Source organism: Cuculus canorus, chromosome 4 (genome assembly GCF_017976375.1).
Source record: "Cuculus canorus isolate bCucCan1 chromosome 4, bCucCan1.pri, whole genome shotgun sequence".
NCBI classification, from domain to species: Eukaryota; Metazoa; Chordata; class Aves; order Cuculiformes; family Cuculidae; genus Cuculus; species Cuculus canorus.
Window position 1 is genome coordinate 47,045,254 of NC_071404.1, and position 288,358 is coordinate 47,333,611.

The following is a 288,358-nucleotide window of genomic DNA, read 5'->3' on the forward strand; positions in this document are numbered from 1 at the left end:
TTCTCTAGGGAGCTTGTTTAGCTCTCTACACTACAGTCTTCTGGAAATTTTTGTGTCGCCTGCCTAGAGCAAAAGCATGTTCTGAAGGAAGAACCAGCCTGCAGCCATCTGTTTGGTTCCTCAGGTTATGTTTGTGGGTTCTGCCTCTGAAAAGCAAGTTTGGGATTCTTTTCTGTGAAGCCGAGCTGTCAGATGCAGATACTTCCAGTGTTTAGTGCTCCCTACATTCTGAATGTTCTTAGTTCTCAATGCTATTGGTTGCCTTTGGACTTCATGCGATACAGGTTTGCCTGATGAGAAAAGTAATTTTCTAAAGGAAGCCAGAGAGTATAGCACTGTGTTTTCAACCTGCCACCCAGGAGCCATTCTTCATTACATAATTTATAAGTTTCCTGTTAAATTGTTGCTAATTTATTGAAAAATTACGCAAAGAGCATTGACGAAGTGTAAAATGTTAAACCTTGTTGTCTTTCCATTCTTCCTAGAGGCCTGGACTTATTTAGCTGAAGCTAAATAAGAAAGGGTATCAGAATGACTGACTAACCAAAACTACTATTTAGGATTACACCATTTAGAGACAGCAACATTATTCCTTTTTCACAGGGCTTGCCAAATCTCTATATTTTTCAGATTCCATTGTGCAGCTTTGTGTAACAGCTACGTCTTGATTTTTTTAGCACACAGCAAAGTACCCTAAAATTTGTTCTTTCTCTCTTTCTGTATGTATGCATATAAAATTAAAATATCACTATTGAAATATAAGTAGTTAAATTAAAGTATTTTTATTCTGGGCCCGCACAAATACATAATCATATATGATTATATTTTATTATAATTATGTATTGATTATATTTTATTCAGTCACAGAAGAGTTTGATTTGTTTAGACACGAGAGAAGTAAGAATGTACTACTGAGTACAAAACAACAACTCAGGAAACGAGTTACTAACTGGAGAGTATGTAAGCTAGTTGAAATTAAGTTCCAGGCTTATATGCATTTGCCAGTATTTTTGATTGCAAAATGTAATCTCAGAAAAGCCTCAAAGCCTGGAATTTGATGAGATATTGTTGACACTCCCTGGCAGTACTAATAGCCTAATTCAGATAAAGATCAACCTGTCACAGAAAACAGCACTCTTAGTGAAAACAGGTTTCAACAGTGGTTTCCTATGAACTGTTGTCTAATGGTAATATAGTTTAAATATTACAACTGTGACTCAGTTATTTTCCATACTAGGGATACCTTATTAGGATTTGCTCCCTCCAAATCTGTTTTGCTTACCATGACAGTTAGACTACCATGGCTAAAGATACATTATAGAAGAAAGGTGCTAACGCATTCAAGTTCGAGTACACAGACAAATACTATAAATAGACTGATGTTTTGTAAACTAGTACTTGACAGAGGCACAGAATTGATTCCCATGGGAATTTTCTGTGATCCCTCTGTGGCTCTTATGGGAACAAGTAGCTGCTCTTAGATATCTAAGCACTCTTTATCACTATTAAATTCAAGTCCAACAGCAGCAAGAGACTGACAAAGCTTGCTAGCCATGAGCTTTCAGGCAAGTTACCCAACGCAGTTTTGCCAACACATTCATCCGTACTGCTCTTGCTATGTCTGCCCTGACATTTCCAGGGTACAGTTAATTTTAAGCAAGTTTCTAATGCTGGTTTATTCCTGCTGTAATCATGGTCTTGGTGGACCTGACAAACTTTGTGATTTGGTGTGGATTTGGAGAACATTCAGAAATTGGTTCACTCTAGTGGATTGTCTGGTGTGTTAGTAGTAGGGATGAAGTTAAATACCTGCCTGTAGGGTTTCTAAGATCGCAGATCTGAGCCTGCAGTGTTGCACAGCTCAGGTCAAACTAAGGCTTGGTTCCAAATATTCATAAATCCCAGTGTTTTAGTTTAAAGCTGTGTCTTTTAAAAGTACAATTTTGCATGCAGTGTTCAACACTATTGCAAAGAAAAAAAAACAGCAACACTCTTGTAGCACAAGCAAACTAAAATATCATTATGCAGCATGCGTCAGCCAGATCTGTTTTAACTCCAGTTTTATTTGCATTAAACTATAGCCAGATGTGCAAAAGTAACTAGCCCCCTCATTAAAACTGGTACATTTACATAGACAATCTTTAGCCAACCTTCCCCCTGATTGCACTGTTTCTCTTATAAAATAAGTTATTGCTGCCAAAACTATTACAGTATAGATAACAGAATGAGCAGAATTGGAGGAAGAGAGGAGGGCAAAAAATCCCCAAGAGGTCTCATACTGTATCATCTCTGTAAGTATAAAAAATGAGGCTGTTTTCCTGAGTCAGGCTAAGAACTCAAAAATCCCTATTACTGCTATGAAATTTATAAGTAGATCTCCATTGCAAAGGATGGTGTTGTCACCAAGACCTGTGGTTTGAGACCCAAATTCCCTGATGATGAGATCATCTGTACTTCCAGTTTCCTGAGCTGATGCTGCTACAGCATCATCCTTTACCTTTAGTTGCAGCCCGATCCTGGCTCTGCTGTAGTTATGTGTGGTTAAACTTTCATTGATGTTGATTGCAGTAAATTTACTTTGTCTCCCAAGCAGGGAGTAGGCTCGTGAAATCAGCCCCAGATATTTGGCTGCATCTCTGAAAATCAGCCTTATCTATCTTGGAAATTTCTTCTCTCTTTACCAAACCTTCCCTCTGCAACTGCGAAGCGTTAGGCTGTTATACCTCTTGAAAACGAGATCTTGGCTACCTCTTTTTTTTCTTTACCTGTTCCTTTTAGTGAAACAGATCATTTACATTATAAATCTACTGGAGCTCAGTATGTCTGTGAGGCCCTTGTTCCTACAGGAAAGAAGATGAAAGAAGATTTTCATACTTGTTGTCACTTCTGTTGTATCTTTTATATTTTGTTTGATTGTAATAGGTTCTATCTACAATCATGATTTTATTGTCGAAGTTTTGTGCAACCTGCTTCCACACAGCTTTACAGTATTCAGTAAAACCACAGGAGAAATGTGAACTATATGCTACTGTCACTCTAAAAATATTCTTGAACAGAAAATCAAGAAAACAGAAATGAAGCAAACGTAGCTGCTGGGAGGCAGGAGGTTTCAGCTCCATCCTGTCGGGTATTTAAAATGACATTCCCAAGGTCAGGTAGGACAGTGGTTTCATTTATTGGGAATCAAAGGTACAATTAACCATGACTTTGCCAGGAAGGCTTCCTCTAACAGAAGGAGCTCTTTCCTTCTTTACTTGAAGTCTGTCATATCCTTAACACAATGCAGACAGGTAGGTGCCATTTAGGAAGTGGCAGCAGGCCATCTGGATTAGTAGATGTAGCATGAAGGTTTTGACAACAGCAGTACAGCTAGTAGAGTGAAGCTTGAGATAGACAAACCAATCTATATTTCACTAACAACAAAAAGTGTGTCTCTACTCCCTCCTGACTGGGTTATCTTGCCCATTTTGCTGCCTTTTGTCTGCTCCCGAGATTTTGTTCTCACCTAGCAGAATACGCTATAATTAAGAAAGCTGCTGATCTGGCATCCCCTGCTCCATTGCCTGTCTCCTCCTACACCTGCAGTGCAACAGCACAGCTTCCCTGCAGCTCTGGCCTGTGTGTAGCATGGGAGGATCCATAACTTGGATAAGCACTACAGAGAAAGCCAGGACTTCGTGCCTAGTGTGTCTCCCTCCTCACAGTACTCCTGCCAAAGGGTCTGTTTCTCAGACAGCATCCCTGCCTCAGAATCTGCTCCTACCCTACGACCTCCATATGAGTTCCCCACTTGTGACCCCACTACGTGGGCTGCCTGCCTTTCCCATCCCAAACCCTAGCACATGGAGCCTTGGATAAGGGCAGGTTAGAGAAGCAGAAGCATTCACCAGAGACAGCACTTGGCTTCCAGTCTCGTTTCTGCAGGTGGTCTGATGCATAGCACTGCAAGCCATTAGGATGTGTCTATCTGCAAACACTTGGGGCAAATACTCATAAAAGAAATCAGGATGTGAAGTTAAATTGCATTAGCAAAAATTGACTAAACTTTGTACAGAAGGCCTCCTTCAGCGTTAACTTCATTTGGGTCCACATTTACTCCCAAAAAGCAATTGTTTACGTCTCCCTCTATCTGCAAACAGCACTCCAAGCTTACAAAAGTTATCATAGACATCTGATAAAACCAGAAATATGGGCAAATGAATCAGATTTAACAAATGGTGGTTTAGTATTTGAATTTGCTCCTTTCATTTGGTTATTCCACCTTGTTATTTATACAATTCTAAAGATGACATAATACAATACAAAGTCAATTTTCCTCTATCATAACAATTTCCCTGCCGATTTGTTTCTAATGCATGTGCCCTCTCCTGGCTAACTCGCAGTTTCAAATCATCATCTAATTTTTCTATGCCTTTTAGCATGTAATCTTTTCAGTTACCAAAGTCACATGGAAGTTTTAATATATTTCAGTGCAGTTTTTCTCATGTGTCCACTATAACAGTAGTGAAAAATTATATATTGCAGTTTTCCATTAAGCTTAGCGCCAACTTCTTGGACAGATGGTAGTCCATCAAGATTAGAAGAGCTACAGGAAGAAAATATATCCAGACAGTCAGCAGATAGCCCTTCAGCCTCTAGACAGAGTGCCCAAAACCAGTCTTTTTCCAGCTCTGTCACTATGTCATGCACAGTAATAATCTCTGGCAAGTTTTTTTGTGTTCTTACTGGATTGTATGTTGAAAACAGTACAGTTCCACTTAAAACTCTTCTATACTTTATTTTTAAAAGTAAGTTCTAGTGAAACTGTACATGTGGTGGCATTAGAGTCTGACATACAACAGTGTTAATCTCCCTGCTTAGTTCTGCCAATGCATTGATCTGCAGTACAATTGCTATTTTTATCCCTACTGTTTGAAGTACAGTCAGTCATGAATGCATTTCCATTAAAGACTAGGCATTGAACCATTTAAATCTGTGACTAATAAAAAGTCGGAACACTTCCATTAAATCCACACAGAATCTCAGCACTATCATTGGTGCTGGCAGAGCAGCAATTCTCTGTTCCTCGAGCAATGCATCTGCCATTGTTGGTGACCTACACTAATTAGAGCCAACTCTTCCCTTTGCTCCTAAGTAATACATTCTCAATATTAGCGTCCCAGATATGTTTGATCTACATGTAAATCTGTTATTCAACTGGTAGAGGGAGATGACCAAAATAAAATGGAAAGCCAGAAGAATAAGCTATGGGTCCGGGAAACAGGAACCAGTAACCCCTTGACACGTATAAGGTCTGAGGGGAGAGACCTCCATTCCCTTAGCTCAAGGGACAGAGATTCACACTGTGGATGTGAAAGTTATAGCACTGCTCCTTGATTTGTAGAGGACAAAAAATGCACGTGCATTTTTGTAAACTTAGGAAAAAAAAAAAGCATTAAAAACATGAAAGTATTAGAATGGTAGTACTCAAGCAGGCTTAATTCCTGTCTGCTCTGGGAATATAAAATTTAAATTAATTACTTGATTATATATTTATCTATGCATTTACTAGAGGGCTGCTTTGTCATTCTGTGGGAAAGGTGAGTGATGCTCCATAAGAAAACAGGACTCACTGGTGAAGGAGGCTACTGTCTGCAAAAGTACTCCCTGCAAATTTGTGGCACAAATTGTCAGCTGGGCAAAGACTGAGGTGTGGAGCTTCAGCTAGTGGGGAAGGGACCTGGCCTGGCTGTAGCTGTGGAGAGCAATAGGGTTCCTCCACTGTGTTGTCCTGGTGGGGACAAGGGAGAATTTTGGAGGCTCAGGTAAGCTCAAACATCTCTTTCTAACAGACGGGAAGAGAAGAATCAGGTAAACAAAGCTATGGAAAAAGGTAAAGAAACATCCGGTAGAAGATGACGAAGAATAAGAGGCAATACTAAAAATGAATGGCAGATGGCAAAAAGCTAGCGGGCAATTAGGCAGCTTTTAGCATGGTTAGCCAGCCTCTGGCCCGGAGCTGGCCTGGGGTCTGGCAGAGCAGCTCCGACTGCCTGCACTCTGCCTGGGAGGTGCACTAGAGTGGCAGAGAGTGGCGCTCAGAAGGTTGGAAACACCAGGCATAGGTTATATGACTAATCTTAATTTTGCTCTTGTGTATGTGTTTTATGACAGTGACACTACCACATATTGCTTTCTTTTCCCCACAAGGCCTAAGCTTTTCTTGGATGGAGGTTGGATGCTGCCAGCAGCCATCCCACGCGCTTAATGAGCAGCAATTAAGTATTTTATTTTTTCCTTGTGTTCAATGAACAGTATCATCTCAAGGAACCTGGCAGAGCTCCCATGTGGTGCCCACAACTATGTAATCAATGTCAGAGGCTGCTATTTCTTTACTCTTAAGGGCAGCAGGGTCTGGACAGCCATGCTTTCTACAACTACCTGAAAGGAGGCTGTGGAGAGGAGGGAGCTGGCCTCTTCTCCCAAGTGACAGGGGACAGGACAAGAGGGAATGGCCTCAAGCTGCCCCAGGGGAGGTTCAGGCCAGACATCAGGAAAACATTTTTCACGGAAAGGGTCATTGGGCACTAGAACAGGCTGCTCAGGGAGGTGGTTGAGTCCCCTTCCCTGGAGGTGTTTAAGGGACAAGGGATGGGTGGATGAGGTGCTGAGGGATATGGTTTAAGGAGTGTTAGGAATGGTTGGACTTGATAATCCAGTGGGTCCCTTCCAACCTAGTGATTATATGATTCTATGATTATCTTCTGGGCACCCAGATCTTGGTGGCATTGCGGAGAAGCTCAAGTGCAGAAAGCAAAGAAGCATGGCCAGCAGATTGAGGGAGGTGGTTCTACTCTGCTCTGTTGAGACCACACCTGGAATACTGCATCCTGCTCTGCAGCCCTCAGCACAGGAAAGACATGGGCCTGCTGGAGCAGGTCCAGAAGACGGCCACAAAAATGGTGAGAGGGGTGGAATACCTTTCCTACGAAGAGAGGTTGAGAGCTGGGGTTGTTCAGCTTGGAGAAGAAAAGACTCCAATTATTGCAGTCTTTCAATACTTAAAGTGGGCTTATAAGAAAGGTGGGGAAAAATATTTTAGCAGGGCTTGTGGCAAAAGGATGAGGGGTAATGTTTCTAAACTGAAAGAGAAGTTTAGAGTAGATACTAGGAAGAATTTTTTTTTCGCTGAGTGGTGAAACACTGGAACAGGTCACCCAGGGAGGTGGTAGATTTCCCATCCCTAGGAGGGGACACCTCCGATCTAGGAGGAATAGGAGACATCTAGTTGGAGGTGTCCCAGCCCATGGCAAGGGGGTTGGAACTGGATGATCTTTAAGGTCCCTTCCAACCAAAACCACGCTAGGATTCCATTGATCTATTCTCTGAAACACTCAAGGTCAGGTTGGATAGGGCTCTGAGCAACCTGATGGGAGTTGAAGATGCCCCTGCTCACTGCAGGGGGTTTGGGCTGGATGACCTTCATCGTCTCTTCCAAATCCAAACCATTCCGTGATTCTATGATTCTATGAGTCTAGGATTCTGTGATTATATGATTCTATGATCCTGTTATTGTGTGATCCTTTGATTCTGTGATTATACAATCCTAGAATTCCATGATTCTAGGATTCTGTAATTCTAGGATTCTGTGATTCTGTTACTATACGATCCTATGATTCTGTGATTCTATGATTGTGGGATCTTGTTATTCTGTGATTCCAGGATCCTTTGATTCTGTGATTCTAGGATTCTATTATCCTGTGATTCTATGATTCTGTGATCGAATGATTCTGTGATTATATGATCCCATAATTCTATGATTATGCGATTCTGTGATTATACAATCCTATGATAATGTGATTCTATGATTGTAGGATTCTGCGATCCTAGGATTCTGTGATTATGTGACTATACGATCCTACGATTGATTCTATGATTCTAGGATTCTGTGATTCTATGAACCTATGAGTCTATGTTTATGTGATTATACGATTCTGTGGTTCTATGATTCTACAATTCTACAGTTCTATGATTGTGTCATTCCGTCAGTCTGTGATTCCATGGTTACGTGACTCTGCGATGCTGTGACCCCACGGGCCCCGCTGGCAGAGGCCCCCCCCCCCGACTGGATTCGCTGGCGCCGGGCGGGGCGGCCCCGTGCCGCGCCCCGTCCCGCGCGGGGCCCCGCCCCCTGTCCCAGGCTGAACCGTACAGCCGCAGCGGGGGACGGCCTTCTCTGACGTCATCTCGGCGCGCCGCAACGGGGGCGGGGCCTGTTGCCCGGTTACGGCTGTCATCCGCGCGCGCCGCCGCCGCGCTCTCTCTCTCTGTCCCTCCCTCCCTCCCTCTCTCGCTCTCTCTCTCTCCTTCCCCGCCCCCTCCCGGCGCCGCAGGAAAAGCCGCGGATCCCGGGACGCCGCATCCCCCGCGCCCGGCCCTGCCCCCGCCGCCCGCACATGCCGGAGACCGGGGCGTCCGAGGCGCCGCCCCGCGCCTCCCGGTGGGGCCCGTAGCGCCGGGGCCCCGCGGTGCGTGCGGCCCGAGCCCTGCGGGCGGGGGCAGCGCGCGGCGGCTCCATGTGAGCGGGGGCGGCGGCGCCCCTGAGCCGCCGGGACAGCCGCTCCCCCTGCCCGCAGCCCGGCCGGCCCCGGCGGCGGCCCCGGGGCTCACGCACCGCCCGCCGGGGCAGCGGCGACTCCGCCTCGTCGCTGGCATCGCCCGCCTGGCGGGAAGGCGCGAGCGCAGGGAGAGACCGGCGGAGCCCGTCCTAGAAAGTGAGTGCGAGCGGGGGAGAGGGCGGGGAGCCCCGGGACCGGGGGTTGGGGAGGGCTGGGGAGGGATCATGGTGGGGTAGGGAGCTTGGGTGCCCCGGTGGCCTGTAGGGCTGGGGGCCCGACACCGAGGTGGGGGGGGGGGGGGAAGCTGAGTTGCTTGATGCTGGGGGTACGGGGAGAGCTTATTGCCCCAGTTTTGGTTGCCCCGGGGCAGGGGGCCGGGGAGAGTGGGGTGCCCCGGGGCAGGGGGTAGGGGGAGGGAACCGGGTGCTCTGGTGGGCGGGAAGGCTGGGTTCTCCGGGACAGGGGACCGGGTGCCCTGGGACCGGAGGGAGAGCTGGATGCCCCGGGACCGGTGGGCGGGAGAGAGCTGTGCCCCGGTGCTGGGGTAGGGGTGAGCTGTTTGCCCCAGTGCTGGGTGCCCCGGTAGTCAGGAGGGCTGGATTCGCCGGGGTAGGGGGCTGGGTGTCCCGGGACCGGGGTGGGGAGGGCTGGGTGCCCCGGCGCTTCCCACTCGGCTCCTGTTGCTGGCTGCGCCCGCTCCACGCTGGGGAGCACGGGGTGGGAGGGGATTTGGGGGGAAGGGAGCTGCGTGGCCCCGGGAAGGGCTGGGGTCTCCCCCGCGACTTCTGCCGTCCCCTTTGTAGCCCGGAGCGCCGGCCCCTGCGAACAAAGGCGGCTCGGGGGCCGGGGACCCCCGCCCGCGGGAGCCGAGCGGAACCGTCGGGGCGGAAAGTTGTGCGAGGCTGGAAGCGTGGAGCGGCGAGGCTGGCGAGCACCCCAACCCCCCACCCCCCCGAGTTTTTTTTCCTTTAAAGGGTTGAGTGGCTCCTAATAGACCCCGTGGCTGCCTCCTGCCTGCTCATTTACATAACACTTGGGTGGAAAATGCCGCTGTTATTGTCACGGGAAAACGTTATCGAGGAGTTGCTTTATCGCCTTTCTAAAGGCAGTTTCAAAGCCAGAAGTAGTGTTGGCTCTTCCTGTTTATCGGAGAAGTTGCTTCTTCGCGAAGCACCGGCAACTCCTCCTGCTCTCACCCCAGAGCTCTCCCTGAGGCTGGGGAACGAAGGGTCGCCTCTGGGAACGTCTGTGTGCGTGGTGTTTATTTGACTTTGCTTTTTAACGTTTCTGCAGCGCGCAGGATTTCCTTCTGAGCAAAAACGACGGCAAAGCTTAGGTTGTTACAATAGACTGTCTTGACTTGCTCTTAACTGAAGAAGACGCCACAGTATGTAGTCAGGGAAGCTCCGTCCCTGTTAAATTGTACTATTCAGGAGCTAAAATTTATACAACACTTAGTTTCACGCAGAGAGGATGTACTAAAAAGTGGAGAGAGGAGGTTGAATGCTCTTTAATTTGATGAGATGGTGTTCAGCCACAGATCCAGAAATCGTTAACTGTGCAGAAGCTGTTTGCATGAGTCCGGCCTTATCGGTGCTTCCTCTCTACATCTGTCTGGTTGGAGTCTGGAAAGACTTTGAAGGAAGAAGTTGCAGGTTTTGTCTCGTTCTTCGTTCAAAGAAGAATGAAAATCCTGTGAACATCTCGTGAGTCAGTTACTAGTGTCTTGCTCTTCTGCATTTTCTTTACCAGATGGAATTGAAAGTAGAGAAGGAGAAAATGTAGTAGAAATATGTAGTGGCTGAAGATCTAAAGTACATACATGTGAACAAAAAGCCATACACCAGAATTCCAGCAAAATGTGCTTGCTCTGTGCTTTAGTTTTTGTGCTACACACTTGAGAACATGTACAGTCTGTTTCATAGCTGTGTGCTAGTTTCTTCCACTGAGAAAGAGACAGACTGTGAAAACTTGGGGGGAACTTAGACATCAGTAGGAAGTTCAAAGGTAGACAGGGTACCTCACGTTTTGCGGTTCACTTTTAAGACTGAGTATGCTGCCAGGTAGGAAGGCTGTTTGGGTTTTGGTTTTTTGTTTGTTTTGTTTTTTTTTTTTTTTTAGCCAAGAATCTCTCTGTATCTTAAGCTTCCTGTCATCACTGCTGTTACAAAGAGAGGTAAAAGAAGTTGAACTCTCCATTCAGTTCACTCTCTGCTTTTCTTGGCCCCGGAACTAAGAGGTCAGGACAGGAAGTTGCATTCTCTTCAGACCATTGCGTTAAGGAGACGGTCAGTGCTATGCTGTATTTAATATCTACAGGAGCTAAAAGGCACTATGGCCTTTTTTCGATTCGATGATTACACTTGCTTTTATGTCACTTCCTGGTTCCAAACTTATATCTGTCCTTTCCCACTCCAGCATCATCCGGTTTTTAATGGCAGCCTCCTTGTGTCTCTTGATGGCACTTATGCAACATTGTTGGTGTTCCAGGTTCATAAATATCTCCAGAGGATACATCGCTTTGTGTTATTTAAATTATTTTTTTCAAGGTTTAATATTTTCCTACTCCTATTGCAGCTTAGATCTAATCAATGTAGTTCCTTTGTTCAAGCTGAATAATTTGCTCTTATGTTAATTTTTGGAAACATAAATGTTTATTGTAAAGTATGTAAATTTCATTCACATTAACTATTAGAGAAACTTTTATAAGTATCTTTTCAGTTTAGGGAAAGAAATATTTTTTATCTTTAGACTCTTAGACTGGCAAATTTACTTCCCCTCATTATGTGGTACTTTGAAAAAGTCACTCCAGTGGAATTTTTATCTCTGAATCAGTAAAAGAAAGGCATGATGTGTGATGATTTAGGCCTGGCAATGTTATTAAACAGGGAGGAATGCTATTCTTCTGTCTCTTTAAAGTAAGCTAAGTTAAGTATCTTTTGGTCAGCATGTTCTAAACTCAGGCTGTACTTAATGAACATGTTTAATCTTCAGGAATTTTTTCTGAAGAACGCATGCTTGTTAACTGACTACATGTACATTCCATTTGAAGTAATGGAACATGAAGTAGCACTAAGGACCGTATCTGCAGAGCTGCTTCAGCCTTCTCTTGTGTGGGCTGTGTATGTCAGGTAATTCGTGAAAGAGATGATGAGGATTACATGTAATTGCTCTTGAAAATGCTCTTCCATTACAGAAAGTGTTGTGATTTGGTGCATTTGTAGAAATTGATAGATGATTCTGTACTGAAATGCTCCAGATAGTCACAGGATAGACAAAATTTGTCGTTATCACTTCTACGGACATCAGGGTAGCCTCTTGTGGCAGTAAAGGCTACAAAGGCTTAAAATATTTGTTTGATGAAGACCTGGAACCACGTAAGTGTGAAAGTTAACTTACTGTTAACAAACTTCTTAATCTTGCTTTGTGGTCATAAGGCCACTGGATATTACTCAGGCAGTCCTGGCTTAAATCAAGGCAGTTTAACCCAGTGTCCTGTGTCTCAGTAGTCACCCGTGGATGTCTGAAAGACTGTAGGGAGCATTACGTGCTCACAAGTCCTTCTGTGCTCATAACACCCTTCTGGTTGCTATCAGCCTGTGCTTCAGGGCTGTGTGATTTCTGTGTGTTAGGCAACCCTTAGTGACTTCCTCTTGGGTGTTTGGTGGCTTCAGGGAAGAGTGGGCAATTCACTGCTTAGTGACTTATTTGAAATATGCAAGTCATCAGCTGTGTTGGCAACCTCCTGAGTCCTGTGATAGGAAGAATACTTGAACCTTGTCCACTCCTGGCCTCTCACAGATACATATTCAATAGTAAATGGAACACGATTCTCCAGCTTTCACTTTATATATGAGTGAAAAAATGAAGTAATAATTTTTTAGCTCCTTTCTGTGATCAGACAGAATCAGTAAATAAAACATAATGGCTTGATTATGCGCTTACTTTAAGTACACATTTGCTTCTCTCGTTTGAGAACTTTGCATGCGCAAGACATTTTTTGGCTGCAGTGAATGCTGGAGGAATTGCAGCTCACTTGTAAGGAGACATTTTTTGGGCAGAGAGAGGGAATGGGAGCAAGTATTCTGTTGCAGTCTTGTGAATCCTGTGCTCATCCTGTATCAATGTATACATTGCAGCCAAGCATTTTCTGATAGATACCTGATGTGTTTTTTTTGTCAGTAATCTATTATATCTGTAAGCACTTGCACTTGTAGCTGGTATTCCTGAAGTTTATGCGTAAATAAGCCTAGTAATAGTGGGTTTCCTGTTGTGTGAGGGTTCTTTTCCCCTTATATTTACTTCAAAATAGCAAATTTCTTTTCAGACCTTGATCAGAATAATTTAGTTTTTGAAACATAATGCGTGTATGTTATAATAAAATGCATTCACTTGTGTTTGTGCACACTGACAAAACCAGTCTTCATCTCTTCAAGACTGTTCATCTTTGTGAAATTGACAGATCTTCATTATTCAGTAGCTCTTCAATATTTTGTGTTCTCAGTATTCTCTGAAACAACTGCAGTTATTCTTACAAGGGTGAAACAATGTATTTTTTTCCCCAATGCCCTTTTTTTTAAACTTGGCAGCAAACATGTTTTCCCATTTTTTGAGGTAATGGAAGATGTTACTATTGTCTGGAGAATGCAGCACCTGCAGCTTGGATGGTAAGAGGAGGTGTGTGAAACACTCTTGATTGTCCGCAACTAGCTTGCTTAGCTCGGATGAGCTTTGCCTATGTCCAGAGCTGAGAAGATTGGCTTTGTGCGGAGTGCTGAGTGTGTGCTGTTTTGCTGGTACGATTCTCATGTGGTGATTTCAAGAGATGCATGTTCACAAGTAGCTACAAGAGCAAGATTTACTCTCAAACAGCTTATTTTTTTCCCCCTCCTAAATCCCTCCAGCCTGATAAGCGTTGGCTGTTGTGGTATGAACTAGTAGAATTTGTCTTTTTTTTGACCAACCACAAATAAAGATCTAAAATGGGAAGCACAGCTTCTTTTAATTGTATTTGCTGTTTTCAGTTTGGGCTGTAACTTAGAGTGGTACCAATACAATACGTTTTCCAATGCTATTTACCTCGCAGTGTTGGTTTTTTTTTTTTTAAAGAGTTTCCCTTTAATAGTCTTGCAAAAGGTTGAGAGTGCTGTTAGGATTTTGTAACCCAAATACATTATTATGCCGGTGATTAACATTTTGATGTGCCCTAGATGTCACATGGACATGGGTCATTGGGGTTGAGGGGGGGGGGGATGTAATGGGTGTCTTGAAATTGCTCTGTGTTTTTTTGCCTGGTTACACAAGACTGCTTTCTAGTAGCTGCAGTCTCAGGATTGCCTGTGGTAGGTAGTGGATGGACAAGGTGGCCTAAGTGAATTTAGTTTTTCTTGTGACCTGAAATTGAATGGCTCCTTACAACAGAGGAACAGCTCTGAGGTAGTTTAGTTTAAGTAATGCTTCCTGTTTAAAGACTAAGTTGTCCAAAATGTGAATGTTTTCAAGTGCTTTCTTTCTTGAAGGCTTTTCAATGATATGGATGGTGTGAGCTGCCTGTTGCTTCTCTGAAGAAGCAGCACTGAGAGGTCTATGAGCTCTTCAGTGTGGGCAGGCTGAGGTGAGGTGTACTCACAGGGCAGGGCATACTGCTGAAGCAACACTTCCTAAGTACAAGATTTGCCTCCTTACCAAGGCAGGAGAGCTGCCCACAGGTGGAGCCAAGAAGTGTGTATGCATGCTGTAGTGAGACCAGGTCTTATGGACCTGGAGCTATGGGGAAGAGTACACCAGGGGAGGAGGAGTTGCAATAGTTTCCTATAAACTCTTCATAAACCTTCATCAATGAGTCTTGATACTGCAGTATCCTGGGTTGTAGCCATGGATTCATTCTTTCCCATCCCTGGTTCACCACGCATGGATGTCTTTTTGAAAATTAGAAACCTAAACTGATTCTGGAATAATCATAGTGCTTGTTTCTCTTTTCCCTTATCCAGTTTCTTAGCCTTTTGGTCTGATGTCTGAGCTTGTCACTCTCCCTCTTCAGCACTTCTTTCTTAAGTCACTTGTGTAGCTAGGAAGGTGGGAGGAGACCTTGATGTCATACAGGTTGCCAGAACCTTCCTCCGTGTGTTCCCTTGCTGGGATTGTCAAAGAGTGATGGTGAAGAGCTGACTGTACATGGGGTGTCTTTTTGATGGAGAGAAGTACTCCTAAACTTGGTCTTGCAGAGTCAGGGTTGCTCAGCTGAGGCTTTGTGTTGAAGGTTGTGGCAATTGCTTTGAATTTCTGAAGGACAGGAACTGCAAACCCAGGGCGTGTGTTGTTGACAGTATCTGCTTAACTCTGCCCTCTTTGACTGGCTTAAGGTCCTTACTACACGCACTGGCTGTGTGTTCTCACAGATGCTGACGCTTTTGGAGCACACGTATTTCAGGAGGAAGTCTGTCATGTTTTCTTTAGGGTGAAACTTCATGTTTAGATCTGCAGTAGCATGGAGGATCTGCCTACCCTCATAGGTAGTTTGCTGTATTACAAACTGAATGTGAGAGGATATTGCTGTCTTTGCAATGTGATATGCTTTATAGAATAGAATGTGTGTCCTTGTATATCTGCAGGGGTGAAAACAGTCACAATGCCTTCAGAAGCCAGCAGGGTACTTCAGGACAAGGTACTTGTCTTACTATGTGACAAACAAGCCCAAAACACCACAAGCCAAAGCCAATGGGGAAGAAAAGGTTTCAAGCTTTTTCCGAACTTCCCCTTTTTAGAAGGGTGAGCTGCTCAATGTGTTCCCTGGCAAGCACAAGCCTTTCGGCATTGTAGCGTAGTTCATGCTTCACAAGCTGCTTGCTGGCTATTGCAGTAGCCGTAAAATCTGGCATTTCCTTGCTAGACTGGGTACATGCTTTTGTTGATTTCTCCATTGCTTATAAGGCTGTTTTTTAAAGAAAAAAAATCTTCAGCATTCAAGGCTATAACCACTTAATAATGATAAACAAAACTGTGACTTTGGGTTCAGGCCTCTCTGAAGAAACCTTACTTGTATTTTGTGGCCAGGTATAGTCCTGTGGAGCTTGGCATGGTTTTGAATCTTTGTTGAAGATGAGATGTTTACACCTTTGCTCTACTAAACGTGTCTTTGCTGTGCAGTGTTACTTGTGGCCCTGAGCTTGGGTCAGGTGGTCAGTAAACCTGCAGTTTGCCAGGAGTCCTAGCTTCTATTGCTTTTATATCTTGTAATTTTGTTTTAATTCACGCAATGATACTCAAAGCAAGAGATCTTCTAGCACAATAGAAAAGGGCCCTGAAACTGTGATCCTAATAACATTTGTTTCTAAGTTCTGCTCTGGCAGTTTCATCTGTTGTTGCCAGAGCTGATGAATATGTCTTTGGATCCGTGGCATTTCTGTGAGTGGGTGGATCACCGCAATGACAGGTAACTCTTTTTCCTTTACTGCAGTTACAGTAGTGACAGTTTTTATGGATCTTCAGGGCATCTTCAGCATCTTTTAAATGAAGCTAAGGCGAAGTTGCTATGTCTTTTTTTTCTCTCTCTTTTTTTTTTTTTTTTTTAGTGCAAGGAAACTTGACATTGTTAGTTTCCACACCTACCTAGATAGTAGGCCCTATCGGATATTTCAGCAAAATGGAATTTGAAGTAATCAGTTTGCTTGGGACAGTGTGTTTGGGACTTGCTTTTCTTCAAATTTGCTTCTTGTTGCAAGAGTCCTGGGGGTGGGAGACAATGATTTGACCTGCTATGCTCCCCTCCCAACCCCTGCCCCCCCCCGTGCCAACCTGCCCTCCTGGTACATATTTAAATTCTCTGTGTGGCCAAGGAAGGGGCAGATATGCAGCGATTGCATGCCTCTTTGATGACAGGTTAGTTGCATTATTTGTGGTATCAGGGGGTTCTGACTATGCTGTCTCTGACTGGGTTAAGAGCCAGACTCGCCACTGCTTGACTCCTGGCTTGCACTTTGTCTTGCCCTGGATTTGCTCTGAACTACCAGCTGTGCAGGACATGGTCCTGAACGGCCTGTTGATGTTCATGCGACATGGCAAAACATAGCTTTGGTAGCCCCTCAGTAACACAGTAGTACTTCTGACTACGTTTTGACATGATGGAAAGTGATAACATGCATGGAATAGGTCCTACTAAGAATATCTCATGGGCTGTTAATCTTAGGTGGGCTCTAATAAGACAGGTGTCTGAACTTTCAATTTTACAAAGCTGTAATACAGAACTGTGTTTGTGTTCGTGACCCTGATTATCTCCATAATGGCATTTTCTTACGTTGTCTAGACGTTTAACTTAATTTTGGAAGTTTTACGTACCTGAGAGTGCACTAAAGCTAGGGTGGTTCTTAGACATTCCTGGTAGTATTTGATATGTTTCCAGGGCATACTGTTTTTTCGTTTCAGGTTTTGTGTTGTATTCCCAGCTTTACAGCTTATTACCATGGTAAATTTTGCAAATTGTTTTTGTTGTTATTTGTCCTTTGCATACTGTTATGCTTCACTGTTTTGAAATCAAGTAATTCCTGATATGCAACAGAAAAGAAGCTGATGCTGAAATAACTTAGGGTCAAACCTCATTACTGATGTTTGACTGTGCCTGGTGGGAACACTAGATAACACTCAGTATGACTCAGGAGCACAGAGAAGGACTTTTTTGTTTGAAGGGTAGAGGTAGGTGTTGTCCCGTGTCGTGGGGTAGACGTGTGGCTGTCTAGCTAGGGGAGCTGCATGCTGCGATTGCTGACTGCCTATCTAGCAGGTATGCACAGTCATCCCGCTCAGCTTTCATGTTGTTTACATGGGCTGTGGGAACCTTTCGAAAGAGTGCTGGGAATGACTGGAAAAACAAAAGCTTGTTTGGTGGCACAGAAGAAATGTTACTGTTTTGGTACTTCTCATTCCTATTGTTTATTTACACTGCAGTGTGGTGGGAACGAAATTGATTGCGTAGGTTAGGCATGACCTGGCAAAGATTGAAAAAGAGAATCTTAAAATTCAAACAATTTACCCTTCCTTCATAAATCTTCTTGAACTTTGCAAAGATTGAGGGTTCCCAAGGTGTATATTCATTTGTCATTTGCAGGGTTGTCATTTCTTATTGCCTATGAACTGCTTGGTTGGTGTGGAAAGGAATGGTTCCAGACAGCTTCTTCCACTCTCAGCCTCTTCCTGTGCTAGCTATTGCATTAATCTGACTTTCTGGTAATTAATTTTGTGCTGTTGATTTTTTTACCATTTTAGTTTCCTGAATATAAGTGAGAAGGGAACTAAAAATCAAACTTAGTTGGCTCAGTGTGACATGGGATGTGCATTAGAGCTGGCACAGGGGATGCACAGCTGGTGGTGAATCCTTTGGGCACGGGCTGGCCATTAGATCAGCTTAAATGTGCCCTGAAACCTCACGGTTGTGGTCTGATGATCTGCTAACGCTGGTGTGTAGTATGTGCTGCAGCCAAAAGGGCTGATCTTGCTCTTCCCTCCCCCCTTTTTGGCTTTGTGGTTGCGCTATTCACTTCTTAAATCCAGCTGGTTGTGAACCATGTGAGTGCTAGTGCTGCCTGACTTAGCCCTTTGGGTAAGGGAAGCATTGCATTGTCCCTTTTAACAGCAAGACAAATTGAATTAGTATAAAAATGCTTATAATCTATATACTAAACTGTAAAAGTATTGTCATATGTATTGTAGTGTAAACTGTATGCAGGACAAAAACCACCTTCAGCTACTACTGCTGATCCAACCTATGAAATCAAGTGTGCACTTGATCGTCAGAGGTTTTTCCCTGGAGTTCTTTTCATATAACAGTCATTGCTGTGCCGATCTGGACAAGCTAATCCTTTTGTTCAGTAGAGCTACATTTAACATAGCGATCAAAGCTACGATGTGCAGAAATATTAGTATTCAAATCTGTAAACCACAAGGGAAACAAATTGTTCTATGACCAGCAGAACTAACTAAACCTAGTTTCCTGTAGATGTGTATCCTGTGTCTGCTGCTGGTGTATCCCACCACTGGAGTAACAGAGTCCTCGTTACTGTCCTGTTGACCTCTGTGACTTCCCTTATGTTCAGTATGTTCACATCCTGCAGCCTGGCTACTCTGCTACTCCCATATAACCCACCAAACCTTCTTTAGTTTGTTAGCTGGGCTAAAGGCAGCATGTGCTGTGACTGTTGCAGGGCTATGTGTATGCTTGCTGGCTGCAGCCAAAGGCAGGGAGGGGAATCATATTCAAGAATTCTATTGATTGTGGAGTTGGGAGTTTAACTTTTGTTCTGTTATATCTCTCTGTTAGTAGCCATCTCCAGAAAAAAATTAGGATTTCATTACAGGATGCCTCTTTTTGTCTTCCCTTTGTTTTAGGAGTCACTTTTTGCAAAACTGTTGTGCTGCTGAAAAGGTTCATTTATAAAACTTTTAGTAGTTCACTGTTCTTCAAGATCAGTCTTAGTTGATGTTACAGCTTATTATGCTGTTTAGTAAAACATGTAGTCGATTAAACTACAACATAATGTACTTTTATAATTTAAAATTCTGAGTTCAACTGCAGTCTTATAACCATTTCTTAGTGTGTTTTTTTTTTTCCCTATACCTTTTCCTGTGAATTATTCTGCATCAGTTAGTTAACATACCTGATCTTCCTGATGCTTTTTGGCATCTCCTTAAGATGACTGTCATCAACTTTTACCTTCTTTTAAATTGTTTTAGTTTAATTAGCATTTCAGACCATTTTTTACATTGTGTGCCTGTATTCTATTTGTAGTGCACCATTATAATATTCTCCAAAACATTTTATATACCTCCTAACATTTTTTTACTGAATATTGTTCTGAATATAGTACTAAATAAAGATAGTCATTGGACTATCTAGAGTCAACTTGTCTCTTTCTGAATTTGTTGTTAAAATCCAGAAAGTCACTAAATAGAATATTGACCTTGACGTGCTGTCAGTTGTTCATTTTGTATGTCATTTTATTTAGCTTGGTTAGACTGCCTGAAGTTCTTACAGTTCCTTCTCTTGTCTTAGCCTTAATCTTGATGTGAGTCAGTTTTGCCACTTGTTGCTGTCTGGACCATCGGGGAATATGTGAAGTAGTTTGTGCAGAACCATGACTTTTTCTGCTTTTAACCCTTCCCTGCACTTCTTGGTTTCTCCGCCCCCCCAGGCTTTGTTGCTAGGATTTAAATGCAAGTAAAATTTTCCCCTAACACCAAGATTAATTTTACTTAATGCCCTCTTGAGACTTCAAGGGAGGCTTTTTGAAAGTCGCGTTTTTCAGCTGTTTCTCCTCGGTTGCTGCTGCTGTTGTAAAATTATACTAGCCCGAAAAAGCATGTTTCTTTTCAGAAACCACGCTGTGTATAATCTCTGATATCAACCTGCTTATGCTTTACAATAGTATTCTCTAAATAATTGTTTCAGACAGCTTGCTTATGCATGAAGGATTTGTTTGTAACATGCTAAATTATCTTTACTGGTCCTTTTAAATGTAGGCAAGTCCTGAGTTTTGTCACTTTCTTATATGAGATATTTTAAGTAGGATATTAATGTAGTTTTTAAATATTTGAAAATTATTTCTTTTCTGATCACTCCTCTGACATAACTCAGTTCGTATTTCTGCTAATAAAATGACAAAATGCAAAGTACCAGATTTTCTCTAAATGAGGTGTTTATGGTTTAGGTTTGTTAGCTCAATGCCACTTCTTAGTCTGTTAATGTATAGGATGTATAGAAACCCAGAATTTCCCTAATTCTTCACATCTCAAAAACATCTGTAAGTGGTTGCATGAGGGACATAGACAAGATAAGTGTTAGATATTTTTCTTTCTGTGCTTGCTCTCCAGCTACTTTCAGTTTATGGAATCTCTGAGCCAGGGATTGTTTATGTTTATTCAGAAACTCTTGAATGATTTCTTTTCTGCCAGTTTGTCCAGTTTCTCCTTGGACCGATGTAAATTTTTCATCTCCTTTGTATCCTTGCATAACAAATTCAGCAGATCTATTAGCAGTTGTCTGAAGCGTCACTCATGTTTTGAAGGTGGCTCATACTAGCTTCATTAGCTGCTGTCTAGAGCTTGTGTTGGAAGGGGCAATGAACAGTCAGTTACTATCCTTTGCTTTTCTTGTTACTTTCCTCTGGCATAGTCCCTTAAATTGGGCTCTTTGGTCCAAAAGAGACCAATTTCTAGATGCTGTTCTTATATACTTCAGAAATCATTGCTGAAACAGTGCAGATCTGTAAGAAAACATATTTCTTCACTAACTGCTTGTTTTTTTTTTTTTTTATTGCGAAGGAGAGGTGCTATTTGGGCACTGGCGCTTACCACTGTTTCAAGATTTAAATCAACCCTAGGAATAGCAACAGCAACTGAAGTTTAGGATATAGGGGGGATGTTTACTGAAAAATTGCTTGACCTTGTGGAAATGATGGGTACTAAAGTATGAGGAATTCTCATCTGTGTCTCCAGGAAATGGCAATTCCTGTATAGCTGTTCCTGTGGCCGTCTTTTAACACGGTTAGAACATCAACTCAGCAACTCTTTAGTTTCAGTGTCTTGATGATATGGATTGTAAAAAAAAAAAAAAAAAAAAAAACCAAAAAAAAAACCAAAAACAAAACAAAAAACCCAAACCAGAATACCCTGCAACACTATCTTTCTGGATCTTTCTGAAATTATAAACAGCAAGTTTTCTATCTTATTATTACAACTGTTACAACCAAGCAAACCAAACAAAAATTCAGCTCCTGTAATTGAATTGTGTTTTGCTCTGCTGTGTTGATAGTGCATTGTCGATTTCCATTTCTTAATTATCATCCTATGTACAAGTGCTTTTGAAAGAAAAGAAAGTGTAGGTCTTACTGGTTTTCTGTAAACCTCTAAAGCCTTTATTGAATGTGGTAATTTGTAGAAGATGAATATATAAAATATTCTGCACGCTACACATCTTGAGATCTCCTTGAGGTGTTAATGGCTTGTAACTTTAAGTGTTTCCTTAAAAGCTGATTTTAAAATAATGATCACAGAGTTTTTTAATTTCTGGGGTTTTTTTTGGTCAAATTGATTGCTATCACAAAGACAAATCTGAAGACACTTGTGATGCATTTTAACTGTGTTTAATTTTCTGTTGTCCCTAATGATGTGGTATAATATCAGTTCTTGTGAAGACTGATAAATGAAATCCAGGTCTGGTCCTGCAGTCATTGGGGTATACGCTTAAATTTGCTGCTGAGAATACCTGTAGAAAGCTAAGTGTCTGCATGAATGTTTGCTTCATCAGTATCTACAAATGTGAATTTGTCAGACTTTTTAGTGATGTACTTGCCTCAAAACAGAACTGATTATCAATTTTTCATTGATGACAATCTAAAAAGTACCTGGAATTTTTCATTATTCTAAGCTTGCATTTATTTATTTGGAAAAGCAAGAGGTTAATCTCAGAAGAGGAGGATTTCTCAGGTATGCCAAGTAGTTCAGGAGCATAAATGCCATTGACTTCATACTGTGAGAGAAGCAGAATTGAACTGAAGCAGAGGATTAATTTTGGAAGTTAATCAAACTGAAAAGTGCAGTTAATCAAAAGTGTCAGGCAGCATGTTGTCTTATGGAGGTCTTACTCTTAGATGTTCATTTAACCTGAAGAAGATTAATACAACTCTAAAATTGTTGAAAGACTTGGTCGGATATGGGCAGGGAGAATTAGCAAAATGTGAATTTAGAACTTAATTAAGAAAACATTATGTTTAGATTTATTTCTAATCAATGTTTAGAAGTCATGTATTCACTCTCAGGAGGATATAGAGAAGTGCTTGTGTAACTCTGTAGAATTGGTGTCTTTGCAGTAGTTATTGTACTGATGTTTCCTTTGCCAGTACGTCACTGTTGCAGTAGGTGAAAGACTCCAAAGTCCAAGAAAAGCTTTAAGTGAAAACCTTAGGAGATGATCGAAACTTTACAATTAAGTAAAATTACCTGACCATTTCTGCTGTGAAGTATAGTTTGCTTCTTGCCTACTCATTGATTAACGATTTGTTTGCCACTAGCTAGGAAGATTGCAAAACTTGTTGTATGACTCTTGTTTCAGCTATCAGTTGTCTTTCTGTGCCTTATCAGGCTGCTTGACAACTGTTTAATTGAAAATTTTCACATGCTATTCAAGTGTTATTGTTAGAATAATCACTTGATTCCAGAAGGAGGATATAATCTCACAGCTTGATAGTGAGAGTGCACAGTGTAGGGGGATGGATGCTATCACTGTCCAAGATAGCAGACTTGTTTATTTTATAAATACAGATTATTTTTTCTGAATAGCGAAGGATAGAACTTTGGCGAATTGTGAATATCTCTGAGTGGGGACAAATATTTTACCATCATTGTGTTACAAGACCTTTTGCTGAGAATTCAAAGGCTACATCCAGTGTAACAAATGGGAATCTTGTCCCTGAGAAATTGCTGTAATAAGGATGAAACTTGCTTATTTATTGTTGCTTGGGTGGTTGTATGTATAAAAAAACCCAATAGTTAGCACTGTGCTTGACAAAAAGAAGCAGATGAGAAATGGTAGCAGAAGAATGAGTTCAGATTGCTTCTATACTGACTTGCCACAGCCAAGGGATGTTGCATTGTTTAACATGAGTAGTGGAGTGCGTATACATACTTTTCCATGCTCGGGTCTTGTTAAGATTTATTGTCTGTGTTCATGAGTTATGCAGCTACAATACTTGTATGTTACTGCTGGTAAACATGTCTTTCAGATTCTAAATCTAGTGGTTTAGAGGAACTAATATCTTTCTGGATTTTTTGCAAAGCTAAAAGTTAATAGATCAAGTTTAGAAATTGAGAATAAGGGAGGAGACTTAAAATTAATTCTCTAAAGGATTGCTGTTACTGTATAGCTAAAGTTATTAGGGCAAAATAGTGACCTTGCTTGGAGGATGTTTGTGACCATAGTCATGTTACAGCTGCTTATCAAGAAAAGTTACAAATACCCTACACAACCAGGCTGAGCACTGGGGAATTGAGTTCAAATTTTGTCTGCTTCAGTTTAATTGAAAGCAGTGGTCACAGGTATGTAGAGATTTTTTGAAATTTGCTCATTATACGTCTTCTAATTTCTTTTGTCAAATCCAAATGAATCTTTGCATCCATACTGATTGCACCCAATCAATTGAGCGATTTTGTTGTACAGAATTATGGTGCTGTGTTTACTATAGGTTGTCAGTGTTGCATAGAAAACTTTGCGTGAGTCTTTAATATTATGAACTTGAGATTTTGGCAGGAGAGATACCTTCAGCAAGAACCTTAAACTTTTCTGTTGATGAATAGGCATGAAAGTTTGCATTGCACTTACTGTCTCTTAAGACGTCAGTGCTAAAGTTTTTTTATTATGAGTTTAAGGAAGTGGACAATTGAACAGATTTTAGAACTTCTGAGTTGGTGATTTTTAAGAAAGCATAGTTAAATGCATGCTATGAGGCTTCTGATGTTTCATAGACTAACAAAAGGTTGCTTTATTAGTAGCTTTAATGAACAAATCGCTTTATTGGCTTAGACATACTGGTTGCTTTGTCGGTCCAAACAGCTATGGGTTCTTGTTTCAATTCACCATTGTGCTAGAGTAGAGAAGTGATAGCCATTGACCTTCTGTTAAAGCACAAGAAAAAGTTTTTTTGTGAAGAAGGAAAGTGTGCAAGGAAAAGAGCAATGCGGTTCTCTGACTTGATTTCAGCAACATAAAAATCAAGAGGCTGTGTGCCTCTCCTGTTGCTTTTCTTGCTAGATAGCTTAGTACAGTGAATCATTTCAAACGAGAAAAGGTGAGACTGACTTTTTGAAGACTGATTTGCATGGAACCTGCGTGTAAAGTAAGATTATTTGTATTGTATCTGTAAGGAAGCATAGCAAGTAGATACTCATTTACTTCTGAATGAAAAGTGTGTTAGTTTTCAAAAAAATGTCTTTTCTTATTGATGGTGTGGTTTGTTTTATTAAGTGATTAACATACATGACTTAACCATAGCCTTTGATTGAATTAAATGTCTGTATTTTATGTCTTGTATTACTTCCTAAGAAATTGTTTAAATGAGCAAATAGTGTTTTTTTTCTGGCTGTAGGCATAAGACAAAAAAGAATTGTGTTAGATGCTTTGGACTCTTGTTAATGATGATAATTAGTTTTCAAAGTTGATGTCTGTGTAATGAAAGGATGCTAGATGAGGTGGGATGACATTGCAGTGCCCCAGCACGTTCCTGGAGTTACCAGATTGATTTAATAACTTGGCATTTTGCTTATAAAAGATTAACATCTTCCTGAAACTAGAATAACAGTGTTGAAGTTGAAGCTGGATATTCAGATAGATTTGCCAAATGCATTGACAATACATAACATGTGAAGTTATAATCATGATTAAAAGGATTAGGAACTTTATTTTTAATGAAAGCACTGTATGAGAACAATTTACTGTTCTCTGAAGATATTGTTTAGGGTGCACTGCTGCTCAGATGTTTTGTCTCTGGTTGGTTTCTGGTTTGCAGGTTTGCCATTTGGAGGGAACAGTTGCTGGAGTTTATTTCACACTTCAGTTGTACTTCAAGTTTTGTTGTAGGGATCGTGTTGTATGCTTGGTAATTAGGATGTTTTGTTACTATTTGTATTACAGTGAAATGTGTGAATTATTGTTTTTCTTGTGGAAAACTTTTGTGCCCTAATTTGTTCCTAATTTCTCAGGAAAGCAAGTTTTCCCCGAGACAATTTCTTGGGGAAAACTATGTCAAACAGTGAAACTGTCCTTGTCTAAATTTATTTGGATTTCATTTTGAGACAGTTGTTCCCTATAAAATTGTTTATGAAATTGGGAATGAGATTGGGTGAGCTTTTGTACGAATAAATTGAAGAAAACTGTATGCATTGTTCAGAGGACCTGACTTGCTGTCATGACTGGTTACCAGCTACAGCTTAGAAGTGCTATATAAAGGAAGTACCTTTTTACTTTCTTTAGTTTTCTTCTGAATCTTATGGCATCAAAATGTCATTAGAGTAAAATTTGCATGTCTTTGCATGGAGGAAACTTAGAACAGGAAAGCACTTTTTTTCCCCATTTCCCCTTCCCACAAGGAGATGGGTTGGAGTTCATTGTTGCATTGTACACAGTGCCTTCTTTCCTACCTCTTCTGGTTACTGTCTTCCCTGCTTTTCTTCTTTCTGTGGTCATTAGGCATGTGCCAGGAAGTTTGTTTTGCTCTCTAGTATGTTCTTTTCTTGCTGCTATCTCTCTATGTCCTTCTGGCTGCAGGTTTTTTCCTCTTCCCCTTTGCTTGTCCAGTTCTGCCCTTCCAACCTTGTTTTGCATTTTAGTGCTGTTTCAGTAGTTTTTAAGTCTTCAAAATACTAGAATTTCCTTTGTGAGCCTAAAAAATTACTAGTCAGCCCTGATTTTTGAAGGAGCCATCTCTTCTAGAGGCCACGTTAGCCCCTTCTGTCAGATATTCACAAAAGTTCCTCAGCGATTCTGTACTTGCCACTGAGTCTGTAGCTCAGCTCCCTGAGGTGCAAAGTAAAAATTAACTTATACCTTCAGAATTATTTACTGTAAAAGTAGTCAACATGGAAATTTGGTACAGAGGTAGCAGTTGTTTAGCACAATTCTCATTTAAAAATCTAGGTGTCTGAAGTATTGTTAAGAGTAATGTAATGGAAGATGTTACAAGGCTTTGAATAATGCTTTTTAACTCTTCATCCCACTACGTGGAAACTTGTGTTTTAATAGCCCGCTGCTGGAGAGCTGGTTTTGAGATTGTGTTGACATTACGACGACTGCGCACCATCTGTAACTTGAGTATGTGGTGGCAACTGATGCCAGCAAAACATGGCAAAGAAAACTAGTAATTCTGCTGTAGTTATCATTAGAAAGATAGTTTAAGTAAAGATAAAGAAAAAAAAAAATTGCAGAATTCTAGCTATCCAGAGCTATGGTGCAGTTAGCTTTTTCATTATACATTTCCTCATCAATATAAGCTTCCTAAACATCCATCTCAATAACAAATGGCAGCCCATAAACTGCACGTATTGAATAAAGAAGACACAACTAACATCTGTTTGTTTTAAAACCAGCAACCATCTGTAACATATGGTAAAATGTGTACTGTTTAGCTGTTAGATATCACTGCATCTGCAGTGAAGAGAGTGTGTTTGATATTCATCTTTCAAAATTTATACCTCAGAAAACCATTCCTCTAGAGAAACAGTAAAATCTTTGAATATCATGCAAGACCTTGCTGCAATACAGCAAGAGAATTCCCTGTAGTGGTCTAACATTGTGGCTTGGAATCTATACAGAAAATGATTAAACATTACCAGCTATAGTGGAAAATGTATGCGGAAGAAATTTTTCTTTTGCCTCTTTTCCCTAGCTTGCTAATAATCTCCTATCTTCAAGTTCATGATCAGAGCTAAACTTTTTTGTAGATTAATTTGGATCAAATAGTACCAGGCCCTACAGAGCAACAAATAAAGAGCTTGCCAATGAATCTTCACCATCCTACAGTAAATATTTGCTCTCCTCCCTACTAAAATCAACAAAATCTGTGGGTCTTACATATTCACACACCAGAATGTAATGTACTCAATGTAGTTCACCAAATGTTCTTATGGGAGTAAAGCAAACAACTGCAAACCACCCAAATGAACTCAAGTCTACGAATGAGAGAAGACCTAACGGCTCTATTCTTTCAGGCAAGAGGGTATCAAGAGGAGCTAAGTAGTTGGGAGTTTGACCATGGTGAGCCTAAAGGAACCTTCAAAAGACAAATCTGAGTCATTAAGTATAAGATTATGCAGCCTATCATGGCCTCGAGAGGGGTTTCTGGAATGACATAAGCTTTCCCAGTCCTTTAAATCTTTGATATATCTCAAGTGAATAGTAATTGTCTGCTTTGCCCTCCTTGAATGATAAAAACGTTCTAACTTTTCCCATCTTCCTTGAAAAAACATCTCTCCAGTCCACAGGGTTTCAGCCACCTCATATTAATTAACATAGTCCAGATGCAATCAGAGCTCATTCTCGGCTAAAGTTGTTCTGAAGGTTTTTCTCCTGTCATTTTGAAATCTGGATGTCTTCTGTACTTGATCTCTTCAGCTACATCAGTTTGACTAATAGAAGAGATCTTTTGCTTTGTAGTATCAGTGCTTCTAACACTGTTCTCCAGATCAAATCAGTTTTCTTAGAAAACTCAATTTCACTTAATTTGAGTAGAATGTTAACCCATGTTCAATTTCCCTAGCTTAGGGTTTAGTTAGGCGAGACTCTGCCTTATTCTCTCTCCATAGGACTTCTGTCTTCATCACTGCCTTGCTAATGGGAAGTTATTTTTAACTTGCATAGCTGCCTTTTCATTAGTCATTTGGGGGTGGAGATGTATACAGAGCAGTGGCATGATAGTTGGAATAACCGGGGTATCTATTCCTAGCTTCTGCCACTGATTTTCTCCAAGATTCTCATATTTAAGAGCATAATAGTCCTTTTTGTGCCTCATCTTCTGTAAAATGAAAGTACTTAGCTACATCTGTAAAATGTTTTGAGATCTTTGGGTAAACACTATTCTGAGTATCTATATGTGTTTCAGGGGGTCACAATGTGTGGTGATAGTATAACAATACAGTTTTATTTCTCTGTGGAAAAGAAGCAGCACCAGTAGTTCACCTTTCTGCATTCAAATGGCAGTCTGTAGCCTTTAATATTCTTAAGTTAATGTGTATGACTTTTCATTGTTTAATGGGAGCAGTGACTTAAAATGAATTGCTTTTAGTTTTACTGGACATGAGATGTTTTAATGAAAACTAGGTTTTGTATTACTTCAGTACTTGTGGAACTCTTTTAGCAGGTGCCAAATTTCTGTCCTGTTGGTGGTGTTCAAAACACGTTTAATGAAACATTAATACTGTTTTCCTATAATGCATGCAATATCCAAGGCAGACCCACAAACTCCAAATGAGAAGTTACTCTGCTTAATGGTCCACATCTTATGTTTTTTCACTCTCATGGAAACAGCTTACTGCTATAGTTGCTGCATTAATCCATAATCCAATAAAGGGGATTTATTTGAGGGTTTGAAGGCAGAGAGAAGAAAAAGAATGTGTCTGTAGTGCACTGTGGGCAGTAGTTCTGCTAAAAATAAGACAGAGCTCTTGAATGGCTTGTTTGCCTTTCTCAGTGTGAAAGATATACACACTAAAGTTTCACAGTAAAATTTTAAGGTGCAATTGTATCCTTTCTCTTCCTCCTCCTCCTCAAGGAAAAACACCACACCAATAAACCAATCAGCTCCCCAGGCTCAAGTTGTTCTTTCTGTTATTTCAGCTGTCACAAGTGCAGGGATAACCAGGCCACTACTTAAATCCATACAGTTGGCCTGCATTAAATATATAATATTAAATGAATTCTGACCCTTCTGCTTCGGCAAGAACTGCGTCAGTTCAGTGTACTGCTGTGGGATACCCAGCACACCTCTAGTAGCACACATGCACAAATACATGACCTTAAGACTCTTCTGAAGTTCAGGATTGTATACATCTCACATTGAAGCTCCCATGTAACTTGGATGTAGTAAAATGCTTGAATTAAAGACATTACTGATTGCAAAGAATGCGTATGGGTGGCTTATACCTGTAGCTGAAGGAATGCCAGCACATTATGCATGTGGGTTTTTAAAGCTTTAAAGACAATTGAAAGAAGGAATGCATCAATATTTATTGACACTGAGTATTTATTGGAAGTTCAGTAACAGTCTGGTTCCTCCAAGGGTACTCTGACAAGCATTGCTACAGGTTTTCATGTAATACGTTATGGCTAGAACTGCACATTTTTTTGTACAGCCTAAGAAAGTTAAGAGATTGATGTATGTATCTTTGAGTTCGATGCTTAGTAGGACCTGAATGTGCGATCTTCAAGCAACATGAATTGTTTTTTGCTAGAGTTTGAAAGGTACAGTTACGTGACTCAATATTTGGAAAGTGAGCCCTGTGGGTTTTTCGAGTCAGATGTTGGGTACAATAGTTTTCTTCTCCCTGCTTATGATGTGAAGGCTTGGCCTATAATTTTTAATGTAGTTTGTAAAGAACTCTGAAACATTATCAAAATTCTCTGCCTCTGAGAAAAGATGTTGGTGCTTACCTTTCTTCTTTTGAATATGAGTTGACTTCTATGAGCTGTTAAATGCCCTATCTGAATCTTGTAAATCACTGTCTGTGAGATGGGCTATATATGTGTTATTTGAAAAAGTTGTTTGTTACCCATGTCTGAGATGAATTTCACAAAACAGCCATGCTGATTGTTAGTGCTTGAAAAGTTTCTCATGCTAGGATCATGAACTAGTGCTTTATTTTGATTTCCAGTGTACAGTTTAGATATGAATAATTATGCTGTGCTTGTAGGGGTAGATATAAAACCCTGTAAATCATTTGGAGCTCAGATATGCACTTATTTTCCTGTAGGTCAAATTAAATGCAAAGAAGTTTTGAACAGGGCTAGTGCTATAATTCATATGCGTTTGCTTAAATTTTGGTTTTGGCACTTGCCATTGTGATAAAATCAAAGCTTTGAACCGTTTACAAAATGCTTGAGCACGTGGGCTGCAATGAGAAACCTGCAGACATCACCAGAGTGTAATCCACCAAGCACTGCTTGCCTGGGATTGGAAGCAGACAAAAACTGCTGTGAGCATCTGGGAAATCCTAAAGCAGGGTGAGGAGAGGCAAAAGGATAGCTCTAGCAAGCTTGTCTCAGTTTGAGTCTATGTCCTAGGTAGTAGTGAGGGTGAAGGGGAGCTTGATGCATCCCTTGGGGTCAGATACAGCAGTAGCTAGCTGGCAGATCCAGTGTTCTGGCCTGCAGCTTCTCATTCCTCTCTCAGCTGGCAGTGGACTAGTTGTTTCTAAAAATAGTACATGTTACAGATGCTCCTGTTACCACTGCATGAAGGAATGGGATCCTTCTTTGTGTGGGTAGAATTACAGTCCTTGAATGCAGACAGAAGCAGAGCTGCAGAAATCCATGCCCTGGTGGACACTGGTGTCTGGAGCATCTGCATCTACTGCTGGTGCTCATTAGCTGGCTTATATATTTTTTTTCTAAGTGTAGGTTTGGCACATCTGAGTACTGTCATGCTAATTTAAACAACCACCAACAGGAGGGTCTAGCAGGCAGTATGCCATTAGGATAGGATTGACTTTTTCCCTTTGTTTTGCATTCAGAAATTTTTATAAAGGACATCCAGATTTGTGGAAGGAAATACTCCCCAGATTAGATTGTTAAAATAGATTTCTTTTAGCAAAGACAGTAGTCTTTTTTTTTTTTTTTTAACAAGATTGTTTCACTTTTACCCATACATTTTTGTGCTGTGCTACTTGAGTGATTACTGGGACAGAGTTCTGTATCTCATTTAAGTTTTAATTCTTTTCTGTTTGTTCATTCTGAGTGCTGCTATTTTATGAAGTCAGACAGTGTTTTGTTAGCAAACAAATGGAAGTATAAAGCAAACAGCCCCTTCTTCTCTAGTAACTGTTTCCATTATTCTTTCTTATTTGTTAGATAGAATTTTATGTCATGGGCCAAGCTTGAGTTGATAGCCAGGCTGGAAATGATAATAATGTTTCAGTTGTGGGAAATGGTTAAGATTACTGATAAACTTATTTTGAAAGGTAACTGGTGTCGTCTTGTGTCTTTGGTCTTAGTTTAGACTTACTGTCATTGCTAACTCTTACAGTAATACTTTCTCTTTTTTTGTCTTCTTTTTTTTTTTTTTTGAGACTTGAATTTAGTGTTACACTGATGATATGCTATCTCAGATGATTGCAGATTGTCAGCATGGATTGTAAAGAATTGAGTTTTATCCAGTTAAAATAGGAGGATACATATAGTGAATGCAATTCTTATTTTCCTGTTTAAATACTAATATCATTAGTATAATATCATTGTTAAGGTGGCCACAGAACTGAAAGATCTTGCAGGATCTTGCAATATTGCATATGAATCTGGTTGCAGATGCAGATTTAGCTGCTAATTTAAATATCTCAATTCACTAGAGTATTGCACAAACTGAGTGTCTCTATGCAAGTTACTGAGAAGTTGAGTCAAGCTCTTCTTGAGAGCAGTTTCAAAATTGCTGGAAGTATTTTCTGCCTATTGAGTACCTTGTGGTAATTAACTCTTAAAATTACATACCTACCTACATGTATATATTATAAGTGTATGAATGGACCAACTGCTTCAAAGGGGTCCATTGGATTCTGGGTATACAATTGAATGACAAATATAGAATCATAGAATAGTTTGGATTGGAAGGGGGGGGTCCTTAAAGGTCATGTAGTCCAACCCCATGCCTTGGACAGGAACATCTTCAACTAGATCAGGTTGCTCAGATACCTGTCCAACCTGAATTTGAATGTTTCCAGGGATGGGGGTGTCTACAACCTCTCCAGGCAACCTGTTCCAGTGTTTCGCTATACTCATTGTAAAAAATATCTTCCTTATATCTAGTCTGATATTTAGAACCATTACTCCTTGTCCTGTTGGAACAGGCCCTGCTTAAAAGTTTGTCCCTGTCATTCTTATAAGACTTCTTTAATTATTGAGAGGCTGCAATGAAGTCTCCCTAGAGCCTTCTCTTCTCCAGGCCAAACAACCCCAACTCTCTCAGCCTTTCTTCATATGAGTGGTGTTCCATCCCTCTCACCATTTTTGTGGCCCTCCTCTGGACCCACTCCAACAGGTCCATGTCTTTCCTGTGTTGAGGGCTCCAGAGCTAGACGCAGTTCTGTGGTTGAGGTCTCACCAGAGCAGAGTATGGAGGGAGAATCACCTCTCTCCACTTGCTGGCCGTGCTTCTTTTGATGCACCCCAGGATATGATTGGTGTTCTAGGCTGTGAATGCACATTACTGGTTCATATAATTTTTAACCCACCAGTACCCACAAGTTCTTCTTGGCGGGGCTGCCCTCACTCCCTTAATCTCCCATCCTGTATTGATACCAGGGGTTGCCCTAACCCAGGTGCAGGACCTTGCAGTTGGCTTTGTTGAACTTCATGAGGTTTGCACAAGCCCACTTCTTGAGCTTGTCCAGGTCCCTTTGGATGGCAGCCTGTGCCTGTCAACCGCACTGCTCAGCCTGGTATCATCTGCAAACTTGCTAAGGGTGTACTTAATCCTGCTGTCTATGTTATTGATGAAAGTATTAAACAGTATTGGTCCCCGTACAGACCCCTGCAGGACACCACTTGTCACTGATCTCCATCAGGACATTGAACTGTTGAGCATTACCTTCTGAATGCAACCATCCAGCCAGTTCCTGATCAGCTGAACAGTCCACCCGTCACATCCATATATCTCCAGTTTAGACAGAACGATGTTGTGGGTGGACTGTCAAAGGCCTTATCTGATGCTGTAGACTGCAGTACTTACTCTATTTGTGGCTCTTACAATTAGCTCCACATTAGCATATTAATGTAGGAAAATGTTAGATGCCTTTGATACAGACTTTTATCCAAGACCATGATGAAGAATTTCTTGATGTTTATCCACTTCAATGATGTTCTGCTTGCTAGAAAGTGAAATTTATTCTGTCTGCTGGTACCAAGTAAGTAAATAGAATTGCTGTTTTTTCCATACCTGGTGCTAAAATTAGGTTGACTGTTCAAAGAATCTGAAAGACCCCAGGGACTGTTAAGAGTTGCTTTGACATACTGTTCTTTAATCTTACGCAAACTAAACCGAACAGAAAATAAAATTGCAAACCCTCCTTAATATCAGAGACTGATTGCTAGGCTCTTCGGCTGTTGCAGTGGATAACTTGGCATCCTATCTCTCTTGACACTGCAAATTCCCTTTACTGTAAATTCAGCTGCCTTTCTGCAGGTATCTGCATCTGTGTTGCTCTGTGAGTTGTTTGGGTTTTTTTAATTTGTTTAATCATGGTCTGAAAATAAGTATGGAAAGTAGTGTGTTAGAACAGTAACAGACAATAAGCTTATCTAACTTTACGTACATAACTTAATGGCACGTAAGCCAGTAACAGACTGGTGTACAAGGTCTTTAATAAGTTTTTTTGCCTGCCCAGTAGTTTTTCTTTAGTCTGAGAGAAGGTAATGTAACATTCGTTACCCCTTCTAGAAGAGATGAGCCTCGGTTTCTGAAAGCACCATTGGAAAAAATGCCTTGCCTGTTCCATTTCCTCTATCTTGCAATTGCAAGACAGGATTGTTGTGTGAGTAGCTTGATTCACTGGGTTGGAAATGTTTGAGATTGTGGATTACTCGTGGGAACTACTGCATCCTGAAAGGTTTGTTATTCCAATGCTTATTAAAAAAAAGAAATAAAAATCGTCTACAGCCAAGGTATCATTGGTGGTAGTTTCAGACAGATCCTAGGAGAATGAGCCCTTGATGAAACCAAAGGATCAATGTTAAATGCTCTGCGTTAATGGCATATTAATGTTTTGTATTTCTTTGTGTGAGGCTGCATGCAATTGTTTCTCTGTTCTTCTTCAGTTAACTGATTAACCAGTGACCTCAGGGAAGCTGTTAAAACTTTCTTATAGAAAACTGAGAAAATGCAGAGATTAATATGTAGTCTGTTTTGTGGCTTAGTGTTTCCACCAAAGTCACCCTAATCAAATCAATATCTGTAAGCATGCACTGGCATTCATAGTTCTGTTAAATTGTCTCCATCTTTCAAACAGGACAAGCTTAATGCAATGCCATACCTCTTTATGGTTGTCTCTTTGGACAGTTGGTGTTCAAAATGCACAAATAACTATGAATTTTGTTCAGTGGCCATAGCTTAAATCTTGATGTCTTTGTAAACTCAACTTGAAATTATCTCACTCTAGGTTTGTGTGTATGCTATGGCACGCATTTGTTTTCTTCATGTCACCACTAAACTGTTGAAATAATTCCTCCCTGTCTAGCCATTCCAGATTTTTGTTCAGCTCTGTTTTATAGAAAAAAATGTATAACCGTAAAGAAGTTGAGATTGCATTGGAAATGCCCATAGGTTTTGATTTGAACATTTTAAGGCTGCAAAGATAATCAAAGATCTAATTGGGAGTTAGAATCTCTACTGTTGTATATGAAACTGTGGAAGATGATCTTGATGTTCCCATTCTGTTCCCTGTTATCAGCTCTGATAATAAGCATCCACTTTGATCCAAAATTTCAGTCAGCCCACAGAAGTTATTCAACAGTCTTGTTTCCTCCTTCAAAATAAAAAGGAAGAGTCAACACCAACAACGCAAAAGATTTAGCTCTGAATCTCCAGCTGAATCCTGGGTAATCTTGACAGAACATGAAACAGTTTGTTCCCTTCCTGTTACCTTGGATATGTAACCATACCATTGAGAAAATAATTTTGGCATACCATTAAGATTTTTGCAATGTGTATGGACGGAGGGTCAGGAGATCTCAAAAGTATTCAGCTGTGAGATCTTATGCCTGCAGCAGTGTGAGAATACTCTTTGTTTTGTCACAAAAGTGTTGCACTTCAAAATGCTTGACAGAGTTCCAAAGAAGCTTTTTAGCTTCTTTGACTCCTGATATAAAATTTTGCAATAAAAAGAACGCCTGTGGTTGTAACTTATTGTTTAGAGTTAAGTACTGTGTTGTGTTTGCATGATGTGATCTTTCTGAAGTAGTGTCAACTATGACATTAGTAGTTAGTACAGTAGAAGGGTTCCGCGTTGTCTGTGTTCCACCTTAACGCTTTGGAGTAGTTACCTGTAATATCTGTTGCTTTTGGATCTGTATAGTAAAGCACACTTCAAATATTGCATAATGATCTTCTTCAGGCTCTTCCTTGTTCTATTGTATGCTTTTAGTGAAGCAAGTTGTTAAGAAGCACTATACTGAGCTGATGAAGGGGGGGGGGGGGGCGGAACCCTTTATCTTTTGTAGGTATTTAGAAAACCTGTGTCCTGGAAGTGTTCACTCTGCTTTTGCCTCTTCAGCTTTGAATAGCGGTATTGCTGTTTACAGTGAATTGTGATTATTTAAATTAGATCTTTGAAATACAGCAGAATTATTTTATTTTCTGTTTCGGGAACCCACCATGGCTTTGAACTCTGAAGCATTTCCTACTTTTTCTCCACTAGAGAGCACTACTAGCTGCACTGAAAAGGCCTCTCATGTATTTACCGAAATGCTGATGGTGATGTGACAGTTGGTCCGGTGTAAAATGTCATTAGAAATTGTGTTAACCTCCTGTTACCCTGTCACATGTGCTCATTAAGAAAAACTAGGCCCAGGAGGGACTTTGAGAGATCATTGAGACCCTTCTTCCTCAAGACAAAAATCTACTGTATCTAGGCCAGTGTCTGCCAGGAATGATTTGATCTCTCTCTAAATCTTTATTGAAGACAAGTCTGTATTTTCCCTAGCACTTTCCTCTGCCATCTATACATCTTTGTGATGTATAGACTTGCCCTACTGCTTTGCTTCCTTCTTCTCAATGTCACCTTTCCTTCAGCTCAGTTCCATTTTTTTGCTCTCGATATTTGCCATAGGTCCGAGAAATAGTATTTACTTTCCTCCATACACATATGCTTTTTGATTTTAAAGGTGCTCTTTTCATTTCCTCACTCTTGTCATCTAAGCCAGGAGTTAACAAATCTGTGGCACAGTAGCATCCTCAGCGGTGGTGGGTGCTGGTGTCTCAAATAATTTCCTGTGGCAGTTTTTGGCTCTGCTGAGCTGTCTAATGCTCTGAGGTGGCTCTGTGTCAGCTGTGGTGCATTGCCAGGGCTCAGGATTTTATGCTTTGTAACTCGTGCCTTGCTGAGGAGAGGCTGTGACCAGGAGAGCAGTGCAGCGCAGACTGGTGGCTGTGGCCTGAAGACGTCACCCGGAAGCTTGCTGGATTTGCTGTGCCGTGCTAGACTCCACGACTATAAAAGATGAAGAATGCACTATTTTGGACTGAACAACTCCAGCCAGTTCTGGTCTTGTGTTGTAAGTTGCCATTATGGGGTTTTGTTCATTGCTGTTTCCTCTACTTGTAGATAAGATGAAGACTGAAGTGTGGTTTTTTTTTTTTTTTTTTTTTTTTCTGTTGGTGAAGGTGTGGTCAACGGAAAAAACATCCTTAGTTTTGTTTTGGTATTTTTCTTTTTTATTATTTGCAGTACTACGTCATTCTTTGAAAGTGGTATTATGGAGAAACAGTCTGATTTTCACACTTGTAGATTCATGGAAACCAGTACCTTTTTCATAATTGGGTTACTCATTTCTCTACACTTGGTCCAGGCAGTATAGCTTCAGACAAAACTTTGGACTGACCTAGAGAAAAACACAAATGACACACTATTCTAATGTCCAAAAGCCTGACTTATGTTTTATAAAACATAGAATTAGTTCTCCGTTCTTGTTCAGTCACTGTTTTGTGTGCTGAAGCAGGCAGCTTCTGTCTGGTGGGCAGGACCTGGTGTGCTCTTGTCAGGTTTGCAGTCTTCTAGGGAGGAGGGCAAGGGTTTGAAATCAAGTATGAATGACTACAGCTCCTCCCGGTGGCAGATCTTTCTCTGCTTCTGTTTGCTGGTAAGGCAGTGCCAGGTGAAGTGGTATCCTGAGAAACACCAGCCATTATTTTACTGAGGTGGGAAGGGGTCGTTTTATGTTTGAGTGGTAGGATCAGCACTCGGGAAGTGAGTCGAATCTGTAGCAGCCCACTAATCAGAGAGAATGCTACGAACATTGATAAGGTCTGTTCCCCCATTCAACATCACTTCACGTTGCCGCAGTGCAAGTTTGAAAAAATAGCGTGTCTTCACAAAGAAACAAACTGCTGCTCTTTTGTATGTGCAATCACCCTGATTCTTCCAGCAGAAAATCTGAGATTCGTATTCTATCCACACAGTTAAACCTTTCATCCCAGCTCTCATCATCTGGCATCATGATTGCTGCAGCATCCTTTTATCAGGTCTTTAGAAATGCAGTCTTGCGTTTTCTGTATCGGCTCAGACTGATGCTGCATGATGAATTTTATTCTTGTACAACAACCCATTTCAGAAGCATTTGGACAGTGCTTCCAGGAGGCTGTGGAAGGGATACTATGGCTCTTGGCACCAACCATTTTTGGCCCTATGCCAATTCATGTAATTTTAAAATCTTTTCTGTGCCATTGTTTGTGTGTGTGTATATATATAATGCCTTTGTGTGTATGTATACACACAGCGTGAATGTACAACATTTCAGATTAGGTCACACAGGATTTTTTAAAATCATTTACTCATTAGACTGTGTTTGTAATTGCACAGACAGTTGCATTTATTGAATTCCATTCCAGTTTGCCTTAGAGTATTCCCTTTTTAAAATGTCCTTAACTAGTAATTATCTATATGCATTGAAAAACTTGCCATGCAAAGTGCAAACCCTCCACCACGTCCTTGGAGTTGCCAAGACCTGACTGAACAAAACCCTAAGCAACTTGGTCTGAATTCAGTATTGACTGTCACTTGAACAGAAGGTTGGATTAGAGACCTATTGACATCCCTTAATTCTAAACTAGTCTGATATTTTGTTCTTGTACATAGAATGAAAATCTGGCTCTGTAGTTAATAATAGGGGCCAAAGCTTCAGTGCTGGAAGACTAATCCAATGGGCTCAGTTTCCATGGACTTCTATCAGTGTATTGCAGTGCCAAACAAACATATCCAATAAGCTGTGTTTTCCTGTCTTTTTGCTTTGGATGGATTGCTACGATGTGCTTCAATGCACGTGCACAGCTGCAGGAGAAGCTTCCTGGCTCTCGGTGTGTATGTACTCCATACTCTGTGGAGGATGCCAGACTCTGAAGTGGCTTGAGCGTTATTAGTGTTGTGTGTTTTCACATCTTGATAACCTCTGTTCTTATCTGTCAGTTTGTGCTGGCCATGTCTCTGTATGGTTGCCGTCTTTTATCGCCTTTACATCAAAAACTGTTTATACCTTTTTTTTTCTTTTTAAAACTTCTACAGCTTTGCCCTGTTTTGGTAGTCAGAAATAAATCATTCAAATATTGAGACCAGTATAGTTCATTTGATAAGATTTAAGAAAGTCTTGTGGTCTTCTGTTGTAGAAGAAAGTGCTGACATTTTCAAGAAATTTGAGGCTGGAATTTTGTTAATTAGATGTTATTGACGATTGACTTTGAAACAAAAGCTTTGATTTTGGTTATAAGGTGACAGAACAGAATAACACTACAGGGAGAGAACAGACTAAAAAAAAAGGAGGGGTGGGTGATTCTACAACCCTTTCCTCTTTTTACAGACAAAAAATGGAACATCAGTCTGAACGCTCTGTGTATGTGTTAATGTATTGTTTTACCACGTGGTACAGTTGAACGCACACCGCTCTACCCTACGCCACCCCACCCCTGGCTTCTGGTCCTTCTTTCAGTTTCATGGAGTGATAAGATTAGGAGGAACTTTAAAGGTCATCTAGTCCAGACACCTACTCTAAGCAGGACCAGCATAAATGAAGTTTCACAGGGTATCTATTCAGGAGAAGTTTTTAATATCTTGAAGAACAGGTATTTCACAGCTTCTCTAGAGAGCCTGCTTTTATATTTGACTGCCTGTGATGTGAAACTTTCTTTCAGAATATGTAGTCAGAATTTCTGTTGTTGCAACTTCTGCCCTTAGCCTTTGTCCCAGCACTATGTGCCTCCAAGAAGTCTGTCAGAGACATTCTCTGCAGTATAGACTGTCACTTATGCGGAGTTCAAGTCTCTTAGTTACTTTTCTGTGACAGTAAAAAACCCATGATGTATGAAATGATCTGAAAACATTTCTACAGTATTCCTTTTAAGACATGAAAATTAATACTTTGGATAGTCTGTAGGACATAAATTTGAGCAGTGGTACAGTGTAAGCTGTTCTCTGGCATGAATTAGTGTAAGAATATCATAGTATCATAGTATCATAGTATAGTTTGGGTTGGAAGGAACTTTAAAGATCATCTAGTTCCAACACCTCTGCCACGGGCAGGGACATGCCACTAGATCAGGCTGTCCAAGGCCCCATCCAACCTGGCCTTGGACACCTCCAGGGATGGGGCATCCACAGCCTCCCTGGGCAACCTGTACCAATGCTTCACCACTCTCATGGTGAAGAAATTCTTCCTAATGTTCAGTCTAAATCTGCCCCTCTCCAGTTTATACTCATTTCCCCTGGTCCTATCCCCACAAGCCTTTATGAATAGCCCCTCTCCAGCTTTCCTGTAGGCCCCCTTCAAGTACTGGAAGGTTGCTATAAGATTTCCTCTGAGCCTTCTCCAGGCTGAACAACCCCAACCCTCTCAGCCTGTCCCCATAGGGAAGGTGCTCCAGCCTTCTGATCATCTTTGTAGCCCTCCTGGACCTGTTCCAACAACTCTCTATTCTTCTTACATTGAGGATTCCAGAACTGGACACAATACTCCAGATGAGGTCTCACAAGAGAGGAATAGAGGGGCAGAATCGCCTCCCTTGCCCTGCTGGCCACGCTTGTTTTGATGCAGCCCAGGACATGATTTGCCTTCTGGGTTGCGAGTGCACACTGCTGGCTCATGTTGAGCTTCTCATCGACCAGCACTCCCTAGTCTTTCTCTGCAGGGCTGCTCTCAAGCGTGTCATCCCGCATCGTGTACTGAAAACAGGGATCGCCCTGACCCAGGTGCAGGACCTTACACTTGGCCTTCTTGTACCTCATGAGTTTCTCACAGTCTCACTTCTCCAGCCTGTCCAGGTCCCTCTGGATGACATCCCGTCCTTCCGGTGTGGCAACTACATCGCTCAGCTTGGTGTCATCTGCAAACTTGCTGAGGGTGCACTCAATCTTGCTGTCAATATCATTGATAAAGATATTAAACAGCACCAGTCCCAGTACAGACTCCTGAGGGACACCACTTGTCATGGATCTTTGTCTGGACTTTGAGCCATTGACCACTACTCTCTGAATACGAGCATCCAGCCACTTTCTTATCTACCTTACCATCCACCCATCAAATCCATTTCTCTCCAATTTAGAGAAAAGGATGTTGCATGGGACTGTGTCAAAGGCTTTACAGAAGTCTAGATAGATCACATCCATCGGTTTACCTGTGTCTACTGCTGCTGTTACCCCATCGTAGAAGGCCAACAAGTTGGTCAGACAGGACTTGCCCCTGGTGAAGCCGTGCTGGCTGCCATTAATCACCTCCCTGCCCTCCCATATATTTGTCTTCACAGGAGTTGTGGGTTGCAAAGGTAGGCTTATTTGTGATTTTTGATGTATAGAGAGAATTTGTCTTCAGTAAAGCCAAAGTACGGTGAAATATTCTTTGTTCATTATTCTGTCTGCTGTTAAAACTAGTTTTCTGTAATTTTAGAATCTATGCAATATTTTTACTTGGTCTGTGCTACCTAACAAAGCAGGCTGAACTCTAAAACCTTTGGATTTTGGTCCCACGGGAGATCCCAGTTGTGGAAGGAAGCACAGACACCTCCCATTCTTTCCTTGAACTGCCAACCAGCAGATAGTAGATTTGCAAAACTCTCAGCAGCCTTCCTGGAAGACATCTGAATCATTATCCCTTAGTAGTTAATGAATGAGCTTTTTAAAGGGAGCTTGTCTTGGTGGGTTTGGCCAAGGGTCACACTAACTTTAAGAATATGGTCCCCTTCTTGCAGCCTGTGTGCTTTCATCTGTCCGTCAACTCTGGTTCTTGTTTGGACTGTTTGTGTGCTTGTGCTATTTGGTTCATGAATTGTGTGCATTGTAAACTTTCTTAGCTATAATACTTTGCAGTAAAATGAAGATAACTCAAAATAATGCATTAATTATTTCTGAAAAGTTTATTTAATAAAAAATTGTTTTGATGATTTAGCATGTTTAATCCACAACTAAAACCTTCAAACGTGAAATTGCCCATTGTCTCTGGTTTCACTTGAAAAGTAGCTGTCTTAAGTACTTAACACCACCTTCCCCCAGTATTCTCGCTGGAAAAGTAATGTGTTTTTGAAATAGGATCTCTTGGGACAGTAATTAAAAATAATGCTTTTATTTTTTTGTTGAGGATTACTTTAAGCAACTCTTAATTAATTGGTGTTTTGGGTTTGATATCCCTCCCTGAAAAAAATCCATTTAAAAAATCTTTTTATCTTCTTGTGTAATGTTTCCTATTGCTCAAATCTTAAGCTTGATGCATTTTGAATAATTAAATGAAACTACTTGCACTAGACTTATTATCCACACAAAGATCTTGGGTGTTTTCTAGTAAATTAATTAGATACCAATTACAAATAGAATTTAGAATGCTGTTCCTCAGCTTTAACAGTTCAAACAACACAAATTAGTAACTTTATGTGCTTCTTTCCCCTTTTACTTCGGAAAACCGCAAGTGCATTTCCAGGGGGGCTCTTCATGCATATTACTCCACTTTGTTCCAGAGCTGAACATCATGGGAAATATTCTTCAGCTGTCAAAGTCTCCTCTTTGTAAGAGAACATTGCTGCTAGTGATTTAATATAATAGCCAACCCTTCATTCTTTAACGTCTGTGAAGAGAGTGCTGCTGTTCCTTGTGTTTCCTTGAATGGTGTTTAGGCGGATGACTTGCTTCCAGCAACATAAAATCTGAAAAGCAGCAGTCATCGCATTGCCTCACGCTAAACAACCTAGCTGTCTTGATGGTAGTCGCTGCTGCCTGCTTGCAGGGATGGATGGCAAAAGAAGACCTTTTGCAGAACAGTTCATGGATTAAGTTTGTCTTGAGACTGCCTGCTGAGATGGTTTTAATTGAGAACATCTCTGCGTGTGGACTGAGCTGCTTGTGAAGCAGTTCCTCTACTGTTGGAAGTTAGTCGGGCATTTTTAACCTAACAAGTACCAATTTAGTTTGGGTCAGAAACTCACTTTTGTAGTTCAGTTTCAGTTGCACAAAATACATGAATATTTAATAACATACTTGCATTTGTCTCTTTAACTGAAGTTTTGAAGTGTATGCTGGTTTGTCAGCTACTGAAGGATGGTGAAATATTTAGTTGAATATAAGCTCTAGTAAAAAATGTCTTTTGGAAAAAAATTAAGGGAAATGATTCCTTAAATTTGCGTGAACTTTTAAACTTGTTTGAAATGCTAGACTAAAATAATCTTGCAATTTAAAATTGTGAGGGGAGGATCTGAAGTAGAGTTACAGGCATTGTTTGTACCTAGAGCTGATTATACAATATTTCCTGTTCCTCACTGACACAATATTTCGGCTAATGGGTTCAATATGTGACTGGTTGACATGTTCCGTGAAGACTTATTTACATTACATACATTGCATTAGAGTACTGAGTAGAAAAACTGGTGGATTGGAATAGAAACTATTTGCAGAAAGCTAAGAAAACATGAGTTTGAGTTCCTAAAGATGACATGAAGAGTTCCTAAAGAACTTCAGCTTATCTGACATGTTCCAAAGACTGCTGCTCAGCTAGGGGAAGCAATATTCAGAGACTGTGCCAAGATCAGCCTGTAAAATGATTGGAGGTATCTGCTCTGAAAGTCTATGCTGCATTCAGCGGTGGTAAGCTGTGCGGCAGCTCTGAAGAGTAGTATGATGAAAGCCAGGCTGACCACGGAAAGCAGGAATACTCAAAGCTAGGTTATTAAGAGTCTGGGAACTGGACTAGCAGAGAGCCAGGGCTATGGATGCAAGTGATGTATCCAGGTGTTAGAATCTAGTACTGGGAGGGACAATGGCCCTCCTTCATGGAGAAAAGTGACTGATGGAGTGAATATAACAAATGCAGATATGACTTATTTGTGTGTTTTAATAAAGTCATTCATAGCTGGTGAAATCAGGAAGCATAACACTTATGCAAAACTCAAACACTGAAGATAGATCAATTAAAAAGGTCAAAGAAAGAATGTGGAAGAACTTTTCCTTTTGTCTTGTTGATTTAAATCTTAGTCACTGAGAAATTAAATATTTGTGCCCAGATTGTATGGTTTTTTATGCTCAATTAGCAGCTTAGTGCCTAAGAGTTTTAAAATTAGTTAAAAATTTTTGAATTGTGGAATGAGAGACGGGATATACCGAGCATTCTGAGGAGTGGGTACGAAAAATCATAACATCATATGGGGTAAGAAGGGTTATATCCCTTCCTGTACCAGCGAAGAAAAAGGGAGGGGGTGGAATTTTCTAGTGTGTGAATTCTTAGGTCTAAATGGCAAATGGTAACTTAGACTGATTAGCTAGCTAAAGCATTTAATTTAATTGAAGTTGATTTAGTTACGTTATGGCAAAAAAAAAAAAGGCACAAGCAAACTGAGACTTCACCTTGACTGTGTGTCCTTAAGCACTCTATTTACAGTGCTACAACAAATGAAATAAAATGAGGTTTGTGTTTGAATGGTGACTACACAAAATGAATGACAATAGACTCTCTTTGTCCTTAGAAGTCTTGGTGTCATTGTTTCCCTCTCACCCACTCCCAACTAAATAAAAGAAAAAAAAACCTCAACCCCCAAACACATGAAAAATAAATCAGCTGTTCTAACAAGATCTTGTGCTGTACTGTAGGTTTTACATTGTTCAGTATGATCCTTAGGAAACTGATCTGGGAATGAGATGCTTGTGAGGCGTCATACTAAGTACACTGCATCACCTGTGTGCTGCTCATGGGTATAAAGATCCCATTAGGTGAAGAACCTTTATGAAAAATGTTCTGTATTGCAGGTAAATGCTTTAGAATTATGTTGGTAAAAGCTCCATGTGTACTATGCATTAGTTAATTACAGTAATAGTAAGATAATGTTATGATGTAGTATTGTTTTCTGACTTCAGGGGTTTTTTTAATGGTGCCTGCATGTGTCCTGTTAATTAGCTCAAAGGTGATTGTAGAGAATTTGCAGAGCATGTTATCTTTTCTGTGTGTCACAGGTCAAGGAAAAAGCTTATCCCAAGTATACGCAAACCTGGTTCTGAAGCCTGGAGCAAAGAATGTCATGATCTTAACAAGAATAATAAACTGCTTGTTCTTTAGGATCTCAGTTGTTCAGGTATCATTTGCTAGTTTTTCTGCTGGTCAACCTAGAGTGTGACATGGTTGTCATTTAAGGTTCTTGCATGTACTTACATACTAATCAGTTCAACTGGGCATTGCTTTAGGGAGAAAATACTGCCTGAAATTTGAAAACCAGTAAGTCTTATATATTCTAAAGGTGGCTTGTAAATTGGATATTCTTAGACCAAAGACATTTGAACTGTAGCAAAACTGAGTATTTTCTCATAATTATTAAAAGAACTGCTAAAAGGCTTATCAGATGTGAATTTTGTAAGATCCTTGTATATGTATTTCTGCTTCCAGTTAATCATTTTAACATAACTAAACCTTACATGACTTTGTATGGCTTGATTCATCTGTGTCAGCTGCGTGCTGCTGAACATTTGCAGAGATGCGTCTATGTAAAACTTGGCTCCCACTATGTGTAGAGGTGACCTCACTACTTAATTGGTCTTCCATATCTTGATACTAATTAAAGCTTGTTAACATCCAAGAAAATAATGGGCCTTAAAACACAAGAACTAGTTGTCATTTAAAAGTAAAATCTTGTTTGGTAATACAAATGGAAGTTTATGATGTTACAGCTAATTATCTTGTATAGCTCGGACGCTAGTTCTGACTCTGTTCTTCTGTTCTTCCCCTGTCATGCTGTGGGTCTGCTTGCTGCTCAAATGCAAAGGCGCAACCATGGACAATTTAAGGGCTGGAGTGCTTTGAGCAGCACATTAGAGCTCATCCATCTCTTTCTGAGCAGGGTTCAGAATTTTTATTGTTGTGGTTCTGCTCTGTTTTGACCGCTTCTTTCTCTCTGACAAGCTGTCTCCATCATGTCAAAACCCTTAACATTTATTTCTCTTATACTTTGATTACAGGAAAAGGAAAAAAATCTACTTATTTTTCTCGTTAGCTGGTTTTTGTGTCCTGTCTCCACAAAAAATTGTATCGCTCTTTCTATCCCTTCATTACTAATATAATAAGAAAATAACTTAGTCTTTAACTTCTTTACTGTACTTCAGTGCCCTAAGCATAGTATTAGTCCCGTTTTATAGCCAAAGATGTGAGGAACAAAGCAACAAATAATTTCATCAGTGCCCCATATGACATCCATAGAATTTGGTTTGTTCCTGTGATAACCCCTCTGGCTCAAAAGGCAATATCCCCAGCTGCCCCTGGCCCCCTTCATCTCCGCTGTTCTCTACCTTCCGCTTCATCGTCCACCTCTGTATGATCTTGATGAAGTCATGTGTAGCATAGCATAGTGATCTAGATTGGGCATCTTATGAAGTGTGGCCTTTTTTCATGGATTATTTTTCATTCAAATCAATTTTCCTATTCTTCCCTGTCCAGATGAATGAACAATTATAGTTTTTACTCCTTTTGTATGGGACAGAGAGGGGTTTGAAACAAGGGATCGAAGACTCTGACCTGGCATAAGCAACACTGCTGCTAACAGAGGAACTGGGGTTAGGATGTAGTTTTTGAGTACTTGGAAGTAGGCAGTGCTACTGGAATAAATTCTTATGATTAGTTTCTGACTTTTGACAACTTCGAGAAGTTTTGGAGCATTTGTGCAGTGAACTAGATTTCAGAACTATTGCAGGTTCAAACTAATTATCTAGATAACACCTGTGCAGTCTGCACAGATTCTTGTGCCAAGCCAAGGCCAGGGTGACATGGGGATGGAAACAGCGAAGAGGAGAATGAAGTACTCCTTTGAATCTAGCATAATAGGTTCAGCTGCCAGTGTTTGTTGGACTGCAGCAGCCTCAGGTGAACTTCCTGCAGCGAGCACTGATGCTGGTCTGCTCTAGCTCAGCAAAATTCAAGATGTGACTGAAGTGGGAGTTAATACGCCGCTGCTAGTGTGTGTTTAGCTAGTGTCTATAATGATGGAGAGTGCTCTAGTTTTGCATTCTGGCACACACTTAAAACCTGTACTGAAGTATCTGTACTGCTATTTTTGCTCATGTTGTCTGGATTAAGCTCACATATGATAATACCTCAATATTTCTGCAGAGAAAATAGATGGTATGGCATAAAGAGGTAGGAAGAAGCTAATTGTCATTTTCTGTCCTGTAGATAGTATGATAAATACAAACATTTGGTAGTTTAGAAAAGACTTCACTATTTCTTCAGCTCTTTTTGCATCAGTCTCTGATTTTTTTAATGGATGAAAGTATTATAAGATGCATGAAGAAATTCAGTATATAGCAGTCATAAGTATGGAATGTCATAGAATCATAGAATCCCTAGTTTGGGAAAGACCTTTGAGATCAAGTCCAACCGTACCCATCCACTACTAAATCATATCACTAAGCAAATGTGTTTGGAGGTTTTTCCTTACTACTGAACCCAGATCAAGAACTGACATGCTATTATATTTTTGCGAACAAATTTTGTACTGAAGCTCACTAACAACTGCTCTCATACCTCCTGAGTCAATGGACAAGAAGATGGGCACCAGGGAGGTGAAGCCCCTCCCACTCCAGGGGAGGATCAAGTTCATGACCATCTGAGGAACCTGAATATATACAGATCTATGGGACCTGATGAGACGCATCCCAGAGTCCTGAGGGAATTGGCTGATGTAGTTGCCAGGTCACCCTCCATGGTATTTGAAAAGTCATGGCAGTCAGGAGAAGTCCCTGGTGACCGGAATAAGGGTAGCATTGTGCTCGTTTTTAAAAAGGGTAGAAGAGATGACCCTGGGAACTACTGACCTGTCAGCTTCGCATCTGTGCCTGGGAAGATTGTGGAACAGATCCTCCTAGAAGCTATGCTAAAGTGCATCACAGGGAGTCCTATCTGACTAACCTAGGGGCTTTCTGTGATGGGGTAGCAACAGTGGACATGGGAAAAGCAATTGATGTGATCTTTCTGGACTTCTGTAAAACCTTTGACATGGACCCCACAACATCCTTCTCTCTAAATTGGAGAGATATGGATTTGATGGGTGGACTGTTCAGTGGATAAGGAATTGGTTGAGTGGTCGTATTCAGAGAGTAGTGTTCAACAGCTCGGTGTCCAGTTGGAGATCTGTGCTGGGACCAGTGTTGTTTAATATTTTCATCAGTGATATAGGCAGTGAGATGGAGGGTGCCATCAGCGAGTTTGCAGATGATACCAAGCTGAGTGATGCAGTTGTCACCCTGAAAGGATGGGATGTCATGCAGAGGGACCATGACAGACCGGAGAAGTGAGCCTGTGTGAACCTCATGAGTTTCAGCAAGGCCAAGTGCAAGGTCCTACAGCTGGGTTGGGTTTCAATACAAGATAGGGGATGTTGTGATTGAGGGCAGCCCTGCGGAGAAGGACTTGGGGTGCTGGTTGATGAGAAGCTTGACATGAGCCATCAATGTATGCTCGCGGCCCAGAAGGCCAACAGTATCCTGGGCTGCATCAAAAGAAGAGTGGCCAGCAGGTCAAGGGAGATGATTCTGCCCATGCTGTGTCCAGGTCTGGAATCCTCAATGTAAGAAGGATATGTAGCTGTTGGAACAGGTCCAGATGAGGACCATAAAGATGGTCAGAGGGCTGAAACACCTAAATGAGAACAGGCTGAGAGAGTTGGGGTTGTTCAGCCTGGAGAAGACAAGGCTCTGGGGAGATCTTATAGTGATCTTCCAGTACCTGAAGGGGCTACAAGAAAGCCAGGGAGAGACTATTAATAAAGGCATGGAGTGATAGGACTAGGGAGAATGCCTTTAGTTTGGGAGAAGATATAGACTAGATGTAGGGAGTCATTTGTTCGCAATGAGAGTGGTGAGGCACTGGAACAGATTGCCCAGGGAAGTTGTGGATGCCCCATCCCTGGAGGTGTTCAAGGCCTGGCTGGATGTAGCCTTGGTCAGCCTGATCTAGTGGGAAGAGCTCCTGCCCATAGCAGGGGGATTGGAATTAGATGATCTTTAAGGTCCCTTCCAAATCAAACCATTCTATGATTCTACGTGTATGTGGATTTTTTTTGCCATCTCCATTTTGTTGGGAAGAGGCTGATGAAAGAATGTAATTTCTGTTTACCTTGACTTAGATTGAATTTTTTACTTCTATCTCTCTTACTTTTCGTGTTGAAGTTCACTTGGTCTTTGCTAAGGAAATGTGAAGTGTCCTCTAGGAAGTACAGTCTGCAAAATGCTCACTTTCTCTAACTGATAGCTTTGGATTGCCTTAACTTTTTTTTTTTCCTAGTTGAACAGGAGTTTCCCTTTTTAGGATTAACAGATTGATATTATATGAAAAACGTGAACAGGCAAGGCACTCTTTACATCCTGTTACATCAATACCTGTTAGTGTTTTCTGCTGTTAAATGTAGGCTGTTTCTCCTATCAAGAAGCGCCAGCTTGTCACCAGAAAGTTAATGGGGGCATAGAACATAATTGTGTTGTAATGAATGTCTACCTATATTAAAAATAGGTTTTTAAACTTTTATAACCTTCTGATGTTAAGCTAACATTTTTTCACTTTAGTCACTCATACAGATTGTATTAACTGCAGCTGTGGGTGAGGCTGTGCAGAAAGATCTGGACCGTGACTTGCAAAGGGGTAATAAAAACACATTTGGCAGTGAATAAGGACTTCAGAGAGAGTATTGCAGAAGGTAATGTTTATAGTAAGTGTTTTGCCTTACTGTAAGCCTGGAGGTGCAGGGTGAGCCTTGACTGGAGAAATGGGACCAAAAATATCTGTTGTTGATAATGGTTACGTTAATATTATAAACTTTTAATTGAAGTAGCCGGTCATCTTTGAGTATTCAATGTCTTAATGAAGGCAAATCCACTTGTTCCTGCAACCTGAAGAGCATAGACAATTAGAATAGATTCATTGTTGTTGTTGTTCTTGATTTAACATGAAATATAGCGGGAACATTGATCTTGTAAGGCTCTTGTCTCTCTTGAACTTGGAAATTAGCTTGTAAGGTTTCTGGTTTGGAATATTCCTGTTGGTTAACCAGAAAGTGAAGGTCTGCTTTCCTTCATATATAGTTAGTTATAGTTAAATGTTATATATGTAGTTAAATGTTAAATATTAAATAGTTATAAAGACATAGTTAAGTCTTATATTTCTTGATTTTGGTTTGGTGTGTTGTTTTGTGGTTGGGCATTTTAAAAAGCAATATTGCTGAAAACATGGATTTCATAAAGCTGACTTTATCTGCAGTTCTATGAAGACCTCTTTTATAGATGAGACTAAGTTCAACTTTTAAAAGAACTTAGTAATTCTGAATGTTGCCTGATATTACAGGGAAGAAAAGAATTACAAGCTTTGCTTTATGGTGTGATTTGACATGGGGACATGACAATTTCTGTATCTAAGGGTTAGCTGTTTTGCCAGAGAGCCTCTCTCCTGTTTTGCCTCTTCTTCCCAGAAATGCAGCTTGCTGGATGATGTGGTACATCTTTCAGTAGCAAGGAAGGGAGTGTGGTCTCTCCTTCGTTGTTGCTGTCCAGGACTTGGCCATGAATAGGCAATGGTGTCAGTCTGCCTATGTACAGCAAGCCTGACACTTTTTGGAAGCATTAGGCTTTCATGATGCATAAAAGTAAGATTTTCTCTGTTATTTCTCATCCCTCCCCATTCCTCCCAGGGAGACAAAGGGACCAAAGGTCAAATGTGAAGTCTGGGCTGAGTTACTTGTGGCAATCCTACATAAAGGGATTGAAAACCACTATTTAAGACTCATATTTCAGCCTCGCTAGGTCAGTCGCGTTCTGTTCCAAGGGTGTAGCAGGAATTGCCTGGTCATTATCCTGTGCTGCTTGTGGAAAAAATGCCATCCTGTCAGTGATGACAGTGTGGCTGTTCTGAGAAGTCTGTAGTCCTCATCCTTGTCTCCATCTGGAGTAATGGAAATGGGTGGCTCTGAAATTTGCAGTCAAATGATGAGCCACTTGCTTTGTCTGTGATACTACAGGCTAAATGCACTATAGCAGCATTCCTCTTCCCCTAAGATGTTGGTTTTCTTTTACACTACTTTGGGATTTTTTTTTTCGTTGCCTTTGTTCAGAAAGGGGTAGCACTCATCATTAAGTCACCTCTAAAAAGAGGTACCAAGCATAAATTGATAGGGTTTCAGTCTTAAACCAGCAGATAACCTGAAACAAGAGCTCTGAAGGAGAGAAACATCCAGTACTTGTACTGAGGGTTACTTCTGAGGAAATTATTAACTATTTCAATACTGGGTTGTAACTTGGCATTTAGCTAAGTACTTGTCTCAAACTGCTTCCCAGACCTCTAAGGGAGTACTAACACCAGCTGTTAAAAAACAGTCATGTGTGGTCTTCTTTAATAACTTACGAGGTAATCACAGAATGGTTTGGCTTGGAAGGGACCTTAAAGATCATCCAGTTCGCCGCTGCCTTGGGCAGGGACACCTCCCACCAGACCAGGCTGCTCAAGGCTACATCCATCCTGGCCTTGAACACTTCCAGGGATGGGGCATCCACAACTTCCCTGGGCAACCTGTGCCAGTGCCTCACTGCCCTCATAGGGAAGAACTTCTTCCTAACATCTAATTTAAATCTTCCCCCTTCCAATATGAAGCCATTCCCCCTCATCCTTTTACTGTATACTTGTAAAAAGTCCCCTCCCAGCTTTCTTGTAGCCCCTTTCAGGTACTGGAAGGTCACTATAAGGTCTCTTTGGAGTTTTCTCTTCTCCAGGCTGAAAAACCTTAACTGTCTCAGCCTGTCCTCATTTATTTAGAAGGTGCTCCAGCCCTCTCTGATCATCATATCCTTCTAACGTTGAGGACTCCAGAACTGTACACAATACACCAGGTGAGGTCTCGTAAGAGAGGACTAGAGGGGCAGAACCACCTCCCTCGATCTGCTGACCGTGCTTCTTTTGATGCAGCCTATCTTGTATTAAAACTGTGCATTACCCTGACCCAGGTGTAGAACCTTGCACTTGGCCTTGCTGAACCTCATGAGGTTCACACAGTCCCACTTCTCCAGCCTGTCCAGGTCCCTCTGGATGACAACCTGTCCTTCCAGTGTGGCAACTGCACCACTCAGCTTGGTGTCATCTGTAAACTTGCTGAGGGTGCAGTCAATCTTGCTAAATGTATCATTGATGAAAATACTGAACAGCACTGGTCCTTCTTTACTTGAAGGATTACTAACCTCTCTTATTCATTTGGTTTATAATCTCTAATTGTTCTCCTGTGTTGTGCAGAAAACTGTCTTGTACAGGTGGTTTTTAGGGAAGAGATAAAAAGTTAAGGGGAAGTACAGACTCTCGGTAAAGCCATAAGTGCATTTGGGAGGACTAGAGGAGACAAACTCCTGTGCAGATGTCCCTGTATTTAGCTGTAATGGTTCTATACCTAATTTGGTGTGAGTGGTTGCTGCTGCCTGTGTTCATGACTCAAGTGTAGGCTTCCTATCTAATGCCAGGAACCACATGTCTATCTGCAGCACTACTTAAGTTAAGTGATTTTTAGCTTGCAAGCCAAATAATGAAATCTGTTGTCCTTAAGCCCACTCCAAAAGGCATTCAGAAATTTGCCACTGGGTCATTTCCTGCTTTCTCTGGAGAAGTCCTCAAAAGCCCCACACTGATTACCCTCATTAGTTTGTACTCACTGTGTGGGCTAAACCTTTTTTTTCTCCCGTAGCTGGAAGATGGTAGAAAAGATTTTTTTTTTTCTGTTTTACCTGGTCCTGGGAATTTTTTAAGGTGGGCTTTTTGTTTTTCTTTGTTTTTTTTATTTAGGTAGTCAGCCCAGATGAAGAGGTATATGTGACCCTTCTGGGGAGTGAAGTATGGGTGGGTTAGCTGCAGAGGCAAGATCAGTGGCTGGAGGACACACCGCAGCCCTGGTCAAAGAAATGCTAGCATTTCTCTAGTCTACCTTTTTTCCCCCCCCCTTTTCTACTTGTTTCCTTGCTTGCTTGCAATAAAGACAACTGAGCAGGTGGAGCGAGAAAGACTGTGGGTTTGTTGCATGGCCAAGAGAGCAGGGAGGCTAGCTTACGCATGGCCCTTAGGGAGGAGCAGGTACGGGACATTCTCAGAAGTTTTACAACAGTTTTTCATGGTGTGTAAATTTTGTCAATTGGAGTGAGTGAATTTTAGACTGCATAATACCCTGACTTTAAAAGATAGGTTAACATTTTTCCATCCTTTTAACTATTTTTTTTAGGCTTTGTATAAGCATGTTGGAATAGATGCTGAGAACAGTTTAATCATATATAGGAACAACTTTTTCTTCCATTCTGCATCAACTTGCGATAAATATCAGATGATGCTTTGGCTGGGGGGGGTTCTTGTAACAAAGTTGAGACAAAGAAATGCAGTTAGTAGGTGGGTCTCCCTTAGGTATGATGAATAAACACATCAATTCTGGTAAGTGATAGAGTGGTTCTTACCGACTCATTCTCTGTAATCTTTTATCCCGATACCTTTTTTTTCCAACAGAGAGCCCAGGTAGATGGACAGCATGCAAGATGAATACTAAAAATATGAGCACGGTATGGAGTTAATGAGAAGGCAGTGTGCGTGTGCTTTTAGGCAAAGGGAACCTCTAATTTGGATTGCTGGTGATGGTCATGTATCTATACTGAGATGTTTGTAAGTTCAGTTAGTTGGATATGTTGCTGAATTTCCTGCAGTAAATGGTGTTGAGAAATTTGAATGACAGTGGTGTGGGCTCTTGGAGCAGGTAAGTGAAACATGGGCTCCAAGGCTCCCAGCCTTACGGTGCTTTTGTGCTCTTGGAAGCCAGGGCTTGGGTCACTTGCCTTTGCTGCACAGGGGCAGGATGACATGTCCACTGATGACTAGAAGGACATTCCAGAAAACACATCCTCGTGCTGCAAATGCTGGGACTGTGTTCTCCTTTTACCTCTATGGGTGAAATTGGGACGAGTACCACTGTTTGGCCTTTGGAAAGATGTGCTGTTTGTATGTTTTGTTTTCCAAATTGAAAACTTGTCATCAGCAAAGGGGGTCAGGTATGAGGTGGGGGTCTTAAGAGATGCAGCCACAGTGTTCATCCTGCATAAGCTTGTACAAATTGCACAATTCTGGAACAAACAGAGTTGTTTACCACTTGAAAAAGGTTTTTTTTTTTTCTTTTTTAATGATTCCTCTTGTGCAAGAGAGGAAAGAATGTTTGATTACCCATTCATCGTTCCCCGCCCTGGAGAGAAGGAAGGGACCTTGAGAAAAGCTGATAGAGCTGAAAACCACCATTTCTGTCGCATTGTCTTGGGTGAAATCAGATGTTCCTTCTTACATCCTTCCTATAACTGTTTTGAAATCTGTCTGTGCCTGAAGACAGTATACTTGTCTATTGTGATTGCTTATTTTAAAATTTTAAATATTTTAGTTTGTTTCATTGTCTGTGACAATAATGCAAATATCCAAAGACCAGTTTCACATCTTCAAGTTGGAATCCTGACAGTGTAGCAGATGATGCAGATTGTCACTTCTCCCAGTGGAGGGTTTCTAAAACTTTTTATTACCCAGCAGCACACCTTCAATTAGAAGCTATGTTTTACCTATTTACCTATTGTACTGGTATACGAAAGAACTCTTAGTCCTTTATATGTATCAATAAAGCGGCTTTTTGAATTATGAAGCAATACTTAGGTTCAGTTCATGGCGCTACAAGTTCTTTTATTCTTTTAATGAGATTTATAGAGTTTCTTTCAGATTGCTATCATCCTCACTTTAAAGATAATGCCCAAACCCCTAATTCTTATCTTGTACTAATTTTTGCCTTGCACAGACAAATGCATATTCTGACTGCATTGTTATGTTATTGTTAAGTAAGTATTGAAAATGCTTGTTTTCTTTAGCAACGATTTGAGCATTAATTTTGACAAGATTGATTCTTTTGCAAGCAAGTATATCAACAAGTCCTTTTCTTGACCAGCTATTGAAAAGTATAGTGTAGGTGGTTGCTTTTCATACTAGATTTGTTTCTTGAGACAGTGGAACTGGCTGCAGATGGAGCAGGGGAGCTGGGTGAAGCCCCAGGGTCCTCTGGTGTTCCCGAGTGCCTTTTGGAGAGCTGCCTTGGAAGTTGTTCATCTTTATTGGAAAGTGTCTTCTGTTCTTGTAAACCTTTCAGAGTTTGTAGCTTCTCTTGTGTTGTCTTGCTGTTTTTTTAAATATGTAAAAAAAGAACCTGTTGGCTTCTTTCAGTTTGCGTACCTTGCTGTATATCTGGTGTGTTGTTGATTTAGATCTTAGCAATATGCTTAGTCATTTAAACTTTACGATGCGTTGTATATACTACAGTATTTGGCAAGAATCTCTTTTTGTAGGAAGGCTTTCCTCCCAGTTCAAAGTTGTATTTATTTGATTATTTCTGCAGTAACTGTTTCATAATTCATGTATTGTTTCTATATGTATATCCTTGTGAACAATTAGGTGACGTATATATTCTGCACTTTTTTCTTTTTCATTGGCACTCGCTCTTTTCATAGTGTACAGTCTTTTCCACACTCCATGTCCAAGTGATATTTCATCCAGGCTCTGTAACTAAGAGTGTGTCTGGCTGTTTGCCCATTGAGATTTTGCATGCAGGAGAGTATGGCCTTAGCTTAGCATGAAATCATCTCTTGGTTGCATTTTTTTTTTAAATAGAAAGCATCTGTGGCTTGCAATGAAGAACGTTTTTTCTTGCAAGAAAGCTTTGGTGGTATGATAAATATTTCTTTAAAAGTAGAAACAACCCTGCTGTGTTTTTAAGTTTGGATTTGAGTAAGTTTGTGGAAGTCATGAGAGCTAATATAATGATAAGAATAGCTGGTATTCTGAAAGTTAACCACAGTTCTGAGAATGTTATCTTTATGACTTTGTCCTGGCAATTAGTATTACAGAGAACATTGTGCATTTAATATTTTAGTTAGAAACAGGGAAATAACAAAAGATATTCATAGCAAGCAATTGTAATAACAAGTGAAACACGTTGTAGGGAGTAAAGATGTATTAAAAGTTTTGCTGGTAAGATACTAGAAAAGTAGAAGAAACAAATATAGCAGTAACACCAATGTAAAATTTAAGAAAGTCTATCTTTGTGTTTTAAATGACATTTTTGGTTGGAGGAGGGAAGTTTGTTCATCTCCAAGTATGTTGCTATGCATGGGACTTCAGTTTTACTCTCCATAGATAGGCAAAAAACCCCAATATTCCGCAGTGATATTAATTTATGTTGCAGATACTTTGTGTAACTGTGACTACCAGTCACTGGCTCTGTCTGCATGTGCCCTGGGATCAATAGTACATTAAGGAAACTGACATGAGGAGGGGAAAAATTCATAAATAATGAATAGCAGGCTTCAGTGCTGGTGCTTCATTTCTACCAAGAATAATACAAATTCTAGTGAAGTACCTTCGTATTTCCTAATCCTATTAGATTCAAAACCTTTACTCCTAATATTGATGCTTTCCTTTAGTGTGTTTCTTAAAACATATATGTGTAATCCTTACCTATATGCTGACGAATTAAAAAGGTAGCGTTTCTGTTTGTCAGAAATACAGGTACAGTAGGAATATTTGTATTGGAACTGATCTGCAGTCTACTGAGCAACGAGGATTTGAAGTAGGGGGATGTGGGGGTTGCTTTTAACAATGTTTTCTTGGCTTTATAAACAACTGATGCTTGTGAAAAGAGATTTTTTGTGGTATGCAGGACTTGTGAAATGTTGAGCATTAGAATATGATCCTTGCACTTTAAATCTGTATATTAATTTTTTTCATTAGCTCTCTCTGCTTCCACATCCTGCACATTGCTGGCAAGCATGCATCAGCAATAAGACTTTCTTCACTACTGTGTCTGACATCTCTGAAATGTGGCTGGTCAGAGCTACAGCTGCTTTTTTTGGAAGTTGATTCCTTTCAAGCCATTTAAGTAATTTCACCTGATATTACTTTAAATTTTCTATATAATGTGTTCTTTCGATGAATAGCTGTGTAGAATCAGCACAGGAAGAGCAAAGTCCTTGGCAATACCAGCTCAATTGCATCTGCAGATGAGGATTTAAAATTCTGTGCAGCAGACAGTACCTCCAGCAGGCGAGTAAAAGGTTACTGCATTATTTTGCTTGTTTGCATCTGTAGTCTCTATCTACTGAAGGTTTTTTTTATTGTTCAATTTGTTGTGCATGCTTGTATATAGATACTACTGGAAACTGATTTAATAGAAACAGGAATATCAAAAGGGCAGAGCAAGGTGAAGGGAGAGGCTCAGTTCAGCGTTAAACCAGAGAAAGGGAGGGGGAAGAGAGAAAGTGAAGGGGAGGGGAGAGAGCAAGAGGGAAATTAAGCTTTCAATGTAGTGTGAAAATGAGAAGTTTTTTTGCAACTATAATCAATTCAGCTGCTTTTACAACACTTGCATTTTTCTTAACCTTTTGCTAAAGAGGATGCTGTTGAACAAGCACAGATAGCTCTATAAATGTAAGTGACAATTATATCAAGTCAGATTATCCAGTAATCAGGTTAAGCAGTTGTGTTAATGTGAGACCTTCTACTTTCAGAAATAGTATCGCATACCATCTTAAACCAATTAAAATGAGCTTTTTACAGTATTACTTGCATTTTTTTCAAATGTAAAGAAAGTTGTAGTGTATAGTTATTGTATTAGTATCTGTTGCAAATGAGAGAACATTTCCAGCATTAAATTACGTGTGTGTGTGTGTGTGTGTGTAAAGGTATTCAGTATTATGAGCAGAGCATGCTTCTTTGTAAGGGTTAGAAGACCTGCTTATATCTGACTGCTCATTTGATTTAGTTTTGCCTTTTTTGTTTTCCTTGGAACGAATGGATCCTCAAAGACTTTACTGAAGCTGCTTCTACAACCTACCTCTAACTTGCTTTGAGAATTGTTTGTGATACCTTTGGACATATTACTATAAATTCTCTCAAGCTTGTTTCATCCCGTGTTTAAATTTCTCTTGGCTTTTTCTAGTGTTGTTCTTGCTTGCTTAGCTTTGTAGCAGCCATTCTTATATCAAGTTTTGATAGGCCTGGGTAACATTTTTCTCATGCTTTCTGACCCTTCAAGAAGACATTTACTTTTGGTTTGTTTTTTTTTTTCCTCCCAGACGCTGCAAATAGTCAGTCTGGGAGTGCAGCAGTCAGACAGGTCTGGTTGTTCTCCTGTGTAATTGGAAGGTCCTTTTCAAGCAGAGGCATTGCAAAAGGTCTTCAGCTCTGAACGTGTGCACCAACCTGCTCTGTGCTCTGGCTGCGGGGAGTGGAGGCCCTCGCCGCACGGAGGATGCTGTGGGCAGCGTGGGGTGGGGCTCTCGGATGCTGGTAGAGCCTCCTCTGGCCCGGACCCAGGCTGGATAGGCTGCGCTGCTGGGGAGGGTAAAACAGACTTGAAGTGACAAGAGCCACGGAAGGAACTGTCAGTGAGCAGTTTGGAGAGATTGCCATCCCTGAATTTACTCCTCTGTCAGCCAGCCATCCATCTTTTCAAATCGGCTTACTTTGCAAAGTGGAGTAGAGAGGAAAATGTACTGTTTTTTTTAAATGGGAGGTGTTTTCTGCTGATGAGACTGGCTGACATTGTTTTAAGAAACACTTTTTTGCTTTCTGTTTAGCAATCTTAATTTCAGCCAGGGAGCTGCAGAATGAGGCACCTGGCCAATTGTGAGTCTTTATGGGACAGTACCGGTCCCAATTTCTTTAAGAATAAACTCGTCTGATGAGCAAGTCAATGTGTGGCTGTGGCTGCAGCATTATTTCTTCTTTAATGAAGAGGCTGGGCTGTTCGACCTGCTGCTCCAATCTTCTATCTTGCAGTCATACATCAGAGCAGTTGCAGCGACTATCCATTGAATGTCTCAATCAGCCGAAGAAGGTAACTATATTCTAAATTTTAACTGTGCTATTAGAAGGATGCTGTGTAATTTAGACTTACGTGACAAAAAGACAAATTTCAGATGTTCTTTGCAAGGTCAAGAAAACTGCTGTAGCTATCCAGTATCATTTTGCCATTATCAGGTTGTGTAGCAATAGAAATGTGCTGCAGTAATTGATTTTGTAATAGGATCCAGGTGATTTACTGGCTGCACTGACAACCACTTGCTTGCTTGTTCTGAAACGTGGAGCACTCTAATGGATGTTTTGATTGCAGCCTTGAGTTGCTCTGAAACTGCTAGATGCTCAAAGATGGAACATCTTATTTGTCAGAATAAAAACTTCCCTGGCTGTATTCTCCAGTAATACTGGAAATTCATTGAATTTTTAAAATGCTGGCTCTTCAGATTCCAGTTTCTGTGTAAAATCCTTTCTGTGTAGAACTGGTAATCATCTTAGTCAACTTAATGCCTGTTAACTTATCCACTTTCCTGGTAGCCACTTAAAACAAATTAATGCATGTGCTTTATGCATTTCCTGAGAATTTGGTCTGTGCTAAACATAGTTCATTTCTGTGCCTAGAAGAGAGTATACAGCAACTCTTTCTGGATTGCTATTAAATATTGTATTTTTCTGTTATTATATTATGCTTTTGGAGCAGAAATATGACTACTAAGAACTAAACGTAATTCCATATCAGAATATGGATTTTACTGTAGAAAAAGTCATTAGGAGCTGTGATCCAGTGAATGAAATTGGGGAGATGAATTGGGTCCATCCTTTGGACCAAGCTGTCTTAGGCTGATAAAACTGCAACGTGTTGTTAAACTCTTAAGCTTTTAAGGTATATAGTGCACCATTTATCTCCAGGTTAATTGGAGAGTAGCATGAACACAGAATCTATTACAGTGGTTATTAATAATTTACACCTAATTCCTTTCATTTAAAAAAAAAGTTTTAAGCTCTGTTCATTATTGTGCAAGAATTAGCATGCCTATTCGAGTGCTTATTCACTGTTAGATGCCGTATCATCTGAGAATGAAAACTTTTTAAAAAATTCATTGAGTTATTAAAAATGGCTTTTATTTGTTGCTGTGCCTATTTTGAAGTGAAAACTGATGGGGCAAAAATTGTATCAGGAACTCTTGCATGGACGTCGAAGTAAGAAGCAGTCAATAGGTAGCATAAGTATGCTGAAGTTTAGACGATCACACTTTAGCCTGAGGACATCGGTATGCTGTGTCTAGTAGGTGATTAAATAACTAATAGCTAAGATCAAATGCATAACAATTTCTTATATGATTTAAGTGGCTTGAAGTAAATCAAGGTGGTTGGATGTGAAACCTTAAGTAAATTAAACTAAAAAATTATGATCCTTCAGCCAGTTGTCACTCGATCAAAATCAGTGAGCAAGAAACATTTGATTTGACCCAATAGCTTTTAATTTTGTTTTCCATTTATGCCTCAGAGAAAGTAACTAAAAGAAAATTGATTCTCGGTCATAATTTGTTACACCTTCTTCCTAAGGAGGAGAACATACTACTTTTTCTTTGTCTGTTCCTGTTGTGCATTACCTAACACTCAGGTTCTTCTCATCTGTTTGGTGTGGGTTTGTTGTTTTTGATTTGGTTTTTTTTTTATTTAAATTGTGAAATAAGCTTCTATCTCACCAATTTATACGTGTGAAAAGAGACCCAAATTCCCATTTCTCCAACATACAATACTTTTTTTTTTTTTCAGTCTGAAAGAACTGGTCATTGTGTTGGAGAAGCAGAATAAGCCCAAGCATGTTTTTTGAACCTGAAGAGGAGTAGTGTTCAAAGGTGGTGGTGGTGGCAGGGGGTAGCACTTTACTGAGCTCAGGTTGCAGGGTTTACTTAGTGATTATTGAGTTTAGTTATTTGACTTCAAAAAAAGTGTGTAGGGAGGCAACAGTCTTGCAGTGTTTCAACTATTTACTTTAAGCTGCTCTAACAGGCAACAGAGAACACAACTATTGGCTTGAGAGAGAGAATAATTAAAAATCACTTCCATTTAAAGGAGTTAACTTGAGAAAAAGAAGCTTAAATACTTTGCTTTTATTTTGTTTTTACACATCTTTCTCAAGGTTAGTTTGTACTACATGGGAATTTCACCACCATAAAGTTGTCTTTATATAATAAAGTATTTGCAGGAAAGTTGATGTGATCTGCTGTCTTTTGTGATCCTAAACACAATGACAAAGAGTTAATGGATTACTTTCTGAGGTTTGAGAGGAAAATCTTTGTAAACCACTGAGGAAAACAGTTGGAAAGAATTGCGTTTTTTCAGAGAAAATGGAAAGTAGGCTCTTTTTGTAAAATAGCAGTGTTTTGTGTGCAGAACTGCATGGCAAAGTAGCTAGGGCAGGGAAGAGGAAAGGACCTCTCTGCTGAGAGTGATGTTTTACTGAAGTGGTAGTAAATACGGGTAATATGTGCTGTGGGAGAACTGTTGTGCTAACAGAGCAGAAGGACTAACAAATTTAATTGAATAGTAGTATCAGAATCATTGAAATTTGCTTTACGGTCTGAAAGTTCAGCTGGAGATGTGTTTGGAGTGCCTCCAGTGCACGGTGGTGGCCCTTGAGTGATGCGACCCAAGGTGCTCTGCCTGATACCCTGCCCATGGCCACCCAGCTCCTGAAGCTCCAGCACCTGTAGGGCTGGTGGGACAGCGAGGCCTTATGTGCAGCGTGGTAATTCAGGTCCTGGCACTCAGCAGTGCTGTAATTAACAAAAGCCAGCACTTTAGAAGATATAAAATGAGAGTTTCTGTGTTAGAATTCAGTCAGAAGATATTTGTAGTGGTAGCCCTGAAAAGGACATGTTTTCTAAAGAAATTGTCACGAGAGGGAAACTTTGACTGTGTGAAACGTTAGGCTAAACATTATAGTATAAACCTGTATTAAAATTGCAAAGAAACTGGCTTCCTCTTAAATGGTATGGTCACTGTTGTAAATTAACCTTGGTAATCAAGCCTCAACATTTGCCAAAATTGATTTAATTGTGCACAGCATTTAGTGAGATGAGTTTGTAGATCTGAAATATTGCGTGTTTAATGTGTGAAAAGAAACCCAAATTCCCATTTCTCCAACATACAATACTTTTTTTTTTTCTTCAGTCTGAAAGAACTGATCATTGTGCTGGAGAAGCAGAATAAGCCCAGACATGTTTTTTGAACCTGAAGAGGAGTAGTGTTCAAAGGCAGTGGTGGTGGCAAGGGGTCATAAAAAAGCGTCAAAAAAAGGATTTGCCTAACAAATTAATTTGCTTAATTTAAAAAAAGAAAGTGAGAGAATTATATCAATTTACGAAAAATCAATGCTCCTGATATACTTTTAAATTGCTTTAACAGAACTCTTAGAGGTGTTACCCAGAGAAATAACTGGCAAAATGATGTTTCCTGGAAGGATTTTCATTTTTACCAAGTCTAGTTTAATTTGATTTTGCTGACATGTGATAGCGCTAGGTTTTTGTGTGCATGTGCTATTCTGCATAAGCCTGCTAGTTTCTAGGGGAATTGGAAGTGTTACTAAATAGTGAATGCTTTTTACCAATAGCAGAAACCCTGTACTTCTGTTTACTGATCTCTTGCAAAAAATTACTGTGTAACACTTAAAAAATATTTCAGTCCTTCGTTTCAGAAGTTCTAATATTTTCTCTGTGTTCTGGAAATGGAGTATGTTTCATTCCCTTCTGACTTAACATTACAGCGATATGAATAGCACATGATGTTGAGTTCTTCGTGGAAAACATATGTTATAATGGCATCGTCAGTCTCCATTGAAAGTAGAAGCAGCTCAGCCTCTGCAGGTGATCTGTGGCAGGGCGAGCAGGGTCTCGACTCTCACTTGGACAGTGCTTGCTCTGGGGAGTGGATGGCTTCAGGGAGAGAGTAACTGAGCAGAGGAGCAGTTCTGCGAGTCAGGCTGTTCCCTGGGGTGTGTGCTGTCTGCGCCATACTTGGGATTGTTGGAATAGGGGTGAGGAGGAGTAAGGCTAGAATTAAATTTTGTAAGACAATGGGAGAAATATAGCTACCTGGAGAGCAAGTTATTTCTATTGATCCTAACTCCTGTAATAGGTTTGGGATACTGGCAGTGAGCAAAGTCTCATTCTAATGCAGAACTGTGGAGTGAAACTATCTCCAATAGTCTGCAGGGAGCGCTTTGCTATTTGTGAATGTCTATGTAGCTAAAGACAAATGATAATGATCTTCTCAACTGGTTTTTCTTGCTCTCCCTGACCTTCCAGATTGGTTGAAGGCTTCTGTACCTGATAACTTGATGAAGAATTGACCAGATTGATTAATAGCTTCCTCCTTCCTGGTGGTTTCAATAGGAGCAAATACTAGTCCACTGGCAATTGTGGATTGGTTTAGGGCCTTCTAAATCTAACTTGAACGAAGTCCGGAATAAAATAATGTGACTGTGAAAATGGGTGGCACGGCATATCTTGCATCTCAGAATTTGTCAGACATGCTCATTCTATCAAAATGTAGATGACTATTGTATTTTTATCCGTCATCTCAAACTGGAAAAGTACCAATAGTGGGGAAAAAGAAATTTTTTTTTTAAAAAAAGAAAAAATAGGGGTCCTACATGAAATTGGAAGAAGATTTGAGGAAGCTAAAGATGGGACACTGAGGGGAGAAGTAGTAATTTAGAAGTATAAACAGGCAGGTATTTTATGGGAGGATGGAAAACCCTGCTGTAAACCACTGCTCTCATTACCTGTGTATGTAATGCCTTGCACAGCTGCTGAATCACAGTTTTGTTTTTGCTTTTGCAGATAACATGCAGTGTGTGTGTGTGTTTAGGTACACACATAAGAGTTATAGTTGGCATTTTGTTTTCTTGTTTGCTTCCAGCTGCCCTCCAAGTTGGTGTCATTAGAAGCTTATAGTGGGATCTGAACATCAGGCTTCATTCTCCCAGAAATAAAATTTGTGATCGTAATTCTGCATTTTAGATAGCAATCCTAATGTATCTAAAAGAAACCTGGTAAGTCCCGCACGACTAAATTTAGCTCTGCTAAGAATAATGTTTAAAAAAATAAAAAATAAAAATGAAAATTAGACTTTGCCTTTTGGTAGACTGGGAAGAAAATATAAATCTAGATATATCCAACAAAAAAAGTGTGATTATGCCTTTTTAGGTCAAGATGTCTAGTAAATTTAAGATTAATTCTTCTTGCAAATGGGTTTTTGTGTTTAAATATTACATCAAACAGATGCTGAAGACTCAAAGTTCCTGACTTCTGTTTGCTGTAGAGATATCTCTTTCCTGTGTTTTGCACATGGCACAACAGATAACATGTTGTGTGACAGTGGCATGAAGTATTTCAGGTGAGCAAGCAGATAGGTATTTTTTGGAACTTCTTCCATTGTGCTGTCTTACTCCACTTTCTGGGTTAAGATGCTGGTGTAATTATAACACAATAGAAGAGAGAAGACTTTGCTGAACTCGGAAGTATGGGGGCCCGCGAATTTTATGAGTGAATGTTCATTTATGGAACGATGTTTTGTGTGTTTTAAACTGATCCTTCTCAGCATAGGTGGGCTGTAGTGTCTGCCAGCAGCTGTACAGTGGGAGTCTTGCAGACTTATGGGAGAGAGACTGAAGGGGCACAAATCTTATGCATTCAGAAAAAGTGCCTCATTATAATCAGAAAGGCAGAGAGGGTGAGATGGACTGTGAATACCCCCAGGAATAAGTTTAACTTTTAATAGCAAGAGACTTTGTCTTCTGAGTAATTGGGAGTCAGAGAGCCTTCCTTGGTGGTGTTTGAATGTGGACATGGTGGTGAGGGTGCAGAACTGAGAAGGAAGAAGCCTTCTGTGTGTGGGAGGCAACAGACTATGCTGAGGAACTGAGCATGGGGAGAAAGGACAAATACATTTTTAAGGTCAGAGGAACTATTATGATTATCTAGTCAGACCATCTGCATAGTGCAGCTCAGGATTGCACCCGTGCTGCAACTCTGAGTTTGAGGTTCAACTGTAACAGCATTTGGAGCTAAATTGTCCTACTTATTCTCTTGATGCAGACCCATTCTGTACCACAAAGCCCTAATCCAGCATTCATTGCATTGTCACCCATTAACTCTTTAAAGATTCCTTTCTGTATTAGTATTTCGATTTTCCTTGGTCTTTCTCAAGCTAAAGTGGTTTCTATTTTCCTTTTTCTCTAAACAGCAGCACATAATTTCTTTCCTGCTATTGGCAAAACAGGAGAAATTATGACAATGTAGTAAACAGTAACATTTTGTGGTAAAATCCTATTACTGACATCAATATTGTCATTAACAGAAGAACAGTGATGTAAAAGATAGCAAAACCATTGCAATGTCCTCTTACTCAAAACCAAATTTAGAAAAAGATGATCAATTTCAGAAATGAGATTTCCCAAAAGTCCTAATTGGGATGTTTTACCAGGTGGTAGAGTTTTTCTTCATCCCAACAGGCTGACATCGCAAGTCTTGATTTGAGTACAATCACTGTCTTACCAATGGTATTACAAGTGCTACAACACAGACAATCCTGTTAGTAAAGTTAAAGACTGAGGTTCTGGGGTTCAAATTAGATACTGTCAATTTTAATCAAACCAACATTTCATACACAATCTTAACTACTCCCCCAGATTTCTCCCTCCCAAAAGTTGCTTTTTACTTATTAGATTACACAAGACAGCAATGAGCTATGGTGAGTGAAATGTCACAACAGCAGTAGAGATCTTCAGAGTTTTGAGCAGTGGTATCACTGGAGAAAAATGAACATACATGCATACCTTGGCTCATTTGAAAGGCCTTCCAAGAAGGCCCACTGTTAGCTTAATTAATGTTCCTGCTGCTCCTGTGAGTAAATTTTCATTTTGCTAAATGCCAGACTTTACTCTTTGGGACTTTGTGCTGTGACTTAGAGCTTGTTGACTTTCAGCCTTAGTAGATGGAATTCAGGGACACATCAAGAAGGTGGCTGATGCAGTATGAGCTGTTCTGGTCATTCTTGCAACACTTCCAGTTGCTTAAAAATACCTTACATCCTCATAAGCTGAATGCCATACTCTGATTGCTGTTTTGGTAAAGTGACTTTTTTTCTTGCATTTTTCTTTTTTAGAGCTTCAATACTGAAGCTTTCAAACAGTTGTTTCCCCAGCGCTATTTTTATTCCAGTTTTAGTAGCGTTTTATTCATCTCCAAAACTATCCTTGCAGTTATACTGTAGTGCAAGACAAACAGAGAAACAAACATCCTGGATATTGGTATGTTATGCTTTTGAATAACATTAGAATAAGATTGTAGATATAACAGCTTATTCTTCACTGACTTAAAACAATTTTTTTTATTAATACATGTAATTTTTCTTAATTCCATAAGAAGCCTCTTTTTTCCTTTATCCGCCTTATTGAGATGTCACTGATGATACTGTATTGATCGACTAAAAAGGTTTGGAACAAAGCTTTTCAGTTGATGCAGGCTTTTTTAATTATAACTGTGCCACTATGCTGTGCTGAACTCTGTAGTTAGAGTTGTGTCAGCACTTACTTTTTAAATTCCTCATTTTTGTCAACAACTTAATACTGAAATAAAAAAATTGCTTTGAGGTAAGTCATAGCAAGATTTTAGCCTTCAGGGTGAGTCAGTAATACTGAGTTCACTGTATTAAAATCTATTCAGATGAACCTGAGTTAAGGAAAGGTTATAAACTTCTCTTAGACACACATACTCTTTGCGTGCTTGCAACTCTGTTTAAATTTTTTTTGAGTCTGTTTTTCTTACTTGAGGTACTGTAATGCAGTTTCTCAAAAGCAGCAGGATTTACTACTCCAGTTCTCTCGGCATCCCTCGGGGACCTACAGGAGATCCTGAGCCTGCCTGCCTCTTTTATCTTGTTTTTTTCTGCCTTCGTCCTCCTTACCTTTCCCTCTTCCCAAACCTGCAGTTGCTCTGAGGAGGGGACCTAGTGAGAATGAAAGATGACTGTCTCAGTTGTGTTGTTTGCTATATTTGTATTTATGAAATGTTGAATCTCACATAAGCAAATAATGTGTACAGAGGGGAATTTCTGCCTTGTATTAGAAACATATATATATATATATATATATATATATATATATATATATATATCTAAAAATAAAAGCTACTACCATAGAAGAATGTTTCTAGTATAGCAGACTGAGGCTGCTGGAAATGTCTGTGCACTTGATATCTATGCTGGCTAGTGATCCAAAGCAGAATACTATTCCCTGATGATGGCAGCCTAAATGAACTGGACTTGGTGTTTCAGAATGGTTTTAGTGATAGTGTCTACCCTTTGCTCAAAACGGTAATGGCTAGAGCACTCGAAGTGGGGTCGGTGTCTTCCACATCCTGCGAACATGTAAACACACATCCCTCCCTTTCCTAAAAGAGTGCTGAGAAATGGTTTGGGTGGGCGAATCTTCCAGCTCTGTGGTGGAGTGTGGGCCCCTGCGTGATAAAGAATGAGAGGGAAAGAAAGCAGGAAGGAATAGGATTTTGCAGGTGTGCTTTGTCCTGAATTTGGAGATGTCAGAGTACCAGAATGTGGTCCCTGTGTTATTTCCAGGTCTCCATCAAAAATTTGATAAGCAGTGAAATTTCAGCAGGTCTGAAATAAGAGCTTTCTCTCCCAGCTGTTATTTTAGTGACTGGTTGGACTCCTCATCTCTTCTGTTATTCTGTGCTGTCTTGTTCGAGTACTGCACCGAGGAGAAGGAAATGCTGGTTTCTGTCTCCCTCAATGGATTTTGTTCTGATAATGTGGATTTGTGTGTTTCTTCACTTCTTATCTGAGCCTGGCATACAGATCTTAAGATCTTAAGATCTTGTGACTTTTGTTTTGGTTTTGCTTTAGGGCCGAGTGTGAGCCTGGTCCCTGGGCTAATCTGGGGCGGGAGAACGCTAGAGGAAAAAGAAACGGCTGGCACAAGTAAATGGTGATGGGTGCAACCAGTCAAAAGAAGAGGGAAGATATATAGTGCTCAAAAGATTGAAGAGTCAGGGGTGGGGTAACTGTGCTTTAAACTCTGATGTAGCTGATACAAGTCTGGTTTTCACACAAGTCGATGTTAAGTTCACTGTAGCTGAGCTTGCTGAAGTCTGTGCAGGCCTGTCTGCAAAGGGAGAGAAAATATCTCTTTCACTTCGTATTTGTTGCTAAGATAAAGCAATTAACTATGAAATGCACACACATACTATAGCATTTAGCAACCTAGAAAATCGGGTATGTATTTTCTATAATAAAATATACCTTGGACACTTGCACAGAGGGTGGAAAAAGCCATCACTGAATACACCTTGTTTGCATTCTGTGGCATGTTGAGTAGTTCTCAGGGCCAAAAGTGATACATGAGGCTATTGTAGTGCACATGCAGGAAGAAGTTGGGCTGACAATGATGCTCTTGATCCTTTACTTACCTCTCACTTTTTCGTATCACTTTTGCAGAGAAGTATACTCACTTTATAAATGGAGAAATAAACTCTGAAAGTGAAAAGGCTGAGGGTACCTCTTCAGGACCCTTCCGAATCTGAGCGTGGAAACTGAGTCCCCCTCAGACTGACTTCAGCTGTTCTCCCATTAGATAACCTTTGCTCCGCATAGTATTCCCTTTGTGGAGAAGGTGCAAAGAAAAGTTAAGCTTCAAGTGGCTGAAAGGTGGCAAAACTTTTGTGTGTGTTTACTTCAAGTACCTTGAAAAGGTGATTCTCATTTGACATAGCTGGAGAAATAGGGTACAGGGAAGACTCAGACTCACATCTGAAGTTGGGATAAAAATTAGATCTTATTCCTATCTTTATAACACTTTAAACAAATTAGTCTCTGTGGCCTTGTCTTTATAGAAAGGTGGACCATATTGCTTCAGTTTTCTCTGTGCCACTTCTTCACAAGTAAGTGTGTAGCGTCTTTGCCAACCATTGGGGACTGTGTGCCAACTAATGCAGCTGTCGCTTGATTATTCCTCCCCCCCCACACCCCTCCAAGCTTTTTGGCTCCATCTGCTTGCCTGGTCACTTCCATTGTTTGCTTTCTGCTCCTGACTGTGCTGCCTCCCAGATGCATAGTTGTCAGTAATAGCCAGTTTGTGCCCCTACTCCTGCCCAGTCTCCCCAGGGGATGCAGATTACACCTTTCCTTCCTCCAGAGACTCTGCACATACTTGCAATTCAGGACAAGGAGTTGAAGAGGCTTCCTGTGCGTGTCATGCTTAGTGTATACAAAAGCATTTTCCATCTGCTTTCCTCCCACAGCTATTTCTCACAATATGTGGAGTGACAATAAAATATTTTTCTTGAGCAGATTTTAGTCAGGTGGCATAAATTGAGGAAGAAAGAAAACAGCTAGACCACATGGACTGAAGGATAGTACAGGAGCTGGGTGTAATTTGTCTGTTATAGCTATAACAACCTTTAATTTTGAATGGTAATTCACTGATGAAAGATTGGTGACATTATTTTTTCTACTTAAGAAAGATACCTTGCATGACATGAGCAATTCAAAATTTTAAGATCTGCAAATCATGTTGGTAAGTCAGTGCAGGACATCAGAATTAGTGTGGTGCACCAGCTGGGTTGAAACAAAGTGTGAATTGACGAGGTACTTAACCTAATTCAAGTGAAGAATGTGGATAGATTATACCTGCTGCTCATGCCTGTTTGAGGCTCAGTTTTACTTATATATTTGTTTTAGATATCAATATGTATAATATATATAATAATACTGCATGTAAGGATAATTGTCACCCTGAAGAGACAAAAAATTGCCACTTCTCACTTCGATTGTCATTAGAAATGCAGAGTTATCTTACCCGAACTGTATAGGTTCCTGGTTATTTGATGGCCATAGGTTCCATTATGGAAAGACTTGAAGTAGAGGCATCTTTCTGTATGGAGAACATAACGTATTTTTTATGTCTCAGCCTCAAATTAACAGCTTCCTCAAACGTGTTTTATACAATGTATAACGTTAATCGATTCACTGTTCTACAATGCTAGTTGTTTACATGAAATTATTTTAATTTCCTTTCCCTGGTGGTATTCCACTTTGAAGTTTCTTGTACACCTTTGCTTTTGTAAGTGAAGTAAAATAGCCATTTTATGTCCGTGGAAAAAAGTAGTTGAAGCAACATAGTGTTGGAAGCTACATTCAGTGGTTCTGAGCTGTTACACTGATGCAGTGGCGAGCAAAGGTAGCAAAAGTGGCTTGGTTTTTGGAATGTTTCAGATCATTTATGATCCCATGGCATTTAAATAAAATCTCCAAACAAAACCCAGCCATGAACCCTGTTCTGAGGGAACAAAGATAACGAATGTGTATTGATACGTTAGAGACCTGAGCCTATTTTATGGCAGTGACTATGCTTTCTCTAAACACACCAAGCCAAATCTTGCACCTTTTTTGTTGCATCACATCTGAGTAATGGGAGGAGAAAGCACATTAGCAGTAAGAAGAATCTGTAGGATAGTGCAGACATTGTTTTCCATTAGAGAGGTGAGTGCTTTTATGCAAAGATCCTGGTCAGCCAGTAGGCAGCAGGGTAATCTGGTATTTTCTGACAGCTATTATTTATCCTCAGCTTTGTTATGGGTGGCTAACTTTCATTGCTTGTTGAGCAGAGAAGAATCTGATATTTTTTTCACATTCTACAAATATAGTGAAAATCAAACATGAATGCAGACTGTGAAACAGGAAAGAGCAGAGCTAAGGGAGTGCAGAGCCTCTATAAAGAAATTAATCAGTACATTATCAGGGATTTTGTCTACTTTTAACTTAGTATAAGTTTTGTTTTATAGATACAGCCAAATTCAGAATAAAATATATTGAAGTTAATACAACAAAGTCTTAATAAGTATCAAGCACTTCAGCTGTCATTTGATGTACCGAGTGTGCCCATAGCACGAAGCGGGCACAGGATTTGGTTTCTGTACAAGTCAGTAGACGAGGCTGTCTCACTCTGTTAGGGGATAGAGTGGCTGGTTGCATAATTGTGGGTTACAGAAGTGCTAAAAGCCAGTGGCATCATATTCTTGTAATTCATGGAAAAGGCTCTGAATGTCCTCCCTTCTCTGCTGATGTAAGCAACACACTTAAAAAATTTCCTACATGTGCTAGTTCTCCACGTATGGAATGAAGCGGATGCTGTTCCAATGTGTGCTGTTGATCTTTGACTCTCAGAATTAAAATTCTCAGCACAGGAACTGCAGAAAATAATGCATAGAAGTACCTGCTTATGAGAATAGCTGAGAAGAGAAAAAGTTCATTGGCTCTCTGCAATTAGTTTATTTTAGCTATTGCATCTGAAAAGATTTTTTTATTAGCACATGAAGCTTTACAGATGTTTGTGACTGGTTCCTCAAGCAGGAAAATATAGGTAGTCAAGCATTTAAATCTTGTGCAGTGGCTTGCACAGTGACGGGCATAGTAAATGTCCTGATGACATCCATTAGATAAGGTATAATTAGGTGACAGATGGCATCAAACTTTACTTGCAGCTGTAGTTGGAATAGTTTTTTGAGGAGGGAGCAGAAAGGACACACCGGTATTTTTGCACTTTGTTTAGCCACTTTGATTCACAAATTTACAGATTTTGCGTGTGTACTGATGATGCTTTTTGAATGCAATTATACTTTTGGTTTTAAAAAGAAAGTTCTCAAATGGCCAGTTACCATATCCTTGATGCTGAAGAAGGCAGGTATTTCTGCTATGTAAATTTTGGGTTCTTTTTTAATATGTAAGTACACAGCGGTTACTGTATCTTGACAGGCTATCTGCTGTAGTAACAGGACTGATATTCTTGGAGCCCAAATTCCACTATTTTCGACAGTAAAACTTATTATGACTGTGAATATAGGCAAACGCTGCTAATACATGAAGACTTGTCTTCCCGTTAATGATTGTGTTGATGGCTGGCAAAAAGCTTCTGGTATCAGTAGAAGTCTTATCACCAACAGCCTTTGATTTCATTTTCATACAAGGATTGTAGGACAGTCTTAGCATTTTCTTAGGCAGAAGTCACAAAGGCATTATTTTGGTGTTTCATGTTTTTTAATTCTGTAAAGTCAGTTGCTGTTGCAATGTCAAATTTTGTCTTTACTAGTCACAATGTGTTTGCCATCTTCTAATCCTGAATTTGATTTTGCTCGTGTACTTGGTCAATAACTCTCATTGAATCCTGTTGCAGATCTATCATACCAGCTCTAAATAACTTGGCTCTTGCCAAGAGTCCCGTGCAAAGGTAAATAGGCTTTTGCTGCTTTAACAAGTGAAACTCAGATTGTGCTTTAGCAGCTTTTACGTTTCAGGATTGCACACGTATTTACACAAGCATATGTTGGATGTGCCAAATAAAACGTCTTCAGAGAGGTGAAGACTTTGAAAACACTTGTTTCTAAACACTGCAGCTACTTTAGGCATTAATTATTCTAGTTGGTGAACTTCACTAGCTGACTGGTTTAACATCTTAATTGTTAGTTTCCATTATGAAAGTCTTGTCCTAACAATGTCAGTAACATGTTGCAAGGACAGTGCTACTTGGGCACCCTTAATCTGCATTATTAGAGAAGCATTAAATATTATTAAATTAAGGAATTGAGTTTTTGGCCTTTCTGACAGCGTTCCACTTCTGGGTGCACAAAGCCAATTTATCTTGAACCATAAAATAAACAATCAAGTACTAATGTTATGAAGTGTCCATTTCTGCTTGTTTCAGCTGTTACTAAATATAAAAATTGATATGCTAGAACACTTACTCCTGAGTTGTTGTCTTTTTCCAAGCTCTGCATAATACAGTAGATCAATAATCCACTTTCTTGGCTGCAGGTGCTGAACAGATCTGATCCTGTTTACTCTATATCTAGTAATGAATTATCTATAATTCGCCTGAGACCTTATATTGCATAATTTATCCTATTTTTCACTTTTTTTTAATTTGCTGTCCCCTTATGCTAGCTTCACTTCTAGTTTTATGCTGCCACATCTGCCTGGAATATTCTCTGTAGTGACACACATCTTCAACATTCACCTTCCAATTTCTTTTCAAAACACATTTTTCCTCTGAGCTCGTCAAGTCCCACTTTGCTGTGTTACTAGTTCTGGTTTCCTTAAACAGTAGTGGAAGAACTTACAAGCAGCATATCCATCCCATTGCAAGTAACTAGTGGGCTATCTCGATTATTACATAGTCCTTCTTTTATTGGTCTAAGATTTGTGAATTCTGTTGAGCAAATGCTGTCCTTCAGGTAGTACAAATGATGAACTCTACTATACAAGAGCCACTTGGCTCATTCTGTTGGAAAGGTGCGTGTGTACTGACAGTGAGAGATCCTAGTTGGTATTTGTCAAACCTGTACTTGGAGAAAGGATTTGCCCTGTGAAGGGCAAATGAAAGCACCTGCATTTGGATTTCATGTTTACATACTGGGTATGAAGCCTACCAGCGACTGATTTGGAGGTTATATGTGCATATTAGGAAGCGAATCCTGTGGCTGTTCTACTCCTACAGATCCTATGGACTTGAACAGACTTTTCAGAAATAGGCTGAGGCTGTGGAGCACTATTGGGTATTTCAGACATGGAGCTATTGTATTAGTGCAAATGGTAAATTGAATATCTGAACAAGTGGCGATAGATTCACTTCCTAGAGCCTTTTGTAGGATGTTAACATTTGGAAAGGTGTTTTGGTCTTTCTTCCCCCTCAGATTTTCTTTTGAAAAGATAGGGTGGGGCTTTTACGTGCCACTTCAATACCAGCTTTCACTACCCCTACTGTCTTTCATTACTACTGAAGCATTCAGTCACTCAGTGTATGGTCATTACATAAGCAAATAAATGAATGCTCAAAACTAACTACAAATACTTTTCAGAAGTATCTGAGAAGAATCTTCTCTTCAGATACTTTGGACTTCTCATAACATCTTGTACCTGTATGGTAACAAGTGCTTTATAAAATATGAATAAATGCATATCTACGAGTGTTTAAGGGTTTTGAGTTAAGGGCTGCTTAATTCCAGATCACTTTTGAAGCAGCGCATGGCACCGCTGCTGCCAGAAGTGAATCAGTTGACATTGACCTGTGTTTTGTTTCTGCTACTTTATTACAATATCTGTGACTAACAAAAGTCTGTGGATGTTTCTGTGTCCGGCTGTGATCTTTCCCATTGCCGCTTACTGTTTTTGTCAAATCCTCATCAATTTGTGTTCTTAAACGCTACTGTATTTGGTAGCTAGAAGTTCCTAGTTCTTCAATCATGTTAAATTTATTGAGTCTTCATGAAGTATCTTACCTTCTAATCTTTCCCGCAAATCCCTGCTTTAAGACAAGACATAACCAACCCTCACAGAATACAAAAGGGTTGGGTAAGTCCTTGGTGATGATCAGTTCCTTGATGAATGATCCAAGTACAAAAGTGATTGCCTCTCCTACCTAGTTGTTTACTGGATGGTTCAGCACAATCTCATTAACATAGATGTTTAGGAAAGGATAGGATTTTTTTTTTTTTTTGTAATGTGTTTCAGAGGTTTAGCCTTTTAGTTCCTTATTTTTGGCCATCAGTCTGAACAGTTTAGCTGTCTTGTCTGTATGTCTGCATCTCTGGCTCTCCCTATGTTTCAACTGATTGCTTTGCTTTCTACTTGTAGAGAAAGAATGCTAGGGCAAAATTATTCTCTCAGACCATCTCAGAGTGGTGAATAACAAGAAATGGTAGCAGAAGAGAAGCAGATGTGTGAATGCAACATAATGGTAGTAAAAATACTAAATCCTTTACCTTTAGGAAGACTTTTTTCATATTTCCAGTTCTAGAATGTATATGCCCCTACATGTCGCATCTTCTTGAAGCTGCTGCTGAAAGACTTGGTGATATATTTGCTTATTCTTTCCAAGTATTTGTAGACTTGTTTTATATTTTCTTAAACTTCTGAGGTTATTTTAACAATTTTAGGAAGCTTTTTTTAAAAAAAAATCTTTAAAAATACTTTGGGAGTAAAGCACTCTAGCTAAGTAGTAAATTCTGTGGTGAGTTTGCCGTCTGGAAATATGCATAGTTTTTTTTTTCTTCCCCTTGAAATTCTCTCTCCTCATGAGCTTTCTCAGGGTGGTTACTTCTGAAAGTGACCGCCAAAAGCAGCAAGAAGCCCATGAATAGGCTTCTGGGGTAGTGAGAGCTGGCGATTCCAGTTAATCAGTACACTTTTCTTCAAACAAATAACAACAAAATAAGTTTGTCCCTTGGAAAATATTTATCAAATTCATTGTATTTAACAGGTTGTTCTCTGCTTTAAGAAGAAACGTGATAGCAGTTGGTGTATAAATAGCTTTTGTATGCTTCTTCACATTTGTGAGATACGCCTTACGTCTCAAATTTTGTAGGCTGTGGATGCCAGCTACTTTGTTAAACTGAAGTGGATATGCGTGGTTCACTTTCACTGGGTCTTATCAACACGAGGAGGCTGTGGAACAGCCCAGACCATGAATTTGAGTCTGAAACGAGCGCTTCCTAATTTCCCAGGTGGACGTTGCTGGGCTTTAGTGGTTATTCAGTTTGAGTTTAGGTTGATTGATTGTGGGTTACAGCTGCCTGCCCTGCTCCTCTGCCAAAGGAGATTGTTCGCATTTCTAATCTGTTTGTGGAACTGCTCGTGTGAGTGCTTCTCATCTATTTTGGGTGAACCGAATCTGCTTAACTGAGAATTTAAACTTGTAAGCTAACCTGGCTCATTCTGACTGAAGCAGATTAGTGATGCTTATGTGTGCAGGTATGCCAGGAGATCTGGTTGGATGCAGCGATAAGCAGGGTGGGTGTAGGAGGCTGAGCCTCAGGAAGAGGGTATGCATGACTATCCACACTCCTTTTTGAAAGTTTCTTTAAATAGCTGATTTTATTGTGTCAGGAAGTACAAGTTGAACGTAAAGTAAGTCTTGTGCAATATAAGCATGCTGGGGAGCTTGCTGAGCTTCCTATTGGCTACTAGTCCTTACCTATTCTAAATTTCTTAAAATTAAAATATTTAAGTGCACTCTTGAAGTTTTACCTCTTAATTCAGTGAGCTAAGATTTCCCTTTCATACTTGTTATAGTTCTAGTATATCTCTTGCTATAAAAAGTTAAGCTAATATTTCAGTTCCCACTGGAATTGTATGCGTGCAATCAGTTCCAAATCTGTTAAGATTTCTGATGAGCCCTAGTGCTGAGCATGGCAGATGTTGCTCTCTGGGACATTTCAACCTCCCAAGCCAGAAATGCAGCAGGCTTTTTTTCCGTGCACACAGATTCAAAAATCAAGGAATACAAGCCTCTTTGGGCAGCCTGTAAAAAGTGCCTTTGAGCCAGAGGTTCCAAACCCAGTCACAACTGCCTAACTTTACACTGACCAGTAATTTAAAACTATCAGTTCCTCAACACAGAAATTGTAGTCGGTGCTTTCCAGTGTTGGACTCTGCTCTTTTTACTGCTTGTATTCATGCTATCTTTCTGTAGTGGGGGAGTGCTATAGAACAGAAGTATAGAACATTTAGAGTTTATGGCATTGTAGGATTTGAAAGCAAGTTTAAATGCCCACCTGACACTAATATCACAGGCCACCGTACATTCTTATCTAGGCGTCTGCTTTCACCTCTGGTTGTGCAGATGCAAAAGATTACTTTCCTGGTTCCAGACATTGTTTGGCCAAGTAAAATTAGGTTTCTGTAGGTTGTTAGGCAAATGCCCTGCTGCTGAACCATACTGCTTAATCAGTTACTGAAATAAGATTCTCAGGGAGCCTTTTTAAGAGCATTAAAACAATAACAATAATTGCAACCATTTCCATTTCTCCACTGGAGCCTGCTAAGAGTCTCTTTGGGCTGGGGCCAGATTCTTTTAGACAGGTTGGGGTATCGTCTTCCTTCAAACCTGGCAATCTCGCATGCTGTTTTCCAGCAAGTGCTGTGTTCTGCAAGGTCAGGTTTTAGATCTAGTGCTGGAAAGCTTCCCCGTGATAGAGAGAACATAACACTTAAGAATCGATGTGTGGTAGGCAGTGTTCTGAAGATGTGAGGTTAATGAGAAGGCATTTGGGTTTTTTTAATACCATGTGGAGACTATAATTGTTGTTTCTTGTTTTTCTTTTTCTTTTAAGTGAGATACCAGGAAAGGGAATTAATTCTGCTGTGTCCTAGTAGTATGTGACCTTGTTGTACTGTCCTTCTACTGCTGAAGATGCTGAAAACGCAGACAAACCAATGTATTAATAGATTTGAGCAAGTCTGGTAAATGCTACCATTCTGCTTCTGTCTTTGTATTTCTTGCTTTTATTGAAAGGAAAATAGTGCAGGTCAGGGGCTTCCTATCGGGTGTTGACCCAAAGGCATCTAACGAGTTCATTGACTACCTCTGGAAGAAAGTACTTGATTTGGAGTTCATCTTTGAAAAGATGATATTCAGAATGGAGACAATATTGCACAGTGGAAACTGCACAAAATTTCATTGAGTGGACACAGCTGAACATTTCATAAGATATGAATTGGAACTGAGGACAGATAGACATTCTTCATAAAATACATATTACTCCTTGCTCTTTTAGAGCAACCTCACAGGAGTAAGGCTAAGCTGTATTTTTTTCCCACCGAAATGGTAAAATATGTAACTGTTAATATCTGGCGTTGCTTGCACGAAGCTTATTTTCTACCCCAGTCTGACACCTTTTCTTACCTCAGAAATTCAGTTTATAACTCAGATGAACTAAACACAAATAAGAAATTATCTTTGTCCATAAAATATTATAGCCTTTACTCCCAGCTGCTGTAATAGTATGGATAGAATTACTTCTTTTTTTCCCCCTAGCAATTAGGACTACATGACAAATGAATATTATGGATAATCATCTTTCAGACTTCTTTAAAGAATAAGCAACTGAAAACAGGAAATTAAAGTAGATATTTTTGGCAGTAGCCTGGAATAAACATTGTCTAGTATGGATCTTGAGGTAGAAAATGTTGTTGATGACAGCTTGGCAAGATTTAATGCTTTTGTTCCTTTTCCCTCATGTGTCATCTCCTTGTATGGTTAGAATAATATAGAAGGACTGGGAATTTTAAAATAACCTTTTTTAAAAAGTGTAGTGTTTGAATTAATAGGTGGCTATTTCATCGCTGTTAGGGTATTCTTTATTTTTAGGGTAATCTGATAATATTTTCTAGAAGGTTAGTCTGATATAGAAGCCTGTGTCAGAACGGAAGGGATTGCACTTTTCATGACATAACCTGCACTGCTTCTCCTTTACTTCATTAGTCATTATTAAGAGGCTTGAAAATACTGTTCTGTGCCTTGAAGCTTCTCAGGACTAAAGGGAGTTGATTATTGTTGGTGATCAGAGGTAGTATGAGAGTTGCTTGAAAAGAGGTTTATTTATTGTATACTTTTTTTAATCATTCAAATAAAAATACTCTTAAATAGTAGTCACTGCTCTTGAATCTGACTTCCATCAGCTTCAGTCCTGCTGCGTTTTTCTTTTTAACCTCTAGAATGCCTTTCATTGTAAAGGATATACGTGTTTTCCATCTGTTTTTTGTGTTACCATTCCACATTAAGTGTCTATCTTGAACAGCTCTGTGGTAGGGAAGGGTTTAGTACTTGGTGTTCATTTCCTTCCTTGCTGCCATTTAAACTTAACTAAATTAAGTTTAAAAGCGACTAAATTTATTTGCTATTTATCCTCAAGGTCTATTCCCCCACTTCAGTTAAAGATAGCCTTTTTGGTCCATCTTTTCAGCTCTGTGTTCTAAGCTGACCTTTTTTTTTGACCGTCTCTGCTGTTCTGCATTTCTGCCTGTTTGTGCTGCACTTCTGCAGCGTTTGAATTGGAGATTCAGTCCAAGAAATCATGTTCCTGTTTTGCCAGAAGCTGACACCAGCCATCTGGTAAAATTACAATTCAGTATCGGTAAAACCCATAATCTGAGGAAATGTACCCAAAATGACTTTTATGATTAGTGGACAGGAAAGAAACTGAGACAGAGAAGTCAGTTGGGTACTCTGTAAATCACTTAGAAGTTTTCAGACCAAATGTCTTAATGGCAGTGTTCTTGCTGCCAAATGCTATTTTGCTTTTTGCTTTCAGAATAGTTTGCATTAATAATGAGCAGTGCTACTTGGAAGTTATTTATGTATTGCTTTTATGATACAGCTTTGCAAAGCAGTACCACACTAGATAACAGGCTGTGTGAATGGATTCATAAGGCGTTTTAGCGTATTGTACTGCTAAGGTCTGTAGTTTTTCCAGTTGGAAATGCATCCCAGCCCCAAGGCTCCATTCAGCAGTGCTGTGGATACGGAACAAAAAATTTGTATTAAAGCTGTTTTGGCCATACCATGCTGGCCAGTGTGTTAAGCCTGGTGGTTGTGAATTAAGTCTGCACTGGAACTAGGCAGTTTTTAATCAGCAGTTTGACGGTATGCTTCGTCTGTGTGTCACTGTGGGAGCAGAGAGGAGGTGCCAACAGGAGCTCTTGTTTGTGTATATTCTCAGGGAGGGGTGGTCAGCTACCTAAGCCTTGCACATTGCATGTTCTGCAGTTGTTGAATGTGTGTGTCAAACTAAGATGGAGTCTATTTCTAATCTAAGAATTAAAATGGTGATGAATTTACTGGTTTCCTAGTAAGCTATTACAGTGAGTAATTATCCTTTTAGTTAATTCCATTTGGATTTTTCTTGTTTCAGCATTCAGTGATTGGATCTTGCTTCTTGTCTGTTAGAGAAAATCCCTGTTTACCTAGATACTTGGGAAGAAAGTAGCTGTTTCTGCATTGTAATCACTTTGCCCGTTTACTGGAAATAAGTGTCACTGACTGATTGCTCTGGACTTTGTAGTTGAAATTCCCTGTTCCTTCTCTTGGTACCTATAGCTTAACGTGTGTGTTAACTCAGTAGATTTTTCCATGACTTGGTAACACTTCAGCATAGTTTAACTGAAGTTTACTGCTATAAAGGAAGACTAGTAATGTAATCCTTATCCCTCCATGGGCTCTGTTCCTGTGGATCAAAGGCCATGAGCTGCATAAAACTGTCTTAAGCAGTTGGTGAGGTCCCCATATGCAGCACTGTTGATGATGCTGGAAAACTGACCATGAGGACTTCTGTTATAGGGGATAGAGGTGATCTGGTTTGGAGGCAGAAAGTCACATTAAAAAAATGGAACGCAGTGTTTGATACTGTGGAGATTTTGGGCTGGCTTGGAAAGCTATCACAACTACTACTGACCCAGAAACCTTGTTTCCTTACTTGTGGGAAAGAGAGGTGAATTCAACCCCAAAATTATCCAAACCTGTTACATTTTAAGAACTGCTTACTCTCCTGTTGCACTGTAGGAAGATTCATGATGTTTTTTTAATAGAGAAATTCCGTATTACATATGTATCTATCATGAAGTAAGAATTGGGATGATTCTGTTTGTGCATTCCTAGTCTTTGTTAAGTATGCATGCAAGAGCATCTTTAAATTTCCAGCAAGTATGATAAACTGCCTGTCTATTTTTCTAATATCAGATTTTTTTTCAGCCCACGTGGTGCTCAACTAATGTAACTAAAGATACTCTGTTTATGCTGCTGTAAGTATGGTCGAATGTTTGCTTTTGGCAAGAAAGTCTTCCTTGTTAGTGTGCACAGAAGGCATAGTTTATGGGAGACCGAACTATTAACACATAGGAGGTTGCTACTCTAAATCAAGCAAACAAGTGTGTTTGTGCTATATTGCTAGCAACGATAGTATAGGTTTATTGTAGTAAATGAATTGAAAACACAGGTGCTCATTAATTATTCAAGGTAAATTTTTTTTTGTATTTGGAGAGGTACAAATTTTAATATAGGAACCTGAGTAATGGTACAATTGTCAGAGCAGAAAGGATAGGACAATGTAATTGAAAAATGTGTGATTTACTTTCCTAGTGCAGAGATCCTTTCAGTAAGAAAATGGACACTGATTTTAAAGGTCAAGTAGAGCATGGAGGATTATAGGGAGGGGTTGCCTGTTATGTTTTCAGTAGCTGCTAGAAAACTTGGGACCCTTCAGGTAACTCAAGGGAAAGCAGGAAAAAAGCCTTTTCTGAGGAAAAGGGGGGAGAGGCCTTTCGTTAGTTGCATATGATAGTTAACTTGTCCCATTTTACAGCTTAATCCTTTTTCTTAAGATTTGCTATTGAAAAGACAAACCAGCCATCTTCTGTATAACAGAAATTATTAATATAACTACTAAAAATAACATGATTATTTACATGAACACAGGAAGATCAGTCATGATACTGATTTCCTACTGTGGATTGTTAGCCCCCATGATATTGTTGAAGATCTTTAAATGATTTTACTCTAAATTATATCCATTCTCTCTTCTTTATGAAAACATAGCAATGCAGAATTAAAAATAAGCAGTAACTTTTGTACTTTTATTGTTGTTCTTGGCTTCCGGGGAGCTAAGCCATATGAACGAGAGTCTGGTGAACAGACATGAGCTCCCCACTTCTTTAATAACACTGTACTGGTCTTAATAACTTGTAGAGTTGGGATATGGCTTTGAGGAAAAGGACTCTTTTTTTTTTTTTTTTAATACAATTTTCTTATTACTGGAAGCTTTCAACAATTTCCTTATGGGTCACTTTTGCATTTCCCTCTTATCTCTACCCCATGCTTATCACAGTAATTATCATTTTCTTATTTGTCAAATTTTAAAGTAAATCCAAAACTCGTGTAACACACTACTCATAAATTACTTGCTATGATATTCTTCTCATTTTTGAAACAAGGAAAATGCAAATATTTTTCGACACTTCAAGTACAAGAATCAGGGTCACAAATTATTTATGGAGAAGTGTTTATAGAAAAAAAATTGGCGATTTCTTCTCTTCCTCTTATGTGTTGGTTGCTTTAATTTTGTCGTCAGGTCTGTGTTGATACATATTATAGCATGATTCTCTGTGCTGGAACCTTAAAAACTGCTACAACTTTAACTCAATTGATTTACTCTCTACCCCTCCGCAATAAATCTTTCTGAGTTAATATCTGCTGTGTAAAATTTTAGCCACAGCAGTCTGGTTTTTGAGGAGGACATGCAAGGAGGGAAGAAAAGTGCAACAGCAAAGAGGAGTGTCAAATCTTAATGCTTTAAAACAAAAGCAAAGAGCATCCATGGAATATATTTTAGCTGTAATGCATTCAGATTCTGTTGTTTTATGTGTACATGAACTCCACAGGTTGCATTGCTCACAGGAATGGGATGAATCGATGTGTGCCCTTCCTGTACACTGCAAGTAAACATCTTGCACCTTTGACAGCATTTCCTACTCTACCCACCATCATTATCTGTGAGGGTTAAGCGAGCCTGTATCGAAGAGATTGGGCTTTTACAGTAATGAGTGAGAAGTGTTCTGTTCATCTGCTTACTCATGCAATACAGTGCTCTTTGTTTCTGAATAAAGAATGAACATTAAAAGTTAATTTTCTGTGATGATGTTAAATGTGCACAAATGGAGATAACTTGGAAGCACTATGGAAAAAAAATAAGTGTAAAGAGAAGAAATGCTAGATCCATAAAATGGAAGCATTTATTGTTCCAAACAGGTCAAAGGCCTATTGAACAGAAAATCTTGTCTTTGATTCAGCAGTTGAGTTTTAAAAAGGGTTTCGACATCTGCAGATGAAAATCTGTCCTATGTATGAATGTAGCTGAAGGTAAGAAGAATGCAGTCTGAGTGCTGGACTCTCTTCTTCGTGATATAAAATATCTTGGTCTGTATGAAGTCATTAGATATGATCATACATACTTATTCTTTAGATTATAATAAAATTTTGACTGCTTGTAGCTCAAGCTGTTTCTTCTTGACTTCTGCTCATGAAAGATGTATTCATCCCTCTTCTATCTCTGGTATTTCCTTATCGTGCCACTTATCTTATGTACTGCTAAATATATGTAAATTCTTGTAGCAATTACTTATTTCCTAAACTACTTTTTGTATTCTAATTCTCTGATGGGTTTTGTGTGCTATTTTATATTTTATCCTATTTTAAATACTTCACTCGTGTCTACCAAAAGAGATAAGATTATGGGTTAGGTCCTCCATACCCCTTTGTCTTTCCAGCCCAGAGTTAAACCAAAGTTTTCTTTTTAATGACTTCTCTGTGTTTGTCCCCAAAACTGATAGCAAGGGGCATGGCTCTGTTGTGCATTACGGGGAATGGCCTGAAGTTCCGCCAGGGGAGGTTCAGGCTGGATATCAGAAAAAAATTCTTCATGGGAAGAGTCATCGGGCACTGGAACAGGCTGCCCCGGGAGGTGGTCGAGTCACCTTCCCTGGAGGTGTTTAAGGAATGGGTGGATGAAGTGCTTAGGGACATGGTTTAAGGGAGTGATAGGAATGGTTGGGCTTGATGATCCAGGGGGTCCTTTCCAACCTGGTGATTCTATGTTCTTTTTACCATGTATCATCTGCTATTGTGTCTCATCTAAATCCCTTTGCTTTCTGTTGGGAATGAATCAAAACGGAGCTAAGTGTCTGGGACTGTAAAGTTGTGCTGCAGGCCAAAAGGGATTGGGAGGCTGAGGCATGGGATTAGATAGAGAGCTGTGTTAAGAGGCAGTCTCGGGAGAAAGAATTGAGTTTAGATGATGTTGGCTGGAAAGCTGCCTGGCAGAACAGGAGCTGGGGTGCTGTTTGACAGCTGGCTGAAGGTGAGCCAGTAGTGTGCCTAGATGGCCAAGAAGGCCAACTGCGTCCTGGCCTATATCAAAACCAGTATGACCAGCAGGAGTAGGGAAGCGATCATCCGCCTGTACTCAGCATTGGTGAGGCCATACCTCAAATGCTGTGTTGAGTTTTGGGCTTGTCACTGCAAGAAAGACATTGAGGTGCTGGAGTGTGTCCAGAGAAGAGCAACAAAGACAGTGAAGGGGCTGGAGAGAAAGTGTTACGAGGACTGGCTGAGGGAACTGGGATTGTTTAATCTGGAGGAGACTGAGAAGGAGACATTGTCACTCTCTACAAATACCTGAAAGGGGGTTGTAGTGAGGTGAGCGTTGGTCTCTTCTCCCAAAAAACAAGTGATAAGACAATAAGAAATGGCTTGAAGTTGTGCCAGGAAGGGTTTAGATTGGAGATTAGGAAAACATTGTTTTCTGAAAGAGTGATGGAGCATTGGAATGGGCTGCCTGGGGAAGTGATGAAGTCTATCCCTGGAGGTGTTAAAAGATGTGTAGACATGTCACTTTAGAACATGGTTTAGGAGGCGGGGTGGTGTTGGACTGATGGCTGGACTTTATCTTAGAGGTCTTTTCCAGTGATTCTATGATAAAATAGGGAGAGAATGGATAAGGTCAGATGAAATAGGATTGCGGGCTTAATAGAAGCAAGGACATCTTACAGTAGACCCTATGTGGTGGGAAAACTGGAATTGTCTTTGTTCAGAAACATTTGGGAGGGGAGGTCAGGGCACAAGGACTTGATGAAAAGCCTCAGAAGGTAGATGCAAAATTGGGGTCAGATTACAGTAGGGAGGAGGAGCCCATTGGTAGATAAACCTGAGCAGTTTTCTCTGTAGATTCCCAGTATTGCGTGGTATTTGTTAGAGGTGGTTTTGATGAACTGATGTTCTGGCTTATTTTTACAATCTTTCTTCTCTGCAAATTCAGTGGATAAAGCTGAAGAATTCTGCTTAAGCAGCATTTAATCTTCAATATACATGGGGGGAATGCATTAATCAACTCTGACTTACAGTTGGATCAGTTAAAGAACTTCATTTTTCCTTAGAGATACTTGAGTTGTGCTTATCCATACTACCTGCTGCAACTGTTACGAAACTTGCCTGGGAGTTGCCATGTTAGACTTGTTGACCAAGTTTAATGAGTTTATGCAAAGCGCTGTGCTGCAATGTTTTGGTGTCTGTCTTACAAAAAAATCTCTGTGGTGTGAGGTGGGTTGGAAAACAGAAGCTTTCCTCTGTGAATCTTGTGGGGTTTAGCTGATTTGATTTGTTTGGGGCTCTGAGACTATAAATGAAGGAGGCACTATGCTAGCTGTGAACATTGCATTTTAGTTCTCTAGTAGTTGATTTGTAAATACACTTACTGCAAAATAATAATCCTTTCTTATTCCTTATCTACCTTATATATGGAAATGATGTATCTTGTGTATTAGCTGACAGTAGTTAATTCTGAAAGCACTTACATGACAGAAGGCAGCTTTAATGTTTCAAATATTACACATAATGTACATCCATCTGTTCTTTAGCAAATGCTTCACCTCTTTGCATATTGATGATTTCTGATGTAGCGTTCCTTGTAATTAAATTTTGATAATGCATTTTATAGGCTTCTGGAAAAAAACAAATTGAGTTTATTCATGCAAATACAGAGTAAAACTGAAATCATTTTATCACTGAAGCTAATTTTATGAATTGATGGTTGCTACAAAAATATGGGCATAAATAAAAGGATAGTAATATAAAAGTATGTTAAACTTTTTAATTGGCTGGAATTTAATTTGGGTATGTTAATGGGAACAATAGTGTTATTTTTGACACTTAAGCACTTAGCAGAATCATGCATTTTATTACTTAAGTATTCCAATGCTGACCTTTCATATTGGTTGCTTATAGATACAAATTGAAAGTGTGTATTAAATTATAGAAACAAATGTAGCATTTGTAGTTTTATCAAGTAGATCTTAAACCAATAATTGATGCATATCTTTGAAATAATGCTGTGATACTGAAAAATGTGGTGAAAAATTTTAAGTTTATTCATGGCCATTTACAGAATAACTTATGGTTGAAGCTAAAATTGTTAGGTCGTGTAGGTGTTAAGTCTCATTTGGTCTTTTCTTTGGTTACTGATTTTTACATGTTTTAATGCTTGAAAAAAAAGTCCAAGTCTTTTATCTTTTCATGAGAAAAGAAGATGTAGCGTTGTCATGTTCATAATGCCCAAACTACATAGCAAGCCTGATAAAGAGCTTGTACTAACCTTTATGCAACCAGATTCGACATTTGATGAAATGTTATTATATGCTAAGATTTCTGTGCTTTGGGGAAAAACGTTAAGTGAAAACATTTCTCTTGGATGCCACGAAGAGCACACTCTTTCTCAAGTACTACTCGCTATATATATAAAATTTAATGCATTCACTTTTGATGCAGCTTGTACTCAAGGTGGGAGTCATTAGTGTCTGGTTTGGGTCACGTGCACCCCAGTGCCCTAATGCTTTTTTCCAAATGGTAAAAATGCAGGAGTCTGGCACAGGCTCCGCTTGCTTCCATCATGTCTTTGCCTTGACATGTGGAGCTTAATGATTTTTAGTATTAGTTTTTCATTCACTAATTGCAGCTGATGGCTAGCGGACAACTTTTCAGAACACATATTTCAGCTTTTGAACTCATAAGGTTTCATTTGGAGGCAATTGTCATCTTGGTAGATACGTGGATGCTTGGTAGATACTTGAGAACCATGTCTTTAGGATGTAAGTAATGTTCCCCTGAGGAAGAGGGGACAAGTTTGCCGAATCCTATCTATGGATCCTTCTCAAAGCAAGACTTAAAACCCACCTGTAAATGTGTTTCGGAGGCTTCTATGGTATACAATGAAAACTACCTTAGAGCTATGGTTTCTGGTACTTTCTTCCCTCCTGAACAGAATGTTTTTACAATGGTTATAAAGGAAAGTTGAGGTTTATCTCTTCCACACCATCATCCAAGACACTATGCTTTTGTGTTGCATTTTTTTTTAAACTCCTAGAGATAGAGGACTTTCTAAAGAAGGAGGGTACTTAAGTACTCATGGAAGCTTATATCCTTCTCTGCTCCGACTCCAAGGAGATGCAGCAGCTGTGCTCAGTGTAGCCTGCAGAATGTGCGGTGTGGTCTGTGGACGCTCCAGGACAATGGTTCTATACATGGTGGAAAAGCTAGTTATTTTCTTTGAATGCTTTTATGTGCAACATGTAAGTCTGGCTACTTGGTGATTTCATGTGTGACTTCACCTACTCAAGATATCACTTGAAGGTAGGGGAACTGGAGTCAGGATGTGGCAGCCTGAAAGGCTGTGTAGTTGGAAATCTAATACCAAATTTAAGATCTAGCTAGGCTGTGTTATATCCGTCTGTTCACATGCTCATGTGTAGCTCAATGTGTGGATATTTTCAGTTTCTATTAATATGCACATAAGTTTGGCAACTTTTTTAACTTCTCAGACTCATTTAACAATTCTTGTAGCCTCTTAGATTTGGAGAGCTTCACTGCTAACGGTGATTTTTGCCACGTGGGGTATGTGCTGTTTCTGGGCTGCACGAGCTGCTGGGTGGTACCTCCTTTTGACCACTGGGCATCTCTATGGCCAATTTAAGATGTGGAAGTGATAAGGATATATTCTTTAGTGGGTGTTTTCATTTTCATTTATGTAGAACAAAATCATAGTAACAAGAAATGAAACTTACAGTTACATTTGAAAATATGCCTGTTTTTAAGGCATAAGACCAAAAGCAGCTCATCATTTATAAGTAATATGTAACATCTGTAATCAAATGAGAAGGAAAATAAAACGCCATTTGAATATGATCTTTGTCCAGTTTTTCGGAAGGAATGTTACTTACTTGGATCTTCTGTTAACATGAACGTGAATGGTTCTTGTGGATTGTCTAGGAGGGCAAGTAGTTCTGAATTTTGAAGGATCTGTTGCTTACAGAGGTCCATGATCAGGGTGTTCGATAGCAGAAATAACTCTTTCTACATAGTTGTCTGTTTGGATTTTCGCAGTTGTGTGTAAAGTAGAAATTATTCCTCATTTCTTGGAATTTGAAGTTGTCAGAGGTAATACAATGAAATAAGTTTCTAATGCTTTATCTAATAAAAAAATTAACTTTTGACATTTCCCACTTTATCTTTTTTTGTCTTCTTAGAATGTGAAAGCATTTGCATCTTCAGATAGCCTAGCCAAGGTCCAAGAAGTAGCAAGCTGGCTTTTGGAAATGAATCAGGAACTGCTCTCTGTGGGCAGCAAGAGGCGACGAACTGGTGGATCTCTTCGAGGTAATGCTTCCTCAAGCCAAGTAGATGAGGAGCAGATGAATCGGGTTGTAGAAGAGGAGGAGCAGCAGCAAAGACGACAACAAGAGGAGCAGCACATTGGGAGGAATGGGGAGATAGGAGAAGAATCTGGATTTGATGATGGACATGAATCTCAGCAGGAGCAGTTAGAAGAAAATAACAATAGACTTAATACAGTGGATGAAGAATCCACTTGTAATCAAGAGGAAGATGATGATGAACATGCTGGTGATCAAGAGGAGGAGGTGGAAGAGGAGGAGGAAATGGACCAGGAGAGTGATGATTTTGATCCGTCTGATGACAGCAGTAGAGAAGATGAACATGCTAACAGTAACAGTGTCACAAATACCAGTAGCCTCATGGACTTGCCCATTCACCAGTCATCACCATTCTACATAAAGACAAAGGTGAGGAACTACATATTTTTGTGTTCTTAATCCTCATTAACTCTGGATTTTAGAAAATAATTTGCATGTTTAACTTAAGTTTTAGAATGAAGCAAAGATTTTACTTCCTAAAGAGTGCATTTTGAAGAATTTACGCAGTCCACAAAAACTATACTGTTTTAACTGTTAATGGTCAAATTATTTGCATGCATTTGACACGAGAAAATACTCCTATATATTTTAAGGAATAGAGCTCTGATGGCTACGTTCAAAAAGTCAAGGTGTTTCTTTGCGTGCTAACTCATAGGCTTAATAAGACCCTCTCGACATTATTTACTGTATCTTCCGTCTTGCCTGCTTTGTGAAGGAAGGTAAGCAATTGTGTGTATGTGGTGGTCTCTGATAGTACCTGGTGCATTTAGATGAAAACATTGTAACGAAAAAATAGGACAGAATATGACATAAACATCAAGCTCTTCCTTCTGGCCAAGTTATAGTGAGTTAATTGACAAAATATAGGTTAAAAAACTCATGTTAGTCATTCAGTTGCAAAGTGATTAAACCATGCGGTATGGTATTCTGCTTGTAAATTGTGTGGAACAATTGTTGAGAACTTCTGATTGGCAATAAGAATTTGGAAATAAATATTTGTATTTCATTGCTACTTATATCACCTAACATGTTAATTTTTTTTTTTTTAAAAAATGGTTTGTCCTCCAGTGCACATTAGTAGTTCACCATATTTTCCAGATTCTTCAGGAAGGAGGAGTTCTAGTAACTCTCAGCAGCAGGATAAACTGAAAGAATAATGAAGGTCATAAATATGTACTAATAAAAAAGAGCAGACGAGTGTTCTTGTGGAAGAATGTTGTTCCTAGGCCCGTGTACCAATTTCTCTTTCTTAGTCATGAATTGGTAGCAGCAACACCTAGCCTCCTCTCAGCTTTCAAACAATGAAACAAAGCTCTATCAAATATTTACAATTTACTTGGAAAAATAAACAACAATCTGCTGATGTAAATCAAAACAAACCCACAAAAAATGAGTTAACATAAGTTGACAGAGTTCCCTATCTGTTTGAGTATGAACATAAATATATAGAGATGGTGAATCAGTCTTGATCTGTTCTAGTGCACTTGAAGGTGCACTAGAACAGATAAAGAGGATGAACATCTGCTTCTGGATGCTGCAGCAATACTTTTTTTTGTAATAGTGATTAGTATTTAATTCACTTCTGTGTTTCTCAGTTGACATATTGGATTTTTTTTTTGAAAAGTCAGTGTGTTTTCACATGAGTTTTTACTAAATTTATATATATTTTTAATTGATCGTTCTACTGCTCAAGGTACTGAAGTATATGCTTTCTAATTTGGAGTGAAAGGCTGTCATATTTCATGTAATTCAACTGGCTGCTTACATCTCAGGTTCTTAGTTTTATTCCAATGCTTTAGCTTCCCTGAATTTAGTATGACTTACTGAGTATTGTGTAACAACTTGTATCCAATATAGACTTGATATTTAACGCTTACACTTAAAAAAATCAACCCAAAGTCTTTGTATTGGAAACTTTTTAAAGTGCTTTGTAAATAACCATACTCAAATTATATACACACAGAGAGTGTTTTTATCATCTTAAATAATGAATGCAAGTTTTTTCTTCCTCTTTCTAGACATATTTGATATGAACTGAAACAAGCTGTTTTATCCTGAAGGAAGTTGTCTCAAAGTTTTTTTGTTTTTTTTTTTTTTTTTTATAGCTGCACAGTTTGTGTGGTCTGATAGTTGCTTTACTTATTGTTTCTGTGCAGTGCTGGCCTTTTCGTCTATGCTCTGTCCCCACACTGTGTTTTTGTGAGATCTGTTGGGTAGGTACCAAGCGGTATTTGGGATTTGTTCTTGATTCATGGTGCAGCTCTCTTTTAGGTGGTTTTAACTGTGAACCTGAAGGGACAGCACAGGTTAGAAAGCTACTTGAGCTGGCACTGCTTGAGGTCGTGGTTACACAGCAAGACTGATGTAATGCAACATTAATGTTGCTAATTCATTAATAAACCAACATTTAACCATAGGAACACATTCTGTATTAAAAATGTTGTAGGAATATAGCTGTACTGGAACATGAATGAATTACCATGAATGAATTTTTGAGCAGAAAATGGAGGGTTTGTAGACTTATCAGCTATATTTACAGGTGATTTCTGTTTCGACTTGTTGAAGATAGACTAATCCTGGAAGACTGACAAGTTTATTTTTAGCTTTCCAGACATGTCTTTTGGTATTTGTAGGCTCATATGGTTCTTCTCATAATTACCTGCTCAATTACCTGCTCCCTCGCTGTATCTGGTAGTCCTCTGAAATTTGCTTTGTGCCACAAGTATCAGCTGTGATGCCTGAATCGGCTACTTACTGATTGTGTGTCAGATGTAAACCTGGCTCCTCAGAAGCACTTGTTCCTGATCTAACACAATTGCTAATTTGGTCTGGTTGTATGTCGCAGTGTTGGCAACACGTGGTTTTCATCCCTACCAAATACCAAGAGAGAATAGTGAGACTGAAAGCATTAGCAACTGCTAATGCAGTGTTGTTGAGCAGCTCAATATTTTGATATCTCTGTTCCTTGTCTTTCTGCTTTTTATTCCTTTACTTTTAACCTACTGAATAAAATCTCTTTCTAATCTGCCCTGGTTTTGCTTATTGGCCTTGAGGAATCCTGTGTGGTTACAGAAGGAAATGGCAGGGTTCCCACATAACCCCCTGCTGTCTCTGCTTAACTATTTGAACAACTCTCAGTTTTGTAGTTTTTAAACATTAATGACTGTCATCTTCAATATACTTAAATCTTTCATTATTAGTTGAGGCTTTTAGTTTCCATCAAGATGAGTTGTTTTGCTTTAGCTGCTGTGAACTTGGTCTTAATTGGAGGAATATTGGCTTCTTGGTTATCTTAGAAATTGTTCTTAAACAGCTAAAATAATTTACAGGTTATTTCAACTTTGGGTTGATGTATTTTGATGATGAGGATGTATTTTGTGGAAAGGGAAAAAGGTTGTGATCACTTATACCGAACCTACCATGATTTTAATTAGTTTTTCTTCTGATAAGGTACTGCATTACATAATTCTAATATTAAATGTGTCTGAAGTTGAAGCCACCTCAGTTAGGAAACAGACACCTAAAAAGAAAAATAAATTAAAAAAAGATTAGGCAAAAGAACTATTTCGTATCAGACTAGCAGGTGTGAGATGTCCAGGGAAAGATATATATGTGCTCTAGGTTAAATTGTGGCATCACAGCATACTTGTTTTCTCACACCTGTTGCATGCTTGAAGTTGGTCTCTGGCAAAAGAGGAAAACAATCTGAAGATTATGCAGAAACTAGAAGATGCAATTTACTGCATCCATGACTTGTATGTGTAGGAAATGGTGGGAGGTACACAAATGGCAGCTGTCTTTCATCTTAGTGTGCCTCTTAACTTTAGGTACGTAGTGTCTTGAGTTTTCATATAGTTTATTGTTTTCATGCCATGCCCTTCCATTCAAGGTGGGATTCCAGGACTTATTTCGTATTTCTCTACAAATTGTTTGAGAGGAGAACACACCAGAAGGCAACCAAGCTATTTTCTTGTCTTCTGTAAGGACCTGAATTTTAAAATGCAAGTGAGCAGGTAGAACAGGAGGATTGTTAGCTGGTGTGTGGCTGTTTTTCTTGTTCAGTTTCAGGAAACACATTTGTCTCCTCTGTGTGTCTGGAGAGATATCCAAAATCGCTTCTGAGCCCGTCTATGGGAGATACTCAGTCCTTCTGGACAACAGACACTGTTCAACAGGAGTCTTTGCAATAAAAAGCCTCTTACTTAAACATTTATTTCCTTTTTTTTTTTTTTTTTGCTTCTATTGAGGCTGCCCCGAGACTTAAGAACTAAGGGTGTATGAATATGAAACATTGTTTCTAGACTAAGAGCTTGGATTGTGATGTGACCCCTCATAAGGGGTCAGACATTCTGTATGCAGAACCCTCCACTAATTTTCTGAGTTAATGTCCTCTTCAAATGTGTGTTTGCTTGTAGCAGGGTTGTGGGCTGCGATGGTGATTGTGTTGTTGGTTAACCAGGGCTTCCTAAAAGCCAGAAAATAGATCAGCTAAAATGGAGATGGAAAGTTCTTGGATTGTTGGATCTGCAACCCCAAAACCCACTTTGATACTCTTCAGCAGTTGTCATATTGGAGCATTAGCTTCATTACTAAAGGTAGTAATATGTTTTTTTTTTTAATAATGCCTTGCATATATAACATATATTACTCTCAACAATGGCAAAGGCTGAGAAGCAGCTTAATTATCTTGTGAAAATGGAGTACGTTGTAGCATCTTCTGATTCCAGGTACTACACTGTCTGGCTGTAAGTGAGTGTGCATGTGCAGGTAACAGTGCTGTTCCAAGATTGCCTTTTCTTGGTTGGTTGTTGACCCTGGAGAGTTGAGGAAGGAGAGAGAGAACAAATAAGCTGGACAGACTTCGGTGGAGCTAGGACCACACAAAGACCTGATCCTTGGAGCTTAAATACCTATCTCAAGTTTTGAAGCAAATCTAAAGCCATGCTCACATATTTAGCTTAGAGCTCTCAAACAGAGCACAGTGGGACGGAGTTCTTTACTGCAAGGTGCTTAGCCTGAGCTACTCTGTAGAGCCACAAGGATATAAAGGATTTATTTTTCATTCATTTTTGTCTTTGTATGGAAGGATAGCATTAATTTTTAATGCTAAAGAAAGTTAATGTTGCAGTGGTGAGCTAGTGCATGTGTGAAGTAGAAAAAGGACTCCTATGCTGTTATTGTCAGAATGTTATAGTCTAACAGCATCATAGGAATAGTGGGAAGTAGAAGATGATTAGATAAATGCTGATTATTGGAAGCAGTTTTTTTGTTTTGTGTACAGGCAGTACATGCAGTTGAGAGAAGAAGGTTGGAATATTGTGTGTAGGTGGAATGGTGGGTTTACTGCACGTGTTATATTGTTCTTTTCTGAGCAGCAGAGGGAGCTGCTGTTGCTTTGCTGCAGCCCTGCAGAGAATCGTTTCTTAGCGAAAGGTTTTCTGACTCCTGCAGCTCAAAACTTGAAGCATATTTTTAAAGTCTAGGGAATAAATACAACTGGAACGAAAGGACTCAATATTTATTTGTGAAGAAACCTGTTACCCGTATATGAAATGATGTAGAACTATTTCCTTTGAAAAATAAATACTAAATATTTTGATGGCTTGTGCAATAAGAGTGCGATGTACAGTTCCTTGCCCTGAGTGCACAAGAGAGAGAGAAAAAAAATACAACAAAGAGATTATTTTTTAATCTTTATTTTTGCAGGGGTCACAAATAGGGTATGCAGATTCTTCATGCCTTTCATCTTAATAATGCTTTGAAGAGTTTTTAAAATAACAATTTGGCTAAAGCTGTGTCAGGAAGGATACGCGTGAAGAATTGCTCTGATTGTGGGGAAAAAAAGAAAACACACAAACAATAAACAACTCCATATATGGGCAAAAAAAAATTGCCTCTTCCTTCTCCCTGGGATTTTCCTTTTAATTAAAGCTTATTTAATATCACTTTCTTTACAAGCTTAGGAACTGGCAAATTTTCTCCCTCCTTGGTTATTCTGTACTGTGGCACCAAATTACAATGAATCAAGATAAGTCAGTGACTTTGGATAAAGAGTAAATGATCCTTACAATTGCCTGTCTGAATGACATTTTCATTATTATGACAGTTCAGTTATTTTGGAGCAAGTTTTGCTGTTCTAATATTTTTATCTTCTGATACAGAGCCTTATTTTTCTATTGGACTGTAATAACATTAGAAGTATTCACACTCTGAGGTTAATCTCAATCAACACTTTTAACCTTTGACTTCTTTCTCATTTATATACTATACAGTTTAGTTGCTAATGATTCCAAGCATGGAAAGGTTATGCAACGGTCATTAAGATGTAATTTGTTAAATATTAAAGCATCCATGGAAGGAGTGCAGATTCTCAGTTTCTCTGTAGGTAGTGAGGTTCTTTCCCATCTGTACTAACCTGCAGCACGCTGCTTTACTATAGATACCAACACTTACTTTGAAAAGTGTTCAAAATAAGAGTGTTCATTCCTTACTCGCTTGGCTTTTACTGGACTGTGTTAAGTAATGGCTTCGCTTGCTGCCCAAGGCTTGCAGAAGTTTAGCTGTATTTTTGCAAGGACAATTGCTCGTACACCTTCACGTGCAAGTAGAACTGGTTTTAAATAATTGCTGCTCTGCTAATTTTCCCTACTCCATAAGCGGATCATGAAGCTTGCTAATTGATATATGGGCCCAGTTTGTAGTAATGTGGTTATCCCTGATATATTTTACGTCTTGTCCAAGAACTTGGCTATCTGTTTCAGCTTTCTCGTGCAAAGTTTTTGAAACACCTAGTAATTAAATGTAGTTGTTAATTTAAAATGTCACTTGCACTCAAAGGACAGGAATTTCTTATAGAATAAATTCTGGTTTTTTCTTCCCCCCAATGAAGGGTGTCTTACTTCTTTTCAGTATGCTTTTTACAAATATTACTGCGGAATTAAATGCCAGTGGTAACTTATAATTTGTGAAGTAATTGTTAATAGACAGAAAAGTCAAGAATCTCGGTGCCTGGGAAGGGAGGAAAGTAGTTCAACAAGAAACATCTAACAGTTTAGGTCATAGTTCTGACTACAAGCTTCTTTTTAATAAGTAGATTTTCACTGGTTTCTTCCCCCCTGGCCCTCCATTACAGAAAGATCCATGTTTTTTGATGTGGAAAGAGGTAGTGCTGATTTAGTTTCTCATCTAGTTTCATTTTCCGGAGATTGCTTACTAGACTAAAGACCTAGCTGAGTAAGGTGAAAGCAATTTTTGACTTCTGTGCCAATAATTGAGGTCAGTCTTTCAGCTCCAGTCATGGTATTTACCTCAACTAGCAGTTCTGGAAAATAATCTTAGAGCTCCTGATTGTTCTAGATTTCTCTGTACAGGTATGTGACTTAATGTGCATTTGTGCATTCTTTGCTGTGAATTTATAGCCGGTATCTCAATGTGTTTACCTTCCTTGTGTCCTAATGGTTCATATCAGATGCATCCAGTAGTTGCTCCTGAACATACTTGTGATTCTTTTGAAGACATATAGGTTGGTTGTCCACAGGCATGTTTCCAGCAGTTTCCTGAAGCAGAAAAGACACTTTCGGCACTGTGGTTGGGGAGAACAGTGTGTTGGGTTAGACTTGCTCAGAACTGATGTATTGCCACAAGGCTGTATTGACTTGAATTGTCTTATGGTTGCTTTGCCAATGCAGAGCTCCTTTAAGGTAAATACTGGAAAGGAGCTTGCCTGTGTTACTCAAACTACCATATCAGTTTACTTTGTATAGAACAAATTATGCCTTCAGAATAACTACTTCAAGCAGTCTTGTAGTTGCACGCTTTTTTTCGTAGCCTTTGTGGAGGTTCTCCTTCACACTTCTTTAGTGTCAGTTAGGCACCTGTATGGTGTTTGCTCTACAGCTTTGTTTCCAAAATGAAAATGAGCTATTAAATATATATATATATATATATATATATATATATATATATTGCAGTAATACCATTTTAACTCACCAGTTATGTGGTAACAACATTATGAAGTAGAAATCATAAAAATGTGCTTGACAATACTTTTCAGTATGCTTACTCTGTTGGGATACATGGGTTGTCTAACAAATACATTTGGGAGATGTGCCTCACTTATATGTGACGTTTGTGCCTTATGTTGTTCTTGACTGTGTGGCAGGTGCTGTTGCCTGATGTGATCGTTAGCCCAGGTATCTCCTGTCTGTAGTGATACAGCTGTATTTACTGAGCATTTTATCAGTGGCTGCTGTTGCCCTGAGTGTCAGTTTTGAGCTGTTTCATCTTTTGGGGCTTGACTGAAGTTGTTATTACTGGTTATAAAACTTCATGAAATACTGAATTGAAGCGTGCAGAAAGTAAAAGTTATGCTGGTGAGTTAGTTTTCGGTTTTCTTCGCACTCCTCCTTCCCAAATGGATAGTGTCTAAATATTCTTTTGGCTCTGAATTTGAGGTGCGTGTTTAAAAATATAAATTACGATCAGTGCATTTCTTGTGTTCACCGATGTTTTATACTTCTGAAATTATGAGTTCTGAAATTAGCTTAGGGGGCTGGAGGAACAGAAGGTGATCTGAGGACCAGAATTACGTTTAACAGCTGCTGCGAGACTGACATTTTTTCCTGATGCATTTCGCACTCACTGTAATCGTCAAAATAGCAGTGTGTTCTTTATTTTCGTAGGAGACATCATTATCTGCAGAAGATGTTTCTATTCAGCAAACTGCACAGAAAAGGAATTTACATATCTTTACAAATTCTTGCATATAAGGAGGAAAACAAGACAGTGTCAATTTCTGTGCTAGTTTAATAATTTCTCAACAGGCAGAATGTTTAAATTTAAAAATGTTGTCTCAGCACAATGTTTGTGCCAGCCAGCACCTAATGTAGATTGACAAAGGACGTTTTTTAACGTGTGAACTGTTTCTCTTTGGTAGTATATGGTGTTGGTGATGAAGCTGTGCTTGTGTGGTAATGATGCAACATGTATTTTGTGTAAATTCTTTAGTTTAGCATTATGTTTTGTTTAGATTGCATGTGAATATTTTACAGTTTCCCTTATTGGTGAAATGTCTATTAGCAAAATTCTTATAAAACCTAGAGCTAGTATTTGTATTAACTGTTCTCTTTGTTGCAAGCAAATTCTCCCTTTCTGTCCATAGTGTAGTGTGGTTAATGTAAGCACTGTCTAAACTTCAACTTCATGCAAATTTTCCTAGATTTCTGCCCTTTCTCTCCTGGCCAAACAAATTCAGGACTTCATTGAATTACTGTAAAATGTGCTTTTAAAAAAAATTAAAAAAAAAAAAAATTCTATAGAACTTAATGTGCATTGATGCTGTATAGTACAACTTGCAATGTAATGTTACATATAGTTAATTGGTACTGAGATTTTGAAGTTGAAAGTTATAAGTTCCTGTGCATAGATGGATATCTCTATTATGATCACTTAAATACTAGTGGAAAACATTGCTGCTTGGCATCTCTTCTGTTCTTATTTCTCTCTTATTTCTCCTTTCTTGTCCTCTTGCTAATTTTAAATATTGTTTCTTTAATTTGTAACAACAAGAATTGGGAGGAGAGAAAGGATCTAAGGAGGACACAATTACTAAGGAAGTGCAGAGATTTCTACCTCAAGTCGAAGTGGTCCATAACGGCTATTTTTTTATAGAATATTGCCTTTTTTATGCTTGTTCTAACTAAGAGATCACATTTTCTACCAGCTTTACTACCTGACTGTAAATTGCATAATATGAAAGGAGTAAATTGTGAATTTTAGTAATATTCAGTGTAATTCAATCTTGGAAGACAGTGGCTATGCGTTTTAGCTGTGTCATGAAATATTACTCTGTTAATGCTTATTAAATTTTAATGCGTTTGTTCAATCCTTGGTGCCTCTGCTGAAGTGGAAAATCTGCCTACCCCCACAGACTGCCAGCAGGGATAAATGCCACCTTATTCATCATCAGAAGTCATTACTACTTTTAAGTAACATATGAGCAACAGTTCCTGTAAATGCAAATCACATTATGTGATTTAGGCACTGGTTATCTGTATTTGGAAGCGGGCAGGGGACCCTTTGTTCTTCTCACTTGAATTATGGAGTGTCCCTTAAGCATGGCAGCTACTCTAATTGTTATTGGCCCAAATATGTAGTGTCCTAGAAAAAACTAAAGGCAGCAGATAATGAACACTTTTTTCCCCTTCAGTTCTGATTGCTTGGTCAGATTTTATAAAACACACAGGAAATAATTCAATTCATATGAATAAGGAAAAGTGAAATAAATAGACTGGAAGTGACACAGATAAATGGAAGAAATCAAAATTGTTCATTATTCTTGCCAAATGTAATAATGTTGTTCTTTCTCTTTAAGCTGGATTTCATCCAAAGCAATGACACTTTCAGTTGGTACTCAGGGACATTGAAGTATTTGCACAAGTTTTGGGTTTAGCTTAAACCATCCTCAGGCACGCTAAATGCTGTGTTTACATGTAGGCATATGTATCTGTTTTGGAGGACAGACTGCTGAAACTCTTCCTACCCTATACCAGTCAGAATTACGGAACTGTTGCACTGCATTTCTTTGCTGGCAAGCTTTGGAGTTAGACTATCAGACACATTAAACTCAAAGCTGGATTTAGTTGTCCATATACAAAAGGCCAATTTCTATGAAATACATACCACTTATTATTTAAAATGTTTATATTTGAATAAGTCAGAGAAAGCCAGTGTTTAAGTAGAAATACAGCCAAGGCGCCCCCTTTCTCTAAAAAAAAAAAGGGGGGGGGGGGGCGGGTTGGGGGAGGAAGAGAAATAATAGATCAAGGTGGCAACCATACCAAGCAAGAGTACCAGCCCTTCCACAGACTACCTGCTTTTTTCTGTAGTCTGGGGCATTCTTTACTTAGCATATCTTGAGCTTTATAAATAGCCTCACAGCCCTTTGCATTGTGCTGTTAACCAGCTGAAAAGGATTATATAGCTTAATTTGGGGGCTATCTATGAATGCCAGTGTAACAATCTGTTGTTGCATTTGTTATTATGTGTGTTTTACATTCTAGTAAGAAAAACACAATCTTGTATCAAAACAGACCTTGATATCAATATTGATTTGAACATAGAAATGGTAATAATTGGCATTGTTTGACCTTTTATTTTGGCATAGGTAACATAGCTAATTTGCTATGGATTTTTTTTTTTTTATAAATGCTGGACAGAATTTTTCACTACAGAAGAAAAAACAATATTCGGTGGTAGAAATATTTTTAGCACCCTTTCTGACATTTTGGGGCTTGTTCCTTTTCCCATTTAAGATGTAAAAAGGAAGAAAATTCTAAGTCCAAAGCTGATTTTTGGCAGTGTCTTTTGGACACTATTCAGAAACTGATAATTGTGTTTTGAATATTTTTATACTGCTTTGGCTATATTTTGTGTTTGGATATGTACAAGTAGAGAATATCTCATTCAAAGTCTTGCATTTTACATGGAGGGGTGAAACAGTGATAAGAAAGGGTGAAATACTGTATGGAAAACTAAATTTTTTTTATTTATTTTGTATCTTCCTTTTTCATAACTAACAGCCTCCTTACTAATAACACCTGCTTTCCTTTCCCCTGGCTTATCCTCAGCTGGGAATTTGACTTGCATTTTAATCCAGCATTAAATATTGTATGACTTCTCTACCTGTTGTTGTAGTTCTTAATTCTTGTCTCGGCTTTATTTAAAGGTGCAACAACAGCATAAATAAATGGTCAGCAAATAAATTCCTGCAAGGCAGCTGGAGCAATTCTTTTTAACAGCTGGTGCAACTCTGACTAGACCAAAGAGTTAAACTTGCTTATCCAGCAAGTCATATTATACCCAATGAGGACTGGGCAGACATTTCTGGAATATTTGTAAAACACAAGATGATGCAGCTGGATTTCTCTTACATGCCTGGAATGTTTTCTGAAATATTAAATGAAGAAATGAAGACACATGCTTTAAAGATAGATTAAAAAAAAAGTAACAATGCAAGAAGACCCCACAATACGGTAAATAAAGTTAAGAGGCTTCTTGAGTAGAGCCAAATAATATAGGCCTCTGGTTAGAAATGGTTATGTACACTTACAGGAATGTCTAAATATAGAATTACTTGTTTGAAATAGGCATGCTTAAGTGTATGTTTTAAAGATATGATACCATCATTAGTGTTGATATTCTATAGTCTTGCCAATATGCCGTTTACTAAACAGTCTGTATGTTTCTTTCATAAATGCTTAATGGGACCTTACAAAAAATTACCTTCTGCAAATGGTCCCTTGTAATTTGTCTTTGTTCTGTCTTCCTCTTTTTGTATTAGTGCCATCTTGACTGAGGGCAGATTCCACACCTGTACCTGCACGTTCCCTTTCTTTTGAGATAAAATTCTGTATTTGTTAAGATGCCTAGGAGTCTTTCATCATTGACGTATCTTCAGGACCAGTGTTGGGTGCTAAAGAGAGAGATGATCTAACAGTTCACTGTTGCCCAAAGGTGGAGGTCTTGACTGTTTTCCACTTTCCAACACTGCTGTTCGTCTTGTGTTTGTCTCATCATTCACCTGGCTGCTTTGTGAGCTGTTTACATTTTCTAATCTAGTGGAAATATAACTCTGCAACAGCAAAATTTGTGGATTTTCAAGTATCCTATTTCTGGAATCATTTCAGAGCTCACAAGCCTGACAAGTTCTACAGCCAGTTTAAGAAAGTTTGGAATAAAATGGCCAGAGTAACAAGGAAAGGTGCTACTCTTCTTTTTGCTGCTAGAATCTCCAGCTGGCCTGTTTCTTTCATCACAGTACCCACTAATGGCCATGCCTGAGTATGGTTCCAGAGACTGAATTGTATGACTAGGAAGTGTCACCCGAGTGAGTCCAAGTGGAGAAATTCTGGTTTCTTCTTCACTATGTTATTAGGCTTTGTTGCCAAAGAAAACAAAGCTTGTGCAGTTGAGACATCTGCCTGTCATTGTCTTTCTGCCTTTTCACAGTTTATGCATATCTCAATTTTAACCAATTTGACAGAAATTAAGTTTATACAAAAATTTGTACAAGATAATTAAGGTAGGTAGGAAAAGGAGAGAGTTATTAATGCATCTGCTAAGGAAGAAGTTTACAGGGTGATCATCAGCTGGTGAGACATCATTTAATCCTTGTGGAACCGGGTTTTGCTCTTACCATGTAAACAGATTCAGTTGACATTTGTTCCTTACTTAACGCCGTAGAAGCCTTTTATTAGTCAAAACTTGTCGGAAGGCATAAGTCTGAAATCAAGCTTTGGTATGGCTGGACTGTTCAGAATGACTCTTCCATGGGGGTCCTCTAACATTCTGGGACCATAAAGCCTTGGAGAAGCTGTAGTGTGCTTCAAGCACAATTCAAGAGTGGCTTGATGATCTCACGGGTAGCCAGGCTGTGTTTGTTCTACTTCTTATGGTACAGTAGGTCTACATTTGGGCTGTTTTTCCATGAAGCACAGAGAAAGCCATCAGTTTGCATGTTTTACTAGTAGTTTTGCCCCTACTGCATGCTACTCAAGTGTACAGTTTTTAGGTAATTCTGATCTTTTGAGATCAAAATGACCCTTTGCATTGACTCCCTCCATACACTCTTTAGGGGTCTGGGTCATTATGTTTTGTCATACATGCAGATTTTTGAATTGGGTAAGGTTGGATACGATAGAGACTCTTTAGAGCAATATTTTTTCCTGTGCAGCACCACTAATACAGTTGCACTTGGTTTTGTGCAGCAGTGCCTTTTTTCTATACAACTTATGCATTTGTCTACGCAAAGCAGGCTAATGAGCAGTGCATCATTTGGGAAGTATTTGTGTACTAGTACTAGAAAACCCTACATAAATAAACTTGAGACCACAATCACTATGTAAGAGTACTTACTATCATAGTATAGACTGCTTTGCTTTGCTAAACAAAGTGGTTCTTGTTCTTTTTACTCATGGGCAGGTACCAGCACGAATATCCAAGTAGCAATAAGGCTTGTATGTAATGTAATTTATAGTGCATGCTATATGCTACAGCTACACAGACTTACCAAAAACGTTATTTAGGAAGTATATTATCAAATATATTCAAAGGATTATTATGCTACTATTATGTAATAAAATTTTGGGAAGGTGACTTTTTGAAGTGCTGCAGTGCTCCGCTTTCTCCATTTGAGGGCAGCTGTTCACCAATGTTAAGAACTGTGGAAGAACTGGAGTTCTACTTCCTGCATTTCCATCTCTCTGTACTTGCAAATACTTTATTTACGTCTCTCTAGGTCTTGTACTGTTCCATCACCATATCAAAATGCCATGAGTGAGTTTGTTTTTTTCAAGTGATGTTAATGCAAAACAATTGTCAGCTCTGAGAGAAGATTCTGTAAAGTTTGAATAAGCTGTTTTTCACAGTTGGGATAATTTCTTAAATCCATGTCTGAAACCCATGGCCTTCCTGAGTTAAGTGTACTAAATGAGCTAGTTAATTTCGTAACATTTGCTGTATGGTAAACAGCTCCATAAAAGCTCTGCTTCAGGATCACTTTGAATTACTCTGACTGGAAGGTGTAAAAAATATTGCAGCTTACTACGTGCTTTAATTTTCAACAGATGCCTCTTCACTGGACTGGCCAAAAAGAAACAGGAGTCTTCCAAATTCTTAAGTTTACAGTTAATAGGACACAACGATCTCAAACTAGTATTTCCTAACTTCAGTTTTCAGGTGCTTTTATGTATCTAAATGAAGTGATCTGATTTCAAATGTGATCTTTGCGTTAAAATAACAGGCAGGCACTTAAAAAGAGCATCACTGGTAGTCAGCCCCACTTTATTTAGAAACAGGATGTCAGAAAAATGTACTACAAAGCATTAAAGCGCAAATTTTCATAGTTTCATAAGTTCATACAGGTTCTCACCCTGTATAATATAAAAAACTTTTAAATACAAAAACGGCAGAGTGGCTCTTTCAACTTTACATTTAGAGCTTAAATTAGAATTATATGTGTAATAAATATGAAAATAAGTGTTATCTACTATGTGTAGAGACTTCTAATTTAGCCAGCCGTCTCCATTTTTGTCTTCCTGTTACACCCTCTTACTGCTTAAATTAGACTGTTATATTTTCAGCCCAAGGACTTTCCCTTAGAAAATGCTTATAGCTGTCCAGCATAGCTTGGGGCCTTTAAACATTACTGTAAGACAATAATACCTACAGTCAGTAATATGTAGAAAATCTAAGACTGAAAAGAGGTGATGATCCACTGAAATAAAATTGGGCCAACAGTATCTCTACTGCTAGTGCAAGTGTGTTTTCTAGGAGACGATGATAGGGGTTGGGGAGAATAAGTGGTGATAAAACGCAAAGCTTTTCCTTACTGCTTCATTATTTACCAGTAAGCTTTCCTTATTGGTAAAAAGTGAAATTTAGTGTTGCAATTCCATGTGGGACAAAAATAGTCTTATTTAGCTTTGGATTTACCCACTCAGAAAGAAGCTACGCTGAGTGTGAACATGGTGCTTTTTTCAGCAAGAAATGTGTCCCTGTGCAATATTTTGGAAGTGCCTGAGGAAAAGCTAATGTGCTGTTGGGACTCTTATCTTAATTCAGAAAAGAAGGGCTGACAATCAGAGTTTTGTCTTCTCAGAGGTATGAGAATAACCTATGAATGAAAACTTGAGCTGTGAGCAGTGCTTGGAGAATTCCATACTTCAGTCTGGTCTACTCCCCAGTTATGTGTAAATCTGTAAATAGGCCAAGTTATCTTCCTGGTTTGTACTTGAGTTACGAGCTAATATTTAAAAAATAAGAAGTGGGGGAGTAAGCTTGTGAAGTAGTAAGATACGAGGCTCTGGTATCAACTAATTACAGCTGGTACGAAAATAGTGATCTGCCACACTATCAGATTCTCCTTTCAGCAATTACACAATCAAATAATCTTTTGAAACCGAGTTTACTCCACCAGTTTCTCTTAGTACACACACACACATGCACAGGCATTTTGGTATGCAATTAAACAAATTATTGAATATTTATTAAACAAGAATCTGAAGTTTGCTTTGTAAGAAATATTGCATCTGATTGTTGGGTTATGTACTATTCAAATCTCAAATAATATGAATACATTTTGCTGAACAACTCGCTTTGTTGAAATTGAGACAGCAACTAGTACAATAAAAATGGAAAACTGACCTGTTGCTTGGTTTTGAAGGCTACATTGATAGAGATATGTGAGTTGAACTCTTTTGGGTTTTTGGTTCTGTTCTTCACTTTAGTTATTCAAAATAGAAACAAAAGGCTAGTCTTTCTCCCTCTTTGGAGTACTTCAGTGAAGTTTTCTTGTTTGAGTGAAACTGACATCCCAAGATGCCTTTCCAAAGTCTTTCAGCCAGTGAAAACCTAATATTTGTTGCATAAAATAGGAAGTGATTCAGAATGAAGTTATAAACAGTGATGTAACGATATTGCTGTTGAGTACAGGCTAATGGTGAACTGTTTTTTTTTTTTTTTTTTTTTAGCTTATAGGATAAAGCATAAAGAACAGTCTTTTAGAAGAAAATATGTCTAAGCATCCTGTAGAATGGCATTTGAATGGAATGGTAGAAAAGAAAAAAAAACCCCAAAATTGAAAATAGTGAAAATATATGAAAATAGTGTGGCACCCAGCATTCTGTGCTAGCGTTTCTGGATGTGATATTGATAAAGAAATAAAGATTTTTTTTTTTGTTTGCCGGAGAAAGAGATATTTTGTTGTAAGTGAATGCTTCCTGTAATGTATGTATACTCCAGGAAACATCATGGACTTTTATAGGGTTTTTTGTTGGTTGATTTTTATTTTGTGGTTTGTTGGGTTTTTTTCTGCCTCTTCTTTTTCCATAAAGCATTTAACAAGGAAATGTTTGGTCAGAGGAGGCCCTGTATATATAAGTGAGACGTGCTTACAGCTTGGCTTTTTGAAGGGGAAACAGAGGACTAAATGGAGATGCTAACACAGACATATTTTAATGCTGTCTTTTGTCAAGTTAGTGTTGTGCTTCAAGCATTAAAGCATTACTGTGCTCCCTCTTTTGCCTTCACATAATTATACAGGTGATTATCTTTGCTAGATTGTGCATAAAGGGACTTGTAAGATTGCTTAATGGTCATTTATTCACTGTGTTTTGGACTGTACCGAGTCAGTTCATATAAAAGCTTTTATGATGTTCTGTGTTTCATATCAGCAATTTCATAAGATGTTTTCACAGGCTTTTGTCTTTTTCTACTTAGTTTTGCTCAAAAATATTTTCAAAATTTGAATCTATCTTTAAGAAACATATAAGCCTAGGGATCAGGAAGGAATTGTGGGATCCTAGAGGCATTATAGGAGAGCTAATTTTATCAAGAAATTATTTTAAATGGAAGTAGACTAATTGTGGATAATCTGAGTAATACACATCACTGTTCTAGCTTCGTTCAGTGGACCAAGAACTTCTTTCCTGAAAAATGGCTATCAGTCAAGTTTGTTGCTAGGGGAAGGCAAATCTCTTCCCATGTCCTTCAGGGGACGCTGCACTCTGAGGAAGAGCCCTTCTCCTTTCCATCAGTGTGATGGATAGGCCTGAGCAAACTGATACCCAAACCCGTGATGGCCAGAAAAGGGAAGGTACTATTCCAGTACCGTTGCATCCCTAGAGCCAAAGCCCCCCAGATGCTGCTACCCTCATAGCAACAGGAAAAGGGGAGGAGGTGCAGGCTGGGGTACCTGTACATAAGGATGGAGGGCCAGAAAGGAGCTAAAAATCACAGTGTAGGTGATAATACGATGATAGCCTCCACTTTTATTAAAAGAGCAAGTTTTGAGCCAGCATTTACCTTTCAGAGGACTCCCACTTTTTTCTGACTTTTCATTTCTTGTTTCCTCCTTATAACTTTTGGACTTAGTGCAATACATTGTGATTTTGGAGACAGTGGTTGAGAAATGGCAAAGTCCAGGTCAGTTTTTTTTTTAGTCACTACTTGTCAAATTTTATTGACAGAAGAAATCTGCGTGGAGAGTGGTGGAGTTGATCCTGCACTAACACTGTTACTGACTGAAGGTTGCAATCTCCTTGGGTTCTCCTTCTAAAAGCACAATGCCAACTCATTAAAAAAAATAAAATAAAATTCTTCCTTTAAAGTGGCTGTAGCTGTTAAAACTTCTGGCAGCCATGGGATATTTATATATATATATATATATTTTTTTTTTTTAAATTTTTTTTTACTTTTTCAATCTGTGGATCCCTTTTTGGAGAAAGGCTCTTCTGACATGGCAGGGGAGGTCCACCAGCTGTTTGACTGGCAGGAGCAGTCTGCCTGCCCCTTGGTAGTTTTAATTCCTGTCTATACTAGGATAGCTTGCACTCCACTGAGCAGCAGACAGGTCAGGACACTTGGCAGGAGAAGGTAGAGAGACAAAGGCAGCAGCAGGCTTTGGGGAGCAGAATTACCAGACTGAAACTTTCTTTATTTTAAAAAGAAATCATGCAACTTTAGAAACAAATTTTTTAGCAATGTTCTTGCCTTATTAGTAAACTTGACAAAGTAACTACGATAGAATGTCCAAACCTGGGAAAACTGTCAACCATGGCTTGGTTCCTGTTGATCTTAAAAGTACCAAAGAACCTCTACCACACCAAACTGTGATGAAGATATTTAGCATCAGCATCATTGCGCAGGGCCTGCCCTTCTGCCGTAGGCGGGTAAGTGTAAAAGCCTTTAAAACCTGAGTTTTGATCACTTGGCTTGTAGCTCGGTGCTTTGTCATGGTGCAATAGTTCCACAAGGAAATACTTGTATCTGTATTATCTACTCACTCAGGGTGCCATAGAAGAGTCCTCAAGTAATTTATTTCAAGAATTCTTGTGCTTTAATTTAATTAAAATCCATACGTGTTGTCTTAGACATTACTTGTTTAAAAGTACATACGAGAGATTCTTTTATAGTTATAAACCATGTAGATAAAAATAAACAGTGTACAAAATAGGGGCATTCATAAATTCATATTCTACTTTTATTTACTCTTTTAAGTGATGTACATAGTTTGGAGTAAAATCCATTGAATGCAGTTCTGAATTGTAATGGCACATACAACTTGTTGGATACTCAAGAGGAGAATTTAGAGATGTTAAACTAATGAATATTCAAATGGTTTTAGTAATAATTTTGAAAATATAATTTTAATACTTTTGTAACTCAGTAATGGAGGTAACATTTTTGCTCTTACAGAAAACAAAAATAGCATGTTACTATGTGGACATTGCGATATAGTTTATATATAGACAATCCTAGCCTGACAAACTGTCACGGGTCTAATGCTACAGCTTCGGGAACTATATGAATAAAGTGACTCTTAAAGCACGTTATACAATTTTTAAAAAAAGGCCTTTGAAGTTCTGTTCTCTCTCTAATATACAGTTTTCAGTAAAAATTGAGTGATTTCAGATCAACTTACATGATTTTGTTACGCAGTTTGCATGCTCTTGTGCTCTTACTCGTTAAAGAAAAAATATTTTTTCTCTTTTAATACTCTCTGAATCATTTTCTCAGTAAAATTATAAATAACTTTGCTCTTCATAACCATTTTTTTCCAACACTACTTTGAGTTTTCCATAACTACTGATTAAATACTATTTCCATTTACTGATGTAAGTTTTAAAATGTAGCTCAGCTTCTGTAAATGCATTGGCTTTCCTTGAATGTCCACATACTCCTTTTTAGTAAATTTAGTTAAATCAGAGACAGAATTTAAATTTGACAAGATCACCCTTGAAAACTTGATTTCTTTTTACCATGGTGTTTCGAATATCTGAGAATGTTCTTTCTAATTAAAAGGTGTATGGTATGTGTTGAAAGCTGTCAACGTAATATCAGCCTGCAGCAAGGTAAAAATTAGAACGTATATATACACACACGGCTTTAATATTGGATCATGTGTATTTCAGATAAGTGGGAGTTTGGAATTAGGTACTCTACATACGTATGACCATTGAAAAGGAACATTTCATAAGGTTGAAAGTGATAAAGTAAGCCTTCATATTTTAATAGACATGCTTTCACATGTATTAGTTTTTAAGAACCGTTTGCTTGAAAAAAGGATTTGGGATATCTTTGGGTACTTTTAATTCTTTTGTCTTGGATAAAACAGTATATACAGTGTAGATTAGTACATATTTCACAAGTCTTTTTGTGGCTGTACTAATTTGTTATACTGTTGGAACTTCAGTACTGCTGTTTTATGTGTCTATTTTCTGTAATGAGAAGCGTGGTCACGCATTATCTTATCACAAATATGAAAAGATTTCTTAATCTGTTTTCTGAAGACTTTGCGTTCTGAAACGACCTCAGTCTGTCTCTGTTGTCCTGTCCTAAACCATGTTCAAGCAGTCAGTTTAATGTCTCAGAAGTTTTAGGTCTAGGAGGGTTTAAGATGCTGGTCAGCATCTAATTTTCTTTTAGCATTAGAACTAAGAAGGAAATTAAGAAATGCCGTAAATGTATGTTTTGTCAGCTAAGCTATCATCAATCTACTTAAGTTTATCTTGTCTTCTCAAACTTAATTCTCAATATAATGGCTGCTGATAGTGGAAGAGATTAGAGCTCCACCTTCAGTCTCATGCCTTGCAGCAGTTGAAGCCTGCATGTAGCTCCAAATGATTGCCATATTGGGTTCCTTTCATGCTAACATGCATAGGCTGCATAGAAGATCTGCATTTTCATTTCTGTATATTAAAGCCAAGCCAAAACCCAATCTAATTTTGGATATCAACAGATGAGAGAATCAACACTTTCGTTATGTAGTTTTATAATTTTATTAAACATAGCAAGAAAGTATTTTCTTGTAAAATATGAGTTCTGACAGTCTTCACCTATATGCAACTTATTTTTTAAAAATGGTAATTTTAATAAGTAATGCGTTGGATTATTTAGCCTCTAATGTTCAGACCTAAACTAGATGTGCTTTAGAACATGAGCTAGAGTTTGCTGCTAGGTTATTGAGTTGGTAATATGTCAGTACCAACTTTTTTCTGGCAAGTATATGATTGGGCCATTGAAAACTGACCTGACTTAAAGATTATTGACCTTCTCCTTGTTTGAACTCATTTCTTCCCCTCCTTAATTGTACACTAAACCAAGCAAAACATATTCAAAATGTGTGCTCTGATCCTTGCGAGTAAAAATACTTCCGTTACAAGAGCTGACAGTTCATAGCTTCTGTGTCCACTGCTTTAGTTATATCAGACTTCTGTCAAGAAGTGCACTATAAATGGTCACGGGACTTAACAGTTTGCCCTTATGCATGTTGTCAGTTTGCTCATGTAATTAAAACACTTGTCTGCAATACTACTAATACGAATCCAGTTAAAAATAGTATTACAAAGCACTTGAGAATTACTTTAGTGCATAGCTCTAAGAGCATACGTACAATAAATGTATTTAGTCCTTCAAAGCTATCACTGAAAACATTGATGCATTATCATGAAACGTAGGCATAGCCATGATTGTCTTTAGCCATTGACATATCTTTTGTAGGCACCGAAGGAGACTTTGCAGTATAATGTAAAGAAGCAGCGAATACTTTCACAACTAAGACACACTTTACTGTATCAGATATTTAGCTCTTCAGGGCGGTGTAACTGCAACTGATCATTGAACGTACTTAGTCACACGACAGTTATGTTCCAACATCAAGTGCTGTAATTTGTTTGCCATGGTAAATACTTTCAGTTGACATAAAACTGGTCTTTTAACTGTGTGATCTTCCCCTTAGAGTGCTTGTAAACCTCTAACAGTAGAAATCTTTTTCCTTCTGAACTGTTATAATTCTTAACTATTTCAAAAGCTATGCTTAAAAAATAGATTTCTCCCCTCTTTAGTTTTCCATGGTTTTTTTTTGAAAATTCCAGTTGTTTTTGCTCTCGGAGGCTGCTGTATAATGATTTCATCACATTGAATATATGGTTTTAAGAAGTGCTGATAAGCTGGAGGATTTGAGAGTGACTTGTTGACTTGCAGCTTTCCTTCATTTCGAACAGTTTAAAGTAGCACTGAATTGCTGTAAAGCAGGGGTTTCAGAGTGCACCCTGAGTTAACTGACAAAGGCAGATGGTCTTCAGTGAAAAGAAATACTGAAAAGTTACAGAAAGGAGCAAGACTAAATCTTGTGTAACATTGCCTAGGGGGTAACTCCTTTTAGAAGATAAATAATCTTGAATAATGAACTCTTTCCCCCCCTTTTTTTTTTTTAAGTGTGTGCAGTGTCTGCACTCTTGAGTCTGCTTTTCCCATGCTTTTTATCTTCTCTCAGAAGGGGAATTAAAGTCTTCTGGTGTGATGTGAACAAAAGCAATATGTTACTTATTTGCTCAATGTGGATCAGAAGCAGTCTAAAAATTACTTCTTCACCCTTCTTTTTTTTCTTTCTTTCTGCAATTATATCTTTCAATTTCCTTGTAAAGCAGTTGGCTGTGTACTGTACTTGAGAGGAATCAAAGAAGAGGTGAAAGAAATGAACAGATCCTCGATTATCTGGTCAGCTCCAAGTGGGGTGGTTGAGCCTGGCTCAGATGAAGAGCCCTATGGTCTCCCAGGCTATGAATACAAGAGGTTTGCTAAGCCATAGCAAAACCCTTTTTTTTGGTTTTTTTTTTTTTTATTTTTTCATCTCAAACCCATGGATACAGTCACATGTAGCCTATGTTTTTATCTGTAGAACTAGATAGAGGTAGAAGTGTGCTCCTGTCTATCCCTTCCCTTCAGTGGGATGTTACAGAAGCTCTGGGCTTAAGATAGGCATTTGTAGGAGGGAGCACTTAGTTTGCTGTTCGAACAGCTGTTCCCTGTGTCCCCTAGAAGAAAGAAAATTGCTAGCTAAACTATGCGTATCTAGTCCAGTCTGCTGTATTGGGTTAAAAAAATACTTGGACAACCCCTGACAACCTCAAACTTACTTGTTTGGTTTTTGTTGGGTTTTTTTTTTTTTGTTTGTTTGTTGGGGTTGGGTTTTTTTTTATTGGAGGGTTTTTTTTTTTTTTTCTGGAGGGGTTGGGGGCGTGTTTGTTGTGGGTATTTTTGGGGGGTGTGTGTGTTCTTTTGGTTCTCCAAAACTCTACTGCAGCGTGTCGCAGCACTCCCAGAGGCTGCTTTTTCAGAATATTCAGTGATTCGGTGATTCTTTGTCGCTGTACTGACTCTTTGAGAAACACTCTTATATTTAAATTGTTCTACCTATTTCTGGCCAAGATAAAAGCAGCAATCAGAAACTCATTTATATTTAATGCTAGCAAAAATGTTTTTCTTTGTGGTTTTGATGCATTTAAAACTTCAATTTCTTATGCAGTGAGCAGTGCTGTCTGTAACAGACTGATGTGCGGGTGCAGATGCTAAAAGCATGTTACGATGATCCTGCAGTCAGTCACTTCTAGGAGATGTCAGAAGGAAGGCTGCCTGGGCAATTTTACTCCTTTGTGCCCGATTGTTTAGATGTCTTTAGAAACCTTTATTGTTAGTCACGTTGAGCTATTAAAACATGCTAGATTGACTACATGCTAGATTGACTACATGCTAGATTGACTACATGCTAGATTGACTACATGCTAGATTGACTTTGTGAAAGCTCTTTACCTGCTGAAAGTCTGTCTGGTTTATCGTCTCAAGCTGTGGAGGCTACAGCATCCAGCAGAAGAAAAGAGGGAATGGGAGTCAGCAGTAATGCCATGATCTGACCCAGCTGCCTCTTTGTTGACTGATCATACTGGAGGGGAATTCATGAAATGTGTAATTAAATACTTTATTTATTGCTTTGAAACCTAATTGCCTTAACTGTGAATCTCTTTTTTTTTTTTCACTTTTTGTAGTCTTTTGTATCACTAAATAAACACTTTTATCCTTCTACAACAAATAAATCAATTTTAATTTCCTGAACAGGTCTTTTTCAGGTATGGAGAGAGGATCTTTTGTGAGCTAAAAACACCATGCCATGTCATGACTATCTCATAGTACGGAAACACAAAGAGGGCAAATTAATTTTAACTGGTAGTCTTTGTTCTGGCATTTGTTCCAGATTATGACTTGAAGTTGAATTGAACTAGAATGACACCCAGACAAATCATAAACATGGCTGTATCATTAGCATTTCGCTTTCGGATCTCTGCCACTTACTACAACTGATTGATTATTGTTCCTTATGTGCTGAACTGTTACTGTTAGGGAATGATGGTTTTGCCGATTTCAATAGTTCATTCTTCAGAGCAGAGATCACACCTCGTTCCTAGTTTCGCCTTTTTCTTCCAAACTCTGTCTGAAGCTCTAGTCTGCTCTGTCTCACTTGCCCTTCTTCTGGTTTTGGATTGCCAATTTTGCTTTCTCCCTACAACTACTCATTGATATTAATCCTCTGTTAAAAGTGGGCCTATTTTTCCTATCTCTTCCTTTGCCCCTCTTTCCAGTTCCTGATGCACTTACCTTCGTTTCATGATAAAATTGTTTGAAAATGTAGTTTTGCATAGGGACAGCAGCAGAACCTCTCTATATTCTATTAGTTTTCTTTATTTTTAGTCAAGGAGGTCTCTCCTTTTGATGTGTTGTATTCCTTAAAATGTTTTTTTTAGTAACCAGTTTGATAGCAAGGCATCTAGGCGAGAGAATTGAGATGATTGCAGGTCCTTTGTGTAGCTGTGTGCAGTTTGACCATATTTCAGAAAAAACTCTCAAATAGATATGATTTTAATTGTAAAATATACAATCCTTGAAGTAGGATAATGATTTCATTAAAAATTCAGATCATAATTGCAAACTGTACTGTATTTTCCATGTGCTGCAAACGTACATGTCTGTGAAAGAGAAGTGCTGCTTATGAATGTCACATGAAAAAGTTGATTATGTGCAAGAAGGCGATACAGCAAATCTTTTTTCAGTAACTTTGTTACTATCATAAGGTTTTGAAGTATTAGGAAAAACATTGTAACACTTGTGTGCAATGTTTTTCATTTGTTTTCTAGACCATGTTCTAATATATAGCTAGACCACCAAAGATCCACTGACCTTAAACTGATTGATAAAGTCAGGAGAGGAAAAAGAATGAGTTAAAATACATAAACAATACTGAAAGTCTAAAAGTATTCTTCTGTGTAGGTTCTTCCCTCATGAATTACCTGAGTTTAGCAATACTTCTTTAACCTAACTTATTTAGTACTTGGCATCAAAGGAACTCATAACACTTGGTAAATGCTGATATATTAAACTTCTTTGTGAGCTAGGGAAATGTTTTTGTTTTACAGGGGGTAAATTTTACAGGCCATAATAATATTGCAAAGGCAGCACATGCTTTGCGTTGTAATGAGTAAAACATGCATGTTTTTCCTCTTTGTTTCAGGTGGTTCATTATTTCAGCTAGTGTATTAAGCTCGTAGATGCCGCATTGCTTTGTGCGTGCAAGTAGTAAATAGAATGTTATTTGTTAATGGTGAAAAAGAGTCAAATTGTATGTAGAAGACTCACATAGGTAAAAGACTTAAGAATTTGGGTATATAAATATATGCAAATTTGAGACCTGATATTTTAATATGTGTGCCTTCCTGTGAAATTTCTAAAATGTATTTGACTCTAGTTTCTATAGTGAGCATATATTTCAGCTTATAATGTAGCTAGCATATAATGAAGGTAGCGGGCTGCAACATACTGCTCTTTAAATGGTATCATGGAATCTTTCCTCATTATTTAGGTGTCTCCTTTTATATATACAGATATGGGGTTAAAAAGCATGCTTTTATTTACAAATATTACTATTCGTATTATAGTAATGTTGTCCTAAAAGCTGTGTGCAAAATTGTCCCTGCACGAAGAGCTTACTGCTTGTAGAGATGAAAGATAGATGACAAAATAGGAATAGAAACATAATGTGTTGTTAGCTGCTGGGAACAGAAAACTGTTGCTTGGCTCATAGGCCCAGAGTCTGTAGGTGACACTATACCACTCTCTTTCTAAGGATACTCTACCAACAGAAATTTCCTTTCTGAAAATTGAAAAAGAACAGCAGAGGAGGTGCTACAAAGGTATTTTTAGTGTGTTTTTAGCCTCATTTTTTTCCCCTTTTTATCCTGTATTTAGGTAGACTTACTGCTATACTTAAACAGGTCAGATTTTGTTGCTCAGTGTGAATCTGCATGCTACAGTGCTCTGCAAGTACAAATGGCAGTCCCTTCCAAAGCGCGCTGCTATTAATAAACCCTAACACAAGATTACTGCTCATGATAACAGCAGCAGCTGGCAGGAATGTTTGCAATTTTAACATATTTGCAGCACTACTACATTCTGCCTTGTGCTTCTCCTGTTGTTCGTTGCCAGTAGGATTTCAGACTGAATTCTTACCATGAATTTTTTCATGGCCTTGCAGTCTTCCCCCTCTTTTGCCTCTCCCTCCCCAAATCTTGTCTAGAATACCAAGATATCAAGCAAGTTCTCTACTGTATAGTCTCTGTTCTGTCCACATAGCTTTTCTAAAACACCTCTCTCTTCTTTCCTGCATTTTTACACCCACGGTGTTCCTGTCCTCTGCCTTTCTGCTCATGCTGTGTGCAGTTCCGGGAAGCCCTTCCTGCCCACACACCCCCTTTAGTGAAACAAGGAGCCTAGTCTAATATTTCCTAGTTGAATCAGATAAGCTATAAGGTTGAAGAAATAAAAATAGAGCTGCTGCAGCATCTATTATTGATTTTTAAAGCACATGCATTCAGCTTTATGTATAATAGGTTAAGTATTAAAATATTACATGTCAATCAATTTTCACTCCTCACTCTTGCTTTAGCACCAATTCTCTTCTCTTGAATAGCATCCAGAATTCATGTTTATGCACCTTTCTGTTTTGGGAGGAATGTGTTTGTTTTAAACAATAATAATTTTCCATTTGTTTCATGTATTAGACAGATAAGCTAAGCTTGCCACTTATTTGTAGTTTCCATTCATGGTCATGCAAAAAATAAGGAAGATTATCTAACAGGCACTGCATATGGCAAAAACCCCTAATCACACAAATTAAAAAAAGTAGAGCCACAACATGCCTTTAGCCTATGGCAGGATCTGTGGTATCTGTCCTATTTCTGACTGAGATTTATCTAATGGTATAAAATTGCTTCTGATAGAAATTGTTAGTTTCCTCATCATGCTTGAAATATCTCTGTGTGTTGAGGTCACTTTGCACTATAAAATTTGACACTAATTGCAAATAATGTGAGGGCTAAAATTAATTTACAGATTTATTAAGGACATATGTCCATAGCGGTATTTTTTCACTTCAGCTAGCATTTTCTAGATTAGAATAATAGCGGCTGTTTTGGCTGGTGCCTAATATGTAATATTATGTGGATTAAAATTGCAGAAGTATGTTCATTGTAGGCTTTATTTGTTGATATTTTTTAAAACACACACACACACACCATGGTGTAGAGAAAGTTTGTTAGAATTGTATTGGAATTATTCCATTTAATTGTCAAATTAGTTGGCTGTAAATCTGTTTTAGTTTGTGCTCTGTTTTCGTTTTCTTGTTGCACGAAGAGCTGATCATCATGGGGGAAAAATTGAGTGAGTTGTAGCCATTCCCTCCCAGCAGAAGAGGAGGAGGCAGCTTGAACCGCATGGTCCCAAGCTGTGTGAGTGATTGTGCCTTTCCATGAGATCTGTTGGCATAACTAAAAGTTAGCTTTCCCAACAGCCTATGTATTGTGCAGCCTTACTGAGTTAAATTTCTTTGGAGCATCTGATTAACATGGATCACTTTCTGGACCTGGCACTGCCTCAGTTTATTACGTCTGTTCAACCTGTCTTCCTTGGTTTGTCCTGTGCATTCCTATGAAGGGTTGTATCCAGATGTCTTCTCACTTCAATGCCTTATAAAATGAATGCAGCTGTCTTTCAGGCACAGAACTAAGCCCTGTGCCAGTCTTGATTTCTGGGAAGGCATCCAAACTTCTCAGAGGGTCAAGAGGAAATAGTTTCCTGTTCTGCAGTGCTGGCCCATTTTAGTTTGGGCACACAAATGAATGTTTTAAATGTCCAGAAATACTACGTTTGTCTCTTTATAGCTGTGTTTAGCAGTTCCAGACTTACTTTTCTCAATTAGGAGGACCTTGTACCAGAAATGACCTATTCTTTCTGGTGAGTGGAGAAAGTAAATGCTTGAAGACATCTAAGATACCCTTGAAAATTTAATTACTTCCTGACAACATGCCAGTGAAGAGAGGCAGATGTGGAAACCTTCACCCACCCCACCCCCAGACACCTATCCACACCCTGATTTCTCTCTTTCGCTCTTCAGGATACAGAGGGAAGCCTGCAGTAAAAAAATAAAATCTTACTGATCATTGCAGGTATATTAAAACCTGTAATTTGTACTTTTCTCTAATTTGGAGCACCTTTCTGAGTGGGGAGACTTAATTTATAGAAAAGAGACAGTCGGCAGTGCCTTGCAGTGGACATGTAGGCTCTGAATTCATAATTGCCGAAATTTTTCAGTCTATTCTTTGGGCTTTAGTGGACAATTTATGTCCCCTGAGGTTATTCAGACATAGTTACCCAGTCATAATAGGGACTGCAAGCCTAATAAAACCAATCTTTCAAGAAACATCTGTGTTTATTTGCTCTTAGCATTGTCTGTCTTTTGCGTGTGTATGTTGATGTAAAAATTGAGACATTATTTAATAATTGGCCCTCAGGTTTCATATTTTCTTGGTAATTTTAAAATTTGTAATTTAGATTCGCACTACTTAAGCATGAATAATGTTAGTGAGCAAAAAACCTTTAAATTGAACTGTCTCCTCTATGAAGAGATAACTGTAATCTTCATGTTATAAACAGCAAAATGTGTGAATTTCTTTGTATAGTTTAATGAGCAACTGTCTATGCATAATGTACACTATTTCTATATTTATGTATTTGGAAGAGAGTAAATAGAATCCTTTTTGCAAAAGTGCTTGTGCTGACACAAATCAAACCTCAGTGAGGAGAAAGCTAAGATGGAGTTACTGAAAAAAACCAGAATTGTACTAAATAGTACTTCAAAATGTCATTTAAATTATATCCCACTGTTTCTCTAATTTTAATTTCAGATTGCTTGTGTTTTAGTTGTTCTGCCTTTCTGCTTAGCCTTCAGAACCATGAAGTCAGGACACCTCTTTGTGCATTTTCATGCAAGAAATTCCTTGCTATGAGGCAACATAGGGTACGCACTTTGTTCTTGATTTTTTTTTTCTGTATTGCTGTAATGTAGCACAAATTTAAAGCTTTGATCTCTCTTTACTAGGAGGTTTACCTCCTTGCAGAGTTTTAAGAAACAGTTCATGTTTTGATGGTAGATGGATATATGGGAAAGGAATATTGTGTGTAGTATTGAGATTAAACTCTTGAAAACCTGAAAAATGGCCTTTTTTTAAGCTTACTAGGAGACAGATTTGGGGGAGAAGAGGAAGGACGAGATGGAGAAAGGGAATTAAACTCAAACACTGGGACTTTGATGATGCTGTATACCTTTATAGATGTTTTCAATTTATTTTTCTAAAACAAATACTGAAATTAAGGGGGGAAATAATTACTGTGGCAAAGTAGCCAACAAAAGGAAAGCAAGTGAATAAATGGCACTTTTTTCCCAAAATGTGGCCCCCTCTGTGTTGTATAACCTGAAGAGTGTGTTGTCCAACCATTTTATTCTAATATTTAAATTAGCTCAGCATTATCAATAAGCTTCTTAAATTTTCTCTCAAAGGAGAATAAAACAGTATGCATTCCAGCAGAGAGGACGTACAAATGTACGTTGTCTTTGAAGAATCAAAATGCCAGATATTGGATGTGGCATTCCAAAGCATGTAATGACACAGATCACAAAGCTGTTGCCCCATTAAAACCCAAATATATGCAACCATCTTTGTATTTCTAAAAGAATGTCAATTGCTACTTATAAATATGCTAAAAACCTTTCTGAACTTTTGACATCTTTTGACAGTGCTTTTGAACTTCACGGTCTATTTTTAAATTACAATATATAATTATCATTCTATAGCATGCAATGTTAAAGCTAGTAGGTAATTGCTTCCTTTCTTCTTCTGTTCAGAACTGGGGAGTCATAGCATCTTGTTATCTCACACTACTTGATAACAATCCTCAGAATACATACACAGATAGAGATGCTGTTCTCTATTTCTTTCAGAGCTGTTCATTCAGCGAGAGTTTTAAGATCTCCTTCTAGCTTCTTGCCAACAAGTAGTGGCAGTGCTGCTTTGCAAGACTCTGCGCTTGTTTTTATGTTTTCTTAGACATAGGAAAAACTACATCAAACACAAAGGTTTTTGTCGTGGCTGCTTTAGGTGCATCCTCGTTAAGGGTTGTCACAATTAGGCAAATAAGCAAATTTAATATTATCCTGCAGAACAAACCTTAAGTTCCTCCCTTTCCATTTACTTTCCCTTCATATAATCTTATATTCTAGCTTTAATGTATCTGAATTTTTTAGTAAAAACAAGCATTCTGTTTTCAACAGGAAAAATATTAAATAGGAGAAATATTTCGTATTGTCTTTAATAATTTATAAGTGAGGAAACTTCTCTTTTCCTGCTTCTTCCCCCTTCATCCCTCAAAAATAATAAGGAAATAAATTCTACCAACTTACCTTCAGCACACAGCTTCTATTCTGTACACATAACAGAGGAAACAAGAACCTATATAATCTCGAAATTAACCTATTTTATACGTTATACATATATTTAATTTGCAGTGGGAAAAAATTGTCTGCTATATAGGATTTTTTTTCTGAAAGGGTAATTTTGCCTCTGAAAATATGTTTACCTCATTGAGTCCAAATACACAGCATTCATTCCATCAAGATTTAGAGAAAGACAGTCTTTCCATGCAGAAAAAACAGAAGGTGTAGGCTAGAGGGTTAAATAGTGCTGCTGAAGGTACTACTTTGTAAACAAAAATGTAATAGGTATTTAAAAATCACCACTGTGTTTAAAGTTCAAAATGTGTTTTCTTCATCTGTGAATGAGGATGTTTGAGCTCTAATTTACAGATGTGTTTATTTTCATAAATACACAAAAAATTCTAAATCTGATTCTCACCTTAAAGCAAAATTAGAAGTAGTCAGGAGCATTTGGTAGATTAATTTCAAGTTGTGAGATTCAGCTTACTGCAGACAGAATTTAAGCTGCATTTTATGTTGTCTCAGCAGTGATTTGGTTCCTTTATAATGGTTGCTTGAAGGGAAATGGCATTTTCCGCTTCTCTGGTGGATGCTTCATATTCAGAGACTACTTAGCAATATTATAGTTATGACAGGGTGGAGAAAGCCAGGCACTGCCACACCAGTCCCAGGCTTGTGGCATGGATAACAGCATTGCTTTGTTGGCTACAAATGACATGAGGTACAGAATGGGAAACTTGAGAAAGGGTGGAATAGAAAAATGAGTGTCTACAGTACCAAGCAGCCAGGGTTGTATTGCTAAGAATGTGGCTGTTTCTATGTATGCACATCAGGAAAACTGAAATTTTTTGTAGTGGTAGAAGGTATTGATATTGTTTTTAGTACTCCCAGGACAGCAGTCCTGTTGACAAGAACTTTACTTTAAAAAGTGACACTGTGGATTATACAGTGAAATCTCTTGATCAAGAATATCTCCTTGAGAAAGAAGATATCGTCACTTGTTTGAGAAACCACTCATTTTGTAAAAAGACAACCTTACACCAAATGTTGGACAGCCAAACTGTGCCATAATTCCCCTTTTAGTCTTGCTTTATGCCTTGCTTGCAGAGTCAAACTGGATTGGTTGTAGTAACAGAGATGTGACCTCTAGGTGCCACCAGTGTGATAGAACTATAACCCCTTGTTCTTAATCAAACACCTTTCAATTAACCTGATACTGAAGTTGGTAGTACTAACCTCTTTCATAGAGGACAAACCCCCGAAGGTGATGTAGTGGTTCCCTTGAATGCCAGACTCCTCCAAAGCTCGGAATGCATGTTTTAAGGGAAAGGTCCCATATAGCTTGTCGATTGACACTTCTGTATTAAAAAACCCAAACATATGACAAGGCAGAGGGTAAATTAAAATTCATAATGGTGCAGATATTGCCTCTGAAATAACTGCAATTGTTTTTCAAGATTTATTGTAGAACTGTCTCATCTTCTAAGTCCCCTTTTTTCTACTTGTGTGTAGTCAGAAGCCAAAGCTTGTATTTTTTTTCTCCCATTGTTAGTAGAGAATATCCTTTAGATGTTATCTTTATGGTTATAAAGAATGGGTTTTTGATATACCTAGCATGCAGTTATTTATGATCTTTTTAATTGGAAACTTTTTTGTAACAGTTTGCTATTGAGGACATGCCCTACCGTGATCTTGGTGAAGAAATTATGTAAGAAGTCCTTGTAAGCTTGATTCTTAAATACATAGTATATTTGTAAACGAAGCTACAGTAATAATAATGCAGTAAAACCTGATTGGGAGAGTTTTGTGAGATATGGGAGGTTGTCTTTAAGTGTCCTTTTTTTACCAGTATTGTAAAGAATTAAAGTTGTTCTGAAGTCTGAAGTCTCTGTGCATAAATTCCCAAAATACATAAATGAGAACCATTTTGCACCCATTTTCAGAACTGCTGGTAATCCACTTACGTTTTCATTTTCTTCCTTGAGAAAATTGTCCTTGTATGCAGGGGGCTTGAATGGTCCAGTAGACATGGGTTTGGTCTATGATAAAAAATAAATTATTGCCAGACTCTGCTAAGCTAGATGGATTTTTAGCCTGACCCAAAGAGACATTTGTGATGTTCTTGTGAGCTGTAGCATGTCTAAAATGTCCCATGGATTTAATAAACTGCACATAGAAGGAAGAACTCAAGTGTACCGTTTATGTAGAGTTACCACACCAATATAATGGACAGAATAGATTTAGGGTATTTCATAAGCAAAAGGTTTTTGAGGTACATTTTCTGCTTAAGGCTATGCTTATCTTGTGTACCATGCGAGCATTTGCAGCACGTAAAATATTTTGAGCATGAATTTAAAAAAATTGAATTTTTCCATTCTGATTTTCAAAAGAAAAGTACTTGCCTCTACGCAATGTAATGTTTTTCTTTATGGTCTCATTGTGTACCCCATTTTGTTTTCATAATGAAAAATAAAATTTTGGATCACAATGATGTTCAGTAAAAGCCTTGTCTGCAGCTCTTGTATGTTAATATATCATATTGTAGGAAGGGCTAGGAGGAGCTGCAAGTCTTTGTCCTGCCTTGAGAGGGTTTTCATTATACTGGGAAAATCCTCAAGTTACTGTAGTAATCTTTTCTGCAAAAACTATTTTCTTAAAGGAAAACCCCTAAATTTTTCTTTTTTTCTAATAGTGAAATCTGAACTACAAAGAGCCTGAACTTAATTTCTGCCATTTATTTATATATTTTATGGATTTATTGCAGAAAAGTAATCCGTTTCTGGAGATGAAAATATATTGGGTAGTTTATCTGACTAAGCGTTATGAACATGCATATTTTTTCCTATTATGAAAGAGTAATGTACTTTATTCTAAAATAGCAGAAGACTTATCTTAGGAGGTTTGGATAGAAGTGCTAACTGTAACATATAGTCCTACATGCAGCCAGACATCATTAATTTTAATAAAACGTAAGAATTATCTTTATTAATGTAATAGATTTACTCATATCATGCAGTGCTCCTCTTATTTTTTTGGTTACTGTTTTCAAGTGCAAGGAAGCTGCAGCTATTGAAAGAGAAAGCAGCTGCCATATGTCTGTAGAACATACAGAAAAATAATGCCTAATGTTATTTCTTTATTCAGAGGAGAATCACAAAATCTTGTTGTCTTTTGTAGGTTAAGAATAGTGTGAAGATTGAGCTAGTGTGCCTCAAGATTTCTCAAGATTAATATTCAGTTTTGAACCGAATAGCTCTGCTGCACCGGGCAGGCAGAAAATACCGATTTACTCACACTAGAAAATAAATCATAATACATTTCATGCTTTTGTATTTGATTTAGGTTCTTAGTTTTGAAAAGACTGAGAGATTAAATCTGCAAGAAGGTTATAGGAAACTAATATAATTACTAATGAAAATAAGAAGAAGGGAGAGGGAGAGATGAGAGTTATGCATTAGAAGATTGAATTATTTATGAATAAAGTTCACATTCCCCGTAGTAGAGGTTCTTGAGTTGTGTGGATGTGCCATGTACTTGTGAAATACCAAGTACTTACAGTTATTAGGTTTCTACTTGCAAACCAAATTAAGTTGCCAGCTGCCTCCTTTTTTTTTTTTTTTTTTTTTTTGTGTGTGAAATTTTCTGGTTATGTTTTCTCAGAAAATATATTATCATCCTACTAAGACTGGTAAAAAATGATCTGTGACTCTGCATTCATATCTTGGCTACAAGTTGTAAATATCCACTGGGGTTTGTTTGTGTAGGTTTTTTGGTTTTTTTTTTACTGTTCTCCCAAGTATAGTCTTTAGGAAGGTTAAGTCAACAAAGCAGCAACAAAATAAGGAATAATTACATTACTCTTTGGAAAACATTATCCCTGACATGATGAAAATCTTGCTTAATGCTTTTATATAGAGCAAGGACTTACCTGCCTGGTGCATCCGCTGATGTTACTCTGGGGGATGTATGTTGTGGAAATAGGAGATGGGTTTTTTTGGTGTAATCGAAAGTTTCTGGCTGCAGTTGAACAGTTGAACTTAATGCTACCTGAAGCAAAACCTCATACAACAGTCAGAACAACAATTTTAACATTGAGTTACAAACAAAATAGCAATTCAATTTTAAATCAGAAAACAACAATATACCTGGGGGAAAAATTGTATTATTTAAGAAGTTAAGGGAATTTATAAGAAGTATAAAATAGCTTAGATTCTCATAAATAATTTCTCATGCCGTTTAGAGATGATGCTGAAGAAGTTTTACTGTTCTGCTCTTAATTTGAAACTTTCTGCAATGGCTGAGTATGTTAACTTCTGTTTTCCCCAGAAAAATATTAAATTTAACTGAGTTTTTTTTGTTTTGTTTTTCAATTGTAATCCACCATGTAATCAAGGTGGAAGAATCTGTATCTTTTTTGAAGAGAAAAGACTGACTATGAATAGCAAAGTTAAAGTGTTTTTCCACAGAAGTAAAAGTTTAATTTTGTTCTAATTATCTTCAGTTCTCTTCTTGTGTTTTATTGGCGGGGGGGGGAGCTGGCTCTCAGATATAAAGATCTAAGAAAATTTCAGTTTCATTGCCGTGTTAAATTCCAATGACTTCTTTCACATCTTGCAGCCTGTGGTGCTGTTTCTGTAGTTGACGTGAAGGGGCAGTGTAGTGCTGTCTATACATCTTCCTCTGTTTTCATCCTTTCAATCTGTTCTGGAAGATCACAGTTTGAAACATGATTATTTTATTTGTTGTGTTGTACAAGCATTACTTGTAAGAGAAATCTGTTAATCTTTTTAAGTTCAAGAAATATACAAGAAATGTCAATACAGTTAAAATCCTTCTTGTTTAAAATGAGTCACTGTTTTCTCCTCAATACAGTTTATGCTCATGAATATTCATAATATTCAGTATTTTTTCAAAACTGGTTAGTGTTTAAAGGTTTCCATGCATTAGAAGCACATGAAGAGACAGAGTATGGACAAATGCTGTCAAAGTACAGCTAGACTTGCGACATAAAGGAGACCCTGCAGAACTGAACTGTGGGAAATGCCTGATAAATTTTTCTCAGGTAGAATGAGTTGGTATCCAGAGCAGGAACCATGTCATTGTCTCTTGAAACCACCATTGCAAACAGGAGGGTTATCATCTTGGGATATAGGATCTGAAACAATGATTATAGATACAAGTCTTCACTATAAGGAAGAAAAGATGATGAGGCTGGTGAGGCACTAGCACAGGTTGCCTGGAGAAGCTGTGGATGCCCCGTCCCTGGAGGTGTTCAGAGTCAGACTGGACAAGGTTCTGAGCAACCTGATCCAGTGGAAGATGTCCCTGTTTACAATGGGGAGTCTGGAGTAGATGACCTCTAAAGGTTCTTTCCAAGCCAAACATTCAGTATTTCTGTGATTATGTTTGGTATCACTGTTTTACCAACAGAGCCAACATTCACTCCTGTCTTTTCTTATGACAGTGTTCAGGATGGTGTAGTTAGTGTTCTGTTCACATGATAGAATAATTAAGATTTTTGAGGTTAAACTTTAGGAATGAGTTGAGTACAGCTCTACCAGTTTCACTGACAAGCATTTTCTTGCTTACTGTGTCATATTTGTAAAATTTTTGGTTTGTTTTTTTTTTTTTTAAGACAACTTTGGTTTTGTTTCTGTAAATGTCTATTTCTGTTTCTAAGTAGTGAAACATTAAATTTTAGGAAATATCACATAAAATGTATGGAACATTTAAAAATCTTTCAAGTCTAAGTCTTCCACAGTAAGTCAGGCTCTCCTTGTTTATTGACTCTGCTTTATCATGCCAGTCTGTAGATCAGGACTGTAGTGTGAAACGGTATATAACGATACTGAGAAGCTTGAACAGATTATAATTAAGAACTGAGTGATATGTATTGTATTTTACGTAGAGAACATTATGGGAACCACTGATTTTAATGACTGGTAACAAATATGTAGACTGAATTTTAACACTTTTTTATCCCATAAGTGGCTGTAGTACTTATTCATCACTGTACGTTAAAAATGTCTGTTACCTGTCTTGTCTTTATTGATAAAGTCTTTATTATTTCCTTAAGGAGCTCTAAAATAGGAGAAATATTTTGTGAAGTATACTACAGTTTTCCAGGGAAGATCAAAATACATGCTGTTTACTTAAATTCAATAGATTTGAACTACATTAAAACTTGAAATTAGGTGGAGAGCTCCAGTGAGCTTTAATAGTGATTTTTTTTTTCCTATCTGTTACAGGGTTGTGATAGACATTAGCAATAAAAATGTCATCTGAGAATGCCATTGTACAGCCACATGACAAGCTCTTTCATGCCCTGAGAAAATTGCTTTCTCTTTTTTTGTTTATTCTATGATCACCAGTGAAAAGAAGCCAGTAACACAACCAGCTTTGTATGTGTATTTTGTTTAACCCTCTTAAGTGTGATGTATAAAGGTTAAAAGATTGTGTGTTTTCTTAGGAGCTGCATTATGATGACCTTAGAGGTAAATGTATTTTTTATTTACCCCTCAGATTGGGGGGGTTCGTGCCTCGCTACTTGTAGAAGCAATATGTGTTCTTACTTCAGTGTGTCTTACTAGATGAATTTTTGAAAAATATCCTACTAGCCTTACTTGTCACAAAAGACAGATGTTAGGATGCTAAGGAGTTGAAACAGTAAGGCTTTTAAATTAAGAACTTGGAAAAAAAAAAAAAGAATACCGAACTTTTGTCAGAGTTCTTGTTTGGACAGTGTCAATGCAGCATCCTCTTGTATGTTTGTCTTAGGAAGTGTCAGACTCCAGTTCTTCAAAAGCAACAACAACACTAGATGTCATTGGGAGATCACAAACATGAAAAAACTCGCATATCCTCATGTCAGCTTTATGTATCAAAACAGCGTGCATCCTTCACATCAGCCAGTAGATAGATTCATGCAATTTCAAGAGCAGAAGTGCATGTGCAATTTTTAGTCTTTATGCAAACAGCGTGTATCTAATTAGGGACTTTCATAAACAAATACTCAACTCCAAGCCTTGTATGCACATGTCAGCTGAATGCATTTACGCACAGATTTTCTTAAAAGCACATGTCTTATGCACAGTGCTTAAAAAGCTTGTCAGGGTCTGGAGGGCGGTGTGGATGTTACCAGCATAAAAAAAAAAAAGGCTTTATAGAAATGGTTAGGCTGAGAGGGCTTCTATGCAACCAGTTAATTGATAATATGGAGCTTGTTGGTCACACATGCTGAAAGTACCAGAGACTGAAGTAAGAGAGCATGTTCCTGCTCTTAAGGATTTCTCCCACCCCCAGCCAATGAAGAGCTTTGTTAATGAATGGAAAACTTTCATTAACAAGTTGCCTCCTTTAAAAACTTACTGAACTTGCAAATTATCAGAATAGCATTTGGCATATCATTAGTACACGAGAAATAAGCTTTAGAAAATTTGAAGAATTGGTTCATGCAGTTCAACAAAAGTACTTTAGAATTTGGGCTTTTCTTTAGTAGCTTGTGCCCCTTTGGTCTCTTTTCATTTTCTGACCATCTGTGCAGACCCTTTACATTTTTTCCACACCTCCCCCCACCCCTGTTCAATAGCTAATCTGCTAAATTCATGCTACAACTCCTTCATTGAGTGGAAGCGTTGTTCTACCCGCTTCGTACCAGCTTTGTTACTGTGCAGTATTTTTCAGCTGTTTGTGCTCATTACCATACAGCTGGTATTTAGAAGAGAGAGGGAAGCAGGCAGAAGCTTTACTGTCTGCAAGTATAAGAAGCTCTTTTGCAAATGGGGTACTGGCAGATGGGACATGTGTTTAAACGGGTTTTGCTGATAACAGACTGCATTAAAAATCATTCTGAGCAAGTCTAAGGTCAGTCCCATGAATTCAGAACTTGAGAGGTATTCAGCTTTTGGAAGACCTTTATAGACTATTAATTAACCCTGGTCCACAAAAGTGACAAATGAGTTATTTGCAGAAATGTTAGACACTATCCTGCTGCCCCCACTTTAGGGCTCATTTCCCGATTTGGTTTGTTTTTTTTTAAAAAAAACAACCTAGGATTGTATACCATATTTGTGATCAGGGCTGTTGCCAAAACAAATGAGTGAACAAACATTAAAATCCCATATCTCATGAAAGGAAAAATAATTTTCCTTTTGATGTTTGGACTGAAATCACAATACGTACAATTACATAAATATTTGCCAGAAGCCAACCCTTTACCTATACATGGAAATTGATTCTGTTGCTTGCAGTATGGGTTGTACTGCACTGGCTGAAATGATCTGAAGAGATAATCAAACAAAGTTTGTGTCTGGAGCTTTTACATCTTCTACTGGATCTAGTGCCATAGCTGGGAAGGGGGGACAAGCTTTTGGGTGTCCGGGTTGGTTTTCTGCACCTGAAATGGAAGCAGAAAATTTTGAGGCTACGTGTAAGCTGAGAACAGGTGCTCTACATTTAGACATACATTTTAATCATTTACTATCCGTAATTCAAGGTAGTTGGTATGTGCTAGCACAGCTCTGTGTGGGTCTAGTGCATGGCCCTTGTAACAGGATCATCAGATTCCTGGCTTCTTCCTGGAATTCAGTTCATGCAGTCCTCCAAACCCCTTGGGACACCAGGTGGTGACTAAGCAGTCACCTCGTGCAGATGGAGTGCTCTGACAGCTGATGGAGGGTGGAAACACCAGTGGGTTAACATTTCTCAGGGTACCCACACTGTCTCTGACCCTCTCAGTCCTAATCCTCCAGGAAGAACTACAGAATGCTTTCTAAAGCACTGAGCCTAGGACAATAAAACCATAGTCTAAGTAGGGTTATTGATTTCATGGCATGATATGATCTTGGTTTGTTTTTTTTTTACCCCTTGTTTCACCCATTTCTTTCCCATTGGAGACAAACTGCTTGCTTCTCCATTATTAGCACAACCCTTTGCTCACTGGGAACCAGAAAGTCTCAGATGCATAACTAAAAGCAGACCAGGTGGTCTCAGAAGCATACCTGGAACCTAGTCAGCTCAGTTTCTCTCTCCCCTAACTCCCCCCTGCCCCAACTATATTACTTGGGGTAGTGGAAGATATTGCCTCTACCCACAAACCTTGCTTTACTGAAAATGAGGCATGTATTTCTAGATGTTTGACCTGCAGCACAGCAAACCATTGTAGTTCCTAAAGCCAGTGCCTGGAAGTCAGAAGATAAACTCTGATTTCAGACCTGCTAACATATTTGTACAATGTAGGCCAGATTTTTGTGTTCTGGAGAGAAGAAATCAAGTTGAGATGCTTTTTGCCTGCCTAACTATTATCCTAGAGTTTTATTTCAAGAATAATTACAAAGCATCCAGAGATTTTCAAGAACACTGCTCTTCAGCTGCAAAATACCATTGCTGCTTTATAGCATGAGCTACACATGTGGAAAATGAGTTAAAGTGATCATGTTTAAAAAGATATTGATAAAACTGAAGATTAAGATGAAACTGAATATGTGTTTTGATCTGCAAGTTAAATGCTGTTCACTAGCTAGCTTTCATATTTTAAGCACATTCACTTTGTTTGTCAAGAATGAAGTGCAGAATTTGCTAACTGCAACTCATTAAAGTTCTTTAAATCAGATACTATTTATTAGAATTCTTGATGTGTATTACAGCAACAGCAAGAAAAGCAATGGCCAAAGTAAGATGCTCTTGTGATAGCTGTTGCACCAGGGTTAGTTCCCCTCCACCCCCTGAGTTTACAAACTCTAAGCAATTTGCTTTTGCTCCTATCTTAAAATGCAGTTATACATAAGTACAAGAAGAGTTTATAAATGGCTGCCATCTTCTGGATCCAGCTTTGCTGGCTGGAGGCTTTATTTGCACACCTTTGCCTTCAATTCATCCATCTCCTTTCTTCCTCTTTTCCCAGTAGTGCTGCTTAGCCAGAAGTTATTTCCTCCCTTCAGCTATGCTGGCAAATGGATATCCTGTAAATGCTCTAATTTGCTTTAAGCACAGTTAGTTAAGTTTAAAAGGCAATTAAAAGTGATTTAAGCTACCTGGAAAATCTCTTACGTGAAGCAGATAAAAGAGTAGCAGAGCTCTAAGGTCAGTAACCTCTTGCAGAAAGGTGGTAGAATACCTGGAGGTAAAACATCTTTAACTGGCAAAATTATTTGGCGTGAACATCTATCTGTGGCACAGGTTGAGCAGATGTAAGCATTTTGCTCACTGTAAATGCCCTTCTACGACTGTTTATGCTAGTATCACTACTTTGATTAAAAATCGTATGCTGGAGGATGTAGACAGACATTAACTTGGCTAAAATCGATGCTACTAGAAGCCTTCATCTCCCCCTAGTTGGATGCTATTGCCCTTTTGGTGGCAGCTAGGGCCTCACTAGAGCCAGCAGAGCTCCCATGCCGGCTGTGGGGCAATCAGCCAGAAAAGCTTAGCCAATTTAAATGGGTGATTTGTGCTAACCCAGCTAATTTTGCCTAAAGTGGATTTAAAAAGTCTCCTATGGATTGTTCCTTTCATTCTGCGGTGGGGACAGTAGCATCTTCTGCTGGCACAGCTAAATGGAGGGGAGAACATGGTACAAAAGCTGCATGATGTCCAGGTGTGACAAACGGGTGGCAGGTTGAGTAAGGGCCCCTGCGCTCAACCCCGTGGCTTAAGGTTAAGCAAATGGAGGAAACGGTAGAGCTTCCTATGTAGTTGATGAGCAGAGATGAACGAAAGACTTTATAAGTGTATTTCAGAAGTCCTTTTAGGTAAACTAAGAAGGACAGCTGTAAATTAACTTGGTGGTTTGCTCTTGCGTAGCAGAAAGCACTAGGTACTTTGCAGGCTGTAGACAGTTGATGACAGGAAACTTGATGATAAAGCCTGGATATTTATAAGCATGATGTAGTTTAATTGTTAATTTGAATTCAGTTCATGCGTAGAACTAATTCAGTGGGAGTATTTGGCAGCTAGTAAATACTTTAAGCTTTAACTATAAAAAAAAGTCAGTATGTCTGGCTACGTTTTTCACACTAAATACAAAATGATTACCTTTGTGGTACAAATCAGAATCTTCCAGATCTGTGATGTCATCTTCATATTTGTGGTAATTTGCTTCTCCTTAGTCTCAGAATACTGAGACTAAGGAGAAGCAAATTACATCTTTGAAGTTGTCCATAAGGAGAAGCAAATTACATCTTTGAAGTTGTCCAAGAACCACCTTTTGGAAAGCCTTTTGTATGTTTCTACCTTAAATATTTTGAAAAACTTACAGGATTCCTTTGCATTATTATAGTTTTTACAGGTGTGTAGTTTGTCCCTTGCATTTTCAGTTTGAAAAATAATGCATGTGGCTACTAGTGTTTACTTAATGTTTAATTAACATTTGGTGCTCAGAATTGATACGTGTACAGATTTGAGCAGACTGAGAGATCTTGGGCGAACTATCTTTGCCTTTCCACTGTCTACATGCGAGTTTTATGATGAAGCATTGTGGTAGGATCTTAAGTGCCTTTACGGTAGTAGATGATCTTGCAGTATTCCTAACAAGCAGACAGACAGCAGGCGCCGCTGTAGATGAAGCAGAATGAAGTACCATCCAGAATCGTGTCCTACTAAAGGTATTTTATACTGAGTGATTTCAGAGAAGTTAATGATAAAAGCTTCCCTGAAAGAACAATAGCCTAGTTATCTATGGGAACTGAAAACAGTGGAGAAATCAGCGTAATGAGTAATCAGCATCTGAAGCAACTGGCTGGCAACAAGAAGACATCAAAAACAGTTTTCAGTGAAAGCATGGAAATTACTGGAACTTCACAGTGCTTAGAAATGTTTGGGTTCTGTCTTTGTTATACTGAGGTCCTGGATCTCTTGCACTGGATACTTCATTGTGTTTGCAACCGGTGGGCAAAATCAAAGTTGACAGTTACTGACAACAGAGCTTGTCCGTTTGAAGTGTTTCACTTTTGTGAAAGTTTGTCTGCTTCTGTAGTAAAAGGCAGGCTTTTAGCTCAGTTTTCCCATTGACAAAATTTCTGATTTTGAGAACTCTGTTGGTGCCTTCAGCATGTTGGGATTTGGATGAATTGTCCAAGCCAGTGAACTTACCCAATTAAAAAAAATAAATAAGATCAATCCTGTATCCCCGGAGTCTGCGGTAACAGCTCTACTTTAAACTCAAGAGCTCAGTGTTGCTTCAATGACAAATTATTTTTTTGTTGTTTTGTATTCAATTAGGAAGCCTTCTGTAAAAATAAGAGACAGATTAAAATAATTAGGAAGTTGTTGCCACGTTGGCCCTTCATGTGTATTGTTAAACCCAGAGGTATGGCAGGTGGAGATACCATTTAGCAAGGTATAGCTGCAATGGTGTCCAAATCCTGAAGTTAGTAGCTTTATTTGTAAGCCTTGTAATAATCCATTTTTATGTTGGTGTCATTGTCTCCAATTTTATTTTAATTCAGTCACCAAATAGCTGTCCATAATTTTGATTAAATAAAATTCTAAGATGTTGTCCTGTAAATATATTCTCTGAAGCTGTGCAGAAATCATAGGCGCTATATCTTTGTCTTGCTCCAGGTCTTGAGCTATCTCTGGAAGTACCTTCAGGTTACAAAGGATCTTTTATAGAAATTCAGAATGGAATTATACAGCCTGTTCCTACTGAGTCTCTTTGCAGGAGGGGGCGCGTCAGGGTGCGTGTTAGCATAATCATAAACCTTCTACTGTTCTCATTTTGTGTATGACTAGTGACTGTTGCAGTCATTTCTGTTCCTGCATTTGTTTTTAGGAGAGATGGAAATACAATCCAAATTCACATTAGTTTTGCAGATATATGGTGGGAAAGCTCAATCAAATTGGTGCATTTTTTTAGCATATAAGATGTTTCAGTAAGTGCAGGGTGGATACACAGTGTCAGAGAAGTCAACCTGAAGGCATGTACTGAGAAGAGAATACCACACAAGTTGTCCTCTGAGAATAATGTTGGTAAAAGAATTGAAAATGGCCTTAATTCAAAATAGGAAATGCAAAGAAACAAATACCCTATCCTCTGTGAAGACAATGTGAGAAATACAAAGATATCCCCCATTTGTGAAACAGACAGACAAATTATTATGACCGATATCAGCTGTGAAGAATGGAGAGCACTTATTCTGGTCCATATTAGTTTAGGCAGTGTGTACCAGGAACAGTAGGAGTACAGCCTTCGTTGGTTGCAATGTAGTAATTCCCTGAGGTCTTGAAACTATGTATAACAGATTTATTCTGGTTAGCTGAAAACATATCTGATGAGGAATTCATCAGTAATAGCCATCATGAGTTCAGCTATTTCCAAAGCGGAAAGATAATCACCTTCCTCTTGGCTACAGAAATTTCCTATTGTAGTGTGTGCTATAAATCAGATGAAAAATGTACACCAGACAGGATGGTTTACCAGGCAGAAATTGAATTTTGCTGTGACACCTGGGCCATGGTTACCCATGCTCCTTGGTAATCCACTTAGTAGGCTGCTAGTTGACCTTTGTACCTTGGGGGGAATGGGCAAGGGGCAGCAGTAAGATTACTATTTCGTCTCCCTAGTTGTTACGATTTAAGAGAAAACAAACTTATCTCACAAAGCTGGTGATAATCTAGGTGCAATATGTCATTTTTCAGAGCGGGCCTAGCGCAGACAAATGCTCTACTGGCTGATGGAGCAACGGTTCTCAGGCTGGCGAAGCTGATGGTGAACTTACCTTGATGCTTGTGCCTCACCAAGAAGATCTGGTATTTCGAGGATCTTTTTAGTGACACCAAATTCAAAATGGTGGTTAGCATTTGCACTGCAGATGCTCTTTCGCCTCCAATTGGGGAATACCAAAAAGTTTTCAATTTAATGGCAGTAAATTCTTTCAGAAGGTGTACAAGATGTCAAGATCTTCACTTGTGTATTTATTGGTGAAAATCAAGACAGACACTTTTGAAAAACATAAGAGAAACATGTTTTTTTTTTCCCTCCGTGAGGATAAGCACAACCATAGGACTGCATTTTCAGTCTTTCCAGCACAGCACCAGTTGATTCTCTGTGGGAGTTGTCATATTTCTTATCCATTAAAGCAGACTCCTTAATAGCTCCTATCGCAGTCAGACAAGCTTTAGAAGTTTAGAGCATCTCTTATGAGACCTGGTATTATTCACCTAATTCAGACAAGTACGTCTTGCAATCACAACTGCATTGTTTCCGAAGAAAATACAAGAATTATCCTTCCCTCTCTGACGCATCAAAGCCTAACTCTTAGGAGGGCTAAATCTCCTGGCAAGGAGGTTGTGGTAAGATTTGCTATTCAGCTATGCAGCAGCCAGTGCATAAAAGCTGACTAAGAACTGTTGTTATCGGCCATCAACGTATAGCTGTGCATTCTTGACAGAAGTTTTGTTTGATGTGTTCCTTCTATGAAGGGAACTGCACAGATAGTGTACACTCTTTACAATGTGTTTGGTTGTTGAAGCTCAGAGTGCTTCTTTTTTCTACAGTAGAGAGGAAAAATATTATCATAACCGTCTGTAGATAGTAGCATGATTAAAAAAAGGAAGAGAAGTATGTTTCATCTTACCTGAGCAGCTTGTTTCTTTGGAATAACAAGTTTCCAGGTAGTGGTCCACACTGGGAAAAAGAGGGTCTTTCCAAAATACGGAGAGAAATCAATATTAAAAGTTTGGTTCTGTTTTGTCAGAAGACGTTATCTGTGCTATGGAAAATAAGTGAGAGAATTTCAGCCTGCAGGTTAGGATGTAATTCACCTTAACTATGAAAACTGTCACATGGTGGGAGCTCCAGACGGCAGGATGAACATTGCTTCAGTGCCAGTAACTGGCAAGTCGTTTGCCTGTAGTTTCCATCTGGCTTTGAGAACAGCACTTGAGGTGGGAGGTGGAGGCAGGACCACCCCAGTAGTATATGGCTGCTTTTTCCATTGGCATTGGACAGACCTCAAGAGTTTAGAGGCGTGAGCTTTGGCCCTGGCAAAGGGGAGAAGTGTTGAGGACAAAACAGATTTTTCAGCTTCTTTCCACACAGGCCTTTACTCTTATTTCAACTTGACCAGAGTTGAAACTGCAGGGGACAACCCATTCTGCTCTCTCTGTTCTTGTAGTGGTGGCATAAGCTGTTGGCCGTGTTTTTGTTTTGCAGTGAGAGCCACTAACTGTTGAAAAATCCTCAATTTGTAGAAGTGTATTCAAGGTGTGAAGCAGTATTTCTAAAACAAAAAATGCCATTTTTATTAAAACGTAAGGTAATAATAATGCCTGTCTGACTGGCAAATAACTGATTTACATCAAACCACAGCTTAAAGCATAGCACTTGGAACATCATGAATACTAAGTTGTTTCCTTTCCTGTCCCAGGTGTAGGAGGAAACCATCATAATTGCAGATACAATGAAGCAGGGGATTTTGACATTTTATTAAGGTTTGGACATTTAATCACTCTTCAATGTTCTGCTTAAAGAAGCCTCTGCAGGAAATAGCAGAAAATTATCATTCACTGATAACAGAGAAACACCTACTGAACTTCTGACTTATGCTCACCTTACTTGCTCTGTCACATTCCCAATTCTTTGTGTTTCATCTTTGTAGCTTCTGGTGTTCCAAGAGTGAAGTTCCCATGCATTTTTGGAACTAAAAGGACATAAATAATAATGGCTGAATTCAGATATGACACAGGTTAACAATAAGTATAGAAATTCTGTACTCTCAGTTCTCAACAGCAAAGCTCATGTCTTTTCCTATTACTTTCTTTTAATTTCGTTTCCAAACTTACAAGGAAAGTTAGCTGTCTCTGACTGTTAGCCAAGGGTGATGTCATGTTATATTTCTTTCTGGTAAAGTTCTTATATATTGTTTAACTACTAGCATTGAATTCTGCCCTCTGATTATTAACAAAGTCACTATTTTGGTATCTCATGTAGTTAATTCTCTCACCCTGTTCTGAGCTCCTGGGGTGACGCTGTTGGTCGTACACAAGTGAGTCAGATTTGTTTGAAGCTTAGCGGTTCCTGTACTCCACTGCACTCACCTGCAGTCACGGTGCAGGCAGCTTACAGAGCAGAGCTGTAAGGTAAATTGGAAAGAAAATTGCTGCACAAGAACTTGTAAAATATCTTCGGGAGCCATTCTAAATGCGATTTAGGCATCTGAAAGTGTCCCATAAGCCACTAAACTTTCCTTAAAGCCCACTGATGCTGGAAGGTGAGTGCTTTCCTTCCCTGACCCCAGCTATGGAGCCCTTCTCCCTCCTGACCCTTCTTTTGCATTGTCTCTGGTACTTTCATACCTCTCCAGGAGCTGATTCAGTGCTGCAAATCGGGATTATTTCTCTGCGAGGCTAAGACAGAGGGGAGGTTCAGGTTAGCCATTCAAAATTCTTCACCACATGGGTTCTGAGGCACTGGCAGAGGCTGCCCAGGGAGGGCTTTTAAAAGCCAGGCAGGTTAGGTGCTCAGGGATCTGGCTTAGTAGTGGACAGGTACGGTTGGACTTGATGATCTAAAGGTCTTTTCCAACCAAATGATTCTATTCTATTCTATTCTATTCTATTCTATTCTATTCTATTCTATTCTATTCTATAATACCTTGAGGATTTTACATAAAAATATTTGTATAAATTGCCTTTTGCACACTTCTTGGTGCAAGAAGTTGATCTTAGCAAAATGGAAGGAAAATAGTTTCTGAGGTAAGAGGAGATTTCTCATCTCAAGAAAAGTATACCGTATTTAAAGAAAAATTTTTACTGATGAAATAATTATTCAAGTAAGTCTACTGTACTCAAGTAAGTAGCAATCTTTCACCTTGTGTCTGGTGCAACATGAAAGAAAGATGGTTTGCTATTATGACTTGGCTAAAATAGATGGGAGAGGAATTGCCTGTTTTGATTATTTACCAGTGAAGGAATTTGGGAGGGGGAAGGAAAAGAACCCAAACCCACACATAAGATCAGGTAATCAAACAGGAGTTTTAAAAAGGCACAGTGAGAAGGTCGTGAAATCTTTGTACTGTCTTTGACTTTGTTCTTTTTATATATTTGAACTCTTCCTCCCAGGATTTTTTTCGTATTGCAGATTTCTGTGCCTCAGTGGATTTCTTAAAAAGCGTGCAGATACAGCCTTTAAAGATGTCCTTCAAGTCAGTCACTAGATGTCCTAAACTTCTGTAAGCAGATTAGGCGTTGTTGAAGTTTTTGGTGTAGTTCTTCGGTATTTTTATTGCCAAAGTGTGGTCTCGGTTGTAGACTACCATATTCTTTTTCATTATCCATTGAGAGATCATCTGTAACAGCTTATAGTTTTACAGTCAAATTACATGGATGATGAATATGCCTTACAAGGCAAAAAAAAAGCAAAATATGTGAATATGGTTGCTTTTGCCAGAATACTTTTCATAGAGGTGATAATCATTTGTGTAATAACTTTGCTGAGGTAGCTATAAGGTCTTATGCCTCGAAAAGAGTCCACGGTGTTCCCACAGAGCATTGATGTTAACTTTTTGATGCAAGTGATGTGAAAGCTGATGAGAAGAGTGCTTCTGGACCTTTTACTAACAAACGAAGAAGATATGGTTGGTGAAGTGAAAGCTGGGGGCAGCCTTGGCTGCAGTCACCATGAGATGATGGAGTTCAGGATCCTGTGTGGAAGAAGCAGGGCAAAAACCAGGATTAAAAAAAATCAACTTAGGAGAGCTGACTTTAGCCTCTTCAAAGACTTACTTGGAGGAATCCCATGGGACAGGACTTCAGAAGGTGGAGGGATCCAAGAGCGATGGGCAGTATTCAAAAGCTTTTTCCTCCAAGCTCAAGATCAGTGCATCCTTAAGGAAATAAATCAAGCAAAGGAGGAAGGAGGCTTGCATGGATGAATAAGGAACTTCTGGAAATGCTCAATACTCAGCTAGAAGGAAGAAGTTTATAGAGGCTGGAAAGAGCAACTGGCCACTTTGGAGGAATGTATAAATGCTGTCAGAGTATATAGGGATGCAACCAGGAAGGCTAAGACCCATTTGGAATGAAGTCTGGCAAAGGACAGCAAGGACAACAAGAAGGACTTTCAAGTACTTCAGCAGCAAAAGGAAGACTGGGGAAAATCTGGGCCTAGTGCTGACTGAGATGGGTGGCCTGGTGACAGAGGATGCAGAGAAGGTGGAGTTGCTGAATGCTGCCTTTGCTTCAGTCTGTACTACTAAGGCTGGCCCCCAGGAATCCCAGACCCTGGTGGAAAGGGAGGAAGTCTGGAGAAAGGAAGACAGTCCCTTGGTTGAGGAGGATTGGGTTAGAGATCATCTAGGCAGTCTGGACACTCATAAATCCATGGGCAATCCATGATGGGATGCGGCCATGAGTGCTGAGGGAGCTAGCAGATATTATTGCTAAACCTCTCTCCATCATCTTTGACAGATCACAGAGAACAGGAGAGGTGCCTGAGTACTGGAGAAAAGCAAGTATTACTTCAGTCTTCAAAAAGGGCAAGAAGGGAGAACGTGGGAAACTACAGGCCAGTCAGCCTCACCTCTGTCCCAGAGAGGTGATGGAACAGCTCATCCTGGATGTCAGCTCCAGGCATCTGAAAGAAAAGAAGGTTATTGGAAGTGGTCAGCATGTGTTTACCAAAGGGAAATTGTGCTTGACCTATCTGATACCATGACTGGCTGGCTAGATGAGGGGAGAGCAGTAGACGTTGTCTACCTTGACTTCAGGAAGGCTTTGACACCGTCTCAACATCCTCATAGGTAAGCTTAGGAAGTGTGCGTTAGACAAGTAGACAGTGAGGTGGATTGAGAACTGGCTGGATGGCAGAGCTCAAAGGGTTGTGATCAGCAGTGCAGTGTAGTTTGGGGACAATAGCCAATAGCCAGTGGTATTCCCCAGGGATCAGTACAGGTCTGTGGAAGGTGGTGAAGGAAATGTGTGATTTGAAGATATTGTAGATATGTCATCTGTGGATTTGGAGTATGTATCTTCCTTAATAAAAATCAGTTGCTTTTGAAATTGAAACTCTTTATGCAGGTACAAATGCACATTATGAATAACATCTGAGCAGAATGACTTTGATTTATCAGAAAACCTTTCCATCTGGTGAAAACAAAACCACTTCCAAACACATCAGTAAGAAGTTAGTTTGTTTCTGTGGTGTATCATTATACACCTGCAGAATCAAAGTGCAATTTAGTTGGCTTGAGCAATGGTAAGGGAATCATTGTGGAGCAGGCTTCAGAGCACATACCCAGGGTCTCCGAAAATGTGTTAAACCTTGTTCAGCTGTTTCACCCCGCTTCTCTAATTTGAGAAAGCATGGGACCATGAATCCAAGTCTTCACTGTAACCAGCTGCTGTTAGCTGTCTACGAGCTGACCCCGTGTATGTTTACTAACATGTAATTCTTAACCGAACTTGGGTCTCCTGTTTATCTGTCCTGTGGGTTGGTTACTGTAGTTTTCCCTTCACAGAGCCAGATGATGTTGCACAAAGTCCCTTATAGCTGCACGAGGGACAGAATGCAGGGACTCCTTTAAAAAGCAGAAAATGTGAATTTAATCAAAGACTTCTTTACTCAACCAAGTTGTCTTTTGAACTGAATAAGTGAAATGTATTTTAGCAATACTATCTGTGTATCTACCTATTCGAAGCAATACTATCTGTGTATCTACCTATTCGAAGCACTTGTGGAACAGATGACTTGACCATCAGACAATGGGGGGCAGGGGTGTATGTGTGGTAATAAGCTGGGACCTACCATTACAGGAGAAAGTCCTGTAACTTTACTATCCAACAATGGATAGTAAACACAACTGGATTTTGTGACAGACCTCTTGATGTTGGATTATGTCCTTTAGCTCTAGAATTATTCAAAAAAAGCCATTCTTGAAAGTCAGGTATGCCACTCCTTGCAGGTATCAGATTCAGACGGTTTTAATGGGTAAAGCAGCAGAAACTTGGTTTTATAAGATCTCTGTTGAAACCTTGGCAGTATCATGAGTTCACAGTGAATTCGGATTGCTTGTTCTACCAACGGGGAATCCAATGTATTTTGGCTTTTGTGAGTCTGACCAGTTGGTACTGTGAACATTTCATTTTTCAGCTCAGCTGCATTGGCTGAATAATCTGCCACCCTTCGGGTGACTTGCAGGTATTTGTCATGCATCCTGCCAGCAGACCTCTGCTGTTTCAGATCTGCCACTTAAGCTGCTCATGTCATCACTTCTTAGCCTGTTTAAGGGGAAAAAAGTGCATTTATTGCCAAAGATTTGCTACTATATATAGTTGTATAAGCCAGCTTAGCTCGCTGACTGAAATAGGTTAAGGAGGGAAGAGTAACCTTCTCTTTTGGTACAGCTATATCCAGGAGAAGATATGCCCATGGATTTCCATGTTGAGAGTTGGTTTTGACTAGTTTGTTTCAGAAAAACTCATGAAAGGTACATTCAGTCCCTGTCTAACAGTGGAGGAAATCTGTACAGGGGTGTGGGCATTTCGTTAGGAGAAGGTAGTGCTAGACATAAGGACTGTTTCTGGAGTAGACAGACCTCTAGTCTGGCATTATTATTGCTGTAAAACGTATTTGATTGTCAGTAGTCATCTTCCTGTAGATTTGAAAATGGCTTTTGGACTAGGAAAATCACAGTATCCTCCTCTACTAAAAGCTTTATTTCCTTGTGAACCGTAGTTATGTACTGATGTAGTTTGAAGTAATCTTCTTTGGTCTTTACAGAGGCATTGATGTGGAGTGTGCGCTTGTGGACTTGGTGTTCCCAGCTATTGCTCCAGAGTTTCTTTACAACCAAAAGGTGGAAATGGCAATATGAAGAAAAAGTCTGATTCCTAGCTGAGATCTTAGTCCTTTCTGCCTTTAGATTAGTTTAAGTCCTGAGCCTGTGGGCACCTTGCTCCATTTGGTCCTATGAGCTGGAGTCTCTACCATATCTCTAAATAGTTCTTACTTAGAAAGGGCAATCTTATTACAAGGAATATTGATGTGATTTGACAAGCCCTTATTACGCTTATTGAGCTATCTGTTCCCTTACTTTCCTCCTTCAAGATCACTCCCAAAAAGTGCTAACAAATATATTAGGAGCTCCTTAAAATCAGTTTCACATGAAGAAGCAAATATACTCAATTCTTTTACCGGTTTAATGCAGATCAAGATAATATTCTCACCACATTCCCAAAGGCCTTGAAAGGAATAATGCAATTCCGTGCAGCATCCATGCAGATAAAAGGTTGTATAATTGCATTATATGGAAACTACTGCAAGCTGCTCCTCTTTTCCCTTTCATTTAAAAATATTTTGATGACAGTAATGTTGGGGGTGGGGATGAGTATAGGAAGGCTAAACATTTGAGCACTGGGAATTTTTTTCTTAGCTTCGTGTTCTTCCAGAGTATTTCTGAGAACTGTAGTTTTGTTTTGGGAAGATGAAAAGCTGAAATAACTGGTGCAAGGCTTAGAATGCCCTGTGAGGGGCATAAGGTTGTTAATTTGCATTCCTGAAATTCTTGTGTTGTCTGGAAGGAATTGGTTGATACTTTCAGGCTGAGGTTTTTGTTGGGCGAGACTGAGTTTGTTCAGTTATAGATGTTACTGCTCAAACTTATGCTAGAGAGCACAAGCTGGATACGAAACAGGGGCCCAGATGGATGATACTGCAACAGCCTTTGTCCATCTAATTTCAAACTACCGTCAAAAAAGTTCTTGACACCATCAGCCATCTAATTGCGTGGTAGGGTCTTGTTTGAAGACCAGTTACATGTTCTGTTTCGTCAGGTGCTGAGTCTAATGGTAACTCAGTAGAGAGAAAAGATTAACTTTATTTGAATCACTTATTGGGATCTCTGTAGGTATGACATACCCTTGAGCACAAATTGTCTTCAGGTGCTGAAAACACTTTGCTTATTTCTGTATTTAGGTAGATAAAAAGCTACACAAGTACTAACTTCCAGATGCAGATAAAGAAAATAGCCTTCCAAAACAGAGAGGATCGGGTTCGGCCTGCTGGTTGTTCTCACAGTCTTTACGACTGCTCTTCATGCTGGTACTTGTACATCTGCTAAGCTTGTGAGCTAGAGTTTCACTTCCTATTGCAACAAAAAAGTACAGTTTTTGTGGGGATAGAGAAGGTGTTATGATTGGTTTTCCTCACTTTTTTTGTTAGTTCTGAGATGAGATTCCTTCTGCTACAGCCATGTCTTTAACCTTGCTGTGCACTGCCTCTGCTTAGTGAACAGCTTTAGGATCACAGCTCTTCAAAACAGATACCTTTTAGATTGTAGTAGATGTCCCCTGGAACTTGGGAACGGGAAATGAATTAGATTTTCTGTGTCTTGGAACTGTTGACCCATGCTTCAGATCAATGCAGGCTTTGACTCAGTCTTACTCTTTTCTGTTTCCCACATTTAGTGTGTAGTACTGAACAGCTAACCCAGCTCACTGTTCACATTTCTCTAGCTCTTTTCAGAGGGCCACACAGAACGGCCAGCTGTCTACCTGCTGCAAAAGGGAATGAAAAAAAGATTCTTAAACTAGATGTATGTGATGTAGTAATTTAAGTTGCTATTGCGAACAGGAAAGCGAACGAATCTCAGTTTGTGTAAATGTTCTTGCACCTTGGTATCCTTATCTGCTGAGAGACATTTAACTTTCTACTGTGATATAGCAAATTTCACTTAGCATTTTTTCCCTTGGTATTTTGCGTAAAGAATCACAAAGCTGATTCAGATTTTCTTGTTAGCTGGATGCTACTCTGAGAACACCTAGGGTGCTCTTCACTACTGAGTAGTCAACATATCTTGCCACAGATTTGAGGCTTGTCTGTCTAAAAGGAAGAGAATTTCAGAGGACTCTTTGAAGGACTGTACTGATAAGGAGACTGACATCCCTATCTTAAGTTGAAATGTATCTTATTGTTTTAGCTTTTAACCCAGTAATCTGCAGCACCAAAAATGCCACTCTGAATTACAGAGAAGGTTAGTATCTTCTGCTGTGTTTTACTTGGCTGGTTGATTGCTCAGTCTACACTTGAGGCTGTTGGATTCCTTCTTAAATTAGTTTTCTACCAAGCTTACTCTGTAAGAATCAGTAGTTATTAGCGTACTTTTCATAAGACACATGAAAAGACTGTCACTACAGCTGCTGGTTTAAAAAAAACAAAACCTTTGCCAGATGAGTTGTGACCAGGTAGCGTTCTCATGCTGACATATATAGGTTAAGGTGAACACCTTCTTTTTATTAGTCTTGTGTACCAGAGAATCAGAGGATTGTTTAGTGTAATGTTGCATGCAAATCCGGAGACCACCTGCTATGCCTAAACACAGGGATTTCATAACCAGGAGAGACTTTGAATGAAGTCTGCCAGAAATCTAGTAGGAACCAACATAAAAGAGTGCCTCGTATTTGTCAACCAATTCAGCTTTTTGAATCAACATAGTCTAAGAGTTTCTAATCCCTCTGGTGATAGTGGTCTGCCTTCTAATTTTAGTTTCTTTCAGTTTGCAGTTACTTGTAAAGCACAATACACCAGTGGAAAAAATCTGAATTTTAAAATAGTGTTTGAAGAACAGCGTAGGCATGAGTCATACCTGTCCCTGCAGACCATAAAAAAGCTGTTGACAGTTAGCTGGGAAAAAGTGTATTTAAACTTCGTTCCTGCCAATTTAAATCACTTTATTCAAAATCATGAATGAGGTGGTAGTATTCCACTAAGGCTGATTTTATAAAATTTTAATGGGGAAATGAATTTATACAAGCAGCAAATGAGTTCTCCCCAGAATTTTCTTTCTGGTCAAACCTTCCTAAACATTGTCTATGATTTTACAAGGGACAAAACTGAAAACTTTCAGATTTAGTCCCAAGGAGGACTTTGGCTAACAGCTGAGACTGTATAGAGATTTAAATGTAGATTGACAAGTGAATGATCTGGTCAGTGGTTTGCAGCACGTTTTGTTGAAGGCAGGTAGTTAAACTGGGATTATTCAGATCTGGCCAGTTTTCAAGGTGCTAGTTTGTTCTGCATATGGAATTAGACTGAGGGGATGAGACCACATGATGTGCAAAGCTCACATCAAAAGTTAAATTACAAGGAACCTAATGGTACTCTGCACTTTGATTTTTGTCAGTTCTCTGATCAAAAAACTGAGACGTCTGCTAAGTCCCAGACTGCAGACTGGTGCTCTTCTCCTCCTTCCTCCCGCTTTCCTTTCCCACTTCATTCAGGCTCCCCCAGTCACATCAGGAGGCATATGACATACAGCAGGATTTCTTTTTCCATTTCTGTGAGAAAAGTTGACATACGTAAACCAGTTTGGTACTGGTTAAATGATAGAGATGGAATATTTGTCAGAACGTCACTGGCATCCCTTTAGCGATCTTATAGCTAATAACGTGCTTTAGCAGTTGCTTTCAGCAGAAGAGAAAGAATAGCAATTAGGACATTCATTTGAAAAGGCTTTTTGCAGCATTTTTAATCCTTCTTGTGTACTAGTTTCAAGTAGTAGTTTGTAATATTTTGCATCTTTCTAGAGTATTAAAATAGCAAAGAATAAACTTTGCCATACAGCTGACCACATTGGTGAATTGGACTATTCCAAGATATTTTGCTTGGTAGCATTTCATTGATTTCACTTTTTTGGTTAACCAGTAACCTAAATGGGCTACGTTCAATTCAGTAATTGAATTTGTGAAATACTAAGAGTCTTCATAGCATTAAAAACTTCAAAACCATAGTTGCCATCTAATTTTGTGGTTACAAGTGAATGGAACAGCAAGCCAAATATCTCTGAAATCTCTAATTTACTCCATCCTGCCTATAAATAAAGAAATTGTAAGTTTCAAACCCCAGGAATTTAGATAACTGGCTTGCTGTTTATCCCACAGTGAAGGGATTTGGTTTAGAGCTGTATCACACTGAACCAGCAAGTTGTCAAAAGTTTTGGAGAAATGATCAAATATGTGTAAAGGTTGCAATATGCAGTTTCCCTTGAGGGCAGAAACAGGGTGTTTGTACTTGGAATTTTCTAATTCAAGTGTAAATATTATGGCTTGATAAAGTCAGCATAAGCTCTTACTGAGCAAAGTGGTTTCCCAAAGGAAGCCTAGACAACAGTGGACAGCTATGGACACTTTTCTTGTGTGTTGTTGTCTATTTAAGCTTCCTCTAGATAGCACTGTATAAAAACAACTGAGACACCTGAATTGTGCCACCGTATTTCATGACTTTGGCATTCTATGAGAGATCTCTATTATCAATATCTGTTCTGGGCTCAAATGTATTAGAGGTAACTATCCCTAATCTTACCTAAATAATGCTAGGTTCAGTGCAAAAAATTGATTAACGATTCTCTCTCATCTGGGTGAGGGACTTCTTTACCATCAATTATAGAGTAGTGTGCTTCTTGCAGAGGCAGACAAGCATCTTGTATAGTTTCGAGACTGGAAGCACCTGTTCAGGGCAGACTTTGTTTAGATGGAGCAGGTTTGCTGGCCTGTTGGCTCTGCCTGTAGCCCCTTTTGACATGAAATTGCACAGCGTAAGGTTAATGACAGTGGGTTAGCGAGGCTTCAAAGCGTCTGGTGTGACCCCAGCATGCCTGGCATTCCTTTCTGCTGTGCAAAGGTTTGGCATCGATTCCCCTGTGGCCCAAAGAATGTACTTGGGGCAGGAAAACAGCATACACAGGGGCTCCCCTGGGCCTCTGGAGAGGGAAGAGTTGTCATGGCAATAAACCATGAGGGTTCACGGAACATGAGTAAATCCCCTTCTTCTCTGTGCTGTACCATAGGCATGGGTTTTGGCATGAAAAGGAAGCTGGATCAAGCAGGTGTACTCTGTAATTGTCCTCTTCGCAACCACTGCTGCTGCCTTACCAGTGAAGCAGAGTGTGTGTCTCAGCTGTGCATGGGAAAAAAACCATTTACATGTACCAGAGACACTTTGGGCTGTGAGGAGTCTTGTGTCCCACCAGGTTGTAATGCTGACCAGACTCACTTGCACCATTCCCCGGACTCACTGAGTATACTATAACCAAAGGCAACGTAGCAAAGCTGTGTCTTCCCCATAGTAATTGTGTGCAGCTACTCTGCAGATGTGGCCAAATATGGGCAATAAAAGCCAAATATCCTCTATGTTCTGCAGTCCAGACACCACCCTCCCCCTTGTTGATGCTTGGACATTGTGCAGAAAAATGCTTCTGAATTCCAAGGAAGGAGAAAACATGGAAGAGAATGGGAAAGGAAAGGAATAATAAGTTTGGACAATAAGTCTTGTTAGACTGAGGTGCTGTGGAGAGGGCAGGAGGGAGGACATCAATGGGAAATTGCTGGGCCAGGAGATAGATACAGGGAGCAGAGGGCAGGGGACTAGAGGACCCTGGGGCTGGTGATTACAGAGAAGTGAGGATGAGAAAGGGACAAGAGGAGCCCAGGAGATTCATACACATTCAACATAACAAACTCCTCTCCAAAGCTGAGATTCATGGGTCCTATCCTTCTGCTATCACCAGACTGCCCTAAAACGTACTGGTATTTCATCTTCCTCTAGTGCTGTTGCACCAAGGGTGGCATCTAGCTGTATTCCTCACCGCTGTTTACCTGCAGCGGTGTGGCATCGCATGGAGGCTCTGGCTGTTCCTTGTTGTTGGCGCATCAAACAGGGAGTCACTGTGTTGCCAGAGGATGGGGGGGGAAATTAAATTCCCTTGGTATTCTAAAATCCTGCCAGGATGCCATGCCTAAAACATTTCCAAGTTTGCCTTTGCAGAATTGACGCAGGTGCACATGCATCTACCCACTTGTGCACATGTGGGTAACAATGTATCTTCAACTATAACCTGAGACATTGTTTATTCCATGGAATCTCAGTCTTATTTAGTATGCACCATGCAGGGGGCTGTCTTGGTAAAGCAGCTTTTTATGAGTAAAAGCATCTTACACCTGCCATTTCAAACTCCTTTGAATGCTTGGTTTTCTAACCGTTATACTCTCTTAGGTAAAGCAGGTAGGAAAAGAGATTTGACATTTTTAATAGTTTTTTTTTCCTTCAGATTCTTCCTAAATCCTTCTGGTATAATCTGTAATTCCAGGAATTCTTGTGTCTGTAGCCTAAAGGCTCACCACTAACCTCTTATCATTCTCACGCACTACGAATGAGGGACAGAAACTATTTTGCAAATAGATTTCTATACATTGTGCTGGATAAATAACTGCTTCTCTTGGCAATCAAAATTAAGCATTAAGCTATTTCTGAAGAAAATAATGGAAAACTTAACAGAAAACAGGCAGTAAATACCAGTGTTCTATTTGTATTCGGTGCAAAGTACAGATGTTTTTGGAAAGCCTTCCGTGTCCAAGCAGACTTTTCTTTTTTTGTACAAAGGTGATTTCCTAACCTGCTTATATATGAGTGAAAACAGTTTGAACACTGGTGTTCAAGGGCAGAAATGCATGCTTCACCAATTTGGAAACATACTTGCCAATATTGAAAAAAGGAAGTGATCCCTACTGGGGTTGTTTACTTTTTTTTTTTTTTTTTTTGGTATTGTGGCCATCATCTGTTGATCAGCAGGAAGGCTTGTGCTTTGTGCGCCTACAGTAGGATTTAAGAAGAGTCTCAAGTGCGTGGCATCACAGGGAGAATCTGTGAAATAACTATAATAGGAATAGAAGATAAAATTACTAAAAATGGAGCCTAGAGGTGTTATATTAGAAAACAACTATAGAAACGCCCAAAGAAGGTGGCATGGACTGCTATCTTTGTATTGCCTCAAGCTGAACATCCTGTGCCCAAGCGACTGCTGGCATGCCAGCCTCATTGGCTTCAGTGACATGTGTCTGGGAGAAGAGTGGGCCAAGGGAGGAACCCAGATGGGATGCATGGTGCCAGCTTCCTTCGCAGATCAAGCATGGGTGCCAGGGGGTTGCAGGGGCTGTTTGGTGGGGCAGGGTGGCACCAGGCTGGATGGTTGCAGGCACCTATGCGGTGCTGCTTGGGCTTTCACAGGGCATAACGTGTAAAATCCTCTCTTTGGGAAAGTTAGGAATGTACTTTGGTCTCTGAAGCAACTGCTCAGGTCGCAGGCAGTAGCACAGCCCTGTTCAATGTGAACTTGAGTGATTAGCACAGCTATTACTGCATCTATAAATAGAATTCATCTTACAATATATTAAGTTTAATGATATAATAAATAGATTACAGTTAACTTTAATAGGAGCACAATGAATGGAGATGCAGTTCTTATGAAGATCTGCTGCCATTAGTGCATGTTCTGCAAGATGCATTATATATAATACCTCCTCCTTCCTTTGAAAAATGAATAATGTAACTATACTGTGTAGAAACAAAACACAAAAAACAACTCATAACGTTCCATAGAAAGCAAAGTACGTGAAAGTGCAGGTTGCATTAGCAACCTCAACTCTGCTCCTTATGAATATACATGATGGAAAATGTTTATTACATGATAATATTGCTAGTTTTAAAACAAACCAACAAACCATACAAGATTTCTCTGTAGGAAACTTGTATGTGGTTACTGTCAGAAAGAATTAAAAGCAACATGAAGTCTAGCTCCACTGATATTTTTGGTTTCATTTATCTTTAACAAGAAAAAAAATGCTTTTGGAAAGAAATGTTTTGAGTTGGTTTTTTTTTTCAATGAAATAATATACAGTTCTAATGAAACAAGCTCCCTGGAGTTTTAACATGACATGTTTAAGGAAGGCTGACATTATACCCCCTGCCCATGGTTCACCTTGTTGTGCTTGTTTTACAGTAAAACTTTAATATTAAAGTGGCCATTTCCATTTGACAGAGACTTAAGTATTTTTTTCAATGCAAATAAGTCATCCTGTGATAACAGTACAGCCCCCTGGGTTGGGAAGAAAAGCCTAAATCTCAGTTCCTTGCCATTTCGCCTGAGGCTGTAGTTTGGCAAGCATTTAAGGTAGCTCTTCTGGAGTCTTGGGAAAGTTAAACAGGAGAGCAGGCTGTACCTCTTGCTGTGCTGGCACAGATACACGTGTGACTCTGCAGTGAGGGAGATAGGGAATATGACCTGGCTGAAAAATAGCCCAGCAAAAAAATGTCCCTAGGTCAGTTGCCACTCTAGCTGACCATAGAGCCATACAAGAAAGGCTGTGGTGGCAATCCCAAGAAGGTGACCCAAGCATAGGAATTAATGGCCAAGAGCAGCTGTGGGTGCAGGGACTACTTTTTTTCTTTTTTTTTTTCTTTTTCTTCCCAGTGGCTGTCCTGGCTTAAATGCACATCAAAGTATAGTGGAGAGACTTATGCCTCTAGGTGTAAGTAATAGGCTTATGCTCTCTGCATGGGACACTCGGGTCCCAGTTCCTCATACCATTCTCTCAGTGGTGTAGCTGGCTCAAGAAGTTGTGCCCTGCCTGTGAATTGCTTGTTTGCTTCTGGTGGCTCAGTTGTTGGTGAAGGCATGGTGGAAAATTAAACCGGTAACTGTTTCTGAAAAAAACAAAACAAAACAAGCAAAAAACCAAAGGAGAAAATGTAAATCTAGTTCTCCTCACCCCGATCTGGTTCGCAGAGCATTTCTACAGATGTGTGTGCTTGCAGAAATAAGGGCGAAGAGCCATGAAGGGATGGGAATGAGCTGTTGAGACTGGGACATCTTTAAGCTGGTATTGCCTCCAAGAAATAGCGCAAGGAACTGTCCCCTCTCATAAATGGGTGTATGACAGCCTTGCCTGTAGTTTAAAATAACCTAAGCATGGAAGCATATGTTGTAAGTTCTATGCCCAGCTCCAGAAAACCAACAAAGAGGAGAGGAAGCATGACCTTCAGAAGGGAGTTCTGCTCTGCTGGAGACATGGTGATGCCATGTTATATTAAGCCTGCCTCTGCAGTCTTCCTGCTCTCCAAACATAATTTGAAGTTTATTCTAAATATCCAACACTGAAGTCTTTACATACACTTCATGCATAAAACCTTGTCAAAGCTATTTTTGCAGCCATTAACTAGCGCACCTTTTGAATCCTATCACAATATAGTTATTATTTTTTTTAAAGGCAAATGTTAAAAGGAAGTGTTCTATGGGACTTTATGTTACAGATACCTTTAAAATGGTATTTATAATCAAAGTTCATGCTAGTCTAATAAAATCTGCATTTATTAATAAATATTAATCTGATTTTTGAGTTATCTATGCCATTTCCTTCCCTGCAAACCCAGAACTTAGGGGCTGTTTACAATTCTGTTTAACTGCAGTACCCTACTTTGCGTAGAAATAAAGAATAATAATGTGGGAAATTTCAGTTTGAAAGCAGTCTTCAAAATGCTTTGCCAAGAAGCATTATACAATTACTAAAACAATTCAGTAGTACCTATCATACTTTGTAATATGTATTCTCCGCTCCATTTAAATCGGCCTCAGAAGACTTCCTACAATTTACTGCAATGCTTCTGTGTGTCCTTCCTCACATAATAGAGTTCATGTTGCTTTCTCTACTTCATCCCAAGCCTTAAGTTTATCAATACTGCAAAAAATGTGTCATTGATCAGTAATCTACTGATTAGAGTACACTGTGCCGTGCAGGATTGTGTTTGACTTCTACTGTACGAGATCAGAAGCTTTAGTTTCTTTCTGCAGCTCTGCTGAGGGAAGCGTGCTGGAGTGGACCTCACTCAGCCTTCTGCGGGCACTTTTAAGTGAATTGAGGAGAAATTCCTCCATCTAAACTGTGTTTCAGGGAGCCGAGTTGCACTTGTTATTCCTCCATACTCCGCGTGTAGCAGCTGTTGGTCACAAACTGGTGCACTTAAATTCATTTTTTCAAGTCTGTTCTGTTGCATCAGTACTAATTGTATGTTCTGCACAAACACGTGGTTACACTTACGTGATGAGGTGCATTGTACACTATACCCCTGAACTTTGTCTGTTAATCAAATACCACTTTTCCTTAAGTGGTTGGTATCTCAAACGCTTTGTCCCTCCCTGCCTGCAGGTACAGAATTTACCCATAAAATCGATCCAGATTAGCACCCAGGATGCACGCTAGTAAATCTCAAATTAGTGACAGCTTTAAGGTCATTGCCTTGCCCAACCTGAACCAGGAGAAAACATGAGAATGTGGGATTTCCAAAATCCCAGTGGATCATTTGCTTAATTTCAAATTACATTAAAAAAAAAGGATTGATAATAGCAGCAGTGCCCTTTTTTAGAGGAAGGCCCTGCCCGTAATTAGTTTGGAACATATTTAATGCTTGCAATCGTATGGGATTTTTTTCACCTTGTCTAAGACTTTATACGAGTTGGACTCTAGCATCTGCCTTTCTCATTGACTGAATGGGGAACTTAGGCTTTTAAGTGTAGGTGCGCTAAACTAAGCTGTAGTTAAATGTCTAAAGCAGATGGCAGAAGTACCTCTCTGTGGGGCCAGATCCTTGCCTGAATGGAAGCATTTGGCAAATTAAATGAAGTATGGGGTCGGATGGGAGGTCGAATATAGAAGACAAAGCACTGGCTGCTGCAGCTGCCCTAACTAGATTACTGAACAGACGGGAAGTGTTTAAAACCTAAGCAAGTCCAAATTTGAGAAAGGGAAAATTAACTCAGCACGACTGTCCTTCCCAGGTCTTTCTCACCATCTCCAGGGTAAATCTTATGCAGCTAAGGATTTGGCCCCACTTGATTGGGGTGTTTGGTTTCCTGGATGGGAAAAAAATGCAATCATATTAGACAACACACAAAAATCCCTCTGAAATGTTCCTAAAGGAGTCTGTCTGCTAAATGTCTGCTAAATGTGCAGAGTACACAGAATCCCTTCTGGCACCGTCTTGAGTGATGCATTCACCAATATTAATGGAGATACCAAACCATATTGCTCTACAGTTCCTCCTGCACACATTATGCTCCTAGCGCACAAATGTGCATGTGAAATGCCAATTACGGTTTTTGCATTCCGTGGTTTAAGCACCAGTGTGCTTCCAAAATGCTGACTGGCCATAACCACGGCCAAACCATCCTGTGGTGTCTCCACTCAAAAATGTTTCTCCAACCAAAAAAAACCAAAAATGTTGTTTCTTTGGTCTGTTGCACAGTAATCTCTGTTCTTCTGGGGATTATATAGCTCTGCGGGTGATTTCTGTAATTCATTCTAGTCTTTCATTAGAAGTAATAGACGGTCTTAATTACAGCATGCCACATGACAAACTGGTAAAGGTGCTAGAAATGTTGCCAACAGGAAAAGAATTGGATGGTGTGAATTTTTATTAATTAAGAACTGGCAGCACTGACGGGAAATAAGATTGGACCTGTGTCCACTGGAAGCTATGTAATTTTGGTGTAGACATTTTTCTAAATGTCATGAGTTGTATACTGTGTATGGTTTTAAAACCTTGAAAAATTATCTTCAGCTTAAACAAAACAAACCCAACGTTTGAAGTGGAATATATATAAAATAGGGAAATATGGAAACTTCTTGATTTTTCTTTTAACATTGGTTTAGAAAGTGTGGTCTTCGTCAATGTACCTTAATTGTGATGAGCATTTGCTTTATGCCATTAAGTATTTGTAGAGCATATAAAGTTATTGCAGTGTACATTATTACAAATGGCAATAGAGATGTAAATGAATGCATGATCTCTGCTACTTGCTGTTGGGCTCTGAAAAACATCTGAAGAGCAGGGATCTTATTCCTCCACTGCTGTATTTTCCAGGAAGGTGCAGAGTGAAGCTGTGACCTGCAGCGCTGCTCAGACTCCCCATTTTGGGCAGATCCCCACTACTTTTGCAAAGCCTTAAGTAATTTCTTACAACTGAGAGCATGCTGTATTCATGATGCTAAACTTTTCTGAGGACAGGGGAGTTTTCAAAGTCAAAGGAGAGAGAGAAAGCCCTTTCCAGACAAGATTTTGGGTCGGGAGCTTAGCAGTTGGTGCCTTTAGCCTCTGCAGGAGTGTGCTGCTCTCCATCAACAGCAGGCTGTGGTTAGGCATTTTGGGGAAGAGCAGATATTCAGCTAGAGTAGTCTTGCAACTACCCAGAGACTATCAAACTTAATTTGAGCTAGAGAGGATGATTCCTTATTCGGAGAAAATCCAAAATGCTACCACTATAGCAAAAAATACTAAATAAGTGAGAGCCAGAGCCATATCCATATGCAATTTTTGTCTCCTCTGAGAAAGGCAGGCTGCTAGATGAAAGATGATCTGTCTGTGGTATCTGTGTCTAAAATCTGGAAAACCCCCAAACCTTTCATGCAGAATAAATACCCGATACACCAAGTTTTCTGCCACTAGCAAATGATTGTTGGGGTTACTACATGGGTCCTGGCTGAGGTGGAAAGATTAGCAGTTAAGTCGTTGGTTTTTCACCATGAGAGACTATCTGCCAATCATTATCAAAAGAGAAGGAATTGGCAATAGTAGTACTCCAAAAGAGGAAAATAGTAATTTCTAATTATTATTCAATGCATTGACTGCTTACTCTGAAGCACGTTTTGTTCAAAAGATAAATCTAGTTATGCTGTCAGGTTACACTTGCCTTTGGGCTGGGGGAGAGACTGATCCCTGTGGATTCCCTGCCAGTGCCCGCTGCAGTGCTGGAGGAAGAGTAGCCATCGTCCCCTCCTCTTCATCGACTGTACTCATGGACGGGAGAAGGGGCAGAGATAGCGGTGAACGTTGCAGGGCATTATGCATGCATGCATAGAAAGTACTTCTAAATCCCCACAGTGGTAATGTTCGAATTCTTTCTTACTCTGATGATTTGGGTATTAATTTGCTTCCTGTGATTATTTAATGTGTATATGCAGCCTATGTTTTTTTCCCCCTTCCCGTTTGCATGTGATGTGCTAGCAAAGGAAGACAGTAATAGTCTCCCGAGATATGTAGAGCTCTGTTCATATCCGAGGTATGAAGTCAACTCAAGACCATTTTGTTCTCATAAAATATACAGCACTGCAGTTTAATGGATAATGGCATAAATGCCAAGATTTGATGGGCAGAACCATTTTCACTGGGAGACGAAAAAGACTATGAGGACTCAGTGTTGGATAGGAGATGTGTAAAACTGCATAGAAGCAGGATCTTGTGTGCTATGGGGCAGTGATTTTGCATTATCCAAGTATGCTAACACCTGGCACGCTTAGCTAGTATAAAGTAATAATACATATGAGATGTTTTTAAAAGTACTAATGAGGAAGCTGATGGGTTTTACAGAAAGTAATTCCACTCCTTTAGATGTGTGTTCTTTTTTTCTTTTTTCTTCTACTTTTTTTTTTTTTTTTTTTTTTTTTTTTTAACTGCTTTGTGAGATAAAGAAAAAGCTGGTTTTCCCTCAGGTCAACAGGAACTGTTTGCTTCTGTTTGAGTGCATTGGTTTGGAGGGCTGCTGAGTGTCTCCAGTTCCCACTGCACCTGGGGAAAATTATAGAGGAACACCGCAGCTTCAGATCACATTCTGGGTATGCACTGCTCTGAACTTGGGCAGACAACTTCGCAGGAGGGGAAAAAAAAACCAGAAGGAAAAATTGCAGAAGCTGGAGTCTCTTATTTGAGTTGTCTTTATAGAAGCTGCAAAAAAAAACACAACAAACCCAAGCTGCCTGGCTGCGGTGCCGGTTGCAGGTATCTGAGAGCCCAGCCATATGTCAGGAACTCCAGTGCCCTTGAATTGCACCATAAGGGTGATTGAACAGAGTTGATCTGCACAGAGTAGGAAACAACCGAAGAAGGAGCGTTCTTTAGCAAGTAATTACCTAGGGCTTCCCTCATGCTTTCACCGAAATACAGGTGCGAGTCCTCCAGAGGCTGTCTGAAGCCCAGGCTAAGATGGCTTGGTGTTTGCCTTGTCACGGAGAGGGAGCGTGTGCGCAGGCTGCTCCAGGTGTGCGAGGAGGGATGCCTGCACCCTGGGGAAGCCCTGGACTGGCTCCCGCCTTCTGCAGCTTCCCTGCCGCTCCGCTGCGAATTAATATTTTCACGTCTATTACATAATTGTTACAGTCGGGTCTTCCAACTCCTAAATCCTCAAAGCCCGTTTATTCTATTGTTTAGCCAATAAGAGGGTATTTCAGCATCTCTTCCCCCCCCCCCCCCCAAACTAGTGTATTTCAAATTATTCTAAAATTAGCTGCACTTCTGGAGGACTGATTCGCACCCGTCCACGAGATGCAATCACGTCCGAGTCCAGCCAGGCTCGCCGAGGCCGACCGTGTAATTATAATTAGTGGAAATGAGCTTGTTTTGCTCCCGCTTGGAAAAACGGTGTGAAACGCGCAGCGCTGGGGGAGCAGAGCCCCAGCCTCGGGGAAGAGGGGAGGAAGAGGGGAAAAGGGGGTGGAGGAGGGGAAGGGAGGGAGAATGGAGGAAAGAGGGGGAGGAAGGGGAGAAAAGGGGGAGGAAGGAGAGAAAAGGGGGAGGAAGGGGAGAAAAGGGGGTGGAAGGGGAGGAAGTGGAGGAAGGGGGAGGAAGGGAGAGAGGAAGAAGGGAAAAGGGGAGGAATGGGGGAGGAAGAGAGGAGAAAAGAGAGGAAGAGGAGAAGGGAGAGGAAGGGGGAAGAAGGGGACAAAGGAGGGGAGAAGGGAAAATAGGGGAGGAAGGGAAAAGGGGGGAAAGGGGTGAGGAAGAGGAGAAGTGGACAAAGAGGAGGTAAGAAGGGGAGAAAAGGGGAAAAGGAAGGAGGGGAGAAGAGGGGAAAAGGAGGAAAGAGGGGTGAAGGAGGGGAAAAGGGGGAGGAAGGAGGGGAAAAGGGGAGGAAGGAGGGGAGAAGAGGGGAAAGGGAGGAAGGAGGGGAGAAGGAGGGGAAAAGGGGAGGAAGGAGGGGAGAAGGAGGGGAAAAGGGGAGGAAGGAGGGGAGAAGGAGGGGAAAAAAGGGAGGAAGGAGGGGAGAAGGAGGGGGAAAGGGGAGGAAGGAGGGGAAAAAGGGTAGGAAAGAGGGGAGAAAGAGGGAAAAGGAGAGGAAGGAGGGGGGAAAAAGGGGAAAACGGGAGGCAGTGGGGAAAGGGGGAGGAAGAGGAGAGAAAGGAGAGGAAAGGGGGAGGAAGAGGGGAAAGAGAGGTAGGAAAAGGGGAGAGGGGAGGGAGGGAGCCGGGGGAGGGAGGTCTCGCCCCGCTCCCGCAGCGCCGCCCCTCCCGCCGCTGCCCGCGGGTCCCGGCCGCGCCTCCCGCAGTGCCTGCGCCGCCGCCGCTGCGGAGGCGTTCGGGGCGGGGCGGAGCCGGGCCGAGCCGAGCCGAGCCGCCGTGCCCGAGCATGTCCGCGCGGGAGGCGGTGACCTACCTGCCGGAGAAGGGGCTGTACTGCCAGCGCCTGCCCGGCCGCCGCGCCCGCAAGGCGAAGCGCGCCGACACCATGGGCTTCTACGGCACCCTCAAGATGATCTTCTACAAAGTGAGTGTCCGGGGGGGGCCGCGATGCGGCGGGGCTGCGCCTTCCCCGCCCGCCGCAGCCCGCACCGCGCCGCCCGCGCCCAACTTTGAGCCGCTCCCGCCGCAAACCCGCGGCTCCCACCGCGCTGCGGGCTCGCACCGGCGGGGAGAGCGCCGGCCCCGCCGCCCCCGCCGGAAAGTTCCCCCAAATACCCGGGAAAAAGCTCCGACATGGGGAAAAAAAAACCCCGCGGTTCTGTCGTTAGAGTCGAGAACCGCGTCTGTTTTCCTTTGCTAACGCGAAAGTAAATCGCTAGAGCTGCCTGCGCTGCTGCAGGCTGCCTGCTTGTTATTTGGAAGATGTTCCTGTTATTTGGAAGATGTTCTTATTATTTGGAAGGGGTGCTTGCTGTCTCAAAGGTGTTCCTGCTTCTTATTTCGAAGGGGTGCTTCTTATTTTGAAGGTCTGCTTTCAGGAAAACTGTATCCCCTTCTTAGGAGAAGCAGGAGAGGGATGCGATGCCAATAACCTCTCAGAAAGGCAAGCTGGAAATAAGAATCTTCCTTGAACGGGAAAAATCCTTTCTGGAAAGTCTGTCATCAAATACCAAAATTCGTGCTCAAACGTCTTACTTTACACTCCCAGCAATTTTGGTGGCTGGCTAATCTAGCACGGTGATAAAAGATGGTATCCGTCATTTCCCAGTGATGCCTACAACTGGTTTTCATGGGGGAAGCGCGGGGGGCTGCTCTTCCCGGGGAAGCAGCACGGCTGAGGTTGGTGGTTCGGCAGCGCTCGGGGCGGTTCTGGCCGAGTGCCTGTCTGGTGAAATGCTGTGGAGTGTCCCATGTGAGGCACCAGCAAGAAACCACGGCTACAAGGCAGGCTCTTCTGGCTGCCTTGTAGCTGTTGCTGTAAAACCGGGACCAGTTAACCTTAGTTAGCTTTCTATTGTAATCACTAATAAAGCAAAACACAAGCTCTTCAGTGACTGTTTGTAGGGAAAGCCATAAAGGTATTTTAAAAGTGAAAGAAAACAAAAACTGCTACGAAAGTATATGGACTGTGAGCTTCAGAGAATCCTGTATGGTGCTCTTTTTTTAGGCAGGTAGACTGATACAGTCAGTCGTTAAATAACTACGTTATAATGCAGTGTTAGAAAAGATCAGATCGGTGGTGCAAGAAAGATGCTAGCTTTTAAACCGTATGAAAGTATGAAATTTGGAAAATAGGGAGCAAATGGTCAGACTGAAGTGTGAATTGTTATACAGGTAGTTTATGTATTTTGCAGCTCACAGCTGTAAACAGCAGTAAGCATCCTTCTGCTGGCTGAAGTGTTCAAGTGCATCACGTCTTAAAAAAAGAAAACCACCAAAAATCTCAGAAATTGTATTTGGCTCGCCTATCTGTCATTGAGTCCAAAAGCCTGTGGTTAAAGATTACCCAAATATGTAGAAAGTAATCTTTATTTGACTGAATGGATAAATATAGCTTTCAGTGGTTTCCATCTCTTTCGTGATTTTTTGCAGACTGGCTTCCCCTTTTAGCAGCTGCCCTGCTCATTATTTGGTTTTGATCATATCTAATTGCGGGTGACATTCAGGACTGAGGTTTAGTGTTTTTCATCCTTACCCTTCCTGTAAAAATGTTGGTTCATCTGTCAGTCAGTTTTACTGCAGTTTTGTAACTGTTTTCAATGTACAACTTTAATTGAAAAAGGTAGACAAAAGGAAAAAAAGATATTTTAATTTTTTTTTTAGGCCATAAAATGAATATGTGGTTTGTAGTGCAGACAGGCTACCTAAAATTTAACCATTTCCATGAGACTCTTGACAATGAACCTTGAACACAAAGAATGAAGGGGGTTGGTTTAGTTCTTTCCCTCCTCTCCCAGGAGAATAGAGAGAGCAGTTTAGTAAATAAACCGACGCAGAGTTCTGCCAATTCTTAACATTTGAAATCTGGAAATTAAAAGAATGTAATTTCAATAGGTTTTGAACATCAGAATAGCAATAATATATGCGTGCACGATATAGAACGTGTACCAAATACCGTTGAAGCTAAAATGTTGCTTTAAATCATCTTGTTGAAAATCATCTTGTCAGCTTTGTTGAAATTCAATGTTAAAGGTAAAAATTGATCAATTTTACAGAAGTGCACTTAAATGAGGCTGGTCATGTAACTAAATCCTTGTTGTTGCTCTTTTTTCTCTCACCTTACAGATGAAGAGAAAGTTGGACCATGGCTCCGAGGTCCGTTCTTTCTCTCTGGGAAAGAAACCCTGCAAAGTCTCAGAATACACAAGGTAATTAAACTCAATAACAGATCACTGGATCCTGACTCTAGAGTATATCCCGTCTCTCCAGCTGCTAAGCCTGATTCATGGCTCCTCTTAATGTGAAAGCACTGTAAAGCGAAGAAAGGATGGTATCAGCATTCGTATATTGCTTACCTAATTTAGATTACCTGAACTGAAGATGAGTTTTAATGAAGTAGCCAGGTTTGCATTTCTTCAGTTGAGGTTTGTGTTTTATTCTAAATATAGCACACCCATTTACTCAGAGAATTTTTGAGGGTCGACGTATTCCTGGGAATAAAATCAATCAGATTTTTGAGAACGGACGTAATGATAAACCCTAAGACTATTACAAACTGTGATCAAATGTATCACTTTGCTATGGTAACAGGAATGAGAGAATGGAAATTTATGTAGGCAGAACAGACCATCTGATCTTAACAGGAACACACACGTACTTGTTATCCACAATATGAAATTATTACAGGCTCTAGTCTGCTTCATTACTACTCCTGAATGGTACCAGGTCGCACAAATAACTGCTGCTCGTCCAGTCAGATGCATTGTGGGGTAAAGCACTCCTAAATGTGAAAAGCAGTAGGGCTCTGGATGCACACCTTACGCTCGCACTTCTTGCTGTATAGTTGCCGTAACAATTGTGATCTTATGTCACTTTGCCTCCCGTCCTGTTTGAATTTACACCATTTTTTTCCCCTGTAGTCAGCATTAGCCCTCCCACAAGCATTGAGCTCACCTCTGAGAACTGGCCAGGGATGTTATTTCTTCTGAATATGCTGTAGTAGTGTTCAATCACTGGTGAATCTTTCAGAAGAAACTTGCATTTTATTTCTCATCCTTTAAGAGATTTATCAGGCGATGACTGAAAAGTTAGGGCAGTGTGGAGAGACTGTTCCAGGGTTGCTTTTCAGATGACTAAACACTTCAGTAGAGAGAAAGAGGTGATGTCTTGTTGCTGAGAAGTACATTTTGCAGTTTCCACATTCCCCTCGAGTATCAAGTTGGTTGCTTTTCTGAGTTTCTGAACCAGTCTGATGGAAGAACTCTCCTGTTGGCCACCAGTTCTTGAGGTGACCCACTGTCCTCTCTGCTCCCACAGGAGTAAACAGCTCAGCATCAAAGAAAGTACACTTTTCATCAGCTGTGTCTGTCAGATTCAGAGGAACCGCTGGACTTGTCCAGTTTGTGCAGAAACCTGACTGGCTATTTCAGGAGAACAACAGAGAATACAGGAAAAATAAAGCACCAACAAGAATCTTGTGGTTCAGTCTTAGGTCAGAGGGAAGAAGCTTTTAGGTTCTGTTTTGAATAACTGTTAGTTTTTGACTGAGAACCAGTTCACAGCAGAAGAAATTGAAGTGTAACTGTTCTGCTGGGGCAAGCTCAAGGCTTCATATTGCTCAGATCCAATATAAGCCAACTGTAAGAGCCTTATTTTGGGCTTTAAATGGTGGGCCTTCTGCTGAGTCTCTGTACAGGTGGTGAAAATGAATAAACTGTAAACTGGGTTTTATTATAAACATGCTTTCAATTGACATTGCTTGGATTTGGAGTCATTATTGGCATAAAAGAATCTTTAAGTAACATCTGATCCTCTTTCTTTTAAACTGTTTATGTTTTATTTAATAATATTTAGGCAAGTGCTGCAGTTCTTGTGCCTCCTGTTTCCATTTTGCCTAGGAACAGATACTCTCTAAAATTGACAGGCCTGATGAACTTTCTTTGCCTGTAACAGGTAAAGGCAATAAACAAATGTCATTAAGAAGAACCTTCGTCTGTGAAACAAGAGTATTCTAATATTAGCTTCTGTTTCTGTCACTACTCAGTAAATTAATAGTTAAAAATAAGCCTATTCAAACCAATCTTTACTTTTCCTTACCAGTTTGGGTAAACGTTAGAACATGCTATGATTGTCCTTCAGAACAAGGATGAGTAGAGTGAAGTATTTGCAGATTATGATAAGATAAATATTAAAAGGAACTTGCTGTGCATCATTTGAAGCTGTTCTGTAGCCACTGAAAAGTCAGCAAAACCCTGAAGCTCATACCTAGTAAAAAGCTGGATTTATCATACGCAAAAGCGAAGGGGTTTTTGGAGTCTCACACTGTATTTAACATTTTTGTGCTTGTGCAAACACTACTGAGGTTCCAAATTTCCTGCTAGGGAATAACAACTTTGATAATCAATCTGTGAACAAAGTACTTTACATTATGGGAATAAAAAAGAGAAGAAAAAAAGAAAACCCAGTCAGCTGTATTTCGTTAGACTCCTACAATAGCAGCTTAATCCCAGTTCTTTTAAAACCTCCGTCCCATATGAGTGAGCTGGTTTTTAACACGTCAGAATGAAAAAAATCAAACTAATTCAGGGAGCATTTTGACTCCTTTTCCCTCTTCACTTCCCCCCTAGCCCCCCCCCCCCCCCCGCTTTAATTCCTATGTCACTCCATCAACACTCAAACTTCAAAATGCTGTATAGAGTGTTTCAAAGCGCAATTCCAAACAACTAAGCCCCTAGAACTGCTTGATATTGCTAGCTCTTTGTCAACAAAATGTATTAAGAGCTAAAAATAGATGGTTGTTGGTTTTTTGTGTGTGTTTGGCAATGAAGCAGCAGGAGCACATTTTGCATACAGGTGAGACTCTGAGCTCGCTTCCTACATCACCAGTCAGAAGGCACAAGTGCGGCCTAGAGGGGAAGGAAATACTCTAGCAAGAAAAGAGAATTTGTAAACTGCATCTTTAGAGATAGTCTGCTGTTGTCAGTGTGGTACTTTTTCAGCTTTGAAGGGTGATCCCTGTTTCCCTGGAGGTTTAGTATCTGGGGGATTAGTAATGCAGTGGTAAAAACAGGTAAACTTGTGAAAATGAGGGAACTGACGCCTCAAGTGACCAGTAGAACAGTTTTTCATGTTATTACTTTTAAATTAAGTTTAAGCGTTTGAGTGATGGTATAGTCTGCTTCCTTACTACTCCAGAATGGTACAGATCACACAAATAGCTGCTGCTGTTCCAGTCAGATGCATTGTGGGGTAAAGATGTTGAGGCTCTGGAGCATGTCCAGAGAAGAGCAACGAAGCTGCTGAGGGGGCTGGAGAACAAGTCTTATGAGGAGCAGCTATGGGAACTGGGGTTGTTTAGCCTGGAAAAGAGGAGACTGAGGGGAGACCTTATTGCTCTCTACAACTACCTGAAAGGGCGTTGTGGAAAGGAGGGGGCTGGCCTCTTCTCCCAAGAGACAGGGGACAGGACAGGAGGGAGTGGTCTCAAGCTGCCCCAGGGGAGGTTCAGGCTGGACATCAGGAAAAAATTTTTCATGAGAAGTGTCATTGGGCACTGGCATAGGCTGCCCAGGGAGGTGGTTGAGTCACCTTCCCTGGAGGTGTTTAAAGGATGGGTGAGTGAGGTGCTGAGGGGCATGGTTTAGGGATTGTTAGGAATGGTTAGACTTGATCATCCAGTAGGTCCTTTCCAACCTAGTGATTCTATAATTCTATAAACATGGAAAAGCGGTGGTAGGCTCTGGATGCACACCTTAAGCTTGCACTTCTTGCTGTATAGTTGCCATAACAATTGTGATCTGATGGCACGATGCTTCCCATCTTGTTTGAATTTACACCATTTTATGGGCTTTTTTTCCCCTGTAGTCAGCGTCAGCCCTCCCACAAGCATTGCACTCTCCTCCCAGAATTGGTCAGGAACGTTATTTCTTTCGAATATGCTGTAGTAGTGTTCAGTCACTGATGAATCTTTCAAAAGTAACTTAAATTTTATTTCTCATAAAATTGACTCATGCCTTCAGTGATCAGTAGAACAGGTTTTCATGTTATTACTGTTAAGTATAAGCATATAAGTAATAGTTGCAACTACTGTACTAGATGTTTTTCTGCAATAGGCTTCTAGATTTTCCTTAGTGTTTTACATGTTACTATCACTTTTTATTTGTATTGCAGTACTACGGGGCTGGTGCCATGCTCTGCCACACCTACAACTTTTGGGGACCTGAGGGCAGCCAATGGCCAGGGACAGCAGCGTCGACGCATCACATCTGTGCAGCCGCCGACAGGCCTTCAGGAATGGCTGAAAATGTTTCAGGTAACCAGCGCTTAGAGAAATAAACATCTGAAAGAGTTTACCTCTGTGATTTAAGTGAAAGACTGCTTCGGTAAAGGCAGTCCTCTTTACACATCCCAGGGTGTCTCTGTCGTTCATTTTGTGTACTGTTGCAAAAACAAATGGGCATCAACTTTAAGGAATTGCGGTTCCGTGTTTCAGCTAGTCACTGTAGGGATTCACAAAAAGTAACAGCTTTCTCTGGTGTCTTAATAAAGTAACTTTTCCTGTTTGATGCTTTCACATTTTCTGCAAAGTGTCCCATCATGTAACAGCTGTCTCCATGGCCTCAGGCTAACCTGAGATGTTTTCTCTTGGAGACTAGTAAGCATGAGTGTGTGGTTTACTACAGTGCGGGTAGAGCACTACATTTGTCATAAGTCTGGTGGTTTCTAAAAACAGAAAGAAAAGTTTAGTGAAAACAGATTAAAAGGAAATTCAATGTGTGTTTTTACTGATCCTTATGTACTGAGCGCAGTGTCAGCCAGAACATGCGTACACAACTGAACAGAGAAGAGAAAGGGTTTTTATTCTTCTAACAGCCATCAGCAAGAAACTTAATCTGACAAAAGAGAAGGTGTGAATGATGCTGATATGCACCTTTTACATGGGTAGAAAGTGAAATCTGCATGGACACCATCCTCGTAGCACCCAAGCCAATTTTGTGTACGTTAATACAGACACAGTGAGGGGCGGGCATCTGCCCCTGTTCCATAACCTGCCTCATGGAACTCTCTTTCCTGTACAGTTTTGCTCTGTATTTTCAAGAAGCAGGGATGAGTCCTAGTCATTGATTTAAAAAAGGGAAATATTATGTCTTCCTATCTTGATTAATCAACTGTTCCTTCTGAAAACATTTTCAAAAGCTGTAAGTAACTAACACAGGCATTGTTTCAGCTGCTGTAACAGGCAAAGGTTTAAGAGCAATATTGTAGCTACAGTAGCGAGCATACAATTTTGCAGGCAGAAGTGTGCTTTTGGCTTGATTCATGCTGCCACATAATACCATTGATCTCAATCACTGTCAGTTCTGAACATTAAAATAATAATGTAGAACTCCTTCCCTCTTTATTTTTACACATACAAATTATAAAATTGCTTAAAACAGTGGAAGTTTGGAATTAAGATATTCTTGTGCACATCATTCAGTTTCTTAAAAATATTCAGATTTAATTATTATGGTGTATCTTTTGAGACTTCATGGAAATATGTCTTTTTAACCCCTAAGAATCATATTTGAATGGTACTTTGTATATATGATAATGAATACTGCATTGTGTTTTAACTTTTTGTAGTGTTAAAGCCTTTGTACTAGCAAAAGCTGTTTTGTTATCTACAATGTACAGTGTGTGTTTTCTCACATAAGATTGCCAGTTATCAAGAGTTACGTATTCTAAAAACAAAGATTATGAAAGGCTGAAACGTTTGAGAGTGTAGTGCACACATGCTTGACAGTAAAAGCAATGCTATCTGCTGTTCGGTCAGGATAAGGAAAAGAAGTCTGTAAGCCCATGGAAGTTTTGCCTACAGTGAAGTCGTTACTGGTTTAGGGTCCCAAATTTGGGGTTAGTAATGTAAAGGACAGAATTCAATGACTCATGTAGCATCATTCTTGCAATACAAAATTTGTCCTGTACAGAAACAGGAGAGCTTTCTTCTGTATGTACTGTATGCCTGCTAAGCCCTCTTTATAGCACTGCCTTATTTTATATGAAAATATATTTCCGTTTAGTTTTAGAGTTAAATTTCCAGGGTAGCTGGACATAGGCACTGTTTCAAGGTAGAACTGTCCTTTGGCATGGAAGCTGGCAGTAGCAAGTGGGGCTCGGTTGTTTTGAGGTCTCTCACCTGCACATTGGCCTTCAGTCTTACTGCTATGTTATCTTTGCAAATTAAAAAGCAGATTAAGACCACCCTTCTAGTATTGAGAAAGCTTAAGATGGCCTTTAGGGGTTTTTTTAAGTTCATTTTTTATGTTATTGCTGCTGTTATGTATTATAGTTGATCTAAGGCTTTTATTTTGACAATGACAAAAAACTAATACAGAAAGGAGAAAGGATTGGAAGTGCAGTTGCGCTTCCCCTCTAAAAATGAAGGTGTATATTGATTTCCATGAAACATTAGTCTGGAAAGAAAAATAGAAGAGCATTGTAATAGGTTCAGACCATTTAATTTCTTAAATACCATATTTTTTCTGTTTTGCAGTGGCTCTTGGCTTCGTTTTTTTTAATATCCACTATAAGATTTTTAAAACCCAATGCCCAAGTGTATCTTTACAAGATATTTTTCTTTTATAAGAAGTTTTATTTTATTTGAAACAGGATATATTTTTTAAGTCACCAAATCACTTGCCATGAGGGAAAAAAAAAATCAGCTGGATGCTAAGTTCAGCCAGAGATGGTACTGCTTTAAGAATTATTGAGTTTTTTCTCTCTCTCTTTTTATTCTTCCTACTTCACATACTTATAGCGTTGGGATTTATGAAAGTGTTGTGATAAAAAATTTTCATTTTCTTGGAATATTGACGTTGAAATGTTGTTCCATACACAGCAAGTATAGGCAATCACTTTGAGTAGCTAGTGAAAACTATTATTTTACCTAAAATTGGAAGCATTTTTTTCTCAGCAGTGTAGATATGGTCCAAAATGCTTTTGCCATTTCAGGCTGGCAAGAGTGTACTGTTCCTTGCTTTTACATAAATACTTGGCCAAGCCACCTAAATTCAAATTAGTCACCATTCTCCATTTCTTATTCTTCTGAAGACGCTCATGAATGCTTAAATGCACAACTGACCAGTCCACCTCAAGTCAAGGAGGTGATAAAGATGGTATCATAACCAGCACTGCAGCATTTTCTTTTCTGTGTCTTGTAGTGGGACTAGGCCAAGGATTTGATGTTTCTGTACAACCCCTATGTGCAGAACAGGAGAGATCTGCACCACAACTACGCACCACCCCCACGTTTTGGATGTATCACCGCTATCAGTTTGTTTCAGAGGAATTGTGCAGACCTGCAGCAGGTCTCCTGATCAGCCCTTCTTATTTCCCATTCGTTTGGGTCTCGGGGCAGTTCTGGTACAAAAACAACTCCTTTCAAAAGAAACTCTACTTTGTCTGACCCATAGCAGGGACATAAAGGTCTGAGCCAGTCACTGCTCCTCTGTATACAGACAGGTTCATGTTACACGTGGTGCTGGTGTCCAGCCCAGGGGCCAGACTGGGTTTTAGGGGTGGGTTAGTATGGGGGCTTCAGTACCAACTGCTCCTGAACCCCTCCTGCTATGACAAACTGCTGATGTGGGCACTCTTTCTTTCAGTGGATTTTGCTTTTGTGCTGTTTTTATCCACACCGAGATACCTTTGAGGTGGAGGGTGGCAGGGATCTCAGTAACTGATCCAAGAGTTGGACAGAAGCAAGAACCAGAAGGTCCCTTTCTGCAGGTCACTGTAACGAGAATCCTCCATTTGCAGAACTTGGTGACAGAGAACAGTACCCTGAAATGAAACTATTTCCTATAGGTGTCCTAAATATACCTGTAATAGAAAAAGGATCTAATTGCTTCACACTGTAATTGTACACATTGGAGCTGTCAGATAAGAGCTGTGCAGTAGAAAAGTGTAGATCATTGAAGAGCGGAGGGTACAGAAACCAAAGATGGTAAAAGATAGGTGGCAGGTCAAACAGCAGGGATAAGGTGGATGTTGTAGAAGCAGCAAAGCTGTCGTTTATATTGATTATAAAGCTGGTTTGCATGTCTGAAAAAGACAGATGTTTAAACATAATAACCAAGGGGAAAAAGAAGGGGTAGTTTTCAGGTAGGTAGTGGCATGGTTACAGCAACTGCATTACTGAATGAGGAAATGATGTTTGTTTAGGACTCTCAGATCATTCAAAGAGCAGTATCAGCAGTCCCTGCTGACTTTCCAAGGGGTGTGTGTGTGAACGCTGAAACTGACTTTTCCAGGGGAACCCTTGCCCATAATAAAAGCTTTATTTTACTTTTACGTTAATATTAAACTTAAATTTTGAAGACAAGGAAAACCAGTTAAACAAATGAATTTCAAAGCTAAAGTATATTCTTTTCAAGGATCTTCAATTTGAAAAGCAATCACCTGGTAGAAATCCAAGGTATCTGGATGCTATACAACATCTCAGAAGTCTCTGGTCATCTACAATGTCTGAAAAGTTGCAAACTATTTAGTGCATATTTGCTTTTTCTTCTCATCTGCAACATTTGTTTACTGTTGTTTGTCATCAAAGCCACGAGTTGATTTCATCCTTTCTCTGCTCAGTGTGCTATGTGCATTTTTTTAGCAAACGGATCAAACTATGGGGCCCAGAAACACTAATTTACTAGTCTTGCCTTTGTTAACACAAACAGTTGTGTTCATCTGGCAAGGCTGACATCCCAGTTTTCCTTGCCAAACATTTTCCCCAGAGACACCCTTATTGACTGTAGCTGGAAGTTTGTTTGCTTAAGTGAAAGACTAAGGGGACAGTGTCCTGGAGAGAACGTTTTGTAGCAGCTGATTGCTTAAAAAGAACCATAGGAAGCTGCCGACAACCACCCTCTAACAAAGAATGGACAGATGAAAGAAGAGTACTGGTTTTAGTCATCAGCATATTTTTCCCATTCTTGAATCTTTTCATTTTCTATTCAAATCTATTGTATTTCAAACCCGGAAATCTCTAAGCATAAAAGAGTTACAGATTGAGATAGTGTACAGTGTAATTATTAGTATCATGTATATAACTGCTAGCAACGTTTGCCATAGCAAAACCCAGTTGAGTTGTTCTAATTTAATAAATGTAGCTGTTTATAAATAAAGGGTAGACTGGCCTTGGAAATTCACATAAGGAAGTAGCACAGGTATTACTTTCCCCTTTTTTTAATTCTCCTAAATTCAAACACGCTGACAAATGAGATTGAAGATGGCAGACGTTTGTACCTAACACCAGCTAAGCTCTGGGTTAGTGAAACAAACAGCGCTTGGAAAGTTGGTGAGATAAACAGTTCTTCAGTGCATGATTTATGGAGAACTGCACTCTGATGCAAATGTTTGTATTGAAAGAAATTTATAATAAAAGCTGTTTATAACAGCACTGGTGCAATTTATGCTGAGATAGTCTTGTTTCTTTTTAATATTTGGAGGTATTGACTATGAGACACAGAAATCCTCGTTTCATATGATGACAAACTACATACACGCCTAGGGATGGGGAGATATTTTCTTTCCAGCTTAGACCATCCTGGCAATTGCCAACAATGTCTTGAAAAGTGCAGGTCGTAGGAGCTTCCTTCCCCTCCTCTGTTAGGGCAGACTGTCTGCTGTGTGCCATCCATTTGCTGTAGAGCAAGAGCGTGGAACTGGTGTGAACAAGCTTGCTACATACTGCCTGCTTTCTCACCGCTGTCCCAGCAGGGCCTTAGTACAGAATTAAGACAGCTCAAAGCTGTTAGCACTGCCCTGATGGAATGGGGTCACCTGGAAGTCAGGCCGGTCCTCATGTGGGTAAATGATACTTTTCTTGACATTCTAAGTATTTTGACATTTTAATTAGGGAGAAATGGTGCAACATGATGATCTTTCTGTGTTGAGTGAAGCAGGGTATTTATCTGCTTTGCATTTGCATTCAAAAATTCCACCTTCTTCACTTGCTTCATTGTTCTGTAGAAATGTCACAATATAGAATACAAACACTGTAGTATTGCGGAGACCAGAGTTAATTGTTATAACGTAATGCAGAAAACAGAAATTTAGAGCATGAGTGATAGAGGCCTGGAGATCCATGGCAGATTAGTACAGAAATCTTAATTGTAGAATTTCAGTTAGCCTCATACGGTAACTGTAATATCATTTGTATGTGCTAATTTACTTGTAAATGTCACTCTAGAATACATTCAAGAATATGAAAGTGAATCTACTCTCAGAAACCGTGATGTCTCATTTTCTCTCCTCTCTAAGGCTTTATTCATGCTCTAATTCTGTTGCTAAATCAGTTAGTGGTAGCTGTTGTTTTTTCCTGTAGAAATTATTTTTTTCTTTAAATTGTTTTCATATAACAAATCAAAACTCTTTGATGAGCACAGATGAATTTAAGACATGTTTTTCAGATGTAGAGTATCTTCAGTTATTAATTTTCTTCTACAAATGATGCTGCTGCTAATCTGCTGTGCTCTCAGATGTGTACCACATTAAAATCTTCAGATTTTATGATGCCCGTTAGTGAAAATGTGAAGTAAGAAAATTACCAATCAAAATTCCCTGTTTATTCAAGCGTAAATTGATAGTTACAAAATATACATTGGTTTATAGCCAGGATGCTGAAATTACAGCATTGTCACTTTGGGACATGCCATAGTAATGAGCAGACAATAAGGTAATGTAATTTTAGAGAAAGTTTATTTTCTTTCCTCTCATTTCATTTAAAGTTTTTGGTCTGCTGGACGGACAGTAAAGGTTAAAAACTGGAATCGTTTCACTGGAATGCACAATGGAGAAAGACGAAGAGGGAGCGCGTACTGTTGCAACCCCTTTATTGTCAGTAATATGTGTGTAGATTTCATCAACTTCAAAAGAAGCTTAATTATTATGATTAAAAATTATTATGATTAAATATTATTATGTATTTAATTGCTAATCTGTTCGTGTGTGTGTATACAAATCCTTTCTTAGCTTATGAATCAATGTAGCAGTTTTCAATATTTTGAGTTGATTAACTTTTCATTTTTGTGTAATTAACATGAGCATTTATCTTGCTGGCTTTTTATATGCTCTTTAGGAGTTTGTATATAGCTCAACAAAGAAACTCGACTTGCTTTTTTGGCAAAGCAATGGCACTTATGAATATAAACCAAACTAGTATATTAAACTGAGCTTACTGTTTCTTTTCTTGCCTTGCAGAGCTGGAGTGGACCAGAGAAATTACTTGCTTTAGATGAACTGATTGATAGTTGTGAACCAACACAAGTAAAACACATGATGCAAGTGATAGAGCCCCAGTTTCAAAGAGACTTCATTTCTTTGCTCCCAAAAGAGGTGAGAAACACAAGTTAATACTGGACTGTGTAGTGCATCAGCTACTACCTTTTAAAAACTTCTGTGCCGCTTACGGTGTTCTGGTTTTGCCAACCTAGTGATGTAAACTGTTAGAGGTCCACAGTGTGGTATGCTGCCATAGCGTGGCACCTGTAATTCCAGATTAAAATGGTGGAGCTTTTTGTTTTGAGAACTAATTCTGTTAGGGCACGCACACAAATTTCCTCTGGATGCAAGACCTTTCTGCAGACTATTCTCTAAGTATAAACGTTATTGTTTAATGCTTTTAAGGGTGGGGTTTTATGTGAATGTTGTCTTTAAATTCACTTTAAATAAAACTGAGCCCTAAAATCTCTACCAAAAAAAGCTGCAAAGGTAAACCCAGAGAAGCCCTTCTCGCTGTGGATAAAGCCAAACCCTAATCAACCAGATATCTTACAGTAAGTCCCTTGCTGCAAATCAGACCATGTTGTATCAGGTTAAAGAGAAACTAAGATTTGGCTTTCAGCCTCTGTAACTAAATGCTGTCCACAAGAGAGTAATTCTTGGTGTCCTCACAACTAGAACATGACAGTGGATATGAAAGGTTTGTTACAATTATTAGTGTGTTTTATTTCATATAGAAACGGTGCATCTGACCTTGATTGATCTTAGGGAATTGGATTTTTTTTTGTTACTTGGAGGCAAGAGGGTAGTCTATTTTGTTTTGCCAGCTCTACTGCATGTTGGGTTTTCCATGTGAAAATTTTCATGAGGGCTGAAGTCTTTATAAGTCTGTACCCGATGTTTTTTCTGGTGCATTACTTAATTTTGAATACTTAGATGTACAAGACCCTTTTTCGCTTTTATATACTGTCATATCTTCGCAAGTCTGGAAGTGTCACAGCCTTCCCTTGCGGGTTGGCCTCTGTCAAGGTTGGAAGCAATTTATGTAACCAGTATTAACTTGGTGCACACAGAAGCACTTCCTGTGGCAGCCTCCTTCATCAATGGAAAGGACATCTCGGGAGGAGTTCAGTAAGGCCTCATGTGGCAGCTGTGTTTCTAGAGAAGCTGCCCAAAGCAGCCTTAGTCCAGAGGCATGGAGGGAGGAAGCAGGACTTTATAGCTTCAGAAGATACTTTGTCACTTCTACACCTGTTAAATCTGGAAATTTAATGCAGAATTGGTAAAAGTAGCTCACAGCTCAGTTGTCTTTGCGAGATTTAGTGGCAAAACTAATCCAAGTGCAACCAATGATCTACTTATGCTGTTACTGATGATCATGTTATTATTTCAATTTTAGCAGTTTCTTCACAGAAAAGATATGTCATTTAGCTGTAAAACTTTCTCAAGATGTTTCTTGACTCCATTGTAAGATACTTGTGTTTAATTTGTTTAATACATTTTAGTGTTTATTCTTGCCTCTTGAAACCAGAATACTGTCAATATTGCTTGGCTTCATGAAAGGCTTTCACCAGTGGAACTGGCTTAAGTAATTTTTGCTTACAGTGACCCCCCAGTCACTGTCACCAAAATCAGCCGAGTTAAACAGAAACCCCATCAAGCTAATTCCACCATGTCCTCTCCTTTTTGAAGATCTTCCTTCACTCAGATCTCCTAAGCGATGCTGCCCCCAGGTAGTTACCCTGGCTGCAGTAGGGAGTAACAAACTGAGACATGGGGGCAAGAATAAGTTGTTAAGGTCAGTAATTCTGTAAACAGGCTTCACTATCAAAGTCAGCATCCTGTGAAGACACCCTCTCCTGAGTTGTCGTTCTGCATTAACATCTATAGTTGTCTTCAGTGCTGTTGCATGCGATGCAGTGATTTTATTACCTAACCAGAAAAAGAAGGTGCTTTGGACAGGAGGGCTCTTCTTCAAAAATGTTTCCAGCAATGCAGAGAGTAACTTAATTGCTGAATAACCAGGAAAATGTTTGCTTTCCTCCTGAGGAAACATGTAGTCAAACAATTAATCTGAAATTAATACTCCTGTTTTCTTGCTGAGACTTTAGAAATAATTATTGAAATTACTTGTTTGTGAAAACCAGGTCTAGAAACCAACAGATAAGTTTTGCTGAAATTAGCCAGAGAACATTTGTTGCGTGTGAGTAAAGGATAAGGCAAGAATCTGCTTAATATTGGGTGTTATTAATGCTGCAGTAGTGAGTAGCCACAGTTGAGTCAAAGGTTGGATCTTTGCTACCTGAAATTCTTTTACAACTCGATCCGTGAGCTAAGAGAAAGGGACATCATCTTTTATGTACTGCTAATCTTAAAGTCAACTGTGGGCTGTGTTGACCCTTGATGACTATTTGCATAAATATAGTCTAAAATAAATGTCACCTGTATGTAACCTGTTTCAGAATCAGTTGGCTCGCAGGTTTTAATTAACATGATCTTAGCAAGCATCCACATCTGTATAGACAGGACAAGTGGTATTTAAACAAACTGCTGTCAGTTAAGGAGCATCCAGCAAAAATGGAAAGATCTCTTTCACATCTGAGTCTTGCCGCATGCAGGACTATCATTTGATGTGTGTTAAGAAACAGCATTTCTTGAACATTTTACATACCAGAAATTAAGGTAGAAATTTTAAAAGGATGAGTACAGTTGTTGCTCTTGTAATAGAGAGCCTTACACCATATCCTAAATGCTGCCTTACTGAGTAGGGATGAAAGGATGATTCCTCAGCTTTATGGGCTGAGGTGCGTGTGGAATCTAATGCATAACTTAAGACACAGGTCCCTCAATTGTGGAGTCCTACGTGCTCAATGTGAGCTGCAGGTGATGGCTTGCAAACAAGGTGTGTGTGCAGTCAAAATGCAAACGGTTCTGGCATACCGAATTCTTGTTTCCTGCTCAGTCACTGCCTGGTCTAGATTACTGAAAGTAAATGTTTCTCACATAATAAGGTCAAAAAAATCTGCTGAGGTCAACAACCTATGGTTATGACTTCCTTACTGAATTTCAGTCTGTGCTGCTTTGAAGGGCAGATTCTATTTATATACATTGTAACTCCAGTTAAGAATTAAATAAAAAATCCTAAACACAAAAAGATATGTCAAGCAGAAGTAAAAGTGGATGATCTGATTTCCTTGACAACTTTTGCATCCTATTAGTTACTGACAAAGACCTCACTGCTTCCAGCATGTTAGTAGTTTTCTGCATCACTTCCCATTGATACTGTTCTTTCTGCAGAATTTTTAGCCATTAAAGGGACTTTCCTGCCTCTTACACTTCTGTTTTCCATGAGTGAGGAGACGTGTTGTTGTTGTCAAGTAGAAAAGCTGTACTTGGTCACCATACGCTTAAGGGTAGCTGTGCCTGTATTTTGGATTGTGTTTTTGCTGCCTCTTTTCTTTCTTAAGACTTCAATATATCTGAAGATATTTATGGAGATTTGGGGGTCTCACTGTGATCATGTGGCTTAGCTTGGTCTGCTGAGGTGTGACTTCTCACCATAATGTTTAACTTTGTCATATGGAAAAGTTCATCTTTGTCTTCTGGTGCTTATTGGGGTTTCCCACATGTTTTTGGCAACATAGTGTGTTGAGTGTCAAAGTAGCATCTTAATATCTCTCAATCCTTCTGCATCCCAGTCCATAGAACTCCCTGTAACACCGCTTAGGAGTATGTTTGCATTCTAATCAGAAAATGAGTGATACGTATGCAGCATTTCCTAAGGGTGCCGAGTGCTTCTGAACTCAAGTGCGTGTAGCATTTCCTGTATTTAGGCCTACTGGGTGATGTTACTCATCACAACATACTTTTCTATTTGCATGCATGGTGACTGTTGTATTTTCTAGTTAAATTCTCAAAATAACTTTCAGCATAGTTGTTAGCTAAAATAACAGACACATAATTGTTTTACTAATAATTTCGTTAATGGTTCAAAATAATGTTGATTACATTTTAAGAAAAAAGATAATAGTGATTTCAGCTGACATCTCCTCCCCTGCAAATACAGGAGTCATTTCTGATGTGATCTGTTTGGATTTAATTACTTAAGATAGGTGTTATACTTCCATGTACCCAGTGGAATAAACTGTAGCTCTGTTAAGGTTCTGAGATTATTTAATGATTTATTGTTTCAATTTTCTGTATTTCATCCCCTGATGTGTGATAATACTTTAAGTTACTTCGCTTTTCCTTTCAAAAGCAATGCAGAGAATACACTTTCTCTTTTTACAGCTGGCACTGTATGTGCTGTCATTCCTGGAACCCAGGGACCTTCTGCAGGCAGCTCAGACATGCCGTTACTGGAGAATTCTGGCTGAAGATAATCTTCTCTGGAGAGAGAAATGCAAAGAGGAGGGTAAGGCTGAGCAAAAAGATGGATGTAATGGTCAAAGTGTTGCTGTTGTTAAAAGTGCAGTTCATTTACAAAGTAAGCTTAAAGTTTTAAAGGCCGTTCAGGTGACTTTAAATTTATTGCTAGTGATGCTTTGAGCTATGCGGTACGTATCTCTGTTGAAAGTAAGAAGCAGAAATAATCCATGAAGTACTAGGACTGAAATCAGAGTTAGGTTTTAACATCTTATTTATAAAGTATGTAAGGTGTTTGTTGTCTTTAAAATACAAATCAAGAAGACACAGCAGTTCAGCAGTAATGTCAGTGGGCAACAAAAGGCTCTCAGGAAAGCAGCCACATATTTGAGTACATGAAGAATGTAGGCTTTTATTTTGTAGGGGACTTCTGTGTACAAGGAGTTTGTTCTGGGGTGCGGAGCAGATGCATGTGATCTCAGAGCAGTATCATTCTTGGACACAGGCAAACATAGGACTTCTCCAGGCTGTCTCAGATTCTAGAGACAAGAACTTGTGAGAGGTCGATGCAAAGGCTTTAAAAAAACACGACAGTGTGAATGTAGCTGGCTATTTGTAAAGGCACCTAAATTAATTAGTTTTCTTTTCCAATGGAAACCACGTGTGTAACCTTTTAAAACTTTTCTAGGATTCTCCTCTTACAAATTTCAGTGAAAACGCATTAAGAGGACAGAATGAGTAAAAAGGAGAAGGCTGAGAGGGAAACGTGCCTACATTTGTGAGCTTAGGAACAAAAATAAATGTGACCAGGCATGAGAGCACATACAAACGAAACAGTATTGTAGTCTGATTAGACTTAGTGAGGTGCTCAGTAATATGAAGGAGCAGTTAATTGGAGACTTACAGATAGATATGCCAGAGAAGGGGCTTAAAGCAGAAGAGTGAAATCCACATACTGGCAAGAGACAAGAGTCTTGCTAGCAATGAGGTGCAGTGGAGATAGGAGCTGCATAGAAAAAACAAGAGACAGGTGAGAGAAGTGTGTAGTAGCAAGGCTAAAACAAAGCACTACTGCGTAAGTGTTGATTCAGAATGAGCATAGCTATACTTAAATTGCTGCCAGGAGAGGACAGTGCCAAAAGCACACAGCCATTTGAATCGAGCAAGGAGTTACGAGATCACTAATATCTAGAGTCACAGTGAACTTAAACGTAATGAAGATGGGTGATCAGAGAGGAGAACCACAGACAGAAAGGTTCATGTTTTGAAAGGTTTCAAAATGAGCATGCAAGTGGTTATGGAGTTTGTTGGGCGATACTCATTTGTAAAAGACAGTATTTTGCTGCGTTGCCTCACATAGGGGAATTCAGAACCAAGCTAGTAGGTTGCCAGCAAGGAATGATGAACTAGAGCATTTCCAGCCACAATTACAGTAATGATTATGCTTAAATGACAAAGAAAGATGGAGTATGAAAAGCTGAGGAGCTGAGGTGGTGCCAGTGACACATAATGCAAATCTTGGCGTGCGGGAGGTTGTTACGTCGATGCAGTATTTAATGTCAGCGGTCACTGTGAAAATTTGGGAGGGAGAGAAATTACTGTCTTAAGGGTGGCCTCATCTCTCCCTGCTTTTTTTAAAATTCATTTCAGGGATTGATGAACCATTACATATCAAGAGGAGGAAAGTAATAAAACCAGGCTTTATACACAGTCCGTGGAAAAGCGCCTACATTAGACAACACAGGATTGATACCAACTGGCGGCGAGGAGAACTTAAATCGCCTAAGGTAAGTTTCTGAGCTGTGCGCGTGGTGCCATGAACAAAGCAGGATGAACTCATAGGTTATCTTTTGTCTTTGAACAAGCTACGCTATCCATGCACAAAAAGCAATGTATTGTTACGGAAAAAAAAATTATTTGTATTTTAGCTTACCCCAGGCTTAAATTACTGTCTCAGCACCCTATTAGCAAATCAAAATGTGATACAGCAAGAATTCTTTCACTGCTGTTCTAAAAATTTTTGTAATGCTTGGTGAATCCCTATGCATATGCCAGTCTCTTTGAGACAGATAATCTCAGAAACTTGATTGGATATAATTATAATGAAACAGACATACATATATAATATATAAATACATCTATATATTTGTAGAGCTGGACCGTGTTGCATCATAAAAATGCTCCACATTCTGTGATCCCCTCATGCTTTGTTTTTATACATGTTCTTATAAATTGAGCAGCATAAGACCACAGCTTCATTCTGTGTTAAGACTATTTTTTTAATATTAAAATATCTTAATGATATTGCTATCTTATCATTACACATTTTCCAACACAAAGATATGAAGCAATACTTTGGACATTTTGTCAAATAAAATAGGAACTGTCTAATCAAACCTGGTATTGAATAAGCAGCCAGAAACATGAAAAAAACCCCATATTAATAGCCTTTTAAGGCAATTTGCCTGTTTTCTTGATTACTATGCAACAAAATAATGCAAATAAGAACACTGCCATGGAAAACCTATGGCTATATCCTGCTGTTTATTTGACCGTGACTTATGTACATCCTTGGCAGCGGCTCTGTGTTTCTTGCTTTGATACACCACATCAAGTTTTCTTGGAATTATTATTAAAATTACAGCCTCAGGCATTATCCAAATGCCCATTTTCATTTTGATGAACGTCTTGAAAAGTGTTCAGATATCTTAAATAAAACATTCCTTGTGCTATGTATTCTGATAAGGATTTTTTTGCTGTAGTGCAGTAAAATATACTGAATTGCAGTTTTCCCAAATCAAGCATTGAAAATCCCACTTCTATTTCCAGCACATTAAATTATCACTTTTGTTTGTATTTAATTGAGCTAATGGTTTTCTAGTTTTTTACTTTGGTGCCACCTGTCATTTAACAGATCACAATGCTTGGCTGGTAAGGAGAAAATAATAGATATAGTCAGCCTTGACCACCGAAATACAGATGTGCAGCAAATACAACCCCATCTTTTTTTGTTCAAGACTGAAACAACTCTTAAAAGGTAGAAGTCTGAGCAAAAAAAAAGCCTCAACTGAAAAATAAAGAGGTCAAACACCTGAAGAGGAATTGAGTGATGTCCAGTTACTAATTCAGCCTACTTTTATTAGTGATTTCTTCTGGTTCTTCTGGGTGGCTTACAATAATTGTAAGTGTACTTGCGAAGCAATGCAGTATCACTCCATGGAAGAAGGAAAATACCTGGTTTTGTCCCAGCTGGTGGTAAATTAGACTTGACACATGGGATTAAGGAGCCTTATTGTTATTGAAGCAACTCTAGCATTCTCTAATTTATGACTCAGAAGAACACTTTGTTTCTCGTGCTTCTTTCTAATCTCCTTTTGATGTTCTTCATTACCAGGTGCTCAAAGGCCATGATGACCACGTGATCACATGCCTTCAGTTCTGCGGGAACCGAATAGTGAGTGGCTCTGATGACAACACGCTGAAAGTGTGGTCAGCAGTCACAGGCAAGGTAAGTCAGTTATTTTGCGGAATTCCTGAGGAAATGAGCTACAGGTAGAGCACTGGTATGTCAAAAGTGCTGCTGTGCCATCAGACCGTACTGCAGGGTGGTCTTCAGTGCTGTCTGGTGCAAGAATCAGGAAAAGTACTGGTAAACATTTGGGTCATTTTTCTTACACAGTAACCAGTCTAGTTCAAAAAAGTCACCTTGCTGTGGAATTGCAATGCAGCTCATGTTACCACTGGCATACATCCGTGTCCTCTTGGCAATTCTGCGATTCTTGTGGAGTCGTTTGTGACATGGATTCTGAAGAATTTGGACAGATATGTTACTTTATCTTCCTTAAAGCTTAATTTAGCCTGCTTTTACTCCTCTGGATCTCCCTTTCTTTCTTGTCTTCTAGCACTGATCTGTTGTTTTTAAGTTACCAAAACAGGGTGTTCATTTTACTGGCTTCAATTTCAAATACAGTTTGTTTTTCTTCCTAAACTACTATATTGCTGAGCCACCACCCCCCCAAAAAAAGTAACTTGCTTTAGGTTTAAATATTTCTTACAAAATCAGATCCAACTCAGACAGGAATTTAATAAGCTTCAGTAATTTAATTTTGGCTTGAAGAAGCAAAACCATATGTGCAATCAAAAAGACAGTACTGAGCATTACACTTATGTTAGAACATCACAGCCACTCAGGACACAGATTTTTTTATTTTAAGGAGACTGACTGACTGACCAGGCTCCAAGAATGTAGAAAAGGCCACAGGGAAGCAGTACTTTTTCCTTCTAGACCAGTACTGTTTGTACTTAGTTTTGTTTTAATGATACAGTTATGTGAACAGCAGGACAGCTATTGAGATTGACACATATAAGGTGTAAAAAGTATCCACTTTGTAATCTTGAAGCGGAATGTTTTAAACATTTGTCTTTGCATGCCTGGAAGATTCTTGATGGGATTGTAAATACGACTGTGGGGAAAGAATGAAATTAAAAGCAATAGGCAGCCTCGCCCTGCCTTTCTTGGCTTCCCTACAACAAACTGTCTAATGGAGGAACCCATATTGAAATTTACATTTTTTAATTGAAAAGGGCAGCCTAAACTCAAATGAATAATACTTCCTTTGTACACAACACCCTCTCAAAAGCAAAATATTCCTCTAAATATATAAAATTGACTATAGTAGCATGACTTGGCAATTCCTGTTCAGTAATTTTTAAAAGCAATTACAAATACTAGTGTGATTATTTACCCCAAACCTTTAAGAGATCGAGAAATCATATATGAAAGATAGAAGAGTGCTGTATCATCAGGCCTCATGCTTACCGATGCTGAAGAATTAATAAAACAAAAAAAACCCTAAAGGTTGGTTTGTGCAAATGAACACCACTAAATAATTCTTTTGACAGATGTAAAGCCAAAAATATGAATTCAGTGTTCTTGCTGCTTCAGAAGGATGATCTCTTAAAATATGAGCAAATCAATTGAAATTAAAAAAAAGACGGCAACTGTAAAAGTGAATAACAGCTATGAACTGCAAAAAGATGGATTTGATAGCAGTGAATTAGGCTTTGAGCCAGGAATTGCAGAAGACTGGTAAAAAATGTTAAAGAACAGGATATCTATGTACAGCAAAAAAGCAAGGCATTTTCAAGGATGTTAGAAAGAACAGGATATTAACAACAGAAATTAGTATACAATCACTGATGCAGAAGAATATTTGGGAGAAAATTCATGAGATGGAAATACAGTGTGCAGTGATAATAGGAAACTGTTTCAGCAGAAGCTCACAAGGACGTTAAGCAACTACTGAGGTTATTGTTTTTCTTATTACAGTTGATCCAGATAATCTGTATTTGATGATTTTTTTTTCTAAAGTAACCTGTGGGGTAAAATTGGTGCTTTTCCAGAAAGTATGAGCATGAGGAGAAGATCCAAACAGTGGCTAGGAAGCTGAAATGTAAATGGAGTAAACTGAAGGACTGGGTATTCAGGATACATTATCTCAGATAAATAATATTGGACTACGTCAAAAGGAGTCAACTAACAGTTAAAGGAAGGCCATGGCAATTAATGCCACTTAGCATTAGATTACAGAAAAAGAGATCATCAAACTGTCTTGACCTCTTTTCTCATGCAGTTACAGGTTTGACTGATAAAAATAATAGTGCAGAAATAGATGGGTAGGTGCACTGTAAGATACTATCCCCATGATACCAGTGAAGAAAATAGAGCAATGCAAAAATCAACATGGCACATATTTAAATGGGTTAGAAAGTGGGTAATTATAGCGATCATGTTGTTAATGTAAGTGCAGAATCTTCATGGAGTATCTTCCTAGAGGGGTCTTGCAAGGATCTCTTCTTCTCTGTGCTAATTAGCACTTATTGCTGCCTGGTGAGAGAGCTTATATAGTCATTACTTGTAAGGAATAGAGGCTGAGACGGAGACAAGTCATTGTTCCAGAGTGATGGAGGTTTTATAGAAGTAGGTGTGAGCAAACACTGTTTCTACATGATGAGAAATTATGTCGTGCATTTGGGATCAAAGAAGGTAGGCTGCGCTTATGTAGTGTGGGATTCTCTCCTGGGCAACAGTGAAGTCTGAAAAAGGCTTGAAACACGATTTTGCAGTATTGATGCAGTAGCTGTGGCTTACAGAATGTGATGTTTCTTGGAAAAACAGACAGAAAAATACAATAAGAGCACGTGGTTTATGGATTGGTGGTAAAACTACTGAGAGAATGCTCTCTCAAATTCTAATGCTTTATGCTTCAAAAAGCTACTGCAGTGACTCAGAAAAATGCCATGAAAATTACTCAGGGCTGCAAAACACGCCCTGTGTTGAGAAATTTGGAAAGATGGTTTAGTTTATCAAGGGGAAGGTTACATGGAGAATTCCTTATAGTCAAAATACTGACAATGGAGAGAGAAATTTGATGAGTATTTCCTAAAAAGGGGGATTTTTTTTGTTCTTTAGTTCAATTGCAGAGTAGTCTCCAGGGGTCTTCTGGCTCTTGGTACTACTGTACTGGAGACTACTGTTACCTCCCGATTACTTAAGTTTCCATTCAATTCTGTCAGAAGGGTAACTAGCAAAACGTTTCTTTACAGTGTTTGAGAACACTGGTTGGGCACACAGGCGGAGTCTGGTCATCACAAATGAGGGACAATATCATCATCAGTGGATCTACAGACCGAACGTTGAAAGTCTGGAACGCTGAGACTGGAGAATGCATACACACCTTGTACGGACACACCTCCACTGTGCGTTGCATGCATCTCCACGAGAAGAGGTAAGGCTTCACCCAAAGCTGCAGCCACAGGTTTTGGCTTGTAACATTACACTTGTGTTCACAGAAAATGCCTTTTAAACTTGGATATCTCATCCAGCACTGGGTGAAATACAAACCGGGTGAAGCATTCACACTAAACTACATAAATCTGCACAAGGGAGGAGATGATTAATAGCAGCAAAAGCATAAGAGTACTAATTAAAGAATGGAAAATTGAGTCATGTACTTTTTAAAGTCACATTCTACGTTATTTCAAAACTAATTCCTTGTTATGCTCTGATCCGGTCTCCCACACTCTGAATAATTCCTCCCTTTTGTCAGTGCTATAAACTCGTTTTACAGAATGACTTCAGTATCATCATTGCATTATTTTATTAAAATTCTAACTGATAGTATCATAATTTCTGCAATAGTAAACTATGTCGTGCTTCAACGAACACTGGCAAAGCTCTTCAACTTTGCTGTGGTATGGAGCTGGACAGGTTGCATTTCTTCTTTTTTGGGGAATGATGATGGATTTTCTTTATCAATTCTTTTAATTCCTTCTCATTTCTTTACTTGTCTAAAGAAGCTTTTGGAAGTACAGACTGAAAAAAATTAAGCAGAGTAACTGTTACTTTACTAAAACTTCCAAAGATGATCTTTGTTTAATTGTTACAATTAGTTCACTCAGTCATTAAAACAGACTGTTCATAGCACTGGCTTGAGCTCAGCATATCCATAAGCTTTCATGGACAGATGCAACAGTCCCCATCCTTTCTCATGGCACTGTTTTGCTGTCCAGGAATGGAGTGCCTTTTTAAATAATGATTGCTAATTATGTCACATAGGCAGATCCTGAGGCAGTGATGAGTAGGGCAAGGTAGAAAAACACACAAGACATTTGCAGCCCTAAAAATATGTCATCCCAAAGCAGATCTTTGGTGGCCTGTGAACTAATGCTATCTAATGTCCCAAATGAAAACTCATAACCAATTTATACCCAAGTCTAATTGTTTTAATACTTCTATGTCCAATACTAAGTACAAGAGGGGTTTTCTTGTTCCTCCAGAGTGGTCAGTGGTTCTCGAGATGCTACGCTGAGAGTTTGGGACATAGAGACAGGCCAGTGTTTACACGTTCTGATGGGCCACGTAGCTGCGGTTCGGTGCGTTCAATACGATGGCAGACGGGTTGTAAGCGGTGCATATGATTTTATGGTCAAAGTGTGGGATCCAGAGACAGAGACCTGTCTGCACACGCTGCAAGGGCATACTAACAGAGTCTACTCATTACAGGTATGTCATTTTCATCTGCTGCTTTAGTTTCCTTGTGTAACATTTAAAGTCAGTTTATTTCACTTTGTTTATTAAATTGTGGGTACCTACTCCAAAATTACAAAGGCCACAAGACTAGAGAGGCATCTGTGATACTCCCCTCTTTCATTTTGTTACACTAGTTATGTGTTGTCTTAATTTAGAGACTGAGATTGCTTTTTAGAGAAGGTTTGGGGTTTTCTTAAAGCACCCAATACAATAAAGCCCAAATCTCTGTACCAGCAGGGTAAGTAGTTTTCTGGGTCGTTGGGTCATTTGGTTGGGGTTTTTTTTAACTCTTGCATGTATTTTGGAACTATAGTTTTGGTTTCCCCAAAGAAATTCCGGTGTTACTATTTTAAATAAATCAGATGATATCATAATTGAAAATGTGCTAAAACCCCTATTGGGCTGGTCATCTGAATTATGTAGAACTGTTTATTCTGTAGTCCCATCTTTAAGTTCCAAACTGTACTTCACAGTAAGGCTGAACCTGAATTTCTAATGCCCTGATGGAAATCTCCAGCCTTTTGCTTCCCCTACTCTGAATAGAGGCCAGATCTACAACTGTGAGGCTTTATCAACAGAAACATGTTATTGTAGATGCAGGTTGTTATGGTACTGCTCTGGGGCATGGCTCGATTGCTTACCCATCACCCGGCTGTTCATCAGAACTGTGCTGGCAAAGATACACGTCGGCCCCATGCAGGCTCTTCTTACCTTTACTAACCCAAAAGATCATCTTGTTCATTCATAGACTCAAAGCATCACTTCCAGGCGCTGAAAGGCGAAAGAAATTAATTTCATGCTTGTGCCTGTTCTCACCACAATCTGGCAGGACTTGAAAAAGGAATTAACAAAGACAGCTCAAAATTGGGAAATTGCATTCGGCATGTAACTGCTCTGGTTTGTGGCTCAGAAAATGAAGCTTAGTGCTAAAGACGTTTTCGTAAATGCTTTCTTCATAAGGTTATCTCTCACCATAATAGATTACATATGAACAAAATACCTAATTGCTTTCCTTTTGCAACATGTGTAGTAAAATTTATCAGAAATCTCCAGCCCTTCTCTTAAATTCACATGCTGAGGAGAATTCTTTAGGCAAGCAGCAAACAAGTTAAAAATGCTCTACCTATCTCTTAAAAATATTCCAAAGGTTGTATTTCATCCAGAGTAGTTTGCGAACAGTGTATGTTATTCTTTCTTATCTTCACCAGTGGTTCTTGTTTTGGCTTATGAATATTCATGTCTTGCTCTGATACTGTAGTCATAACAGATCAAATAATTGGGTTTATGTTACGCACCCTGATACTATTTACACTCTGTAAATGGAACTTGGTATTCTAAACCAAATTTGGGGGGGGCAGGAAGCTACAGGAAGTCTCTTTAAAATTGTATGGTGTGCTCCTGTCATTTGGCACAAAATAGACCAGAACTCCATGGGAGGCTCTGCTGCTCTCAGAACTTCATTTGTAGACCTCCTAACACAGAGATCCTTAAGCAGCAGTTGAAGACCACTGACCATCTTGCATTTTCTTAGTTATGTCTGTCTTAGCTGCCTTAAGTGGTAATCCAGAGGTGCTTAGGATTTGATAACAGTTCAACCGCTGATCCAAACTGCTGTCATTTGGGGCAATATCACAGTAGAGTTTGTCTTGATGCCCAGTCTTAAAGCTTATGTATATGAAACGTAACTAATTTGCAGGAAGGGGGTGGGGAGGGTAGAATTCAAAGTTTGTTGCATCGGTCTGTTTTATTTCTGTTGAAGAAAGAAAAACATTTGTAGTGTTTCTGCCCAACAAGTCTGCTAGGCTACTTAGCACCCCTTGTCCTTTTATCTGAACTTCAGTTTGGTCACACCCTCTTTTGAAAGCGGAGTGCCCAAAATGGGATGCAAAATTCCAGTCATAAAGTGTCACCACTGTTATTACTGCCTTACACAGCGTACCCCTATTTAGTTCAGCTACTAGTATCTTTTTTTCTACTCTATTGTCACCAGAAATGCCATGTTATATAGCAGATAGGCAGTCTGTGTGTGCCAGATACTCTCTACATTCTTTTGAACCTAGGTGCTATGCTCAACCGTGTTTGACTCTAGAGATTTAGGATGTTAGGTTTCTGCAGGTTTTATAGAAAGCAGCAGTCTCAGATAGTTGAGTTCCCTTAATTGGGTTTGTTCTTCACCATTATTAGATACCAGTCGGTCTACACAGACAAGTAGCGTCAGATTGCTCTAACTGTAACAAAGACTCCTGCCCAGCCATCATTTTCCCGGGCTGCAGCAGTACCGGCCATTCCTGCCAAGCTCAGAGCTTCACAATTTTCTCTTGACTTTTACACCCTTTGCTTTGGGTCATGCCTGCCATTTCAACTGTCACCCAAATCCTAATCAGATTTCTAAATGCCAGAACTCCCTTTCTCCTGGAATTCTTTCTGATCTCTCCAATAATGCTGTGAACAAAGTTCTGAATGGGGTAGTATCCCTGTGTCAACTATGCCTCCCTCTTTGTGGAAATACAACCAAGACATCTGCTGTTTCACATGGATTTTTACTCCGTCATAGCAAAAAAATCATACTGGTTAAGATCATTTTCCCACTAATCTGTTTGGTGCTACTTAGCACATTGCTAAGGGCTTACAACCAGATTGATTATTCGTTAGTTCCTTCTGGAAACTGAAGTTAAACTGACTGATCCATAATTCTCCATCTCCCGTCATCATCCCCTTCAATAAAGAAAGGAGTTGTATTTGCCATCTGAAACTTGTCTGTCTTCCATGAATTCTCAAAGATAGCAGCAGATGTCTCCGAGATTGTCTTAAAACAACTTGCCTTATGTGGTTTTTCCCCCCCATTCTAGCAGAAGCTTGTACTCAGTTGTCAGTGGTGTTAGTGCTGTGAGCCTACACTCAGATGGCTGAGGGATGAAGCAAAAAAAGTTAAATAGCTGCCCTCGCTTGGTGTTTCCTTCCCACTGAGCATAAATGAGCTTTTTTATTTTGGCTTTTCTCTTGCGTTTTTGTTTGTTTTGGGTTTTTTTTAGAGAATAGTGTTTTGTCATCCTTAACAGCTCTTGCTAGTTTTATTGTTTTGTGCCTTGCCTTTCTGATTTTGTCCCAGTGTGTTCTTTTAAACACATCTATTGATCTAGTTTCTACTTCTTTTACAATTCCTTGTACTTTAGCCAACCAAGTCTTGGTAATTTACTACACTTCCTATCTTTCCTTCACACAAGGATAGTTTGTGTCTTTAAGAAAGTGCCAGTTCTCCTGAACTCTTCTTCCCCTCAGAGAATAGATATGAAAAAAACCACATGGGAAGGAAGTCTCAATTTATTGAGCATTCTCCCCTTGAATCACACTGGTTTTATTCTACTGCTCTTTTCCCTTCCTTTTTTGAGAATTCTGGACTCTTATGTCACTGTCACTATCACTCAAGTTACTTTCCACCTTTATATTCTCTGCATGTTCAGTCCTCTTGCTCCACAGTGTCTCATCTCTTAACTGGTTTCTCTCCGTGTTCATGTTCCACACATTTTTATTTTCTATATCTGTATAGGCCCAGAAAAAATCTGAGGATCTATGTTAGCCTCTGTACCTTTCACAGCAATGAATAGAAAGTTAAGTAGTTGATGCAGTAAAGTTACTGCATACAATTATGATTCTAAAGTGGCTAAATTCAGGATTTTTTAATACCATTCCTTCTATTTTCCTGTGGTTTGACTGCTGTGTAGATAATTCTGCATTAATGTTGTTGTCCTTCTCCAGCTTTAAATCCTGCTGACTTGTAAAAACCAGGTTTGTCTTGTTAACAGCTGTATTAGGAAAACAATGTTCTTTTACTGTTGTGCGTTGCAGTATAGACAGGATTCTATTGAGTTTTTAAGAGTTGCATTTTATTTAAAAGACCAGTGGTTCTGAGTCTTTCTCTTCAAACTGTGCGCCTCATAGACCATGTCTGCAACAGGAATTACACTGACCATTAATCCTTTGCTCTGATAGTAAACATGGCCATCACTACTTAGACTGAATTCTTACTCTTTAGTGCAGTTTCTGAATATACATATGGTATCTAGGGTTGCATTTGGTTAATTAAATGCTTAACAGCCTTTGCATGATCCTAATGTAATTGTTTGTAATAGATTTACCTTTCTTGTAGTTTGATGGCGTCCATGTGGTGAGTGGATCTCTTGACACTTCCATCCGAGTTTGGGATGTGGAGACAGGCAACTGCATTCACACGCTAACAGGCCACCAGTCTCTCACAAGTGGAATGGAACTCAAAGACAATATACTCGTGTCTGGGAATGCCGATTCTACTGTCAAAATCTGGGACATTAAAACAGGACAATGTTTACAGACATTGCAAGGTGAGTTTAAACTACTCTTGTGTAAATCGGGCTGCCTGCAGTAAGCTGCGCTGCAGAGTCTACATAGAAAACTTAAAAAACTGCCTACAAAGAAACAGTCAGGAACCATGTACAACTTAAATATTTTTCTTATGACAGCTGTATGATCTTTCTCTGAATTAGAAGAACAAAATGTATTTAAACTAATCTATTCAAATCACTTGCCTATTATGAAAGCAGATGGTCTGGACTGATAGCAATTTGCTACGAGTATATTAGCCTAATAAGCCATAGAAATATGTAGGAAATGACATCTCCAAACAGTCAGTCAACGTATTTATTTAGGGGTCACTTGGATGTTTCAATGCCTACTGATTAATTGGATTGAGAGGCAAAGTACACTGTCTGTTGCAATAAATCAAGAGAAGTGGGTGGAAGATGTTTCCTTTAGTTCAGTAAAAAGAAAGATTTCCATTTCCATTCTGCCGGTTGCCACTTAGCCATTGTGCACATGAACACGTTGTTTTGTTTCCCCCCACAAAAAACACCTTACTATCCCATATCTCATACACAGCATGGCTGGCTGGAGCAGAAAACTAACTTTCACTGCAAAGCAAACTCTGCTATTTAAACAGTATATATTTATATGTCAATATGTAACTGTCAATATTTACTGATAGAGTGATCTCACAACAACACTTCAAAGGGACTTGGAGACAAACGCTTACAGCGGTCACCTCATTCTGGACGGTTAAGTTCATTTTCATGCATGTCCAAGTGCACCCTTGCCCTGCTGTTTGCCTACAACAAAACGACATCGCTGTAACAAAGAAGGAAATACAGGTTTTATACCTGCGTTCACTTTTCGAAAGCACAGCAAGGCTTCTGTACCTTTTAATGCACAGAAATGGAGTTAACCCATCTAGGTGGAAAAATCTGTATGCAAATAGCTCGGTATTTTATTTTATGTGCTGCGCTGCCTGACATTGCTTTCCAATTACAAATAAAACTGCTTTGCTCTGCTATTACAGGTCCCAACAAGCATCAGAGTGCTGTGACCTGTTTACAGTTCAACAAGAACTTTGTAATTACCAGCTCAGATGATGGGACTGTAAAACTTTGGGACTTGAAAACGGGTGAATTTATCCGAAATCTAGTCACATTGGAGAGCGGGGGAAGTGGAGGCGTCGTGTGGCGGATCAGAGCTTCTAACACAAAGCTAGTGTGTGCGGTTGGGAGCCGCAATGGGACTGAGGAAACAAAGCTGCTGGTGTTGGACTTTGACGTGGATATGAAGTGAAGGGCAGAAAGATGAATTTGTCCAAACGTGTAGACGATGTTCTCCTTTCCCTCCCCCTGAAAAAAAAAAGAAAAAAGAAAAAAAAGAAAAAGGAAAAAAATCCCTTGTCCTTGGTGGTGCAGGATGTTGGCTTGGGGCAACAGATCCTAAAGACCTACAAGACTACGAAGGAAAAGACAAAGATGACAAACTCTAACTGACAAGAGAGGCATTTGCTGTCTCGTCACATAAAAAGGCTACACTTTTGACCGGGGCAGCTTTGCAAAAACGCGATTTCTGAAATTAAACCAGGTGCAATTATTTCTTTACTTTCCTCCAGCTGCTCCTTGAGCAGTTTGGAGGTGAAAAAATAGTTATTACAGTTCTTGTTAACAGATTATTTTACCACAAAGATCTTGAAAGAAGCTGCACAGGCGAGCCTGCTGGTGCACCCCTGGGCCACCCTGGGGCCCAGCAGCCCCTCCGAGCAACGCGCTGTCCCTTAGTCCCGCTCCGAGCAGGGGATTGGATCTGGCGACCTCCAGAGATCCCTTCCAACCTCGACGAGCAGTCACTGCTTGACTTTCAAAAACTAGAGAGCATCTGCAATGAAAAAAAAACAAAAAAGAGTCCATTCCTGGTGTGGAAAAGCTAAAATATTACTGTGAATTGTTTTGTACAGTTTTATCAGAGCTTTTTCTTTTTTTCTTTTATTCCTCTTTTTTTTTTTGCCAACCATTGCCAATGTCAATCACAGTATTAGCCTCTGTTTAATCTTTTTACTGTTGCTTCTATCTACACTCTTCAATGCATAAGTTGCTCTGAGGTGGCAAGTTGTCCTGGGTTTTGAGAGTCCTCTGATGGATTTGATTCGCAATGCTGGTGCTAGAAGTAGGTCTTCAATTATGGGATTGTTGTCCCACCCCTGTACTGTATTCCCAGTGGCCAAACTTATTTATGCTGCTAAATGAAAGAAAGAAAAGCAAATTATTTTTTTTTATTTTTTTTTCTGCTGTGACGTTTTAGTCCCAGACTGAATTCCAAATTTGCTCTAGTTTGGTTACAGAAAAAGACTTTTTGCCACTGAAACTTGAGCCAACTGTGCCTCTAAGAGGCTGAGAGTGGAAGAGTTTCAGACAATTAAAGAGTGAAGTTTGCCTGCAAATAAAGAATTGAGTGTGTGTGCAAAGCTTATTTTCTTTTTTCTGGGCAAAAATTAAAACACATTCCTTAGAACAAAGCTATTGCAGCCTGTTCTGTGGGGAAATTTTTCTTTGTGAGGGCTGTGGTGAATGGAATGAACATACATTAAAAAACTGACAAAATTTTTAAAAAATACTATAAAATACAAAAATGAAAATAAAGTTGCTGGTCAGTCTTAGTGTTCTACAGTATTTGAGAAATAAACAACTGTTACAGTTATTGCTGGGAGGAACTGACAGAGCAAAAACTTAGGTTTTTGTAAAGATGTCACATGCAAACAAAATGAGAAATGAAAGAGTCAAATGGTTTGCCTCATTCTCCAAGAGCCACAACTCAAGCTGAACTGTGAAAGTGGTTTAACACTGTATCCTAGGCGATCTTTTTTCCTCCTTTTTTTTTTTGTTTTTTTTTTTTTGTTTTATTTATAGTCTGATTTAAAACAATCAGATTCCAGTTGGTTAATTTTAGTTATGTAACAACCTGACATGATGGAGGAAAACAACCTTTAAAGGGATTGTGTCTATGGTTTGATTCACTTAGAAATTTTATTTTCTTATAACTTAAGTGCAATAAAATGTGTTTTTTCATGTTAGTATGTCTTTTTTTCCCTCTATTTCTCATTAATATTAGATGTCCTATGAAGCCTAAAGCAGGTCAAGTTGCTCAGCTTACTGGTAGATGCTAAAATATGTTGCAGGACTTTTTCTGTAACCGTTCTACAAACAAACAGGTGCACGAGTGTCTTCTCCTTCAGTTGCCACCTAGGATTTGTCACGTGGGCTTCCAACAGACATGCAGGAAAGCCATTGGCTTCCTATCGCTAGGAACGTGTCAGGATTTTACTCTGGAGGGAGTTAGCTATAAAAAGCTGTTCAAGTACGTAAAAATTCTTCCGACAGTGTCTTGTTACTGCATCTTAAATGGAAACGATGTTTATTATTTATGGATTTCAATCAATTGATTGCAGTCTGACAGTGGAGAATAAACCCATAAATACAACTAAAATCAAAGTTAGGATTGTGGGAGAGCTCGAAATAAAGCTTATGAAGAAGAAAAAAACCACATCATTTGAGAAATCCAGCAGTACCCTGAAACCAAAGTCAGTCTCAGAAACGTAGCACCGGAGCGTGAGTTTCTCAAATCTCCTTGACCAAAATCATTATTTTCTTCTGTGTAAGACTCTTCTGGCAGGGCATAGAATTCACTTGGTCATGACAGTTCTCCCTGTAGAAAAATGTCATTACAAAAACCAAACCAAAACATTAGAAAATACATGGACAGAAAAGAAAAATACATGCCTCTACAACTCTGACTGCTATTCAAATGTAATTCCAGTCCCTACGTTATGCAAAACAAGCAATGTTGAAAGGATCACGCTTCCATCTGGCCTCTAGAGATTTAAAAAGCCGTACAGAGCGACTGAGCAGCTATGAACTGTAAGAATCCGTTCATTGAATTAACATTTAAGGAACAAAATACTGTAGCAAGCACTGACATATAAAAGCTATGATCATCTCGGTGTTGATGTAAAAACAATTAAAGAGCTAATCCTCTCCTAAAACGACAGTGAGAGATTGCCAGGACTTCACATTGTTCTGCTGAGAACACAGGCCAGGACTCAGCCCCCTGATGACAGAAGGTACGTCAGCCTGGGCTGAGCGACTCGTGAGAGGGGATGGAACTAGAAGGGTACAAATATGAATATTTAAGGCAGGGAACAGAGCAATAGCTTTTAAGATTATATAATCATCTTCCATGATTTGTAGGAATTGCAACAACGTGTTTTTTAAAGAGCAAAGACGCTGGCCTGACTGTGCAGGAGAATGAGATTTCTGAGTAACACTGCTGGAGGGCAGGAATACAAATCAAGGCAGAAGAGTGAAATGACAGGAGAGGAAAACTAACAAATCCAAATCAGTTCAAGCTGTGTTTAAGTACACTTTAAGCAGCCAATACAACCAGGAGCAAAAGGTACGTAACCAGGACTGAGAAGTTCTCCGGATGGTAGTGGAGTTCCAGCACCATGTTATGTTCAAATTAATGCAGAATAACTTGAACCTGTTTAGCAAACCACATTTCTAACTTCCTTCAACCCAGTTTTGGGTTTCAAAAAACATTATTGTCTGCAAAGCCAAGATAGTATAGACTGTCATGTTACATACAAAAACCAACACAGTGCTTAAAAATTAGTTTTTTAAAAGGCTTTTTCCCCTTCAATGAAACAACGTTACAAAGTTAATTGTGTTAGCACTCTAAAGACTTCTATTTTATGAAAAGTCTCTTTAGGTTTGTAGGAGTTGATGTTGCTTATAAGACATCTGAACAACACAGCTCAATAAGCAGAAATTTGTTCATTTATTTAAGTGACAGCATTTAAAAAATGGGCCTGCAGTAAACACATCATGTGTAAGAAAACTGTTCAAGCACTTTCCCTTTACAGTCTCCTTATTACCCCTTTGTGTTGACTCACTCACCGTAACACAGTCCACTTAGCATGAAGTCTTCAGTTTGGCAGCCCATGCTCCAACGGAGACTGTTAAGGAAACATCTTCATTTTGTGTAATTAGATTTTCATTTTAAGGCAAGTAGAGTGGGTTTTTTTAATTTATTTAAAACCATTTAAGAATACCGTTCTAAGACTATAACCGCTTTATGCTCTCAATATGCAGGCAGCTCTTGAATCTAGTGGCTTAGCCATCTACAGCTATCCCACAGCGATAACTACACTAGGGCTTCTGGCATCTTACCCTCTGGTTTTAATGCCGATTCCCTTTTTTCTTTTTGTTTTTTAGCTCCAGAAAGAATTTCCTCATTTTTTTTCTCCTATATCTAAAGCCAAGTCAACAACATTAAAATATTTCTTATACAATAGGTATTATTCTTAGTGGACCTTTATTTTAGCTAACAATAAGTCAGAGCTAACATTGCCACTTCCTCCAAGAGCCTGTTCCCATAGTCTGCATTTACTTATTCAAGAGATAAGACCACACATTTAACAGCTGTGTCTACACCAATTTGTAGTTCAGATCAGCAGCTCTTCCCAACAGAGCACAGTGCTGCCTCAGAGCCAACAAACGCAATTCCTTCGGGGTGTAACTAAATCTGGAGCAGCTCTCCAGGAGCACACTCCAGGCACTGGAGCCACTAGGGAAGCACATGGGACCAAATCAGAACTAGTCCAACACCTCAAAAATACACTGATGTGGACATTAGGTCCTCAGGATCAGCAAATTGGTGCAACTGCTCTGCTCCTACTGCGCAGCACTAAATGCTAGTGTGGGCATAGCCTTCAACAAACCCTCTCCCAAAGCATCCCTGGCTCCTGATCTGTGATCAGCAAACAGGTCCTGTCCCAGCAGCAGAAAACCAGAAACCGCAGGATACCACTAAAGAGTTTTTGCCAGAGAAAAAAGTTCAGATGCCTTCAACTCCCTCTCAGCATGCTCATGGCAAGGTTGTTCTGATCAGCTTATGGAAGCCAGTTTAAAAGAAATACAAATTTCTCCCTATCAGTCAGGCCAAGATTTTCAACCTGCAATTCCTGAATCATTCAGAAAAACAAATTATGAAATTCTCTAATGAGATAAGCAAAAGAACCAGATTATAAAAATAAAAAAAAATACCCTGCTAGTAATTCCTTGAGTCACTCTGGCCAGACAACTGTTAATTACTTAAAGGGTAATATCCAAACACACAGAATCTTCAATAAAAGTGGGAATATTATTTTCCGTCCACCTCCTGCCATTTTATCAGTAACCTCGATCCCTGACGTTGTGCAAAGGTACACATGCTGTGTGATGATGTTTACTACTTCACGATGATATATAGTGTTTATGATTATGCATGAAGTATATGATCTATACGATACACACCAGGTATTTCAAACTTCATCTAAAAATGGCACATACAATTTTTCAAACACCTCTTCAGGCATCAGTACCAGTTTATAAATGCAACAGATGTCATAACATAAAAGCTGTTTCAGATCCGTTCAGAGACAGATAGGCTGACAAAGTAGGTGTCACCAAAAAGTCGGCAGCCAGTACAGGCTCTTGCTCCCTGCTCAGGGCCAAACGGCGCAGCAGCTGTAGCGGCACTTCAGAGAACAGAAATGATGCATTGTGCTACCAGGAGTACCCACTGCCGAGGGGAAATGCTGCAGCGCTCTGTGTGACTGCAGTTGCCTGAGAACCAATGGCTCCACGCCCATGTGCACTGCATTGCTCTAGCCCGGGTGGGACAGAAGAATCCTATAAACTCATAGCTAAGCTAGGACGGAAGCTCCTCACCGACTAGAGATGGCAGAAATCATTCATCACAGAGGTTGCCACTCAAGGGCTTTGCAGCACAGAAGAATCCAGCAGTGTTTCTAAACTACACGCTGTAAAGGACAACTGAGGTTTGGCCAAAGGCGTCCTCCAGCTCTCCCTTGTCCTCGCCTCTGCCTTGCTTAAATCCAACGTCAACTACCTGATCCCTCCTCAAAAGGTGGTTTTGTCTGAAGCTATTTGGTAGCAATAGTTTCCATGAAAGACAAGCTGAGCTATTTGTCTTCTGCATCTCTGCGCTGCTGGAATCCAAGTTGTACTTTTTGCTACGCTCTGCACGGGGACAGCACAACCTCAAGTCTAATGCTGAATGCTCCAAGGTAGTAGATGAAGATGAGAAGACATCATTCAGCCCAGAATGAGAGTTTTATCATCTAGTGTTGCAAAAACGATTTCCACTCTGAATCTAGGCTGAAAATAATATTCTAGATCTCATGAAATTTAAGTTTATTTAAATTAGTCATTTTTTCAAACATAGAGCGTTCGATGCCACAAACCTGATCTGGCCCAAGTTTCTTCATGCCTGTAAAACAGGCACATCCTAAGAAGCTTTACAGTTTAAGCAATACCATGAATGTTGTTGCCTGGAAGTAGGGAAAGCTCATGGTCTACGTATAATGAAAAAATGTGGAAGGTCTACGTGAGCTAGATCAGAAATGACCTACGAAATTCAGAGAAAGACAGATGCAATGAATTTGGGGCTATCTCTATCCAAGAAACCATAATTCTAAGTCCCACAACAGCTAGTGTGGGGTATTTCATCATCCTCATCAACAACACGCAGGAGTAAGCTTTCTTTTTGAAGCCTTTAGTCTGACTGCCCCGTAATTGAGGATATGACCAACCACGTTAGTTCTGACTCACATGAACTTCTCTTACCTAAGGCTGGTTGTTTGATGGGAAGATGAACAAAATGCCCCCGGACCTCTTTCTTCTGTCTGGCTCCTCACCACAGCTGGCCAGATGCCCGAGATGCAGGTTTTGCAGTGTGCTTACGGTGCACTATCCAAGAGCGCTTTGTTCTTTTAATTTAAAACAGGAAACATGGAATGTAGAGGAACCAAAAACTTCAAAGGCAGATTTTATTGCCAAAGGAGTTGCATTTCAACTCAAGTTCATTCTCTAGATTAAATGTTCAGCTCTCAGAGCGTGGGAAGATGCTCACACCTTGGAGAGGATTGATGATTTCTGAGGGACAGAGGGATTCAGATTAGTTGGCTGTAAATATCAGTGTGGTAAACAGAGCAGTACAACCACTCCTAAATGGGAGTTTTATTTTGAGCTCCTCACTTTGAAATGAATTTCTAATAATACCACAGCTCTGCAGATACACATACAATATAGAACATTTCCTTTGCCCTGATATATAGAAGATTTGAGTACTACATTCTCCTCTCTTTTCAAACTGACACTTGCTTTTAAGTTTCCTGATATATTTCATTGCTGATTTTAAATTTTCACATTATAGTTTGGAAAAAGGAAGAACTCAAAAGCTGCAGACGAGACAGGGCTCCAGAAATGCGCCTTCTGACAGTTTTCTGCTACTTATCTGCTTTGGTGTGCCTCCTGTCAATTCTTAGCTGACAGGAGTGAGTGTTTCAATTAACCAACACACACATCTTCCCAAGCAAAGAAGTTTTGTAGAAACATGTTATGCTGTTGTCCCCAGGGAAGAAGTTTCTTGATTTTTTCTGTTGGAGTTTCTATTGCCCATATAGCACATGCTTTAGGCATTCACTGAATACTGTCTTTACCATTCTGCAGACTACAATCATGCTTCAGATACACCATTTCATTCAAAACAACATGGTAACGCAATGTTCCTTATGCTCCCCCCTTCAGTCTCACACATTTTACATTTCAAAACCAGATAACTGATCTGTCTGGACTTACATGTTTACAGGCAGTCATTTACCAGCAGAACTAGCTCTTGAGACCTCACCTTTTATCACTGTTGGCCATATGGCAGAATAGGGACAACCCAGGGCAGAGGAGCAGCAAGACAGAGGAATGCTCTATGTGAGATATCACTAACGTGGCCATCTGTTAGTATAACTAAATGGGATGTGGTTCCACTAAGCCCATGGGTCTCCAATTTGAGTTGAAAAATTCAAGATTACAGCCTACATTTTAAAAGGCTCATACTACATATCCATCTCTATACACACACATTCGCATCTTGAAACACTTTTGGTTTTACATATTTTAAGAAAAGACGACTACATAATCTTTCTGTTTTCTGCTATTTGCTTCCCTCATTTTCTCTTTTCTTTGACACTTGTGCTTCAGTTTCCTTATGTTTCACTTCCTCCTTTGTTCTGTTCCCAATGTTTATCTTCTCATGTTTTATGATTCATGTTCCTATTTTTCACATTTTTTTAATCTCCTCATCTTTCCTCATTTGTGAACCTCTCCGCTTCAGACAGCCAGCTTCTCTCTCTTCCTTCACCCCAAGATCTGAATCTGTGATCTGGCGTCTTTTTCACACCGCTCTATAGATGTAAGATATACAGGAGATACTTAAGATACATGAGAAGCATATACAGGGCACTCCGAAAAAGTATTTTATTTGTCTAATTCAATGTGAAAGATCTCATGTTTGTTTATGCAGAAGTGCCTTCAGTTGTCCAACACCGATGTGATCAGCCCCTCCAAGCACATACTGGTCTACCACCAATTTCATAACAACTGAGAAACCAGCATTGCCTAATTCAATAGCCATAAAGCATTCTCTCTTCTGTTTTCTGCCAAAAGATAGTATTTTCTTTAAAAATCATATAGTTTCTTGCTCCTTAGGAAAGCTAGTGTGTAAAGGCAAATTTGAAAATATTCCCTATCACAAAACATGGGTGATACCCGGTTTTCTGAATCTATGCAGAATGTGTAAGTTCCTTTTGGCGGCAAGCCTGTAGGCAGACTCACCTCTGGACAGAAACTATCATCCCAACAGATGCCTGTTTCATAAAGCTCTGTATAAATAAGAATTTTAGGCTCTAAATGAGCCTATGTTCCAAACTAAACAACAGCCGCTGATGTTCCTTCCAGTACTACCAACACAGCACAGCTGGGATAGCACGGTCTGTCAGGACATGTTAGGAATAATATATAAACCACGTCTAAAACAATCTAGTGCGCGTTGCTCACTAATTCTTAATATGCAGTGACAGCGTAAGCAATAAAAGCTCCAGAGCCAGTGTACGATGGGACTGTGCACCGGGTATACTACCCTGATGCTGGCGAAATTTAACTGTTGGAGTGACACAATATATGCAATTGAAAAAAGCCAGGGACATCCAGCACTACTCTGAGACTTTGCTTCTGCATAGTGTTAAACCAACATAACTTAATTCAAAAGGACAAGCAACTATTAAGAAGGACAAACTGCGTCCAAAGCAACAAAGCCACAGATAAGACATCCTCATCTTTACCTAACAAAAAGCAGTAAGAACAAACAAAAAATAAAACAAACCCCAAAACAACAACCCAAACAGACAAAACTCAGCCCCAAATACCTGCATCTTTCATCTCTCTGTTTCATTTCAGTTTATTGACACTGTTGATAATTGCAGGTCACCTCCTCTGATTGCAAATGCATTCCCATCCATATGCAGCCCAACCTCTGTGTATACCATACTCACAGACTGTATGGCTGCATTTACCCAGTGAGAAAGAGAAATAGGATTTGCCTCACATTTTTGTTTTTATTTTTGCTCTTGTTCTATTCAAGTGTTTTGCTCTCACTTCTGTTTTACAACCAGAACAGACCGGCAACTGCCGTACCTCCCCACGGCTTGAACAAAGCTGATGACAGATGAGTGGTGCTCCTTATCCTTTCCAGGCTGAAGGATCATCGCCATCAGGGAAAATAAGGTAGAATTAGACAGAGGTTCAAAGTCCAAAAAGCAGGACATGTGACTAGCACTGTATCTCGAATGCCTAAGGTAAAGAAGCCTTCCCCGCTGACAGCCGGGGGAAGCTGTACCCCATACAGCTACCAGGAGCCACCATGTAGCATAAAAGGTGGTTAAACCTGATGGTAAAGGGAGCAGAAGCTCTTACATACACATAAGGACTGCACCAGAGAAGAAAAAAAAAAGAAAAAGCATGGGTCTAATATCAGCATATTCTGATTTGCTCTTGGAAAATCCACACAATACCCCCATCACACAATTGGATTTATCAGACAGCACAATGCAGACAAAATTGTTCTGACAGGAAGACAAGAGTTCCTTTAATCTTTGACTCTCCACACAAATTACGCTCTCTAATTAATACCTGAATCCAGTTATTTATGCATAGAAACTGGAGCTTAAATTTTCTGCATCACAGAAGCGCCCTCTTCCCGTGCACCCAGCTAGAATGAGCAGACGCAGCCCTCCAGGACACAGCCACCACACGCCCAACAGACACTCTATAAAAGGATCTCTCTCATTCCATGGCTGCTCTCTAAAAATCCGGAATGTTACTCATAAAGATTATTCTTCCTGTCACTTTTGGTAAAGGCAATCCAGGTGAGTCAAAAGACACCTCTTTGCAGGCCTGAGAAGGGAAGAACTGTTGTTTTAGCTGTGTGATAAATAGGAAGAAATTATCTCAGTCATGAAGGAAATTAGGAGACAGTAGTAATATTATACCTCACACTAAATTTACCTTGTCTACATTTCAGGACGCTTCTCCTGTACCTCGGTAAGAGGTACAGAGTGAACTGACTGAAGTTTAAGTGGTTCTTTTTCCCTCCAGGAGACATGGCTATTTCAACAGCCCTTTCAAAACGTAGAAAACCTACTTTCAGTGTAACTCTCGTCTGCCTCTCTGCCAGTTAAGGATGTAAATTTTGCACTACTCTTGGAAAGCAACATGGGTTCTTGAGAGACACTCGTGTTCAGGAGCCTGCTGTGGGATGCGGCTTGTCTTCCGAGGTCTGTGTTTGGTAGTCAAAGCACCTCCCTGCCTAGGTTTCCATCTCATATCTTCTTAGGCATTTTCCAGCATCCCTTCAATGTGCATTAAACAGTGAGCAATTGAGAGTTCAAGCAAATGATATGGAGGAATGGATAATTAGCCCCTAGGAATGCATCCAGCTACAGCTATACTCCATGAAGGTTAGAGGCCCGATTCCTCCTCATTTAGATCTGATATTGAAGTAATTTATAGAGCTTTATCCAAGCCACTAATTCGCTATTTTACTGCAAACAATTTACAATCAAATGAAGTGAAAGCTAGAAGCAAAGAGTACATTAATAACTTAATTTTCCTTTTGCATTTCTCTTCTTTTTATCTTCTAGCGAAGACCAGTCATAAAAAAATAGGATAATTGGCCAGCAAATAAATACAATTTTTTTGTCTTTTAATGATTACTGCATAAATACTGAACTGCTGCTGTGAACTACAGTGTTGTCTTCTGCTGGGGACAGTCCCGTATCACCAGCCTCTGGGAAGAGAAACTGGGAAAACAACGCTATTTCTCAGAATGAAAACTCATGCTCTAACAAAGCAGTACAAAAAGTATGAATACAAAATCTAGTGTCTGGGCTAGAAATTTGTAAATTATACAGCCACATGCACTACATTACTTAAAAATACAGTAGCTATTCTGTCAAAAAGGTAGCATGAACTTCAAAGCAGCTTCTGTAATATTCCACTGGATCTTCATCTACACTAGGAGCAAGTTAGGTGCAGCTAAATCAGTGAGTTATTTTTTTCTCAGCTGTAGAGGCAGTCTAAAGGCACCAATTGAGCTCCAAACCTGACTAGGAGAAGGAGCCAGGACAAGTGGTTGTTTCACAGAACAGCAGTCAGTCTGAGGCTCACCCCTAAAAAAGACACCCTGCTGCCCTCTGGAACAGGCTCTAGTACTGAGCTGATCTGCTAAGACAGTTGGAGAGCTCACATTTTTGTAAACAGTTACTTTTCTGGAGGTTTAGTGAGCTGAGCTGCCTCAACGGGGTCAGTTAACTGCCAACACATGGGAAGCAGCTGGTCATGAGCTCAGCAGGTCTACCTCTCCCAACGTCAGGAGATGCTGAGTCAGGCTAACATCTCAAAACCTGTTGGTGAAAGTGAGGGTGCTGTATTCATCTCAACACCTTCTACCCCCACATCTCCTGCCTCACTTATTCTCATGCTCACATGACACACAGACCCCATTCAGGCAGACAGCGGTGAGCGGTCACATCAGCTCAGGAGCTCAAACCACATCCTCAGACCAACTTAACCATCTCAGTGAACATCACTGTAACACTGGACCGGACTGAACTGCTTTTCTCAAATTTTGCCCTAACTTGAATGCCGATGGCTCAACAATTAGCACAAACTCTGAACGAACACGAAGCTATGTGCTGCTGTCATATAAAGGAAGAAACCTCCTGAAGGAAATGCAATGGCTGGGAGAGCACCAATGCTCAACATAACTTAGTTTGCACATCATCAGCACAACCTCTGCAGAAAAGAGGACTCAACCTCCTATACAGTAAATTCTCAAAACTCATGTCTGTGCCCAATCCTGTTCATTTGCATGATGCTGCATGGAAAAGCAGGAGGCTGCTGTAGAAGCAGAAATCCCATGGGCTGCTGAGGTTCAGCATTTAGGGTGGAACCTGCTGCCTTTGCCTCCAGCTATACTGCACTGTGTTTGCCCATCATGAGCCCGAAAGACATGCACAGGAAGAACCTGCAGGTACAGAGCTTGATCCAGCATGGAGGAACAAGTCTGAGTTCTGATTAAGATGTGAAATTGTAAGACAGTGAGACACAACTGGGCAGAAAGCTGGGCCTGGCCCAACTTGGCTGAGTGAAGTAAATCAATATGCCATCAAGGAAAGTAATGCGGCACAGTAAAAAGAAGTTTGGTTTGCAGAACACATTCTCTTCAATGTTTTGAAATTGAAATGCTTTCTTCTCCTAGCTAAGCAAACACAGCACAAAGCATTCCTCTGAAGCAGAAGCATATGACAGAAACCCAAAGTGCAATAAACACTTTCCCATAGTGTCGTCCTAGGCTGACAAAAGAGGCAGCAAGAACCCGCACAGCTGGATCAAGCATTAGCATCAGAAACAAAACAGCTTCAGGATGGGAAAACAGTTTACTGGGCTGGGAAAAAGTAGGAAGAATTGAATTTGGGTAACTTAAGCAGGACATTAAACATTATACCAGTGAGCAAAGACCATATATCAATTCCAAGATCCAAATACCTGTCAAATAAGTGAAATTATTTTCAGGACTGAATCATAGAATAGTTTGGGTTGGAGAAGACCTTTATATATCCTCTAGCCCAGTCCCTTGTGGTAGGCAGGGACATCTTTCATTAGGTCGGGTTGCTGAAAGCCCTGTCCAACTTGGCCTTGAACTTCTAATGAAGGGACATCCACAACTTCTCTTAGCAACCTGTTGCAGTGCCTCACCACCCTCACTGTAAAAAAAATATATCTTCTTCATACAGGAGCATGCAGGGAGACAACGATGCCAATTGTTGGCTCTCACCACAGAACGCCTGGCAAAGACAGGAGCAAAATGCAGTTGCAGTTTCAAATCAGCCTTTACACTCTGGAGCTACTTCATGGTGGTCCAGCCTTCCAGCACAAGGCAGAGGAGCAGAAAGATGCCAACAACTGGTGGCCCCAGGGCTCATTACAGTGGTCACAAGCTACCACAGTTTTTCCTCAGGTGCAGAGATTACTCAGATACTCTTCCCACCTTCCCTTCTTTGCAATCAGCTTCGAATGCACAACTGCTAACCTAAAAGCTTTCCACTATCCAAAAAACATTTCAATCATTTCTTGATGTTAATGTGTCTGAAGAGTTTAAATTAACTAACTTGCATTTTGGCATCAGAACAGGGCAAAATACTTTCATTAATTACCTGTGAAAAGTACTTCTGAAAAACAAATTTGCCAGCTGCTTTGGCAAGAGATTACCAAATGAAACGTAAGGCTGCACAGGCAGAGGCATAAGCTGAAGATGGACATATACATGCATGCACAAGGAAAGGATCATTTTAGGACTATGTATTTGGTGCCAATCATCTTAATGTGAGAAAACAATACAACGACTCATAGGGGAGATATCCAAAGACTCCAATAGACCTAAGATGAAGAGGACATAAGAACAGCTTACATAAAATCTACAAATATTTGTAGATGTGAAGCTAGGAATTTTGTGGGTTAAAATAAAGAGAAAGATCCAAGCATAACAGGAAGAAATCAAGAAAGATCAGACTGTCAGGATAAGGACACTTCGCAGTAAATTTTAATAGGCAGTAGAATGGTTCCCCAAAGCAAGCAGCTGAAGTTTGAAGAACCTTGGCTTAAAAGTGCATCAGAAAAAGTATCAGAATAGCAATTTAGATTCAAAACTTGGAAAACATATAAGGCTGTAAACCACTGAGAGTAGAAGTGTACATGCTTTTAAAGCCCTCAGCAAAGAAGAATCTCACAGAGAATACACCATGAGAGAGCAATATGGGTCTAAATCTTTTCCCACTTGCAGTATGTAACTCTCTTTCCTTCCCTTCCCTCACCAAGTGAATACCGACTATTTCTACCACGCAGCAAAGTGGGACGTGTTCTAGTGATGTTCAGCTACTCTTCGGAATGCAAGCAGTACTTCCAACACACTAATGTAATCCCAGTGGTGGCCTGTAATGGAAATTTTCTGCTTATTCCAGCTTCCATCGGGATGGCAGCTTATGATGCAACTCCACTGTCAGTCTGGCCTAGACTATTTCCCTGAGGCCCCAGAACCATTCAACATGTTGAAAAAGTCATTTTAAGAAACACAGAAACATAAGTACTTTATCCCTACTTGACTCCATGCAAAGGGAGTCACACAAAGACCTTGGGATGTTTCAGTGCTGAATATTATGTAACAGCCACTTTTCTGAAACATCGTTTAAAACCTTCACTTATTCAAAAAAAAACCCAAATAAAACCCTCCTGATAATTACAAAATCTTCACTCTGTGAGTCAAGAAACTGCCACAACATAATAAGGTTTCTCAGCTTCTTTATCTTCCTCTCCTACAAATGCAGAATTTTTGATCTTCAAGCAAATTTGGTTTCTTTTCTCCTTGTTTTTCGTGTAATGGTGCACTCTGACCCATTCACTTCGGAACCACTACTCTGTGTCACTAAGAACAGCTCTTTGCTTTTCTAAGCACCAACATCCTTTGATTCTTTCTTTAATTTAAATATATTCTAAAAGGCACTTAGTGCTCTACTGGGACTACAAAACAACTGCTCTGTTAGGAAAGCCCTACACAAGGTTAACTTTCTAAGTGCAAGACAACCTTTGCACTCATTTCCTGGAAGCATCAATACCGATTTCTGCTGGGAGGCAAAACCCCGACCACCTCTAGTTCAGCATAAAGACCATGGGCTGCAAGAGGAAGAGCCCATCTCTCATCCTTCATTTTGGAAAAGATCCCACAGGTCTAGCAACACTCTATTCTCTAGGTGCCAGTACAAAAAGCTGAAGACTTTTTTTTTTTCCCTTTCTTTAACAGAAGCCTGAAAACCTTTCTGGACATTAAAGAATCATCACAGAATACAGCCAAAATTGTCAGCCAAAGATCTCCAAAGGCTTTAAAGAAATACCAGTACCATTATCCTTATTTTACAGATGGAAAAGTGAAAGCATGGTAAGGTAATGCCAATGTCAGTGTCATCAATTCAACTCAGATTTCCTGGGATTGTTAACTGAGACACAAATCCATTCCTTATCCAAATTTATTTAACATGTAATGAAATAGATCCCAGAGAACTTGGCCTTGTTCTAAAAACATAAAAAATTGCATAACATTGGGTTTCTGTGTAAAAGAATCAAGATTATATGCACTGCTGTCTTTATTCCCTATTTAGTTTCGACTGAACAGTGATTAGAGAGAAAAACTGAGCTTAGCAAAATGAAGCACGTTACTTAAGGTTTGCAAAATGTAACCATTCTTGAAATTCTAGGCTTAAATTCCTGACCTAACTGGAGCTCATACTGATTTCAGTGAGGCAAGGTTTTTACCTCGTATTATGTGGTACAAAGGAAGAAAAATAACTTTGTAAAGGCACTTTAAAGAATAAAAAGTTAAGTCAACGACATATTTCATGTAAACCCGGTGAGCTCATTTCCCCGATGAGCCAGAGATCTGCTGAGCTTGCCTTAAAGGGCAAAAAGCAAAGATGGCTTCACCTCCTAAATGTGGCCTGGGGCACAGTTAGGATGATTTACCTGAAGACAGTTTAAATGCTTTTGGCTTATTCTGATTGAAGATCACGTCTCCTGACAGCCAAAGATACAGAGGCAGTGAGGTTAGGTCAGAACCTGGCCCCAAGACTCCAGAATAAAATAGAAAAGGCATATCTCAAGCAGCTGAAAGAACAACAGCTTTCATCTCAAAAAGTTATCAAAAAACAGCTTTACTAAATAAGAGGGGGGCAGTAGGAGTAATTAAAAATAATATATTAACTGAAAGGTTGACATTTTCCTGCATGCTATCTGACACCTACAGGCAAATAATTAAAAGGAAGCATAAGTAAAATGTGTCAGCCTGATAGAAGCAATGACAACAACTTTGTGGGTGAGAAAAATTTTCAAGAAGAGTTTTCAGGAACTTGTGGAAGAGAAAGAGATACCTTAAGACTGGAACTGAGCAGATACACGGAGTAGGAAAAGGTGAATAGAGAGCATCAGATTTCAGGGCACCTACCTGTAATTGCTGGCAAGGTTAGAGAACAACAAAGATTTAATGGAGAAGATAGCAAAGTGATCAGTAGAAGTCAGCACGAGCGACATCAACACAAAATCCTATGACACTGCTAGAAAACCTACAATGCCCTAACCTACCCCATGCATCCATTTCATAGTGAACCAAAGGGAATACGAGTAAGATAAAACAGGCACAGTCCTAGTTGAAAAACTGTATTTGAAAGAGAGCTATCACTAGCATGTCTTACTGAGACTCATAGTGTACAGCCATTTCATCAGTGCCTCGGATGATGTAATACACTTGCTGCATTTGCAGACCACGTAAAACTGCAAAGGGCAAAAACTGCTGGAGAACAAGATTAGAATCCCAAACAATCCTAAGAAAATGGAAAAGTGGTGTGAAATAAATAGGATGCACCTCAGTAAAGACAAGCACTAAGTGTTATAATTCAGATCTTGTCAGTGAGCTGAAGGTCACAACAATCAACTGCACAAATACTGGATGCAAAATGACCAGCTAGGAGACAGAAGAGGACCTGGGGGGGTTAAAAAGGCTCAGAAATCAAACATCAACCAACGCCATCACAGTGCTGGGAGAAGAAAATAACACTCCCCTCCCAAATATTTTATTGCTAAGAACTTACAAAGTCTCTTCCAAAGTAGTTTGTTCAGGACTCTACACTTAAAAAAATCCTCTGACTGTGCATCACTTAAAATATAGAGGTGAGAAGACAAGGATGAGTGATGTCTGAATAAAAGGCCCTTTCAGCAAACACTGAAAGAGTGAAAGGTGCTCCATCTGAGGAAGACAGAGACTGAGAAGGCAGCTAACATGTACGTGAAGTGTGGCTGCAAAAGGAAGTAGTAAAATGTCCTTCATGTTCAGAGGTGTAAGAAACCACCAGTGAATGAAATACACTGCTTAGGAACATTGTTTAATTTCCATATTAGAAATCTCTGAAAAGGTTAGATAAACACTGGTGGCAAAGTTTGAGACACAGCTGAGCTGCCCTGTAGTTCAACAGATAATCTTCAGGTCCCTATTTTACATGATTTTTATGATGCACTCTAGTTTTTAGAAGACTGTGTATGATTCACTCGCCAGGCAAGTGTGTCATTTACAAATGACTATTTTCAGTGTATTTTCTCTCTTTAGAAAACACAGCAATTTTCTTGACGCTGGTTTGTGATATTCTCCCACAGTTTCTATCTACAGAAGCAGTTACTTTAAAACCTCACACATCAGACATGCACATTTGAACAGTATGCAGTATTCATGACACTATCCTGGCTGAGTAAGGCATGGAGCCAACGATAGTCTGAGAGCGTAGGCAAGGGAGAAACAGGAGGGAGCAGAGTCAGCAGTGCTTGTGGAGGGAGGGGAATGTAGGCTGGGAAGAGAAAAAAAAAATGAAAGGAAAGGACTCAGAGCTAGTTAGAACAGACCAGAAAGTTAAGAATTTCAAAGTTTGGGCAACACTCCAGATTTAAAGAGAAGTGATCTGTCATGTTCAAACGCCCCACTAAGCATTCTGTTTGCATTTCTATGTTTTTTTCTCTCTGCGCCCTCCCAGATAACTGGAGTACAGAACCGTGTTAATACTTGTTCTACTTATTAAAATCAATCTTAAAATTGTGTGAGGTAGAGGCAGGACTGACGCTGAGCTGTCAAAGAAACTGAAACCCAGGAATAACCGAATGTGAGCTCCTTTGGGAACTGAAGTTGGAGTGGCATTTGAGGTTTGTACCTTTTGTAAAGGGCTCCAAACAGGAGCTTAGATAGAAACTAATGTTTTCTTTAGAACTTCTTTCCTGATGGTAGATAGGCCACGCCTTCTACTTTCCTAAGCGAATGGTGGCAGAAGATCATGAAAAGATCATAATTCCCACTCTCTTCAGGCACTTGGCAACTTTGCCTCCCAATATACTGCTTCTTCTTTAATTACTATTTCAAACATAACCGAGTTATATCCACAGCCAATGCTCTGCTTTCCAACAGGCAGAAAAACGTTGTAAAGAAGATTTAAGGTGTATCACTTCAACAGCCATGGCAAGAGAATACAATATCCTTAGCAGAAAGGGAGAGAAGAAACAATGGAGGTGTAACGGGTCGCTTAAAAACAGAAGGTGGGGAGTTAGGGAAATTATTAGTAAGGACAGCAGAAGAAGGAAGGGCACATAGAAGTAAAAGGATGTGGATCTTATCCCTTTAGCTTTTATGCTGAACATTGAAGAGGTATGATCTAAAACATCCCTCAAATTGATGCTAATATTTTATTCACACAGCCACAACACTCAAAGTACCGTAGTTATCAGACTGGAAACACAGAACACAAGGCACTTGCTGTCTTCCACTATTTTACTCTTTAGGCAGCAGCTTCTACCTTATCTGCCTGTCATTTTTGCCTCTACTGTTCTGCTGTTGCAAGATCCCACCTATACTACCATTATTCCAACGGAAGAGAAAGGAACATACAGAGTTTCTATCATTTGAACCACTGTATTAGTAAAATCAGTGGAGGTTTATTTGTTACGGGTAATGCATCAGCAGGCACAAGAGCCTTCTCTGCACTTCACCTGCCACCCTGTTGTTTCTTCTGAAGCGCTGAATGGATGTATTATGAGAAGGAGTCACGAATTCCCCTGAGACATGCAGATAAAGAAAACCTTTTTTCAGAGTAAATTTTATACTGAAAAGTGGCAACTTTTGCCTTGATGTAGTAATACATGGATTGAGTCGAGATGGTATTTTTCTGCCTGTTTAGATTTGCATCTCTGCAACAGATGGAACAGAATAGTTGTAGCCATAGGCCAGACTCTGAGAATTATTCTAGCGTAGGCAATAATAATGATCACAAATGGTAAAATGAAGCAAAAGTTCAAATTTAACTCATCAATACATTGTTCTCCTCCTTGCCACAGAAAACTTGGCAACAACTGCTCCTTGTTTGTGATCCTTTCTGAATGCAGCCAAAGACTCAGTGTGGGATTTCCAAAAGTCATCTAAAGGATTTCAGAGCATAGCTGGGCAGGAATTCTCATGTTTCTACTCCACAAACAATACCAACCTTTGGAACATAGCTAGGGAACATCTGTTCCCTAAAGGAATAAAAATTTAAATTATCCGTTTCCTACCAAACAGGAATTTCAGGATTTCCTTTCAAGTAAGCAAACACTGCTGTTATAGCTCTATAGCTGAAGAGTGTAGGAACTGAAGCACCCACGAGCTTAGCAGCTCCAGGAACTCAGACTCGTGGTGTGTCACAAGTCAGAAACACAGACGCTTCAGCTGCCAACCCCTTGGAGCACTATTGAAGAACCTGGGTCTGGGGGGAAACAAGGGGTCACCATATTGCCCCTAAAAGGCTACTCAGACATGGAAGCAACTCACATAAGTTTTATGAATGTGTACCTGCATTTATTTATTTATTTATTTATTTTTAATAAAAATTCAGATTTACAAAGTGATTTTGAATGGCAGCTGTGATCTTATGTCACTTAGGTCACTTAGAAAATCCTTCCCTCCTTAGAATAGTATGAAAAAGCACCTGCAGAGAAAGATTAACATAGAAGGGTGAATTCATCTCTACGTGCAACACAGTTCAGTTATACTTACTGGATTTGGTTTTGTTATAATGTATTATAGTACCGAAAGGAATTGAAAACCACTGACAGCTCCTTAGCCTTAAGAGAAGCAAGAGAAGCCTAACATCACAATATCAAGCTTACCTAGGCCGTCAGGTACTTGCCAGAGTGCATTAGTACAGTATATTTTTAGGATGCTTAGTGCTAACACTTTCTTGCACTTTACAGCCTTTTCAAGTCCTACACAAAGGATACAAGGTCTACAGGCAATTTGTCTCAATTTTGCTTATTGTTAGATGACTTGGGAATATCCATAAATGAAGTATAGGATCCAGCCAAGAAACATGTAGTGGCTGGTTGTTTCTGAGGGGGAATAAAACCATGAATATTTGGGTGTTGCCTTAAGAGAACTAGAAATGTTTCAAAAAGAATTAAAAAATGTTTTAAATTTTTTTTTTTTAATTATTTTTCTCCTCAGGTGCAATTACCCAATGGAAGAGAAGCTGCACATCCCAGCATTTAGCTGCAAAGCCATGCAAATATTTAAACTGAGTTGGAAATCCCTGCAAGGCAAAACACCTTTTCAAGGTCTCAAAAATTTTATTAAATTACAGCTTTCTACACTACACAATCTTCTTACCTACGATAGAAAATGGAAGGTAGGGTACCAGATTAAATCAGTTGCACAGCCACAAGGCATAGTGCAATAAAGAATCCATTACCCAAATCATTTTATACCTAGGCAAACGGAAAACGTAAAGACATTTACATTAGTGTCTAATGCGAATGTAAACCCTCCATTACTGATGGGGAAATGATAGTGCAGCTGTCCATTCTGTGTGTGATTGCAACATCGAGACACCCATTTATCAAACTGCCTTTTCTATTTAAAAATTTATTAAATATGCATGTGAGCTCTGCATCATATGGTAGGGACAGAGCCAAGAAACATTCTTCTACTATTTGTTATCTGCCATCCATGCAAAAATGGGAGCTGAGAAGTTATTGCAAATCATATTTTTTCACTGAGTTTCTGCGCAAAGCCTGCAAGTTTTTCTTAGAAATGTTTATTATTCCAGAGTTGATCAAACAATGCAATCCAGGTGATAACCATATGTTACACCCAGCTCCTAACAACAATAATGTTAGGGCCCACTCAGACCTGCAAAGTTGAAAAGGGAAGGTAAAAAAGGTTCTTTTGATATCTGTGCAGCAAATTGGAGACCCACGAATCTCCCAGGGTAAATACAAATGCAGTATATGTTTTGGACACAGATCAAATCACAAAACAGATAGTCCAGATAGATAGCGCACAGTCCCCATCATCCGTAAAATCCACATGCAGAAAACTGAAGTGGAGATTGGGGCGAAACTGAAGAACATCCTTTGGTCCACAGTTGGACAATTTGACAGCAACTTCCCCCGATGTATTACCAGACACCTTCACCGATGGACTGCCAGTGACTCAGCATGACATTTTCCTTTCTGCATTGGCATGTGAACAGCAATACCCCATCTAATACGAGGGGACACTGAGGTCCCAGTGCTATGATAAAATCAATGCAAAGCAGTGATGCCCCGTAGTCTTGTCCAAATACTGCCCAAATCTCAATTTTGAAGACAGGATTCTGCCTTTCTAAGATTAATTTAATCATCAAGAAGAGAAGTTAAAGAGGAAGGAAAAAAGAAAAAGAGTTTCTCAAAGTCATTAAATTAGACTGATACAGGGACTACATTCTGCTGACCACAATTTGTGAATGAATATGTAGCTAGCATAATTTATCATCATACCTCCTATGTAAATAAAAGATTATAATATGTACTGCCATGTCAGGTCACATTCAAGATCATCAATGTCTGTTCAAGATCTGTTAAAATGCGAGAAAGACAGCCATATTAAAATGAAAACAGAACATTTAAGAACATTATTTCAGTGCTTCTCAGTTTCTATTACCAACTCAGATGGTGAGAAGTGAGATACTAAAGTCATCTCCCTTTCTTGTATATTATGACAATGATTGGGTTTTTTTGGTTTGTTTTTTTTTTTTCTTTATTTTAGTGGAAGCATCTGTATTATTCATTTTATTTCCTTTCTTATTCCAGGAAGATCTGTTTTTGTAAACAGCCATTGAATTGAAAACCAATGCATACATTAAAAAGACTAAAGGCTAAATAAAAAAACAGCCTAAGATTTCTCACCCATATAGCACAAAGCTGAGTGCTCTCATCCCACCAGGGTTAGAAGTTCCTTTCAGAAAATAAAGCTAAACAGAACTACACCTTTCATTTCTACAGCTCCTTAATGATGATACTTCATAGAAACAGTAACCTGCTATAGTCTTGTAGCAAGTATTTTTATAGCAGTCTATCTACTTAGAAGTTATATCATCTGATTGGAGAACAGTATATGTAAAGCCTGCATTAAGCGTAAGAAAGCAATATGAATTAATATAGTCTTGTAAGTCTCCCATACCTCAAGAGTATGGGAGAGTTTAGAAGGAATTTTGAAAGGTAGGTTAATGAGCAACATGGATATAAAGGCAAAATGGGCCTTTCAAAGAGTTCTCCAGGCTGACGTGGGAAGATAATCCATGTTAAGACAAAAGAAATTTAGTCAGTCTTATATAGCTGGACTGTAGTAAAAGCATTTCCAGTGGAAATCATTTATCAGTTCAGAAAGTAGAAGCTGGTGAGTAGGCAGCTGGGCGAAGGAAAAACAGCAACAGGAAGTATTAAGGCAAGAATGTCAGACAGCAGGGAGCTCGGCTACCGGAGTTTTTAAAGGATAAATCTAGTTCAGCATTTTCTTTAATAACCTTGGCATAAACAAGTGGTCTAATGAAAATCAGCCACGTGGGGTGTCATTGCCAACACAGAGGAGGATTGCTATAACTAGCCCAAAAGAAATGGATTTCTTTAGTGACAAGAACAACAGAAATGGGAAATGAGTCCCACATGAACAAAAGGATATTGTGATTCTGCACTTGGAGTCAAGTGTAAAAACTTCTGCAATAAGATGAGAGGTCATCAATAAGAAATTACTATGGTGAAGAATGTCTCAGCTATAAAAACGACAAATGTAATGTTAGGAAGCATCAATCAAAGCATTTTCAATATATAGAAAAGTATTAATGCTACTGTACAAGGGCTTTCTTACAAAAACTGCACGTGATAATGTCTTCAACATTCAATACCAAGATTCTCAAAACAGAACAGGGAGAGAGTTGCTGCCACAACAATCCAGAAACATGTATTTTACAAGAAAAGGACAGAGAAACTGAGATGTTTAGCTTGACAGCTACTGGGATATTGTCTGTAACTACAACTGGGTAAACAGGCAGGAAGAAAAGCAGACACAAGAATAAAACAGAACTAACCGTTAGGTAGAAAATTAGTAGCAGTTTCTCAGGTATTTGGACAGTTTGGTTGCAGAAGATCTTACTGGAGCATTTGAAGCAAAGAAATCCAACCCACGCTGCTGGGTACAAGATTCAGTACCCTCTGCAACTCCTCACCACCAAAGAGGCCTAAAATTAAAATGCATTTTACGCACTGATGATGCCTACCAGTGCTGCAGTGACAGGGAGCAAAAGGAGAAAGTGTCAAGGTGTCTCATCCATTAGAAAACAGAATTACTACATTAATGGTGGTGCTTGATATAATATAGCCTGCAACAGCAAGGGACTCAAGCTGACATTTTCAATTGTATGTGCACGAATGTGCTGACCTGCATTTGTTTATAAATAAAGTAAACAATAACAATATCTGTGGAATACCAGAGAAGCAAGCAAAGCCTAAAATTTTATTTACTTTATCACATTTCAGGAATCAAAAGCAGTAAAAAGCAATTTAAAAGAGCTTAGTGGGAGCTAATGTTTTCACTGCATTAGAGGACATTCTCACAGGAGCACTGTCACAGCGTTTTCAGGAATGACACTGACAAATAAACATGGAGCAGTGAATCAAAGACATGCAGACCTTCTCCAGAAGCATTCCAGGGTGATGAAATGAATGACTTCCGTGTATAATATCTGAAGTGATTTTTTCCAAAGTGTGCTTAATCCTATAAAATCCAAGACACTAATGAGAACAGGTATAACAGACCTTCCCCTATCAGTACAGTGGACTTAGCATGGCACTCACACTGTTCTCTAGCTAGAATGCCTGGTTTAAAAATGTTACAGCAAACAAATTAATAAACTATCACTGTCTTAGTAACATACACCTGGCCATTAACATTAAATATTTTTCTAAGTTAAACTTTGTCAAGGAAAATAGTTTTGTGCTGTCCCTATTTCGATACTAAAGATAGCACTAACATGTCTGTCTCCCCTCAACTCAGTGCTAACAAGAAGTATTCAGGAGTCACACAGCACCTCTTACTCTCAGCTGGCAGCAAATCTCGGTTGAGTCTAATAGCACACAAGTGACTGTGCTGGGGATGGGTGGGTTTGCTTTGTTTCTCCTGAAGAGGAGTTTCTGGCAGCCGGTAACTACCCACATAGATGTGGATTTGCCACATCGGATTAAAAAAAGGTGAAGGAAAATCAAAGGAAAAGAAAAGTAAGTCATTTTCCCAAAAAGACATTTAACTTTGACAGTGAATTCCAATGTGTGTTAGGTTTGATTTGTCTAAGCCTGACATCACAATGGCACCTATGCAGAGCAGCTCATTCCCCAAACCCCCTCCAGGCTTGACCGCTCGGCAGTATTACAGCTTTGACAGTTGAGGGAAACTGTCTCAAGGAAGTTCTATTAATTTCTGAGGTGAAATACCAGAGATTGACACTCATCGTTATTTCACACAATAAATCCATTCAGCAGCACTCGGGGACAAGCCAAACAAAAATGAGTTTGGCCTCTTGAGTACACATATAGGGAAGATTACAATGAACAACCATTTTGAGCATCAAACACTAACCACACCTCACCGTGTGAATGCATTTCTGGGATTACCAGGAGGTCTGAGATTCCCTGGATGCACACAGGGACAGGAGAAGAGTGGACTGAATTGACAATTAGCCTTCTTCCCATTGAACAGCTTCCATGGCTCATGCAAATCAATTTAACATGGCTGTTACGCTGCAGAAGGAAAATCCCAAACAAAATCCAGCACTGCTGAAACTTGATGCCTGCACAATACATGCTCTCCTGGGTAATCTACAGCATCCAGACACTGCCACTGCGTGAGTCCTGTTCCCGCGCAAAGAGAGGTTAATATGCATCAGCGAGAGAAAGAATATTATTTTCTTTCTCACAGCTCTGGCTAGGACATGAGGCAAAACAGCAGTTCTTTTACCTTACCTAACAGGAAAGTTCCCCACATTGCTCTGAAAAACCACTCCATGGGCACATGTTAACTGATTAAGCACGACTGCACGAGGCCCTCTTTCTGAGCCCTGCCTGAATCGGGCAATTATGCCACCCTGCTATTTTCTTCTGAAGCTAACGGAGCCATGTGGGGTACAAGCTAAGACACGCGGGATATTGCTCAGGCAGCTTCTGTGGGAGCTGCTGGTGTGCTGGGATTCCTGCAGCACTGCTGAACAGGTGGGCCAAGAGGCCACGGCTTCGGACAGCTGAAAGATGCCATCAAACAGCCAACTGACAGCTTCTCACTGTCATCACAGAGCTGAACTCTGAGTCAATGGGAACTGTGAGAATTCCTAACCCTGGAAACAAGAATTTTCCCCACGTGACAGGGAGGGGCTGCTGGGTCAAAGCAACCCTCATCAGACGCTGAGGTCAACAGGGGCTAAAAGACTGCACGGGACTGTGAAGGAAGATTTTGTTTATCTTCATTTGCCTGAGGAGGGTAAGGATTTACCAAGGGGAGGTCAGAGTTTTGAAGTTTTTCCCTTGTCCCATGAACACACTGCTGGCAGCTCCCATGGTGCAGGGTGCTCCAGGACACAGCAGCTTCTTCACAGCTCCTTCAAACCCAAAGAAATGCGGCACTGCCAAATGGTAGGCAGGGGCATGCATGACTTATTCCAGCTGAATAACTGCCACTTCGGGACATGTCCTCCAATCCATGGTGCGGCCTGAAAGTTCAACAACCACTCCCACCTTTTTTATCTGAGCACTGACTCATTAGTGTTACAAAAGCACAGAAAAGCATAGGGGATAAAGATGAACTACGAGACTTTTCAGAAGCTCATGGTTTCACATTAACCTCCACACGCTTACCACGTTATTCAATATAGAAACATTCTTTCTTCTTAAAACTATAGCCTGAGGATGTCTGAATTTTGAAATTTGAAAATAAACATAAGAAAAAGTAATTAAAATAAGGAGGAATGTAAAGCAGTTAAGGACTAAGGTAAACTGTATCACAGAGCAAGTGAAAGAGCTCTATAGAAATGTTGGTTTACTTAGTGAACAATTTGCACACTGAAGGTTTAAAAGTGGGGTTTTTGAGTGTATGTAATGTTAGTCTAATATATGAATTAACCACAGAGCTGGTTTCCTCTTATTTCTTGTCTTTAAATTGGTGCATCTCCTTTTTAAACCACACTGAACTAATTTTTTTTACCTTCAAGGAATGCAGTCCCCTGACTGCAACTACCTTTGAACCATACCTATACACAATCAGAAAATGTTTTGTGGACCTGTATGGAAGACTCAAGAAGTGTAAGGAAATCTGGGATTTGAGATTAGGCTGGCAGAAATTTTCCAGTTCATCCTTTGGTATATAAAACTCGATTCATCTTCTCCAAAATACCATTCACTTCCCATTGCCAGATAGCATGGCTGTAAATGAATGCTCTCCCTTCGCAGCCATTGATCACATAGACGGCTGCATCCACATGGCTCAGAGCGAGACGCGCCATTGCTGAACCAATACAGGTTTGGAGAAAGGAGAAGGATGAGAGGAGAAAACCTAAATGTTGCATCAGAAGGAATTTCCCCCTAACTAGCCTGTCTGGCTGCAGTCTTCTTTCTCAGCTGGCAAAAGGAAGATGGAGTGAGAGAACATGACCATGCAAGCCCACGAGGACCAACCCTGCCTATGGAAGTCCAGGATTACAGGAGCCTTTTCCAAACTTTAGGCAGCAGCCTATCACCACCACAAGTCCCTTGCTTCATAGGACAAAGAAAGATTTCCTCACTAACATACAAAACGCCGTGACTTCAAGTGAACATCCAACTACCGCAGTGCTGGTGGAGTTGGACTCTGCTATAAAAAAGGAGGCAATGTGCCAGCTCATACAGCAGGACAACTCAAGGACAATTGCTGCTGGATTTGATCAGCTGAGGTTCACAGATGGGCCATGTGACACATTGCCACTTACCAAACAACAAAAGGGTTATTTCTTTCTGCTGATTTAAAGCCTGGATGATCCCTCTGGAAGATTCAGCAGCAGTAATACGGAAGGAGTCCAAAACAAAGCTGAATCTCCCTTTTTCAGTGAGAAAGGAGATTTTTTTTTTCTCCCAAGACTGTTATGGTGTTGCACTGTCATTCAGGAAACCCAGATTCCTGGCCTTGACTGGTCATTTGGCAAAGAGACATGAGTTCTTTAACTATCTCCCAAGGAGCAGCAAAATGACAGTGAAGCATACATTTGGAAGGCTGAAAGGCAGCACCTAATGACAAGTCTGTAAGCTGCTGAGCAAAATCTGCTCCCTGTGATAACTGCTTGCTGCTTTCTGGTCATTACCTGTGAAGTCAGATCTCTGATCTTCACCCAGAGATGCAAAGACAAGAAGGACAGTAATTGCATAAGAACTGTTGCAGATTCTCCTTACTCTAGACACGGGGAAGGACTTGCTAAAAGGTAACACACAAACCGGTAAGACATGCAGTGCTGTAATCCATCAAACTAGCCTATACCCAAGAAGACCTGGACGGGCACCAGCATCAGCACAAGCAGTTTCAAGAGCCTGCACTACCTTACATTATGAATGCCAGCCTAAAATCAGGTCAATTTTTGTCTGCAATAAACAACTATTTTACTAGACTGTCAGTTGTCAGGCAGTGCCTTTCAGACTACAGGATTTTTACTAGATGTGTACATAAATAAAATGTTCCAACACTTAATACAAAGACCTTGGTCTCTTCTTCTGTGACTGTTGAATCCAGGGAACTTTCATAAGTTTTGGTCCAAATGTCATACATGCACAGCAATAGAAACAATATTGAACAAGGCTGTTATTGATGAAAAATACAATGGTGTGTGACATCATGTAAAACAGTGACATAACTTCTTGGATTGCTGCATCTGCTTAAAACAGCAAACGTAAAAGCTATGAATTCAGCAATAAGAGATAGGACTGTAATTCTACGAAGGCCAGGTGAAGGGCAGGTTATGAACAACACAGAGCAATCCAATTTGGTTACACTAGCTAAGGTAAAATTTACAATGGCTATCAATCCTCCTGCTTTAAGGCATAAACTGAGCACCATCTGGGGCCAGAAAGAAATTTCCCTCTGTGGTACACTATAACACAATTGGCTGCGTGTATGTCTTCCTCTGAATCATCACATATTGGCTACTGTCAGAGACAGGATACAAGACTGTACGGATCACTGGTCTGTTCCAGAGCAGCAATTTCTGTGTTCATTTTCTTCACAGTCCTTACAGATTTCAGTAATGTTATTAATACTGCAGTAGTCATTTACCCAATTTAATAGTTTTTCTAATTCTGAAACAAACACCAATAGCAACTTAAGTGATTCCAACAACTAATCAAAAGCACTACTCTACATTTTTATGGGGGCTGAGTGATTTACAAGTTCTGTTTTGGAAAATGAATCTCACAAGCCAATTACTTGTATTTTTCAATTACACATCAAGCATTAACTAGCATTCAATTTAACAATAGCAATAGTATGAAGGAAAAGCACCAATGATGTTTAAAATTTAGAATTCAGTTTTGAATTTATTTTACAGAAGAGATGTAAGTATTGTCTTCCTGACTGAGATTTATTAACACTCCCCCTTTCCATTATCTGAACATCTCACTTGCCCTAAAGCACATCTGTAAAGTCAGTGAGAGACTGCATGCATTTTCTACATCCATAAATTACAGATGTTGCTTTGAGCTACTCATTTATCAAGACAATTTTTCTTAAGAGTAAGATCAACCTGAAAAGTATCCAACCAGCAGAGAATATGGAAAACAATTAGTAAAAGCACACATTCTGCAGACCTGATTTGTTTCACATTCTCTAACCAAAACTTTATTATAAAGTGTGACAGAACACAGGAAAGTAAAACAAAGCCCAAACATCACTTCTGGGTATTGAAGCAAAGACCGTGATGCTTTGGAAACACGCTGTTGTGTATTCATGCTGCTATAACAAACTCAGTAAAGAGGATACAGATATTTCATGACACTTTCTTGAATAACTTGGACTGGATCATATTTTCCAACTAGTAACATTATGTCATGTATTTTACAGATTAGCGCATCTGTTACACCTTGCCTACCTACACCATCGTTATAGTCAGTTCCATGAACACACTGTGCATCCGTGGAAGAACAGAAGATCCATGTGTAACATAATATGTGATTATCCTAACACTGAAGTGTATGAAACAAAAGGCAAACTGAGAAGAAAACGCAAGCAGCAGTTTCACAAAGAGTGTGCCATCACAGAGCCCAGTTACTGTATCTTAACCTTTCCACATCCATATGCTACTGAAAAATGAATAAGTGCTGAGAAAGCAGATAACAAGATTAAGAACACAAAGCCTTTTCTAGGTTGTATAAAATACAGAACATGGCTTGACTGAACAGAAAGAGGGAAAGTAGTACTTATGGGAGATAAAAGACAGACACACACTTGAACACTTAATGCCAATCATTTGCTTATCCTAAAGAGAAGACAAATACGGTATTACTACCTTTAGAGTCGGGTGAAAGAAAAAAAGACAGAGCTTTCATGTGTAGAAAAATGTCCCTTCTTCACTGCAATTTGCATTTCAGAAGTAATAAAATACCCTGGGTTCCCTTCTGGGTTCTCTCTTGTACAATCTCTGCAAAAGCTATTGTTTCCCTTTATTTTGTGAAGCATTTTTGTAAAGATGAAACTACAGGTTTTTAAACCTATGAGACAAGTTGTTGGTTTTCTTTTCCTCCTCACCAAAACAGAAATCTTTGGTGGAAAGAAGTGTACTTAATTCTGTTCTGACTTATACAAATAGAACAGAAAATTATATAGGAGCAGGTGTAGCACATGATACAACAATACTTTAGGCTTCATTTCCCTAGTCAAATGAAGAATGGCTTATGAAACAAGGGAAGAAAAAGGAAACACATTAGAATAGAAAAGACCAAGTCACTTTTAATAAAATTATTGCCAGCTAGAAAACAAGTGTTTTATATCAACAATTCCATCTCACAGCCCCAAGGAGCCTATCTAAAATTTCTCAACCACCCACACTGCACCCAGTAGGCAAAACTTTCAAAACTGGGTGCCTGTCAGACTTATATCTGCATCTAGGTACTTATGTAAGTGCCCTGATTTTCTTAAATAGTGAGCACCTATTGCTCCTCTGCAGATTAAAACAAGAACTGCTAGGTACCCAGCAGAAAAAAAAAAGGGACACATTCCCCAGATAAGCATTTTATGGGTTTAATGGTGCAAGTGACTTACTTTAAACCTATTGAGAACTTCACTGTTTCTCACACAGGTGAACCACTGCTCTTTACAGTTCTAATACCATCAGCCTAGAAAGAGGAAAAACTCTGACCATCATACTTTTTCCATCACAGCAACATAACCTTTTGCTTCATGGTGCATACAGAAAAAAAAAAGACTTTCTTTTCCTTTTTTTGTTTGTGTGGGTTTTTTAGTTTTGTTTCTTTGGTGCTGGGTTGAGGTTTGGGTTTGTTTGGTTTTTTTTTTTGCGTATAAGCAGATGTCACAGGAAGGTTAGTAATGAAACCCTAAAAATCATACACAGGATTAAAGTCAAAACCTGAAAAGGCAGTAAATTATCTACTGCAAGCACAAAGAAATTGAGGGCAGCTTAAGTGAGGTGGTATCTTTGATCTGCTGTCTCTCATCACCAGTGAAATCTGAGAAAACAGAGAAATACGTTGTGTGCACCCTCAGTTTCTTGGTTAATACAGTTAATTAAGAAACAGAAATTTGCTTTTTCATCCTTCTAATAATTTCTCTTCTTTCTCACTGACAATTACACAGAGTGATAAGTGAATGCTAAAAGCATTATTTTCTACAAACCTTTCCCTCCCACAGTGCTATGGAGAGCTTGCAGCTCTTGACTGTCCTCACTACATATTATCCTCATACACACACTGATACTCACAAATAAGGGTTGACCTGGCAACAAGATGTTCATTTCCTAATTTATCCACCATTTCTTTTAATAACATTAGTCTCGGCTAAGTAGAGAACAGTTCTAGCGTTACACAATTTTGCGTGTGTCTACTTATACTAAGTACAAACAGCAATCCCTAAACCACTCAATGTTGTGAGATGCATTTCACTATCAACAATGTGTTTCTACCCAATGGGAAAAGAGACCATCATAACAAAAACATCCTACTTTATTTCTATAATTCAGTATTACCTCAGGACATTTTCTCCCCAATTTGCTTACTAGAGTCACAAGGATTGAAAATTATGCCCTGCAAAGAAGCTTCTGGGCAGACAGTAGTCTTGTGAGAGGAAGGGGGGAAAAAAAAGGGCAATTAGACTAGGCAAAACAGGATTTACCCAGCCAGGATGGAATGATGCCTGAGAAAACTCCGAGCAACACAAAGGCCCAAAGAGACTGATGTTAGAGTGATGTATGTAAGGGGAGACTGTATCTCATCTCTCCCAGCCTTGAAACACAAGAGGAACATTGGTATCTGAAAGTCTTGATTTGGGACATGTAACCAAATTTACAAAGCCTTGATTTTTCAGAGAGGATGATCTGCATCATTTGAAATTTAACCCTGCATTTAACAAAGGTCCTGAAAAACAGATAAACAAGAAGGCGAGCTCATGTTCCCATTCTGCTATGATGGTTGTTTTGCTTGTATTCTGTATCTATTCCTCTAATCCATTTGTACAGCTCTAATGATCCAATTTGAATTTGCCAAAAGAATCAACGGTGTCTGTGAGAAAAACAGCATCAACATGCAGTCAGTTGAACCATGAGCAGTCTGTGCCATGTCTTGAGCTTAATTTCTCCAAATAAGCAGCACTACAGATAAGCTCTGATCACTATTACAAGTGCCACTCTGCTCAGAGACATTTAAACCTTTCCAGCATACCTCTGCAAGATTCTGTAGACAAAACCACAATACACAGTGCAACTCTCCTCCTCTTAATAAGGATGACTGCAATCCCCATGGCTGTTTGTGCAAGCTACTGCTGTAGTTGCATAACGGTTGCCTACATAGTAGCTCAGCACCAGTAACTAACTTTGTGCAAAATAAGTAAGATTATTCAGCCATTTCTGCAAAGTGCATAAGAATCAGAATAATGATTTTGTTCTGTTTGATTACTCCCCCCAAATCTTCCCAGCTAGATCAGGCTGTCAAGCATATTTCCAATATATATAGCAAAAGTGTAAAATCCAGCAACGCGTATTTCTTTAAACTGAAATCTTGTATCACCAGGTTTTTGCAAAAGTAGTGCATTAAAAGCCAGCTAATTTGAAGGAAATGCTTGCCAGTAAAAGCTAGAACACAGCCGGAAAGCTACAGTATGCAAGGATTGTAGTGGCTATGAAATATTTGGTATTCTGTAGTGAAATTAGTTAACAGACTAATTTTTCCTCTCTAGGGGGCTACGCTCAAAAACCTGCCGGTGTTAAACCTGAGTGTATGCATGTGCTTGTCCACATCTGAAGTCATTTGCCCACCACACAGTCTGAGAAGCACTGCACAGTTTAGGAGCACTGAGGAATGATGTGCTTGTAAGTCAGGATTTTAAGTAGTATCAGCAGCATACTGTGATGAATGTGAGCCACATCAGTTCACACTTCTGCCTGCCTCTAGACTGCAGCGTCTGTTCTTCTCACAGATAATGATTGAATTTGATGGATATATTCTCCAGAGCCTCCTCCCTCCAGCACTGCTTCACACCTGAACAAACCCAAGTGCAAAATGCTTCCACTCTGATTTGGTAGCAGTTAGACTACTGCCTTTACAGGGTACAAACAACTTGCAAGATGGCAAAAGCTCAAGCTTTGTATGTAGTGACTCAGTGGATCCATAGCAACTACATAAAAACATCTTCAATTTTTGCATTAGCGACATTACTTTTACCTCAGTACCTACCAGACTACACACTGGCTCCCGCGCTAGGTAGAGCTTTCCAAATTAAGAACAATGCTGGCAATAAGTAAGTCTATGTACTATTAAAAAAAAAAAAAAAACAACTAACGAAACCAAAGGTTGAAGTTACTATGCATGGCTGGTAAGTCCTCACCAACATTTATAAACAGAAATCACCAATGAGAATTCACCCAAAATGTTCACAGTACACAGAAACTGTTCATTGATAAGAAAAACCTAAACTGGCAATTACAGGCCCAATCCTAAAATAGCCTGATACAGAATTGTAGTCAAAGTATTTTATCCTAGCATTGAAATACATATTATAGGTTCCTGTCAGTCCAGAAGCAAAATTATACAGAAAAATCCTGCAGATACCGGACTGTCCTTTTCTTGGCAGAAATAAGTTCTCTTTGCTGCAAATCATTGACTTAGGACATACCTACACAATCTGGACATATTGCTGGGCTTTATTAATATCATTCATTGCTAAAATGACAAAAAGACATGTGACCAACAAGCATATCCAGTCCTTTCCCAGTGTAACACCGGTGTGAGATCGTCTCCTCAGCACCCTTATGATCACTTTAGCAGCAGCCAATATTAGCATACAGGTACAAAAATAACTTTTAATTCAGCTGATTCAGATAAGAAGGCAGGGTTTGTAGAAAAGCCTGGAGGGCATCCTAGCAGCCAAAACAGTCACCTGGCTGTACTACTTGCTAGTGGGAATGTCTCAGGGGATAAATCTGGAACAGCGCTTCTGGTATGCCCAACATTGCCAGGTGCATTCTGTCATTTGAAAACTCCATAGGTGCCCTCATGTGCTGTGAAAGTGGTGCTCTCATTCTGCACAGCTCTACTTATCCTACACATCCTTTCAAGCAATCTTCATAAGTATCTGACATTCCTGTTGTAAGGTTAGATGGGACTTTTATGTTGTTTCTACTAAGCCAAAACTTCTGCTGCTTCTCAGGGACAACGTGGATGCCAGAAACAAAATCCAGAAATGCACAATGCTCACAAGACCACCCCATCAGACAGAACACAGATGCACTCACTGTGAAGATGTCTGAAATACTTCTGACTGATAAGACGTGTTCGCTGTTTGAAGTATTTTCTTGGCTCAGCACACTGAGAAATGGTGGGACTGCTGCTGCCGCCATCCCAGAGATCCAGGGAGCTGCTGTTGAGAGTGGAGAGCAGGTGCTACCGCAGTGGAACTTCCCTTTCCAACAACAGCCTCTTCCTCATTGCTCTCCTCATGCTTTCCCAGTCAGCTCCTGATGGTCCTTGTTAGACTAAACAAGGAAAGGAGGGAGCAGGACACCACCTTAGCTGCATTTCTTGATAAGGCAGGTCCCTTTCTCCTCCAGGAAAAATAAAGCAGTCAATGTGACAATAGCATCCTATGGGCCCTCATCTGAACCACGCTGGTCTGCTCATCTTGTTAGGGAAGGAGACAACACAGCTGTTCTCCCCAACACCCTGTGTGGAGAAAAAAACTGGCCATGAGAAACGTGAATCTCTAGTGGGCAAGTGGAATTAATTCACACATGCTTCTGCCTGATTCACCTTCTATTTATTCTCAGGAAAATCAAAGGCCAACGATTTCTATAGGCTCCAGGTGGGTATTATGATACTCTTGAACCAGAACTTCTCACTTTTTTCCATGACTGCCCCAGGCAATTCTCTGCTGCACTCTGGAATCCCTGTTTCTGGCCAGCAGCAGCACCTGCAACTACACCTGCAGCAGACCATCAGCTACAGAAACCTGGTTGCCCACGACAGGAAGAAACCCTTCCAAAAAACCTAGTATTTAGCAACGAGCTGTTGAGTGTTAGTTAATTATCACAGCAGAAGGCATTTTCATTTAGTCAATCACTAGCTGATTGCAGCTAACGACAAAATCCTTTAAAAAATAATTTCTTTAAACGAGGTAGCCATGACTATCTGTAAATTTACTGTTTTAGCATGGCACTTCTTTCATGGTTATTCTACTTAGAGAAAGTTTATCAAATTTCTTGGGGTGCAGGAGGGAGGAGAGTACTGACCATACACCTTTTCCCCAAAGGTTCACCTCCACGTTCAAGATGCAGGATTGAATTGCATTTGGAGTAGGAGTCTCTTTAGCACTTAGCCCTAAAGATGGTCTTTTTAATAGCTGTAAAGTCTGTAGAGGGAATAGATGAGCTAAAAGGTTTAATGGCTGGCTTGCATTTTACACTGTTCCACAGGGACCAGGTGGTTTTACATTCTATACCTACACTTTTGCTAAAGGTGGTTTAGAATTTCCATTTCAATCAATGCAAAGCTTTTATCAGTGCTCTTCTCAAAACCATATCCATTATATAGGGAAACTAGATTATATAAACTTGATTTCGAGATGTTAAATCACTGTCTGGGAAAGGTGAGCTTCTATGAAATTACACAGATTATTCTGTAGCATCAATAATAGACTACTATGTAATCCTCAGTATTTTCTCCTATTCTAATTCTTTTTTTCAAATAAACCACACTTCACAGAGAGGTTGGGAATGGAGGTTTAGGGCAGCTTTGTGCAACATTTTTGTTCGGGAAATTCACACCTTGTTGCTTTCTTTGTGCAGCTTTGGATTTGAAATCTCTCTAGAGGGACAGTTTGGAAGGATAGTCATTGTTTAATTAGTACTCTTCTCAATTAGCATCTGGAGTTAAAGATCCACAAGTAGGTATATATCCAAGAAATTCTCAGAAGAATTACCTACCAGTAACTGAATATGCAGAAGTTGAGCAAATCGCTCGTCCTCCCTCATTTCAGATTCTTCAGAGATTTTCTTCCTTTAAATTAGCAAAAACAAATGCAAAGTAAGCAGGACTGCATACTCATTGTCTACTTCCACGCGCAAAGAGTACAGTCCAGAGGCAGTTATAAAATCACTTTCTTTTCCAGTTCCTAAACTCTAAACACGCACACCTAAGAACATATGCAGGTAAGGTATGCTCTGAAAAACAACAGTAATATCATTAACCACGGAAGGTCAATATGGTCCTACTTAGGCATGCATACAGCTGGTCACACCAGCTGCTCAGACCCTGGAAAAATCAGGATCTTGCACACAGAACTGGAAGCCAAAACTTAGGTATGAACTCAACTATGTGGAAACTTTCACAGCTTCTGAGGAAACCACCCTCCCTAGCAGACTGTGACGCATGCCTTGCTTAGTTAGCCCACAACTACTACTTGATGAAACAGCAGACAGACAACAACAGGCTGAAACAAATATTTAGTAGGGAGACTTGGGCAGAAAACAGAAATCCTGCCTGCCGCTCACCAATTAGTAGCTGGTTTTGAACCATTACTTCAAGGACTTTAAAAGGCTCCATTAGTTTGATTGTTTAGAGACTTCAGGCAAAACTAAGCCAAACTGCTACCCTAAAAATTACAGGTCTCTTATTCTTATTTGCTATTGCTTTACAACAAATTCATTTTCCCCTAATAACTGCAGTGTAAATGTTTGCGTAGAAAGGGCTGTTTCTACCCACGGGAAAAGCAAGCTGTTCCATATAGGTTACCATATGTTGGGAGGAGCAGCACAGCTCCGGCTCCTACTTTGCCTTAACTCTGGCAAGGACAGCAATGCCGGCAACTGCTCCTGCCCTACTGAGTAAGAAAGGGGCTGGAGTACATAGGCAGCAGCTACCTGGAGAGGGGAGGAAGGATAGCTCATATCAGTGTTCTCATCTTCCTACAGCAGCAATGGTGTTCCTGTCCTGGCCTTCATCCTCAGACCAGAAAATCACAACTTTGCCTTCACTTCTGAGATGCCTTAATCCTGCTCTGTGTATGAATACCTTAAAGCAAGACAGCTCAAGGTAAGCATACTGAAATAATTTCTATATGCCATTAATGTAGACGAGTACATGAACAGACCAACAATTTCAAGTTGAAAATCGTCTGTGGAAGAGCCAAACTCATTATTATGCTGAGAGAAGCCATGATGAGGAATCTTCCTCTTTAATTTGTAACAAGCCTGAAGAACAAAGTCATCCAACATCCAGGGAAACATTACCTCCAACATTTTCCACAAAATGAGTTTATGTCAGTTGTAAGTAATTTTATTTTCTGGGAAAAGAATTCCATTTGTATCGTGCCAAAGACAACAGAAGGCCACAGGTACTCCTCAGGAAGGCTGGTTCATTACCTTCTGAAATTAGATGAGCCAATAAGAAACTAGTCAGAAAACCAAGGATAATTGACTGAGTGGGGTTACACACTGCAAGCTCTGTTTGCAGTGTCACATATCTTCTGCCTGTTTAGATGCAAATTTAAGATTCCAGGTCCCAGACCACTTTCTGCCTAAGGAAATAACATTAACTCACGAGTGAGTACAGGAAAGCTCTGGAGGAGAGCAGGGGAATGCCTGTTGCACGGCTTTTACTCTAATCCTTATCAGAGCACTCTCACGGCAGAATACTTGTTCTCTCTTGCTTTCTTAGCTGGAGGTAAGGTGCCTTTACTGGGAGTTAGCTGTGGATAAGAGTGAAATAATGATAAGAGAACAAAAAATATAAAACGCTGGAGAACCAGCTGGTAGGGGAATCCAGTCTACTCTTGTGTTCAGCAAACAGGAAGATTTTTTCCCATCCTACTCACACAAACTCCCCTTCCCAAACAGCCCACTACAGCAGCAATCTAATTAGCAACACTGGTAGTGGTGTGGGAGGATGAGCCTCCTCTGAGTTCAGCTCTGCCCCATGGCACAAGCAGGCTTTATTTCTAATGCACCAGTTTGCTGCTGATCATGAAACAAAAATATATTTAATCTGGGTGCATATGTATATTTTTGTTAAACTAATTTTCCATGGTTTGAATATCTTTGCTACTAGGGTAGAGTAGGAAAAAAACAAAGATGGTTTAATGAAAGAAAGAGATTTTCATTACAGCTATCATGTTTAGAACAAACAGAATCGTCTACGAAAGCACGCTGTTGCAGGTCTACACAAAGAGCCTCATACCTAAACAGCAAAAATAAATAAGAAAAATGAACAGGACAGAGGATCAGTAAAACTGCAGATATTTGATGTTGTAATGGAACTAGGAAATGGTAACAATTGCATTTATATTTTCACAGAATAAAAACAGCGTGCCCAAACCATCCACAATATTGTAGCAATCACAATCAAGCAGGATCAGAGCCCTGAAGATTTTACACGTTAACAGAAACAGGTATTTACGAATATATCATTAAACCAAATATTTATCCAGCACATGAGAGAGGTCAACCAAGCAAGGTTAATTCTGTTTTTCTTTCATTCTGGAATTTCTACTTGCTGAGAAAAAATGTGGTACCACAATTCCTGTTCTTCCCATCTATTTCTTTTTACACCCACTCACTTCAGCGCTTGCCCCTTTTTTTTTGAATTCCAGCCTTCTTGTTCGTTCCTGCCCTCCCATACCCCGGCCCTGCTCAATCTCAGCTGTGCTTGCCCTCATCTTGCCTTCAATTTCTTCTCACATGCACCAGTCCCCCCTCCTCTGTCTCTACTTCTCCCTTGCCTACCTTCTCTCCCACCTACGCTCCCCTCCCCCCTTGCTTTTCCCAACTCCCCAGGCCCTTCCTGGGGTTCCTGCACCCAACCTCCCCCTCCCCTGCATGCCGGCGTGCCAGCTCTCCTTCAGGCTGCGGTGGCAAGAGCTCTGAGAAGACAAGGGGAAAATCACTCCTGGCACTGCACACTGCTGCAACGGGAAAAGATTAAACACAGAGAGCAACCAACTCAGCCCCCGATGCCCTAAGATAAAGTGTATTCAGTTGAGTGGGCATCAAAAATACTCAAAGGGATGGAACATGCTGTGTGGACACAGAATCTTCAGAGCCCTGGCGCAATACGCACAATCGTGTTCAGGCTTACAGCTCCTACCTAAATGTCTGCTTTCTGCCCCCCAAATCTACAGCCCATCAGAAGACTGAATACCTTTCTGAATCTTGAACTCAGCAATTAGGTTCTGAGAAATCTGTCTGCTGTGCAGACTATGTTAGATTTTCAGAGGCTCACAAATTGACCAAAAATTAAGAACTTAACAGACTTGGATGCATGTCTTGAGAAATTTCAAGTCCCTGCTTGAAAACAGACTAAAGCCTCAAAAGCAAAACACCTATTTTTTTATTTCAAGCTAGGCAAAACCTCTTCAATCCTTAAACTTGTTCTCAGAAACGCACAAACTTACTTGAAACTCTCCCACAATACAGCCTGAGGCAGATGCTTGGCTTGAAGAAGTTCACCCCAAATACTTAGAATTTGAAAAGCTGTGTACAATTTAAAATGAGCTCTCAGTAACAGAAAGCACCAGATTACACTATCTCCATTCATAATTACAACATACAAACTCAGCTTTTTAATTGCTTTTTCCACATTCTTGTTATTACAGCTACTGTAAACATCACCCTCGAAAATTTAGCTGTCATTTTGTCAGCACTATTTTGCTCTGTTGGGGTAGCACAGGCAAGCCTACTAGTTCTTTAAGCAGATTCAATAACCAGCTTTGCAAGAAGGCTCAGACTGTGATTCTTATCAAAGATTCTCTGTATTCTCCTATGTTTCTTCAAAATATTTCAAAAGGGTTATTTAGAAACTGTTTCACCAAGATGAAGCTGATAAAGATGTCTGTATGTGGGCAAATGTTGCGAGGCACTTGAAAGAGAAAGGAATTAAACAAGGGTAGGTTTTCTTCTTATTCAATGTTTCTGTGACCACTCATTTTGAGGATTCATGGCTCCCCACTGATCTTAGTATAATTTGATGGTGCTCAAAACAGTGCACAATTGGCTTCTGCATTTCAAAACTGAACCTGATTATTTTGCCTGTCTTCTCTTCTGAGAGACAAACTTCAGAGAAAAGATGTAAAAACAATTTAAGAAGTTATCTGTGCATGTCACATATTGACCCTCACCATCCACGGAGCAAGAATTCCACATCAAGAATTACTGGCATTGTCAGGTTTTTCACCAACATTTCATGAGGGTTCTTTGATGGAAAAGGCATGTTAAACTAACACAAAATTTCCACCAATGTTTATTTTAATGTAAAAAAGTACTAAATCTATACTAGATTTCTTTGCAAACTCAAGCAAAATGAGTTTGCAGTCCTGTTGCTGCTTCCAACCAGAACATTCGTACTATTAGTATTAGCGTTAGCACTAGTATAATCATCATCAGTTATTTCCCCAAGTTATCAGTCAAACCTTCTGTGTTCAGCAAAGCTGAACTGCCACGCAACACTTTGCTGATGGGCTCTGCCAGACATTCTCAAGAACAGCATCGGAATATTTTTAAAGCTGTTACAACCTGGCCTATATTTTCCTCCTTCAATGTCAGCATAAATCTCAAAAATCATGATTCAAATTCTGAAACAAAATGATGGCTTTACTGGAACAGAAAAGATACTTAAAAATTAATCCTATAGATCAATACGTCCATTAGAATGGGTCACCTGAACCTATTCATATCTTTCTGTTGTGCAGCATGTCACAAGCTTAAGTAGCCTAAGGCCAAACAAAAATGACCAGAGTCACCTCACTGTCTTTCTGAGGTAGTCTCTGAACACTATAGGATATTCGAGCAACCTCTACAGTTCTGTGAAGGTTATGAAGAATCTGCGAAAGTAGTGCAAATAAAAAAATAAATGAATAAAACATTTCCAACACGGAAAGTTTCCTTAGTCAAACTTTTTTAAAATAGGTTATAAAGTCTGCTAATTATAGAGTACTGAACCTCATTCAGTCAATCACAGCAGTGGATCCACTCAGAATAAACACTACCACTACTGATAAATGTACAATATTCTTCTTAAAACCATTTAGCTCCTTATATGAGCAAGGGCATAATTAAGGTGCTTGATGCTGATCTATGCAGAATACTCATGTTTAAAGGAGCCACTGTCAATATTTCACATTGCTAGATGAAGCGTAACGAACACTAATGAAGAGCTTTGTCATGGTCTTCTAAAGAAGAAGTCTAATAGCCTGGGAATCCTGACACTGAACACAGTGACCTAAGTCATTTAAATCTCATTTCCCAGTCCTTCACCTGCGACTACCCATCTTTGATTCTAGTCAGAAAAGTTAATCTATTTTTTTCTCTATCAAATATATCACTCTCCTCTCAGGAGTCTGGTGCATCAATCCAGACTCTTCATACACTCACGAGTACCTATCCGGAACAGGCAATGCAAAACTGACAATATGCAGTAACATACTTTTAGAATGCCGCAAGGAAACAGGACATTAAATTCTATATTCTCATTTGTTCAACACAATAATTTTACATCAAATTACTAGTGTTTTCACATTCTGTAATACAGCTATATGTGCTTCTGTGATGCACATAATCCTCTTCTCTTTAGGATGCTCCAGGAAACACACTTGTTGATTCACACCAGAGCAGAACATTATCAAATAACACTAGTATTCATAAGCGTGTGAATATGCAACCAAAAGCAAGTAAAGTGGATCCCAAAAGAGCATCTCACTTATTTTTGCATTTGTATTTTTGCTGAGATTATTCAAAATGCATCCCAGTTACAAGAGACCTCACAACACGGCTACTACACTTGCGTGGGGATGCCATTTGAATTAGGTAATAAAACCTGCTGAGTAGTAAGATTTTAATTCTCAGTATCTGGTATTGCACAAAGACTTTAAAATAGCTTTTTATGATATTTGAATGAGATGAACAGAATAACCCCAATAAATATACAAAAGGGGCTTCTTTTAGTAGCTCTGTCCTACTTTTAAAGCTTTTACTCTAATAAGCAATGCTATTCCCTACCTCCCCTGTAGCAGATTGCACAGTTTTCTCTTGTCTTTGTCGCATGGCTAATAAGTTCTGGGTTAGAGCAGCTTAGACCTTAGGCTACTAGTATGTTGAAATCAATTATGCAAAGCCCATTCATTTTGATACAATGTACTAAACTGCTGCTGTCACTGCTAAAGAATGGCTGCTCAGATTGGTTTCTTGGATTTCTCCCCTGCTCTGTTTTTATCATTACAATGTCTTCATCCATTGCCAAAGTTGGCATTCTTTGTCAAATATACTGCCTCCTACCTAGGATGCAATGTCCACTTCAAGATTAACCAAAAACTAACTTGAAATTCCAGTAGCAATGAATTCTGCACATAGTGTGAGTTTTACAAGCAATAAGATTAAATATCGAATTCACTGAGTATATCAAATGGCTAATTTGGTTACAAATGACTATTCCAAAATCAAAGAAAGAAAATTCTCTACAAGTGTTCAGAGCTGCGTAAATTAAGAGGCCCTCCTATAACCTTTGTTTTTCAATGGACAGACAATGGGTTTATTAACCAAGATACTGTGATAGAATTATTTCCTTATAGATTTAGAATGTAGGTGGATACCTTGCAGTTCTTAGAAGTGGAAGGGGCATTAGCTATCTCAGATTTCCTGTCAAATTTACTTTATAACATGTTCATCTATTTCAATGGCAATCACAATTTTTATTTGAAATTATTAATTATCATAATAGAACGAGGAACAATAGTAAAAAAATAGATTATTAAAACACATTCAAGTGACATTGTCACTATAGATGTGAGATATCTTAAGACGTCTGAATCAATCTATTAATTCGAAGGCACTGAAATGGGTAGACTTCTCAAGGAGCTTTTCAACTTGCAACACTGGTAGAAAAGCTTTTTCTTTTTTTAAAAAGTGAACATTTCTCCATTTGGTTTAGTATGCCGAGTCAGCTCAACAAAGGGTCAGGCAGGAACCAGAAAGGAGAAGGGAGCAGGACTACCCTTTTTGGCAGTAGCAAGCCATTTCCTTGGCACAGCCAACTCATGCAACCTCACATCTTACCTTACTAAACAATGTGAAAATGTATTAATGTCGCTGAAAAATCATGAACTTACCATGGATGATTCAGCGTTGCATCTTACTCAGAAAATAACAGCCTTTAAAACTGTATTTGAGCCCATAGATGAAGGAAATATTTAGTAGCAAACGAATCACAAGTGGCTCAGATGTTGCCAGGGAGATAAATTCAGAAAGAAACAGGAAACAATGCTTGAGTCTATAAATGTGAGGTACTAATGTGGAAGAGGAGGATAGCTTTCAACTTGCAGATCCCGAGCTTAAAAAAAGAGTCCAAACAAAGGACATGCAGGAACCCCTTAAGAGGGCTACCAAAACCAAAATATTAGTACTTCACTACAAAACTGAGTGTGTACTTCCAGGTATGTTATTCCTGAGTGAAGCCAACTTGAAAAGAATCTGACTTCCCTCAACCCTTTTTCATCTGCCTCCTTCACCTCTCTGTGCACAGCCCATTGCTCCCTGCAAGGTGCCAACACGACTGCTTGATGCATAACTATAAGGCATATCACAGAAATGCCCCAGATTAAAAAAGACAAAACCCCCTTCTAATTAAACTCAATACTGTGACATAAAAACTTTCCAACAGTTAGAATGAGACCGCACTTGAATACAGAATAGGGAAATGCATGAACTAAGTCATGCCTCACATAACGAAAGGCTGTAAAGTTACAGAGCAGTTTCTCTCTAAACAAACAATCCTGAGTCTCACAGACTACATTTCTACACACCTCCTGTACTGATGAGCATGCAGTCTAATTATTCTGAGCCTAACTTACCCCTTCACAAGTGTATTTGTGAGCTAACAAAAAGAAATCATGCAAACTGTCTGTAAAAGAAACACTAGGTGATCAGTCACACCTTTAGCTTGGATGCTATTGATTACACACCATCCTAAAACTTTTGGGAAGTTTGGGAAATAAGGTGCAACAGCCCACAGGAGAGCTATGTCCGCCGTAAACACCATGGGAACGTAAACAGAGTGCAGCGTAAATGCTGCGGGTGTTGGCAGAATGCTCATTTTCTGCTTTGCTGCTGCGGGACTAACTTACCAGTGCTTGCAAAACTTGTTCCTTCCCCATCTCCCAGCCTCCCCCAAACCCTTTCAATTCAATCTCAAACTGCAATGATCATTAAAAACAATGAGTATGTCTGGCGCAAGTAAACGTGCCTTGACTATCAACGATTCATTAAGTACCTGGCACTGGATCCATAATATGGGATTCTGACATGGAAAGAAAAGCTTTAGAGCTCATTGAAAAGTACGCGCTTTACATATAAAAGACTTAAAAGGTGCATCTTTGTCTGACAAATAGGAGGAGGCCAAGTTCTTTGTGACTATGTTGATCGTTTCATTCTCTGTATAAGTTAATTTTCCTATTTAGATACCACCTTTTCCAAATCACAGATAAATTAAGTCAACTTTAGCTAATGTGGTAATGATTTGTAGTGAGTGGCAGAAATTCCCCTGTAATTATGCATGAATTGATGTGTGATTTCCTAATGAGCTTAAGTGAAGAAATCATCATTTTGTGATAAATGCTTTATTTCTTAAAATACTCATAACATGTTTCTAATAAATTTAATCAAGCGACTTGCACTCATGTAACGTTTACAATTATTTAGTGTGCAGTCTTTTACAATGCCTTATAGCTTTGGTTGATTGCTGTGTGTTAAAGTTTAGCATTTCATAAACATGGGTATAACAACCATTACATTATTTTTTCTCATAAGCGTGAATTATTTCATTTTGTAGTTAATTTACATTCTGTACAAGTTTTGTGCCTCAAAGGCAAAATTCTTTCATCATTTACATATGGATGTACAAATTAGGAAATGAAATCGAGTGCTTCTACCTTTCAGGACACACCTCGCCCTTCAACATATCATGTGAGGGACAGAAAAGTCTCACTATATTAAGCTGATTTCTAGATTCCCAATTTAAAAGAAATCGAAGAGTACAACTGTTTCATTTCTCTGAAACATCCCTGATCAGTCACCCTACTTCTTCCAACTCTGGCTGAAAACCAGTACAAATTCAACTTGGTAGCAGAGCTGAATTTCTGTGGCAGCTGGGGAGGAAGAAAGCTTTCTAAAATGACCTGAAGGCATTTTATCCTAGGATCTTTTTCCTAAGAATTTTAGCTCAGATCTTTCCTTCTACAGCAAGCTGCTGTAGGGAATGGATGACCTAAGGGAGTTGCAGATCTAGAGACTTCTGAGTTGCAACATCCTCAAAGACTGGAAATCAGATACTTCCTACACTTTCACACATTTAGGTGCTGGAATTTAGTTCTCCCAAGTGTACCATATGGGTTAGCAACTTCCTAAAAGGAGGTGTGCCTGACCAAGGGGAGCCTCCAGCTCTGCCATGATTTCCTCACGCTCTCTTCATGAATCCCTTCTTAGAGCTACAGAAAAAAAAGATACAGAGGAAACTTGTCTTGGTGTTCCACATCGGTAGGAAATTTTTGTTTGATTTCTCACTACAAATAAAAAGCTTGTATAAAAGAAAATTAAACTGAAGGTAGTGAAGCTGGCCAGTTTTAAATGCTGAATCGGTGTTAAATGGTACTGGTAGTAAATCTCAACCACTGTTCCTTACACAGTGCTGTCCCTATAGCTAGAAAAGATCATTCAAAGAACTACACATCAGCACCTCAAAAGACAAGAAGAGATCTTACATGTATCAAAAACATAAAAATGTTTGTTTTGATGATAGGCTGGACTGGATTCATTTAAATTTGAGTTAACATGAGGAATATAGTCCAAAAATAAACCCATACAGCTATCTCAATAAAAAAAAAAAGAAAGAGGCTTGGAACAACTACTTTAGCACCTGAGTACCCTGCAACACATCATTAATGTACAATTATCACTGAATACATTGATTTTGGTTTGAACTCAGTAACTTATTAGTGAACCCTAGTTCTGATGATCTACGTTCAAAAGGATTTTATTACATGCTCAATTCCCTTAGGATACCTGGAAGAATTGTAGCACAAGTATATCTTAGAAAATCTCTCTCTTAAGGCCTCTATATTATAGCTGTTCATAAATCCATCTAGATGATAATCTTCCTTCCTGTCTTCCCACCTGTTCCCACATGAGGTCAAAAAGGTGAGTGACAGTGACAAACTGAAACCCCCTTCCCTGAGCAGGTATTCATTCCTCCTTGATCCTCACAGGCATTTTTCAAGATTCCCCCCCTCCCAGTCTGGTATAAATTTGAATCACAGGAGAAGTCGGAATCAAGATTCAGATTCCTCCGTCCTGCCAACCCATTCTTGCTAAATTCTATCCTCCCACAGCCAGAATATGTTCCACAGCCTAATTCAGGCCACTGAATCATCCTTCTTCAAATATCCAAACTCCTTCTCACTTAAGTTACACTCCCTGACTGTGTATTTGTTAAAGTTTTAAAGTTACAATCAATAATAATGCCAAAATAATAATAAAAAGGGATACAGTGATCATGTAGGCTGAGATTTTCTAAGAAGGAAGGTACAGAACTTCCGTTGGATTCCAACAGGAGTTGGGCTTCTGTTTGCTTTACATGCCTCTGAATATCTCGGGTCTAATAGACCAAAGTTATATCGTGAGAAAGAGAGAAAAAAAAAGTTCAGAAAAATGTAGAAGTAGTTCTCTTAAAACCAAGCATCCTCTGACTTTCTTGACTTTAAGGCTCAGCGCACACCCTCCTTAATTCCACTGCTTGCTTAGAACAAAATATTAGCTTTTTTGGTATAAAAGTTAACAAAGCTTCATCTTACTGAACCTCAAATGTCAAAATTTGCATTATTTTCCTGCAGCTTTGTGTACTATTCAACTGGCTCACACTTAAATGTTACTAAAAAAGTCCAGCAAAACAGTGACCAATACATGCACCATTTTATGAAAAGCTGCCCAGTATCTCACTTTTCTGTTGTAAAATTTATCTGAATAAAGTTGTGTACATTTTTCCTTCCCCTGAAATATTTATTTTATTTACACAAATAAATACTGCATTTGAAAGAACGTAAAGGATGGGACATTGAAATTTGCTCTTTCAATGAAGTACATTAAAAATTCAGTATTTCTCATTTAAAATAAAAAAAATATACTATTCTTATACCTTTTGTTAAACACATTAAGCCAGAGGCTCTCTCTTTAAAACATGGCATTTCCTTTCTCTCTTCAAAAAAGCCCTATATTTAGAACTGTTTAAATAGTATTTTTCTTCATCAGTTTTTTTAATTTAGATGGGTCTAGAGATAGTATTTCTCCAATCTTGTATCCTATATACGGGATCAGTTACAACCTTAGTGATCATTCCATATTTCAGCAGAAAAGTCACCTGAAAAGGCAAACTACCATAAAATCAGCAGGAGGCAATACTTGTGTGTTTTCTCAGTCTAAACTCACATCCTGTAGTAAAAAAAGGAAACACTACATCCATTTGATCAGGATCTCAGGTTAATTCAACAATAATATTTCATAATTTTAGCTGGCCATCTACATTTTATGAATGTTACCGGCACTTTCCACTAGGCTGTAAAAATAATGAACAACATAAATTCTATTTTTTATGTTCCCCTAAAACACTGAGTAGTCAACCCTAACTCATAACATCACTAAAATTCACAAATAAAAATGCACAATCAGACCAATTTTACAGAAAGACTGTTGTACACTTTTCCAATAACATAGATTAGTTTTGTGAAATGAAAACAAAATCTGTTGCTCCACCTTTCTACAAATATACTGGATTCTAAACTGGTATGCGTTCACAATCTGCTGGACAGTAAGATGCAGTTATTTACATTGTTTATTGTTTACCCAATAATACAAGCTAAGTAATTTTGGAATAGTATCGTTTATGATGGCCAGCAGACACTAACAACAACAATGCACGTTTCACTCAAGTGAAAATCCTTGCAAATGTCACCAAAATAAGGAGACCAAACCTAGTGCTGCAGCTATGAAATGTTCTTTTACTGACTGGCGAGCACCATACCTGCGGTGAACAGGTAGGAGCATAGGAGCAGCTATAAGCCAGAGACATCACAGCATACAGCTACTCCTTACAGCTGCAGCTAAGGAAGGTGTTTCAGTATATCCCTAACCCGAATGAATTCTCAAATATCTTTCAAAACAGGGACCTCTGTCACAGTTGTGTTGTCGGTAATGGCACATTCAATTTCAACTGTAAAAGAGGACAAATAGACTCATTCTAAAATACTACGGCAGTAGGCACAACATAAAAGCATAAATGTTTTAATATGTTAGCATTACCTGTGGCAGTGAATATTTTTATTGTAACCCATAAATTTCACTTTATGTTTAACTATACTGGCATCAACAAAAGGCTTGGAGTGGATGGGACCGACAGAAAACAGGTACACTGCCTCTGAAAGTGTTTCCAAGAGGAAGCTGAGATTCCTTGGATGAGTTAGAGGAGATTTTGTAAGAGACATATTCTTGAAAAGTAAGTAATGTTAAATGAATAGTAAACAGTACACTTTACCACAAAAAATTACACTCCTGCATTTGCCAATATATGATATGTAGTTATTGGAACACATTGAAGATTAATGAGCCCACTGAAATGTACCCACATACCTCACTTCAGTGCCACTTGGAGTCAAAATTATGGCATTAACTCACAGGCTCTGCATCCCAGGAACCAGTAAGCAGTGCCAAAGAATCCTTGTTAAGTTATAATTACAAGATTTCTATTTTGCCAGCCACTTCAGTGGCAGATGCATGTGATTTCAAGATGCCAGCTTTTTAGTATTAGATGGAAACGGGATAAATCATTAATTAAAACTTGTTAAATAATGAAAAATTCCAAATATTTTCAATAAACTGCTCTCATTTTCTAGTGCACCATAGTTACAGAGCTACAGTCTGCCCCACTCAAGTCTATGTGTTTTAAAGTTTTGTGGAAAAAGGGGGAATCTATTTCTTGGGAAATATACTTTGACATACAAAAAATATATTATTATAACAGTGATATGCTAGAGTAGGTGCAGCATGAGTTGAAGTGTGGTATAGCTATTTTTTTAAATTTAGTCTTGGTTTTCCCACATTACTTTCTTTATATGATTCTGTGAAATTTTAAATAAACTCAGAATTATAAAGGGAGTAACTTCCTTGCCATATGTAGCAGTAGGAAGAAGGCTGTCTGCAGTAACTTGCATTTTCTTACATACAATAAAACCCTTGAGACAATCCTATTAATAATCAGTGACAAATGCAAAGAAAAAAAATAAAATAAAGACCTGAGTAAAGTTTTAGGAATAAGGGAAACATCAGTTGCGGAATTCATCTGGGTATGACATAGGTTGGTGCAGATATAAAGCCACTGCAGGTCTTTGCTTCAGGGTTCTGGAATATAAAATATTCATGGTGTATAATTTTGCATAATTTGTTTAGCTACTGAGGCATAATTTAGTTCCTTGGTGTACAGATATAAAGAAAAGAATGAAAAAAAGAACAAAATACTTTAAAAAACTGAAGTTTTCTTACTATTCTGGTGTGTGTGTGTGTGTGACACACATACACGCACATAAACTAATCCTTAGATATCAGAGATAAACAGGTATGTATAGATATCAATACCAAAGCATCTTTAATGTTTGGTGCTGGGTTCTCATGCTTTTACTCATTTGCTGAAAATACTGACTTGCCCCTAGCCACACGCTCTACTGTCTGAAATACACCTGAGTTGGGCATTGCCAAGCTCCAGATTCAGAAAGCATCTTCTGCTGTATTCACCAGCTCTAGGCTAGTTTGTACTTGCTCAAACTCTCCGTATGCAAAGAAAAAACCACAACTATAAAGAATCCAAGAAATGTCGTGGACAGAATATTCAAAGCTATTGGCATTTCAGCCTCATTTCCCATCCACTGAGCTAAATGTAATCTGAAATGAACTCAGCAAGTTCAGAACACAAAGGCCCATACTCTATGCTGGGTTTGCAAACTTAATCCCAAATCCAAGGTTGCCCATGACAAATCCACATCATTTTTATGAAACTCACTGCACCAAAGTCCCAGGGACTAGACAAAGAAAACCACAAAGTAAGAAAAAGTTCATATTCCTTTTAACCACTCTTGTGTGTTTTCAGACTTCTACTCAATTGCATAATAAAAAAGATTGTGAGACAGCATTGAAAAACAACGAGCTCACACTTAAAAATACAAGATACAGGAGATAGGGAAGGGGAAGAATGGTAACAAGATAACGAGGAAGCTAACTGCTTATGGTCCACAATAATCCTTCTATTACTGAATTTTTGCGTTGTATTTACAATCTGTAATTTGGTTTTATTACATTTCATTATGTGAAATTTTAATAGAATAGATCATTAAGAAGAGTAACTTTATTCATACATAGAAACAAAAAGATTACTTACAATATTGCTGTGAATCAAATTTTGTTTATTGCTCTTCCAATTCATAAATGTGCAATCCCTGGGAAACACCATACACAGATGCATAGGTAGCAGAAGGAATTTTATGATAAATATTTTGTGAGGCTGTTTTTCCATTGTTTTACTATACTTCTATACAGTAATTTACAAACATCTATAAACCATAATGGACTTTAACTTAATGGCTACATCTCATCTCTTTCTTCTCTTACCCCAAACACATTTCACAGGGAGTTTGGCCCAACCAAGAGCTTTTAGGTTACAATACTACCAAATATGATGAACAAATAATACTAACAACATTAACATGCATCACATATGGGAAAAAGTCTCAAAAGTTAATAAGGAAGTTGAGCTCTCCATTTCCCTGGAAAACTAGACCAAGCAGAGTATTTAACTACATTTAGAACTTTTCAGATATTCCTTCTTAGTTTTATGAAGTTCATATGGAGAAATATAGATAGATAGACAGATAAAGGTATTGCTCTACTCTTTCACTTTCGCTACTGAAGCCACAGAGAGCTGCATGTTTCCTGTCCCAGTATGAAACGGTCCAACACTGGGAGGGGGGGGAAAAGGAAGAAAATCATCATGAAACAGGCTACACACACCTGATTTTGAAATATCTTTTCTTGAATTCCGATGCCTTTTTTTGTGTGTGGAAATTACTTACGTATATTAATTTGAAATCTAAGTTTCCACAAGTAAAACTCACTCATTTTAGTCCATTATGACGGCTTTAACGTAAGTGATACATCATAATCTGGAAGGCCTTCTAAGGAGAAAAGAATTACCAATAACTGAAAGATGTTATGACCTTACCGGTATGCACAAAACTGTAAAACAGGAAACCACTTATTCAGCACAACCCCAAATGAGTTTCTGATGTGCTATCGCCAGAGACAACATAATCTTCCTGTGCAAAATTACTTTCCTATCAATTTTTAATTCATATAAAATTCAAAAAGCACATAAAACAGATAGGGAGGGAAGACAGAAAGAAAGTAAACACAACAGAAATTCCTTCAAACTGCCAATTTTCTTCAAAGTCTCTGACCAGCAGATCAAACTTCAGGATTTCCAAGTTAACTGCCTGTCAGTTCTGCCTCTGTATCTGTCTCAAGGAGTTCTGGGAGCAAAAGTTACCTGGAGTTGGTCAACCAGCAGCTGCGTATATATTGCCTGCATTTACCATCTGTTTGCAAAAGAACAAAGTGATAGTATATAACATAACAGTTATTTAAAGCCCTTTGGAAAATCAAGTCACTACTGCTGAGCATTTCTATACCTCAGGCTATATGAAGACAAGTTAAGTGCTGATTCTGAACTCTACCATTTTGTTTTATTTCACTACGATAGGCAGGCTGGGAGTTACCCAAGACAACGAATGTAGCCATAACCCTTCTTCATGGTAAACATATAATTTCCCCAGTGATCCAGTAAGCAATAACAAAAAGTTATGTGTAGTACATATAGTGTTTGTATTCCCTTGGGTTTAATATGGCTCACAGTAAAATTGATTTTCTGGAATCTTGCAATAAACCTCATCAAAGTAAATGAAACCCACGCTGGGTTTTTATAAAGTGATTGGATTCAGGCTGATAAATTAACCCTCACTGTCAGAGAGACTCCTGATAATGCTCTTGCTCGATTAAACTTCTCCAGACTCTGTTTAGATTTTAATTTTTCTATAGGACTTATTTAACTCTCTCACAGCTTCCAATTTAATGCTTGCAGAAGGGATAAGAGCTGAAAACTATGCTTTTTCTTCTCAGACTAAACAGATCAACTGGATTTATATTTGCTAAGCATTTGCTTGACACTATTCTCTAACCTATACAAAAACCCCACTGTTAGTTATTAACATCCTGCGGGATTAAGGAGGAGGAAAAAAATTACGTTATTCTTACTAACAGTTCCTAATCAAACATCAGGAACTGAGAAGGATTTAATAATTCTAAACTTCTGTACATATGTGAAATCAGCATTTGTAAGAGATGTTAGAGCAAAATACAATGGATATCCTGTTATAACCTACAGGAGCCTGGCTCACAACAGGCTTTCCTGCACTATCCATTCCCAAAAGATGATTCTCACCTGAAATGACCACCGAGACTTGCCAAGGTAGATTATTCCTAATTTTTTGCCAGCCTTTGGACATTCCAGTTTTTCCACTGTTCAGCTCCCATTTCAGCAGGAGGCAAGAGGTAATAAATAAATTCATTAAATAAACTTAAACTGACCTTCCCTAACATTCTCAACAGCTTCCAGTGACTTTCTTGAAGAAAAAAGTGTATAAAAGTCTATCCACAGCAACTGTGCAATATGTATGAAAACTATTTTTGTAGCCATGTTTATTCCTGGTTAAATGAAAAAATTATTCATTTAACCAGGAGTAAAACCTCTGAGTTTTTTTTTCTCATTTCCCAGCCTGTCTAGGGAAAACAAGCTGCAGTAAACAATCATGCCCTATTTTATTCCTGCTTAAATGAATTATCATAATAATAATTACTAACAAAAACATCTGGTTTCTGCTCAGCACAGACGGCAAATTCTTTGACACATTGCTTGCATTTTCCCTTCTTCTTAGTCTCCAGGCTGAGGGTCTCAGGCTTTTTTTAGACCAGCATACGTGCCAGTCTCACAGCATGCCTGATGGTACAGATTTATGGGGATACTACTGATGACCATAAAACGGTTCCTCTTTTTTCTGCCTCTGGAAGATTATGCGTTTGTAATAATATCTTCTTTTTAGAGCATTTCTCTGCTTTTTATACAGATGGCATTTTCATGTAAACAAGTTCTTGCTGTTTTTCTTCATTCCTAGACAACAGCCAGGGAAAGCAATGTTCCCTTTGACATCATATTGGCCTGCTATTGTAGAATGATCTTAATGCCAATATTTAAAGTTTTGAAGTAGAAAATGAGGCAGTTCATCTTTCAATTTAATTAATATTTCTACTGTAGTAGAAGATTGTTACTTGTGGAAAAGGGAAAGAAGAATTAGAAGTCAGCTGATTTATCAAGGGAGACTTTGAACAGTATTGATACTTAAGTACAGTATCACCTTTTGCATTTCCATAACTCCTTTTAGTAGAGGATTCGCATTAGTGGCTACTTGAGTTGCTCTGCTCCATTTTACAGCCATGAGGTTTAAAAGACAAGCCCCATAGCTTTGGGGAGCCGTTCAACCTCTGCGGCCACTGGGTGCTATACAAAGCTTCTTGAAGCAAGAAACTCTTGCGGAGGGACAGGCATTTACTTTCACGGTGTGGCTGCAGCCCAGTTTGTTATGAAAAAAACCTGCATGCAGCACAGCCTTTTTCAAAAGAGCCTGCCTGGCAGTCTCCAGTATTTCACCTTTATTTAGGCTGGCAACATTTCTCACCTTTCATCTTATTCATCCCTTGGCCTGGGGAGTGCCCTTTCCTGAGCAGAACAAGTGGGTAGGGTCCCATCAGCCAACCTATGGCCCCGCAGTCGCACATAGTTGGACTCGATGATCCAGTGGCTCCTTCCCAACCTAGTGATTCTACGATTCTATAGCTGTCACATACTCCTTTAGCATTGAGTGTGTTAAAATGCCCTCACTCTTGCTCACAGCTGCCTCAGGGCTGCTCTGCGCTAAGTACTACATCTGCACTGGTAGACAGCACGCATCGACTGCTCCCCCAGTACTGCAAAGGTAAGTCATGTCACCCTAACCTCACCTCCTTGCCAGAGTGACTCCTATACCAGAAGTGAAAGGGAGATTTGCCAGAGCTTGACTTGCAAACAGTTTATTAAAATCAAGCAATTTTAGAACCCAGAGTGTTTGAAAAAAGTAAATAAACATTAGTCTCACTTCATAAATGGAAACCAGAAGCACTGAGACATTCATCAATACATGTGGAGGCAGGAACAGAGTTCAGGAACCTGGACTTTGCTCTCTGATCACTCCCGCAATGCTCCCCTCTATGTCTTGCAAAGAATCTCTGTTAATACTGGCCACTGGTCTGCTGGCGTATTCTCACTGAGCTCAGTGATGTAAATAGTTGGTTTGGGTCACAGTGCTACCCAAGAGCTAGAAGAAAACCTGCCCCGCAGTCTGTGTGGTGTCACTCCCAGGATACGGCTTGGCTCTATACCCATGGATATAATCAATTTCATCTGTTTCATGTCCCTGATTGAATTACAAATGGTTCACCTTTCTTTCATCTAAATTTACGTTTATCTCAACTGCCCGTGATATGTAAGATATCAAACTTAATCATTATAAGCTCAAGTGCATAAAATCACTCTTACATGAAAGAAGCAATTAAAGTCAGGCATGTATTCACTTAATAATAAAAGGCCTATACTAACACAAGGGTCAATACATTTAAATGCTTTCAGAAAATTACTGTAAATCTTATTGTAGCATTTTATATTCTTTATATCTTCTTTTTAACCTCTTGGTGAACTTTCAAAGTTATTTCCTTGTCACTTTTTCAAAATTTAAATCAGTGAATGGTTACCTGCAACTTGCTATTAGACATTTACAAAACAAACAACCCAAACTCCTCCAAATAAAACACAAACTATTTCAGAATTCTACCACATATGAACAGTTTTAGACACATGAAGGAAATAAGAGAGAACTCTTATCCACTATTTCTAGCACTACATGGAACAGAATATATTTACAGCTTACAATATATGATCAAGAAAATAAGTTCTTGTGACATTGTATTTGATGAGTATCTTCACCTAGAGAATAACCTAGGCTACTGAGTATGAGTCAGCTGATCCGTATCCATCTGAAGTTTTGCATTAAAAGAAAGTATACAAGATCTTTCCATAAAAGTATATGAAAACTGTAAATTTTTGAGCTACTATTAATTTGTTTATATTCTGTTTTAAGGCTGTAGTCTGCAGGCCATACTAATACAAATAACCTCATAGATCCAACTACTTATGTGAATGCAGACTGTGGTATGAAATTATATTCTAAGAAGCAACAAAAACCAAATGGAAATAGAGTTCATGATCCTAAATCAGGAATTAATCAAATGGCTTTACACTGGCCAGTACCTACCACAGGTTGCTTTCACGTTCTAAAGGAAATGAAAAAAATTCATATTTTTAATCGCTGTTATGAAATATATCCATTTTACTCTGCTGTCTTTCACACAGACAGGGCAAAGCGTCCTCTGTTGAATGGCTTGATTTTTCTACTCGTTTCATAGTTTCAGTTTTCACTTTAGAAAGAAGTTGTAGTTTTAGAAAATTCCCAGACACCTCAAAAATCCATTTCCAATATTAAGCTTCGAGGCCAAAAGCTGTGTTTAGGTAGATATGCCAATAACTCACATCACAACAGGTACATCTCAGGGTATATTAATCAGTGTTTAGGTCTGGCATCCTGGTCCATTCAACATCCCACATTATTGCACAGAGTGGAGTATTCTCATTAAAAAAGATGCTTTCTCACAGCAATCTACTCAATTCACATTAGCATAATTTCCACAGAAAATCAATAGCGACTGACAGGGAGGAGACAGAAAGAAATGAGGGAAGGCAACTGCTCTACTGTGAGGTACCCCCAGAATCCATCACAAAACCAAAACCAATAAAATCAAAGGTCCTTATGGATGTAGAAGTGGACAGTGATACATACAGGTGGAGGATACAACTACTTTGTCTACGTTTCTCTTACACTCTCGCACTCCTTTAGAAGGGATTGCAAGGACTGCTATGGTCAAAACTAAGAGACTTGTGAATCACAGCTTCTGTGAGAGCTGGAATCAGCTGCAGGATCATTGTGGTATGGCAGCATACATTTAATCTCAAAAAAGCACACAGCAGAAGCGTGATAGTGCAAAACTTGCAAAGACCTTCACTTTCTTGCTCCAATTCCATGATAAAGTTAGATTCAAATGGTAGACATAAATGTCTAATAATAACAGATGCTACTTTCACATCAAATCATCAATAAAACCATGAAAGATAGAGGCCAAGGATGACCCAATCCCAGATGACCCCCAAAAAGATTACTCTGATTTTAACTGTTTGTCTGTAAATAACAGTTCTTGAACTTCCACATTTTCTAATAATCTACTCTTGCACGCAAAGCATTTTCCTCCATACTGGCATCACCAGAACACTCAGCATTGCTGAAAATCAAACTGATTCTATTTATATGCCGAAGCATTGATTTAGGAGCCTATTTTAAGCATCTCAGTCTGAAAAGGTTTCCATTTTCCCCAAAATAAAGGAGTGTGAGTAGCATTAGTGTGCTGTCAAAATGTGTGGCTTGAGTAGGCATGTAAGCTCCAGTAAAACTTTATTCACATGCCCACTCGCTCTCTCTCTACCTTCCCCTATCCCTCAAAAGTTCCTTTGATTTCTAGACTCACGTGAAGCATTCAACATTTACTGTAAGACAGTCCCGAATGGAAAGATCAGGAGGTTGGCAGTGAAGGGACTGCTTCCTTCTCTACGCAGTGGTGAGCCAGGCTGAGCTCGGGGGTGCAGCCTGGTGATTCCACTGTCTGTAGGGACTGAGGAACTTTGCAGTAAGGCATGTAGTGACAGGATTAGGGGGAATGGCTATAAATAGGAGAGGGGCAGATCTAGACTAGACATAAGGAAGCAATTCTTCACAATGAGGGCAGTGAGGCACTGGCACGGGTTGCCCAGGGAAGCTGTGGATGCTCCATCCCTGGAGGTGTTCAAGGCCAGGCTGTATGGGGCCTTGGGCAGCCTGATCTGGTGGGAGGTGTCCCTGCCCATGGCAGGGGGGGTGGAATTAAATGATCTTTAAGGTCCCTTCCAACTCAAACCATTTTCTGGTTCTACAATTCTATAGTCAGACATGGGCTGCCCCATCCCATAATGTTGAGGCTTTCCAGTTACATAGGAAGGAACGGATCCAACTGCTCTGTGAGTGGCTGGGCTATGCAGGAAATGGCTCTTCTTTTGGTTATAATGACTGGAAGTAGTGAAGGCAACAGCCCCAAAGGCCAATAGCAAGTTTGGAGTAAAGATAGCAATACATGAATGTGTGGTAGGTCAGATAATGGAAAGTCCAGTATGGGTGAAATGGGATAGGGGTGGGGCAATATGGCACAGCTGACTGGTTAACAGGGCAATGGACTTCTCGCTGAACTGTAACAGAGGAAGGCTTCTCAAACTAGAAGGAAACGTAGGTCAAAGGTGACCTCAGCTTCACTGGGAGGCAGAGGGAACATCTTTTTAAAAGCAAAAAACAGTAACAGATTCAGGAGCCTAAGAGTTCACTCAGTGAAAAAGAAATGGTCTCCTCTCAGACAGGGGCAAGACAGAAAACCTGCCTACAGGAGGACCTTTGGTTCGCATGCCAAAAGAAAAGGCAGTTCTAGGAATGTAGAATGTGACTGTGGATACAATGGGGCGTCATCACTGTCTGGAGGGAAGAGCCATATCATTTTGGCTGGAAACAGTGCTCCTGGCATGTCCAAGCAGCAAATGTCAGAGGTCATTCATTACCTAACTCAGAGCGGCACTCCCAACTATCCGTGACTGCAACACAAGGCTGGTTCTTACATACAGAGCAAGTGGTTAGTAAAATAATTAATCACATTGCAGAGTATCTGTATTCTTTAGGAACCTTATATTATCACTAAGTAACACACACAGGCTCAAAAGGGCCTCCTCCTGATGTGATTACAGTGTGGAAAAGGGTTTTACTGATGATATGAAAATATGGCTTTATTGTTCAGAACAGGCCTCCTTCTTGGGATTCTCCAGTCCTCTGAAAGGGAGTTGGTGGCACAAAAGGACAAGAAAATTAAGCGTCTTGCTGGGACAGGTCCAGGTGGACTGGGAAAAAGGTGTTACCTCAATAAGAAATCCAAAGATTGAATCTGCTGAATTAGTTTTTGAAATTAGCCGTAAGGCTAATGCTAAAAACAATTCACCAGTTATTTTGATAGAAGTCTGCCTGATTACTTTATCACCTAGGGAATGTATCTGTACTTGAAACATGTGACTGACTAACTTTGAATTGGAAAATACCTTTAAATAGGTAAATAAGATGCAAATCTCCAACTCCTTGCAATTGCTCTGACAGAGCTTCCAGCAACTTTTCTCCAATGCTCACAGCAGGGAAGATACAAACTCTTCCCTATACACTGCTCTTTCTTCCATTTGTAATCTCAGTAGTTCCTATCCAGCCCTTTTGCTCCATGTAAGTAATGAACCGGACATCGGATTGTCCTATTCGGTATTCATCGTACCAACTCATCACCCAGTAAATCCTTCCTTTAGACCTGAATTTCTAGCAATCATTCACTTCCTCCAACACTAATCTTCTACTTCACTGGTTTCTTCTTCTCTGTTTTTCCTCTTTACCCCTTATTCCTGTGCCCCCAGAGAGTACCAACCCCTCCACTCATCTACACTCTTCTGCCTCCTACTTTTACAAATTTTGCCACAATAACTTTTTCAGATACATCAAATTATCCTAAACTGTCCTTTTCAACTCAGTTTTCTGACCTGGCCTACAGTTCCTCAGCTGCTCTGCCCCTCTAAGCCTGCCTTATTCCCAAGTATACAAATCGAGTGTCTGCATCCTACGCTTTCTCAGTGCATTTTCTTGCTGTCAGAGTAGGTCTCCATCTCCTGCCACTACATGGAAGCCTCTTTACTGGGAGTGCAGCAAAGAACTAGACAAGGATCAAATAAACGGCTATAACCCTTTTCCTGAATGTAAATGCTCAAAGCCATGTCCAGCTTAATGCAGCACAGCCTACCAAAGCATTAACAGGAAACAGTAGATGCTCGGAACAGAATACATTTCACGTTGCTCTTGATTATGTCTAGTACAGAAAGAGGGTAACATCAAGCAATATCTCATTCCATGAGATTCATTATAATGTCAAAAGAACTGGCATTTCTGGGACAACGGATGTATTAGTGTGAAACATCTTGCTACACAAAAGAGGAGGTGAATTTCCAGTGTTTAAATGCAGGAGGCCTTCTGTATTTTTAATAAACTGAAAAATACAGAGGTTGAGGCTTTTTCTTTTTCACTGCGGGATTACAGACTTGAGACTCTAAGAATGAAAACATCTTCTGGAAAGTACAAAGTCCCTTATCTGTCATCTTGGGAACTGATATAATCTGCCATTGAATTAATCTTCATCTGCATCTGATGGTAAGGACATCAAAGTATCAGACCTATGTAAAAATAAACACATATACAATACTGCATCTGTCTGAATCTCTTGGCTTGTTTTATCAAATTCACAGCCATATGGTTCCAGATGAAGCAGCAGAGATACTAGTTTTCTTATTAATTTTTCTATTTCAGAAAATGTGGAAAACTGAAGATTGTAACTTATCTGAAGACAGGGTATGCACAGGAGGGAGAGAGTAGAAGGATAAGGTACAAATGAAATGAGAGTTTTCTATTTTTTTGTCAATTGTTGCTAAAATGACAGGCGGTGATGTTTATGGAATGTATGATTCAAAGTAAATTTGCCTAGATAACCAAGTTAAAGATGCTTTATCTTCCCTAACAAATATCGATCAGCAATCAGCAAAAACCACATTACATAATACAAATGGAAAATGCAAGAAAAAATATCATTTATTTTCCCCTAAGTCAACAAATGTTCTGAGCCCAAATAAAGTTCTTGGCTATCTTTCAAATCTTCACAGCTAATCAATAGTTTAGTCATACGATAAAAAATGATGTATCTATATTCTTCACAATTGACATTTGCTAACTGTCTCCAAGGTCGCATTGATTGCCAGTTGTTCAGTTTACACAACTTCTGTTTTGAGCCAAATAATATGATCTTTGTTTCATTAATATTTAATAGTAATTTAGATTGTGCCAGATGATCTTAAAGCTCATTTAAATCAGCTTGAACATAATATTAAGCTTTCTTCTAGTATAATCTATTACCATAAATGATTGTGTCATCTGCATATAAATGGTGAGTTGAATATGATAATGAAGTACAAAGATTATCAATATAGAATGACAAATGCATGTGACTTAAAATAAATTCTTCAGGGACCCATTTATTCTGTTTTCAGTGGCAAAGGATGCAATTGTTTCACTTCCAGTATTCTACAGAAAACATAAAAGATTTAGATCACAACATATAATAGTTATTCTGAGTGAAAAAAAGAAAACAAAAATTTCAAATTATCAAACTCTCTCTTTTCAAGGGTGGCAATTACAGATCATACAGATCTTTACAGACTATATTTTTTGTACAACAGGCCTTGATTACTTATTGGGCTTATTCAAGAAAGATTACACTGAAAAATATGTTTTTATTTAAACCGGGTTTAGTTTGTATTTGTTTTTCACTAGCTGGTCATTTAAATTAGCTCATTTCAATTATCACTAAACGCCATACCCACTGAAAAGTACCTGAATGCAGCTAACGGTACAACACCCAGAGCTGTTTCCTCTGTAAAAACGACAGCTGGGAGGGCTGCAGGGAAACCCTGCTTGGCAATAAGGCTGCATTTAAAAGAATTAAATTGTCAAAATCTCTTGGCTCATGGGTTTAATTAAAGTCAGTGGACAATTTCAGGTACAAAAGAAACAATTACAGTAGTGAAAAATACTAATAAATACATTAGAAATGGTTAAAAACAGTTGAAGGGAAAGTAAGTGCATTTCCTGGCTGATATTGTCTAAGGAAATTATATAAAATAGCCATGACATTCTACTGTGAAAAACACGTTGAGGTGACAGACACTACAGGAACTCAGCACTTTCTGAGAACTGGGAGAACAGATACACCAGATCAGCGAGGGCTCTCTTTTGCTTTCCATTCAAAATCTTCCCACTCAAAATTTCAGGTGTTTTGATATCACAGAGACCTTACAATTTAGAAAATTTTACATATCTGATCTAATCACTTAGCTTGAGTGCAGGCACATTTGGAAAAACATCCAGGGTTATTTTGCTCTCCTAGGATCTCAGCTCAGAAGTTCTCAGCATTTGGTCTGGCAGATTCATCTGTCACAACTAAGTCTGGGCTAGAAAGTGTAAGAGTTTTATTTATTCAAGAATGAAATTCTGGAAAAGCCTTGTAAATGTGGTCATGGGAGTAAGAAATGTAGCAAGCAAGACATATTTACAGAAAGGATTGTAAATTAAATTAAGAGAACTCCTAAACCCAGGAAATTAATTCTGTGATGTGATCTCTAGAGAATCCAGTCCTCAAGCATCTTGCAAAAAGCTTTCGGAATCATCTGGATTGCTGAGTGTCTACACTATGCTTGTATTAACTTCATGGTTCAAGACTCCAGCTTGTGTAGATGAGAAAGGAATTTTCCTTCCTTAGTCTATCATTTGGCTTCTGTAAATGGCATGACACAAACCCCAGGATGTAAACAGAGTACAGCTGTGTTTCTAGTGACGTAAAATTCTCAGATGAATGGTGTCCTGCTCACACACAAAGGATTAAGCCATTCATCAGATTTAGGATCAGGAGGACATCTGTCCTTCAAGTTAGATTAGCAGGGATCAGAGGGGTTTTATTTGCCTCAACAGTAATTTAGGGCATGATCAGCTTCTTGGGATCACACAGGAATTAATTTTCTGAATATTTTGTTAGCACAAAGTCCTGGAAGACTAGTAATGTCCTCCATTCTCCTGCTTTCTGCACGTGAGACATTATAGGTGCATCTTTTAGACTTTACAGTTCCCTTAAGTATTGAGAATTATGATGTCTGGTGACATGGGGTGATTGATCTATGGATTCTTCTGAATAAGTATCTATTGTATGGTTGTTTGCAAGAGCTAGAAAGAGAGGATTCAGTTGCCCAGATTCTGCCTGCAGGTCCTGCATTCCTCCTCATCTCCACATATGCACATCAGGCTCAGTATGCTCCTATACACTCTTTGTTATGCCAGGAAACATGGAATATCACCAACTTCTAAACCAGCATGTTCCACACATCACGTGCTCTGCAGATGATTTACAGAACCTATGGAACAATAATATTTCCCAGTTAGTTAGTTCTATGTGACTACACTGGTGTTCATAAAGAATGAGGTCCACAAGTTCAAAGTTTGGGAAGCACTAATACTCATAGTTTCTGCCTCAGTACGTCAAAGATGTCCTGCTCATAAAGAATAAGTGCATGCGCACTCTGAAGATATATACCCCTCAGTATCCCTGGGATGCTGGAACACCTTTATTAATGCGCCCTGTATTTCATAGCTCAGTGAACAGTATTTTTATTTCAGCCCATAGTTCCATGGCTTTAATTTAGGATAGGTGTCAAATCAACATATTCCCTCCATAGACTCTGTACTCCACCTACCAAGTTTTTCTTCTGTAACTCAAACTTACTTCTTGTGGTGACAAATTCTTAAACAAAACCAAAGGATTCACTGTCAAGAAACTAATTAGACTATCCAGTAGTTATGAATATCCAATGCATGCTAATCTTAAATAAGAGCTCAGCAGAGTGGGCTACCATGTTATAAGCTCACTTGAATCCAGTGTCACACCTACACGCACAGAGTAGCATTCACGTAGATGGCAAATTTCATCCCTACAACAGCTAAATACCTACAATTCTTTTGCAGGATCAAAACCACATCTGAAGATATCCTGGATGTGTTCTCATTACTAAGTTTATCCACTTCTGAGATCTCAAAACACTTCTGCGGACTGACAGAGATTCCTCCACTACAGGTGATGTGAAAGGCAGATGTAAACCTCCTTTAAGCACCTAGCAGAGCTGTCATACAGTACGCAGGAGCTGAGGGTGCGCCATGGTAGAAGGTATTTGAGAACCATTCGTATTAAACTAAAGTGCTCTGCAGAGTTTCTGAGCAGTGCTGTTATCTGTAGGTGAGCTGCTGCAGCTCCTTACGCTCTTGGGTTGTGCATGTTGTTTTTGACATGTACAGCATTTACATCAGCTAAACACAGAGATATCCAAGGTATAGGAAGTAATAGCAAGTTACCTTATAAATCAGACCCTGCAGGAATACTTCCCACACAAACACCCCTTGAATGATAAGACTGTTTACATGTCAACAGTAACACTATTGTTTAATAGATATTGTTTAATAGATATAACAGTATGACCTCAGAGAGGTTATCCTTTTCACAGAGGAGAAAAAAAGAAAAGGTAAACAATCCAAGATAGAGAGATGTTTTTTGAGTCCACATTACATTTTCAGTACCAATTATTTTTCATCAAAAATTCAAATCTAGCTCAACTTAAACTGAAATGCAAAGCAGTGGGAAAACTATGAATCATTATGGAAGTATTTTTATAATGTAGAGCTATCTATTCCTTTACTTAGATTTAGCATTGGTGATTGGTTTTTAGTCTTTTTTATAAATTCACATTGTTCCCTTAAGAATCAGCTAGGACATGCATGATAACTTTGACGGAAAAAAAAAGTCACCAAACCAACAATTACAATTTATTTAAGCTCACTGTGTAAAAGATTTTGATGGTATAAACTGCAGAAAGGTCAACTCTTGAATTAGTAAATTTATCTTTCAAAGAACACCCCTTCCTCTCACTCCCGAAATTATATCCGCTCTTAAAAGGGAAAAGACAACCAAGTAAGATTTTCTTTTGTAGATTTCAAGTTCAAATCCAGACTTCCTGGGTAGACATTAAAATTATTGTAATCTCATGGATATCAGATTTCTCCCCTAAATTAGTTCGGTGGCTCTCACTTCAAACTCTCCACAGCCCTTTGCACTAAATGACGGGACGTACAGGCAACAAAAAACATATGGGTCCTGAGAAGCTACACTACTTCTGTTACATTCAGAAGACAAGACTGTTCTTTTTTCACAGTTGGTAAGCATGTCTGTGTCATACATGCAGGCTCTAGTTCAAGCACCGGTAATCCATAAAGATAACCCACTGACCTGAGTTATAAGCAATTTCTAAGCCTACTCTGGCTTTTACAGGTTAGACCTTAGTGTCAGCTGTAATTCAGACTCAAAGAGGAGCAATGTACAATAAGGATGAAAGGCAGCTGGAGAGGGTGAGGAGGGGAAGTCACTTTAGTTTCCCTGGTATTCCTATCCCAGTCTTCTGCAATAGTTAGGGGATGAGGAGTTGAACAAATGTTGTTTCATTCTGCATATAAGGCAGATTTCTCTCAGATAAGTAAGAAGAGAAGAGCAGCTTTTTCTAACTGCCAATGCTGTCACATCCAACTGTGGAAGTCGAGAAGAATTATTTTAGCAGTTTTCTGTTTCTTGGAAACCTATGACAAAGAAATCAAGGAGGTCAGAGAATAATAGGATTACATTAGTCAAGGTGAGCAAAGAGAAGGGCTTTAACAATAGTTGCAGCTCTCTGAACAGAATGAAGAAGCCTGATTCTCATGGCAGCAGGCTAAGCCACATTAAGATTTAGAACCTGTCTATACTGCAAGGACAGGAAAAAGAAAATCTGGAAGCGATTTGCAGGCTACCAGCTTCAGTGGCAATAGATTAGGGATACAGGGACAGTCTAGTAAACTGCCTATTGATGTCCAGCTTCTATTTGATGCTCTGAATATATTTTGTCCTTTGACAGTCATCAACTTTGTGGTGGAAAACCTGACTATCATGGAGAGGGCAAAGCTGGGCCAAGGGTGACAATCAGCTTTAGTCACCGACCTTTAATGACCACTTGCCAGCACTCCCATTCAAGAGTCAGAACCCACAAAATTTCAGAAAAATAAGAAAAATATGTAAATTCGCTTCAAAGAAAGTCTGTACAACAAGGGGCTTGACACCTGCAGGGGTAAGAGACAGCAAAGAGAAATGAAGGCAGAACATTCCGGACTCTCTGAAATCACCAGAACTCAGAAGACCTTCAGGAATGGGAAGGATTTAGAAGGAAAGAATTTTGTTCAGGTCAGCAATTCTCACATACTCTGAATGATATGGATCTATTTGTCTTGCACCTAACTGAGCAGAGCTGGGTAGGAAGCAGAGAGCCATCTGTGCCCCTTTCCCTCCTGTTCCCAGAAGAGGGTGCTTGCAGAGGTGAAACTAGAAATGGTGCTGCCAAATATCATTTAGTTTAGAAGCAAAGAGGTTCAGCTGGGGCTGGGCCTAATGCAGCTGAGAAAGAAAAAGAGACAAAGGACTGGGTAAAAGCCTGGAAAAGAAAAGGTTCAAGGGAGACCCTGTAGTTGCCTTTCAAGGTCAGGTTGGATGGGGCTCTGAGCAACCTGATCTAGTTAAAGATGTCCGTGCTCCTGGCATGGTTTGGACAGGATGACCTGTAAAAGTCCCTTCCAGCCCAAACCATTCTATGATTCTATGAAAAAGCACCTACGAATTTTCAACTTACTGACTACTCTTACTGCCACAAACCCAAATGTTTATCTTGGAAAACAGTGACATGAAAGAAAGGCTGTAAGTGGCTGCTAAATGAAATGCAGATAATATCACTGCAAGTAGGCAAAATGTATTCTTGTATCTACATTAACGTACTCTACTCCAAATTGCCTACAACAGGTGGCAAAAGTCTGGATGCAATGTATTTTGTACCTTGCAACAGCTGTGAACAGGGTACACACTGAAATGTGGAAGAGACATTACTTATCACTACGGTCTCGCATGACCAAGAGCAGTTCCAGAATTCAAAATATTTCCTTGTTCTGAAGTTAAATTGGGACACTGTGATATTCCTTCTGCAATTTAATACTCAAAAGCTTTGAGGGACAAACAGATAGACAGAAAAAAATGGGATTAGAAAGCTGCAACGTTATTTACATTTTGATAGGTATTTACATGATATCAGCTCAAGAGCAGGTAAAGTAGCTTTTTAATAATTGTATTACAGGCTCCATGGGCCATTTCTTCAGCTAGTGCAAGCTGGCATAGTTCTTCTGGCTTTATCTACAATGATTTATGTCAGTTCGATCTCTCTACATACACACTCTATGCAGTTCCATATTTACAGCTTCATCCAAACCAAATTATAATGGCTTAATAGGAAATCTAGCTAAAATGTGTGTTAATGGACTTTCAAAGTAGAAGCCATATCAGCTGAGTAACACCAGGTTAGAATATCTAAAACTACACCTTTTTCTAAATAATCAGGGGAACCAAAGGGAGAAAGTGGTTGAGTGAATGAATGATACAACCAGTGAGCTTCATTTAGAGGTCTTCAGAGAAACGCCTCTTTTTATGCAAGTTGAATACCTTTTCTCAGATTGATACTGAAGGCTACCCATAGAAATGCACCAGTTCCTTATCCATATCCAACATATCTGATTACCTAGAGAAGACCATAAATACACATTGCAGTAACTCCATTCTTTGTTTATACAGGGCTCTTACAAATGCAAGGGCCCAGAAACAGAAGAGGTTGGGGGTTTTGTGTGCTTTTTTTTTTTTTTAATATTTTAAAACAAGTGTTCTAAAGCTGTTTTCCATTACTGGGAATGAAACTGTAATAATTGATACCTACTTTAAAGAATCTAAAGTTAACTTTAAATATGGAACTATGTGTATATATAACAGTTTATCTGCTCTCTAAACTACAAATAAGTCTGGGCAATAGTCCTAGTACCCATTAATGTTAAATATAACAACTGTTTTCAGAGATTAAACATCCTACAACTTGATGAATGTTATACATTTATTATATTGTGTATATATAAGATGCATCGTATCATGTTCTGTGCATAAAAGATCAATAGATGCTTCTATCTTAAACATCATTTTGAAGAATATAATTCATATTTTAATTAAATCCACCTTACGTCAGAAATGTTTATTCACTGCCTAGAAATCAATCTCTTAACAAAAATTTCTGTGGATTCAAGTTTTGCTTCTGAAACCATTTATTTTCCTACTCCAGCCTAATGTTAAAATAAATTGATTTCAAAAAGCCCTACAAGCAAAAATAAATGTACAGTTACATCAAAATTTTTATACATAGCTCCCATCTGTACACACATTTATTATTTCTTCATTGATATAGTACTTTTATCCTTCAAAAAGATACCTTATAACTTTTGCTCACTGAAAAATAAGTAAAAAGTAAAGGGCACCACTGAAATTTAGTCTTGTCAGCTGTAGCACAGTGGCAGCCGGACGGAGAATCTGCGGCAAGGACAATGAACAAGAAATGACTATGGGACAAATTGTGGCCACAGGTTCTTCAGGAACCTTAACTCCTGTCACTTTGAAGCGTTGTCCCTGAAATAGGAAGAAAACTGAAGAGTGCCTTACAGAACTGCCAGTAACATCTGTTGGTTATGTCTCCGTTTTATTTAAAGAATGTGCTTGTTAGCATAGTTTGCCTTTCCGCAGCCTACTCTGTTCAGACGGCTTCGGACTTCCAGCATTAAGTTAGCCTGCTGTACTCTCCTAGAGCGTACAAGGTCTGGTCTGCTTAGGAATGCAGGCTCCAGCAGAGCTGCAGTCACTCTAGTCTTGTTGTCAGTATGGAAAGCAGTCAAGTCTGTATTTCAGGAGAGTCCAGAACTGCTGCAACCTCTTATGTCTACTGAAATACCCAGGGTGACAGTTGCTGATCTCCAATTCACAGCTTGTAGACCGCACAGAGTCCACAATGGGCACATGCCTGGCCCACTGCTAACAGCGTTTCAGTCTAACACGAGTGATGACTGTCCTCCGGCAGGATCTGTTGTTTTCTTCTCTTCACTGTGGAGGGATGCAAGCTGACACCATTGTCTTGTCGTTATGCCCCTGTTAGCATCTGGGTCTGGCTTCTGACCTACTCACAGACACCTTGCTAGAGTAGAACAGTGCATGTTCTCCCAGTTACCACAATGTGTGTTCACGGTCTAAACAAGGGGAAGACCTACAATACAACGGTGAGAGGATAACATCATGGCCATTTTCCATTTGCAATAGAAGTGGAAACAGAATGGTGGTAATGGCGGATATTGGGCTATAGATTATTTGTTTTGCTGTCATGTACTTCTACTTTATTTCCAATCTGGTCCAGTTAACAAGCCACTTGAAGAGTCTTGATGTCCAAATGGCCTTAAATGACACTACTTGCTGTTTTCCAGACTAACAAGCTCCTCCCTGATAGATTCCCATCACCTCTGCAGCAAAACAGGACCAATTTCAGAATCAGTGAAATGGCACTTTAAAGAGACCTTCAAAGTGCCTTGTTGATTCACCTGTGGGACTCAGATCTCAAGACTCCTCCATTTTGCCAGCCTTTCTTCAAAGTACTTTGGTTGCATTTTCTTAATTATTTCATTTACATGTTTATGGTAAACTATTAAAACTGAAAAAAAACCCAGAGAGGTTAAAATGGCACATCAGATTCAATCTTAATACCGATGAATAACCTCCAACATTTTACCAATAGCACACCATCAGCCTTGCACCAAGCTACCATTCAAAAAATCTTAATGCCATCCAGATATACGCAAATCCCACATACTATCATGGGATCAGACAACATTAACTCTTGCTTACATGTCCCTGGATCATATCTCTCTGTATTTTGTACAGCAATTGCAGAAAATAGCTTCCCAGGCATCCAGTCTTTCTCTGTGGACAACAAGAACTTCACATCAGGATGCTCTGGGAGGCACTCTGTGGAGGTGCTGTGTGGTAGGCTCAGTTTAAGCCTACATATTTTTTACAGCTTAACTTAAGTATACTTAAGGCCTATCAGCCCACAAAAACCTGAAAGCTGGTTACCCTAGAAGGTGACCGTGCTTAGCATTTTGAACATTCGGAACCTCTGTGTGTCACTTCTTCAGCCATAAACTGAGAATAAAAGTTATTTCCCTAAGTGAAAGTCAAGATTACATAGTATTCTACTTAAAAGGTAACAGGAATAATAAACATTCTCCAGAGTATCGCATGAAAAAATAATATCGGCAAATAAAATGTTTTGGTTTAACACTCTCTGGCTACTCACAAATTTAACATTCACTGAAAGAAGTGTAAAAGGTAGAAAGGGCAAGACACTCAAAGCTTTGACAGGCCTGATAATATTCATTTCACCCTCCTAGAATCCTAGCTGGGCAACCCCCTTGATGGACTGGTTGATCTCACATACAGTAAAACACGGGCTGCAGGACGGTGAGAGGAATTACAGATTAGAGTATCAGCTCCTAATTTCCCTGTTGTCAATGGGTTTAAATCTGAATTTATCGTTAGGTTGTTTTAAGGTGAGTTTTTCTGTGTCTAATTTCTGAACCATGACACACACATACACTCTTCTAAAACTGCCAGGTAACTTGGTTCACTCGTGGAACTGAAATGTAACCTTTAATTTTACAGCCTATACTTTAGAAAATTATGTATTTGAGCAGCTGAGACTTTTGGAAGGTGGGATTAGTACACCAACCACATGAGAAGCGGAAAGCCACAAGAGAATTCTTTGTTCTGTGAATAATGAGTCAGGAATACAGTTATGGAAAGCACATATCCCACACTTTCATCAATGTGCAGACTCTTTCCTAAAGCTATTCTCATCTCCTGCAGCCACTGGTAAAATGCATAGACATAACCTCAGATCCAGTATAAACAAAAGAAATGTAAATGTCAGTGTGGTTGTAGCTACCTCCCCTAGAGCTGATTTTGCCACAGGATTAGACTGAATGTAAATAGTAGGGAAAGTACAGCACTTCCAATGAAACATGTCAATTTAAATTAAATAGGACTTCTTATTTTATCTTACAAACCACGATCCAAGGAAGATTCTCTGGCTTTCTGCCAAGCTACTGGGCAACAGGCACTGAAGACCAATGAGTATTTGCCTTTTGGGACACTTGAAGATCTTTGGATTAATTCACAGCCCACTATCTGCAACCCTACTCAACAACAGCCCACTGTTGAGCTCTTGTTGCCTGTCCCTTTGGTGTCTGGTATACCTTGCCAAACAGAGCATCCCCAGAAGCAAATCTCCCTGGGAGCAAGGTCACATAGGCAAACAGATACAGGATGACTGCCAGCCTCCTACACACTAGAGATACGTTATACAGTCTGTTTAAGTATGTAGATAGACACTCTCCCCCTCCCCAAACACCACACCCTGGAACAGCTGAAAGAACAGGCCTTAACTCTGCTGTAACTTGTCCGGCATGTTCGGTTTTGTAGCCTCCATCTGACTCAGACAAGGTTGAGTTCCAACTAAACCTGACGTAGTTGGTTTGTTTCCCTAGACAAGACAAGTAAAAATGCATTGAAGCACACTTATCGGTGCTTTCTAAAACTTCAAAGGAGACCTCAAGTAAACAGGGCAAGCCTACACAGCTATAAGTACTATTCCATGAATATTATCTTTCTATCTTCAGGAATAAAAGATTTAAGAACCATTATTTATAGTGTGCTGTGGTGCTAGATGGTTTTAACTCACAGACTTCCCCAAGGTTAGTATGACTTCTCCAAGATTAGCTTAAGCACTCTTCTCCTTTAAAAATATGGTCTTAATTATAAAAGCCCCCTAGGTTTGGGTCTCAGCTCTCCAGGAATTTTGATTTGTGATTCCCGAAATACTGTTTGGCCTGATTCTACATTTTTACACAAAACCTTTGCTGAGAAATATATACATACAAAAAGTTCTCTAAATTGACTGTTTTAACTCTATATCTATGTACTGAATGTAATATCATGTACAAATATAGCTGTTGGGGAATATGAGATTACAGACGGACATCTTGGGCCCATGGATTGGTTTAGTTTGCTTTGATCCACTGATTACAGCCCCAGCACACCTTAACCCCCCTTTTACAGGCTGATATTGCGAAGATGGTCTCTGAACCACGACTTCTACAGCATCAGATGGAGTAAGAGAGTTTTGGTCACTTCTAAAGTATTTTTCTATGCAATATTTAATAAATAGTAATAATATTTAATAAATAGTAATAATAATTATAGATATAAATATTTGATGTTTCAAAGGACAAGTTATCTGTCTGATCAATATATCTTTGAAATTTCACATGGCGTTACCAGGAATGTTTTCTCAGCACAATGTAAACCCAAATTAGAGCTTTTTTGTTACAATATTCTTATTGAAGCCTATGACAGTTATCAGATGACATACTACAGGAAAGAGACATCTATGACATTGGTATTATTGAGCCATCAGCATCAACAGAACAATAGCTTTCTTGTTTGATACTGTTTTAAGGCGAGAGTATGACAATTATACAAAAAGAGACGCACAACATTAAAGGCTTACTGGAATCAGCAGAGCGAGACGGTGGTTGATAAGACCCATGAGGCTGAAGGAACTGCTGGCACTGGGAGTGAGCCTGCATTACTCATCTTTCTTTTCTCACTGTGGGACAGCACTGGACGCTACAGCATGAGTAAACAGAGACTTTTCCAGCAAGCTATAATAAAATAAGGAGCAAGATCAAATAAAAGCGGAAATGTGGACAATTTATCCTATTCCCCTACACAATTGATTACTAAAGCTGCTGTGATTGCCTCAGGCAAAGTTTGACCCACTGACTGTCCTGAAATCAAATATGGTGATAGATTTTGGAAGTGCAAGCTCTACATGCACATCTGAGACACTTTTCAGAGACATTTAGTTCAAGTAAATTGCCATGGAATAAGCACAATTACATTTCCTCCCACACTATCCTGCAACTCAGTCACATTCTGGTTTAAACTTCTGACTCATTCAATTTTTATGCTGGTTGTTCATTTTATAATCCAGTTGTTATATGTTTCACTTTCATTAGTTATTTTCTTTTGCAATCATCCTAGGATAGGGACTAATTATTTTAATAGCTCTCATTACAGCATGTTGGTGCATTTGCTTTTCTTTTTTAAATGGAGTTATGTTTCTACAACCTCTTTTTTTTCCTTCTCACTGAACCACAAGAGAAATGGCAAGCTCCATTATGGGTTATAGAAATAAACAGTGCTTTTAGCAAACTTTTCAACAACAAATCAGGGAAATAGGAGTGCACGTGATAAAAGGGTTGGAAAGACTAATGCCTCAGGAATTCAAAGGACACAAAATACTACAACATCACTGCATTTAATTATACTTCACTGAAAAGTTTTTAAAGTTATCAGAAGTTTGAAAATAGGATGACAGTTTATTAAATATGCAAGCCTGAGAAGGGTGTGTGGGCACAAAAGCAAATGTTAAAGCTAAAATAAAATAACCCCTGTGTGTATACATACACATCTGCATGTGTGATCAACTGAACTTCTCATCTCCAAGGTGAGAAATTTCAAGAAGCAAATAGATTTCCCCTCACCCAGACTTCTGCTGCTCGCACAGCCCTGATTATAATTAGTCCCTTCTGCAAATGCCTTCTGAAGCCCTGGAAGGAGGAGGGGGATCTTGAAAACATGAAGGAAGTTCCTTTAGAAATTATCAAGAGGCAAAGATAAATGCCCAGATACTTGGACTCAACAGAGAGTTACGCCGCTGACTGAACGCATATCCATTTGTTCATGAGTCTGCGTCTCTCACACACATTTCATTCAGACAATGTGTGCTGGAGAGTACAAATGTTCAGAGGTTCCCCTGTGAAAGAAACCCACATTTGCTCACCCTGTTAAAAGCAAGCCAACCAACTCAGCACAGACTCAGAGAGCAATGCAGATTGGTAGGAACCTCTGAAATCCTCTGGTCAATGTCCTGCTGAAAGCATGGCCACCTGGAGAGCTCGATTGAGTGGCACAGGACATCTTTCTGTGAAGTCTTGAGTGTTTTCAGAGGCAGAGATGCTGCAGCCTCTGGTGAGACAGACTGACCCAGGGCTGAATCTCCCTCACTGGGAAACAGTTTTCTTTCCTCATACCCAGAGAACTCTGCCCTTGCTCCAACTCGTGAGCTCCTGTCCCTTTGCAGTATATACCTCTGAGAAGAGTTGTTCTGTCTTCTCTATGGGTCCTAGGGAACACGTGAAGAGAAGAAATCCATCCCTTCAGTCTGCTCTTTTCCACCCTGACCCAACTTTGTGGCCCTGCTCTGGACTTTCTCCTGGGTGCCAATATTGCTCTTCTCCCAGGTATCCCCAAAACCACACACACAATATTCCAGATGAAGCCCCTCACCCTGCTGAGCAGAGGGCAGTGGTTCCTTCCCTGTACTTGGCAGCTACGCTCTTGCTTAGGGCATGGTTGGCTTTCAGCACAGCAAGGGCACGCTCCCAACTCATGCTGTCCTTGCCCACCAGGACCCTTCTCAGCAGGGCTGCAACTGGCCTGCCAGCCCCAGATTGCACCTTGAGCTTCCTGAGATTCCAGGCAAGCCATCCCCCCAGCTCTCCAAGGTCTTTCTGAATGACAGGGAGGTGACTGTGTCAAGGATCGCTCTGAAGGACTATGGCCTTCCAGCATGTTAACAGCTCCCTCCAGGTTGGTGTCACCTGAGGGTACACTTTGTCCATTCAATGGGCTGCTGAGGATGTTAAGTAGTGCCAGCCCCAAAAGTGACTTAAAAGGAACACTACTTATGAGCTGCAGTCAAAGTACTAACCACTGGCCTTTTGAACCTGACAGCTGAGACAGGTTTTTACCTATTTTGTAATTCTATCCATTTTCGTCTATGTTTCCTCAAGTCACTACGAGGATACCACACAAGACAGTGATGAAAGCCTTGCTAAAATAAATCCACTCACTGCTCTGCCCTCATTCACAGAGTGAGTCATTTCAATATAAAAGGCATTCTGGTTGGTCACCTACAATTTGCCCTTCAAAATCTGCATTGGCTGTTCCCAATCCCCTTTCTCATCCTTCACATGCCTGGAAATAGCATCCACAAGAATTTGCTCCATAATTTTCATGGCTCAGGAGACATAAGGCTGTTCAACCTGTAGTTTGCCAGATGTTCCTTTATGTCTGTTTTGAAAATGGGTTTAGCATTTCCTTCTTTTCCAGTCAAGAGAAACCTTATCTTTTTTCTGTGATTGCTTAAAGATAAGAACTCAGCTTTATCACCACATTTGCCAGCTTCATTAGCATCTTTGGACGCAACCTGCCTTAACTGATGGTCTTTATACACCCAGCTTACTTACATAGTCCCTACCCTACTCCTCCTCTACCACGAATAGATAGTCTGCTCCCAAAAATCTCTGTTGTTAGGCAGAGATCTGGAAGGCCTATAATACTTAACTAATGTAAATACACACACAAACACAGACACTGCATCCAGACTACTCAATCAAATGAGAGCTATATATATAAACTTGCCTACTTGTCAGTGGTAGCAAACCAGACAATTAAATACAGTAAGAGACATAATTGAAACTGCTTACAGTACATGAGAGGGCTTTGTCAGCATAAGGATATTGGCCCCCAAAAAAGCACTGTTTATTTGAGAACAGAAAGATATGCCTACAACCCGCCTAACCCCAGTGGACTTTATAGTTAGCTATTAGGAAATGCAACATGGCATTCATAGAGAGCTATGCTGATAGTGAATGCTTGCAATGAGCTCATTGTCCAGTGAGTGCATCTCACGCTGAGAAAATGAAACCAGATTTGGACATTTGTCTGTTCAAATTTCAGTTTGAATTCTGTGCCTTTTTCTTGTTTTCCAAACTGTGTTACCCTGTGTGTGAACTGTGTTTGAAGCATGTTGATATTCTCTGCCTAGATGCAGCTGGCATCCCAGATCAGTTACTGGACACCCAACTTGAAAACACTTGAAAGGAAAACCACAGGGCAGACGATGTGGTTGGCTCTCAAGCCGGCTGGATATTGTCTGACCCAGCATAGCTTCATCCAAGTGGAGTTTCTTTATTTTGTATGTCTTCTCTGAAAGCCATTGAGATTTCCAAATGTCCTGTGCAGAAATTCATTTTTCCAGTGGTTATTGCCACATTGACATGGTATTTAAAACCAATCATTTCCTAAGACACAATCTGAACTTTGAAAGCAGCCTTTTTTTGGTTCCTTTAATCTAGTCTGATCTGCTTCCAATTCTCAACATCCTTCTGACCTTCCTCTGCAGAGATGTTGCCAGAGTGGCACTACTGCAGATTGGTTATTCTGATCAGTAACCAATCCGATTATTGGCAGTCAGACTTTATTTGGCTTTTGTTATAGTTCCTCAAGATCCAGTCTGAATTAAGACCCACCCCACTGCATATACAGAAAGATTAAAAGAGACTCCCAGTTCTGTACAGCTTAGCCAAAAAAGCAAATGATCACCATTCACTGCAGGAGTGACTGCTCCATTGAAGACAAGGCTTCCAGCACTGATTATGCAAACAAACCTGGTGGCACTCAGACAACTCCAGTCAACAGCAATCAGAGAACTTAGGCTCTTGTTACCACTTACACACAGCACCTCTGAAAAGGATGTGCAAAGTAAAGCCCTACTTTCTGCCACTAACAGGTTCAGACTCCCATACTCACAATGAGTAAACACAGAAATACCCTGCCATGTCACGACATTAAGTATACCAGCAGCGACAGCAGTTCTAAAGCAAGCTCTCCTTGCTTTTCTGCTACCCAGACAGTTCCTCTTTAGATGCCAAGGTACACTCAAGCCTCGTGTCTGAAGCTTGATGTCAGCTCACAGTATTAATGAAGCCATTAAGTGTTTTAATTTTAGAGAGTGCTTTATGGTTTTGATATCTGGTCAGCTTCTAATCAGGTAAGTCTAATGTCAGAAGAAGTAAAAAAGACTCTCACTGTTCATTTTGTCTGCACATGGTCAGGCAGGGTTGTTTTATCTTTATTTAAACACTAATAAAAAGAGACAGTTTTACATTACTAATGTCTCTTCATACTTCATGCATAGCCAACATTTTTATATATTCATAGCCAACTTGAAGGCAAACAGACGGACCTTGCTACCAGTGTTTTCCATTAAGACCTAACTGAGCATTCTTCTCCCCATAGTATTAAATTTTGTTGTGATTTAAAGGACGCTCGGTTAAGGAAGGATGAACCGCTTGTCACTGCTGTGTGTTCTATGAGATTACCATTTATGTGTCAGGAAAAAAACCTGCTTGTTACATTGAAACACCTAATGACATTTTCCATTAATATTCAGTCCTTTGTTCTCACTTTTTTCCAGTTCTGGCAGCAATTCCACATGACCACTGCATAAGGTTTCATTAGGTTACTTATCCCTGAGAAGCACTTTCAGTTGCCACAGAAATGACTGCAAGGATACCTTAGTTTGCTCAGTAGTGTGCTCTTCTCTCCCTCTCCCTCCCTACTCCTTTCATTTAATTTAAGGAAAACAATAACAGGGACTTAACTCTGCTTCTTCCCCTCTCTTTTTTAGATGCAATGAAAATAAGATAAAAACCCTCTGTCAAGTCTGTCACTAAAATTTCAGTTTATTTATTATGAAATAACATGGTTTTCCCAAGGGAGCAAGCTATTCAGATTCTCCTGTCATCATCATCATATACCAGGAGGGAGAATTGCCTACTCTTGATCAATAAATTTTTTTGTGCTAATAAATGTGAAAATTTCAGGTAAGTTTTTTTTTTTGTACATTATTCAGGAGACCCATTTGTAAATGACCTACTGACTGGCTTGTTTTTTCCCTATAGGAACCTCTATGCACTACTGCCAGTACTGCTAAGAGTATTTCTGGGAGAGACAATAAAGAATCCTGACAACCATTTAGACATCTCTTCTTTTTTCCTTTTCCAGTCTAAAAAATGTCCTATTTCCCTTGGCTGTATTTTATTTTCTGCTTTTTGTTGCCTTATCTGCACCCTATTCATTATTCCCCTCCCCGACAAGAGCTTGTGGGCCTTCATCCCTCCCTCTCTTTCTTACTGTGAATGTCATTACCCTAGGGACATCAGGGAAATTTCCAGATGTAAACAAAAACATAAATCCCTTTGCTTCTCTGCTCCCTCCTCCTTTCTTCTTTTCTTTAATTCCCTCCCCCCCAAGTCCCTCTGCTTCATAAGTACTTTTGTATGTTTAGCCACCTGCAGAGACCGAGGGTGGAAGACATGAAATCAGAAGCAAACAAAACCTTTGCTTGCTTTAGCTTAGTCATTAATAGCACCATTAGCTTATTGAACTCCAGGATATATCATGTCACAGTTCATGATTCAGGGTCTCTCAATTGCTCTTGCATTGTTTATATCCTGAGTCAGAGCCTTTCAGATAATGTAGGCTTAATCATTCTTCTGCAACAACAGTCTTACGTGTGCCATTTAATCAAACCTATCAGTCATGCTACAAGACATCTTGAGGTTTCAGAGGAACCACCAGACACTTAGTGTTTATTTACTCGTGGGAGTGAAATTTTAATTTGTACATCAGCTTGGTGAAAATGCTAAATGACAAGAAAGCTGAGCGACCCAAGGTATCTGTTTCTCTTCTGCCAGTCTGAGAACAAGGAGATTGGCTGGAGAGCAGAAATATGGGAGTAAGGAAAGAATCCTGACCTCAAACAGCAGCCATGAACCAACCACTCAGATATCGCACACAATCTGCTTGGCTTTCTTCTGTGATGGGACCAACGCAGACAAAAAACCAGGAAAGTACTATCTATTAAAACTGCAAACCACTGCAGAAAAGAAATCTTATTCCAATGTGTTGCTACAGCACTTGTCATCTGAATGCTTTTGAGAATTATTTTACGACATGGATGTATTTATTCTTATGCTCCCCTTTCCTCTTTAATTGAGGCGAGAGGAGAAGAGGTCACCTGCAGGCAGGAAGACAAGTCGGCACCACCACGTGATCATTTATGTGATCATTTATCAACCATTTATGGTTGATCATTTATCATTTATCAACCATTTATGGTTGGACTCAATGATCCAGTAGGTCCTTTCCAATCTAGTGATTCTATGATTTGTATAGTATCATAATTCCACAAACAATGAATAAAAACATCAATAGTCTGGTCTTGAATTCATGCTTGATCCTCAAGTCTACCTTTTGCCACTTCAGTCCTGCAAAGTCCTCAAAGCTAAATATCATGGGAACGGTCTAAGAGCCCATGCTGCAGGGAAGAACTGTGCCTTTTATTTCAGATTTGTTTTTAAAGAGTTATGAATACTAAGGGAAATTCCAAATATTTAGTATAAATGGGGTTTTGGAGATTTTTTTTTTGTTTTAAAAACACACACACACTCTCTTACTGTTGTTCTGTTGCTGGAAACATTACATTTAAGCACTGGTTGGCAAGGAAACCAGCTTCTAATGTGTTGTCTGCCAATTCAGACACAGAGTCAACACAGATATGCATGTATCCTCTACACCCCAAAAGAATAAATAAAAAGAAACCTAATCTTCCATTGTTGTTATTTATGAAAATGGTACTTAAGTATTTTTAATCTGCTTTTGAATGGATGACATATGACCTGGCTCTGGCTTTAATACTCCTGGCAATGCTAGGAAATTTATTTGATTTATGATGAGAATTAGTCATTTTCCAAACCTATTTTATGTCATTGACTCAAACATTTTTTAAAAGATTGGTCAAATTTTCTTCCTCCATAGTCTCACCTGGTTGAGAACTTTTAAAGATGTAATATTTAGCAATCAACATCCTTTTTAATACTTTTTATATCTTACAGCAAGATAAAAGTTTCTTGCTTTGAAAAAAAAAGAAGGCTTTCTCAGGCTTTGCAAAACAAAATGTTTTGCTTCTAAAATGCACCTAACAGACAGCTAAGCAATGTAATTCATTAGTATCTGCAAATTTCTCTAAAGCATAGAATACTATTAATCTTTGGATTATGGATGGGGAAACCAATACAAAAGTACTTGAGCTTCTCAAAGTGCTTACAGCAAAACAAGGAACAGAACTAACCTTAAAGGTAGATCCTACAACCACCCTTCCCTAAAATCTCCATAATCCTGATTCAAGGTGTTAATAACCACGTGGCATAGACTACCCAGCATGTTACCCTCTAGGAAACAACTCCCCCTTCCCTTTTCAGAGAATCTTGTGGGTGGCTGTTTCCAGCTCAGCACTGTTGCCTGGTCCTTGGGAGCTTGTCAACACCTGTCTGTCCTATAACCTTCCCTTCCATCTTTGAATTACACATTCAGTTAATTTGCTTTCAAACCTTGTATGATAGGCATACATACCCATATCATACACTTTCTCTCCCTCGCTTCTTACTCCTGCACTAAGCCTCAGGTCGGTTTGTCAACCATAGAGGGCTCAGCATCCTGGGGTTGGAGATTGTGTTCAATGTTATCTCATTTGTCACATTTGCTTTGACCATTAAAAGAGCATGTTTACCATTATTCGAAGGGATGCAATGAAGTGCTGTTGAAGTAATTGGTCTACACAGGAAATAAAAAATGCCATTTAGCAAACAGACAGGGCACTACTTGCTCACACATCTGTTCAGGAACAAGCTTACACTTGCTCATTCACATCACCAACCTTGACCCATCGGTTAGCAGTGCAGTTGAGCATAAGGAATTCAGCTACCTGACTAGCATGCTACTGACCATAAAAACATTTGTGGCAGTGCCTGTCACTTTTGTTGGCCAACAAGCAAACAACAGCAAGTAACCAGCGCTCTCAATTGCTACCTTAACTGTGGCAATGGTGGCTTAAATTTACGTTTTAATTTCATAAGGTTTTAAGCGATGCTGAGAAATCTCACAACCATGTGCTGTGAAAGAGCTGTGACATACCTACTGTGCGATCCTTTATGGCAAGAACATAAAAAAAATGCTCTTCAGATGTTTATAGTTTCGAATTAATAAAATTCTTACTTGTTCTAAGATTCTAGATGTTCTTGGAAACCTGTAATCCAGTTTTAGAAACTGTAATGGGTTGAAAAATGAGGTTCATAGGTTCATTTGCCACAATGCCAGAGACAACAAGGCCCATTAAAATCATGCCCATACGTGTCAAAGTTGAGTGAGATGCTGAAACACTGCAAACAGAGTGAGAATGTGCTGTGCTCTGACTGCACTTAGAGAACTAAAACATTTATTCCAGAAGGCAATGGCACTAATAGGAGAGAGGCTGTGGACAGACAGGCATATCTGAGAAAACTTTCTGAACACTAAGGATAGTAAAGTAAGGAACAAGTTGCCTAAACTGTTCTTAAATGCCTACACTACTATGCTATTTCCATAGGCAATTGTCTGTCAAGAATACTTAGATAAAGCTGCTCCTGTTATGCAGCAGAGAAAGAAAATAATCTGTCTCCAGCCTTTACTGGGGAAAGTTCCAGTGTAACCACCATCTGTTCTTTGCCAGTTTGCTCTGCCTGCTTCCATTATTTCTACCTTTTCTGAGTTCATGCACCTCAACCTCATGTCCAACCAAGTGGTCTCTTTGTGTCCTCCTGAAACCTTGCAGCTACCTCCTCACAGCAGTGCCTTCAAACTGAGGTAGGACTATGAAGAAAAAAAAAAAAGTCAGAGTTGATGCTGAGGCTCCCTTGGTATGGGAGAGATACCCTGCTGCTTCCAATTGGCTTTTTTTTCAGGCTGTATCCCTTTGTTATCTCTTGGTAGCGCTGCCTTCCTCTGACAGTGCAGTCATGGGAACACAGTCCAAGCTAACAAGGCAGGAAGAGCCTTTTACTTTGTGCTCTGTTGCATGTCTTGGCTTTAATATCAGTGCTCCTCACCAGGAAGAGCTGAAGGGCTAGGCAATCTCTCTATAATCATTCCAGCCATATTTCCATTATTCCGTTCTCTTCTGATGTACTAACAATAACTTAGATTTGCAATAACTGAGACAAAGAGGAAAGGAAAGGAAAGGAAAGGAAAGGAAAGGAAAGGAAAGGAAAGGAAAGGAAAGGAAAGGAAAGGAAAGGAAAGGAAAGGAAAGGAAAGGAAAGGAAAGGAAAGGAAAGGAAAGGAAAGGAAAGGAAAGGAAAGGAAAGGAAAGGAAAGGAAAGGAAAGGAAAGGAAAGGAAAGGAAAGGAAAGGAAAGGAAAGGAAAGGAAAGGAAAGGAAAGGAAAGGAAAGGAAAGGAAAGGAAAGGAAAGGAAAGGAAAGGAAAGGAAAGGAAAGGAAAGGAAAGGAAAGGAAAGGAAAGGAAAGGAAAGGAAAGGAAAGGAAAGGAAAGGAAAGGAAAGGAAAGGAAAGGAAAGGAAAGGAAAGGAAAGGAAAGGAAAGGAAAGGAAAGGAAAGGAAAGGAAAGGAAAGGAAAGGAAAGGAAAGGAAAGGAAAGGAAAGGAAAGGAAAGGAAAGGAAAGGAAAGGAAAGGAAAGGAAAGGAAAGGAAAGGAAAGGAAAGGAAAGGAAAGGAAAGGAAAGGAAAGGAAAGGAAAGGAAAGGAAAGGAAAGGAAAGGAAAGGAAAGGAAAGGAAAGGAAAGGAAAGGAAAGGAAAGGAAAGGAAAGGAAAGGAAAGGAAAGGAAAGGAAAGGAAAGGAAAGGAAAGGAAAGGAAAGGAAAGGAAAGGAAAGGAAAGGAAAGGAAAGGAAAGGAAAGGCGCCTGAAATAAGTAGGGCAAAAAAATTAAAAAGGAGAAGAGGAGGGAAATCTTTATAATAAAGAAATATAGTGGCACAAACATTCAGATGTGACTGTTGAAGTTTGCCTAGAATCCTGAGTTTTTTAAGTGTTGGGTACTTACATCTGTCATTTGTGGTTACCTTGGTACATGCAAGTCTTATCACTGAATTGACTGGTCTGAAAAGTAAGACCTATTTTTTTCCTTCCAGTGCCTGACGTGACTGATGTAGATGCAGGTGTTTAATTTTAGGCACACAGACTTGAAAAATATAAGTGATTAATTCCAGGGTTAGTTCCCAGGTAGATTTACTATAGCTAGAAAAAAACCTGAGAATCCATCTGCTTTACATTTTACTGGTAAAGTAGGCAGGTAAGGTAAAGTTGTTTAGTGAAATAGTGAAGAAGCCTCACTCTGCAAACCCATCGGACTCCGGAACATGTCCTAGTTAACAGCTGTCTTGGTCTTAGATAACATAGATCCACTCAGGTCTTTCATACTAATGAGGCATTTTTTTATCTTTAAAGTGTTATGTGTCTCCTGCCACATGTGTATGAGAGCCTGGGAACAGTTAGGAAAAGCTGCAACCACTGAATTCCCATTGAGCAAAGCTCTGGCTACAGCCTGCTGTCCTTGATTGCTTAACAGGGAGGGAAGCGGTCACCATTACTTTGGACAATACACCAGGTCTGTGCTACTAGAATTCTCTCTCCTAAAAACCTTATAGCCACCTCAGACTTAAGAGCTTCTTTTATCCTTTCTTGTTCCAAAAATCTGACACATGCAGATCTTCTGCCTTCTAGAAACAGGCTTCCAGTGCTTCGAGACACAGACTAACTGCAAAGTTAACAAGTGTGATGCATCTTGCACACTGCAGTGCTATATTAATAATAAATATTAATTTACATCCCGACAGCAGGGAAAACTGACAGATGAAGTGGCCCTGAAGCATTTGAGTGTGAAACCACCTGAGCCTCTTCATGACAGTGAGATTCCCTAGGGACTTGTCCAATCTAGGAAAAAGTTAACACTTTGGAATAGAAATAATCTTTTGATTCAGATACAACTTTATTGATTCACTGCAAGGTGTCTGGACTAGGTGCTTCGCAAATGAAAGGTGGAGCCCCAGAACTTTTGCCTGTGCCCCAGAGGAGAACATGCTGACTGAAGGAACTCCTCTTGTGGAGCTCCTGTCACTGACCAGCTGGTCCCAAAGCTTAAGCAGAGGCTCTGGATAGGGTTAAATGCCAACTAGGAGAGCTCATTAGTCTATTTTTACAGTGGCATTTTTCAGGAAAAAACCCAACAGGGGACATGATGAGAAAATATCAATGACACAGGGAAGAAGCACATTTACCTCAACTTTGAAGGGAACATTTTTTTAACCCTCTTGAGGGAATGCTTGCTTTTTCCATCCGGTTTAATAAAACTGATCGCAGAGAACTAATTTCTGCTAGGTAAATAGCAACTGGTACATCAATTTCCTGTCAGCAGCTGCAGTTTCAACAGTTTCAGTCTTTCATTCAAATGTGTGAATGCTTTGCTTAAATTGCACATTTCTCATTTAGTGTACCTTGAAAATATGTACTGTCACTCACTCAATCTCTGAGAAGAGTTTGGCTGTGCTGTGGCTTGCATAAAGCAGCACTAGAGAGGATCATTCAAGCAGATAAGAGGAGACATTAGAACACATCCAGGTAAGTCTGAGAGAATTAAAAAAAGCCCCTGCCTACAGTTGTGTGTAGCAAATGAGGCATTCAAAAGCATAAGTTCTAAATCAGCTTGCCAAATCCATCTGATTTCTCTCCAAGGTTAAAGGGTAACTACCTGCATTAAAAAATAGATTATTGCATAGACTTGAGGAGCTCAAAAAGATAAAAGGTATCTCTTAAAAAAAGTAATTTGGAAGTCTTAAGCATAATAATGAATTAATGCAAACCTTCAGAAAATTCTATCTTGCTGGCCAATTCCTGTAAGTAACCTTTCTTTTTGTCTCTGACTGCTCCATTGTATTGACAAGATGAAACTAGGATGTCATTTACTTAACCTAGCTAAGATTTCTCATTTGTAACTCTAGTGATGCCATTTCACCTGTCCTCCAGTCCAAGAGTCTCATGATTTATGTGTGTTCTCCCCACTGGGCTGCTCCGGAGAGTCCAGACGTCCTCGTGTACCATGCTGACATTTTGCTATGAGACCTTAGTGGAGCCCAAGAACAAATTATGACAGACTCTCTCTTGGATAAAAACAGGACTTTTCAAAAATTCCGAAAGAAGGGTTTGTGGTTTTTTTTTTCCCCACTAGAAAATGCCTGTTTGCTGAAATTTCACCTTTTTAAAGTAGTACTCAGTTTTGGAAAAATATGCAGATTCCACTACAAACAGTTCTGTTTTCAAAATAGTTATTAAAAATAAAGTAAAATTTAAAATGTCATTAACAATTTGGCTAAAATTAAACTGGTTTCTCCGTAAGGACACTGTTTGGGGAAGGCATTTCACAAACAATTTCTCCACAAATTCTTCGATTCTTATTTTTTCTTTGATACAAGGTAGACTTTAAAGACATGTAACTTCCCGCAAAACAGAAAATCCAGTTTTCTGCACTTTCAGAACAAAGCTAGTTATGAAAGGATGGGTTATTTGCCTGCCCTTGTTGTTCTTTGATGTGTACTGTCTATATGTGTATTCACATTATGGATGCACCACAAGGCAAGCCCTGGAAGCCCGAGACTTTTTTACCTTAGCAGTATCAATAGCTTATCTGAAGTCACGGTTCATTAAGCATAGAGTCTGTGATCCTATAAAAGGGAGTAGCAGTTAAGAAGTGAACATATAATTAGATACATCACTATGACAAAACTCTCCTGTGCACATCTTTTGCTTTCAAGTGTTTTTCTATATGTACATCTAAACTGTATCTGATTTCAAGCAGTACCCCAGCATTTACCTACAGGATGGCAGAGTTCCTAGGACAAATAAAGACTGATGATCCTATGATCGGGTCTCCCAGAAGCAGCATCACTAGAAAGTTTAAGAAAGAGCGCTGCATGTAATAAATTTATAAGCAGAGTTCATATCGTGGTTACGGATGCATTCTGCAAGGATGCCATCAGTGATGCTTCAGTTCTGGCTGAGTGGGCAGGATGCTCCTTCTCAGCCATCTCATAATGCCTTTTCACACAATTGGTCATTCAGGGAGAAACCCTCCATATTGGAACAGATGGTTCCTTAACCAGTTAGCAACAAACTCAAAAAAAGCATCTTCCTAAAGCATCTTTCACTGTTAGTATAAACCAAACAAAGCAAACATCACGTTTAAAGCATGCAAAGCAGTTATCGATAGAGATGCGTGGCTCAGAAAACAAAAACACAACCAGATGAGGAGTTTCACTTAGGAGAAACTCTGACACAACACACAGTATGAATTCAGAATTATTTCTGAGTCTGATTTTGTCCTTACAAAAAGTTTAAGAAAAGGTGAAATTAGTGCCTCAATTATGTTTACTTTCCCAGCTAACAGCTATCCAGAAAGATGTTTTCATGGACAAATGAAAAAGCAAAATGTTTCTATAAATTCAAAAGTTCTTCCCTCTATAATATTAATGCCAAGTTCAATATCATTGCAGAAGCAAAGAGGAGAGAAGAATGAAGAAAGGGGAAGGCTAATTAAAACATTCAAAATCTTGTCAGTAGTAGGTAGGAATAGATTTTAAAAAATGTATTTGGAGATGCTGGGCAAAAATAGTTGCCAATTAGTTACCAAACTAGTAGAGAAATCTATTTTTTTGCAGATTAAATTACAGATTTGGAACTACCATGGATTAACTGTACCATTCTGTAAATCTGGACTGCTTAGCTGCATTGCTCAGTCTTTCTAATGGACTGTTAACTGCTGCTAGCAATAGAGGCAATAAGGCTAAAAAAACCCTTAAGGTATTCTAACCTGGGAGTCAACAAACATCTATGCAGGGAAATAAAATAAAATGTGACCTAAGTGACAAAAGCTAGATATTTGCTCTGCCCTTTCTGTATGAAGAATCTCATTTGTGTGTATCAAAAGGAAGGACTTTAGGAAAAGGTGAAACTCCTTCTTCTTCCTGAACGCTGAACTTTGCTACTTCTGCGATGGCAGACTGGGGCTGCAGTGCCCTGTCATTCTTGGACAGTTCAGTGGCATTCGTCTCACTAGCAGGAAATCCTGGAAAGACTGCAACAATCATGCTCATTAGAAGAGGAATATCTGCCATCACAAGAAATACAACATTAGTTGTCAACTGGAAAAGCAGAAAGAAGATACAAATGCTCACCAAACTCATACTGGCAAACTTTTTTCCAGTGAGGCTACATATTACTGACATTGTGTTGCAAAACACAGCAAAGGTTTTATCTTCAATAAGAGCTGTTTTAGTAACAATAATCTTATACAAAGGTGCCCAAGCAGCCCCAAGAATCAATTGAAAAATCAGATTAATCTTTTTAACGACCAGAATTAAAAACTCTGAAAAACTTATGTTTCCATAATATTCTTCCTTTGTATGGAACTAAGAAGTGCTGAATACATAGATTTGTGGAAACGGAAAAGGTCAGGACTTTTAATTTTCAAAAATTCCTAGCTGAGAAGTAGTAACATTTTATTAAAAAAAATATGCAAAGATCTATAAGAGACTGGACTGGACCACTCTTAAGAAAAATAAAATATAGGCACGAGTCTGATGACAGATAAATTCTGGCAGCTATCACAAACCCAGGTAAAGCTCTTGCAATACCTTCATAGTTAACATCACTTCATACATCTTGTTGCACGTAACATGTCCACATCATAAAGCAAAAAAGCTATACTGTCAACAAAGCATTCTTTTCCTCTAAAATGACATGCCACCATTAGCATCAGTGCTGCTAGCTTTGAATGATGTGTTACCTACTGTTCTAGCTACCAGAGCAGAGAGAAAAATGTGAGAAAGAAAAGGATCCCTACAGTTCTGCATTGACCCTATAGTCTTCAGAAGCCAAATCTTTCCAGACATGAAAACTGATAGGGGCCTTTTAGCATTTAGTTTTAAACTGAGCACCTGGAACTCCCTTCAGCTGATTTAGAGGTGGAGGTGCTTGTGTTTTCTGGAGACGATTACATTAGACTGTGTCCCTTAGACACATTCTTGTCCCTTAGAACTAGGAATAACTCCATCTAGATCAGGCTGTCTTTCTAACTCTTCTGTCATATGCTGTTGGCAGGAACAAAGGACTGATTTGAAACCCAGGTACCTTAAATAACACTACAGAACAAAAACTGGCTTGGATACACACCAGAAACCTGAGAGGAAAAACTCCCCAACTGCTCTGGGTACTTACATAGGCAATTCCCTCCTGCTACAACACTCAAATGGACTGTCAAACATAACTATTTGTTACAGACATTTATTACTGAAACATAGCACTGCTTAGGAAAACAGAAACAGTGAATCCAGAGTACACCAGAACTAAAGCGTATTTTCTTACAGTTCTTAGTAAGAACAATGGCCTTTAGATTTATTTTCTTCACTTACCTTTCTACTAAATCACTCAATAGAAAAAAATAATTTTCTATTTCTCACTTACTTCTTTGAGGTGCAGCCAGTCATGACTTGCAGTCACCAGTTAAGGAGTTCCATTCATCAGTGATACCAACCAGCAACTCCAGTCTGCAGGGCAAATACTACCTGTCTTCTAGGACAGAACTTCAGTCTAACTTCAGGCCATAAAATTACACACCATTTCTGCATTCTTTCCTCCAACCATAACATTGCCTTTCATATCATCCAGTCATATGGTTGCCCAGCACAGAAGTCCTTTCTCTAGCTCTTCCCTTACTGTTCATGAAAAGCCCATTCCCTTTGCAATAAAAGATATAATCTCTCACCAGCATCCCAGATTCAGGATGTCAGCTCTCACTGAATCATGAAGGCAGCTTAATAGCAAAATAGATTCCGCAAAAAAATTGTTTGAATAAAAACCTCACCAAATGTAATGAACTCTTCTTCCTCTACAATGTATTTCACAATCGGGATGCAGTAAGTACTGTTCTGTTGCTTTATTTCCACATAAAAAAAATCATATGAAGTTCAGGCACAATAATTCTGAAAAGTGATGCAAACTAGTCTCTCTCAAATTACCTATGCAAATTACCCTCTTTCTTCAATTTCATTAGTGCTTATGGTAGAGAAAATCACTTCTGATTCTTAGGCCAAAGGACTGTAGCCATGTTGTGCAGGGAAGGGGGGCTATGTAAGAAAATGCTTGTTCCCAAGAGACAATTTTTAAGCTCTATTTATAATACAACAAGGTTATAAAAAAACCAGTGAGAAAAAAAAATATGAATTTAAATGTATCTGAATAAAAAAATTGCTTCTCTTTCAGCAAAAGAACTCTCAAGAAAAGAAGAAAGCCCCCAGGACCATCAAACATTCATAGACAGAAAGCAGTAGCTTGTGCAACAGGTCATCTTCTGAGTTTCCTAGTTTTCAGACCTCCAGAAAGATTGCTTTCCCTTTGCAGTCAGTCCTTTGATATGCCTGTCATGCATTTAAAGCTGTTTATGGATGGATATGTAATCCTGTCTAAACCCATTTAAAAAAAAAAAAATTCAATCTACCAGCATCTACTATATTAAACCATGTGCTCATTAGGAAACACTTCTGGAACACCAAACCTAGCCATTAACAATTGTTGCTAGAGAAAGGAGGCTAGGGTAGAATCCCAGAGAAGTTCTCTTTCTCTCTCTCTCTCCTTTTCGTGAGTGAGATAATTTAACAAGCAACCGTTTTCCAGCAGTTGACTGTGAAATGGATCATGTTTTATTTATTCTGCACAAATGGCAAATCACAGCAAAGTGTAGCCTTGGGATTAATCAGTGGGCTTTTATCACTGGGGCACCAGTTGGACTTTGGTTCCTCTCAGAGTGCCTACAAATCACTCTGATTAGATGCCTGCCTGAGACATTCATCATTTGACTTTGCTGGCCTCAGGCATAATAACTGGAAGACTGTATAAAGGGGATGAGCTTCCACAGAGTGGGTCACTAAGGCATGATATAAAGGGTGAAAATTAGTGTGTCTGAGAGGAGGTTAGTGAATAACAGTCAGCTATGATGTGAAAGTCTAATCTAGAAAAGAGAGAGTTACAGAGCCTTGAAACACTGAGCTGTCTCAATTCCTGGATAAAGGTCTGGCACTTTTACAGCTGAGTGCTGATGGGAGTGCTGGGAGTCACACAAGTTGCAGCTTTCTCACCTCCACTCAGTAGAAGAAAAGGAGCTACTGTGGAGAAGAATCAAAAGCCAGCACAAACATAATAGGAAGTTGATATTGGTTAAGATTATTTTTAATTGATGTCATGATGTCAGCTCTCTTCTGTAGAGCAAGCAGGAGCACCAGGGCCAATGAATCTACCCTGCAGGGGTGTAAGCCTACCATGTCAGGGATATATCGGTGATTTGGTCTTACTGGAAGTGTTGGCAGAAGAGGACCTTATTAATCCTGAGGAGATGTGCTTTTTCTGGTTTCACTAAAGTATGTCCAAATTCGGCCCAATTCAAGCATGTGATGAAGCTCTAGGGAATGTAGATTTTTCTACATTCCATTTACACTGCACAGCCTGCATCCCTCTGATGCTAACACGACAGGTTCAAATCTGAGTTGCTTTATTTTCCATTTCCCAAATCCAGATGCTTCTGTACACTACCTGCAGCACAGGTGTCCCTTCTTGGTGCTGCACGGCTCTCCACTATGACTCTCCACATGATTCACCGCTGCTACTGTCAGGGAAAGCAACGTTAGTTGCAGTCTGATAGTAACTGCATCAACACAAAATAACAAAGGCTGTAAATCTAATGCTGAAGCTTTCAATTCAAACCCTGTATGCCATGTTATGTGTCATAATGGCTCACTAAAATAGTACTTATCTAATTATTTGGAAAGTGCTTCATTTGGTTGGTACACTATACACATATTTGCATTCCATTTCTGGCATTTAGGATTCTTGCGGCCCTGACTGCTGTATACGTCTTCCTTGCTTACACATACATTTCCTATACTGTTTATGAATTTAAAATACATTTTGGTATGAGGTATATATATAAATGTAAACCATTTTCATTTGGAAAAGTAAGTATTACATCAATATTACTTATTAGCTACTAGATGAACATGATGGATGTGTTTTCTCTTCCTTTTACGCATTATCCATTTGATTCCTTTAGCCTCTTGTCAATACCCATATTCACGGCAGCTCGTTCTGTTCAGTGAGCAGAAAGGAAAAGTATTTTTCTTTGAAGCTGATGTGAACACTGCTCAATGAATCATTCAGCAAGTACTACTGCAGCTCAGTCATCCTACAGGCCATATTAGACTTAGGATACTTGAATGTATAGCCAAAATGAGCCTTAGTATAGAGTGTCTTCTGTAGTTAAGATAAGCAGTAGCCTGCAAAGTATTAGGGGAAAATCCTATACTCTGATCTGAGCTATATTATAATAGGATCTACTTAATATTCAATAAAGTACTTTCAAGACTCTTTCATTTTAAATACAGTTAAATGTATTGCAATCTCATATTTATCTCTCTGGAGAGCCTGAGAATATTTTCTCCATTGTAGTGCAAATGGAAAAGAATACTTCAGCATCCTGACACGTTCCTTTGGAGTTTTTCAGTGCTTTAAATCAAAGCACCAAAACAAGAGTTTATTGTAGCAACCCAGAGGGAAGCATCATCTCCAATATCCTGATTCTTTGCAGCTGCTCATTCAGCATGGATGCAACCTGGTTATTAACAGTAACAAAGCTATCAAATGGGGACTTCCTTTTAAAGAAAGACTATCTATGTGTCTGCACTGCATATTGTTTACGCGTAAGAGGCATCCATAAAAATTTGGAGGAATTTAGATCCACACGCATATCTACTTATATATTCTCATCCTTTATATGTACAAAGTTTTCAGTATAGGAAATGCGTAAGGTGAAAAAGGTCATCAATTTGAATAGTCAAGAGTTTAGAATAGGCAATTACAGAAATGTTAATTCAGCTCCACCGTACAGAGAGGTTATGATATCGTTATTCATTATATGCATAGAATTTTTCAGCTGGACTCATGTCTTTTTCAACACTCAGGACAGATAGAGCTCAGAGAACAAGTTATCATAACCTCTTGGTTATGGTTACTCAAACTTTTGTCCTTAGCTTTATTAAATACACAATAGATTTTCCTATGCTGACTACATAGTTGCTAATTTTTTCCTGGTTGTTTCTACAGTGTTCACCCTTGATCACCTCATCTATGCCAGTCAATTTTGTTACTGTCTCCATTTTTCACACAAGGGAACCACAGCGTAGTTGAAGTGAAAAACATAAGAATTCATGGCCAAAATTGAAACACAGAATTTGATTTATCAGTTCATATAGTCTTTTAAAGCACTTTGTATTTCAAAGCAAACCTCCACTAGACACCAGATGATGTTGTGAGAGATCAGCACTTCTACAGCACCGAGTTAGGTCTGTAGAAAATAAGACCTATAAGAAGTGACTACTTATCAAAATCTAAGAAACTTCTCTGGGTTATTTTGTGACAGATTCAGGAATAAACTATAAGGAATAAGAATGCCATTTATTTGCTTTATTCATGACACCATTATTCTAACAAACCCCTAATCCTTTCACTACATACCTTTTCATTTCTGTAGCAATGAACTACACAACTTCCATTCCGTGTACTTAATGAGGCTGGAGCCTTTTGGAAGAAAAAAGCATGCAATAAAATAGTGCATTATAGTGTTTATGCACATGAATATCAATTTAAGATTGCAGAGAAAACAGACTGCAGTATTTCTTAACTTTTGACTGACCGGCTTTTGCAACATTTGCATTGCTTTAACGTATGAAATTACACTTAAGAGTGCCCAGGCTTTTAATATAAATTTCTTTAGGCAGAACAATGCATAATAGCAGGAGCACTAGACAACCTTTGGCTGTTTGAATTAATGAAGCCACAGAGGTAGTAGGCCATTATTTCTCAGGAAGACCAAGTAATAAGGATGTTTGGAACACAGACCTTCAAAGTAGTTTTCATCCCATTTGATCGTAGTAGAGAATGTTAAAATGAAAAGTTCTTTAGCATTTTCCAAATGCCTCATTTTTTAGGGTAAATATGCTCTAAAGCATTACTTCCTTCAGTACTTTTTAGCCTTTCTTTCACGCTGGTGTGATTCCCGGTATGCGCAAGGACAAATTGCAGGAGAAGTTCTGATCAGTCAGGGTAATCTTGGGACTGCACATATTCAGGGACACTAGGAGTAGACTGAGCTTATGCTAATTTCAGCTTGAGTGGTGCAAGTTTCACAAAATTAGAAAGCTAGGATACAGATCTTCCTACAGAAAACAATCACAGGTTTTGCCAGCAATATTACCTATAACAGAGTAAACAGAGTAAACCTAATTAAAAAAATCAAGAAATTGAATTTACAAAAACAGAGAGATGTGTTTTGATATATCCCAAACTTAGTTACTTCGGGATTTCATCAGAGGTGACATGAGGTACCTTTGCTTTCCACCTACACGATTTCATTCTGTTTCTGAAGTAGCACCGCACCTTATACCTTAGAAGAAACCCAAGGTAGCAGTAATGAAGCATTTTGAAGAAGAAACTTGAAAAAAAAAAGCAAACAAAAATACAAGAGAGAGAAGAGAGCAAGGCTTGCCCTTACTTCTGATAAAATAACCATATCAGAATCAATCCAAAACTTCTGCAGTTAATTCACAGCTGTTCGTGATAGATTTATCAAAAGTATAGACATTCTAAACTCTTGTAAACAAATGACTCTTCAGGTACGTATCTAATCTGTATGAAAAATACAGATGGTGCCAATAACTCTGGTATTCAGGAAAACATCCTATTAGATTATCACAACTTAAATGAAATCAAAACAAACAGGATATATGGTGGGTTGTTAGTACATAAGTCAAGTGCTTCTGTTCAGAAATGCATACAACCTCAAATAATGAAATGCACGTATTTTCTAATAAAATCATACATCTTTCACAGAAAACAATCCACCTCTACTTCCACGTAGATAAAACATCCATCTTAACAGCTGGAGAATGCTGCTAGGCAGTGATGTGGGCCATGAGGAGCTTAGCTGTTACATTCCTTTCCTGCCTCTCCCCTGCAAATACTCTTGGACCCAGTAAAGCAAATGAAAACAGAGGCAGATTGTAAGACAAGCCATGGGGCAGTAAGTTATTCCTGACGTAGAAGTATGTCTTCAACAAATGGAAAATAGTGGTATGATACTCGATACAATTTTATTTTCCTTTCTAAGTTATGGAAGCATCCAGAGTAGGATTTAAAAAACCATAAGCATGTGATACTAGCCCTCATCCCCAACTGACAGCAATGGAGAAATTAACCATTAGACTCAAAGGCACTAAGTTATTCTATCATGTGTTAGCATTCCCCAAAACCTGTATTCTACAGATATGTGTATTTTGGATGGGGATACAAACTCAGCAGGACCACTGTCTCTTGTGGTGGGAAAATATGGTCCATCAGGCCTCTTACTGAGACAAAAGCTTCTCGCTGACTTACAGTATCTTGCTTCTCTGTGTGTGGGCTGTTCCCAACCCCACCCCAGTTCACTCCACAACATTCCCAGGAATAGGCTGATGAAGGCAGACCTGCCCTCCTCAGAGCAGCTGAAGACTAGAAGCTGCTCCTGCCTTGGGACAGGTCAGTAGCTCCCACAGCTCCTGCAGGTACTTGGGAGTTCCACCTCCTGTCAGGGAATGGTGGTGGAACAAAGCTTTTCAGGATGAAAGAGGGGTGGCCTGATGTTCAGCCTCCCATGCCCCACTTCAAACACTACTTAACAGCCAACCAAGTTCAGCTGGCCCTGAATCTCATTCTCTCTCCAGATGGTGATTAGTGCCCACACATTGGTCTCAAGCCAGAAGGCAGCATGTTCAGAGGAAGGCCTGTAGTGAGATGTTAGCGGTTGAAAAGAAGCAGAGCCAATCATTGCAGAAGGAGCAGACTGCCAAGAGAACAGCATGAAGCTGTGCTTCATGGTCTGAGCAGTACTGCCTGTACAATTAAGCAGCTTCCAACAAATCTGACCTCTGTTCAACCGACTGCGGAAAGCAGACAAAAACTATCCTCCCCAGGAATGACTGCTCTGTTATGCTACAACAATGCAGAAATTGGCTCTGCCTTAGGGGTTGTTCCACCACTGAAACCTGCTCACCTTTATAAAGTGCAGCAGAAGACTTCATAGTGGTTTCTACTCAAAATCTAAACCAACTGGCAATGTGATTATTAATAGAATGACCCTCGATGGATAAATATAATGTGTAAAAAGAACTGACTGTGGCCAGGACCGTGGGCTGGCATGGACAAGGCTAAGTAGTAGGTGAAATATTATCACTGTTGCAGAATAGTCTGTGTTGGAACCACAGGAAAGGCGGACAGAGATGAAGGTTAAAACCCAAAGGTTTATAAGCACTCCAATCACACCCCAAAGGACTTCATCCATCACCTGCAAACACTATTTTCACTTCAGCACTTCACAATTCCATTCTTCAGGTGGAATATAGTTGACATAATGATACTATCCATGACATTTCTTATGAATCCAATTAATTTTAAATTAAGTGCAAGGCTAAAACCTCAAATTCAACCTATAACTCAACAGATATGGCATTAAGAGAGAAACTAATACAGCATGGGATTTTGGCAGTTTGTATCATGGAAAAGGTGGTTCCATAGGATTTTGGACTTATCATAACTTGTGTAAGCTTTGAAGTCTCTTATCATTAATATGAAAATTACCATGCCTCTACTGCAATAAAAAAAAGAAAAGGAAATGCAATTCACAGAGAAGATAGTTTCACACAAAAAAAGAAAAACAGACTCTAAAAAACAATAAATCCAGATAAAGCTAGTTTAACATACTGTCTTCAGACTGAAAGTGGAAATGTTGAAAATGCTATATGCAAGTGCTGAGTGACTTCCTTTCTCCTTCCCTCATCAACTTAGCTTTTCTGGAATTCACCATCAGTCTGTTTTTCTCAGTCAACGGATGATCTCAAGTGTTACGGGTGACGAGCAGTACCTGCTCTTTGTTCTGCATATTAAAAAAAATTCTCTTTTGTCTATCATTGCCATTTTGTCCGTATTGCATTAAAACTGTTACTTGTGGTGTGACAAAGAGTCAGGAAAGGAAAGAGAAGAGACAGATGATGGTGGCTGCAAAGGCAGAGGCAGAAAGCAGATGAAAACTGAAAGAAAATAATGGACCTATGTTACCTTATGAAGACACTAAACAGCCACAAGACATGAAGGTCCACCCAAATGTAAGAACCAAAACAAAGCATGAAAATATAATGAAGGGCAGAGAATGAGGAGAAGTGTGGCAAATCAAAATGGCACAAAGAATGACCCAAACAAAAATCCAACAAAACAAAACTTTCATATTTAAATTCCTAAATCACAGGCAATTTTGAGAGCTTGTGAAGCTAATACATTAATACTGTATTCACTCCATGTCTTTGATTATCAGAACATATTTAACTATACACATAATTTTAGCCTATCATCTGTCCCTGTTTAAACAATCCAGACTGGATTACCATCTGTGTTTAAAGTTTGTTCAGGTCTGACAGTTAGACAGGTGAAAAATGAAACTTCCTAATGTCTCTACTTCCTATGCCCTTTCCCCAGAAAACAAGACACAGCTGCTGATAAGCCCTGCCTCCCAACGTTAGATATATCTGAAGCTGTCTGTTTTCTATTTAAGGACTCCATCAGCAAACAGCCCCACGCCACTCGCCATCAATCACTGGAAAGCAGTTTACAGTGCAACTTAGAAATTTTAAAAAGGGCTAGAATATTTTATAAAACTTAAAGCATTTTACACCTCTATTTTATAATTTTATCTAATATTCTTGCTGTACTTTGTAGCTAGGAAAAGGCAAGTGTCTCAAATAAGGCTCATTTAGTCTAGGAAGCCCCTGATGAGGCTATAAGATGACTGCTAACCACTGAATATACACCTCTTTATACAACATATTCTGTTCATTATGCAATACCTACAGTATGATTCAACAGAAGCTGTGCTCACTCCACTATGCTGTATCTGTTTCTATGGATTCAGATTCCAGTTTGTTCAGTTAGTTTGTGCTTTTTTGAATAAACAGGTTTGAATTAAGTCCCCAACTCAGCCTTTATAAATTCAGCTATAGCACATAATAGGATTATTTACCACTTTTATAAAGTGACAAGCGTCTGCTACACAAGTATTTGGGGAATTATACAGTTTGAATGCCTTCAGCTAAAAGCCAGCCTCCAGCCTTCATATTTTTGTAAGATCAAAGCTGGTATTCTCTGTTTAGCTCCCATTCAGAAAGATGATGTCAAATCTCAGCCGCAGTTTTTCTGCATTCAGACTTTAACAGCCACTGATTATCCCCTATCACAGTTAAACCTGCTGGAAGCTGGCTGGAAAAATCCTTCTGTAGTTTCCTTTCCCTGTGTCTTCCTCAAAGTTCCGCGTAGGATACCAAGGTAACCCCCAACCCAGAAGGGAGCTCAGGCCAAGGCACCTCCGTAACCTCTGATTCTTGTGGCTGTGATGGAGATACTCCAAAAATTATCACAGCATGAATTTGTACCTGTTTCTTCAAGGATTCTCTGCACATACAAATCAAAGAGGAGAAGCAGGTAAAGTGTGACACTACATTTACCTCTAAATGACTCTTCTTTTTTCCCCACAGGTTCCACAAACACAGCACTTCTGCTGGAGGAGTTAACTGAAGATGGGGAGGAGGGAGGGAGGTGGAAGGAAATATCTTTTTCTCTCCGAATTCCATGCAGAACAGGCTCATCTTTCTTGTACAAGGGAAGGAGAGGCGGTAGTGTTCAGTGTTTACAGCATGTAAATTTTACTCAGACAAATCTCTTGTAACATAGGTCAGGAAAGATCCCTGAGGCCACTGAAACAAGATTCCCACAATCGCAGGCAACAGTACTACAGATGTCTTATTCACAACAATCTGTTCCATACAGCACCATAAATCATGTCATTTGGCAAAACACACACACAAATTTAATGTGCCATAGGAGGAGAGAAGAGACTAAGATCCCTGAAATGGCACCGGATTATTTAGATAACACTTTGAGCACATCTGAAAAAGCTCATGACTCATATTATACAGCAATGCAAAAATCAAACCAATTAGCAAAAAATACCTCAAACCAAACAAAAAAAAATATCCATGAAAACTAAACAAAAAAAACAGCTGTACCATTCTTAGACCAATTTTCCTGCTGAGACTGGACAAGATAATGACAGTCTAAACAAAAGTATACCAACCAGGTACTGACAACTTGGTGTCATGAGGAGCACCCATATACCATGATACCCCTCTAGCTGCAACCAGCCCAGCTGATTCAGGGCACAACAAGCAGAAGAGAAACAAAATAAGCCTCAAGACAGCCACCAACTGCAACAGCACTGTGCATTGCTGAGCAAGAAGGGAAATGGGCAGGAAAAATCCCTCCTGATCCAGAGAAAAACATCATGAAGCCCTGGTGCATAGAAGTAATATAGTATAAATTCTTGAAAAAAACCAGTTATCCAGACTCCTTTCAATGAAGATAACCTTTCTCTCAGAAAGGTAACCTCTCTCTTTGATAGATCCAAGGGAAAACAAATGAACAAAGTCAGACAACAAGGGATACACAACTCAAAATTAATTTATTGTGTCAGAAATATTCTCTTCTGTTTTCACACTTAAATTTCTGTATGGTAACCAAGACCTATTTAAAACACTTGCTTTCACTGTCCTATTCAGAAGGCCATTCTCAATTGGCTCAAAGTTATGCTTTTTCAATAGGTTGTAGGAATTTGTCCAGAATTATTTTAATGATTTTGGATGTTTGTTGTACTAGTAAATATTTTATCAGCTTTAAATGCCTTATAACTCAAAATCTGTCTCAAGTCTGTATGCAAAAGTGCAGAGAAACAATAAAATTGACTAGTACAAGTTAGACAAAATTAATTCCATCCTGGGGCTTTGGTGGCAAAATAAACCACAGATTATCAGATCTTCTGATGAAACTGTGCTGTTACAGACCCCTACAGCTCATATATTATTCTCTGTAAAAAAAACCAAGTTTCTAAAAATTCCTTATGTACTCACAGACAGAACAAAAAGTATCGATATGACTTCATGGAGTCATTTGAGTACTGAATATACTGTATGGGTTTTAATGTCTTGAAATATGTAAAGTAAATGGATTTTTTCTAACCATACATCACAGATACATAATGTATACAACAGCTGTACCAAATTAATGAAATGTCCATTCAGATCTGGTCTGTATGCAGTGAAGGTTGTGATAAATATCAAAATAATAGTACTCTTGCCTTCATATGTCACATTACATAGGCATGTAAAATACCTGTTTTATATAATTTAATGTACAGCATCAAAATGGGTTAAAATTAACCTATGCTAAAGTTGCTGTTGCAAAGATGAGCACTTATATCCCCTGTCTGCATGAACCCTCTACCTCTAGCAACAGCATGGTTACTTGGGCATGCCATCATCTGGATTCAAAAACTGAACTGGTTGAAAAACACCTCAGAAGGTCCCAGGGGAAAATGAATCCAAACCCAACCGATAACCAGTCAATTAGCTTTTGACGAAATGAGCTTCCTTATCCAGCTGAGAACACTAGTGCTGCTATCAGTACAGGTAGGGGAGCAGAAGACCATCATCTCTCAGTGACCACTTGAACTTAGACTAACTTAAACAGATCACAGAAACCAAACTGATGCTATGCTGTGTAGAAAGAAAACATACGTGAGCGTAAACCAGACAATTCATAACACTGCTCTGGAATTCAAGTCCACTACCAATTTATCCAGCACAAGAGTATGCAATGTGTTTGATGAAATTTATACCAGGACAGCAAAGCTGTATTAAGGTCAGGCTTTAGTAACGATGACCCATTCTGCTGTAACCAGGAAGGACAAACTCATATTTAGCACTTTATTTGCCAAACAGATACTGCTTTGCACCAGGAAAAGAGACCTGGGCATCTCACAACTGCATTAAACACAAGATAGAAATATTCAGGGGATTCGTCTTTCCACCCTGACATTGCACTTCACAATCCCTTCTCATTTCATCATTAAAAGCTGTCCTCATTTTTCAATGGCATGAATTTAACACATCAGATTGCAGTCATACAGTTACAAGGGTCGCTCTGATCACATTCTTTGCTGAAATACGATGATAGCTCGCTCACTCTGAAGGTAATTCTGGGCATGATGGCAGCTGTGGCATCCACAAAGAAATTGAAAAATGTTTAGAATATTATGGCCAAAGAAGCTCTTATCAACAATCTGCATTTACATATTGCTGGTAAACATTTCTCTAATTGTGATAATTGTTCATCTACCATGGAGTACTTATTTTTCAACAGCTTATTCACCATGCATAGCATTCACCTTTGAGATAAACTGGATAGACTAAATGAACATGTCCTCCTTGGCCTCTTTTATCCAATCACACCGCATACAACACCCAGCCCTTTCCCTTACCATGGTACTCCAGGGACAGCTCTCTAACAGTTGCCCAAGTTTCAATATAAAATACATCCTAACAGGCTCACTGGCCTTTTCCACTCACATCAGCCCCCGCGATCACTGATGGTCGTTTAAGGAACTCGAGTAGGTAGAGAACTCGAGTAAGGTGATTTCAGGGGTGAGAACTCATAAGCAGCACAGGATTCTGCCAGAGTGTGACCAGCTTATTTCACTCATAGTCTGTTTATCTCCATCTTGCTTATTTTCATGCTCCTGTTGATTAGATATCCTCCCAGTACTGAAATAAAACATCTGGCCAACAGGTGAAACTACAGCTACGAGGCAGTGAGAAGCAACTTTGCACCTTTTTGGAAGCAGTTGATTACAGTTGCTGTCAAAGTCAAAGATGTTTAGACTATTACATATTTACGTATTATTAAAATTTACTTACTATTGTAATATGTAAGTGCAGATTGTTTGTTAATAAGAGCTTTTTTGGCTATAATATTCTAAACATCTTTGTTTATTACTCAAGGGATTCAACACCTGAAGTAATATGACAGTTTCTATGTCCCATAAGGTGAGTATCTCTCATTTAACACCAGATTCTCAGCCTTCACAAGTCAGCTCATGAAAACACAGGGAGATCTTTAAACTCCTTTCTTCACTACTATTAGGCTCAGCATCATGTTAAAAAAAAAAATGCTATTTTGACCACTTGTAACAGTAGAAGCTGCACTTATACTCAAGAAAACAATCATGCTCATTAATCAACAGTCTTGTAAAGTGGTCTGCATGTTTTGCACTTAGATGTCTCTTTCTTGCTAAAGGCATGGTAGTTGAGAATACACGCTAGTTAGCATTAAACAACCAGGTCTTTATAAATGTTAACTGCACATAGTAGTGTAAAAATACAAATGATCAAAGACCCTGTGTTTTGGCCAGAAAGAAGAAAGATCATAAAAAATGTTAATAGGAGTCAGACTTTTTAAGGCTACAGTTGTAAAATAATCCCGTCCAGAAAAGATGCAAAGTTAATATTCTTACCTAGTGCCCCATTCCCTCATCTCCCTGTCACAATCCATAGGCTACTCGAACTGTCTAAATGAAAGGTAGAGCTAATTAGGTTGGGCATAGGACACTCAATACAGTCTTCAGTTGCAGAACTCCCTTGGCTATAGAAATCAGAGCTCATTCACCAAGTGAAACACAAGGCTTTGCCTTTGCAAAAGCTTTTCTGCAGTGGCATTATATAACCGTTTGGCACCGAGTCCCCTATGATAAACAATCAGAACTATTCTAGAACTTTAAACAAACAAGAAGCAAGGAATGATCCAAGGATGCCAACTGTGAAACACAAGGAACAGACAGAGAACAGAGTGTTTTAGGTGGAGCTGAGTCTATGGAAGCATTAGGAATACCTGCAACTCACAAACACAAAACCAGGATCCAGAAAGGAAGGATAGAACATTAAAGAGTGGATACAATGTGCACAAGATTTTTTTCTTTGTTTGAAATGTAGATTTTAACCTGTAAATTGTATTAACATGCAAGAAACTGCTTTCCTATAAAAACTACTCAGGTGAATTATCTTAGTATTGCTGGCATATAGCACAGTGACAAAATGAGCAATGATTCCTGCAACTGCTGGCATATAGAAGAATTCCTAGCCTCGGGGCTGATGTTTAAAGTCCTTTCAATGCTAAGTGACAGTATGTATAAGAGTCACATACTCATACCATTAGGATACAAATACCAGAAATGAATTAACTGATTTGAAAACCCTTTTTGATGACAGGAAACGAGCACAGTTGGATCCTGGAACCAAGGTCTAAAATTGTACACAGGACAAAATGGTGATGACTAAGCAAGAAGACATGATACAACAAGGTCAAAAAAAAAAAAAAAGCCACTGCTTAGAAAGTTTGATGGCAACTTATGTGTCTCACAATGATTCCCAAAGTGTGATGTTCATAAAGATTGTTTTGAATTCTCACAAGTCTCTTTCATTACATCTCCTTTCAAAATTCATTTCTTTAAAAAGACTTATGCATGAACTGTTCTTGTTAAACTGTTTAACACTCCAATTAAAACCGTATGAATAAAAGAACATTTTGTAACTCAAGGTGACTGAAATCCCAAATGACTGCGTGATCTTAAGTTCTGGTTCTTGCTTTTTTTATCCTTTCTTTAAATCACTCTTTCTTTTCTGCAATCCCTTCTTGTTCTTGTCTTGATTTAAAACCCAGACTGCCAACCTTCTCTATAGTACCAATTGTCAGTAAGGTATTACTTGGTACAAATCATAGTGTCAGGTGAAACCCTTCAAGAAAAAAGTGCCTCTATGTTTTGAGAAGAGCCCTACATGCATATGGCCATGTAAATGTTAGGCATGCGGTATTAAAAAGAGACACCTCAGACCAATTTGTTGGAGTTTATCAGCTTTAAATCAAGAAATTCTCCCTTTCTGACAATATACTGTAAATATTAAAGCACTCTCAATTCCATAATCTAGTGGACTGCATCAGTTGCAAAATAACTTTAATAGAAAAGATATAAAATTCAATCATGAGATGAATAAATTAGGACATTTTACAATAAAGTGTATGTGGAATAAACCTGCAAGGACATGTTGGGGCCAAAAGGACTCTCTCTTTCTTTGAAAAGAACAAGATAATAAATGTTTCCCTGAAGTAAAAAAAAATCATCTACCCAGCTCCTCAGGTCTTCCAGAGCATCTCATGATAGAAGACACCTGTAAAGATTGAAGGGAGTTTCATACATAATCGGTATGCCACCAGAATGTCCTTCCTAGAATACTGATGAAATAAAGAAAGTAAAACCAGACCCACATATACTGCTACAATTATAAATATATTTTAATGCTTACAGCAGGAATTAATGGCAATATACTTAATAATGGTAAGTTAATAATTGGAAGTTGGATTTTTGCATTTAACCTATTTCTATAATTCCACATGACATAGCTGAGATTGCCATCTGTTTTCCTTCTCCTTATTAGGCAAACTATTT

At 39.3% G+C, this 288,358-nt stretch overlaps 1 protein-coding gene and 1 long non-coding RNA gene across 4 annotated transcripts; one reads left to right on the plus strand and one right to left on the minus strand.

Moving 5' to 3' along the window:
- Positions 1-8,582: 8,582 nt before the first annotated feature.
- Positions 8,583-187,440, plus strand: FBXW7 (F-box and WD repeat domain containing 7). Of its 3 annotated transcripts, XM_054065389.1 has the most exons (12): positions 8,583-8,753; positions 87,406-87,960; positions 156,860-156,942; positions 160,904-161,045; positions 167,969-168,103; positions 172,280-172,403; positions 174,005-174,141; positions 175,749-175,862; positions 178,961-179,142; positions 180,194-180,419; positions 184,594-184,804; positions 185,815-187,440. In XM_054065389.1, exons 2-12 carry the CDS (start codon positions 87,475-87,477, stop codon positions 186,081-186,083), a joined length of 2,109 nt encoding a protein of 702 aa, XP_053921364.1. In that variant the 5' UTR covers positions 8,583-8,753; positions 87,406-87,474; the 3' UTR covers positions 186,084-187,440. The 3 variants fall into 3 exon arrangements, with proteins under 3 accessions (XP_053921364.1, XP_053921365.1, XP_053921366.1); XM_054065390.1 differs by lacking the exons at positions 8,583-8,753; positions 87,406-87,960 and adding an exon at positions 106,021-106,319; XM_054065391.1 differs by lacking the exons at positions 8,583-8,753; positions 87,406-87,960 and adding an exon at positions 154,434-154,658.
- Positions 186,527-229,137, minus strand: LOC128852032 (uncharacterized). Its single transcript, XR_008449653.1, has 4 exons — positions 229,032-229,137; positions 221,863-221,935; positions 220,177-220,416; positions 186,527-186,665 (listed from the first exon to the last, which is right to left on the minus strand). It is a non-coding gene; the product is annotated as an uncharacterized LOC128852032 (long non-coding RNA).
- Between the last annotated feature and the right edge of the window lie 59,221 nt (positions 229,138-288,358).

Coding starts and splice junctions, on each gene's coding strand:
- FBXW7 (XM_054065389.1), top strand. CDS start 87,475: ATGAATCAGGAACTGCTCTCTGTGGGCAGCAAGAGGCGACGAACTGGT. Junction 87,961..156,859: donor CATTCTACATAAAGACAAAG/GTGAGGAACTAC, acceptor CTCACCTTACAG/ATGAAGAGAAAGTTGGACCA. Junction 180,420..184,593: donor ACAGAGTCTACTCATTACAG/GTATGTCATTTT, acceptor CCTTTCTTGTAG/TTTGATGGCGTCCATGTGGT.